The 257,443-nt window shown below is 40.8% G+C and overlaps 2 protein-coding genes across 11 annotated transcripts; both read right to left on the reverse strand.

Moving 5' to 3' along the window:
* Positions 1–18,459: 18,459 nt before the first annotated feature.
* Tnrc6a (trinucleotide repeat containing adaptor 6A) lies at positions 18,460–191,632 on the reverse strand. 7 transcript variants are annotated; one of them, XM_074060200.1, is made up of 26 exons: positions 191,391–191,632; positions 164,373–164,497; positions 106,349–106,396; positions 84,710–84,797; positions 77,156–77,177; positions 60,570–60,989; positions 48,502–51,084; positions 46,954–47,130; positions 45,955–46,130; positions 44,727–44,759; positions 43,107–43,187; positions 42,652–42,703; positions 34,889–35,031; positions 34,362–34,508; positions 34,062–34,199; positions 33,513–33,572; positions 32,932–33,009; positions 32,480–32,690; positions 30,363–30,494; positions 24,788–24,946; positions 24,037–24,177; positions 22,496–22,603; positions 21,208–21,429; positions 20,243–20,313; positions 19,575–19,714; positions 18,460–19,173 (listed from the first exon to the last, which is right to left on the reverse strand). In XM_074060200.1, the coding sequence occupies exons 2-26, from the start codon at positions 164,450–164,452 to the stop codon at positions 18,798–18,800; spliced, it is 5,886 nt and encodes a 1,961-aa protein (XP_073916301.1). In that variant the 5' UTR covers positions 164,453–164,497; positions 191,391–191,632; the 3' UTR covers positions 18,460–18,797. The 7 variants fall into 7 exon arrangements, with proteins under 7 accessions (XP_073916301.1, XP_073916299.1, XP_073916303.1 ...); XM_074060198.1 differs by having other exon boundaries at positions 33,513–33,641; positions 191,391–191,631; XM_074060202.1 differs by lacking the exon at positions 60,570–60,989 and having other exon boundaries at positions 33,513–33,641.
* A 28,663-nt stretch (positions 191,633–220,295) lies between these two features.
* On the reverse strand, positions 220,296–252,581 carry Rbbp6 (RB binding protein 6, ubiquitin ligase). 4 transcript variants are annotated; one of them, XM_020159735.2, is made up of 19 exons: positions 252,219–252,581; positions 246,791–246,890; positions 243,681–243,717; positions 239,100–239,144; positions 236,931–237,019; positions 236,719–236,815; positions 236,226–236,365; positions 234,354–234,467; positions 233,079–233,251; positions 231,621–231,724; positions 231,171–231,508; positions 229,832–229,928; positions 229,653–229,731; positions 229,438–229,492; positions 227,569–227,637; positions 225,779–226,141; positions 225,390–225,491; positions 222,682–224,439; positions 220,296–222,285 (listed from the first exon to the last, which is right to left on the reverse strand). In XM_020159735.2, exons 1-19 carry the CDS (start codon positions 252,382–252,384, stop codon positions 220,713–220,715), a joined length of 5,499 nt encoding a protein of 1,832 aa, XP_020015324.1. In that variant the 5' UTR covers positions 252,385–252,581; the 3' UTR covers positions 220,296–220,712. The 4 variants fall into 4 exon arrangements, with proteins under 4 accessions (XP_020015324.1, XP_020015327.1, XP_020015325.1 ...); XM_020159738.2 differs by lacking the exon at positions 234,354–234,467; XM_020159736.2 differs by lacking the exon at positions 225,390–225,491.
* Between the last annotated feature and the right edge of the window lie 4,862 nt (positions 252,582–257,443).

The raw sequence follows: 257,443 nt of genomic DNA on the forward strand, positions 1-257,443 counted from the left end.
GATATGGTGGGTTTCAGCCATGAGGTCATGGATATGCACATATTGGACAAAAGCTCAAAGAATCCAACACTAGGTGACTTCTTCCTCACCCCAGCTGTCCAGCACAGCATGGAGATGCTGGACTGGGGCCAGGTGAGCATTTCCTGGGGGAGAACTGCAGAGAAGAAGGGACAAGCCAGCTGCACAGCCGCAGAATGGCTACTTCCCTTGTACCCACTCCTTTTCTCAAATAGTGCCCTGAGTCTCCTTGAGACTATGTAGAATGACACAGAGACTCTGCCTTCACTCCATGTAGCTCCTTGACCTTGGACCTCCAGCCTCCAGAAACACAAGCATAGCAAACCTTTATGCTTTATCATTGACCTAGGGTCTGGGATTCAGTTACAGCCACAGAAAACAGACTGAGATACCAGTGAACTAAACTTCCACCAGCACACCTCTGGGCGTTGAGTGGTTTTACTGACAACACATTGGGTTGGTAAGTTCCAGCATGGACCAGCCCATGGCACATGTAGATACCTGGGTTCTGCAGGTTGGTTAAATCCTGGCTCTAGGAATGTTGTGATTTATCTTGGGGTTGGGGACTGACCAGCAAAATCTGTTTCTCTCTTTCTGGACATGAGGCTAATTCCAGCCCCACTGTGGCCAATTCCTGCCCAGGGATGAGAAGGAACCTGACCAATGTGACTACTGCCTCTTGCTGGAGAGTCAGTTGCTGCCCTGGTCTTCCTGTGAGTCAGGATGGGGTCCCACTGGGAAGACAATAGCAGCCCTGCCAGCAGCCTGGGATCCTGGTGGGGCAAAGAGGCTACTGATTCAGACCCCCCACCCCAGACTGTGAAGTGAGGCAGAATGAACTTTGTTTCTAAGTCATGTTCTCGCCGGCTCCCTGTGTGACTTGAGTTTTTGGCACTGTGACAAAATACCCTAAGGGAGGGAGGTAGGTTTTACTTGGTCCCAGAAGGTTCAGCTCATGGTTGGCTGGCTCCCTTGTTTCTGGGCTGGGGGGGGCAGAGCAGCATGGCAGAAGGATGTGGTAGAGCAGAGCTGCTCTTGGTGGCCAGGAAGCAGAAAGAGAAAGATACAGAAAAGTGCCAGGAACAAAGTATATCCTTCCAGGACACAACCCCAGTGTCCTGCTTCCTGCAGTGAGACCCCACCTGCCAGGAATGTCCATCAGTGGACCCATCCATGGATTAGGTCAGCTTTCTCTGGGGACCAACGGTTCAACACATGAGCTTTTTGGGGGACACCTCACACCCAAACCATAACAATTCCTTTGGTTTTTGGCCTGAAGCATTCACACCAAGCATTTGGAAGAGTGTCCACTGTCAGCACTGGGTGGATCTTGCAGCAGGGTCCTGCCATCCAGCTAGGGAAGACACAGCCACTCCAGCCTCAGCCCAGGAAATATGCACTCGACCTTCTGAATCTCCTGGAGATAGCAGAACCCTGGGTTATGCTTCTGGCCCAGTGACTTAGCTGGTGTGTGACCCGGGCAAGTAGGTTCACCTCCTCAAACTGCTTCAGCATCTGTGAAAAGAGGGAGAGGGGATCAATAGCACCTCTCCCTAGGGAGCAATGAGACTTGATTCTCCATTTTCAGTATTCCTAGGAGGCACCATCTCATAAATTTGCATCTGTTGAGGTTTTTCTTTTTCTTTTTTTGGTGGTATTGGGATTTGAACTCAAGGCCTTATGCTTGCTAGGCAGGTGCTGTACCACTTGAGCCACTCTACCAGCCCTTTCTTATGATTTTTTCTTGAGATAGGGTTTCTTGATCAATTTGCTTAAACCATGATCCTCCTGATCTCTGTCTCCTGAGTAGATGGGATTACATGTGGGAGCAACTGGAGCACTGCCTGGATTTTTTTTTTAAAGAATTTTTTTTTTTTTAGATTTAAGCAGGATCTCATTGGAACCCACTCATAGATATATTGCTTTGCAAAGCTTCTTTCAGCTGGGCACAGTGCCTCCCGTCTGTAATCCTAACTACTCAGGAGGCTGAGCTCTGGAGGACTGTGGGCATTACAAAAAAAAAAAGTTCATGAGACCCCATCCCAACCAATCAATAAAAACTGAGCGTGGTGCTGTGCACCTGTCATCCTAGGGAGGGTGGGAAGCTAAAAATAGGATCACTGTCCAGGCCAACCCAGGGGAAAAAGCTGGACCCCATCTCCAAAAAGAAAAAGGACACCTCAGCACGCCCCCTAGTGGCTGACTCTCCCACTTACAGCAAGTGCGTCCAGGGTGCAACACTGAATCAGCCCAGGGAGAGAAAATCCACAGCATGCCCTAAGGCCACTCTCCCAGAGTGGCTGCCGCGGTCATCCAAACAAAGGTTGTTTGCAAGGAAGGATGCTTTTATAATGCTATAATGCGAGACCAAAGGGAGTCTTTTTCAGGCTCATTTTGCAAGATGGCACTATGGGAGCATAAATGGTGCCCACAAAAGTGCACGTGTATAATCAAACATGAGTCCTGACATAGGCACACACTTAGGGCATTGTCACCACACAACAGCACTCATCATCCCTCCAAGTGTCTGTGAATTTTTATTTTTGGCGATAATTTGGTTTGAACTCAGGGCCTTGTGCTCACTAGGCAGGCTCTCAACCCTTTCGTAGTTTTCAAACAAGGTTTCATGTTTGTATCTGGGCAGCCCGGACCTTGATCCTCCTATTTACTCCTTCCCTGTAGCTGGGATGACAGGCATACACCACCATGCCCAGCTATTGGTTTAAGATGGGGTCTCATAAACTTTTAGGGGGAGGAAGGGCCTGAGGATGAGATATGTTTTTTCCAGGGCATGCCTCCAGTGATCTCCTTTCTCCAGCGAAGCCTCATCCTTTATTTTCCACCAACTCCCAAAATAGCACCACTGCTTAGGGACCAAGTCTGCAACACAAGTCTGTGAGGGACAATGACAGTTCATATTCAAACCATAGCAGATACCAGTGGGCACGCAGTGATGAACTGGTTCTAGACTTGACTGTGATGTTGGCTGGGTGACTCTGAATTGTGTCCTTTTATTGTTGTTTTGAGACTGGGTCTCACTATATAGGTTCAGGCTGGCCTTGAAATCTCCATCCTCCTGCCTCAATCTGCCAAGTGCAGATCTGTACCATTATGCCTGGCTGATTTCTATTTCTTCTTCTCCTCTTTCTCCTCCTCCTCTTTCTCTTCCTCCTCTTTTCCTTCTCCTCCTCCTCCTTCCTCTCCCTCCTTCTCCTTCTCCTCTTCTTCTACATCTTTTCTCCTCTTCCTCCCTCCTTTGTTCTTTCTTGTCCTTCATTTTTAAACAGTGCTGGCGATTGGACTTGGGGCCTCACACATGCTAGGCAAGTGCTCTCTAAGTCACATCCCCAGCCTGGATTGTCCCTTTAGATGAACGAATGTATGAGAGGTGACTCATATCTCTATAAGACTGTATGTATTTGTTTTAAGTAGCAAATACTCTTGGAGTGGGGGGTCAAATCCACAAAGACAAAACACAACCTACTTCTTCCTGAGGTGCCAGTACACCGAAAGCACCAACGTGCAATGGCTTTAGTCTTTCCACCTGCCAGTTCTAACCAGTCTCCATCCACCTGCTCAGCATCACTCCTGCTGCCTCCCACAAGCCCAGCTGCTTCCTTCCCCCTGCGAGGGCAGCTTCACTCTAGGATGTGAGAGTCTCTATTCCTTCCATTTCTCAAAAAAAAAAGAAAAAGAAAAAATCCAGAAGCAATACAAGGCCAGGTGTGACGGTGCACATCTATAATCACAGCACTCAAGATGTGTAGGCAGGAGAGCTCAAGTTCAAGGCCTGCCTGAGCTCAGAGAGAGACCTTCTCTCAAAACAAACGAAAAGAAGCAATGGAATGTGTGTGTGTTGGGGGGGGGTCTGTGTACAGAGATTTATCTCGAGAAATTGGCTGATGTGCTTATGGTAGTTGACAAGTCTAGAATCTGCACCTACTGGTGACATGGACACTCAGGAAGAGTCTATACTGCCATTCTGTCCAAAGACTACCTACTGCCAAATTCTATCTTGCTTGACAGAGGTATTTTGTTCTATTCAGGTGCTCAACTGATTGGATGAGGCCCACCAACCTTACAGAGGGCAATCTGCTTTATTCAAAATCCATTGATTTTAAAGGTTATCTCATCCAAGAACACCCACGCTGGCAGGAACATGGAGAGCATTGTATGAACACAGATCTGAGCATGGTGGCTCAGCCAGGCTGACACACAAAATCAGCCCTCAAAGATTCTATCTCGCTGATGGTGAAACTCCATTCTCAATCTGGACTGGAAGGTTCCCACCTCCTCCTCCTCCAAGCACAGCTCCTCCATTGAGCTCACGCCCCTCTTGCTGGTGTCCTTCTAGACCCCCGGGGCCCACACAGGCACCTCACCTGGTGCGGTTTCTGTCTCTGCCTCTTTCTGCACCTCCTCGTGCACACACACACACACACACACACACACACACACACACACACACCACACAGGCCAGCTGGCGCCCTCCAGGGTGGCCAAGAAATGGCTCAGACTCGGCTTTCTTCTGCAACTCTGCCTGTTAGTGCTTAAGAAGGAAGTGCGTGCCTTCTTCTTCTCTTACCACCTCTCTCTGGGCTTGCTCGCATCTTAGTCCTTTTTCTGCTGCTATAACAAAGCATACAAGGCTGGAGAACTCATATAGAATATAGAGGTTTATTTAGCTCACTGTTTGGAGGCTGAAGAGTTCAAGAATGGGGTGCCAGCATGGACATGGCATCCAGTGAGGGCCTTCCTGCTGTGTTATAACATGACAGAGGACACTCAGCCATGGGAGACACTCCTTTAAAAACCCATTAATCCATTAATTGAAGAGCGGATTGACTTTTCACCTCCAAATACCATTAGAACATGAATTCCTGGGGAGATATATACCCAAGTCACAGCACTCGAGGAGCCAGGGCACCAGAGGACAAACATCCATCTCCTTTCCTTGTCTTCGCAGCTTGCAGAGTGGTTCTTGGGAAGTCCCCACCTCAGCCTCTCTTCTGGGTAGAGAGCATCATGCTCAGGCATATGCAGGTCACTTTGGGAGTGAGCCCCTTCTAAGTCTCACCTTGTTCTGTCTCTCCCACAGGGATGAGGGGTGCATAGCCCCCTGGGAAGCCCTGAATGTGGGAGGAGTTGCTGAGCCCACTGTTGTCAGCCCGGCAGGGAGAGGCTCCTGGTGGCTGTGATGAGAAGGGTCCTCTTAGGTGAGGTCAAAGTCAGCAAGGAGATCAATGACCCTGCAAAGACTTGGAGGCTGGGAAGTGGCCCACTGGGACTGTCATGGTCCCTGCAGGGATGATGGAGATGGGGAGAGGTGGTGAAGAACCGCGGTAAGTGAGTGATGCTCAGGACAGGCTGCCCTTCCTCTGCAGGCCCAGCTCTCCTTCCCAGACAACTGACATGGTCTGCAAACATAGCCAATTGTCCTTAGAGGGTAGGAGGTGCCCTGGTTGAGAGCCACTAGGGACGGGGAAGGTTTACCTGAAGTGGCACCTGGGCCTGAGGAGGGATCAGCAGGTACAATCCAGCAGCTGGGGCAAGTGATTCAAAGAGCAGAGGTCCTGAGGCAGAAGTGAGGGTTGGCAGTTGTGGACATGCTGGCTGGCAGGCAGTGGTGAAGACTGGGTATGTCCCTAACTGCCGCAGATTGACCACTGGCGGGATTGCAAACATGACAGTCGTGTGACCGAGTTAAGGGCAGGGCCCTAGATTTAGGGTGTGATCTGGGGAGGACAGGTGTCACATCTCCACTGGAGTGGTGGCTGTGTGGGTGTATGCCTTTTCCCAAATACCTTGGACTGTACTCTTTAGATCTGGACATTTTATTGTATGAAAATTCAGCCTTGATTTGTAAAAAGGCAAAAAGCCAAGGATTGTGGTGGTTTCTGGATGGATTGTGGGGCAGAAAGGGAAGCTGGCAGAAGAGGGCAGAGGTCATGAGGTAGAGGTGTCAGGGATGGGGAGACCATCATGAATCTGCTTCAGAGATGGGCTGAGCACTGGACAAGGGATTGGACTTGAGGCTGGCCTGGTGAGAGGTTCAATCTAGGCTGGTCTAACTCTGAAGGCCACATTAATCAGTAACAACTCTGAAGGTCAAGGATGGGCAAGTGGAAAGAGCTTTCTCTCACCCCAGTGCCTGACCACTCAGATGTTCCCAACTTCAGCTTCTGTAGGCTGCCTCCACTGTCACTTACTTAAAAGCTTCTTTAAATTTGGCTCACTTAAAAAGTAAAAAATCAGCCAGGTGTGGTGTGCATGCCTGTGACCCTAGAACTTGGGAGGCAAAGACAGAAGGACCACAAGTTTGAAGCCAGCCAGCTTGGGCAATACAGTGAGACCTGTCTCTCCCCACCCCACCACTTTTGTTTTTGGTAATGCTGGGGATGTAACCCAGGGCCTGTGCATGCTAGGTAGGAGCTCTACTACCGAGCCACATCTCCAGGCCCTCAAATGTATTTATTTCAAAGGAAACCTTAATAAACCAATAGGGGGCGATAAAAATAAGCCCAAGAAAACCAATGTTACTAAGCTAAAAGTAAGACAGGCAAAACCTCAAAAGGTCTGAAAAGTTCCCAAAGAGAGAAACTGGGTTTCTGATACTTACGCTTGGAGGATCAGTGGTCAATGCTAGTACTCGCAGTACTAAAACAGAGATTCGAAAATGGAAATGAATAGCAGAGCACTCCATGAAGAAGCCCAGTCCACCCTTGGACAGCCAGGGGTCACTACTGAGCCTGGGAGACCGATGGTCTGGTCCCCATAAGCCCACCTAGCATTGATCCTAGGAGGGCCTTGGGGATCACTCATTGGCTTTTTTGTTTTACCCTCTTTGTGGGACTGGGGTTTGAACTTGGAGCTTTGTGCTTGTGAAGCAGGGGCTCTACTACTTGAGCCACATCTCCAGTCTGTTTCGCTCAGGATATTTTAGAGATGGGGTCTTGAGAATTATTTGCCTGGGGCTGGCCTCAAACTGCAATCCTCCTGATCTTAGACTCCCAAGTGGCTAGGACTAGTTACCAGCAACCAGCTCTTTTCCTCTCTTTCCCCATTTTGTAAATTTTTTGTTTGTTGGTAGCAATTTGCTCTGTTGTCAACATTCAAATAGGCAGGCATTCATAAAACAGGGGGAAAAAACCACTTCAAACTGCCAAATAATGTTTTTACCTGTTACTTTTCAGAAACTTGGAAATCAGGAACCTTGGCATTTGCTAATAGCATTAAAAACATCTACTGTTTCAGAAAATATTCTTTGGTGATTGAAACATTCCCAGCTGGTTTACACTGTTTGAAATTTTTAATGGATCACTGTAGATTCCCATGCAGCCCTAAGAAGTAAAACAGAGCTCTCATGTATTCTTGACTCAGTCTCCCTCAGTGGTAACATCTTGCAAAACTGCCAACATTTGTTAGGGTACAAATGTTAGGGTACAAGTGTTAGGGTACAAGTGTTAGGGTACCTTTGAGGCTTGCAGCCCACTCAGCCTAAAAATGGCTGTGACTAACATGACCCTTGGGTGACCCGAGCTGACACTGGAACAAAGAGCTGGGGCAGTTTCTGGGAACAGGGACTGTTTCTGGTTAATCGTGCTAAATGGTATGTGAGTCATTGTGTCGAGGCACCGGGTGTTTATCTTGCACAAGTTATCTTACCCTACCACCAGGATATGGGGGAGGAGGGGGGGGAACATGTCAAAAATATGTGACTGCAAGGGCCATGGAGAATTGCCGTGTGACTATGATTGATGCTTAAAAGGGTATAAAACCAGCTTGAACTTTACAGCGGGGTCCTTGTTGAAACCTGCTGCATCAGGCGACTACTCGGACCCCAGCTAGCTGGAAATAAACCTCGCTCTGTGGCTTACATTGTCGTGAGTGTCTTTTGCCCTCTTGGGGGGTGGTCGACCTTGGACCCCAACACCTGGAGGCCCCAGTGAGATCGACCCCTCCCTGAGAAGAACAAACGGCCGATACCGAGGTTTAGTTGGGAAAGACCGCGGAAGGAGGATTGGCCACCTCCGTTTGGAGGGACTTAGAGTACACGTCTGAATTTGGTTGAGAATTCTCGTTGAGTGGAAGGAAGGGGTTACAGCCCTGGAGGCTTCACTATTGGAAGTCGTGGGAGACATCCCCGACAGTCAGGAGCCGCGCCGGCATCCTCAGTGGATGCCGTTTGGGCAGTCTTTGGGTAAGGATCCAGAGTCTGGTGTGAATGGAATTGCGCCTGTGAGAGTAGTCTGGTTGACCGGCCGGTACTTGTGCATGTTAGAGAGTCCTGTGCGAATTTGTTTGTCTGCTGGAATTGTCTCTCTTGTTCTTTGTTGTCTCCTCTGTCCCTTTCTCCTGATCATCATGGGACAGGCTCAGGTAACTCCTAAGACCCTTTTTCTGAGTCATTTTTCAGAAATCCGCTCTAAGGGACACAATTATGGTGTGGAGATTAAGAAAGGTAAGTTTGACACCCTTTGCTCAGCGGAATGGCCAACCTTCAATGTAGGCTGGCCTCCTCAAGGTATCTTCTCCTTGGACATGATTAAGAAGGTCCGAGACATCATTAATAGACCCGGTCTTCACAGCCACCCTGATCAATATCCCTATATCCTTATGTGACAGACTTTAGTAGAGGACCCTCCTTCCTGGCTGTGGCCATTTATCCATGAGTCACCTACAGACCGGCCTACGATACTGGCCATGTCAGGGAACACCCCCACTCCTGTTAATTCCCCTAAGAAGCCTATTCTGCAGGAAGAACCAATTCTCCATCCGTCCTTGATAGACTTAGATTTTGAAGTAAACCCCCCGCCATATGCCGCTGCCGTGCCGCTCCAGCCAGAGGCAGCTGGCCCCCCTGAGCCTCCCCACTTGTCAGCCTCCCCATCTGCGCCCCCTGCCCTGGTCTCCAGACCGGCAAGGGGACTCAGGCCCCGTAGGCAGCAAGAGGAAACCCCAGAGGAGGAGCCCTCCTCCACTTCCACAGGGGCCCCCATCCTTCCGGTGTGAGCCCTGGGTGGTGCTGGTCCCGATGAGGACGCACTTATCAGTATTGGCCCTTTTCAAGTAGTGACCTGTATAACTGGAAAGCCCAGAATCCTCCTTTTTCTGAGGACCCTAGAGGCCTGGCTGATTTGTTCGAGTCCATTTTGCATACTCACAGTCCCACATGGGATGACTATAAGCAGCTCCTTAAGACTCTGCTCACCACTGAGAAACGGGAGCGGATTCTCACTGAAGCCAGAAAGAATGTCCCGGTGACAATAGACGACCAACCACCCTGCCGAACCTGATTGATGATCATTTTCCTTTAAACAGACCCAACTGGGACTATGGGGACGCAGAAAGTAGGGAGCGTCTCTGGGTCTACCGCAAGACTCTTATGGCAGGCCTCTGGGTGGCAGCTCACCACCCTACCAATTTGGCTAAGGTTAAGGCAGTAATGCAGGGGGAAAATGAAAGCCTGGCCACATTCCTTGAGTGTCTTTATGATGCATACAGACAGTATACCCCTCTAGACCCACTAGCAGAGGTGAATCAGTCAGTCGTGATAATGTCCTTCATAAATCAGGCTGTCCCAGATATCAGGAAGAAACTATATAAACAGGAAGGGCTTGGGGAAATGACTATCCGGGATCTGATGAAAATAGCTGAAAGGGTTTTTAACACCCAAGAAACCCCAGAAGGACGAGAGGATAGAATCAGGAAGGAGAATCAGGAACTACAAGAAAGGATTCGGAAGGAGGACAGGGAACACCAGAGTAAGGAAAACAAGAAACAGCAAAAGGAGATGGCTAAGATATTACTAGCAGGAGTCCAGGGTCTGGCTGGACCAAGTCTTGGACGGACCGGCCCAGCACGTCTCCGAAGAGATAGACCCAGGCTAGACCAGGGACAATGTGCCTATTGTAAGGAATATGGACACTGGAAGAAGGAATGTCCCAAACTCCAGGGTCGTCCGGGACCAAATAGGAGGCCCAATAATGACGCCCAGGTCCTGTTAGCCAAAATGGACAATGACTAGAGGGGACAGGACTCGGATCCCCTCCCCGAGTCTTGGGTAACCATATATGTGGAGGGGAAGCCCATGAGATGCATGGTGGACACAGGGGCCCAATATTCAGTCCTTAATAAACCTACTGAGCCACTGTCAAAAAAAATTAGTCTAGTACAGGGAGCAACTGGGTCCAAGGCATATCAATGGACTAGCAAGCATCAGGTGGATTTGGGCCGGCATCAGGTGACCCATTCCTTTCTGGTCATTCCTGAGTGCCCTGCCCCCCTTCTGGGATGTGATCTACTAACTAAAGTGAGGGCTCACATTCATTTTGAGCTGGACAGTATCAGGGTGACGGATGGACAAGGACAGCACCTTCAAGTCTTGACCACGTCTCTCGAGGATGAACATCGCTTATTCTCCTTGCGGGACCCTCCCCCAGAACCTATTGAGTGGCCCCCTGAAATGGCTTATTGGATTCAAACCTACCCCCAGGCCTGGGCAGAAATAGCAGGTGTGGGGCTGGTGAAACATTGAGCCCCGGTAATAGTAGAACTCAAGGCTTCGGCTCAGCCTATCCAAGTCCGTCAGTATCCCATGTCTTCTGAGGCACGGAGGGGGATTGCCCCTCACATAAACTGTCTCCTGGAGGCCGGAATATTACGGCCCTGCCATTCTGCTTGGAACAATCCACTCCTCCCCGTTAAGAAACCCGGAGGGAAAAGACTATAGGCCAGTCCAAGATTTAAGGGAAGTAAATAAGAGGGTCAAGGATATCCACCCCACAGTCCCCAACCCCTATACCTTGCTGAGCCATTTGCCCCCCTCCCATGTTTGGTATACCACTCTGGACTTGAAGGATGCTTTTTTTAGCATAGCCCTGGCACCCAACAGTCAACACATTTTTACCTTCGTGTGGCATGATGAAAATACAGGAACCCCTGGACAGCTAACATGGACTAGGCTTCCACAAGGTTTCAAAAACTCCCCTACTCTGTTCAATGAGGCTCTTAATCAGGATCTGGACTCATATCGCCAGAGCCACAGTTCCGTCACACTTTTGCAGTATGTAGATGACTTGCTTCTGGCAGCTGCATCTAAAGCTGAGTGCCGGCAAGCCACTGGAGACCTCCTCTAGGAGCTGGGGAAATTGGGCTATCAGGCCAGTGCAAAGAAGGCTCAAATTTGTAGACAAACAGTCACCTACCTGGGGTATGAACTAAAAGAGGGAACCAGATGGTTGACGAATGCTATGAAAGAAACTATTCTCAGACTCCCTGTCCCCACCTCGGCTCGAGAAGTCCGTGAGTTCTTGGGGATGGTGGGCTACTGCAGGGATGTGGATATGGGGGTATGCTGAACTGGCAAAACCCTTATATGAGGCAACTAAGGACAAGGCCCCTTGGGCATGGGGGCCAGATCAACAAAAGGCCTTTGAGGAGCTCAAGGCTGCCCTCCTGAGAGCCCCAGCCCTGGCGCTGCCAGACCCTCTGAAGCCCTTCACCCTCTTTGTGGACGAAAGGAAAGGGATAGCGAAGGGGGTACTAATGAGCACCTAGGGCCCTGGAAGCGTCCAGTTGCTTATCTATCCAAAAGGTTAGACCCAGTTGCAGCGGGCTGGCCCCCATGCCTGCAGATCATAGCGGCAGTTGCCTTAATGGTGAAGGATGGGGATAAGCTCACCTTTGGGCAACATCTGAAGGTGGTAACACCCCATGCAGTAGAGGGGGTCCTAAAGCACCCTCCAGGTAGATGGATGACCAACGCCCGACTGACTCATTACCAAGGGCTTTTGCTGGATGATCCCCACATCCTCTTCTCTGAACCAGTCTCTCTGAACCCAGCCACCTTGCTGCCAAATCCAGACCTGGAAGCCCCTCTACATGACTGTCAGGAGATCATAGCTGAAATCACCCAAGTGCGCCCTGATCTCCAGGATTCAGCCCTACCCAACAGTGAGCTGGTATGGTATACAGATGGGAGTAGCGTCATCTCGGATGGGGTGCGTAAGGTGGGCGCAGCGGTGGTGGACCAAAGTGGGAGCATAATTTGGAGTGCCCTGTTGCCCCCGAGAACCTCAGACCAGAAGGCCGAACTGATAGCGTTGGCAGAGGCACTCGAGTGGGCTGAGGGAAAACAAGTGACTGTTTATACCGACAGCCGTTATGCTTTCGGCACCGTCCATGTACATGGCGCCATCTACCGGGAAAGGGGTTTCATTACAGCGGAAGGAAAGGAGCTACGTAACCTCCCAGAGACTATTGACTGCGGTACAGAAGCCCCAAGCTGTTGTGGTAGTACATGTTCCTGGTCACCAATCTGCCCAGACTCCGGAAGCTACAGGGAACCGGCGAGTGGACAAAGCAGCCCGAAATGCTGCTTTGGCCACCACGACCCTAGCGCTGACCTTACCTATGCCCAAGCTTCCACGCTTGCCACCGCAACCCGAGTACACAAACAGTGGATTCAAGATCACCGATGCCCGGAGCCCAATCGGCAAGGCTGGTATCGTGGTATCGAAGGGCGGCTGATCCTTCCTGAAAAGTTAGGACTGGTTTTCCTCTCCAATTTACATCAAGCCAACCATTTAGGCAAGAAGAAACTACTTGACCTCCTCGAGTCGGCCCGCCTCCGGTTCCCGCATCAAACAGCCCAGATTCAAAAGATTGTGGACCAATGTGCCGGGTGCCAGGCTATGAAACCCAGCAAAAGGGGACTCCTACATACAGGTACACGGGTACAGGGAAGGGCGCCGGGATGGAGCTGGGAAGTGGATTTCACTGAGGTGAAGCCGGGAAGGTATGGGTATAGGTATTTGTTGGTTCTGATAGACACCTTCTCAGGCTGGGTGGAGGCTTTTCCTACAAAACGAGAGACTGCCCAGGTTGTAGCTAAGGTTTTGCTGGAGGAAATCATACCCAGATATCACATCCCCAAAACTCTAGGCTCTGATAACAGTCTGGCTTTCATCAGTAATGTCCTACAAGGACTGGCCCAGGCAGTGGGGACTAATTGGAAACTGCATTGTGAATATAACCCCCAGAGCTCAGGGCAGGTAGAAAGAATGAATCGGACCCTGAAGGAGACCTTATCTAAATTAGCCATCGAGACTGGTGGAGACTGGGTGGCCCTCCTACCCTATGCCATCTTCCGGGTTTGAAACTCACCATATGTACATGGATTGACACCTTTTGAGATTCTATATGGGGCTCCGCCCCCCATTGTTGTCTGAACTCTACCGGACCAAGACCCCAGTATGGCCCCAAATTACTTGGCCAGCTTAAAAGCCCTACAGGAGGTCCAATGAGAAATCTGGCCCTTAGTGTGCTCCTTGTATGAGACAAAGGATGCATCAAACCCGGAACATGGCATCATCACAGCAGATTGGGTATGGGTAAAGAGACACAAAGCCTGCACTCTGGAAGAAAGATGGAAAGGTCCTTACCTGGTCATTCTGGTTACCCCCACTGCTCTTAAGGTTGACGGTGTCGGGCCTTGGGTCCATCATTCTCACGTGCGTCAAGCCAGTCAGCAAGAACAGAAAGAGGCTAAAGAGTGGACCACATGACGGCACCCAGATAACCCATTGAAGCTAAAGCTTTTGCGGCCCCGGGGACATGCAGAGTCTTCAAGAGCAACCACAGATGGGTTGGCTGATCGCTCTGATCTTGCTCAGCGCCCAGAGCAAGAACCTCGTAGAAACCAACCCTCACCAGCCCTACAAGCAAATCTGGATACTCACCGACAGGGAGACCCATACCACCCTTAACGAGACTACTCACATTGCCCCTATAGGAACTTGGTGGCCGGAACTTCAATTCTGCTTTAGAGACATCAATCCTGCCTACAAGTCTACCGCCCCAGAGTCAGCCTGATGTTATGGTTTTTATGCTTGCCCCGGCCACAAGAAAAGCAAAGACTGTGGGGGGATACAATACTCCTTGCATGTGTCACATCCAACGATGGTGAATGGAAGTGGGGGGTATCAAAACCAGACCTGGTCAAATTTGCCTTTGTAAATGGGGTACCATGGGGGCGCAGAATTCCGTTACCCACCCATGGATGCCAGCCCACCGATACAGATAGAATCAAGGTCACTTTCACTGACAATGGCAAAAGGGACACCCCTGGGCGGGTACAAGGCAAAGTGTGGGGACTTGTGTTTTATAAATATGGTGGACATTCTGGCTCAACCGTAGCAATCAGATTAAAAGTTGAGCCCATGGGGCCACCTTCCAAAACGGTAGGCCCCAACAAAGTACTCAAGCCGCCCTATGTAGAGCTGCCTCTCTGACCTCGCACAACCCCAGTCCCTTCCTGGCCTCACACAAATGCTAGTATTGAAACTCCAGGACATCTAGGCACTGGCTCTCCCCTGGGAAGGCCCAGCCCCACGACCGGGACCACAGACCCCCTCTGGAATTTGGTAAATGCTGCATTCCTAACATTGAACCACACCAACCCTAATATGACTACCTCCTGCTGGCTGTGCTATGATGTGAGGCCCCCATTCTATGAGGCAATAGGGCTAAATGTCACCTACAATGTCTCGACTAGTGAAAACCCCACTCAATGTTCCTGGGGAAACCATAAGAGAGGTCTGACCATACACCAAGTGAGCAGCCAAGGAACCTGCTTAGGGAAGGTGCCGGTGGGAAAACAGGACTTATGTGCTACTATGAATACCAATCCCACCTGGGACAATGATACTAAATGGGTAATTCCAAAAGGCAATGGATGGTGGGTATGCTCACAGTCTGGGCTCACCTCTTGCCTATCAACTAATGTGTTTAACGGCTCTAAGGAATTCTGTGTCCTAGTGACTGTGCTGCCCCACATCATCTATCATTCTGAGGAGAGCCTATATTCATATTGGAATACAAGAACAGATGAGAGAAATAAGAGAGCCTATTTCTGCATTAACCATTGCTACCCTACTTAGCCTAGGAGTGGCTGGGGCAGGAACCAGCATAGCATCCCTGGCTACTCAACATAAAGGAATGTCCTCGCTGTGCGCAGCCATAGATGAGGATATAGAGAGGATAGAAGCCTCCATTAGTCACCTAGAAAAATCCCTTACCTCTCTGAGGTAGTGCTTCAGAACCGATGGGGCCTAGACTTATTGTTCCTCCAGCAGGGGGGACTATGTGCAGCCCTAGGGGAGGAATGTTGTTTTTATGCTGATGATTCAGGGGTAGTTAGGGATTCTATGGCTAAAGTGAGGGAAGGACTGGCAAAAAGGAAACGGGAAAGGGAAGCCCAAAAAATTGGTTCGAAGCTTGGTTCAATAGGTCCCACTGGTTCACTACCTTGGTATCTACCCTGGTGGGCCCTCTGGTCATACTACTGCTTATCTTAACCTTTGGTCCTTGTATTCTGAATAAGCTAGTGACCTTCGTGAGAGATCAAATTAACACAGTCCAACTAATGGTCCTGAGACAGCAATATGAACAGTTACCTAGCCCTGAGGATGTTTACGCTCGTCGCCTAGATGAGCATGATTCCTCATTATGAACAACTAAAGGGGGGAATGTTAGGGTACCTTTGAGGTTTGCAGCCCACTCAGCCTAAAAACGGCCGTGACTAACATGAGCCTTGGGTGACCCGAGCTGACACTTACTGGAACAAAGAGCTGGGGCAGTTTCTGGGAACAGGGACTGTTTCTGGTTAATCGTGCTAAATGGTATGTGAATCATTGTGTCGAGGCACCGGGTGTTTATCTTGCACAAGTTATCTTACCCCACCAGGATATGGGGGAGGAGGGGGGGAACATGTCAAAAATATGTGACCGCAAGGGCCATGGAGAATTGCTGTGTGACTATGATTGATGCTTAAAAGGGTATAAAACCAGCTTGAACTTTACAGCAGGGTCCTTGTTGAAACCTGCTGCGTCGGGCGACTACTCGGACCCCAGCTAGCTGGAAATAAACCTCGCTCTGTGGCTTACATTGTCGTGAGTGTCTTTTGCACTCTTGGGGGGTGGTCGACCTTGGACCCCAACACAACATCCCATCACCCAACTTGACTCAGATGTCCCTAGTTTTACTTGGACTTGAATGTACAGGTATGTGCTCGAATTTAGTTTGATGTGACTTCCTCATCGCTCATGTAGGTTTCTGTGTCCACTTCAACAATCAAGACACTGACAGTTCCATCACCAGAAGGATCCCTTGTGGGGCCAGTAAGTCTGGCTGCTTGGTGACTCTCTGAAGAAAAGCAATGTGACTGCCAGGGTAGCACATGGGCAACATGCAGTTGTGGGAGGCAATGGCCCAGTCAGAGGCATCGGCAGGTAGGACTCAGAAGCAGCAGTTGCTCAGGGAAAAGAGGTGCTATTATTTAAGAGCGAGGCAAAAATCAAAACCAGTTATTTTTCTTTTTTAAATCAAACACTTTATTTCCACATTACAAGCGCAAAAAACTCCCAAACACTTCAACAATACAATGAACGCAGTTATGAAGTTATATACTACTCAAAGCCCCAAAAGGTCAATCAGCTTAACGTTCCAAACATCTCCAGACGTGGTTTTTCAAAAGCTACCTTTGGTTTTTGGAAAAACCAGTATGGAAGTCGATATACAATGGATGCAGTGAACAGCTGCTTATATCAAGGTGTCCAATGACATTAGCTTATACCTGGCAAGCTGGAGCGTGATCTGAAGTCACACACTAAAATACATACACAGGTTCTGCCCCAGAGCTCCAGCAGGGAGGAGCGAGGGCCTGAGGGAAGAAAAGGCCAGTCCAGGCTGTGGCGTTTCCCACTGTGTGGCAGAGGTATGAGAGTTTAACACTAGTACACTGTCAAGTCATTAAGCTTCATGTTCCAAAGGGTCCTGCTGAGGCTGAGATGGGCACAAATGGTGGGAAGATGAAGTCACAGAAGAGGTTTTGAGCAACAAGATCCCAAGGATGCTCAACAGGGCGAGAGGAGCGAGCTACAGTTTCCCATTGTTCTCACATTATCTCAGGGTGAAATTGTGGATAAGTTCAGATAAAAGGTTCAAATATTTGCTTAGATTTTTAATCAGTTGCTTTATGAGAACCCTCATACGTAGCAACTTTAAAACTTTTGTTATAAAAAAGAGCCTACAAATAAATTCACAAAAAAGAGACAATTAATGTTGAGCAGCCAAAAAGTCATGGTTTATTATATCTGAAGAAATTTCATAATTCAAACACAACCAAACTGTACATTTTACAATCACATTCTATTTGTAAACAGTTAAAAGCCACTGACTTCTTTTGCATCTTAGGACACAAACAGTTAGAATCAAGGCAATGAAATGATGGCAAATTCTGTACTGTTAAAAGTTTTACCCTTGTTTAGTCTCTCTTCTTTGACTAAGCAAGCATATAATACCATTTGTGGGCAAAAAAAAAGGGGGGGGGATTTAAAAATGGTGTAACTCGTTAGTTTGCAACAACATTTAAAATTCTCTTTATACAACAAACAACTCTGTAAGCCCAAATAGCTTGGTTACAGTATGCATAGTTACTGATTTCGGCTTAAGGTACAACAGTTAAACGCTAACACAGTCACAGGAGAGCAGAAACATACAGAGCCTCTTGATGGGGTCACAAAAACCAATTACCTATTGATCATTAGCAAACCATCATCACTCACTAATAAAAAGACAGCGTCTGAAAGCAGAATGTCAAACTCCAGCTTTAAGCATTTTTTTGTTTTTTCTTTTTTTTGGCAGAGAAAATTCTTAAACAGAGCAATATGTAGTATCAGTGCTAAAGTTGGGGTTTTCTTTTTTCCTATAAGAAACTACAAGGAGATTTTTTTACTGGGGAACTGGTTTTCCTGAGAACCATGCTCTTTGATTTAGGACAGGAATAGAAAAACAAAAGAACATGGCCAAATGCTGCTCCTTTTTCCCAGAGATAGAAAGCATCTTTTAAATCATCCTCCATTTTTTTTTTGTCTTTTAAATTTTTTTTAAATGATGGAAGAGTAAACATTTTTTTTTCTCAAAAAACAAACAAAAAAATCTGTAAACAAGAAGGTTCGACGTGGGAACCCTCAAAACAAAATGGAAAGCCTATTCAAAGTGCAGGGCCCGTCCTGGGAGGCAGGTGGGCTGCAAGTCACAGCTGTGGCCACAGTTTTTCAAACTGCAGAGCGAAATTCTTTAGTTTTACAACATGAAAAAACTGGTGCAATACTTTCATTAGTAATCCTAAGTCAGTATCATAACTTGATCTTTTAAACTCCACGATACCACAATAAGGTAGGCAACATCAAGGCATAGTAGAGAGCGCACGCCTTTTAAGAACATCCTTGAGTAAACATTTACACTGGAACAGCTGCTCCCCCATATTGCCGACTAGACGGAGGGAGCATCATTCAGTGCAAAGGTAAAAGCTCAGACATTATCAGCCCGAAAATGGTTTTGCAAAAAAAAAAAAAAAAAAAAAAAAAAAGGGCGGGGGGGGGAAGAAAAAAAAGGGGAGGTGGGGTGGGGTGTGGGGCTAAAAAAGAAAGAATCTGAAGGCAAACATGATGAATGTACACAAGTGAGCTCATTCTAATACGGTTTAGCAGGTATGGCGCCATTTGGGAGTGTAAATAGATAGATACCTTTTCACATTATAATATCGGCCTGCATGATTCAAGTATTCAAACTGATATGTTTTGGGGAAAAGAAAGTGGAAAATGTGCAGAAAACAGCTGTCCCACAGGCGGCCCCTGGCTGCAGGCGTTGAGCCCAACTCAGTGCTCCTTTCTTTTGCATCTTGAGGTCACAGTTTGTGAGTCTACACCACGCCGTTACATGGACTCCCCACCCCCACCCAGGTGGTCAACAGAAAGAAAAGCATTAATGGGGGATGGGCTGCTAATTCCCCGGGGGTCGCTGCTGCTCGGAGGACCCCAGAGGCTTGTGGAATAATGTGGGGTCCCCCAGAGGGAAGTGCCGTGAAGGTCTCCACAGTTAGTTCCCGACAGCCCAGCACCATTCCAGTGATTGAGATCGGTCCGGCTGGAGAATGAGTGGGAACAGTCGAGGGAGCCCAGCCGGCTTTGGCTGGACCCAAGAGACTGCCAGCCGGGAGAAGGGGTCAGAGACTGACTTTGTGCAAAGAAACGACTGATTTCCTCTTCACTGGCAAACTCAGCAAGAATAGTAGTGTTCCCCAATACACACCTAGGGAAAAGCACAGCAGCACGAGGGCCCTGTTAGAAATGCAGGGGACAGCACACCACAGAACTGGGGTTCCAGTCCTGGGCGCACGTAGACAGGTGGGGCTTGGTTCTCCTGGGCCTGATGCCACACCCACGGAAGTCTCCTTCATGAGTGCTTTACAGGGTCAAGATCAGACTATCTTCTGTAGGCCAAGGCAAGGGATCCTCCAGGGCCTTTAAAAATTGTTTTGATAGAAGGTCTCCCTTCATTGCCCAGAGTGGCCTCAAATTCCTGGTTTAAGTGATCCTCCCACTTTGGCCTCTCAAGTAAGTGGCTCCAGTTGTCAGGAGGCATCTCAGTGGAACCGTGCCCTGCCCAGGCTGATTCTACCAATGTTCCCAACATGGTCAATGGCTACTTACATGTGCAGAGACTTTTGTGCCTTCACTACCTCTTCTTTTGAACTGTAACGGACCAGCGCATTTCCATGTGGGAGGTTCAGGTGGAATGTTATCAGTGGGCCATGCTGCATGCACAGGGTTCGCAGAGTAGAGCCATCAATCTAGAACAGAGTGAGGGCCACAGTTAAAGGGGCATTGTGATGGTGTCCCAGCTCTGGTCCTCTCTCACATGGCTATGGTGCCCCTCCCCACACCCACTGGGCCAAGAGCTGTACCATTGTGGCCTCTAGACTCCTGGGCACTCCCCAGACCCCCAGTTCCTCAGTTAGCCATTGGCCCTGCTGTGCTATCATGTCCTGTCCCTAAAGATAGGACCTACCAGTGAGGGGGAAGGGGCTAAGAAAGTGCTGGAACCTAATAGGGCAAGCTAGGGGTTCTTAAAGTGCAGTACACAAATCACTGCATCAGCCATGTGAACACTTCCAAAACTACAGAGCCCAGGCCCCAGTTGGACTACTGCATCATCTCTGGGGTGAGACCAAGCAAAACTTGTGCTTGTGGTTGGTTCCTTCCAGGGAATAGTGTGAGAAGCACTAGATCAGACCTGGGTAATGCATATAGTCCCTTCTCTGTCCTCTGCCAGCTCTGTCTCAACATATCCCAGACCATGCAGTGTCTAGCACTCTTACCTGAGGTGTAAGGTTTTTCAGAACAAGCCAATTTGTTATTCTCCCTGAGCTGCTCTCACCCCAGCTGGAACCTTAATAAAGGGAGAAGGGAAAAAATCAGCCTTTCAGGAGGTCTTCCCAACTTTTTCCCAGGCCCATGGAATGAGATCACTCCAGCCTTGACCAGGTGCTGGCTCCCAGTATAAGTGGTTCTACCTGAGCAGGCAGCTCAGTACATGGGAGGGCAAGTGTGTCACAGAAGCCTGTATTCCACAGGCTAAAACCACTTCCACCTGGGGAGAGACTTAGGTAAGAAGTACCATTTGCTGATTACATGATTACATGTCCTTTTCAGGCATCACCCAGACATCCAGCTATGCTTTACTTTTGTCTGAGTCACCACAGGTGTTCCCCATCTGGTCTTCTTGCTTGGGCCATGGCAGCCCTCTCCCTCCAATAAAGGGACTTTTAAGTAAGATCAGGACCTCCCCACACACATGCCTGCTGGCCCTCTAAGATTAATAGTACCCTCTTTCACTTTCAGATGTCTCTGCTTAAACAATCCCATGTACAGGCCAAGCAAACTCTGAGCTCCAGGCCTGAATGCGCTACCCCTACATTCCCCAGCTCTGCCAAGTAACAGCTTCTGGTTCATACAGCCAGGTCTTTTTCTGCAAGCCCACCATGAGCAGGATATGGCCAGGCATTTCTAAGATGTACTCTTGAGGAATTCTGGAAAGAAGTTCCATTAACTTACCATTGACTGCTGTGTTTGGGTAAATGTTCTTAAGGAAACTGGGCTAATTCTTCAGAGACATGGAAATTGCAGGACAGATCAATGCTCTAAGGACCATAGGTATGAGTTCTCAGTCTGCCTTACAGAGGGAAACAGCAGTGTATCGCTGAGGTCTTGGTTAAATTAGACTGCTGCTATCAGTTGGTATTCAGCAACTAAACCACCATCATTAAGAGAGAACTTCTCTTACCTGGGGTATATCTGGCGTCAGAACTTCCCCATCCTCCACCTACACGAAGGGGAGAATTATCCCATGTAGACAAGGGTGGCTTCTGACCAGTCAGTCCCGGAGGTGGGCGGGACGGAGCAGTGATGTTTTTAGGTGGCAAAGGGACCTTCCACAGCTCATGAGCCAGAGAGGTGTTTGTAACTGAACCAGGAGACCATGTCAATTTGGAATCACTATTTCTGGCTACTCAAAAGAGAAAGAAAGAAAAAAATGGAGATAGATGATGTTTAAGAGAAAATTTAAATAATGATAACATCTATTGGTTCATGAAAAGCAAACCAAACAAAAAGAAACTATCAAAAAACCCCAAATCAAACTAAACTGCTAAGAAGAAAAACAAGCCCAAAGGAGATCACTTCCTCCCTCAAATCAATGGTACCATTGATCTGTTACTAATAGTTTCAGCACCTATGAGATTCTTAGGTCAGTGTAAAAAACTGTACTCTAATCAGAATCAAACAAAAACCATAAACTTGAATTGTTTTTCTAAAACCAAATGTGAATTCTTAAGATCCCTAACCAAACCATTTGCCTCTGGTCCAGTGCAGAGCCAGGATTCAAACTTAAACTTTTTCTAGCTTTTATCCCCCCTAAAAAAATGGGACTTCAGTTACTGACACATGCCGCCTTTGAGCAGTGGGGATGCTGCAGCACATAGCAACCTGAGTCTAAAATAACACTCAAAAATACAAGGTGGACATGAGGAATGGGAAACTTTGTATCTTTACCAGTATTAACTGACTTACATAGTGCATGACTGTGAACTCACTGCTATGCAAAGTGTAGTTGCAAGAAAGGCTGGCCACACAGTTTATCACTGTTCTACAGTAGAATGAGAACAGAAGTACTAAGCCAGCACTTGTTGGCTGACAGCAACTTGACCCTATCTTCACTTAAGTATGTTATCATTTTTGTAACAACTCAAAATTCACATTTACTGTATTTTACAGAAGTTATCAGGGCAATGAAGGACTGGGAATTAAAAAATAAAAGATTCTTTATGCAGATGACTTAGGAACTGCTTTGGATAAAATGACATTTAGTTATGGAGCTGAAGTAGCTCTTAGATCAAGTGAGAGCTGTCTGGTGGGAGCAAACTGAGATGGCTGCTGAGTACAGCAAACTCAAACAGAACAAGTGTGGAAAACCATTTCCCCAGGACCACAGTCTCCTAAAGTACCCAGAAAGAAGAGGGCATTCAAAGTGGTGCCCTCCCTCCCTTAGGGCCCTGGTGGAAGGGAAGGCCCACCTGAAGTGCTTTGTGCTGTACTGCTGAGGGGAACGTTGTAGTTGGAGGCACGAATGGATGACCAGGCACTAGTTGAAGGCAGCGTGGTGTTCAAGGATGAGGATGACCCTATATCACAGAGAAGAATCCAGTGAGCTATCAGAGTGGGAGACATTGTGTGTGAGAATAAGCAAAGGCACCCAGAGATAAAATCGTAATTGTATGCAGCAAGAAAGAAAACAGGTGTGCTTGGGGGGAACAAACGATGCCCAAGACTGCTAGCTGTTTTTACCCTGTCAGTCATTTTCCCTCCTGCTCTGTTTACACCTAATTGTAAGAACACTCTCCAACAATGATGTATAGCAACCAGGCTGACACTGGCTCTCTTTCCTGGCACTGGGCTCTAAAGGAAGACTATTCTTGTTGATCCTAACTCCTCTTGGCAAGCCAGGTCACCAAGGTACCCCATCACTTGCACTACCAAAGAGCCAGTCTTCCAGCTGTCAGTCCAGCCACATATTCAGGCTCCAAGTTTTTCTTCCCATTTTTAAACCCCCTTCTCTAGTTTAGCTGGAGACCTGACCATCATCTCATCACCATGAGCTTCCCTGACTAGTCTTCCATTTGATCACTCTGCTTACCACTGCTGGACTACCTCACCTTACCTCATGATTCTTTACTCAGAACCTCCCATGATATATTTCCTTTAATATAAAACCTAACCTCCCCACTAACTTTCAAAACCTACAAACAGACAGAAAGAAGCCCTTGTTTGTTTGGGCCATGGTTTTTTCTGTTAACTACCACGTGAGGTTTTATGGTTTATTTTCTGCGGAAGGTGTTGTAGCTTTAACTACCTCTACAGAGCCATCTATTAAATTCAGACATTTCAGAAGGCTGAAGGTTCTTTTCTTACCTCTATGATGTGGTAACACTTATTATCTTAACAAATTTCATATTTCATGTAAAATGTTGACTGTTTTACATTTTCTTTATAAACTATTTAAAAGGATAGATGGGATGAATACTTTACAGAAAAAATTTCAATTATTTTTAACATTTAAAAAAATTCATTTCATTCACCTTTGTTCAGTGCAAAATCATGGACAGAATATGTGCATATGCCTTGAGGTGAAAAACAGCCCTGCAGTAGGTAATGGGGTGGTTTTTCTGGATAACCCATTAGAAAGTACATCTGGCCTGCAGGAATAAGTGGACATGGCTTCATTCTGAGACAAAGAAAGCCCAACTGCTGCTCCAGAGGAAGCCCTGTGGCACTACAAGAACAGAGTGTTCACACAGAACAGTTACTGCCATTGAGAGCAAATGCCTGTTGGTCCTTGGTGCTCCCTTCTTAAACCCAAATAGGAATAATTTTTCATAATCTCAAAAGTGGCTACAGGAACTTATGGGAAATCTGAGCATTCTGTTTTCATGTTCGTGACCCCTAGATGTCAGCTGCTGGAGGACTTCCGAGGCTCAAAGATTCACTCCTACCTTGAGCCATTCCTAAACCGTGCTGCTGAGCATCACTTGGATACTGACTTGTGCCTCCTACGTACCACTGTTCCTGTCCCTGAGGTGGTCAACTTCCCGCACAGTATTAATTGAAAGATTGTTTATGACACTGCCAGGAGTGACGTAAGGGTCAGTTTCGGGGTCAATGTTTGGATAACCTTTCCATGGTTCACCAGGGCGAAATTCTGGAAGTGGAAATTTAAAATTAGTTCAAGACTTAATCATCATTTTAAGACCTATTATTAAATACCCCAAACTTTTATCCCTAAATCCTACAAAATTCTCAAATACATTCTAATTTATACTAATACCCTAAAAGGCCAGGTGGGTAATACAATTAGTATAATTTAAGCTATTCTTCATAAATAATTTCCTCTGAGTTTACACATTTCTAAACATTTTACAATATTTTATGACAAATTGCAACCCCAGCAGGACAAAGCAGGCCTAGGCATGTTTCCATATATAATTGCTCAGCAAAGCTGGAGGCACTGTCAGGTATCCCTGGCATAGCTGGGGGAGTCAGGGGAAAGACGGTGACTTGGGGCTTCTGATGAGATTTTTCCTGCTGGATGGTTGACTCACTCTACTGGCACTGCTCAGAGCAGAGAGGCACTGGAAACACACAGGCACTCATATGCCTGACTTTACACTCAACTTTGCCTTCAACATTTCTGCCCTTCTGTTCAGCATGGATCAGTTCAATCACACTGAACTGAGCTAAACCATTAGAAATCCAGATATAACAACACTATAATGGAATTGGTCTTGTGAAAGAGGCTGTTAGTGTCTTACCTGGTGGCCAATTAACACTGCTAGAGCCGTTAGGCGATTTGGCACGTGGCCAGCCATCTCCTATTGAACCTGGAGGACTGGCTGGTGAAGTACTGCTGTTCATAAAGTCATAGGGAACAAATGGAGACTCTTCCAGCCTGAAACCACTTGAAATAGCACCTACAGAGAGAAAAATGATAATGAATGTGAGCAAAGCATACTATCAGCTGGGCATGGTGGCTCACATCTGTCACTCAAGCTTCTTGGGAGGCAAAAGTAGGAGGATCTTGGTATGAGGCAGCCCAGGGCAAAAGTACAAGACCCTATCTGAAAAACAAACTAAAGCAAAAAGACAAGTGGTACAGTGCTTCAAGACCCTGAGTTCAATCCCCAGTACTGCCAGAAGAGAGAGAGAGAGAAAGAGAGAGTGAGCGAGTGTGTGTGTAATATCTCCACTATTTCCATTTTCTCCTCTTCTCTAGCTTCCTCATCTAGCTATCTTGATCCATGTGAACTTTCTATTTGTTACTAAACTGAATCAAAGCTACTTGGGAGTAAAGTGGGATATAAATATAAATAAAGCATTACAATAAGCCTAACAAGACACATGTCAAGGGACCAATTCTTATGCTTGAGAAATTACATTTTTTCCCAGCAAGAATAATTTCTATTTACTAAAAATTTGTTTTATCAAAAAAGGAAAACAGACTTGACATAGAGGAAAGTAGGATCCACCTGTATTCTATTAATCACTGTAAGGGAGAACATGAGAAAATGAAATGTACAATGTACTTGGTAGGCTTAGTCTTGGCAAATGAGATGAATATACATGGAGCAATTTCTGTCTTGGAGGAGGGCATCTCATGAGGCACCAATGAAGGCCAATAGTAAAGATGATGACTAAGAGCTACTGATCACTTATGTGTCCAGCCCAGGTCTAGTGCTTAAGTGCTTGAGAGTTACCCTCAAAGTACCTAAAAGGTACTATTATGATTCATGTTTTGCAGAGAAGAGGCCTGAAGTTCAGACAGGTTATTTTTTGCCAATTAATACCAGAGCTAGTAGTTGCACAGCTAGGCCAGAAACCCAGGGTTTGTGATTATTTTGCCATCTTCCCCCTGTCTCCCTTAAGAAAAATTCCAATGTGGTATTTCCAAGTGGCAAGTCTCTTTAGAAACTAGGTCTGTTTGATTTCTATTAAATGACAATCTTGCCCTTGATAGTCACCAGTCTAGTGTGTGCAATCTAGAAAATATAATACTACTCTAAGTTTAGTCAGTTTCAACATAAAATTCAATGGGAAAGAAATGTCACAAATACTAATCATAGGAATATAGATTTGAGGCTGTGTGAGCCAGAACATAAGGTGTCTCTCCTGGCTCCTCCTACTGTCATCACAGAATCACTAAGCCCTGCCCATTCTGCTCCCTGCACAGCTCCTGAATAATGACTACACTGGGTCAGGCTTCTGTTGTCTCTTGTGTGGCTCAGTTTTTGATTAGACTAGACTAGAGGGTTTCCCAAGTGACCTCCACATATCAGCGAGAACAATCTTTCAAAAGTGCAAATGTGAGCCAGTCACCTCCTAGCCTGTAACTCAAAAGTTCCTCATTACACAAGAGGTTACTTTCAAGTCCTACAGTAGTTTATAAGACTCTCTAAGACAATGTACGGTAAACACTTGCTTTCCTTTCTTGGGGTTCTGGTCATGCAGTAAGTGCCCGGTCTCTGCAGAGTCTAGAGTTAGTGCTAAGACCATTCGGGTTTCCCTGCCTATAGAACCCAAATAAAAGCTCTGAATACCACGGCTCAGGTGAGTGCCTCTGTTCATGTTGTCACCCACTGCTGCTGAGAGAATGAATTGCTGTTATCTGTGCAACTCCTCTGGGAGAGGACAACATGAAGCTTGCTCCTGGCTTCTCTGGACTCTATACCATGTGCTTTTTTCCTTTGCTGATTTTAACCTGTACTCTTGCTGTTAAGAAACTGTAACTGAGAAGAAAAAATCTTTTCTGAATTCTAGCAAGTCAATGAACCCAAGGTTGGTCTTGAGGATTGCTGAGCCAGGTCTCTTGGATTTGCCCTTCTCTCTGCTCATTAACTAATGTACCAGCTGCCTAAGTCTCAAAAAAACGAGGAGAAAAGCAAAACCTCTCTAGTATTGTGACGCACATTGTCTGACACAATGTCTGTTAAGGACTGTCTTCCCTTTAGACTTGGGTAACAGCTACACATGCACAGCACACACACACATTCACACAAGAGCCAAAAGAGCAAAAAGGAGTTCTGAGACAAAATGACAGAATAAACAAGAGGATAATTATGACTATAGTGGAAAAAATGCTTTTTAAAAAGTAAGTTGAAAAGCTGAAATAGTGCTGGGGGCATGACTCAAATGGTAGAATGCCTGCCTGGGAAGCATGAGGTGCTGAATGCAAGCCCTAGTACTGGCCAAAAAAGAAAAAAAGGAGTTTGAATTTAAAAACAAAACAAAAAGCCACAAACATTGTAAGAGTCAAAATCTGGAGGGCTCTTATTGATAGGTATAACACTAACCTGGTCTTTTTCTAGACATAAAGATCAGACCATAACCAGATCAAGGTATATTTTTGAAGCCATTTTGACGAGGAGAAAAATACAATGAAGAAAGGATACAAACAACTAAACAGGAAACATTCTTGATTCTTAATGGGATAAGAGCCTGAAGATATCAAAACAGTATCTAAGAAAGGAAGACTATTGGCCTTGGGTTGGTTAAGATTAGTTTTGCAGGATGTTAAAATGAAAATGAGACCTTTTTTTTCTTATAAAAATAAGTAATTTGCATTCTAATTAGAAAAAAAAAAGGGCTGGGGTTGTAGCTCAGTAGCACATGCGTGAGACCCTGGGATCCCCAGTACCTCAAATTAAATGTTAAAAAGAAATTTTACAAAGCAAACAGGAAGAATGACAAAAGGAAATTTCAGGGCAGCATATGAAGTAGATAAGGCTGGGATGTGGCTTGGTGGTAGTGCTGGCTTTGATTCCCAGTGCTCACGTGCTGCAGATGGAAGGATATGATTTGGTAGGAACCTTTCCCTTTTTATTTTGAAGGGAGATAGTTACATATACAGGCACCGATTGTTACATGTACAGGAAAAATATTTTTAAGCTAAATCGTAAAAAACTTTAAAATATACTGATCGCAATCCACATTAATGTAGAAGAAAACAGTCTACTATAAAAGGTATATTTAATAAAGACAGAAAAACAGATATTAAGAGAAGATAAAATATAACACTGTAAGTCACCCAACAACTTTATAATCTATCATTTCCATTTTACAGATGGCAAACAATGAGGCTTAGACTTCAAACCCTGTCCTACCATGATGTGACACCAGTTTCCATAATGCATACCAGAACAGCCTATGTAGCCATAAGTGTATGAATGTGTTACATATACCACATCTATACCACAAGTAAAAGAAAGGGAGTGACACATCTGTAAAAAGAAACTCAGGCCCCGATTTACAAAGCACATCTGGGAAAATTCGCTTTGACAGGAAGACAGCAAACTGTATGGTAGAAACATTTTTGTGAGTCTCCACATCATATCCGTCTAGCCATTTTCTCCCCACTGCCCTTGAATGACAGTGGCTCCAGGACTCTGCTGTGCTTTTCTGTCTCTATTCCTCTCCCCTGCCTCATCTGTGTTCATGGCCTTACGCATGAATACGCAATCTTATTCTAGCCCAGATTTTTCTCCTGAGTTGATGGACCACTATTTCTCATTTTTTTAAGATCACTTACAGCCTACAAATCTTTCATGATTTGCTCCATTATCTATTACTTATCTTCACCTGCCTCACTAGGACACCCTCTTTCAACTTTGCACGTATTATTCTCACTTCATCTTTGGTTGGTAAACTAGAGACTTGTTCAGATTAGTCTCTTTATGACCCTTCCAGACCCCACCACACCACGCTCCTATGGCACTCTGTCTACATGGTTAGTACAATTACACATTCTACCTTTTCTAGTACCTGTTACATCGTATTAAGGTTGTTTACATGTTTATTTTGCTGACCATGATGTTCTCCAGGGCAAGTGTTTTCAGGTACAGTCATACATACACCCAGACACCCACTGTGTGTATGTATGCAGGCACATCTGTACCTATATATTCCAGGTGCTTAGTACAGTTCTTGGGAAGCACAAAATATTCCATTAATATTTGCTGGGTGAATGGATAAAATCAAATAGGAGGAAAGTGATAATTCTGAAAGAAATTCAATACTAAAAAAAAATATTAAATCTGTAACATACATAGCAAAAAAAAATTTTTTAATTTGCGTATTTTTGTTGTTGACTCATATAGCTGCATAATAGTCAATATGACCAATTCACATAATCTTTAAAAATGGATCCGTTAGAACTTTTTTAAAAACTAGGATATATTCATTACACAGGGGGATTCACAGTGACAATTCCGATTAGACTTGTACCGCACATTAGTTACACTGTCCCCATCTAGCAAGAAAATGTGTCAAGTTGGCTATGGTGGCACACACCTATAATCCCAGTGTTCAGGACGCTGAGTCAAGAGGACTGTGAGTTGAGGGTAGCCTGGGCTATACAGCAAGACCCTGTGCTCCCCCCTCAACCCACTAAGAGTGTCAATATAAATAAAATTACACTGTTAGGGTTGTTTTGGTTTTTTTAATGTTTGTTTTTGGTTTTGATTCTTGGCTTTCTTTTTTTGAGACGGTCTCACTACAGTCCAGGCAGGCTTTGAACTTGTGACACTCTTGAGCACTACGATAAATGCATGTGCCACTATACCTGTCCTAGTTTTCAGTACCCTGTTATGAACATATCGGGTTCAACACACTGAATGTTAAAAAGCAGAATATAAAAACAATAAAATCACTTAGGAAAAAACCTAAGGGCGAATTAAAAACAAAACATAACATACAACTGATGTCTCATTTATAAAACAGCACAACAGACATGAAAAAAAATTTTTTTTGATGATATTGGGATTTGAACTCAGGGTTTCACACTTGTTAGGTAGGTGCTCTACCACTTGAGCCACACCCCCTTTGCTTTTCATTTTAAAGTCTCTTGAGTCTTGAAAATTAATAAAGCACTTTTTTGGGGTGGCACTAGAATTTGAACGTGGCTCAGGTTTGCTTAGCAGGCACTCTACCACTTGAGCTATGCCCTTAGCTCTTTTATGCTTTAGTTATTTTTCAGGTAGGAATGAGGACCCTCCTACCTATGCTTCCTGTGTAGTTGGGGTTACAGATATGTACCATTATACTTAGCTTATTTGTTGAGATGGGGGTCTTGTTACCTTTTTGCCCACCCTGGCCTCAAAATTTCTGATCTCTGCCTACCAAAGAGCTGGGTTTATAACTGTAAGCCACTGCATCTGGCCAAATAAAGCACCTATTTTTAAGTTTTAAGGAAAAGAGGTTTATTTTGGCTCATATAAGGCATATTTTTAAATGAGGAAAAGATCTAAAGTAATTAGGCTTTAAAATATACATGTAAAATAAGGTAAAGGCAAATATTTTTTTTAAGGGGAAGTGTTATCAAGATGTAGTTGATACCATGTTTGCTGGAGTTCTGATCCAAAGATGTGTTCACAGAAATGCTGTCCACTGTAGTCCACTTCCTTAACCTTGACTGTGGCTCTTTAATACTGTTCATATCCATATTTACATTCAAGTTTGAGTTCAAGCCTTAAAAATTAAAAAGAAGAATCTTATAAAAAATACAGCACATTTTCCTCTGGTACCACACTTTTACTTTCTAGAAAAATCTAATGTTTTCAATCCTGTTTAATGCTCCTTTACAAACACCATCCTACAAATGTGGCAAACAAAAAAGGCAGGTAGGGGAGACACTCTGAGCTCCTGAGGAAGTTGGCAGGAACACGTAGGAAGAAAGCGCCTGGACCACACACAGGTGTCACTCTAGTGCTGCACAGTACAATGTTTGCAAATCACTACCATGCTATGTGTGGAAAGCTATTTCTCTCATAATTTTGACCACTTTTAAACTACTTGGCAAAGTAAGAGCAAGAAGCGTTAAGGGGACCAAATGATAAAGTTTGTAACTGCATCCCTAGTTCAATGTACCTATTTAACTATGCCCCAAGAATGTCATGCATGAAGAAAATGTGGTCACTCTCAGTTACTACTTTTTACTTGCCAATGGAACATTTTCAGCTGGCTGGCCAAAAGATGTTGTCACTTAAAAATAAAATGTCACGTTCTAACCATGACACCTCAGGGATAGATCCTACACACTAAGACACAACTTACTTGAACTGTGCTGATGAGGCACGGCTAACTCAAGATATTCTCTTGGACCAAGTACATAAGTAGAGCTGTCAAAAAACTCACCAGTAGAAGTCTAACTCAAAGACCACAGGCACCAGAATCACCTAAAATGCTTGTTCAAAATGAAACTTTCCAGTGGGAGCCAATTTTTTTAAAATACATTTCCAAATGGTGTTTATTCTAAAGTTTCAAATTAAGCGTTTTTAAATTCACCGGTGTGATGAGAATCCTTGTGATATTGGATGCACTGAACTTAAAACCTTTAGAATTCTCTAAAAATCACTCCCATTTTTGCAGAAAACAAGTTTGTGCTCTTAGACGTGTAGATTAAGTCAAGAGCTGACAAATATTTTCTATAAAGGTTAGGATAGCGTCTTAGGTTTTATGGGCACATGGTCCTCCCTCTGTCTCTATGCAACTCTACTAGACCCTGAAAACAGGCACAAACAATATATAAAGAATACAGCTATGTTCCAATAAAACTTCAAAAAATTAGGCAGTGAGCAAAATTTGACCAACAGGTTATTGTATGCCACATCAAGACAATTGTATTGGTTTGTGTATGAGCTAATCAGACTTTCTTAATCAATGAGATGTATCCCTCAGTGAAAAGCTAAACCAGGATAAGAAACCCCATATTTAGAACTCACCTCTCCACTGGTTCATTTTATATATCAGGAATGTAGTCAGTGGTTAAGAACTATTTCTCCTCACTTGTGCATCCTTTTCCCACTATACTGTGGTTTCTGGGTCCACCTGGTTACTATCAGAAAGCGTCCACAGTATCCTGCCACAGTGGAAACTGCCAGGCTAGCGGTGTGGCTCAAGCAGTATAGCAGGGAACTAGTAGAGCACCTGCCTACTGAGTGTGAAGCCTTGAGTTCAAACCCCAACACCTGCTACCACCAAAACAAAACAAGTCAACAATGGGAACTGAAAAGGGAACTGTTTCACAGAATGTAGAGCCATTCCTAATAATCCCAAGGATACATGACAGTTACTATTCCCAGTTGTTTCTACAAAGCAACACTGCTCAGGAATTCTCTAGTATACTATTTCTAATAATAATTATCAGCCTTCCTACCCCTGCATATCCTACAATTACGATATCTGGGTCTTTAAAAAGAAAAGATCCTTTTATTCTATCAGTCTTCAAATTAATGTAGTATTTCTGAAATAGTGTGATTTTTCTTGAATGCAGACAGCCGTTCCTTGAAACATGAAGATGGGCTTAACCAAGAAGAGGGTACGGTGATTGAGAGGGAACAGTTAAAAGACCAACACGGCTTTCATGAAGGAACAGAGCTGTCAAAGCAGAAAAATGGATGCATGCTTGTGGTAACCAAGTACCAACTGAATAACATGTCTAAGGAGAAACCCACCTATAGGAAAGTTGCTGAAAGCATTAATTGGTGACGGCCCTTTTTGCAGCTCCGTTGTAGTGTGGGGCATGACATTGTCAAGGAAAGACTTCATGGCTGGCTGATGGAGTGACTGCTGCTGAGATGGTGGGGTCTGCTGCTTCACCAACAGGTTTGGATCAAGTTGACGAGATTGTTGCATCATTTGCTGCTGCACACTAAGAGGTCGACCCTTCAAATATCAAAATAATTAGAGGAAAAAGAGTTCACAGATATTACATATTCCTCTTAGCAGGAAGGTGAACTTGCACTGTTAAAGATGACTCATAGGCAAACAGCAAATTTAAACAACACACTTCATTATATTTTAACAGAATTCTATTTCACAAAGACTTTTCAAAATCAGTGGAAATGATATAAATTGAGCTTATTAAAACAGAGGACAGCATAGCAACTAGAAGTGTCTAATCTACCTGCTGGTCTTGCTGCTGCCGGTTACCAGAAGGCACGCTTCTCTGACTCTGCGCCCTTTGCTGCTGCGCTAACAATCGCTGTGGGGAAATGGAAAAGTGTTGTCACTATCATGCTGTAACATTTTATGCTTCAGAATGACCATGGCTAATGGACTTAGAGAACTTCAGCAATATACCAAAGCTGACATGCCCATCTCATCTAGTATAACCTCTTCCTTGGAGTCTTTGGCTTTAGTTCAATCCAAAACTTTGCAATGCTGGCGAAGCAATCCAGGTCCTTGCACATAAGCAAGCACTTACAGCTGCACTATATCCTCAGCCCTCAATCTAAACTTTCAATCAACTGGAAAACTTTTCCTATCATCCTAGGCCCACAACTAACCTAATCTTAGCTCTTTAAGCATCCTTCACTTCTTTGAAACATTCCTCCTCCATCTGTGTTCAGTGTCTGCCTTCTCTGACAGACTGTAAGTTCCAGGTAGGCTATGACTTTGCCTACTTTATTTACCACAGTACTCTCTGCAGAGTCCCTGCTGTGTACTGAGCAGACACTCAATAAGTAAGGCCATTATCCTACTTACCTGTAACTGGGAGATCTGAGAAAGCTGGTTTAGTTGGGATAGCTGGTTCAGCATGGCTACCTGTTGAGGGCCAAAGAGCGGATTCAGGCCACCGTTGTTTGGTGCATACTTCAGCAATGAAACTGGAACCTTAGGATCACAATGTTAAATCAATAATGCTGACAAAATAACTTAGACAAGCTAAATACACTGTGTATTATGTACTGTATAATTATCAACCAAGCAATTAAAATAGTGGATAATTTATTGAGGAGCTGTGGTCTTTCCAAGTGCCTGTGTTTGTCTTACTAATGTATCATTCACATATACTTTTCTTGGGATAAGTAGAAACAACAGCTTAAGCCAGCCAATAGAAGAAAATGGTTCCTTGTTGACTCATTTTCTTCATCTTTCCTACATTCTTTTGTAATAATAGCTAATCAGAACTTGCTGCATCTCAAAGATGCCAATAAATATTATAATGCTTGAGTGGTCATCTCATTCAAGTATAAAATTATTTAAGATTCTTCTCTAGGTAAGCGGAGGAGGGGATAACAGAAGCTTATTTACCTGAGGGGAAAGTAATGGAGGAGGCACTTGAGCACGGAGATTAGGCTGAGATGAACTAAGAGGTTGTGCTGGAGGCTGCTGCATGCCCCGGGGTTGTGCTGCTGTGTTTCCAACACCAAACATACTGGGATTGCCATTCTAGAAAAATAAGCAAAAAAATAGCAAGGCAATTCTTTAGGGACACACATCTCATTACCATATTGGGCTACTGATTTAAAAACAGTTAACTACATGTAAGAGAGATCTTATTATTAATACAAATCATTTAACAGAGAGCCTAAAATACACATCTGGACTTACCTGTCTAACAGAATTCAAGTTTTGCATACCCAGCCCTGCTATGGAGCCAAGGGCCTGGTTAGGTAGTGCACTATTTGAAGGGGGAAGCTTCATGCTTTGACTGGACATAAACTGCATGTTTTGGGATTCATCTGCTACAATGCCATCCTGATTGGACAGACAGAAAGATGTGCAACACCAGCCAAGCAAACAAGTGGAAGGGAGAAATCATTGCAGGAACAGAAGAGAAGTCACATGACATTCCAGCATCAACAGGAAACAAGTAGAAAACAGAAGAGATCAGATTAGTGTTAATTCTAGAGTACATAAAAAGAGCCAAACATATTTTATGGGATTAAGAAGAAAATATAAATGCAACCCCTATGCTAAACTGAGACATAAATGGAACAATGATCCATTAATAGGATTTGGCACTGGGTTATCCATTTTACATTACAGAGAATGTTCTAAAATATTAATGTGAAAATTATGCTATTAAGGGTATTGGTTTATTGGTCATACAGATAAAAGGAAAAAAAAGGTCTTACCTTATCAAAATAAGGATTGCGCTCCATGGAAGACTCTTTGGAAATCTGAGGCCGAGAACCAGGGCCTTTCCCGACCGTTCGATTGTAATCACCAATATTTAGGCTATGTTTATCTATCTCCATTCGTTTGTCTTGTAACATTCCTAAAAAATGAGGGAGACTATGTTATCAGTAGGTAGACAACCTAACTGGTTTTATATAAATTAACATAGAAGGCAAAATACTCACTTTCCAAACTGAAATGACTTCTGCCTTTGACAAGGACAGGTGAAAAATACATTTCATACATCTTGCATTTCTCACACATGATCTTGGGTTTTAACAGATACTATTACCTTATGAACCAATTAACTTGAAGATAGACTGTAAACAGAAAGTGGCTAACAATCTCAATTTTTTTTTTCCCCCAGTACTGGGGTTTGAATTCAGAGCCTTCACCTTGTGCCACTCCACCAGCCCTATTTGTGTGGTGAGTTTTTTTGAGATAGGGTCTCACAAACTGTTTGTCTGGGGTGGCTTCAAACCTTAATCCTCTTGAAGTCTGCCTCCAGAGTAGCTAGGATTATAGGTAAAAGCCACTGGCACCTGTTTATGACCTCATTTTAATGAGTTCTTCAACATAACTGAAGACATCCTCTGTCATCTCTAATCTGCTTAATCTTATAAAAATAATTTCCACTAACAAGTAACAAAAAACACCTCCCTTGACAAGCCATTTAGTAAGTGCTTACTATGTGTCAAGCATAATTCTAATTAGGCATACTTTTTTAATGCTCCTAACTCTTCTATTATTTGCCCTATTTAGCAGATGGGGAAGCTGGAGACCAAACAAGGTAATGTCTTCCCTTTTCTAAGGCCTTCTCTGTCCATTGCTATCCGTATGCTGACTGCTCTGTAGTAAATATGACCACTTTCATAATACCTCTTGCAAAACCCTCTTTGCTGGGCACAACCAGCCTTCCAGAACTACCATCCTATTTCAAAAAAATCTTTGCCAAGTGGACAATGCTGGAAGGGCCAGGCTGGCATTTCTCCTTTCTCCATGACTGAGCCCACTGTCTTGAGCTTTTTCAACTGTAGGATATACCAAGGCTAATCCAGTATACTCACTAGTTCGGTCTCTAGACCATGCCTCGATAAATGTTTCCCTTAGAATTTACTACCAAGTTATCAATGCTTACCCCCATTCAAAAACAAATGTCTAGCTCTTACTTCACACTTTAGCTCAGTCCCACATCTCTGACTGCCTGCTAAGCACAAGTGTGCTTCAGTGTTCTACTACCACTTCTAACAAAGGTCTTCATGCTCCTGTACCAGTCTCTCCCCATCTCCTCAATCCTCAAATCTCATCCATTGTTTCTTTACAAGTGCTTTTCTTTTGTGATGTCTGCCAACACCAAAATTCTCACCCTTATTCCAGGTAAGAAGAAAGGGGAAAAAAATTAACATAAGGAAAAAAATTCTTTAAAAATAGGTACACTTAAAAAAGGCATTAGTTCTTGAAGTACTATCCCAGCTGTGGATCAGGATTGCTCAAAATCCACTTTTGGCACCTGTAAGAGCTCCCTTGAGTGTTAACAATCCTCGGCTTTCTCCCCATTGGCAGCACTACCATTCACTGCTATACCCACACTAGTCACCTTGAACTTTTTCCCTACCTCTCTATATCAACACTTGCAACCAGTTCCAACAACTTCTTTTCGAAGGTCTCTCCAAGTTGTCCCTTCTTGATGATACACTTTACCTTTGTCTGCACACATTATCTTTTAATAGTGTTCCATCTTCTCCAAAAGTCATTCCAACTCTTCTGTAGCCCTTCTAGAATTGGCTGGGTGCCAAATGCAGTGACTCCCCTTAGTTTACTGTCCTCTGAGATCCTTAGATATCAATGATGTACCCTTAGCCCACTGTCAAATTCACTCCCTGACAAACATGCTCCTCTTTTCAAAACTCCACGCTCACCTGACTTCTGAAGAATGATTCGAACATGTCCTGCTTATCTCAGGTTCACTCCTTAAATGTCAATATTCCCCAGAACTCTGTCTTTGGTCCACTACTCTACAGTTCTCTCTGATCACTCTATTCTTATGGCTAATTAATAACAAGTGCTTTCTCCAGTATCCTGAGCTCCACATTCAGATTTTCTCCTGGTTACTGAATATCACATGGTTTTCACAGCAACTTCAAACTTCTTATCTTCTGTCAAACCTGCTACTTCTACTATATTCTTATCTCAGCTATTAATTCATTGTCTCTCAGTTCCAGTTCACTTTTTGACTGTTCTATGAGCATTTTATTGGACTCTTTGAGTTTTTTCTCTTTGCCAGCAGAGGGTGAAGGAGAGGGAATGCAGGAGGAAAGGCTTGGCCCCAGGCCTACCTGGCAGACTTTAGAGCACCTCTGATTTCTCCAGTGCCTGTCTAGTCAGCAGGAGACAGTAGAAAGTGTCTCCAATACCTCCAAACACTTTTGTAGCTGTGTTTCTGGTGAGCTCTCTCTCCATCAACAGCACTTCCCAGAATCTTAAAGGGCATATTTCTAGCGAGTTCTACCAATATGATATCATGGCAACTTCTCTACCATTCAGCGAGGCAGATTTGTCCGCAGGAGCAGAACGTCTTCTGGATATAGGCTGTCTATAAAGCTTCCACCATCCATGGTCTCACACAATGCCGTACCCCACTGCATGGCCTCACAGCATTATGTCAGGTCAAGGATTGTTTTCATACCAAAAGAGGTGAAATAAGGGCTCCAGAACATGGAATTAACTGGTCTTATCATATATGCCATCACCTGAAAGTTACTAGCCAAAGTGATGGGTAGAAGGGCTTACTGAAGACAGCTAGTTGGGAGATGACATTCTCAACGCAGTAAACATTGCTCCCATTACCAGAATTCACAGGTCTGGGAAAGGAAAGGTGGAAAGTAAGCTGGCAAACCCCTTACGGAACTCTTGCTCCTGTTCCCACAACTCCAGTGGTTTAAAACAATGTAGCCCCTGAGAAAAACAGTGCTTCTGCCAAGACACACAACTGGCACCACACAATGGATAACAAAGCCTGCCCCCTGGACATTCTGCACTGTGTCATGTGAATAAGCAGGCAACACAGGGCTGGAGCAGATGGTTCTGACCACCAAGGGAGAATCTGGTGTTCTGACACAGAAGGAAGGCAATAATGATCGTTTACTGCCAGGGGATTATCTAGGTGCTTCTCAGTACTTCCCTGCTTAATAATAGAGGGTCATGGAAAACTACAGCAACCAAAAAAGGCAGAGCCACTGAGGCCTGGGACCTGGGGGATAAATGTCTGGGTTAACCCACTTGCTAAAGAACCCAGAGCACCCAAGGTTTGACTTGAGAGTAGAGTTGGTAAGGAATGGGAAGTGGAAGAAGGGAGCCATTGACATCCGAAATAAGGATGGTACAGAATTAGGGACCCCAGTCTGAAAATCTGGTCTGAAACTTTTGTGTACATGACACTCAAGAAGTTGTGGATTTTTGAGTATTTTGGATTCTAAATGCTCAATCAGTAATCCATGCAAATAATCTGGAATTCTCAAAAGCCTACTACTAGAAAAGCTTCCAGCCTAACTGTTTTAGATAAGGGACACTCATCCTGTAGTAGTTTTACATGCTCTCTATTGCTTGTTATATGTATGTGCTCATCTGCATGGGTCAGCCATTTCCTGCTTTTTCTTTCCCATTTTTACCTTATTCCAATTACTAAAAGCTAACTTTATAATTGAGTGTTTAGGTAAGAAATTGTGGGGTCGTCACATCGCGGGAACAGCATTTTGGTTCCCCGTTCCCGCTGCTCCCACAACATGGCCTTCAACTTTGGGGCTCTCTCGGGCACCTCCGGCACTGCTGCAGCCACCGCAGCACCCACGGGTGGGTTTGGAGGATTTGGGACAACATCTACAACTGCAGGTTCTGCATTCAGCTTTTCTGCCCCAACAAACACAGGCACTACTGGACTCTTCAGTGGTACTCAGAACAAAGGTTTTGGATTTGGTACTGGTTTTGGCACAGCAACAGGAACTAGTACTGGTTTAGGTAGTGGTTTGGGAACTGGCCTGGGATTTGGAGGATTTAATACACAGCAGCAGCAACAGCAACAAACAAACTACATTGGGCGGTCTCTTCAGTCAGCCTACACAAGCGCCTACCCAGCCCAACCAGCTGATAAATACTGCAAGTGCTCTTTCTGCTCCAACACTGTTGGGAGATGAGAGAGATGCTATTTTGGCAAAATGGAATCAATTGCAGGCTTTTTGGGGAACAGGAAAAGGATATTTCAACAATAATATTCCTCCAGTGGAATTTACACAAGAAAATCCCTTTTGTTGATTTAAGGTATTAATACTATTTTAGATCTTCATTTAAAGAGTATATATGTGAGAATGTGACTGTAGACTGAAAACAGTTGCTTGGTTCTTAATAGTTCTTGAACATGATATGATTACACTTATATTTTAAAAATATAGAAATTATAAAGTCCAAGTGATTTTTTATATATGTGTGGTTCCAAAGTGACCAGAATAAAACAAAATTGAGGTATAGCTAGAACGTGATTTATAACTAAGTTAAAAATGTCAAGAGAATGGTCTACTTGGCACCTGTAAATGGAAAATTCAAAACTAGATTTCAGTTGTGTTTGTCTCACATTGGCCAGGAAGTGCCCGTGCATAGGAGTTCTCCTTATCATGTTTGACTCTATTGCCACTATTGTAGCTGGATATCAGAGTCAAACCATATCGTGCATTTTTTGGTTGTTACTGTTCTGATTCCTTGGTTACGAAATACCATCTCATTTAAATTTGATAATCTGTTCATCTGCCAGTGGGAGTATTTAGGTCACTTGGCATTGTATTTTCTTTCTTGGGGGCATGGGAGGGTTTGTGTTAATTATGGAGCTTGTTGGGCAAATACTCTACTACTTGAGCCACTCCTTCCTCCCCCCACCCCCTTTTTTCCCCTTAAATAAAATAAAAGACAGGATCTTGCTATATAACTGAGGCTGTCCTTGAATTCATTACTACCCCATGGAACTCGCGGTCCTCCTGCCTTAGCCTCCGAAGTGGGAGTGGTGGGATTACAGGCATGTGCACCACCACACCTGGCTGGCAGTGTATTTTTCATAACAAATTAATGTATCGTAATCATGTTTATACTTTAGCCTCTTTTTTGGTGGTTGTTGTGCAAACACTATTACTGAGCTACAACATTAGTTCCTTAGGACCAGAAGTGTTTCAGATTTACTGATTTTTTTCAGATTTTGAAATATTTGCATATATGTAATGAGATACCTAAGAGATGGGACCTTAGTCTAAACAGGAAATTCATTTATGTATCATATATAGTTTACACACATAGCCTTGAAGGTAATTTTATACAATATTTTTAATGCACTTGTGTACTGTAGCCCATTCATTACATGAAGTCAGGTGTATAACTTGTAGCATCATGTTAACACTCAAAAGTTTTCAGGTTTTGGAGCATTTCAAAATTTAAATTAGGGATGTTCGTCCTATATATCGGTTTTAGTGCATTAGTTGAAATTTTAATAGTTTTGTTTAGTGATAAGATAAGCGATAATGGACAAGGTTGAATATAATAATTGAAATTTTTTCTCTTTTAAAGATGGTGTATAATCTATGCATGGTAAAAATACAAAATGTACACTTGAGTGAATTTAAATATTTTTAAAAAGTTGTAAGTGGTAATAAGGGCTAAATGGCTTCTATCTAAAAGAAACAGTTTTTAGCAACATATAGTTCATATTTAATGTTAAAAAAGAAATTTTGGCTGAACCTGTAGGGTAATTACTATGCCTCAATGATACAATGACTCTTGGACTGTATATCTCCTCGTCTTCCTCATTTACAAGAAAGCCATACCATATTAAGTGCAAGTGTAGAGTTGTTTTGCCATGGTACTGGAGTTTGAATATGCACAGAAGAGGGCATGTGGAAGGGTATACTAGTCAAAGGGCTGAGGTAAACTGTATTGATTACTGGCTTATTGCCTCTTAGTTCCAAATCCAACCTTTATGGCTACCCTGGGGGTGTGGGGAGGAAGGGGGTGCAGGAGAGACTGCAAGAGGAAAGGTCTGGCTCCCCAAAAGCCCAGGCAGCTTTCTGCAGCAGAAGCCACCAGCAGCCACCAGCACCCTCAAGCAATTTTGCAGCAGTGTTCCTCCAGTGAGTCACCTCTCCTCCTGTGAACAGCCTTCACTATGAAAGGGTGGACTTCATTCAATTCAAGTGGGGTGGTACCACCGTGACATCTCTGCCATGTCCAACAGCCTGAAGCTCAGCCTGGAGTGGTGTCTTGGAAGGGTGCTCTCCCTTGTGCACACTATCTCAATCCAGTGTGGTACTTCTTGAATCAGTTACTCATTTATTTTTTTAGAGTTCTTTCACTTTTCTGAGCCAATTCATTGCTACTCTAATTCCTCATGAATTAGTAAATCTTTAAGATTATATTAATCTTTCCTTATCTGATGTACCTTATAGTTTCTCTCTCCTGGCTGGACTCAGATAATACAATAGCACTACCATCTACTTAACTATCTAAGCCCGGAGGCTAACTCATCTTTCATCACACATTCTCCTTCACCCTCCATAACAAAGTGGTTAAAACTGATTATCAATGTCTGTTGATCCTAATCCCACATCTCCAATGAATGAAGAGTCTTTCCATTTACTTTTTTTCTTCCCCCAGTAATGGGGTTTAACTCAGGGCCTTGCATTTGCTAGGTAAGTGCTCTACCATTTGAGTCACGTTGCCAGCCCTTTTTGCTTTGGTTATTTTTGAGACAGGGTCTTGGTTTTTATGCCTGGGCCAGATGGACTGTGATCCTCCTATTTACACTTTTTGGCATATTTGCAGTGAGAGGCAAGCACCACCATACTCACCCATTGGTTGAGATGGGGTCCTCTGCGTGTTTTGCCTAGGCTGGCTTCAACAGCATTCTTCCTGATCTCTACCTCCCAAGTAGGAAGGAACTCAGGTATGAGCCACCACACTCGGCTCTCTACCTACTTTCTAGTCAGGCGCTTTGAAAATAATCACCGGTTACTGCAACAAGTCTCTAAGTGGTTTTGCCTTCTTTAAGTATCTTTTGATCTACCCTCTGCTGCCAGTGCTTCCTCTCCTAAGATATTTCAATTCAAACTCAACATTAATTTTTCTAAAACATGAATCTAAATCATGTAATTCCTCAGCTTAAAATTCTTTAATCCCATATTTTCAGAATAAAGTTCAGACTCCCAAATTCCTCATGATTTAGTACATTCCTACCTAATTTTCCAGCATCTGCCTATGTGAAGTTTCACCACCTCCCTGGGGTCCCCACCCTTCTTCAACCACCAATTTTGTACTTATCTCCGAACATGAAACTACTGAATATGGTTTAAGATGTTTTTGTTATATATGTAGGTCCTTATACACTTGGTTCTCTGATCAAGAAGACTAATCCCCCTCAGTTTCACTCCTGACAGGATGAATGAGATAATCATTGACTGAATGGTGGTATCACCACTATCTGACTTGTGCACAGTGGCCTGTGCCTTAAGGGGATAGCATCTCCCTCAGTCACAGCATTTTCAGGTACACTAGAGAGCACAGGAGTACGACAATTAGATGCCAGGTCTTCTGTCTTCTGCTCTGGGTCAGAGCCCTTTCAGTGAGATCATGTTTTGACTATGCCTGCTTATGTGTGACAAATACACTCAAGCAGACTTGATTTTTTTCTCACCTCCAGAAAGGTCCATCTTATTGCTCTGTACATTTTCTTCTGCTGAGTCTCTCTGAAATAGGCAAAAGCAATGTGTTAGTAGGTTAATTTAATCAATGATAACAAGAAATGAAGAACTCTACTGTATTTCATTATCTGAATTTCAAGTGGACCATAAAGCTTTATTTTTCACTACATTTAAATATAGTACAATTTTTCTTTTTGGCAGTACTTGGAATTGAACCCAGCACTTAACAACTTGAGCCAAATTTTTTTTTTTTTGATGAGACAATGTGCTTGAAGTTTCCAGCTAAAATTATAAAAATTAAGGCTTGAAGGCCAACTTTAACTTCAATGCTATCTTAAGAACTCAAATAATAATGAAGAATAATTTTGAAGAAAACAAAAAAATGAAAGTGGGATAAATTGTGGACTACCACTAAAAGGGGTTGGAACTGTAAAGAAAATATACTTACCGAAAAACTGATATTTGAAAACTGTTTAACAAATGGATTTATCCATGCTTCTTCTTGTTTGTTTCCACCTTTCATCATTCCCTTTGTAAAATAAGAGAGTAGAAAAGATGCCATGGCCATCTTTATTTATCTGGGTAAAGTGATGGATTAATAAAACTTTAAGACAATTCCCAACTCTTTATTTTTAGCCAATAATTTTTCCTCCAACCAACTCCAATCAGAGTTATTAACAATTAAAAAAAAATCAACTTATTTGATTTTCAACTTCCTTTGCTCCAGTCCTCTGGTATAGCTGTAATGTATAGAGAAATCTCTAAGGCAAGCAGTCAGAAGGAAAAGACAGAAGCAAACGGCCTCAACCCAAAAAAGAAAAAAAGGTCTCTGAGTCATGGAGCACTGCCAGGTAGTCCCATCTTACAAATAGGCTGTGTTGTACAAGGTTTGTATTAATTTGAATTTTTTGGAATTCTCATACCAAAGTAAAAAAATAGAATCAGGTTCTCAAGTTAGTCCTAAGATACCAATTAAACCCATAATTTAATTATGATATATTGCAAACTACTGAAAAACCACCATGTGTTTCCACATGAGGAAGTGTGTAAAAAATTCAATTTATGTTGTCAAGAACACAGCCTTCCCAGCAATAGCTGAAGCTGGGGTTTGTTCTGCTTAGCATGTTGGCTTTCTATGGATGGTTGGAATATGGGCAATACAGAAAGCACAATGAGACCTGAAGTGAGAGCAAAGGGTCTGCAATCAACAGCAGCCTACAGACAGCAGGCTGGAAGTCACAGAGGCCTAGGCCCCTTGTTTATGTCAGGACTGTCCTCAATGTTGCCTTAATTTCCCTTTTCCATTGCTACTATCTGTTCCTTCTGACTGTAAAACAAAACACAGCTTCATAATTCCCCTCTAAATGCAAATTTCTGAAGCAAGCACCTAACCCTCTCCAAGGTTTCTGAAGTCATCTCTGATTCCTTTTCCTCTTCACTAGTCTAACTAGTCGCTAAGTTCTTCTGTCCTTCTATTCTGAAATGTCTCTAAAATGATCCTTTCTATTATGCATCCATTCTTATTTCCCAATTCAAACCCTCCTTTCTAACTTGAATTAACGCAGAAACTTACTGAGATCCCTAACTCTGCTCCAATTTATACTTCATACCAACATTCAATAGGTCTTTAAAAAAATAATTTAAAAAATCCATTTATGTTGTTTTCTACTCAAGTTCATTGGCTCCATACTTTAAACAGAAAAAAGTTCAAATTCTTTGGTGAGATATTGAAAACACTTTAATAGTCTATCCTTAATCTAACTACAGAGCCAGATCTCACTTCTTTCTAGAAATTCTACATTTTCGTTATGTCAGGCTACTATTTTTCTTAACATATCCCACCCCAGGCATCTTCCAAATTCCAGCTGACACTCTTATGAAGCTTTCCTACTGCCCCAAATGAAACCGTGAGCTCCTTGAAGGTATAGCTCATATTCTAAGTCTATTTGAATCCCCAGCACCAAGCACAGTACCTGGCACACAGCAGAAGCTAAATAAATGTTTGCAGTTGCTTTCTAAAGATTTTTACTAGTAGAAACAAAGGAGAAAGAGTAAAAAGGCTACACACCCTTTCCCTTCTCCTTTTTTTGCCACTCAGACCCTGTAAGGAAAGACAAAGTCACAAAACAGCATGGTCCAGTGGGAAGAACACAGGGTTTGGAATTGGAAGACCTAAACTTAAATCCTTGCTCTGACAACTTACTAGTTATGCATCTTTGGGCAAATCACCACCTTTTCCAGTCTCAAATTCCTGATCAGTATTCTATCTTAGGTTATGAGTATCAAATGATTTATGTAAAACATGTAAAAGCAACTTCATAAGCTACATGGCAAGGCAATAGGCAAATACAGCCAAATGAAAAAAATTATAAAATGAAAATGGTAGGTCCTAGACTTAAGAATCCCAGGATTAAAAGGGAGGGACTGTGGCAGCCAGCCTGACCACCTACCCACTAGGTATGTAACTTCTAAGGTCCCCCAAAAGGTAATCATTCTCATATAGGATTAGAGGACATATTAGAATCACCTGGGAGATTGGGCATGTATTGTGATACACCACCATCCACCCTGCCTACCCACCCACCCAAAAAGTCTGACACCCCTCCCCAGTACCACTCCTAAGAACCAGTGCTCTATACCAGCTCTTCCCAAACCTGGCTGTGCATCAGACATATTGGGGGAGCTGACTGAGGACAAGAGACTTGGTCCAATTTCCAAACATTCAGTTGACCTTGGGTATAGGAGGCCATGCTTTTAACAACTGTATATGATTCTCATATAAAGCCAGGTTTGGGAACATAATCTGTCCACATAATACAATCATTCCTAGCCCATTCCTAGGGATTTTTGTCACAGGACCTTGAGATGAGGAAGGACAAAGATGATGGGTGAATAAGGAGAATGTGACTCTGAGTAAGAAGGAACTGGGGACTTTGAGTAAGGACGTAGAATAGGAGATGAACTGGCAGTGGAATGGAAAGAGTCAACATGGAGATTTGCCCTTCTCCTTCATCCTCACCACTGTAGGCACCACCCTGGGGTGGGAGATTGCCCCAGGCAGCAATGGTGGAGGGGAAGAGGAGAGAAATCCCAAGCTGTAGCAGTGGGGAGAAAGGAAGTTCCTGTGGTATTATGTTTTTCTAGGTGGCTGCCCATACAAAAAGGCTACACCTAAGTTGGGGGCTGCCTGGACTGCACTGATTGCCATAAAATGGGCAGGCAGAAGATTAATTTTCTGTGGGTAAACTACCTTTGGAACTTAAAAGTTTCAAGGGCTTTGCCCTTGAAATGTTTACCTTCGATGATATTTTCTTGGTATATGGTGGCCAATTTAAAGATGAGTTAAGCTCTTGAGATGAGTTACTATTCCACATTCCAATCTCTACATCCTCCTCCTCTTCCCAGCCAGTGGGGCGATTTCCAGGCAGTTGCAGATCATCACCACACCAGCCATCTTGCATAGATTTGGACCCTGATCATGGATTGATGACACAAAAAGAAACTGACTTTAATAATGCAATTCTTTCTAGAGGACAAGCATACATTAAAGAGCGGGGGACTGGGGGGGGGTTAATGGGATGACCTAAAACAAGACAAAACACACTTTCACTTCTTGTTCCAAATATGCACAACATAATGTATATTTTACATTGACTTTAAAGTTCCATTAAAATTTATTTTTATGTAAAAATTCAATAAATCTGATTTATACAAATCAAATCAAAGAGTTCCTAAACATGGACAATGGTGGCATTCTTATTAGTACCCACTTAAATCTGCATAGTGACACATAGGACAGAGAAGATGTATGCAATTTGAAAAAATCAATTTTGATATATCTTCAAGAAGAGTGGCCAAAAAATACTAGAAGTCCTAAGCAGAAAGCATTTTATCTCCACACATGAGTTGAGTTCTTACAGGGTATCCTGTACTCAACATCTGGGACAATGCCAATGTTAATCTAAATTTCAGTGCTTTCTGGAAAACAGAAGGACGTTTTATCCTATTCAGTCTCTCACACTGGGTGGCATGAAAGCTGCTAAAACCATTACTACATAATCCAGTTCGATAAAATATAATTTAGATTTGGAGAAAGATACGCAAATCAACAGTTACAGTTCTGAGAAAAGAAGGCAATTCAGAAAGATAAAAGCAAATGATGTTACAAAGTACTGAACACCATCTAGTATGTGGCACATTACCATAATTTAGAAACATCATCCAATTATTTAATTGCACTCAATGAGTCATCACCACTGCTACAAAATAGCTACCAGGGATCATGGATAACTTACCAGATTTGCTTAACGCCTGTGGACCAACAGAGCTGGAGCTCCACGTGGATGTGCTGGATGCCGCAGCAATGGGTTCCCCCCAGCTGGGACCACTGTCTATGGGTTTACCCCATGCTGAAGTACCATTATCCACAGTTGTGGCTGGAGTAGAAGGCTCCCCCCAGGGCTCACCCCAGCCTTTAGAAAGTATGGGAAAAGAAGTCATCAGCATAGAAGATAAGGAGGTACAGTGGACTAGGGACAATAAAGAATACTTAGGGAACCAAAGATGAAGAACTTCATGCTTACATACTGAATAATGATGCTGTGACAGGCAAAAGGTGGCTCTGTTTTATGGAAAGAAGACAAACTATTCCCCTTTAATATAACTTAACTGAAAGAGTGAATTTATTTTTTTAATCTCTTCTTTCAAAATTGCCCTCTGGGTCTAGAGCAGGTCTTTTCAATAACCTTATTTATGACAAGACATCTGCCTTTGAGGATGAGTTTAATTCCTAGAAGTTAAGTCATTTTGAACCAAACCTAGTGAACTGAAGTAGTGATAAAGCTGATAATAGCGTAAAGACCTAATACTATTAATTTTAATTTTTACAAAACCTTTCCACATTATAGCACTAGAAAAACAATTAAGCAATATGACTAACAGTGGTAAGTACCCTACTTTTGTACATACTGAATATGCTTGTTAAAAATCTAAAGTATTAGGTTGAAGTTGTCCAAAGCCAAGAAAGTTGATGTTATAAACTTATTTTGCCTATAATAATCAAAACAAAGGTGCTTCCCCCTTAACCTAAGTTAATACAATATACTAGACCTGGACTGAAAAAAAACCCAAACCAAACCAAACAAAAGCAAACAAAACCCCAAATGGGTGCTGAAAAGATAATTTATGAAAACACTGCCATCTCTATGTCCAATGAGACAATTATTCAACACAGTTCACTTACAAAGACAATGCATGCCAATAATAATTAATGAAAATGTTGCCAAGATACTTTGCAGAGAAAGGAATTATCTCATTACAAGAAAGGAAAAATCGGAATATATTAGAAAGATATTTTTAACTCTTTTAGATATATACACATATATACTGAATCTAAGTAGACTTGGATTCATGTCTACTTAAAAAAAAATCCCTTCTAAGGTCAAATGCAGTACTAATTGTTCAGAGAGCAATGTACTTAGATACTTGTTTTATTTCTGCAGTATTTTAATCAAATAACAAAACCCAAAAGTTAAGAACTGAGAGAAATGTTCAGCATTCCCAATCGACCCCCACTTATCCAATTCTGTTACATTCCTAATGGAGAATGGCGGACACAGAACTCACAGACAATACTGTCAAAGATGGAATGCTCTGTTAACTGGGTGAACCACACCCCAACAGATTTCCTCAAGATTTTCTAGATGAGCGCAAAAAGGCCTATGTGTGCATATCCAAGCACTTTGTTAAAGAAATCTTTTAACAGTAAGTTGACACAAAGCTTGCTTCCAGAATACTGTACAACACTTTATGAAACCATTGGACTCCATAAAATGAAAGCTTACCAGAGCCACTGCTTGCCTCTTTGTTTGAGATGGCACTTGCAGATGGTAGCAGCTGATGTACCTGTGCTTGCTGGTCTGAACGGCTGCTGCCATTTGGGACATTTTTGTTCCACATGTTCACATTTTTGTAGTTGTATTTGCTTGGATCTCCCCAAGCTGACGTTCCATCATCAATCTCCATTTTGCGTCGGATAGACTCTGGGGATGGTTCCTCCCAGCCTGTTGGTTCTTCTTCTTTTGTTGGGGCTGGTATAGGTCCCCCCAACCAGCCTGTACCAGGAGGTTTGCCTGTGGCTGGTGGGATTCCCCAAGATCCAACAACGTCTTGTTGCTTGTTCCAGTCTGGAGAACTGACTGGCTTTGATGAATCTCCCCAACCTAGAGACTGATTAGACTTTGGAGGGTCTCCCCATCCCTGGGAAGGATTAGGTTTAGAAGATTCATCCCATCCTGATGAATTATTTGGATTTATGTTATTTCCCCAAGTAAAAGAACTAGTTTTACTAAGTTCGTTCCAACCAGAAACAGACCTGTCACTGTCACTACCTCCTGAGCTGGACTTCTTATTGGCCTCACCCCAATGGTTACTCCTTGAAGTTTCTCCCCAGTTATCGCTGGCAGAAACAGACCAACCTTGGTTTGATTTTTGTCCATCACCCCACCCCTGTTTGTTCTTTTGCGAATCATTCCATGCGGACTTCTCTTCTTTGCAATTCCCCCACTGATTGCTCTTGATCATTCCTGTAGCAGCAGAATCATCTTCCCACCCCCCCTGGCAGTTTGAGCCTTTGGAATCTCCCCACCTCAGAGTAGGTTTGGGATCGCCCCACCCTGATACAGATGAGGTATCATTACTATCAGGGCTAGTCTTCTCTATACATGCCCCTGAGTTAAAAGTCTGTGTTGCAGAGCTTCCCCAGGCCTCTGTCCCATTGTCAGTCTTTCTTTCACCTCTAGGCGATGCTTCAGTATCCCAGGCAGTATTCTGCTTAATAGGAGTCTGCCCCCAACCGGAGTTGGACAGGACACGTGGATCTAAGTCAGTTCTGTTTACAATGCTTTGGAGTAATGTGTGCTGATCAATTTTTCTTCTATCTCTACTCTGACTTTCCCCGGTTCCTTTTTCATCAAGGCGTCCAGTGCTTTCTGTACTACCATCACTCTCCACTGTGCCTCCTGTTTTGGCCCACACACTGCTTTGCTCATTTGTCTGAGATGTGCTAGAACCCTGATCCTCTTCCTCAGTAGATTTCCATCCATTTGTAAACTTACCATTGCCATTTGTACTGTCATTGGAATGTGGATTGCTAGGCAGTTTGTTCCACTCGACGCTGGGTATGTTAGTGCCAGTGTTTTGTGCAGGGGTTCCCCATCCTCTTCGACTTCCACCAGAATTTGCACCATTTCCACTTCCCCATGATGTACTCTGGGAATTTGCTGCCCCAGACTCCCATACACCTCCTCCTTTATTTGTATTAATTTGAAAGTTAGTGCCCATAGGCCCATTTACACCAGGCTGCATTAGAGTTGCATTCACAGTGTCACCATTAGCTTGGCCATCAGGCCCTGAACATTTGTCACCAGAGTAATTAGAACCATAGGCACCCCATGTAGTACCATAAGAGCCTCCACTTTTTGACTCTCCGTTGCTAAGATGAGAAAGGGAAGTGCCATTCATAACTGATGGAGCCTGTATCTGAGGATGATTCATTGTGCTCACACGCCAGGCCCCTGTATTACTACTAGGCAGTTCGTTATTCTGTACTGAACCGGAGTTTGGTAAACTAGAGGTCATAAAGTTAGTAGTGTTATTTGGTCCAGTTATTTCAGTGGCAATATTTTGAGGTTGACCACTGAATGAAACCTTCTGTGTACCACTTACTTCAGATTCACAAGTTTCCTGAAGGCTTCCCCAGGTACCATGGGTAGAAGAACCACTCACATTAGAGTTAATACTCTGATTGTTAGGCATCTGGCCTATGGAACTGCACTGGATATTGATGCCAGAACTACCACTCCCTATAGGCCCTTTTAGGGCAAGTCCATTGTTCTCTAATACTGGCCAGGCACCATGGTTGCTAGCTGAATTCAAAGTGCTTGGATTTAACCCTCCATTTGATGAAGAACTTACAGTGCCCCAAGCATTCACTCTATTGTTGCTATTTTCTGACTTGCTTTCAGGAGCATCCACAGAGACCTGACATGTGCTTATGATGGTTCCATGGGGGAAGCCCCATGGTCCAGTACTAGTTCCATGGCCCACGTTATTGCTGCTGCTACCAACCACAAACTTGTTTTGGGAACCAAGTCCAGTGCTATTACGAAGACTATCTTTTTCACCACCTGTGCTCCCTGAAGCCATGATAGTGATGTTTCTCTCTGATTCAGAACTGGAGGCAGAATCAGCATCCACACATTCTGAAGCCAACTCTGGTTCACTGCCAGGGACTGAGGGCCATGCTTCTTTTTCCAATAAGTCGTTTACAACAGCATTCTTACAGTTTGTGCTACAGTCACTTGTAGAAGACACAGGTCCCAGCTGGGAATTTTCATAATGGGATTCTGAAGTATTATGGTTTAGATCTAGAATAAAGGAAAAGTACAACTATTTATAAAGTGTTAGTCACTTTCAAAATGACACTAAACAGGATCAGATAATGATGAGTATATTATAAGTGCATGTGGTTCCTCAATTTTAATAAGATACAACATTTGGCAGTATGGTTACAAGGGCACTGGATGTCCTCCAGCCACCAACTTTCCATACCCAGTTATTTCACATAGACAGACATTTGTTATTTTATTCATGGATACTATTCTAAGACACTACAGCTCTGGCTAGAACATAATAGCCCCTCAATAAATAGCTGCTGAGTGAATTGTTAACACACCACCATATAAAAGGATTTTGAAGTCAAAGAGGACCCAAGTGGTAGTGAAATCTAAGGGTAATGGAGCAACCCAGGATCAGAGGCTTGAATAGGGAGAGAAAGAACTGAAGTTAGATGGGTAAAGGTAAGAAAGAAGCACAAACTTGATGAAATGTGTTAGGAATATATTAGGACTTTTTCCATCCTGTTTCCTAAAGCAGCTCATCCAAACAACTCTTGAGTACTATAACAAGTTTATAAGAATTCCGAAGCCTTTTTCATTTTATTGCCATTGTGTCAGTATCCATACTTAATTGAAATATTGCATGGTATTTTAACGTTCATAAAGATTTCCTTGTTTACCTTCATAGACATGTTTAGTAAGGGACAGCAGAAAAATAGTATGCTGAAGATCACCAAATTATAATAAAAAACAGCTGATGGCATTAAAAAACATAAATAGCCAGCCATCTACAATATTATGTTATTATCTAGCTATTTTACCACAGGTAGGGCAGTTCTAGTATTTTTGATAGTTGCCCAGTCTATATTCTCTTTTGGTTTAAGGATCTATGAGATCTGGCTTATAAATTCCTCAGCTATATCAACCTGCATAAGTTGTTCATATTTAGACTATCCTGAGGGATTGCTGATATTATAATTATGTACTAGAGTAAGCATCAGAATCACATGTAATGTTTTTAAATACACATGCTCCCACCCCTAATGAATGATCTTTCAGAGGTTGGGAGGCCTAGGAAATAAGTATAAGTCATTATTAATAAGGGTGATTTACTAATATGAAAAATCAGATTCAGCTTATATCACTTTCTCTCAAAGCCCAATTGCTAGCTAGTCAAAGATGAAGAACTACAAAAAGTGGCAGGAAAAGGAAGAAGACAAGACCAAAAATGTATGTATGATTCACCAAATATATAGTTCAAAGTGACTCTGATTTCTACTTGTTTTAGAATCATTTTGTTAAGTTGTCAGTAAAGTCAACTTTCAGTAACCATAAAGAGAACTTCTCATGAAATAAAAGATAGCAAAAAGTCCCACTAGGTAGAAACAAATCAAAATACTAACATATGACTGACCAGCACCAAAACCCAATGTTCAGCATTCAGTGATCAGTATCTTGAGCTTTGTATACACTTTTAGAATTTACTACTTGTCAAAAACCCTAGAGCATAGGTGTTACCTTCAACTGTGCAGATGAGGAAATCAAAGTACACAACTAGTGGAAACCAAGTGAGAAAGATGGGATTTGTCAGAATCCTTCATAAGGCAAGGTGGCTGAGATTCCACCTAGACTCAAGGATGGACTCTATATAGTAGCTGCATAACCCCCTTCTGTGAAATGCTCCATGTAGGGCAGTTTAGTGTCAAAGCAAAGATTCCAGATATAGAGTGCTTAGATTTTAAAATTCAGTGTGTTTATTCCTAATTGTTATAAAGCTGAACTGCTGAAGCTTGTTCACTGAACCATGCTGACCTGCAATGATGCTTTACATCTCACTTTACGACAAATGTACACACAAAGGAAAACGGAAAAACTGCCAACACCTGAGTTCTGTTTCCCACTTTTCCACTCTCAACCATATTTTAAGAAGCTTTCTGAACCCATGGGGGAACAAAATCCAACATACAGAACTACTGATAACAGGAAAAAGAAATAATTTTTGAGAATGAAATTTCTCATCACAGTGGATCCTTAAGCATGTTTTCCAAGTATGTGACATGCTAGCTGGGTATCTTTTTGCATAATTATTACATGTTTTACATGGCCAGGACACAGATTGGTATCTTCACAAAGGTCAACCAGAAAGGCCTCACTTGCCTCCTATAAAGCATGAATAGCTGTGCTCTGGTAGTGCAGAGCTGGTTTAAAGTCCTGAGCAACTTCTCACACCAGATGCTGGCTGGGAGTTTGCAAATCAGAGGTGCAGTGAACTTCTGATGGTGCCACAGTACCAGGCCTGTAATGATGAGCTTTCTTACCCCTCCAGTAGAAGGTGGCTTTTGTAGCCACAGAATGCTTATATTTAAGAGACATTCTGTCATTTACTAGTTGTGTGAACACAAGCAGGATCTTAAATCATCCTGTGCCTTAATTTCCTCATCTGCAAAGTAGGAACAGTAACAGTTCTCATGATTGTTATAATGATTAAATGATTAAGAAATAAAAGTGTTTTGTATTGTATCTGTTCTATATTAGGTACTTAATAAATGAAGGCCAGTGTTATCACTGATTAATGCACACTAATGATTATCATCACTTTCAATTCCATCTCCTATGCACATATTTTTCACTTCACCATGGCTCACTCAGAAAGAGAAATCATGTAACAACTTGCTTTTTACAACCTCTGCTCTGACATCTCAAACAGAATGTTAACTACTAGGTTTACATCCCTCCAAACTCCCCTCCCAAAAAGGTGGTGTTAGCGGTGGGGGGAAATAAGACGACTTCTTTACTAGTTTACCTCAACTCAATAATTTTCCTAGAATATAAGATTTATCCTTTATTCCTACCTGTGTATAGCAAATTCAAACTATCACTAAGCCCCAAATTCATACACTGTCTCCCAAATCTAAAACAGTTCAGTCACCATCACTGTCCTCCTCTGGAAGACGACAAAAGTGTTTCTACTACCATTATTTGCATGTGTGTGTGACCACTTCCATAAAGCAAGAGTAAGAAGATGGAGCATCTAAAAACCACTCGGGCTGAAAATAAAAAAAGGAACCTGGAATTTAACAGTGAAATATCAGAAGCATTCCTATAAAAAGCAGATAAGTATCAGGGATACTTGTCATCAATACTATTCTTTAAAACTCTGTGCTGGAAGCAGTAACCCATAAAACATGACCCCAAAATGAGAGTAAAAATAATGGAGAGGAGAAAAAAAGATGAACATATTAAAAAAAAAAATCATTCTCCTGTATACCAGGAATAACTGACAGTAAAAAAAAAGATCTTAACCATTAAGAGCCACAAAATCAGCTGGAATAAAGGTAACAAAAACATTTATAGTTCCATATGACTAAATGATATTGCAGCCCATAGAAGACAACTTGATTCAGTATAGAACATTTATATATGAAGGTGTAACAATGCTCTAAATTAACTTCAATTATGAGAACTGGTCAACCAGAGTCTGTAATATAATTAAAAGTGATTTTTAAAATTTGTCTTAACAAATAAGAAAATAGCTCCTCCCCAAAAAATCTCAAAAAAGAGTTCTTGAGGGAGGGAATTTTCATTATCACACAATGGTTGGACAATACTGCATTGAGAGTATCTCTCTACTCAAATGAACTGAAAAGGTAGCCCAGGGAATAGGAGCAAGCATACATTATAGGTATGTCAAAGGTTAGCATTTTAAATCATGAAGATTTATCTATTTGTTGCATGCTATGTATTTTGTAAGAAAAATACATAAATTTCCATCAGTCTACATTCTTTCTGAATATGCTGTGGGGGAAGAACAACATTCATGAAACATATTTTTAGATGAGAAAATATATCAAAAATAACACCCAAATGCTTAAAGTATTTAAAGTAAAAGATTAGAACTATGAAATTATCAGTGAATAGTATTTTTATACATAAAAACAAATCCTAAAAGTAACATATCTGACCACTTACTTTTTAAAAAGGAAACATGAACATGACTCCTCAGGAAATCACAACTAAAATGTTTCCCCAGAGTCCCAGGCTACTTTAGAGTTGGAATAAGTGAAATAATGTATTTCCCCTTTCAGACAAGGAAACCAAAACCCACTGTTCTAAACAATACAGAGGATAAACATAGAGGAACACTGTTAAGTAGAAAATCATCACTAACTTTTCCCAAGAAAATTATGAGAAAATTAAGATAAGAAATCCCTGTGTGAAAAGGGAGCAGCAGAGTCTACTCCGTATGTGAAAGACGCATTTGTATACTCTGTGATGTGTCAGCAAAGCATCCTACTCACACACATAGCAATCATAGGGGAATGTGGGGAGTTCTAGCACCACACCTCTAAAAGAATACAAGAAGGCACTGCGGGGCATCTATTCAAAGAGGTTATGTGGGGGTAGAGCAAAGACGTGAAAATTCAAATGACTCTTAAAGAGAAGAATTTAGACTGACAGAAATTCAGGTATCTAATATAACGTGTAACAAACAAATAGCAAAATATCTGCTTTCAGCCCCAAAGACTTTCAATCTCACCAGAAGGGAAGCTTCAGAGGTAATGCTTAGTTTTACAGTGTTTCCCTGGAGTAAGAGATGTGCCACTGAGAATAACAGAGTCTTAGCTGTACAATTTCAAATAACTTTTCAGTAAAAAGTTCAAGATGTGTCTTTCAGTTATTTTAGCCTTTGGGCCAGGGCCAGCAAACTTGTTCTGTAAAGTACTAGTTAAGAAATATTTTTGTGGGCCAGGCGGCCTGTGTCGATCAATGGGTGTGGCAGTCTTCAAATACTGGACTGATGCAAGGTACAGGTCAAGCTATGTTCTAGAGTAAAGTAACAGCACAACCAGAAGTAATGTGTGGATCTTGACTGGTTTCAGGATAGAGAAATGGGTTGAGGGTGGTACAGAAAGCTGTAAAAGACATTCTTGGGGATTCCTCTCTAGACCAGATGGTGAACAACTTGATCATGGCAACTAGTAGCAGTAAGGGCAGAGAGGAAAACACACTCTGAAGTTCAGAATCAGCATGGCATGGAGAGCAGTGATTAGAGATACGAAGGAGGTAAGAGTCAAGCACAGTTTCAAGGATTCTAGGTGGGTTACTGAATGAACGGTGTGCCAACTTTTTAAGCAAGGGAATCCAAGATAATGAGGTATGGAGGCAAGATATGAGTTTTAAGATAATAAGTTTAAGTTTGGATGTGCTGAGACTGAGGGGCCTAGTATCTACTCAAGACACCCAGAGAACATGACACCTAAAACCTGGAGAGTTATGACACACAGCCATGGCAAGGACTAAAATGAAGAGCTGGGCAAAGAAAACTATGAAATCCAGAAGAGGAGCAAAGAGGTATAAGGAAAACAACAGAATATATGGTGGCATAGAAGCCAAGGAGTGAAGGAGCTTTAAGAAAGAGAAAAATATCTATTTTTTCTTTTAAACCACAACTGAAAAGAAAATTTTAAGTCTAGATGTGACATCCAGAACATCAGTGATTCTGATCAAGTGAACTGAACTACAGAGCACTAACGTGATGCATGACCAACTATTAATGCAAGAACTCTGGAAAAAAAAGAAAAAAGCGAGAACTTCTGTAAGAACCTCAAGTATGAGGAGGTTAAAGGAATCTTTTTTAAGAGGAATAGAGACTTGAGTATGCTCACAGACCAAGGAGAAGGTGCAAGCCAAGAGCCAAAAGCCAAAGTTACAAGACAGCAAAGATGTACACTATACCCAGAAGGCCAATGCAGGAGCCAGGCAGAAGGACAGTATTTTAATATTTAAACATCTCCACAAACATTAATGTTAGCACTTTTTTGTGTGTTTGTTTTGAGACAAGGTCTTGTTATGTAGTTCAGGCTGGTCTCCAACTTATGAAACCCCCTCAGCTTCCTGAGTGTTGGGATTACAGACATGAGCCACTATACCTGACTATGTTAGCACTTTTTCACTAAAAAAGATCCCAATGCTTGCCCATTCACCATGATACCATGTTCTTAAGGCTCCTCAAAATAATTTTTTTTTCAAACACAGAAAAGGCTGTAGAATTTTAAGAATGCTCATGTATCTCCACCTTAAGAAATACATTACTAGCACAGCACAAAAATATTTCCCATACCCCTTCTGATTTGTATCTCTTTCCCTAGTGGGTAACTCAGAGGTAATTACCCAAATAAATCTTTACATCTTAGTATGTTTGAACTCATCCCTGAAAAACACATGATGATGTTTTACATGCTTTATGTTTTATAGAAATGCATCACAGTGTGAACAAACAAGATTAATTCTTTGTACCAGCAAAAATATGAACATGAGCTCTTTGAATATACTGCTGGGACTGTTTATCTTCCTTTGCTTAGGGCTCGTAACAGTACCATGGTTGTGTAGGAGACATCCTTAGTGTTAGAGTAACTACCTGGAGAAGGATTAAAGGTGAAGCGCCATGATGTTTGCCACTTACTTTCAAAAGGTTCAACCATAATGAACATGTGTGTACACGTGTGTATACATATATATAAGAACGAGGCAGTGAGTGAAGTCAAGATGGGCCTATGAAAAACCACTGGATTTGGGTAGAATGGATACAAGTATTCACTGTCCTAAGTTTGTTAGACTTTTCTGTACAGGTCATGTCAGGTGGATGATAAAAAGTGAGACGGAACATTTTGACCCATAACCATACTGCTGCCAGCTCCACTAAACATCTTAGTCCCCTCTGAGGTTCTTTATGACATGGCCCATGGACCCCAATTCAGGGTTATCTGGGCAGCAGTAGGGCCTGTTAGGGCTCCAAGGAGTCAACTGCAAAAAAAGTGGTCTTAAACCTCAAAGCCGTTAATCAATGTTGAGGCACAGCCCCAAAGTGGCAGGCCAGGGCTCAGCCTGTATGAGGCCAGTTGGACCAGCCCAGAGTTCTAACAAAGATGAAAATATAAAAGTGCTTAGGTGAGGGCACAAAATCAGTACACTTACCACAGTTCCCACCACTGCTTTTCATCATCTACTCCACTTACCTGCTGCCCCTCATGTATAAAATGCCCATGCTCATTTAGAGGCCATCCTTACTCACTGACTGCACAAAGTAAATGAGAAATTTAACAACGAGAACGAGGGAGACACATCCTAAACATGTCTTTTCTATCATGACAACTGTATGTGAATTTCTATGAGTAACCTTCATGCCCAATTTATACCACAAACCACCTCTGTTCAAAAACCAACACAAGGAGACTTAAGCAAAATCAGTTAAAATTATGTTCTCACAAGTCTGAACTACCAGTGGTTGTTGTCAACATCCTGTTCTTTTGTCTCTGCTCTGTTTCTCATTCTGTATCTTCACTGACTACTAAACCTCTTTGTCATCTGAAAAGTGAAAGGGATACTGCCTGACCTGTGAAAAGAGACTGAATCAAAACAGCATATGCTAGTTATCATCTCACCATTGATTGTCATTAAGTCTTTAGGCACCAAGGCAGACCTGGCTCCTGTAAGAAGCCTTCCTAAGAAGCCTCTCTTCACTGACTCCCAATGGTCTATTGTGTAGCTAAAGCTTCTTTATCATTATTAAGAACACATACGAAGATATTTTAATGTAAATACAAGAAATATGCTTGTAAGTGAAGATGCAAATATTTTTTAAAACACGAAAGTACAAGTGTAGTTCTTCAGAATGCTCTGGATTCATTATTTGCATTTCTAGTTGCTCTGGAATTCCAGACAGATTGCTGCACCCACCTAACTTGCATCTTAGCCTCTGCATTAATGCAGTAGACCCTTGTGAAGTTCTTTTAGAAACAGGCAAAATATGTTTCCTCGTCAGCCTTTGTTTATCCCGCCTCAGTTTTTTTATGACATCTTCCTAGGCTTACCCCTAGGCTTTCTTCTCATCTGATTATGCACCTATAGAACTTTTGGCTTTTTTGACCCACACTCTTTTTTTCTTCTTTTTTAAGAGTACTGGGATTTGAAGTAAAGGCTTTGCTCTACTGGTTGAGCCATGCCTGTAGCCCTTTTGGTTCTGGTTATTTTGCTCAGGCTAGTCTAGGCGGTGATTCTGCCATAGGTGGGTGACAGTCACGTGCCACCATGCCCAGCCTTTTCTGTTGAGAGGGGGTCTCATGAACTTTTTTGCCTGGGCTGGCCTCGAACTGCAATCCTCCTGATCTCAGTCTCCTGTATAGCTGGTATGGTAGGTGCATACCACCTCACCCAGGGATTGATTGAGATGGGCTCTCACAAACCTTTTGGCCATGCTGGTCTCAAACTATGATCCTCCCAATCTCAGTCTCCCAAGAAGCTAGGATTCTAGGTATAAGCCCTGGTGCCCAGTCCCATATTTATTTTTGAGAAACAAGAGTCTTACACTCCTGTTGTTTCCATTTCAAAAAACAGCTTTGTTCTTTTATTTCCCAAACTGAAAGGCATACATAACAATTTTCTAAATATACTATCCTGCCTTGCTATTTGTTTTCTTAATTATCATACTCTTGCTTGGCTCACTGTAGGTACTCAAGCATTTACTGTACATTAAATAATCTCTCCCAAGGTTTAACTACAGATTTCTTGTATTGGTGACCAATACATTTGCTTCCAACCTGGATTTCCAAATGAAATTCAAATTTTTAATTGCCTACTTCTTGGCATTAGGTGTACTATCTAAACAAACTCTTGAAAAGTACAGGTCTTTCCATAAATGTTATAGGGAAAGGAATTTCTTTAGCATCTAAACATTAGGCACTTAACTTACTTGCCTTAATGTGTCATATAATTTAGTCCTCAAAGCAACTTTATAGGGTCAGGTACTACTGTCCACACTATGGATAAAAAGTCAGATTTAGTTTCTTGGCCAACCTCATACAGGTAAAACAAGCGGCAAGGAGAAAAGGAAGAAAGTATTAATTTGGGATGATAACTTAAATTTTTATCTTTTTGAATAATAATGTACTACTGTAAGTACCTATGTGAGAAAATTCTCATTTATGTCTTCTGCCTCCTTACCAGTATTTTGCCAAGCGTAGGATGGTGGTTACCAACATGGCTTTACATCAGAAAGATTTTGATGCTGATTAGCTGTGAAATTCCATAATGTAATGTACAAAGTAGTGCTTGGTATACATAAAAGAGCATACAGGTAGAAAGTGAATAATTTTTCCTGAGACAGTTAAGTACAGATAAGAACTACCTTTCGCAGGGTTGTTGAGGATTAAATGCAATAATGTGTGTAACTGTGTAGCACATAATGGGGGAGAAGGGGGTCAATTTTAGCTATAATCTCCTGATCAAAATGGGCAGATTCCAAACAGAGAGTAACTAATACTCATTTTAAAAGTAGGATGGGCAGGTAACTTACAGGAAACACCTTAAGATTCTCCACTCATAACTCCCTGTTTAGGATTCTTAAAGTCCAGATCCTGCTAAATACAAATACATCACCCAAAAGCTATGACTTTAGAAACTTGCTACACTGCCAGTGATGCTAAAATTTGAGTCTCATAAGAAATGCCTTCTCTCACCTGACTGGTTTTTGCTGTTCTGCACCTCTCCGTTATTTTGTGGCTGTTGATTTGTTACAGCACTGCTTTCTGCCTGGTTGTTTAACACTTTAACAGCAGATCCCAGGTTTGCTGCTATGACAGGAAAATGCTGACCCCTCTTTAGAAGCTGTTTATGTTCCTGGTGGCGAAATCGTGGAGGTACTTCACGAGGATACCGAGGCAAGGCCTGTGGTTGCGGTGGCTGCTGCTGCTGCGGCTGCTGCTGCTGCTGTGGCTGTTGCTGTGGTTGTGGCTGTGGCTGCTGCTGCGGCTGCTGCTGCTGCTGATTGTTGGCTGTAGCTCGCTTGGCATTATTATTAGTGCTGGTTGCTGTGGAAGTGCCGTTATTAGAGTTGGCAGGCTGAGGCTGGCTTACACTGGGCTTTATCTGTTCTGGCACTAATCCCAACAAAAGAAAAGGGGTGGAAAAGATTAGCCAGTAAAGTGTACCTCCACAGTAATCCATCTAAATTCAAAGGTGCTATGAAAAACAACCCTATAGGAACAGTGCTTTAAGGAAGGTCAGGGATGTCCTTGTTCCCAGACTCAAGTTTTCTTGGGGGACATCACTGCAATGAATTACTTCTACTGACTATCCTAAAGGGTATGCAGAGCTGGCTTTGAACTCAGGATCCCTCTGCCTCAGCCTCCCAAGTGCTGGAAGGGACCAAGCTTGCTTCCTATTTTAAATCTCTGGATGGCAAGAACAATGGCAGAAAACAACCTTACAAAAAGACAAAGTTAACAATTTCTTTGTGTCTTCAGGCACGTTGTATAAATCTAACTGAACCTACTGTCTCCTCTGTAAAGCATACCTGCACCTTGCAAAGCTATCCTAGTATTTAAGGTCTCAATGATTATGAAACATAGAACATTAAGGCTATGTACGTAGGGTCTATTCTTCAATGACTGGCACAAGACTACCTTGTTCTTTGTAGCAGTTTAATATTTCTGTGAACTTTTAATATATTTTCACAGATACCACTGTCAGATAAATCCAACTCCTCCATGTTACTGGTGAGAACACTCAGAGAAAACTCTGCTTAAGGGTTAATCTTCATGACCTGGCTAGTCTGTGTCTCTTCTATAAACAAGGGGCTATCTTAATCAAATGCCTAGAATATTGTAACCATTCAGTAAATAGAAGCTATTACTGTGGCCCAAATGAAAAAAATTTGCATCAAATGTCTATAATGCATATGATGCTATGATTAAAGTCTTGCTCATTTGCATTGTTACAATATTCACCCAACTTTCTTTTCACACTCTCAGCTACAGAGTCTTCCTTCACTCCATATCTAAACTCATTATCTTCCTTCTCTGAACATCTGCTGAACTTAGTTTATATCATTCGCACTAATACTTTTAATATATAACCATGGCCTCTTATTTTTTTTCAACGTGACTTCAGATTCTACTATAATAAGCAAACTGAAGTCCAGGAGGAATTATGGTAACCAATTACAAACATTCTATATATTACTTGGAATCCTTTTCATTCTTCTTCAAGCTCACCAACAAGCCTCTTAGTATTTTGAGCCAAGTGCAGTCTAGGCCTAACTATCTATGAAAATTTTGTCTCCCAATTTAATGTTCCCAACACTAGCAATGCTGTATAATCCTTTGTGTGTCTCATACAGTGATAAGAAAATATTAGTTCTTAAAACACATTTCACAGTAACAATAAAGCACTAAGATAGTCATAAATGCCTCCAAAACAAAAAGAAGATAAAAGAATATGGAACTATGAAATTATGAAGAACATAAAAACCGTAACTCAGCTTCTGCATGCTTAGTACTGCACTGAGCATGGTATTTAGCAACTAAATGTAATATTAAGGTGCTATGGTTAAGTTAGCTGCTGCTGCAATACAGATTTGTTTGACACTTATTACTGAAGAATTAAGCTCTCTTTAAAAAAAAAATGACATTTTATACCCAAAAAGGTACAATTTAGAAAGAAAAAAGAAAATGCTGTCTATATATGAAAAGAATTAAAAGATAACTTCCACGCACACACTATGATCTTACACAAATGTGTAAGAATCCTAACACCAAATGAAAAATGACCAAGTATTCAGAGCAGCATTTATGTGACCCAACAACTCCACCCCTACCTCAAATTCAAATAAATGCTATACTTCTCATCAATAAAGTACCAATGAAACAAAGCTAAGAAATGTACTGCCTTTTCTTAGTGAAAATCACTAAACCAGGAAAGACATTAAGACAACATAACCAGGATTAAAAAATTAAACAAAATAATAGTCTCAGGTATAAAAAAGGATGTGATACTAATGAGTAAAGGATGAAACTAGCAGTGGGTATAGATAACAGTAAAGAGATGCTGAGCAACAGACAGAAACATTGACTAATTCTGTCTGCTGTATATTATTATGTCAGGAATCACCCAAATCATGAGAAAGAGAAAAAAAATGAAATTTAGAAAACTTGATCCACTTAAGATGGAATAAAAATTCAAAATAGTAGCTGGCAGAGTACCTAAAGTGGTTAAGTGTCTGCCTAGAAAGATGAGACCCTGAGTTTAAACCCAGGACTGCCAAAAAAAATTCAAAATTGTGATTATCACAAAATACAAAATAATAAAGCCCCAAAATATATGTAATCACAAAAAATAAGTAGCTAAATTTACTTTTTAAGAGATAAAGTTTCATAAAGAAATTAAGAAAAACCTAAAGCAAATACTTTGTAAAAAGTACTCCTGAAGCAAAACAATGCAGGAAAGTAAAAAAAAAGTATCACCAAGAAATCCTAAGAAAATTTAAACAAAAACATTATTAATATTAGATGAAAGAAAATTCAAGGAAAAAAATCATTGGGAAGGAAAAAAGGTATCCACATTAATTAAAACTAAAAAGATATGAAGAGCTTTTATATACCAAACTTCTTCATATCAAAATATTCAAACCAGAGACAAAGAAAAACTTTAAAAGCAAACCATGTACCTTAACAGATAAGCATAACATCTTTTTGACAGTACCCATGAAACACTCATAAACTTAAACACATGTATCAATAAACTGCAAAAAAATGTAAGCAAACAAATGAAATTCTGGATTACAATACATAGTCACACCAGGCACCAATGGCTCACAGAGACCAGGAGAATTCTGTCTCAAGTCAGCCCAGGCAAATAGTTTGTGAGGCCTTACTTTGAAAAAAAATCACAAAAAAAAAAAAAAAAAAAAAAAGGCTGGTGGAGTAGCTCAAGTGGTAGAGCACCTGCCTAGCAACTATGAGGCTCTGAGTTCAAACCCCAGTACTGAAAAAAAAAAAAAAAAGTCACTATAAATGGTTTGGTTTTTTACCAAAAAACCAAAAACGCATAATTGTTTAAAAAAAAAGAGTAAACCACTAAATGCAATACATTTTGAAATATATCTGAACCAATGCTTAAAGAAAAATGTATACCCTAATTATTTCCAACAAACAAAATATAAAACATTCAAGCCAAGAAAGCTAAAAAAAAAGAAACTGAAGGAAGCAGACAAAATGAATCAGTAAAGATAAAAACAGCAATCAATGACTTTAAAAGTGAGCCCAAGCTGGTGAGCTTGCTAGTACATGAGACGAGTATTTCCAAAAAAGAAGGGGGCGGAGGCAGCATAAAATAAGGCATGGTTAAAGGATGAAAATGGAAAAGAAAACCAAATGATTTTCTAAAAAAAGATTTTTTTTTTTTTAAGTTTTAGCAAGATTTTAGCATAACAGGATAAAGTATAGACAACAGGAGGGGGAAAAAAAAAGAGAAACATTTCCTTTCTTCATGCAGGAAATGGGCACAAAGACTCCAAGATGTTATTTCTTTATACTCAACTCTATAGCTACTTTGAAAGCCTAGCAAAGTTAATGATTTAACAGTGACTACCAAAAAGGAGGGAATCTAAACAGGTTAACTGGCATAGAAGTAACAAATTAATGAAAGCACCCATTAGGACTAGATAGTTTTATTTATCAATACTACTGTACTTTTTTTCTTTTTCACTGGAGTACTTTTTAGTACTCCAGTACACTATCCTTACATGTTTAAACTGCTGCAGAACACAGTAAAAGGTGGAGTTCCAATATAACATTAACAGTAAGTCAAGTAAAATCTTTAGTGTCACAAACAATGGGAACAAAAAGATATACATAGAGAGATAGATATACAGATAGATATATAGATAGCCCTAAGAATAAAAAAGACATCATTTCAAGTACAAACATTCTGGCAAGTAAAGAAAACTGTATGTACAATCTATATAAATAAAATGGAAAGATGCAGATAAACTCTCTATAAAGGGTAAGAAGGTAAACAAACAGTTTAGGCTTTGTGGATCATGTGGTCAGTCAGAACTACTCAACTCTGCCATCACGATGCCACAGACATCAGGAAAACAGATGGCTATTATTGTGATCCAATAAAATGTCATATCCAAAAGCAGGCAGTGAACCTATTTCACCTATAGACTGCTCTATAAAATATACTTTACCAACACAGGCACATCAGAGAAGAATAGAAGATCCTGTAACACAACAGATAATATTGAAATGGTCCTCAAGATTGACCCCTCTAAAAAGCACAAGGCCCAAATGACTTTACAAAGAGATAGATAGGCAGAGGCGCATACACACGTGAGATATGAATATATGTATAAATATATTATTTACATGCATATCCTCAAAAATACAGTATTACAAAAACTGGTGCAGAACAAAGGCGTGCACGTTCAAAGGGGCTGGGTTCAAATGTCAATTCTGTGACTTGCTAGATATATGACCACAAGCAAGGTACTTATTAACCACTGTGCCTCCATCTCCTCCTCTGTAAAATAGGGATAAGTATCAATACCTACACATGTAGGGTTGTTATGAGGCCTGAACAAGAGGGGATATAAAGAACTAAGAATAGCACTAGCACAAATGCCAGTCACTACTGTTCTCATCTGAGGAAAGGAACAATAAAGGATGACCCCAGACTTCAGGCCTGCAATTTGGATATACAGTGGAACTGTTCACAAAGGTAAGAAATACAAGACAATAATCAAGTATGTGAGAGAGAATGAATTAGGTTGCTGTTAGTGAAGGATAGCAATCTCAATTTTGGTCTCAAGACTCCATTACACTCTTAAAAAGTTGGAAAATCCAAACAGGTATGTTTATGTGGGTTACATCTAGACATTTATTACATTATAGGTTTAAACGGAGAAATTAAAAAATATTTATTAATCCATTTAAAAAATAAACCCATTACATATTATTGTTTGTATATATTTTAAAATAACTACTTTCCCAAACAAAACTGGAAGTATGGCCTTTTATGCACATTTTGCAACTCTTTCCTAATGTCTGGCTTTCATCGAAGGCAGGTGGACTCACATATACTTCTGAATTTGGTTTGTCGTCAAATCCCACGTTAGGTGGCCTCTGGATAACTCCACTACATGCTTATGAGAGAAAAAGAGTGAGAAAGTCAACTAAAGTCTTCCTGGTATTACAAAAATAGTTTTGACCTTATGGATCTCCAGAAAGAATCACAGAGAGCCTCTAAGGCTCCCTCAGATAATTTTCAGAAACACTGCTGCAGAATATCCACGCGGTTCTGGAGTTCAAAAAAGCATGCACTGGGGTTACGGACGTGGCTCACATGGTAGAGCACCTGCCCGGCAAGCAAGCATGAGGCCCTGAGTTCAAACCCAGTACCACCGAAATAAATAAACAACTAAAAATACGGATTTAGGATTCAACATATACATAGAAAAAGAAGTCATGAGAGGTACAGAGTAACAAAAAAATAGCAACACCCAAAGAACAGGCTTAAGTAGCAGACAGAAGGAAAGTAAAGGCACAAATAAATCAAGCCAGCAAAGATGAAGAGAGGCAGCTGTTCAGTTTAGTGCAAGGCCTATCTATTTAGTCAGTCAGGAAGATCCTCCTCAACTTATCGTGACCCTTCTATCTAGCTAATTAACAGGCCTAATAGATTACCTCCATGATAGAATTCAAAAGAATCCTTATGTCTCCAATGCCACTGCATTGGACGGGTTTAAGCACTCAATTTACTCTGCAAAAACCTCCTAACAGGTCTCCCCGCCTCAAGTCTTGATCCCTGACCCCACTTTCACCCCTCCCTAAATTTATCATCTACCTGCCCCAAGTTATCTACAAAACCCCCTTCAAATTAATCTAAACTCCTTGCAGTTCCTCAAAGTCTTTCATGCTATTGCTTCTGCCCAAAATGCCTTGGTATCTTTCTGTCCATACTGACTAGGAAAGAACTAATCAAACCCCTCCAGAATCAGTTAATCTTAGAAGAATTTTATGAGCAACAAATTGCCCTCCTCCATTCAGATAATAGTCTTACCAACCCTTTCTACTGCAGTGGATATACTCCTAAAGCACTACTTTCTATTTCTGTCACCCTGTCACTGGCACTCCTACACCAAACACCACAAGTGCTCAATATTCAATAATTCAACAACCGTCAGCATACAGGGAAGAACAGCATAAACGATATTGAAGGTAGAATACTGAGGAATATCAGCTTTCCAAGAGGCAGTAAAGAGGGAGAAAGAATGATGAGGAGAAAGATGATGATGATGACAACTGGCTAATACGCTTCACAATAAAGCAGTTACTTTAAATAAATCTGTACTCTATATACAATCCAGAGAACAATACAAACTCACTTGATATGACAACATGGAGAGACCCTCTGATTGGCCCTAACATTATGCTGTCTATAACACCAGGAAAAATATTTTAAAGGAATGTCATTCAGCTAATAAAGAACATACACACCAATAAGAAAGTTCCATTTTCACATTTTTGTTGTCAGATGACCAAACTCATCTAGTTCAGTTTATAGGAGACAAAATACTCATGCAAAGAAGTTAAAGCAGTATTTTTCTAAACTCCTGACTCCTAAATCAGGACTTCCCTCTTTGTAAAATAATGAAAGGGTCAATGATGCAATCATCCACTTCTGCTAAGTTTTACTACTTTATCGGGTTTCTAATACTTCTTATTAAAAATGTACTCTGCAAACCAAAAATTGCTCTAAAAATGAAGTCTGTTAATTAAAAAAACCACACAGCAACTGTCTTAGATTCAGTGAAAATTCAATTGCTTGATCCGCATCCTTAAAGTATAATTGTTCAAAAGATTCTTCATTCTTTTTTTGGGGGAAAGGCAGTACTGGGGTTTGAACTCAGAGCCTCGTGCTTGCTAGGCAGATGCTCTACCACTTGAACCATGACTCCAGGTCTCATGATAATTGTAAAAATGTCAACTACAGATCAACATTCTTTAAAATTTTTATTACACATTTTTTCCATTTAAAAAAAGCTACAAAATAAAACCCTTGTAGATAGAAAAGTTAACATGCAGCAAACTGCCAATTTTACACTCACTGTTAATCAAGCAATGCTACATATTTTTCTTCTTAATTGTCAATGTTTCTAATATGTAATTATAGGCTCTTCAACCCTAAACTCACAGGATCAATTATTCTAGCTGCTTCCTTACATTAAGGGCAGCTCTCAGCACTGTTCACATTAAAGAATGTAGTGATCGGAGCAATATCAAACAAGTTTGGGTAAACTCAGTTCTTCCAGCTTTTCTGATAAACAGTGGCAGCACTGCCACAGGGGGGGGCAGGTTTTAAAAACTCATTGACCCAGATGACAAGTTGAGAGTAGATTAGAAAGTCCCACCAGGCCTAGCCAGAGCTTTCCCACAGCATCTGCCTCACTGCTACACATGCCCTGGCTACCAGCTCACCCTTGTGCACCAGGCCCAGGCACATAAAGGGGTCCCAAGGGGAAACAAGCCTTGAACAAGCGAAGAACCGTTTAATTCAACTAAAATGGAGTACTGAATTAAATAGCTGTTTGGAAACTAAAATTTAAAAACTAATACGAAATACAACAAACTATTTTTAATTCATTCACAAGCAAGCCTAAATATTTCTGCTGAAAAGTTCCCACGGTAAAATACCAAAAACACCAAGATATCACAATCAGTTAGATATCAAATTAAGAAATATTGAATCAAATTCACTTAGTTTTAATTTACCTCACAAATTGTAGAGATGAAAGAAATATACATTTTCCTGGTCCGAGGGAAACACCTAGTTCTCTACTCTACATCAAAACACCCAAAGAGACACAGAGCCATCTGGTCTTGATCTACTGCTCTAGGTCGATGTCAGAGGTGACATTTCCATACGCTTCTTCATTAAGGAAGTTCACGATGAAACTACCACATTACCAAATTCTGCCCCTCAGCAAAAGGAGCGAGCTCTACCTGCTCTAAAGGAAAAGATCTTCTATTACTTATTTATTCATTTATGTATTGCACTAGAGTTTGAATTCAGGGTCTTGCACTTGCTAGGCAAGTACTCTACCACTTGAGCCACACTCCCAGCCTTTTTTGCTCTAGTTACTTTTGAGATAGGGTCTTGCAAACTACATTCCTCCAGATCTCTGCCTTCCAAATAGTTAGATTACAAATGTGAGTCACCACACCCAACTGCTTTAGTTATTTTTCAGGTACAGCCTCATGGTTTCTTTTGCCTGGGGCACAGCCCTCCTACATATATATGCCTCCTGCATAGCTGGGATTACAGACATCTGTCACCACACCAGCCTAGGATCTTCTTTTAGTGATGGAGGACAGCCACAATGTTCACAATTACTGCATCTGTTTTTCTTTGGTGAATCTATCCATTGAAATAGGATTCAGAAAAGAAGGATGATCAAAGATTTATTCTTTATGCATAGGCACACCTTTCATAAGAAAAGACTGTTCTTCAGTCCCTCCCTCCCGTAACACAGAATTCTACAACACTGATCTCAGATTTGCTTCATCACACTGCGAATGAGCAGCAAGTCCTTCACCCTCAGACTTACTAGTCAGAACCTGGATTTCTAAAAACAAGTGTCACTGGGTTCTCATGTCTGAGGAATTTTGGAAAACTGTTCTACAAGACAGAACAGTTTCTAGATGTTCAACATCTAGAAAGCTCTGGCCCTTTGCCACTCTAAAATAATCAAATAAAAACCGAATGCCTAAAAATTCAGCTAGAAGTTAGCAGAACAATAGCAGAAGAAATTCAAACAATTTTTTTTTAAAGTACTGTCATTGAGACGGAAAGTTCCAAAGATTGTAATAAAGGAGCTGCCATTAAAATCATGGAAGGTGAGAATTATCTTAGAAATAGAGGATGGTATGTTGAATTTTCTAGATTGGGGGAAAAAAAATCCCAAATATATAAAAAACAAAGTTCAGAGAAATAGTATGATAAAATATTGAAGTTTTTAAAAGCTTTTAGAAAATACAGGCAATTTTTTTCTAAACTGGATGCTTTTCTTAGCATCAAAATGAGTCAAGAAATCAAAAAATTAATTTGGTATGTCTAACCAAATAAAACTAGGCTGTATATTGATCAAATATGTGTGTGTTCCAAATTAAAAGGATGCCTTCTCTCCCATCCCACATTCCCCACCTCCACTTTCCCTGACCTAAGGAAAGAGGTATATGCGTGTATTGCTTTAGCTTCAGGACATGAGACCTAACTTCGGGAAGCATGGAACATACTCACTGAAGGTCAGACATGGAATCCACGCTAGTAACACCAAAGTATTAATTTTACCTTCTTGCTCCTAAGCATGTAGTTGCATCTTCTGTGTATGCAGGCCCCATGGGGCTTAGCACTGGGGAAAATTTAGACACTCCGATCCTCAGGATGATTTCAGACACACAAGTCTATGATGCTGGAAATATATGCATCAATATATCTGATGAAAGGCTGTTTAATACACTCATTATACAGGGAGCTCATGTAAATTGCTAACAAAAGCTCTTAAGTTCAAGAGTTAAACGGGCAAACAAGAGGAATGGACAATTCATAAAAAGAAAAAAGTACAGGTGACTGGGTAGTGTTACATTTTACTAACAAACAAATGAGTATCAATCAAAGCAGTAAAATACCAGCCTACCTGACCTACCAAAGTGTAAAAGATGATAAATCTCACTCTCATGCTGTAAGATTCAACCTTACTGGACTGGATTCTACTTTAATGGAAGGAAATGCAAATCATTATCTGGGTGGGGAGGAACCATGAAGTGGGTGGAAAAACTGCCAGGGTATTGTACTGTTTCAAAAAGCTGAAAGGTTACCAGGATATTATAAAATTGAAGTGGTAGAAACTAATTAATATCTACTTAACTCTCAGCTAGATGCCAGGCAATATATATTATCTCTTTATTCTCATCATTCTGTAAGTTTGAAATAGTATTCTCATTTACAGATGAGAACTAAGGCTCAGAAGAAGGCTTCTAATATAAAATATCTACTACATAGTGGAGCTGAATTTTAAACCAAATCTGATCCCCAAATAAATGTTCCTTCTAGTATACATTAAGTTTCATCTTAACTATTAAGTGTAAAAACAAACTCTAAAAATAGGGGAATGATTAATTATGAATTAACCATTGTAAAAATCATTTCATAGCCATTAAAACTGATTTAAGACTAAAATATGAGCCAGGCACCAAGAGGCTCACGCCTATAATCCTAGCTACTCGGGAGGTAGAGATCAGGAGCACCAAGGTTTAAAAGCCAACCCCAGCAAATACTTTCTGAGAGCCTATCTTAAAAATACCCAAAACAAAAAAGGGGTGGTGGAGTGACTCAAGAGGTAAGAGCACCTGCCTAACAAGTGTGAGGCCTTGAGTTCAAACTCTAGTGCTACAAAATAAATAAATACATAAATAAATTTTTAAAAGACTAAAATAGGAATGAATGCTCAATGAGTTAACATTACTAGAAATAAGAAACAGAATATGACCAAGATCTATATGTTCACTTTCTACTGGGATAATGATAGTTGTAGAATGTAACTCAAACTGTTGCTCTCTGAAAACTGCAAATCAAAAATTTCTAACAATTTATACAAGAATAAGATACCTATTACACATTCAGCATTTGCTACCATCAGACTCTCTGAGTTATGACCTATATTTCACTTAATTTCCACAACCTTTAAATATGCTGGATTATCTCCTTTTAGAGGGACAAACTGAGTTTAAAGATTAAGGAACTTGTCCAAGACCACATAATTAAGAACTGTGACAGCTGGATACCAGTGTCTCACACCTGGAATCCTAGGTACCTGGGAGGCTGAGACTGGGAGGATTAATGTTTGAGGCCAGCCAGGCAAAGAGTCTGAAAGACCCCATCTCTAAAATAACCAGAGCAAAATGGACTGGAGCTAGGGCTCAAGCGGTAGAGCACCTGCTTTGCATGTGCAAAGCCCTGAGTTCCACCAAAAAAAAAAGAACTGTGACAATCCAAACTTGTAAGCATTACAGTGTCTGCTAAAATTCTAGTATTATATATATAGATTATCTGCTGCCTATGAGCACTGCTCACCTAAAGGCTTTCCTAAAGGCTACTACTCTGAGAAAAGTTCTCACCCTCATGCATGAGATTTACTACTTTCATTAGAATTAAAGAAATATAAAAGGGTAAATTAAACACCAATAAGCAAATTATAGTACATATTGTTTTTCTTAGCCCAGAGGACTTGCACCTGGTTACACCTAATAAAGCTACTCTTATTAATTCACCCTTAATTCTCCTCTAAAACTTAAACCAGAAGGCTTTTGATTTGTTTTCTTTGAAACGGAAAACCTAATTATTGCCAAAGTAGAATCTCAGGATCCAGAACAATTCTATGATATCCTACAACTCCCAACAACATTGGGCTCCTCTTCCATCCCTGAACCTAGTTTGAAACCATAGCTTACTCACTACTAACTAACCTCTGCTTTTCTTGTATCTACTTCCTATTGCCTTGGTCCTGCTCAGTTTCACAGATATTGGAAGTAGGTAATTTTCTACTCCTACCACCTTTAATTTAGTAGTACTGTAAGTCAACACAGCTACAACTGCCAGAAATAAAGAGGTTTTTTCCAGAGCAAAAAGGAGTCCTCAGTGTTTCCTATAACCTTACTGAATACATAAATCCAGACTTATCTGTCCAAATCTATATAAATTCCTTTCTAAATAAGAGGAAAGGAAAAACGGTCATTTTGATATATCTAGAAATAGTTTGACTATTTTAAATAAAGTGGAAAGCCATTTTTCCCCATCATCTTGATGTAATGCTACATATCTTATTTGTTAATATTTGAAGACATCTTCCATAGAGAGAAAAATACCTGCCACTAGTAAATTCTCATTTAGTAATAATCTCTGCTTTTTATTTCAGTAAAGTGGGCACACATTTGTCTTTACATGATCTCATGAACAAAGGACTGCCATGGCGTATCAGACACCATACCCTGGTTGAACATTACTTAATGCCAAAGACATGATTCTATTATGGAGAATGAGGAATTCTCCTAGCAGAACTTCCCAACCTGTGTGACAGAAATGAGCTATGGAGGTGCTGCAAGGGAGGAGTCGAAGGTGCTGGCACTCTCTTGGATTGTCATCTTCAGTAAGTGGCCTTGTCAGTCTACTTAGTAACCTCACAAGTATAATTTTCTAGTTATGCCATTATATTTCATACTTGAAGCAACAACTTTTTTCTCTAAAAATCTATGTAGAAATCTTTATCAAGCCACCAAGTTCCAAAAATTCATTATGGTGGGAGGATTTTTCATTGAGAAATTTAAGATCTCATATAGTCTTGGAAAATGAAAAAGAGAACTACTAAATCTACCCAGCAATCCCTGTCCTGGGTACAGACCCAGAGGAAATATAATCAATACCTTGTACAAGTATCTGTGCTTCCATGTTCACTGCAGCACTATTCACAATCATCAATATGGAAAACCTAAGTGTCTGCTGATAACAAACTGTAGCATAAGTAAATGCTACATTTACTTATTTTATATATGTAAATAATGAAATATACTTCATCACTGAAAGGGAGACCTTGCCAGGTGCCAGTGGCTCATGCCTATAATGGTAGCTACTTGGGAGGTTGAAATTGGGAGGATCATGGTTTGAAGCCAGCCTGGGCAAATAGTTTGTGAGACCCCATCTTGAAAAAACCCAACACAAAATAGGGCTAGAGGAGTGGCTAAGTGGTAGAGTGCCTGCCTACCAAGTATGAGGTCCTGAGTTCAAATCTCAGTCCCATAAAAAAAATTAAAATTAAAAAAAGGAGCTGTTGCCACTTGGCAATGACATGGATGAACCTAAAGAAGATTACGCTGTGAAATAAGCCATTGATACATGATCTCTCTTATATGTGGAATCTTTAAAAAAAAAAGGGGGGGGGGAGGGACAATACATAGAAACAGAGAATAGAACTCAGTGGTAGAATGCTTGCCACATGTGCAAAGCCCCGAGTTCAATCCCCAGCCCCATTAAAAAAAAGAAAAAAAAAAAAGCCCCCTTCCCAGAGAGTAGAGCAGTTACCAGGGTAGAGTGAGAGGGAATGGAGGGATGTAGGTTAAAGGGCATGACAGTGCAATCATGTAAGATGAGTAAATTTAGAGACCTAATAACACTAATTAGTAACACCGTATTATATACTGGAAATCTGCATAGAACAGAAGTTCTCTTACCACCAAAGTCAAGACAACTATGCATGATGATGGCTGCATTACTCTGCTGGACTGTATGCATATCAAAACAACTGTAGGGCAAACCTGCCCCTCAAGTCTCCAGTTAGTAGCCATGGGAAAAGCTAACACCACATAGACCATACACAGCACAAACATAAAACAATACATGTTTGTGAAGAAGAAAAAGCAGAACCAATTATGAAGGGAACTGCCAATACAGCAAGGATAGAGAGTAAAATCGCTGGCAAATCAACCCAGTACACTGTAGAGAGTACATTGTACATCTCAGAGGTTTTCATATTTTCTGTAAGGATGTAAAAGGGTGATTTACATTTGTAAAGGTATGAGCAATAGATACCCAAAGATCACATATGAGGAACAAATATCCATGGGTCAAATACCTAAATCTAGGATGCATGACAAAATCCTAAGAATTGTAAGGGGAAAGATGAACAGTGACTGGAGCAACCCACTAGAAGATGAACTCTGAGAGGTTAGAAAAGCTAATGGGCACAATAAAGACCATCTAAACCTGAGAAACGGGGGAGAAATGTGAAAGAGACACAAACGCTCTAGAGTGTGAAGAAAGGGTGGGAACAAGTGTGTAGAAGATGGGAGGGCAGACTGAGAACCTGAAGGGCAGGCGTTTGGTTTTAGAGAGCTATCCAGGCAAGTAGAGTGAGGAATGTGTGGGGGACGTGGAGGAACTGAAGGTAAGGTTTTGAGTCTTCTGACATGCTTACCAGCTCTGTCAGTTACACCTCACACACTCCCACTCATCTTTTAACCCCCACCCTCCCTATTCCTTCGCTTCCTCTCTCAGCTTATTTCTATGGGTACCTAGGAACTACTGGCAAAGATGTTTCCAAAATGCAGCTTATGACTGTCACAGTCATAAGCTGCCCCTTGGCTCCCTAAGCAGCCAGGAAGCCCTCTGGCCCCCCGCCCCGCCTCCAGGCCTATACTTTGCCACTTCTCCCCAGGGCCTCCAGGCCAGAGACAAAGCTACATGCTTATATTCTTTATTCTCGTTCATTCTCTCTACCAAGAATTCATTTCTTCTCTTGGCTTTATCTTTCAAATTTCTATCCACCATTCAATCAACACTTTCCATGTGCAACTGGCTAATAGCTTTATTTTATTTTTTGCTGGTTACTGGGGTTTTAAACTCTGGATGTTTTGCTTGCTAAGCAACACTCTACCACTTGAGCCACACCCCTAGCCCCTTTTTGTTTCAGTTATTTTTCAGTTAGATCATACACTTTTTTGCCCAGGGCTGGCCTTAAGACTATGATCCTATCAGCTTATGCCTCCCACATGGCTGGGATTATAGGTGTGAAACACCATACCAGCTTATTTGTTGAGATGGGGGGGGTCTCACTAATTTTTTACCCATGCTGATCTTGAACCACAATCCTCCAGATCTCCACCTCCCAAGTAGCTGGGATTACAGTTATGTACCACAATGCCCAGCCTGGTTAATAACTTTAGAAGAAGCAAGGTGTGGTGGCATATGCCTAAAATCCCAGGGCTTGGAAGGCTGAGGGAGGAAAAGTGCCAGTTCAAGGTCAGCCTGGAACATACAGTGTGACCCCTCCTCAAAATGAAATAATTAGAAAAATAAGCCACACGTCACTCCTTTGCTTAAGCTCTTCATGGCTCCTATCTGCCTGTAAGAGTCCAAGCTCCTTGGTGTGTATGTATATATATTATTATATATACACTGCATACACACAGTGTGTAAAACCCTCTTTGACCTGACTCCTTCTATCTTGTCAGCCTCAACTCTTCCATTTATCACTGGGTATTTAATGCTCTAGGAATATCACCACTGCATATTGCATCATACTATTCTTTTCTCTGTGACTTGAATTCTGCTGATCCCTTTGAAACTGCATTCTTTTTTCCCCAGTTACTGGCGTTTGAACTCAGGGGCTCACGCTTGCTAGGCAGGAGCTCTACCACTTGAGCCACTCCACCAGCCCAAAATTTCATTCTCTCTGACTGGCTGTTTCATTCTTTCAGACACCTAATCTCAAGGAAGTGTCCCTTAAACCCTTTTATTAGGTGAAATATCACATCTCTGTGCTCCAGAACAAATTATGACTCCTCAGCCAAATCACAATGTGTTGTGTTGTGCTGTGTTTAAATGTGTTCACTGTTGTCAATCTTTCTCCAGTAAAATGCAGGCTGCATCTGTCCTTACTCTCACTCAGCAGCACCCAACACATGCTGCCGTAACTACTGTTGACCTCAAATAAAGATAAGCAGCATTCTTGAATGCACATCCTCATGAAATGCAGAGATCAGACTTCATCGGAATTTGGAATACTGAAGCCTGGCAAGTTCAGCCTCTGAGAGCCTTCCATTTTCCATTACCAAGTGATCAACTGCTGGGAGGGTGAAGGATTCCTGATTCAGAATCCAAGAGAAATTAGGATTCTGTTTCTTTTTCATATTGAAGTCCTTTGCTTGGGGTGTACTGGGTGCTGTCTGACCTGGTTCAATGACTAGAGGGTTAGCAATCTATTATTCTAAGTGGTGATACAGAGATGGATGTCACTATCGTGCCTTCAAGAAGGGGCAGGAGACAACAGTCTAACAACAGAGAACATGGAATAAAGCAAGCAGAGCTCCAAAGGGTAGAGTAGGGCCATACAGGTAACTCCACACAAGATTTTTAGATGGAGTCTGGAGGAAAAGTATGTGTGCCCAAAAATGCAAACGAAGGAGCACATGAGGAAGCTGTGTTTATCCAAGGAGAGAGACAGTTGTAAGGTATATATTCTAGATGGGGTAACAGACAACACAATGGACCAAAAAACCCCAAAGGATGACTCCAAGGTGATCTCAGTGAAGAAGTTGGATCCCACCCCTGTTTCACACTCTTCTCTCCCATCCTGGAGGTGAACAAAAATGCATATAAATAACCTTGCTTTAATGAAAAAATAAATAAAAAATAGCTTTAAACAACGTACCTTTGATTTTTTGTTCAGTGGCCTAAAATAAAAACAAACAAACAAAAAAACAATGTAAATATGAAACTGAAAGAAATGGATTGTTATGATAAAATGTTCTTATTACTATTATATAATACATACTTTTAAATAAGGAATTTGTCATTTAAATGAACTGCATAGGAAAAGATATGCAAACAAAGCATGTTTTTCCCACAGATGTGTCCCATTGCTCCTGGTACTGCTCATTAATAAAAACTGTAATGTTTCTTTAGACATAAAGCATAGAAGACATTATACAGCAGTATACAATTTCTAAAATGGGAGCTTGCTCTTTTCTCATCATTTAGCTTAAAAATGATTTTTATAAATGTCACCTTTTCATGTAATGGATTTAATAAATTTTACATGTTTAAATGGCTTCAAACATTGTTACAAATGATAAAAACTGAGTTAAGTTTTCTAAGAAAAACTGTATGTAATTACTGTGGCCAAATTAATAACAAATTTAACTCCTACATGAGTTAAACATTACAGTTAAGCATAGTGCACATTTAAGTATTTGTGAGTGGGAAAAATTTTCAAGCTAACTTATCACTTCTGACCCATCAGACAATTCATTAAAATCACAGTGATCAGAAGCTGAAATGACATGAAATCTGCTTTCACTGGTTTCCTTGCCTGCTTCTACTTTCGCTGTTCTCTGACACCACAACTGAGGCCAGGGGCCTCCGAGAACCTCAAAAAGATCAGCAAAGGCCCCAAGCAAAAACAAGTCAACCCTTTCATCAAGACCAATTGTATGGGCAATATGAACAGAAAAGGTGGGAGAGCAGGCAGGCTGACCAGGAAAGACTGAATAACCAAGAATTATTTCTGACTGGAGATAAAGCTTTACTTAACTGCTACAGGGCATGGCAATTCATTTTGCTTAGTCATATGAAATTAACTTACCAAAAATTTCATTTTAATTTTATCATTACATGTATATATGGGAAAAACCATAGCAATTGCTCTAATTCTGAAACCATATCAAAAATTCATCTTTCCCCTGGAGGTTAAAAGAGGCACTAAAGTCTTTCCTCAGCCTTACAGCACCAGATACACATAAAATAAATGAGCCCATCTTGTACTCTACAGATCAAAATTAAAAAGAAAAAAATTGATGGAAGGACAATGCCAAAAGACCAGTTAAGCAGGCTGACAACACTTTATTTCTGGGAGAAATCATTTAAAAAATTTGCTAATAGAAAAAAAGCAAGTCTTCTTACAGGGAACTTTACTAAGCATACTTTCAAGTATTAGAAGTCATATCAAAAAAGATACATAACTTTCTGAAGTCAAGTAACCAATATAAAAAATTATCTTGCATGTTGAAAACCTTTTGAAAAATTCTCTCCAGGTCTCTTTCAAAGGAAACTAAATTATAGGACACAGAAACCATGACATTAAAACCCAGAGCATACAATGTTTCTCTTCCAGGACTTACAAGAAAAAGGCTATGTGTTAGCAACTCCCTCAGAAGAACTGTACTGAATCACAATGGCCAGCCTTGTTTATTCAGCATCCTGCCCTCTAGAGATGGGCAGCAGAGAGACACACCAAGATGCCTGCCCTAACACAGTGAAAGAACGGTAAGTAACAGAAGTCTGGTACTCCTTCCCGACTGGTTAGGAGCTTCACCTCTTTAAAACAGGTTTTTGTGGGCCTGTCTGCAGAACCAGTATGTTATTCTCATTATTACAATGAGAATTTCCAGTGGCTCAGTGATTTTAACAGTCCTTGTCTGCACTGTCAAAATACGGTCAGTCTAAATTGAGATGAGGAAAATACATTATCAGATTTCTAACACTAAATATTTTTAAAGCACATAAAATATCACAATAATCTTACACTGATTACAATATCTTGGTTCTGTAAAATATTAAAATTATATTTAACTGTTTCTTTTTTAAATGACCTTGTCATTTAAACACTCTGGGTCTCAGTTTCCTAAACATTCAAATGGAAATTTTCATCCTGCTTGCATTTCATAGCATTTGTGATAGTCAAATAATAAAACATGGAAGATATTTTTGTGGGGAAAAAAAACTACACACTATAGGTGAGGTATCATTGTAGATCCTGCTGCACAAGAGAATTAAAGGGTTCTGGAAATCCAGAAACAAAGTGATTTCCAGCTTTATTATTTTTTCTTAAAAAAATGTTTTGAGCTGTGATTCCATGAGCAGTTATCATGATTGTCTCAACTCATTAATGAAGACATCAGACAAGTGGCAGACATCATGCTGGGCACTCTGTTTCCAACAAGCTCTCCATTACTTATCCCATGTCCAAACTCTCTAGCATACTTCAGTGGTTAAGATCTGAAGATTACCACATGGCTTTAAAGCCTGGCTCTTCAATTTACACTGTGAGACCCAGGTCAAGTTAGTTAACTCTCTAAATTAGTTAACTTCTTTCCTCATCTCTAAAACACCTCACCACTGTCAAACTAAGAGAAAAGCCATACGACAGTGCTTATGCACAGAAAACATTCAAGTAGATATCTACTACTTCTGCTGCAAACACCAGCGCCACCTGCCCCAGCTTCAGCTTAGTCCTTCCTCTCAAATTTCCAAATGGGCTGACTCTACACTCATTCCCATTTCCCAACTCCTATTTTTCCCTTTTTCTAATCATCTATAATGTCTGATCAGTGGCAGGTATTACAACCCGACATTAGGAAAAGAATTAATCTAGTTCAACTCACTGATTTTAAATAAGGGATGTATTGCTCAGGAAGCTTTCCTATGATTTCACAAGTAGCACCCAGTCTAGAGCCCAAGTCTGCTAAAAGAGGTTTAAAAAATAAGGAAAAAGAAAATAAGGTGGAATAAGGGGCAGGACTGTAAGAGAACATGTCATCGCCCCAAATGAGCACCCAGCTCCAGCTTAGTCATGTTACCACCAAGGTTACTGAAAAAATGTACTAACAGACTGCTGAATATGATACCCAAAAAGGAGAAAGAAGTCGGAAGTTCTTACAACCTAAGTCTCATTTAAACTTGAGTTTAGAATGCTTACATCAATAAAGTCTGTAAAAATCCCTCCAACTCTTAACTTGTAACAAGAAAAAACCATGAATGTTGAAGCATTCTTGACACCAGAAGATCCAATTTGTACTGTTACTTCTTCTCCCAGCCCTCCACCATTATGTGCTTTCTAGGAACTACAATTACATTCCTTAAAGTAAAGGTTACACTAAATTATCCCTCTATAATTAACCTATTTCTCAACCTCCTTTGTCCTCATTACAGTTTCATTTAACATCCCTTTGAGAAATTTCTCCTAAAAACAACCTGGAGAGAAATCCATGGCAACCCGCAGCTACTGCTGCCGTCCCCGCCTTTAAACTATGGAACCTCTATTCCATAGTTTGATAGAGCAAACTAACAAACACTATCAAATTATTTTGTAGGCCTACAGATCAGAAGACTAAGAAAACAGCCCTGATTCTTAGATGTAAAACAGAAAAAAAGAGTGTTTTAGGGGAAAGTTTTTCTAACAGAAAAAATTAAAAACAAAGTCATCCATCCACTCATTGATCTCCATATTATCTAGTTATATATTAGAACAAAAAATACAACTTAAAAATCACCCAATTTTAATATAAAATTTCTTTAGAGAAAAACTAAGTAAAATTATATTTAAATAACAGACAAAATAAGAAAACTATCATAGTTAAAATATTATAGTGAGTCTTGATGACCAAAAAAGAAGTTGTATTGTCTGATTTTTTTTAAATTTAAAATAGAAAATGACCCACAGTATCAATGTATACATCTTTAAAAGATCCCAGACTATTAGGAACACTTTTCCTAAAGTCACGGCATAAGGACTTGTTTCATATCCCATTATAAAAATGACCATAATGGGCAAGAGGAATGGCTCAAGTGGTAGAGCACTTGCCCAGCAGGCCTGAGTTCAAACACCAGTACTGCATAGAAAAAAAGAAAAAAATGACCTTCAGGACTAGGGCTGTGGCTCAAGTGGTAGCACGCCTGGCTAGCCAAGTATGAGACCCTGAGTTCAAATCCCAGTGCCACCAAAAAAATAAAAACTTTGGGGAAAAAAAAAAAGTAAATCTTTTAGATGGTGAAAAGTAAAGCCAAAGTGCAAGATAATATTCTACATCAAAAGGAGAAAGGATGGTACAGGGTTCTGAAAAGGCAGCAGCCAAAGGAAGGAGAAGATTTAAATTCTACTCCTGGTTTTCTCACCATGATGAAACCAAGGTTAGCCACTGACCCCATTCTGATGCGTGCGTTCCTTATACGGAAAATGAACAGATTATAACAGATAATATCTGATGTCTTTTTTCAGAAATGGAAGTATATGGATTATATGAAACAGTTTTTACTATAGTGAGTTTATGTTCGCACATTTATGTAAATGGCCCTGCCCACCTGACTCATGTAGATGTCTATCACCTGTTTATACACCTGCTGGCTCCTACTACAGACAAAAGACAAGTTCAGGAAGCCTGTCTTAAAAAAATCCTGTGATTCATACTCTTTCATATGGGCTAGAAGTGTGCTAATTTAAGAGCTTCTTTCTTTTTAAGAAAAAGAATTATTTGGTACAAGTCTGTGGAAACACCAGCTGTGCTCACTTCATCAACAGGTTGTATTCAAATTCAGTGTAAGCTGGTTTTCTGAAATTTGGAGAACAGTCTTATTTACAAAGGCAGCCTAGGCTATTAAACTTAACATTTATTCTAAGTATTAAACTTTCCTTTATATAGTGCTCAGTGGGTAGATATTACTAAGTGTTGATGTGATACACAGAAATATTTTATTATAGCTGGAGATCTGGCAAAAAAAAAAAAAAAAGAAAAATCCTATCTCTCAGCCTCTGGGGGTGGCCCTGGTAGGACATGGTGGAGTGAGGCAGGGAGAGAGTGGGAAAGAGTATGAAAAGAAGCCATATAGGACAATAATCACCATTTATGTGCTAGATGCAAATTTATGCTAGGCACATATAAGGGACCACCTGTACTCACTTGGTGATTTAGAAACTTAATTACGAATGAATGTAGGTGAACTTTATCAATTAGAGCCACTACTTATGCATGTTATCATTTAAAATTATACTCACAAAAACACAATATTCAAGGAAATCATTCTAGTGACATCTCCCCCACACACACACTTTTTTTTAAGTATTTCTTCAGTGAACAGGGTAAATTCTAACCAAATACACTTAAATACTACGTTAGGCCTCTTCTGCAGCATTCACATACATTCTCACTTACCAGCTACATCAGTAACTACTTAGGACCAAGAGGACCTAATTTAACACTCAGATGCTAGCCAAACTTAATTCTGCATAAAACATATCCAGAATTCTCCTATGTTACCTTAGAAGCTCTTTTCATTGAGTAAATGGCACAACAGAGCAAGAATCTGGTATGCTTCCCCAATCTTAGACTTAAGACCCAACATTTTCATAAAACCTAAGTAAAGAATAACCAGTACAAAGACTGTCCCACATAAACAAGACCCTGACAGAGGCCCAAAACATCAGCCAGTATCAAAACTCAACACTAGAAACTTATCCCAAACCCTAGCTATAACATACACCTATGCATTCCTTCCAGTTGTCCCTGAAAGCACCTGTCACCTCATCTCATACTCAGTTCTCCCAAAGACTCCATGCTCAACTCCTTCTCAAGTACTCATTGGAGGCACCCTAAGCCCAGCACAGAGCTGAAATACACATCTCCCCTTTTCAGTACCTTCAAAAGTACTCAGTGACTCAGTCTGGAACCTAGGAGTCAATCTGAGTTGTTCTCCCATCATGTGGATTATTTTAATAGTTCCTTGGCTAGTATTTCAGTCTCTGGTAATGATTCCTTCCAATTAATTTCAGTTTTCTAAAGTAAATACTGTAAAATACAAACTTTTGTGTCACTCTACTAAACCATCTTCAAGGCTTTTCCCAAAGGCCAAAACTTCAATGAGAATCTAAGGCACTTCTGACCTTTCCTATCTCATCTCTGAGTATCTCTACCTGTGGCTCCTCCTACTCAAAACCCATAGTGTAATATGTGTGGGCCATATGCTGCTTAGTTGTTTCTGAGCTCACTCTGTTGAGGGTCCTTTTCTTCTACGCTGATTTCACCTGACTGATTTCATTTCAGAAAAAATTTCCTGTCCCTCTGACTTGTCTCAGGCCGTTAATATACACCTCTGTGCTTCCACAGTTTCCCATAAAATACATGGGAATACTACTACAGTTTTGTATCTTGTGTTTTTCCCTATTAAATATTGTGAAGGTTAAGAATGCTGCTATAGTCTATATCAGCTCTTAGTACAATGTATGCACTTAAAAATTTTAGTAATAATTTTTTCACTAAAACAAAGAAACAGAACAGTAATCTCACTGGACCTTTTAGAACATTTCAAGGTCCCTGAAATCTTGATACAGTAAGAGATGAGTGTTAAGCTTGGTTAATTATCATAGCCTTTAATTAATTTTAAAGAATTTTTTTTTGAGACAGGTCTCTATATGTAGTCCAGGCTAGTCTCAAACACACACTCCTGCCTCCACCTTGAGTGCTGGAATTACAGAAGTGCACTACCACAACCACTTAAGAATTTTAAAGACAGTCTTTTTATTTTGACTTAACTTATACTGCTTCGGTTACACTTTCTTATACTGTATTGGCTAGAGTTCTTTTGCAGTAAAAGAACTCTACTGTAATGGCTAGAATTTGCTTATTTTGTATCTCTTCTTTTGTGCTGTGGGGTTTTGTTTTGTTTTTTTAGTGGTACTGGGTTTCGAACTCAGGGCCTTACACTTTTTAGGCAGGCAATCTACCTCTTGAGACATACCTCTACCCTAAACATCTTGGGTTTTTCCCCCCTCTCCTCAATACTGGGGTTTGAACTCAGGTCCTCCACTTGCAAGGCAGGCGCTCTACTGCTTGAGTCATGTCCCAGCCCTAAAGAATCTTAATATAAACTGCAAATTAAAAAAAAAAAAAAAAATCAGCCCAAGTACCAAAAAAAGGGATCATTTTACTGATGCTTTATTTCCTATTATATCTACTACTATTTTCTGTATTACTTTATTTCTTACTATGTGTATGCATATATGTTATGTCATTTAATGAAATCCTCGTTTTATAAAACAGAAGGAAACTAAGGCCCAGAGAGGCTAAATAAAATTTAAGGCCACACCAGACTATATGCTATATGAGAAAATGAAGTTTCAAATACTCTGTATAGCTACAAATTCCATGCTCTTCCCACTTACAAAATTACGTATTCCAAACTACCAAAGAACAGGTATATCCAAGAAAGATAAAAACCTATGTAATGTACTTACCTTTGAAAAACTACTGGCAAGATTATGCATTAAATTACACATACTTGGCAAGCTTCTTTATATGCATATGCAAACACATTAAATATTGAATAAATTTTCATTGAATTAAAACATTGAATCAAGTGATTTAAAAAAGTCAAATAAGAGTAATTTTCTTTGTCTATGTTTAAACTGCTTAACATAAAGTTTATCATATACTACCTTCTTTTGAGCAGCTTCCTTCTTTTTCTTGTCGTCTTTTTTCTTTTTCTTTTCTTCCATCAACTGTTCTTCTTCTTGCACTAAATCCCTGAACCACACAGTTGAAATTAACTTTCCCAAAATGTATTAAGAAATAAAAATAATGTTGCATACAGGTTCATTTTCACTCATAAGAAGTAAAACCGGGCAAATTTTTCTTTTACCAACCACTGAAATAAAATACAGCTTGCAATCTAAGTCTCAACTACATAGCTACTGTGCAGTACAATTCACTTTCCTTTAATTAATACAGCTGTCTCTTCACAAGTACTAGAGCTTTTATCTTAATGTCATATCAGGGAAGACAACCTAAAATTAGCTAATTTTGCAGTGGGAAACATTCTAGAATGTAAACAACATTGAGTATGTTGGAATTACCTCACTACTGGTCCCAATTATCAATTAGTAGGTAATGGCAGTGCCTGGGACCTCCCACAATCTTCTGCTCAGGAACCAGCTATCTGGCTTTCCTTGCTCTAAACATCATTAACATCACCAACATATATGGATATATATTCATGTATGTCTGGTTTTTGGGTTTTTTTTCTGGTGGTACTGGAGTTTGAATTCAGGGCTTCTCACTTGGAAAGCAGGCGCTCTATTGCTTGAGCCACATCTCCGGATCATTTTGCTCTCATTATTTTGGAGATGTGGGGCAGGTCTCTCAAACTATTTGCCTGGGCTGGCCTCAAACCATGATCTCCTGATCTCAGCTTCCCAAGTAGCTAGGCTTACAGCCAATGGCACCCAGCACAACATACATGCATAATACATACACACACACACACATATATACATACACACACACACACACACACACAAATGGGGGGGGGGCTGAACAGTGCTGGGGATAAAACCCAAGATCTTTCACATGCTAGGCAAGTTATCTACCATTAACACAGATATATTTAGCATAGCAGTTATTCATAAATAGGTGACATGCATTTCAGCATTATAATAATTTCATATTCTTTAAACATTCCAAACAAGTCTAGCAATTCTTGGGACATAATGATCTACTCTTTATATAAGTTTGTTTAAATCTGAAATCTCAAGTGCTCAAAGTTGCCAACAGAACCTCTAGTTAAGGATTTCAAGATGCTTCTCCTTCTCCTTCTACCTCACTGAAATTCAGGGGAAAGTAACAATTCTTCTCAGAGCTGATAAGGAAAGGAGAACAAAGGAAGCCACACCCAAGAATAAACACAGAAGTCTCAAGTGGGTGTACCTGCCATCCCCTCTCATGGAGCTCTAAAGGATCCCAAATCAGAGAAGGCAGAGCAGACATAGGGATGGAGTGAAAGATTACCTGAGCAGTGAAAGGCCACAGCAACTCCACCCCTCCCACTGACTTCCCATCCCTGAGCCTACATGGCCAAAATCAAAGAAATACTCTAAAGAGATGAAACCTTCTGCAGGAGATGGATAAGGTCTCTGCAATGGATGTAGCTGCCCCAGAAGAAAGTTTTTGAAGAGGCTCCTAGCTCTCCCTTCCTCATACTCCACAGTAAAGCTGCCCATCACACCCTTCACCCCCTGGAGCTACTTGGCCCTGTAATTCAAGTAGGAGTCTACTAGGGAAAGAAGTCTATGTAAAGCTCCAGCTACCTGCCTCAATCACCACAGAGCCTAGAAACCAAACTTCATAAAACCAACCACCAAAACTTGCCAAGTATTTGGAGAAAGCCATCATGCACACTATAATGCCTAGCTCTGTTGTCAAGAAGCTTTCCAGAGGGGAAGTGACAAATATCAGACAGCTAAGAAGAGCTCAGGGATACCAACTACATATTTAGGAATCTGAACCATTTGTTACCATCAGAATGGCAGAAGATAAAAATCAGAAAAATGGCAAGTCCATAAGGAACTATTCTCTCAGTGTACTGTAATGACTTCTAGCAAAATTAAGTTGTTTTGTGATGGAAAAGCTGAGAGGAGATGCAAGTAGACAGTGAAAAATGAAGTGAGTAGCACTGCATATATACCTGATGATAATTTAGTAAAATTAAGTATGTGCTTCCTGAAATCAGCTAAAAGTTGGAATCAGGGCCAGACACTGGTAGCTCATACTTGTAATCCTAGCTACTTGGGAGGCAGGTATCAGGAGGATCATGGTTCAAACCCAGCCTAAACAAATATTTCACAATACCTCATCTCCAAAATAACCAGAGCAAAATGGATTGGAGGTATAGTTCAAGCAGTCGAGAACCGGCTTTGCAAGCTCGAAGCCTTCAGTTCAAATGCCAGTCCCACACCCCCTCACACACACAAAAAAATGGGAACAAAGCTGGTGGTGCAGGTCTGTAATTCCAGCATTTGAAGGCTGAGGCTCCTGGAACTACAAGGAAAGACACCATCTACGGGAAAAAAAAAAGTGTATGGGAGGGGAGGGGGATAGATGTTTCTAGTAAGCACTCAAACGGCTAGTTATGAACCCATCTCACCAATCTCAGTGGCAAGTGAAAGATCATCTACTATGTTCAGATATCATCTTCAGCATTTGTTCTTCGTGTCTTCCTGTGATGGACTGACTAACTGATTTTTGGTGGGACAGATCTGAACTCAGGACTCTGCATTTACTAAGCAAGCATTTCCTGTGAATTAAGACATGTTCTTCTCTGATCTTCTATGTCACCATAATCCTGCTCCATGGAATGTTACCAATTAAGGTGAATTTTTTTTCTCCTTTCTCAAACTTCATTTTAAAGCTTTTTGGTGAAATTAACAAGTGCCATCCTGGCTAGAAATATTCTGATACTTAAAAGATGTGCCAATGCCAGGCTTGGTGCCTCACACCTTTAATCCCAGCTACTCAGGAGGCAAAGATTAGGAGGATCACAGTTCCAGGCCAGCTGGGGCACAAAGTTCAGGAGACCCCATTTCAGCCAATGGCTGACACCTGTTATCCCAGCTATTCAGGGAAGCACAAATAGGATTGTAGTCCATACCAGCCCAGTCTTAAAGTGAGATCCTACCTCAAAAATAACCAACACAAAAAGGACTGGCAACTGACTCAAAGTGAAGCCCTGTGTTCAACCCTCTTCCCCCTCCCTCTCAAAAAAAGATGTTCCATGCTTCCTCTCAAAATATCATGGTATCAGCTGATAGTGTAAGCATAGGGGAAAAAAAAAGCTCTGTTCAACACCATCATTACAGCCAACTAACCATTGCTTTCCTCACATCTCCCGTTTCAGAAAGGCAAGAGGAAAAAATACATAAATACACCATTTTTGCCCTTAAAATTTAAATGCTAGCTGAGACTCCTTTAAGACATTTAATTACATACAATAACTGTATCTATCAAAAGGAGTAAAAGTTAATGGATGTGACATGTCTAAGTGTCCCACAGTGATGTTACATGCTCTGCAAAGACAACACTCTGGTCAATAATCATCCATCCCTTGAAGGGCACTGGCAAGACCTTCAAATTTATGAGGTCTGTGAATTTACCCTCCTACTCTATAAAAACTGGACCTCATTTTTTGGACTACCCTTTTATCAGAACTTGACATTTTCATTTACTTATACCCTATATCACATGTATAAAGTTTTTTCTTTTTTGGTAGGACTGGGTTTGAACTCAAGGCGGCACACTCACAAAGCACGCACTCTACCACTTAAGCCACACCTCCAGTACCTTTTGCTCCAGTTACTTTGGAGATGGCGTCTTGTGAAGTATTTGCCCATGTTGGCCTCCTGATCCTCCTGATCTCGGCCTCCCAAGTGGCTACGATTATAGGCATGAGCCAACAGCACCCAAGCCCATAAAGCTTTTGAGATGGCTTTTAGGAATCAATACCACTGAGGGAACTTTCTGGGAAGATAAAATGTTCTCTAACTTAATTAACTAGGGTATAGCTACATGGGTGGATAAATCTATCAAGTCAATCACTTGTACAATCAGAATGTGTGAGTTTTGCTTTATGTAAATTATATCTCAAAAGTGATTTTAATATCAAAAATGAGAGCATACAATATTTGAATTAAAGAAAATAAGCAAGATTAGGAATGGTATATTCCACATGATTATTCAGCCTTTGCATTTTCTAGTAACCAATACAAAAAAAATTACTTATACTACAAATGCTAGGAATTAGTTTCCTCAACAAGCAATGACAGATTTATATGTGTTAGCTGCAGCCTGTTCAAGTTATGCTTTAAAAAAACAAAAACAAAACAAAACAAAACTCCCTTCATTAAAGCAAAATCTACTTCTTTATAATCTCTACTCACTGGTCCTATAAAACTAGAACTGAAAGAAAACCTCTGTGTAATTAAAATGTTGTAATGACTACTATGAGGGGAAAAAAAGCAAAAGAGAGGACATAGACTGATATATAGTTATACTTTCCTGTCTATATATAGAATGACTCTTAAAAAACACCTAAGTGGTATTTACAAAGGGGTGGGCAGTAGAAAGGAAAAAGATGGGGACAAGAGGGGAAGAGAAATCTGTCACTGTACAAACCTTTCATATATTTTAATTTCTTAATCATGTGAATAACTTTTAAAAATTAAATACACTATTGTTAAATGAGTAAATGTTCAAATTTAAAACTGAAAGGCTACTCTCCCAATCCTAGTTATCATGACTACAAGTTACACGTTATTAAATGTCCTTATCTATTGAAATGGCTACATGAATTTTTACTTTCTTTGTTTGCTTGAGACAAAGTTTCACTATGTAGCCCAGGCAGGAATGGAAACTGGGATCCTCCTCTCCCAAGTGCTCAGATTACTGGCATGCTCTACCATCCCTGGAGTGTGATTTTTGACTTTTGATCTGTTGAGACAATGAATTGTATCAATGGATTTTCTGATGTTGGACAAAGTTTGCATTTGGAAGAACAAATCCAATTCAACATTTTTTTAGCAAATTGCTAGACTGTTTTCTAGTAGAGACAATTTAAAAGGTAAATTAAAACCAGTTTTTACTAATTTCACTGGTTAAAAATGTTCAAGAATAACAGTACTGACAAGAATGAAAGTTAAGAGAAAGTTCATATTATTAGTGGGCATAAAAACTACTGAAACCTTTTGGCCTGTGGTGTATATGCCTGCAATCCGGAAAGTGGTAGCAGGAAGATCTAGAGTTCAAGGCTAGGTTGGACGACAAGCAAGACCCTGTCTCAAAAAACATACAAACCTTTTTAGAAAGTATGATGGCAAGAGTTGTGGTTTTAACCAGTGAAGTTTTACATGTTCTATCCTGCTACCCATACTTGAGAATGTATTCTATAGTAATAAATTACTAATTTATTACTGAGGTCATATGTATGTGAATGTTCACTGCAAAGCTCACAAAGCTGAAAGCAGAAAAACTGAAAGTTCATCAATTAAAAAAATGGCTACTGCATAGCATAACACCGAAAAGGAGCTGATCTGTTTATTCATCTGAAGTGACTAATGTCCTTAACATCATTAAGGGAAAAAGGCAAGTTGCAGAAATGTTAACAGTGTTTGCTATAAACTATTGTTTTTTTTTAAAGTTATGTGTCTGTTTATGTTAGCATAATTTTATGCAAGTATAGACAAAGACATGGGAAATTATCTTCCTGAACTAGAAACAGAAACATCAGGGTAACCAAACTCACAATTGGAGAGTATTTAGAAAAACTGGTTTTTAAAAGGAGATTTCTAATTTGAGGTGTTATGGTAAGGACACAAAGTATTTTTTAAAAGATCAGATGTCTGGGATTTGCTTTCACTACTCCATGCCCCACTGCATCCCACAGAAAAAAAGAAAAATGAAACAAGATTGGCAAAATGTTGGTCACTGCTAAAACTGGATAATGGACAGAAGCAGATTCTTCATTCTGTGTTATTTTTCTGTATTCCTGAATTCTTCCCTAACTAAAGACCTAAAAAACCCAAGCCTCCACACCAGTGATTAAAGGCAGTAAGATGTCCCCAATAGGGACATGGAGAACTGAAGTAGAGATGTGTGTGAGAACCAAGTTCTGAGAGGCAGGAAGAAAATGTGGAAGTTACAGGGCTTGTTAATGGCAGCAGGACATACTTTGGAGCTAGAACGTCCCTCCTATACTCTTGTGCTTCCCAGAGCTCAATGTTCAGTTCTTCCTCCATTCCCAGCATGAATATCATTCAAAATAATCTTTGCTGGACACCACTGGTTCATTCTAGCTACTTGGGAGGCTGAGATTTGGAGAATCCCAGTTCAAGACCAACCAGGGCAAATAGTTTGCAAGACCCCATCTCCAAAATAACCAGAGCAAAAATGGACTAAGGCTGTGGCTCAAGCCCTGAGTTCAAACCTCAGTCCGGGGCTAGCAGAATGACTCAAGTGGTAGAGACCCTGCCTAGCAAGCGTGAGGCTGAGTTCAAACTCCAGTACCACCAAAAAAAACCAAAACACAAAAACCCCACTCTCACGAAAAAAAATTCCTTCCAAAGGCATTATTGTACACTGCTATTGGAACTATGGATTAAGCACAAAGCCCTCTGAATATCTATTTGTAGCCAATTTTTAAAAGTCACTACCTTATGAGTCAACATTCCTAACCTTTAGAAAAGGAATGACACAAAGGCACATACTGCAAAATCAACAGGAAAAGGTTAAAACATAATGCAGACATATTGGTAATTTAAAAGGGGTGGGGGTAGATTTTTTGGTGTGCAGAAAAAAAGTCAATGAAACTAACATAGCAGGTCTGAGAATGCAGTCCACTGCTCCAACATTGACTGTTGCCAGGAAGTTGGATTTCAGGTTTCACACCATTCCCTCACTGATAAGAGTAAATGCAAAGTGTCTACACTGTTTAAACAAATATGGTTTATGTTGAACACCTGCTTTCCTTTTGAGATTTTTTTTTGTACAGGAATTTTGGTACAGGACCATCCCCCAAGAGATCCTTAAAGGATTAATTGCTAATGAGCCCACACACACTTCAAATATTTTGTACACAGTTACAATTTGATGCTGGGGAAATGAAGCTTGTCCTCTGACTCCCCAGGACAGAAGTGTGGGAAACTTGCACCTAGTTTTCCCAGGACTTTGCCCTGTGGGCCTTTCTCCTTTTTTGATTTTTAGTGTCCTTGCACTGCACTCAGTCACAGCCATGAGCATGACTACATGCTGAGGCCCCTAAGTCTTCCAAGGGGACACAAAACTGAAGAGTCAGGATTGCTACAGAAACAGAAAGGGGAGGAGGGCAGGCTTTCCAGGAAAGGGAGCACAAAAAAGCATGGGCACCAGGGAGGTATGGAGAAACTGGTTTGCATTACAATTTCAGGGGCCAGTATTGACTGAAGGGAGGAAAAGTGTCGGGTAAAAATAGGGAATAAATTGGCTATAGAGTGAGAAGACTGTTGCAGTAACCCAACTGAATGTGTAATGCCAAGAACCATAATCAGGGGAGTAGAAAAGCAGAGAATAAATCCAAGATAATCATAACAAAGTAGTATAACTGGCAGTATTGAGTAACAAAAAGGAAAAAAAATGACAAAAGAGAGATGGGTTAATGACAACATTGGTGGCTTAGTTGGTCAGAAAGACAATGAGATGAGGAATTATGTGGTTCCACTTTGTTTTAAAAAGGAGAAAACAGCCAAGTGCTGGTGACTCACGCCTGTAATCCTAGTTACTTGGGAGGCTGAGATAGGTGGATTGAGACCAGCCTGGGCAAACAACTTGTGAGACCCCACCACCAAAATAATCAGAGCAAAATGGACTGGAAGTGTGGCTAAAGCAGTAGAGCACCAGCTTTGCAAGTTCAAAGCCCCGAGTTCAAACCCAGTCCCACCAAAAAAAAGTGAGAGAAAGAGAAGAGAAAAAAAAAACAAAACAGGAAGCAACTTTCCTGAGGACACAACTAGCCTATCAGTCAACAACCAACCATAAGCCAGAGCATCTTCATATAGAAGCCCACTGTATGCTACAAGCTAGTTGTAAAATGTAAGCTAGTTATGAAAACATGTCATCTCTTCTATCAAGAATACTTTGTTCTAGGTCAGGTGCCAGTGGTTCATGCCTGTAATCATACCTACTCAGGAGGCAGAGATCAGGAGGATCCTGGTTCAAAGACAGCCCTGGCAAATAGTTCATGGAAAAAGGTTGGCGGAATGGCTCATGTGGTAGAGCGCCTGCCTAGCAAGCATGAAGCCCTGAGTTCAACCCCAGTGCCACCACCAAAAAAAAAAAAAAAAAAAAAATTGTTCTACTTTTTCCCTTATAGATCCCATCTTATTCTATTTCCCTCCACCCTCCCTTATTCCCTTCCTCTGTATTTTTTTCTTCTCCTTTTCAAACACTTATGTAAATTAACCACAAAAGCCAGTCCAGCACCACACAACAGGCAGACACTGGCATCCTTCAAGACATAAAAGCACACTGAACCATAGTTGGCTTCTTTTTTAGTTTTACGTTAAAGGCAAAGAATATGAATATATATTCACATATACTTGTATTAGCACAAAGAAATTCTAGAAGTGTGTATGCAAACAAAAACATACAGTTGTCCTAAGAGTAGGAGGGGGAAAGATAAGAGACAGGTTTGATAGCGATGTACATTTGTGGAAAGCTTAACTTTAGAGGCACAAGTGGAAGTGGAGGTGAAGAGCTGGCACATCTTAATGATGGGAAACAGGGAGGGGCTGGGCATGGTGGCCCACACCTGTAATCCCAGCTATTTGGAAGGCAAGGACAGAAGAATCATAGTTTGAGGCCAGCCAACAAATTGAATGTGGTGGCATACATCTGCAATTCCAGTAATGCATGAGGCAGAGGTAGGAAGACTGCAGAGGACCACCTCAGACATAAAACACAACTAAAGCATGACTTAGGTGGTAGAATTCCATTTCCAGTTCCACCAAAAAAAAAAAAAAGGAAAGAAAGCTGAGTGTGGTAGTGCACTCCTGTAATCCCAGCACAAGAGATTAATTGGGAGAGTCATGGGTTAGAGGCCAGCCAGGTCTAGACAGTGAGATCCAGTCTCAAAATCCAAAAAAAGAAAAATAACTAAAGTAGAAAAGACTGATGGTGTGGCTCAAGCGATAGAGCATTTGCCTAGCAAGCTGGAGGCCCTGAGTTCAAACCCATGTACCATAACCTCCCCCCCACACACACACAAAAATGAAAAACAGGCAAATTGGTAGCAATGAGGATCCAGATGATACAGCCTGTATCTCATAGAAGGTTGAGCTTAACGGGGCCTCCACTAGCCCTATAATCTGAGCAATAAAATAAGAATCATAAAAGATTATAAACCAGCCAGGTGCCGGTGGCTCATGCCTGAAATCCTAGCTATTCAGGAGGCAGAGATCAGGAGGATTGTAGTTCGAAGCCAGAGGGCAAAGAGTCTGCAAGACCCTATCTTGAAAATACCCAATATAAAAAAGGGCTGGCAGAGCAGCTCAAGTGGTAGAGCACCTGCCTAGCAAGCATGAGGCCCTGAGTTCAAATCCCATTACCACCAAAAAAAAAAGTTAAATGAATAAATAAATAAGTGAATGGGGGATGAAGAGAGATCTTAAATATAAAATGTCAACTAATGTAGAAAAAAAGGTGAACTTAGAAAGTCAATGAGTTCATTGATTCAGGCAAGAATATAGATGAGAAGCAAGATATTTATATACTCTCAATGTATCTCCTATCAGTATTTTTACAAAGGGGAAAATGCTAACGTTACAATGAAGAAACTTGACAAATGCTACCTTAACCAAGCAGTTGAAGTCAATGTCATCAATGGGATAAACCATCACACATCTCCTGGTATGATATACTAAAGAAAAGCACAAAATCAGTTCTATGCTATTCCTGCCAAAAATGTAGAACCTGAGTCTAATCATGGGCAAACATCAACTGAGAGACAACCTACAAAATAACCTTTACACTTTATAAGCAGACCAAAGAATGACACACAATTCTAGAATTGTCAACAAAGATGAAAACCAAATGTAACCTGTGATCTTGGGATGAATCTCTGACAAGAAAACATTTTATGTTTTGTTTTGCTGTAAAGAACATTACTAAGACAACTGACAAAGATGAGTAAGTCCATAGATTAGCAACTAAGACTGTGCCTGTGCTATTGCCCCAGTTTTGAGAATGGTACTGTAATTACTCTGAAGCTAGCTTTAACTTTAGAATGTACATTCATAAGTTTGTAGGGGGCATCAAACCTGCAGGTTATTCTCAAATGGTAAAAACAGTATGTATATAATAAGTGATAAAGCAAATGTGATTAAATGTCAACGTATGAGGAATAAAGGCAAAGGATATTCAGGAATTCTTTGTTCTATTCTTCCTGCACTTCTCTATGTCTAAAATTACTTCACAATTAAAGCTCAGGTTGAGGGGAGTTAGTAAGATTAGAAACTGAAGAAATAAACAAGGACAGAAGCACTGTACACCTTTTACAGCATCTGAGAATCCAATATGAACCCATAACCTTAAACACAGAACTGTATTATTTCCACTTGACAGTTAAAAGAAACTCTACTCAACTTGTCAGAAGGTACAAGATTATGGTAAAGCCAACTCAAACCCCAGGGTACTAAGTCTACACACCTAAATCCCAGCTTAACTCAAATGACTAGTTCTTTCACATTTCTTCCCACCCACAGAAACCTCACCCCGACCTCTAATTAAATAATATTCATGTTCTAATTATTTTAGATGTCAATCTTACTCTCCCAAAGAGGACTAATTACTGGTCTGGGGACAAAAACCAGTTCTACTTGAATTGTATTCCCTGGCACTGGGTACTCTTAATTAAATGCCAATTCCTGCTTCCTTGCCTTACTACCACCACCCAAATGGTACTCTTTTCATTCTTACTCCTACCTACATTCTTCTTCTTCAAGGACCAGTTCAATTCCAGGCTATTCAAAGAAGCAGTTCTTAGGCAGCACAGCATGCAGTACAGACCTCTTGTCCAATGTCAAAGAGAAGTGGGCCTAAATCTGAACTCCACCACCTACTTGTATAACCTTCAGAAACTCATTTAATTGCTCTCAAGGTCCCATCCCCTCATTTATGCAAGTTCTCAAATTGTACCTCCTCAAAGGGTTGTTGTGAAGATTAAGTTAGCTAATGCAGATGAAATGCTTGACAGATGCACGTAAGTATACACTAATTGTTAGCTATGTGAGACCTGGTGCAAAACACAGCACTAGGTGAGGCCTAGGGAGAATATAAAGGCAGACAGTAGAAAAAGGAATCAAGCCAGGAGCCAGTGGCTCATTCCTAGAATCCTAGCTACTCAGACGAGGCTGAGATCAAGAGGAACATGGTTTGAGGCCAGCCTGGGTAAAAAACAAACAAACATACAAAAAACCCCAAAAACTAGTGAGACCCTGTCTCAAAAACACCTAACACAAAAAAGGACTGGCAGAGTGGCTCAAGTGGTAGGGTGCCTGTCCAGCAAGCATAAATCCAAGTTCAAACCCTAGTACTGCCAAAAAAAGAAAAGAAAATGGAATCGAATATATAAAAAGAATTATTACAGCATGATGTAGAATGAGGTAGATGCTAAACCAAGAGTTTACATCCTTAGATTTCAAACCAGACCAAATCAGGTAAGGTACCAAAAGCAGACAAAGATATCATAGGCAGAGAAAGCTATAGATTAAAGGCCCTTATAAATACAAACACAAAAATCCCCAACAAAAATCCAACAAATCAGATCTAGCCAGACACACATAAAAAGGACTACAAAAAGTAGGATTTACCTTAAGAATGCAAGGTTGGCTTAACATATGAAATCAATGTAGCACATGTTAACACAATAAAGAACAAAAAGTACACGTCGACCTCAGTAGCCACACAAATTGACACAGCTGATGAAATCCAGCTCACCAAAAAAAAAAAAATTAATTAATTAAAAATAAATTAGGAATGAAGAAAATGGCCTTAAACTGACAAAGACCATCTATAAAAAGCTCACAGCTCACATTACAATGGTAAAGACTAGAATGTTTTTTGTTTTAGGTTAGGATATCCAATCCTGCTACTTCCTATTCACTATGGTGCTGGAATTTCTAAGAGCTAGGAGGGAGAGGGAGGCAAAGAAGCCAAGAGGGGAGAAGGAAGGAAGGAGAAGCTCACTGAGCAGGCAGACACAAACTCACCAAGACCAGAAAGAACATGTAAGCCTATCTTTATTCACAGATAACATGCACTAGGAGTGCAGCTCAGAGGTAGAGCAAACTCTGGGTTCAACCACTAGTGCCAGTTAATTAATTATTTAAACAATTCCCCTTATTACAGCATCAAAAAAAAAAAGATACTTGGCAATAAATTTCACAAAAGCACAAATTATACACGAAAAACTGTATCACATCTTTGAAAAAATTAAAGACCTATATAAATGGAAAGAAATACTATGTTCATGAACTGAAAGTCTTATCATTAAAACAGCAATACTGGCTAGGCACCAGAGGCTCACGCCTATAATCCTAGCTACTCAGGAAGCAGAGATCAGGAGGATCACAGTTCCAAGACAGCCCTGGCAAACAGTTCCACAAGACCCTATCTGGAAAAAAACCATCACAAAAAAGGGTTAGTGGAGTGGCTGAAGTGGTAAGAGTGCCTGCCTAGCAAGTATGAAGCTGAGTTCAAACCCCAGTGCTGCCAAAAAAAAAACCCAAACAAACCGGCAGGACTGCCCAAATTGATCCAGATTCAGTTTCTATAAAAATCCCAGCTTCATGCCCGGCACTAGTGGTTCATGCCTGTAATCCCAGCTACTCAGGAGGCAGAGCTCAGGAGGATCATGATTCAAAGCCAGCCCCAACAAATAGTTCACGAGACCCTATCTCGAAAAACTGTTCACAAAAATTGGGCTGGTGGCATGACTCAAGGTAAAGTCCCTGAGTTCCAGCCTCAGTACCAGCTACCTTTTTCATTAAAATTGACAAGTTGATCCTAAAAGATCCATGTAGAAATGCAAGGAGAATTGCCAATACAATCTCAAAAAAGAGCAACAGGGGAGAACTCACATTTCCTAATTTCAAATCTACTACAGAGCTACAGTAATCAACACAGTGTGAACTGATATTGAACCCATATAATGATGGGTGTGTAGTACAAATGAAACCGAGAATCCTTAGATAATTTCTTACATTATGAGAAATTGACCTTCAAGAAGGGTGCCAAGATAAACAGTCCTTTCAACAAATGGTGCTGAAACAACTTGACAGTCACAAGAATGAAATTAAGAGTCATCACACCATATACAAAAATTAATTCAGAATTGATGAGGGAGGTGGGGGAAGCAGAAATAATAGAGGGGCTGAATAATCAAAGTATGAATGTGTGGAAATATTGCAATGAAACTAATAAAAAATTTTTAAAGACTAATATACCTAAAATGTAAAAGCCAAAGATATAAAAATGTTAGAAGAAAGCAAAATAATCTTTATAACTTTGGATTGAGTCCCAAGTGCACAAGCAAGAGAAGAAATAATAGGTAAATTGGACTTAAAAAGTAAAAATTCTTTTCCTTCAAGGGACACCATCAACTAGGTGAAGAGAACAATGGGCAAAAATTCTTGTAAATCACTTTTCTAATAAAGGACTTGTGTGTATAACCTCCTTAAGAATTCTTACAACTCTCTGGTGCTGGTGGTGCACAACTATAATCCTAGCTACTAAGGAGGCAGAGATCAGGAGGATGGTGGTTCCAGGCCAGCCTGGAAAGGGGGTGGGGGCGGGGAGAGGAGGAAAGAGGGGGAGAGGCAAGACCTTGTCTCAAAATATCCAACACTGGCAGAGTGGCTCAAGTGATAAACTGCCTGCCTAGCAAGCATGAGGTCCTGAATTCAAACCCCAATGCCACAAAAACAAAAACAAAAATGAACTCAACAATAAAAAAATACAACCCAATTTAAAAATGGACATCTCTCCAAATCAGATACACAAACAGCCAATAAGGACATGAAAAGATGCTCATGACCCTCAGTCATTAGGAAAACGCAAATCAAAACCACAATGAATGAGATATCATTTACATCCACTAGGATGGTTATAATACAAAGAAGGAGAGTAACAAGTGTAGACAAGGATGTAGAGAAGCTGCAACTCTCATACATTGTTGATACGGGGATAAAATGGTTTAGCTGCTTTGTAAACATTCTGGCGATTCCTCAAAAAGTTCAGTAGAGTTACTATATGACCCAATAATTCCACTCCTAGGTACATATGAAATAGAATTGAAAACATGACCACACAAATACTTGTGCACATTATGTTAATGGCAGCATTATTCAATAATCCGAAAGTGAAAACATCCCAAATGCTACCAACTAATGAATGGATTAAAAAAATGTGGAATACAGTGCTAAGGATGTAGCTCGGAGAATGTGTTTGCCATCTGTGAGGCAAGGTTTGCCATTTGTGGTGCTAGGTTCAATCCCTAGTACCACAAAATTTATATATAAACAAATAAGAAATTTAAAAAATGGTATAACTAAGTAATGAGATGTTTTCCATCCATTAAAATTATAAAGTACTAATACATGCTACAACATATATAAATTTTGAAAAGATTATGTTAAATAAGACAAGCCAAATACAAACAAATACAAAAAGAAATCATATATGAAATGTCCAAAATACACAAATCCATAGTCAGAAAGTAAAGTAGTGGTTGGCAGGAACTGAAGGGTGGGACAATTGAGGAGTGACTGCTATTATGTCTGGGGTGTGGAGTGTTGAGGATATAGGTATGGAAATGTTCTGGAATCCTAGTGGTGATGAACACACAACTCTGTGACTATACTAACAACCAGTAATCATACATTTTATACAGGTTAAAAGAGTATCAATAAAGCCATATTTAAAAAGCTGACAGTAAACTGGGTGTTGTGTCACACACCTGAAATCTCAGAGCTCAGGAGGATCTAGAGTTTAAGGCCAGCCAGGACTGCACAATGAGACTCTGCCTCAAAAACAAACACACAAAAAATCAGTTTGTATCCAAAAGCAAAAACAAAAGGAGAGGACTGGCAGAGCGCCTGCCCAGCAAGAGTGAGATCCCAAGTTCAAAATCCAGTATCATCAAAAAGAGAGAGAGAGAGAAGAAAAAAGAAGACAGAGAATGGTACCTTCAGAGGCGGATTCTGAAGGAGGATAGTGCAGGAGGTGGAAGGACAGCACTAAACAGATAAACTGAGGAAAAGAACAGGAGTTTGAGTTTTAATTCCAATAACCAGGGAATGAGCAATGTCTTCTTGGAATAGTGATTCACAGGCTCACAGCCATGACTTACCTGATGATTTACATGCAGCAGTGTAGAGAATGTACACTGTGTTCCTTTCCAGCTTTATACTTTTAACATTTTCATTTATATGCCTCACCTTGCTTAGGGATTCACAAATAGAATGTATTTCTCTGACAACCTTCATATTGTCAGTTAACAAGATGCAAAACAATGCTTATACACTTACCACAGGTGCATCTTTTAAGTACCATACAGCATCATTTCCTCCTGTTTGCTCATACATGTATTTTAGGACACTTCAAAACAGGAGAAAGAAGGGACAAAACACAGATGTCCTAACTATAAAAATATTCAATATCACTAAAGCAAACTGCTCAATAAATGCTTGCTGACTACAAACCACCAGGAAGAACAGCAAAACAAGTGAGCTGGCTTAGTCTTGTTTGTTATTATACAGAATCCAATCAATCACTGTTTGCAGAAAATATCTTGTAAGGTTCAAAGTATAAAATTCCTCAACCAGGTTCCAATCTGTTTTGAACACTCCATTTAAAATGGGAAGTCAGCTGAGTCATCGTCACATAATACACTACTATGGAAAACTCAAAACGCTTTCTGGGTTTTAAGAGTGGAAGTGCTAGGACTTCTCCTACATAGCCAACTCAAACACAAAATCATGTTTAAAATAAGATATTTTAAATGGAAAATTTAAACTATATTTATGTTCATTTTGTTTTTTTAACGTTCAGAGAAACTATGCCTTAGTTGAATATTACTTTCTTTGAATCTCAGTTCAGCTCTGACAAGTTCCCTATAATGCAGTATTTCTTAAATCTTTCAAAAGTAATGCCCCCTAGAAATTTGATAACTGTTAAGAACCATATCCAACTTGGTTTGGTTTTGTTCAAGCAACTTCTTATCACCCGTGGTCCCTCGGTAGACCCAGGACATGCACCCTTGCTCTGCTCACACAGCACCATACAACTTAAATGGAGCCTTGTTTTAAGAATGTGTATTATAAGCCCTACCCCAATGTTTCATTTTCTTGCCAGGGTTATCAATTCATCATTGATCAAAGTTGAAACCAAGCAACTTTCAGGTCCAACAATAAGGGAGCTATAAAACCCTCCACAGAAGCAGCAATCATTACCATCGATCAATTTAAATACGAAGACTTACAATTATTGTAACTTCAAATATTTAAAACTATATCTCAGTTTAAACTGACTGGCATTTCCTTAAGGTAAAAATGTTAGACAATCTTTCAGCTTATTTACTTACATATGCTCAAGGCAAGAGGTGATGTGATGCACTGGCATGTTATCACCCATGGGAAGCCCAAAAGGTTTAACTGGACTCTAACCACAAAGATGTCATCCAACAAATCCAAACTGAGCTCTGCAAAAGCAACTAGTCACAAAAATGGAATTGCCATGAAAGGGGCAGAAAAAGATAGGGAACCGCTACTGATGCAAGGAGTCCCCAGAGACAAGCAACCAAATGCAACCCTGCACTAAGGCATTGAGCGAAAGAAAAAAATACCAGAACAAGTGAGGAAATTTGAATATGGACCAACTAGTACTGTAAAGTTAAGCCTTCCATGAGGAATCATTTGGTTGTTGTTAAGTAGAATTCCCTCATTCTTGTGAGCTACATACTGCAATATTTTGGGATGAGGTGTCACAATAAAACAAACATGACAAAACATCAATCATCAGTAAACCTGGGTAGAGATACCACTGGTGTTCACTGCACTACTTTGGCTACTTTGCTTAAGGTTCAAATGATTTTTTTAAAAATTTAAAATGGGATGAGGGCTTTTTTTTTTTTAAAGTGAGATTTGTCATAATCAGACAGAACAGGATACATATAACACATATCATTTTATTCTTTCCAATCATAGGCAATACTTTAAAGGCTGTCATTAAGAAGAACTGTAAAGAACTTTTAAGTCTTTGAAATTTATACTTTCAGACATATTTCAGATGCCAAAACTCAAAAGACTGCATTCTTTTTTATGATGTTTATGTTCAATTTTTCCAGAGGATTGTTACAGTTAAGCTTTCAGTTTGGATTCATTCTATCAACTGATTTATCACACAGTTGTGAATCAAGCTAGAAAGAGTTCTATCTACCAATTTGAATTTGCTAGCCTGCAAACCATATCACACAGCAAAGCAATGGTAAAACTTAACAAAATTAGTTGATTTCCCTCTCACCAAATAAAGATGTATGAATTAATTATTACAAGAGCAGGACCCACCTTTGCTAGGGAGAACTAGGGCCCTGACTTACTCCTTGTTCTAGTTTCTTTTGGTGGAACATCTGTCCCAGGTATGTGTGTCTCATACCAAAGTGTCCCAACTTAGGCACACTACATGGTATATAGCACCTTTAACAATGTTTGTTGCACAAAGGCACTTAATAGCTGGTTAGGGGAGAGGGATAAATAACATGAAGCATATTAGGTTCAACTCTATAGACAATTAAACTTACGTTGTAAGAAGCTCATCACCGGAGTGGGTATGAAATACATTATCACTTTTTCACAAAGGAGAAACCAAAGTTATATTTTATCTATTGTGTAATTAAAATGAAACACTCCATAGTGAGAATGACACTAGAATTAGTCAAAAGGCCCACTGGCCACTAGTAGGACACTATAACTTAAGTAACTTAAGTCTCAGCTATAACTTTCTCATTTGAAAAAGAAAGAGTCTGAACACTGGTTGGTATCTAAGGTTATGATACAGCTCTAAATACTCAATGACTCTATGACTTTGGCTACAAAAACCACTTTTAGAACACATACCAGTTGAGTTGTACTAGAGGTTCTTTTCTTCTCAAAACTAGAAAATATGCCAGTGCCAGTGGCTCACGTCTATAATCCTAACTACTTGAGAGGCTGAGATTGGGAGGATCACAAATCGACACCAGCCCAAGCAAATAGTCTGGGAGAACCCCATCTCCAAAATAACCAGAACAAAATGGACTGGAGGTATGGCTCAAAGCCCATACTTTTTGCAAGCACAAAGCCCTGAGTTCAAACACCAGTCCCACCAAAAAAACCCCAAACAAACAAATAAAAAATGTTTCTGTCTCTTCCCAGACAAACTCCTATTTCTGTTCTGACCTTACTCTGTTCCAAGGCTGGGCAGACCTCCCATTCATTCAAGATGGAGACCCCTCAAGCATTTTGACTCCTTTCACAACTAACCAGTTGCCAAATTCCTGTATCTACTGGAATCCCACTTCCTCAGTATCTTGTACTGTCATGTCTTTTCTACTATTATTTTAATTAAAGTCTTCTCAACTCCTGCCTTAAACACTAGTTATCTACCGTAAATATACCTGGTCACTAATCCTAGATAGATTTTTCTATCACACTGTATGCTACCCAAAAGCATGCAAATGGTTCCCCACACCTAAAGATTTATGCACAAATTCCTCAACCTAACATTCAAGAACCTCCACATCTAGCCCCAACCATTTGCTGTAAAAGCCTTATATGGCAATCCGACAATCCTGTGTACTTCCTGGATTTTCTGCTTTCTGCTGTTGTTCTTACAATACACTCTTCTCTGCCCATTAATTCATTCTTTAAAGCTCCATTCCAATCACAATCACCCTCATCTAGATATTTTAGCTCCCGCTTCTGAATGTACATGATACTGACATAACAAGACAATTCTAATGGCCAACAGTGAATTTTAAAGGGTAGCTTACCTAAGGTAGCAAACTACATCTCTCTCTCATGCCAATTTTGTTTAACTTGCACTACATACCTGGTACACTCTTATAAGAAGGATTTATTGCTTAGCATAGAAAAGGAAGAATGGTAACACATGCAGACCACAGCCTCCAAACTGGAGGTCTACATAATGGGGTTGGGTTTCCATGGTACTAAAAGATGTTTAAGCAAATTCAACATTTAAATGTTAAGGACTTGTTAAAAATCCAAACAAAATCTTGAACACTAGCCCTCAATCAGGGCTGATTTGTCCCATTTTCTATCCCCAAGAACATCTACCAGTGTCTGCAGACATCCTGGATCATCATGAACACTACACTGAACATCCTACAATGCACAGGACAGTCCTTATGTCTAGTCCAAAATATCAACAATGTCCAGGCTCAAAAACACTAAACATACTGCATCCATCTGTGGGCTCAGCTTCCCAAAAGAAATTTTCAAAGTGAAGAACCATGCCTTTAATAAGAAGCATTTAAAAACAGTATGTAACCTAAAAGTTCCTGCAATTACCAGTAGTTTGGTCTCTACAAGTTATTTAAATCTTTTCAATCCTTAATTTCTTTATCTGTATAAGGATAACTGTAGTACCTACTTCACAGGACTTCTCAAAGACTAGATGAATCCATGTAAAATCTCTGGACTAGTGAGCCAAGCAGATAGCATTTAACAAACGTAGCCACTTACAATCTTCCCCTCCCTCATATCTAGTCCTGTGTTTGAAATATAGAAGATGCTCAATAAAATACAATGGCTTGAACTTCCTAGGAAGAACACTAATGGGTAAAGCCAGATATATATTCTTGTTGGGGGCTGGGGGGGTGGAGTATTTGCCCACTTTTACATTTTTACCTTTACAAAATGTTCCCCTCTCACTGGACACACTGCCTTAAAAGCTCCTTGTTATTTGTATTTCTTTTTCACACCTTCTGGCCATCTGAAGTTCCTCAAGCACAGGAATGGAATGCCACCTCCTTCTGACCCTACATCATTTACCTGTATTTCCACCATTTATGTATTTACTATACATTTCCTAGTACTTTGGGCACAGACAGCATTTGACTCCTCCTTACATAACCCAAGGGACCTAACAGACCTTAGCAACTCACTGGCCCAAGCCTCTCATTTTATAGATTAGACACAGAGAGGCTAAGTGACTTGCCAAGAGTCAAGGTCATATTTTAAGTGGCAGAGCTGGAGTTCAAACTCTGGTACATAGCCAACAGACTCAAAGTTCTGCCCAATCATAATAACATATGAAAATTATACCTACGGTAGAAACAATGTTTAAGTCCTAGGAACCACACCTATCCAGTCACCTGTCCAAACAAAAATGGAAGAAGAAACAGACCCAAACACCAAGCTCTTTTCTGCTGCTGAAAGTACACCTTAATAACTTAACCAGCTTTAACTCCGTATCTTAATATTTAAGTTTGACAAAAATTGTTGAAATATCCAGGTTATTCAGCCAGTGGTATCAAGCTTAATTTCCTTAAATGATCTTAAATCGTTTTGAGTAACAGAAAATCTTATTGTGTAAACCAATGTTGTTCATCCTTTGCCAACTGAACAGGTTATTTAACAATCACCTAAACAGATTAATATTTATAAACTCAAAGAGCTAGAAATTTGGACCAAGTGTATAGAGCATAAATATTAAAATAATTTCATTGACTCATAACCCTAATATAAACCTAAAACTTCCAAAAATCAAGAGTAAACGCCATTGAGCCAGAAAACTGGTGTAATCTCTTATACTCTGTCCAAGTGAAAGCTATTCAAATTTGGGTAATCTCAGTGTCTGAGTGTCCCAGTATGATGCAAAAGAAAAAGATGAATAAGAAAAGACTGCTGACAGAAAGTGAATTCAAAAAGAGTTAAGTACACTGCAATTCCCGGATGTGCAAACAATTACAGCTCAATAAAGCAAAATATTTCCATAAACTCATAGTTAAAAAATAAATAAATAAAGACCCCAAATCACCTCCCCCCTTTGCAGCAGGATTTGAGGCTTTAAGTTACCCTTGTAAAAGCTCGTAGGCCCAAAAGAAGCGATAACTACCTACTGGGAACAGATTTTTATTTACCAGCTGATAAAAAAGAGCACACACTGAACAAGAAACGTAGTTTCAAAGGAAAACAAAACGCAGTTTATGCTTGGTAAAGTTCAAGGGCAAAACTGTTTCCAATGCAACAGAATCCGCCTGACAAAAATGTGTAGGGAATTTTTTTTTTAAATGCAACACATAGTATCTTTTTATAAAGGCAACAATTTGAGCTACAAAGTAATAACGGGGAAGCCAAAACAGTTTGACAGCCCGCCATAAGGGCCGCCTCAATTATGAGTCACACAATGCCTGCAACCATTTACAATAGTAATTAATGCACAAGTCCCCTAATTAAATTCTAAAAGGGTGAGAATGCTTTAACTAAGTTTACAAGAATTGCTTTTTGCTTTTTTTTTTTTTTAATTCTTTTTAAGAAAGGAGCACACGCGTAATTACCCATCTCCCAGCAATCCCTCCATCCAATATGCCCTCAGGCCGTGTTCCTCCCGTTCCCGACAGAAAAATGACACCGGCGAACTTCTAGACCCAGAAAGGGCGAACCCAAGTGGAAATCCACGGTTATAAATGGGGCGGGAGCCTGGAAGCTCGCCCGTCTTACCTGCTAAGATTTCTTTCTACGTCTTTGGTAGCTTTAGCTTCCAATTCTCTGAAACAGAAAACAAAAAAGGGGGAGAAAAAAAAAAAAAGGAGATGCGCGTGAAAACGGAGCTGCTGCGGCAAGGCGGGCCGGACCGGGCCGGGCCGGGCCAGGCGGGGTGGGGGAGGGGGCCGGGGAGGGCGGCTCACAAAGCTGCGGGCTGCAGCCCCGACTGCGGTCCCGGCGCGGGCGACACGCAGCAGCCCCGCGCCCGGCCTCTCAACGCTGGCCTCCCGCCCGCCTAGCCTCCGCAGTGCCGCAGCCCGCGCCCTCCCGCCGAGGCCTAAGATCCGGGGGGGAGGCGTCCGGAGCCTCCGCCTGCCCGCCTGCCCGCCTGCCTGCCACCCTCCCCGCACTAGCGGGCCCTGCGGCAGCGCCCCAGGCTCCTCCCGCCCGAAGGGACGCCCCGCTCCGCTCACCTCATGTGTGTAAAGTGCACGAGCAAGTGGGGCGCGGTGAGTGAGGCTCGCAAGCCTCAAGCCCTCCGCAGCGCCGCGGGGAGAGGCCCGAGCCGCTGCACCAGCGCCATTTTCTACACCGACCCGCTGCTGCCGCCGCCGCCGCCGCCGCCGCTGCCGCCGCCGCCGCCGCCGCCGCCACCGCCACCGCAGGCCCCAGACCGGAAGTGAATGCCCCACTCGGCAACCCCTTCCGGGGGCGCCGCGGCCGCCGGCCCCAAGATGGAGGCCCTTAGCAACTAGGCCCGCCGACGAGGCAGGATCTTGGCAACCGGCCCGGCGCGCGCCTCGCGGCCACCGGTGGGACTTTCCTGGAGGTGGCAGTGACTCCGAGGCGCCCCGTGAGAGGCTGGGGGAACCCCAAGCCCAGCCTGGCTCACCACGGCCGGCCGTGGCCTGACTAGGCTCCCTCCCCTTCTCCTCCTCCTCCTCCTCCTCCTTTACTGCGACACAAGTTTCCTTCCCCGCCGCCCGGCCCCTCCCCCACCGAAACACGCCACCAAAAAAAAAAAAAATCTCCCAAACCGCAAATTCCAACCCTGCAGCAGCCTGAGGAGCCCGCGCGGCTTTTGAATTCAGCCACTCCTAGTTGTTTTTGACCTTGGGCCAACTATTTTTTAGCCTCTGCTTCTCTGCCGCCTCCTCCTCAGGTAAAAGAACGCATACCTGAGGCGGTTGCGAGGTTTTGCCTGCGATTTTTATTTTTACCCAGCGGGTTTTACGGACCCTCTGACTCAGCAATTCCACGTGCACGAATTTGTGTTCAGGAAATAAACTTGGGTATCTGAGTGTTTTCACCATCAAGATACGAAGTCACGGGCATGGAAGATGGTTGAAAAATCTGTAATCGGTCAACGTGTCCAACGTTACGAGGTGGCATTAAAAACTGAGCTGCTGGCAGATCGGAGGATACCGTGAAAATGAAGTAGAGGGAGAACACCGACCTGGGTAAAAAGCGGCTTGCGGAGTAGCTCGCACCGTTAGAAACACACTGAGATCCATATGCATGGACCAAGTATCCCTACCTGCACGGAGATACAAAAAAAATACATACGTGCAGGTGGGTAGAGGGGTGTGCTGCACGGAGATACAATTAAATACGTCTGCCGACGCATGGGTGCTCATCCCACACGATGCTTTCTGTAATCTAAAACTAATTCTTCCTCTGAGCTTAAAATCTATTCCCTTTTACTTTCTCAGAAACCTCACCCCGCGTCACCTCATTTCCCTTTTTTCTAACCTCAGTCCTTCAACTGGCTTTAAAACATGCTCAAGCCAGGCTTGACTGGCTCACTGTAATCCTTCCTCCTGGGAGGCAGAGATCTGGAGGGTTGTGATTCGAGGCCAGCTAGGGGAAATAGTTTTGTGAGACCCTATCCCCAAAATAACGAGAGCAAAACGGACAGGAAGTGTGGCTCAAGCGGTAAAGTACCTGCTTTGCAAGCACAAACACCCCCGTTCAAACCCCAGCCCCACCAAAAGCAAACAAAAAACATGTTCAAATCTCTCCCAGGGAACTCAGGCAAAATCTCTGGACTGTCTAGAGAATGCTTTGAGAGAGATGTACAGTAAATACGGTAATGAGCGAAAGAAACCATGCGCATCAGATGTTAACTGATAATGTATATTTTTCTCCTTTTAGTGTGTCTTTTTACCTACTGATGTCATAAACAACACTTTCCAAAAAAATCAGGTTTACAAAAATGTAAAAGGAAGGAAGCATTGAATAAATGCCAGTGACTCCCTTTCCGGCCCTCATCCCTGAGATCCACTAACCCATACACATTTTTTGTTTGTTGTTTGAGACTGGATATCACTATGTAGCCCAGGCTGGCCTTGAACTTGCAATCCTCCTGCCTCCACCATGCTGGGATTATACATGTGAACTACCAAACCTTGCCGCATATTTTTCTTTCATGATCCTTTCTACTTAAAATGTTAAAAATTATATTACAACATTTCTTTAGGAGTTAAAAAAATGAACATGTATGTATTGCACAATATGCTTTCGTGCCAGGTTTATGAATAATTTTCCACAATAGCAGAAGGCAATAATATAGCAATATTTATCAACATTTGCACAGCTGTTAAAATCAACTGATTTTCTTATTAAACATTCTTAGTCTTGAATAACTCGGGTTTTCAATTGAAGTGATATTGCCCACCAGTCCTAGGGATATTTAGCAATGTCTTGATTTTTGGTTGTCACACGGGGTAGAGGCTAGGGATTTTGCTAAAACTTGAAATGTGTAGGTAGTGTCTCACAACACACTCGGTATCTGAACCAAAATGCCACCAGCACGGAGGCTGAGGAACCCTGGAAGTAATTCCCAGCCCTAGAGAACTAATGTGATTTCCTGGAGCTCTGTCCAGAGTGTATTAGCTTGTCCCATGTCACCACTGCTGGATGCAGTATAGACAGAGCTAACTATATTCGGTCTTGCTAGGTGTTTTTTAATGATGCCTCATGTAAGCTTTGTACATGGAGTAGGTCAGAGAAGAATGATTTCATATGCCCAGCACAGATTCCCTACTGGGAACCCACTAAGGTATCTTTTCTTCTCATCCTTTCTCTTTACTACATAATCAGTCTACTGAACATCTCCCATTATCATATAAACCCTAGTAACTCTCACTGAAAAATCAGAAGCCACAAAGTTCCCAGATGCCACCTTGCTATCCATCTCCATTCCCAGAGCTTCTTAGGAAAGTGTTGTACACAAGCTGCTTCTAGTTGCTTACTGCTTTTCCCAGCCCACCGAACATCCCTAGTTCTCCCCCAAACTGCTCTTATATCAAGGTCACCAATGACCTTGAAGCTGTCAAACCCAATAGAAGAGTATTCTCACCTTGACTTACTTCTTAGCTGCATTTGCCATGACACCCATTCTCTCCTTTTTAAGAGAGTCCTTTCCTGGACATCTTGACAACATGCTCTTCTGGATTCCACTTTTTTTATTTCTATAGTCATCCCTATTTTTATACCTTTGCCAGCTTCTCCTGCTTTACACCAAATAAATATTAGCGATCCCCAAGGTTCTGTTCCAGAATCCCATCCCCCAACACATACCTTTCTCTTGAGGATGGGTAATATCCATTCCCTTGGATTTATGTACTAAGCACAGATGATTCTCGAATTCATAACTTGGGCCCATATCTCACCAAAGTACCCCAGACTGCCAAAATGACTGTTCACTCACCCAGTAAATAGTTATTGAACACCTGCTATAGGCCAGGAATTATGCCAGAGCCTGGTTTTCTGTCACAAGGAAATACTCAGTAGATTAAGTATAGCTAGGAAGATGTTAAAAAAAAAAAAAAGAAAGAAAGAAAAACTATATATAATTACAAATTATGTCAAGGGCACATAGAAGGAAAGAATTATTCTAAAAATTTATAAAACAAAGCAATGTAGCAGATTGTGTGATCAAGATTTCTTTGACAATGTAGAGCTCTAGCTAAGGACAGAGGATGGAGGGATGGTGGAGGAAGCTTTTCAGCCTGGAGGTCTGCATCTCCAGGTCACCATTTGAGACAAAAACAGGCTTTACCATTTTTCTAGCTCTGAACCCACTGGAACCATGTTTTTGCTCTATTTGCATGATCCATTAGAAACAAAACAAGAAACAAAGGCCTATATAGAAAAGCAGGCTGTACAAATTTAAATTTAAATAGGACTTTTTCTCCATTCATCTTTGTGTTTTGATTTCTCTGTTCCTTCAGTTCTTGAAAATGCCAGAAAATAAAACTTTTCCAGTCTCCCTCCCTTCTCTTACTGAGAAGGATAAGTGACTAGCTAATACTTCAGATATTATGTACTTCAAAAAAAAAAAGGATTGTTTTTCACGGAGCTGGGGATAGAATCCAGTGTTTCACACAAGTGCTCTACCACTGAGCTACACCCCAGCCTAGTATTTTTAAATTTAGAAAATTCCCACAGTAATGAATAAATGGAAATTGAAAACATGAACATAGATTAGATTTCCTGGCAAGATCATATTTATTTTACTTACTAAAATGTATTTGGTATCTATGTGCCAGTAAGGCACTGTCCTAAATGTTCTAGAAATATCAACTAATCATTAATTGCTGTACTCACTAAGTCCTAGGAGGTAAGAATATCACTCCTGTTTTTCAGAGGGGGTGGTAATTAAATTGCCCAAAGTCACATAAATAGGACTGGAGGTGCAGTTCCAGTGGTAGAGCACCTGCTTTGCAAGGACGTAAGCTCTGAGTTCAAACCCCAGTACCACCAACAAAATGCTAATGCTAAAGTCACATAAATAGTAAGTGGTTAAATTTTTTTTAAGTTTTTTTTTTTTTTTTTTTGGCTCTAAAGCGCATCTCACTAACCATTTAGTCTTTAGGTCTGTTTTTCTCAACCATCTTAGATGCTTAATTCCCTTTTAACAACAAATGTAACACCACCCCTTACTACCCAAAAATGATAATCATAATTTACCTAAGACATAATTTCAAAATATGAATGTAACAACATATCTCTGGTAAAAAAGGAGAAATAAAAGTAATTACAGTGAAATAAAATATCTTCAACTATGTAAACACTTGAGGATATTGTGTGTACCAGGCAAGTACTGGGCTTGTATGTGTCCCATCACTAATGCACACACAGACTGACACAGCTATGTCTAAGTGATTACTCAAACTGTAGTTATGTTGAGCTCATAATTTTTCTTCTTTTTTTAATTTTTTTTTTTCAATACTGCAGTTTGAACTCAAGGCCTACACCTTGTGCTGCTCTGCCAGCCCTTTTTTGTGATAGGTATATTTTTTTCAAGACAGGGTCTTAAGAACCTGGCTTCAAACTATGATCCTCCTGATCTCTGCCTCCTGAGTAGTTAGGATTACAGGTGTGAGCCACAGGTGCTCCTGGAGAGAAATATTTTTTTCTAGAGGAAATAGAAAAAACAATTCTCCTTCCATTTATGTGGCAATTGCATGTGGATATTAAAACTGAAAAATAGATCCTCGCATCATCTATGTGAATGCCCAGTGAGAGAAGTCCCCACTTAATGGAACTAACTTTACTCCTGTCCACTGAATTAATAGCACACATCTCCCCTTCCTGGGTCAACCGAAAATACTTTAGTCACTCCCCAGACCCCACACATGCACAGTCTGAGAACGAGGTGAAGTACAGACACCACTCAGGATCTGCTGGGAATTGGTACTAGGACCCCCCATGGATATCAAAGCCCACAGATCTCAAGTGTATAAAATGGCATTGTATTTGCATATAAACTGCACAATCCTCTCATAAGCTTTAAATCATCACTAGGTTACTTATGCCTAACCATGTAAATTATATGTAAATAGTTGCTAAATTGAATTACTTAGAGAATAATGACAAGGAAAAATGTCTGTACATGTAAGATGCAACTTTGCCCCAAATATTTTCTATCTGCACTTGGTTAAGCGCCAGGTGTGGAGGGTCAGCTGTGTTATTCTATTGACCATTCCTGTGGTACCAGGAAAGAGCTGAGTAGTGAGTCCTGAGAAAGTCTGCTACTTCAGTGAAGAAATCAAGACAAGAGGCAGAACTGGCTAAGTGCATTGTAATGGAGTCCAGTGACATCACGTAGCACTGCCAATCACTGAGCTGCCACAGCAGAGGCCTAAGAGTTCATCTGGACTCTTCCCTCCCCTTCTTCCATTGCATTGGCAAGGTATTTTGTCTGTGACCTGTTTGTTTTTTTCATTTTTGGTGGGACAAATTTGAACTCAGGGCTTCAGCATTTGCAAAGTAGGTGCTCTAATGCTTGAGCCACACCTCTAATCCATTTTTACTCTGGTTATTTTGAAGATGAGGTCTTTTGAATGATTTGCCCAGGTTGGCCTCAAACGGTGGTCCTCCTGATCTCAGCATCCCAAGTAGCTAGGATTATAGGTGTGAGACACCCATACCCAGCTCTGACCTGTTTTCTTAGTCTCCTCCTCCTCTTTTTATTTACTTTTTCACTGCTGCCCACCTACAGTACACCCTGAAAACTCCAGATTCCATTTTTCCCTTCTTTCTTCTTATGGTGATATAATTTATATACATTCAGATTCATACCTTTAAAGTGAAATTTTCATCTATTTCACAAATACACAAATTATACAAACATACAAATATACCCCCCCACCACAATCAGTAGAAAAGATGCTTCTATCACCCCAGAAAATTCCCTCATACTTCTTCTCAATCAGTCTTCTACAGTCTTCTACACCCCTGCCATCAGGAAACCACTTTTCTGATTGATATCACCATTAATTAGTACTGTGTATTCTGGAACCTCATACAGATTGAGTCACACAGTATATTACCTTTTGTACCTGGCTTGGCATTTGTATTGTTGTATGTGTCCAGTTCACTCTCAGTAATACTGAGAAAAATTCCATTGAATGGATGTACCAGGGTATGCTTACCCATCATCCTGTTGATTGGAATTTCTTTTTTTTTTTTTAGTGGCACTGGGGTTTGAACTCAGGGCCTCACACTTGCTAGGCAGGCGCTCTATCACTTGAGCCACTCCACTAGCCCTTTTTTGTGATGGGTTTTTTCAAGATAGGGTCTCGGGAACTATTTGCCTAGGCTAGCTTTGAACCAAGATCCTCCTGATCTCTACCTCCTGAGTAGCTAGGATTACAGGTGTGAGGCACTGGAGCATGGCTAAGAACATGTTTGTTACTCTCACCCAGAACTGGATTCTCCTAGACTTCTGTTTGGTTTCTTTGATAAAGTTTCATAAAGTTTTGCTTTATGTTACAAATGCCAACAGCATTCTTTCCAAAATGTTTGGGCCGGCTATTAGATCCCTGCCACCTTCATTGTTTTGTTGAGGATAAAGAGACCTCTTTACTCAGTCTCCCAGCTATTCACTACTAAGGCAATCAGTTGTTGTTTCACTTCTGTCTGATAATGAACCCCAGCTTTTCCTTAGAAAAGCTCACTCTAAATCATGGTAGAGAAATGCTGCAAAGAGCACTTTATATTTAATGGGATACTTATACCTACTGACCAAGTTGAGGACAATTTGAACATTAAAAGACATAATGATAACAAGGAATTATGACAATCAAATGGGAAATTATATGTTTGCACATAAATATTTATTCAGTAAATTCATTCATTCAAAGTTTTTGAGGTAAGATCTTGCAAACTATTTGCCCTCACTGGCTTCATACCTCAATGCTCCTGATCTCTGCCTCCTGAGTAGCTAGGATCACAGGCGTGAGCCACTGGTGCCTGGCTGAAAAGATCAATAACTTGAAGACAGAGCAATAGAAACTTTTTTTTTTTGGTGGTTCTGGGGTTTGAATTCAGGGACTCATGCTTGCTAGGTAAGAGCTCTACCACTTGAGCCACACCCCCAGCTCTTTTTGCTTTAGTTATTTTTCAGGTAGGGTGTCCCATTTTTGCCTAAGGCTGGCCTCAGACTGCAATCCTATTACCTATAGCCTCCTGGATAGCTGGGATCACAAGTGCACACCATCACATCCAGCTTATTGATTGAGATGAGCTCTTGCTAATTTTTTATCCAGTTTGGCCTCTAACCATGATCCTCTCAATTTCTCAAGTAACTGGGATTACAGACACAAGCTACCATGTCTGACCTCCAATAGAAACTAAAATCAATCAGACAGGGAAAAATTCTTCAAAAGTAATGGAGTAATGAAGAAAGTGACACAAAGGCATATTATAATCTGATCATTAAAAACTGTGATTAGGAAAAAAATCCTTGAAAGCAGGCATAGAAAAAGACTTGTTACAGACCAAGTAATACAAGCAAGGATGACAGCCAATTCTTCATAAGAAACAATATAAACCAGAGAATGGAGTGACATATTTTAACCATTAAAAGAAAAAAAAGTAGGCCAGGTGTAGTGGCTCACCTCTGTAATCCCAGTTACTTGGGAGGTGGAGATCAGGACTGTCATTCTAGGTCAGCCCAGACAAAAAGTTAGCAAAACCTTATATCAGTCAATCCACTGGGCATAGTGGCATGTGCCTGTGATCCCAGCTACATGGGAGGCCGTCGGCAGAAGGATACCAGTCTAAGGCCAGTTCTAGGCAAAAAATACAAGACCTTATTGAATCATAACTAAAGCACAAAAGGGCTGAGGGTGTGGCTCAAGTGAGAGGCCCTGGGTTCAAACCCCAGTACCATAAAAAAAAGTTTAAAAATGAAAGAAAAAATGTGGACAACCTAGATTTTTATTTATATGTTTATTTATTTACTTATTTATTTTTTGCAGTACTGGGGCTTGAACTCAGGGCCTACACCTTGAGACACTCCACCAGCCCTATTTTTGTAAAGGTTTTTTTCAAGATAGGGTCTCATGAACTATTTCCCCCGAGCTTGCTTCTAACTTTGATCCTCCTGAACTCTGCATCCTGAGTAGCTAGGATTACAGGAGTGAACCACTAGTGTCCAGCCTAGATTTTTATTACCTACAAAAGTACTCTAAAAAAAAAAAGTACTCTCAAAATTAAGGATGAAGTAAAGACAGTTTAGGCATAGAAAACCTGAAGGGATTGTTACCGGCAGATCTGTACTACAAAAAAATAGTAAAGTGCTTCAGTAAAAGTAGTAAACTGGAAGGAAAATGAAATAAGATGGAAGTTTAGATACAATGATGAGTACTCCAAATGGTGCCTGTGTAACATGTCAATGACGGACATCTTATTTCTGAAATGCCATTAAAAGAAAGATAGTGAACTTCAAAATGAAAATGACAAAAATGAACTCAAGGGCTCACAATATATATAGAAATAAAACTTCAGATAATAATAGCACAAAAACTGAAAGTGGAGAACTGGAGTTATTGTAACACAGTTCATTCAAGATGTATACTCTTAGCTGGGCACAAGTGGCTCCTGCCTGTATGCAATCCTAGCTACTTGGGAGGCTGAGATTGGGAGTACTATGGTTCTAGGCTAGCCCAGGTAAATAGTTGGTGAGACCCTATCTCCAAATGAAGCAGAGCAAAATGGACTAGAGGCGAGGCTCAAGCAGTGGAGCACCTGCTTTGCAAGTACGAAGCCCTGAGTTCAAACCCCAGTCCCACCAAATAAATAAATAAATAATAAATATACTATTGCTTAAAAGTGGATTGTGATAGACAAAAATGTACAGATGAACCAACCATTAAAATAACACAGTAATTATAGTTCTAAACTAATAAAGGTACGAAATTGTATTAAGGGTCAAACTTCTTTCTTTCATATATGGATAACTAGTTTTCTGCATTTATTGAAAGACTGTCCTTTCCCCATTGAATGGCTTTAGCACTCTTTGAAGGGGTAAAATGGAAAGGTTCTTAATTAAAAGTATGCAGAAGGAAAGAAGGAAGAAAGAATGAAGGGAGAAAGAAAAAGAAAAGAAAAGAAAATGGAAACAGAATAATAGAACAGTAGAAAGTAAACAAATGAATATTCATCATGGATGAATTTCAAAATAGTTATGCTGATAGAATTCAAGCCAAACAAAGGGAGTGGGAGAGGAGAAAGTGTGGAGAACAAACTGTATGATTTATATGAAATTTTAGAAGATGCTAATTATTCTGTAGCAATAGAAAGAAGGCCAGTGGTTTCCCAAAGTGGAAAAAGTGCAGGAGAAGATGGGAGGGAAAGATTACAAAAAGGAAGAAGAACGCTTTTGTAGATGATGAAGATGTGTGTAATTTGATGTGATGATGGCTTCACAGCTGTATACGTATGTCAAAACTTATCAAGTTATGCAACTTAAATCTGTGAATCAATAAAGCTGTTTCAAAAAGGGTTTGATGAAAATAGGATATTTACATGATTTCAAAACACCTCCCATAAAATGCTTAGAAATTAAAAGGGAAAAAAAGAGACCCCATCTTAATGGAGTGGGTGAAGTTAACACCATTAGGAATAAGTCAAATCCATCTAGCACTGCCTGGTAGGATGCAATGAAGAACATGAAACGTGGCTCCCATGCTGTGCCTGTCAGCGATCTGCAAGTCGACTCTGACAATGAGAACACTTCAAAGTAGCAAGGTTGTAATTTGTAAGTGTCAAGGTTATGACCGTCAAGGAAAACTAAGGAACTGTTGCTGGTTGAAGAAGACCAAAGAGATGTGACAACTAAAGGCAATGCCCAATTCAAAAAACTGGATCCTTTGCTAAAAGGACATTACACACAACTATGGGGCTGAAAGTTGTGAGGATTAGATGACTTCAACATTAATTTCTTTTTTTTTTTTTTGATGGTGGTACTGGAGTTTGAACTCAGGGCCTTGCACGCTTGCTTCCACTTAAGCCATGACCTCAGCCCTTTTTGCTTTAGTTACTTTTTATATTGGGTCTTGTGCTTTTTGCCTGGTCTGGCCTCTGTCTGATTCTCCTACCTATGCTTCCTGCATAGCTGGGATGACAGGCATATACAATCACACCTGGCTTGTTCATTGAAATGGGGTCTTGCTAAAATTTTCAGGTCTCATGAACTGTGATACTCCTGATCTCTGCCCCCTGAGTAGCTAGAATTACAGGCATGAGCAACCTGTGCCTGGTTCTCATTTATTTTCACTTAAATTGTTTACTATAGTTAGACATTTAGTGTCCCCCAAAGGGCCATGAGTTAAAAGATTGTTCCCAAGGTTAGCAATACTGGGAAGTGCTGGAAACATTAAGGGGTGGGGCTTCATGGGAGGTCTTTTGGTCTTTGGGCTGTGCCTGGGAAGGGGATGGTGGGACTCCAGCCCCAACATGTTTGTATTTTGCTCTGTCCTACTGCATGTTCTTTGCCATGAGGCCCTGCCTCACCACAGCACCAAAGCAATGGGCCCAGATCACCATGGCCTGTAACCTCCAAAACTGAGCCAAAATCAACTTCTTTATAAGTTAATTGTGGCAGTTGTTTGTTACAGTAACTGAAAGCCAATTCATACCACCAGCTTGGAATTTACTTAGTGTTAAGAAGCAGATAGGCGTCCGTCTTTAGCCTAAGCTTTTCCAGATGGCTAGCCAACACCAATCAGTGCACTGTGTAATTTTCATTTTTCTTGTCTAGTTTGGTAGATGACTTTATCATCTCCTAATTTCTCAAATGCACTTGAGTGTCCTTCTAGATTCTTAATCTGTCTCATTAATCTGCCCTTCTGTTCATGTACCAAACGTTTTTCATAAATGCAGCTTTGTAACATATTCCAGTACTTACTAGGACTAATCCTTCTTTATTGCTTTCTTTTTTCAGAATTTTCCTGGCTAGCTTCATTTGTTTATTTTTCCACTTAAACTTTAGACTCAGCAAATCAACTCCCAAAAAGCATCATAATGTAGTTTTTACTTATATAAAATTAAAGACGAGGGCTAATTTAGGGATGGTCCTTCCACCATGAAGTCTAGTTGATGAGCAGGACATATACTTTCATTTATTTCTTTTGTTTCATTTTTTCCCTTATTTTTGTGGTTGCTGATGTTACAACAGTGGGTGCTGGTACTATTTTAAGGACAATATTTCTTCTATTTTGTTTTCTGGCTTTTCTCCTGAAGAATGGATGTGTGGATTGGGCTTTTAGTTTTGTAACCAACTACCTTCCTGATTTAACTCACTGTTTGTAAGAAATTTTCCAAAGTTAGTGTTGAATTGTAATGCATATTGCTTCTACTTCATAATTCTTTAAAAACTTATTTTTTTATTTTGATATACTTAGAACAATATTAAATAATAGTGGCAATTTTATTTCTCTTATCTTCTTCCTGACTTTAATGGAAAGTGCCTCTAGGTTTCAATATTAAACATGATGCTTTATTTATGTTTTGTTTTTGTGTTTACAGTATTGGGGATTGGCCCAAAGGCTTTGAGCAAGCGCTCTACCATTAAGCTGCACCCTTACCCTTGATGCTATATTTAAAGTTAAGCATGTTTTTATCATGCCCATGATTGACACTACATTTTATTAAAACCCCTTTTAGGAACCAGGCATAGTGGTGCATACCTATAATCCTAGTACTCAGGAGGCTGAGATAGGAGGATCACAAGTTTGAGGCCAGCCTGGGCTCCAGAGGGAGACTCTGTCCCCCCAAAACAAAATGACAAAAAAATCCTTTTTGTCTCTAAGAAAGGTCAAGTAGCAATTCTTCTTTCACTAGTATTAAAAGTTCCTCTAGAGGTGATAGTGAAATATACCAAATGGGTGATGTCAGCTCAAAAGACCACATGGCACAGAGTATCAGTGTTCTGCCTAGGCATTAGAGACGTGGCATATCAGTATGTGAAAAAGGGAAAATAGGCTATGGTGAATATATTGATAAAGCTAATGTGAGATGACAAGGAACAATAATCAGAGCTGATAGCATTACAGTTATAAGTGACCAGACAAAAGAAAAAGCACAGAATGGACAATTCTTTGGCTGTTGTTTAGCACACTCTCATTTCTAAATCATGTACAGTCTTTATAGTTTCTAAGGACAATGGCTAAAATGCTCTTTTATATATAAAAAAAGTTCCTTTAATATCATTGGAGAGTCTTTATAACACAGATTTTGAGAGGTCAGACTGGCTGGTTCAAATTCTAGCTATGTCATTTATTATGTGTGTGACCTTGTCAAGTTTCTTGGCTTCCCTGGTCCTTGGTTGCCTCTTTGATAAAACAGAGTTGACAGTAGCTTCTAACCTAAAGAATTGTTGCTAGATTTAAATGGATAAGTAGACCAAAGGCCCTTTGAACAGTGCCTGGTTCATAGGAAATTCTATATAAGTATTCCCTGCTAGTATTGCATTTCTGGAACAATCCCTCTTGTATTAACCTTTTTGTTCTTTTTGTTTTCAATAAATGTATTTATTTATTTAGGGAAGTGTAACATGCATCCAGAAAAGTGCATAGCCGAATGGTGAACTATAGAAGGAAATATACAATGCACCCCATCCCAGAAACTCCCCACAGATGCTTCCCTGAATTTACCCCACTCCTCTCCCCTCTACATACTCACACTCTCCTTTTTCTTTTTTTTTCCTATCAGCAATCCAGGTCACACACTCTCCTTAACAAGTTATGGTATATCATGGTTTTAAGATATGCTGGTTTGTGTATCAACATTATTCTGACTTTGTGGAAAAGGTGAAAGACTTAGCAGATAGATAGATAGATAGATAGATAGATAGATAGATAGATAGATAGATAGATAGATAGTAGATAGATAAATGGATAGATAGAGATATTTTAGGTCGAATCATACTAAGTTGCCAATATTCAACTATTTTGGAACCAAAAAAATGGAAATTTCTTTAGAGAGGTTCTAAATAAATGGAAGGACGTCCATGTTCATAGAGGAGAAGACTTTACATTGTTGAGGAGACAGTGCTCCCCAAACTGATTGAGAGATTCAACTTAATCTGTATTGGTGTCCCAGCTGGATTATTTGTAGAAATTGACAAGCTAATCTTTAATTGGTATGGGAATGCAATGGGTTCAGAAATGCTAAAACTATCTTGGAAAAGAACAAAGTTGGGGGGCTGGGGGCATGACCAAAGTGATAGAGCACCTGCTTAGCAAGGCCCTGAGTTCAAACACCGGTACCACAAAAAAAAAAAAAAAAAGAACAAAGTTGGAGGTAGGAATGCACGCTCAGCGGCTCAGTGGTACAGAACTTGCTTAGCATGTGCCAGGCTCTATGTTCTCACCTCACCAAAAAAAATAAAAATGAAAAGTAGCAAAGTTGGAGGACTCATACTCTTTAATTTGAAAAGTTACTACAAGGCACAGTAATTAAGCAGGTTGATACTAGCATAAGGAAGACCTATAGATGAAAGGAACAGAATTGAGAATCCAGAAGTAGATCCTCACATTTATGACCAATTGATTTGCAATAAGAATGCCAAAACAACTCAGTGTGGGAAGGAGTGTTTTGTTTTGTTTTTTTTTTTAGCAAATGATGCTGGGGCACAGAATACCCCAAATGCAAAAGAATGAAGTATGGCCTCCACCACATACGTCAGGGGTTTCATTGTTGTTGCTACAACAGAGTATGCAGAAATGTTAACTCCAGATGAATCAAAGACCTAGTATAAAAGTCTCAGGAGAGAACATAGAAGTGAATGTTTATGTTCTTGGATTTGGCAATGGGTTCTTAGATATGACCCCCAAAGCCCAAACAAAAACACCAACAAAAAAGATAAATTGAATATCATCAAAATTAGACAATCTGGTGCATCAAAAGACCTACCAATAAAGTGAAAAGATAGCGTGTTTCATGGGAGAAAATATTTGCAAATGATATATTTTGGCAAAGGGCTTGTATCTAGAAAATAAATGCAAACAACTTGTACGACACAATAATAAAGAGATATAGAATCCAAATTTTAAAATGTGCATAGGATCTGTAGATCCATTTCTCCAAAAAAGTTATTAAAAAGATGCTCAATATCTCAAGCAGTGACTCGAGGAGTATGAGTCATCATGGAAATGATGAAAACCACAATGGGATTTCACTTCCCATCCGCTAGCATGGCTGCAGTGATAAGGTAATGAGGACAGGAGGTAGACAATTGATGAGAATATAAAATGGTGCAGTCGCTTTGGAAAACAGTCCTCCTGAAGTCAAAAAATAGAATTACCACATGAGCTACCAACTCTCCTTCTAGGAGAGATGAAAACATATGGTCACACTCAAACCTGAACACAACTTTGTATAGTACTTTTCTTCATAATAGTCAAAAAGCAGAAATAATTCAAATGTCCACCAACTGACAAATGCATAAACAAAATGTAACATTGAGATATTATTTGGTGTAAAAAGGAATGAAGCCAGACTCCGGTGGCCCACGTCTGCTACTATATGCTAGCTACATAGGAGGCTGTGATTGAGAAGGTCAAAGCTTGAGGCCAGCCTGGGCAAATAGTTCAAGAGACCCATCTCCAAAATAACCAGAGCAAAATGGACTGGTGGTGTGGCTCGACTGGTACAGCACCTGCTTTGCAAGCGTGAAGCTCTGAGCTCAAATCCCAGTTACACACAGGCACACACACACACACACACACACACACACACAAAGTAATGAAGTACTGAGTCATGATTTAATATGGATGAGCCTTGAAAACATTGGGCTAAATCTAGTAAGCCAGACTCAAAAGATCACATACTATTATTTGATTCCCTTTATGTGAAATGTCAAAAATAGGCAAATCCCCGGAGATAGGAAGTAAATTAGTGTTGACCAGAGGTAGGGTAGGAGACTGGAAGATCAGAGGGTGATACTGAAAGAGTATGAGGTTTCTTTCTAGGGTGATGAAAATGTTCTAAAATTGTGGTGATAGTTGCACAACTGTGTGAACATACCATAAACCGTTGGATTATACACTTTAACTGTGAATTTTAGTTTGCTATTACCAAAATGACAATTTTGTGTAGTTCAATCTAATATAGCTTAAGCAGCACTGGCATACTATGGTATAGTTTGATAGCATTTACATAGGAAACTGGGAAGAGAAAAGAAAGCAGAAAGATTATTTGTTTGAAGCCCACTGTGGCAGTGCGTACCTATAATCCCAGCACTTGGCAGGAGAATCATGAATTTGAGGCTAGCCTGGCTACACAAGACCCTGGCTTGAGAAACCACAACAACACATGACTTGCATGGGAATATAGGAAAGGAGGCAAACGGTGGAGGTTGTGGTGGGCATTTTTTACTAAGGACTGAAAAGATTTGAGCTCCTTTGTAGGAGGAGAAAGTAGTAGCAGAGTTGGAGATGTTTGAAGAGACAGGAACAAAGTTGATGTGTGGATTTCACTGTGTAGGTGGAAGGTCTCCCTTCCATCCAACCAGAAGGAAGGAGGAGAGGATGGGTTCAGATACTAGTTACCTTATGGTGAAGAGTTGTTTTTTCCTTCCTGGCATCGATTTTCTCAGGAAAGAAGGCAAAATCATTTGTGCAAATGAGGGAAGAAACAGAGTTTGAGAACAGAGGAAGTAGGCGGCAAGAGAGGGGAGTCCGAGGGAGCTTAGGAGCACTGAAGGCCCAGCTGACAGTGGGGAACGAATTCTGGAGTGGAGTGGACAAGGACTTCTGAAGTCCCTTTCCCTACCCCACCCCCATCCCCCACTGTCCCCAGCAGCCTCACTGTGAGCCATCTCCTCTTAAGTCATGTGCTTGAGGCCAGACACCCCCAATTCTTTCAATGTTAGTCATGCATTTTGACTCTGAGCCCTCCTCTCCCTGGACAGCCTCTGAGACTGCCTTTGGCAGTTCCTCCCAGAACTGAATGGTCTGCCCTGGTGAGGGCTGACCCAGTCCACCTCCCTGGTTCTGCACCATCTGCTTTTGTTAATTCAGCCTGGCATGACCAGAGCACATTGGGTAGCTTCATTGCATGGATTTGGTGACAAATCTGTCTGCTCATGTCTCAGCTCCCTTGTGAGCCACAGGAGAGTCTGGAGATGGGAGGAGAACAGGGGTTTGTCAACGAAGCTAGAAAGGTGTATAGCATATTGGGCAAGGAAGAATGTGTGGAGGTACGGGGTCAGGAATCAGGCATAGAAACACATAGCTAGGACAGTCTCCAAGCAGCATCTCACAGCTAACGCCAGCCAGGCAGGCTTAGCACCCAGACATCTTGGATCTAGTTACTGGTCACAGTCAACACAGCTCCTCCAACCTGATGATCCAGAGCCCACTGGGATCCAACAGAACAGTGAGAGAAATGGAGAACATGAGGAAGCCCTCTGGAGCAGCTCTTCAATCCAACTGATGCCAGTCACTGCATCACTTCTGGTCCGATTCTGACACCAAGCAGCATGGGGTCCCTGGTTCTGAAGGGACAGGACAATGGATAATAGGAGGAACACAGTCTTTGGTGTCAGATCTAGTCTTAGGTCTTGTTTGCTGCTTAGCCTCTCAGAGTCTCAGTTCCCACATCTGTAAGATGGGAATTAATACATGCTACCTGTCAGGGCTGGCTGTTGAAATGGAATCAATGCTCCTCCAACACGGCACTTTCTTGCCATCTGTGGGATTTTGCATTTGATGCACATTGGTCACACAAGCTGACTATCTCCTGGTCATTCTTCTGCATTTTCTGGCTCTTTTCCACCTTCTGGGAGCCTTCTTGGATGTGCATCCCTCTTCTGGGCTTCCACTGTGCTGTCCACTTTACTTGTGTCTTTAGGATGCGTCCACTACATCAGGATTTTTACCTGTTCATCTCTCCACTACTTCGTGTGGAGGCAGAAGCAGGATCTTGTCCGCCATTGTACACCCAGTGCATGGTGCATTCATACCAGGTAGTGAAGAGAGGTTGAGGTAATTAAGCCTAAGATTAAATGAAATGATGAATGTCTACTCCCTGCTTCCCAAGCGTCACTATCTCGGAGGTAAAAACTGAAACATGAAAGAATGCTCATCTACTCTATATTCTCTCTGCAAGCTCCTGGGCTCCCTGAAATTTTCCCCAGAAGAAAGGGGCCTGGCTCAAGTGGTAGAGTGCTTGGCTAGTAACTGTGAGGCCCTGGGTTCAATCCCCAGTACCTCAAAAATAACAAAATTCTCCCCAGTGCATGGGAAGCCCAGCACTGGTGGCTCACACCTGTAATCCTAGCTACTCAGGAGGCAGACATCAGGAGGATCGCAGTTTGAAACCAGCCTCGGCAAATAGTTCAGGATACTCTGTCTTGAAGAAATCCTTTACAAAAAAGGACTGGCAGAGTGGTTCAAGGTGTAGGCCCTAAGTTCAAACCCAGTACTGAAAAAAAAAAAAGACGGTGGGGAAAGTTCAGAGAAGGCAACGCCAACTGCCTGGTTTCCAATGTTGGGCCTGCAACTTCTCAACCCTCCGATGTGTCTTTGTATGCTCTGCTTACTCATCTATGGAATGACTCACTGAGTCTCCATGGAGAGTAAATAAGCTACTTGCCGAGTGCTCATAACACTGTGAGGACCACAGGGAACGCCATATAAGAACTTAATAAATATCTCACCTATGCTCACGCACTGTTCCTCTTCACTGCTGGCCACGCTTCTTGTCTTTTACCCACCTTGTCTGTGACCTACAACTACTGGTGATGTCCACAGTTGTCCCTTAACCCAGTCTTGTGGGGTCCAGGCATTCTCTGTAAATGGGCTACATTTCATTTAGTCACTGTCTTACAATGACCCAAAGCATGGCACCTCACACTTCAGTGTACCTGCAAATCTCACAGAGGATCTGGGGGATTCTGATTTAGGGTCTGGAGCAGGCCTGAGACCAGCTCCCAGGGAACGCTGATGTTGGAGGCCCATAGATCATGCTCTACTTAACCAGCACCTAAACAATAAGGATTTGTTATTCTCATATATCTGTGTACTGAGGCATAGGGAGAATTACGTATGTAAACATAGAATCCAAAGACTAGAAAGAAAGCAATCTAAGGGTACCCAGATATAGGTAGTTTCTCCCACTGTCTCAGGGCCTATGTCTCTATGATTCTTTTAGATACAAAATGGCTGTGTCAAGTCCATGACTAAGGCAGAGGGAAAGAAGAGGAATGGGTAAATGTGAGAAAAGCTATCCTAGGCTGGGTGTGGTGGTACATACCTGTAATCCCAGCACTTGGGAGGTAGAGATGAGAGGATCATGAGTTTGAGGCCAGCCTGAGCTACATAGTGAGATCATGTCTTTAAAAAAAAATGAAAGAAAGAAGAAATAAAAAAGAAAAAAGCTACCTTACGCACTTCTACCAAAGTTCTGGCTATACATCTCTTTGGCAAGAATGCCTCAAGGAAGGACACGAAGGTGTTTAATTTAGGCAGTCCTGCCCAAAACAAACGAGGAGTGAGAGGAATGGATGCCTGAGAAGTACCTGTTAACATTGGCCACAGCCTGTGCCTGTGCCCAGAGCCCTTCACATACCACTTCTTGTCACTCTCAAGAGGATGGGGTTAGTTTAGTTTAGTAGTATCTCCCTGCCCCCAGGGCTCAGGTTTGTGATGATGGTGAATGGTCTGAGGACTGGTCTCAGAATCAGCCTCACTTCTGCCCCACCATCTTTGAGCTGACAATGAGCTGATTCATGAGTGCCTTTAACATGAATTCTTTCCCGGGAAGCTTCTCAAACTCACACAGCAGAGCAGGGAGTTCTTCCCTGGCTCCTTTTGGGGGGAACTGATTAACTCCAGGCTCAAGGAGATGGAGCCTATGACTGAGTCAGAGCCAGTCAGTGCACTCTTTTTCCCTAGGCAATTAATGATTCAGGGATGGTGTGCTGGCCAGCAACCACAAGGGCCAAAAAGACTCAGTCTAATGCTTTTAGAGAAGCCAAGTTGCCTTTCCATGCTGAATGTCCACAAGAACACACATACCCTTGATACCACAAGGAGGTGAACTGGAAACACAGACGACCGTAAGAAAATGGAATGGAGAGAAATAAAGAGGAAGAGGTCACAACAAACCAGTGCTTGAACCACTTAGCTTTGTAATACAGTGAATTTTGTTATGTGCAGTAGGCCAGTTCACACTGGGTTTCTGTGACTTTCAGCTTCAAAGAACTATAACTGGTACAGGCAGCATCAGACTTGAGATGTTGGATGGGCCTCAGGGTCAGGCAACCTTGGTGTTGAACTCTCTCCTGCCACTTCCTGCTTGACCTTCTTCACTTCCAATAGCCTCTGATACCTCAGCTACTAAAGTAGGGAAACAGAACTGCCACCATGATGGGATTAAATGAGATGGAGTTTGTCAAGCACTTAGTACAGGGCCCACACACTCACCCTCAGGGGCAAAAAGAACTTCACATTACTCTGTGTGTGTGTGTGTGTGTGTGTCTGTGTGTGTCTGTGTGTCTGTGTGTCTGTGTGTGTGTTAATAGCATTAAAGCTTAGGCAATGACCCTGGGAGGGCTCTCAGGTCCTGTTCTTAATGGTACTGGGATTTGAACTCAGAGCTCTACACTTGTGAGGCGGGTGCTCTACCACTTGAGTGACACCTTCACTCATTTTTGCTCTGCTTATTTTGGAGATAGGGTTTTGCTTTTTAGGCCAACCTGGCTCTTCTTCCATCTATTTAAACTTCCTGCTGTAGCTGAGGTGACAGGTACATACCACCATACCCAGGTATTGGCTGAGATGGAACCTCCTAAACACCCTGCCTGGGCTAGCCTCAAACCGCCAACATCCTGATCTCCACCTCCCAAGAGATTAGGATTGCAGGTGTGAGCCACTGGCACTTGGCCATTGTTGGGTTTTTGGAGATAGGTGTCATGGCTTCTATTATGCACACCAGCTTGGCTAAGCTGGGAGAGCTTAGGTCACAGGCCAAATGTCCCCTGTGAGGTCATTTCCCTGTGACACACTGCCACCATCCCATCCCAGGGTAGTGTAAGAGGTGGGGCACGGGCCCCTTGTTCTTGAGGGCTCTGCTGTTCTTGGCCCATTTCTAGTGCTGGGTCCTTCTGCTCGCCATTGACAAACTCTTGCCTTTCTCTCCTGCTCTCTGAGGTGACCCAACTTATGTCCTGTAATAAATAGTATTTTGAAAAACAAAACCAGAAATGGAGGTTGTTTGGTGGTTTGCTTCTGCTTTCTGTTGTGCTAATCAAGCCCTGACTGGTGAGAAACACAAAGGCTGATTTTCTTCTTGTAGTAAAGGAGGGAAAAATCTACCAGGAAAAGAATAAGAATTAGTATCTCACTATATGAAGTTGCCATAGTACAAGTATTTTATTATTTTTCCCAGAGTATTTATTATTATTATTAAATTATTCTTTTAAATATACTGCACACTGCACTTGGGAAACATTACCAGCTTATCATACAGTCTACACATCTGTGCCTCAAATCAGAGACATCTAAGATTTGTGATAAATGGTTGAGTACAATGTCTGCCAGTGACTGCAATCATGATAAATATTAGTTTTCTTCTCTGGTTTTCACTAAGAATAGCACCTGTTGAGGCATTAGATATTTAGGGTTGACTTCCTTGTGAACAAATACTATAAATTTCAAAGTGTGAGGCCTTGAGTTGGATCCCTAGAACTGCCAAAAAGAAGTCTAAATTTCAGAATTACATACATAGTATGACAACATTTCTGAAAAAAAAAAAAAGCACCTAAACTGGAATATTATATAGGGTTCTAGGAAAAAGGAAACTTTTAGAGAAGCATCTGAGGGATACATTCCAAATTCACTGAACAGGGACCAAAAGAGAAGCCAAGGATTGTGGTGGCACATTAAAGAAAACTTTAGCCCTAACTATCATGTTTTTTTTTTTTAAAGGAGAATATAATCACATATTATGTGGGAAGTTATTATTTACTTAGTTCTTTATTGTAGTGCTGGGGTGTAACCCAGGGCCTCACGCATGTACTAGGCAAGTCTCTACTTCTGAGCTACATTCCCAGCCCTGTTGGCTGGTTGACCTTTGGGTCTCTGACATGGGTTTCCATAACTACATGATTTCTTTTGCATGGGTATGAGTCAGGGAGTCCTTTTTCTGAAGCCCAGTTGCTAATGGCTTAAAGTGCCCCAAATCTTTGTCTTTCTGGGTTTACTCTATGTCCCCAACAAACTGCAGGCAGCCCCAGGAGATTGGAACTTTGGAATAAAAAAAAATGGGAGCTACAGCCAGGCACCAGTGGCTCATGCCTGTAATCCTAGCTACTCAGGAAGCAGAGATCAGGAGGATCGAGGTTTAAAGCAAGCCCCAGCAAATAGTTCATGAGACCCAGTCTCAAAAAAACCCCATCACAAGAAAGGGCTGGTGGAGTGGCTCAAGGTGTAGGCCCTGAGTTCAAACCCCAGTACCACACACACACACACACACACAAACAGGAGCTACATGGACAATGGAGTAAGAGGTAATCAGGATTATTGATGGAAAGGCCAGCCAGGACTTACGGGGAGGCTTACCATCCTCACTCTCCAAAGACCTTTAGATTTCTCTCATGGAACACATTTAAAAGACCTCACTTACCCACTGGGCACTGGTGGCTCATGCTTGTAATCCTAGCTACTTAGAAGACTGAGATCGAGAGGATGGCTGTTCAAGGCCAGCACAGGCAAATAGTTTGTCAAACCCCATCTCCAAAATAACAACAGCAAACAGTACTTCTCTCTCTCTCTCGATGGAACTATGGTTTGAACTCAGGGCTTTGCACTTACAAAGCAGGTGCTCTACCACTTGAGCCACACTCCAGTACATTTTTTTCTGGTTAGTTTGGAGATGGGGTCTTGGGAACTATTTGCCCAGAATGACCTTGAACTGAGATCCTCCTGATCTCAGCCTCTCAAGTAGCTAGGATTATAGGCATGCATCACCAGCATGTAGCCTGTGTTATCTTGAGTGACTAACTTTACATACTGACTTTTGCTTCCCTTATCTATAAAATGGATATTAAATAAAATAATACTTGTGAACAGACAGGAACAGTGCTTTTGGTTTTCACATGGTAGGTAACCAATGAATGTGAGGATTATTTTTATCATAATAATAAGGTTTTTTGTTTTTTAAATCTGGGCATGGTGAGGCATGTCTATAATACCAGCAATTGGGAGGCAGAAGCAGAGAATAGTGAGTTTGAGGCTTGCCTGGGGCTATGTAGTGAGACCCTATCTCAAAAAAAAGTAATTATTTTCGTGTCCCTGAATTCAGAAAGGAAACTTCCTTGAAGCTTTTGGTTGAGAAAATAAAATCCCCTTTTGAAGACTATGGATTGGGAAATCTGGCTAAATTATTTCCCTCCCTTTACACTACCCATTCATTTTCCCTTTACAATTTTCCTCATGGCATGCATCACCATCTAGCCAGCTCCATGTGTGTACTTGTTCATTTTGTTCACTCTCTGTCCCTCTACTAAAATGTAAGCCCTTTGAGAGCCAAAATTCTATCTATCTTGTTCACTGCTGTATCTGCAGCAGCTAGCACAGGGCTGGTACAAAGACCTCAATAAAAAAATGTATAGAGCCAGGTGCTAGTGGCTCACTCCAGTAATCCTAGCTACTCAGGAGATAGAGATCAGAAGGATCTCAGGTTGAAGCCAGCCTGGGCAAATAATTCTCAAAAAAACCCTATCTCAAAAAAGGGGTGGGGGGAGGTCTGGTGGAGTGGCTCAAGGTATAGGCCTTAAGTTTAAACCTTAATACTGCAAAAAAAAAAAAAAGTATGGAATGCAGGAGGCAGAAATAGGAGGATCACAGTGTGAGACTCTATCTCAAAAAACAAGTTGGGCATGGAGATGGGTACCTATAATCCCAGACACTCAGAAGTCAGAGATACAAAGGCTGGCCCTGGAAAAAAACAAGAGTCCCTACCTGAAACATAAAGTAAAGCAATAATGGCTAAGTGTAGTAACTCAAGTGGTAGAAAATCTGCCTAGCAAGGCCCTGAGTTCAAATCCCAGTACCACCCCCCCCAAAAAAATGAAATGAATGATAGTCCTACTTCTCCAGGACTCTCATGTGAGCCCACAAAATTTAGGGAAGAATCCTTACCAGTGTGCATTTTTTATCTTCCTGCCCTAGGTATCCTTTTCAATCATTCATCCTTGGTCTGTGTCCATACCACACATTCTGTCTACCTACCTCACTGTCTCCAGAGGGCTCTTTTTGAAGCATCATACCCTGTCCTGTCACTCTTTGGAAGAACATGTCACCTATTAATGATAATCTAAGACTTGCTTGGACCCCAACCCTCTGCCCAGATCTGTTTCCCATATTATTTGTATAAACAGGTATTTCTTATTTATAACAGGTATAAACCTGTTAGGACGATCCTGGCCACTTTTTAAAATGAGAAAACATAGCTCCAACTGGCTTAAACAATGTAGAAATTCACTGAAGCCCATGAAGACTCCAGATTCAGAGTGGAATTTGAGTCTGATTTGCCCCAGTGGTTCCCAATCCATCCACTGTGACTCAGGCCTCTCTAGGTTTTGTTCCAGGCACATAGAAAGTGGCAGTGGCAGGTGCAGGCCTTACTTCTTCATGCAAGGATACTAAGAAGAGGAGGGACTGATGCATTGTCTTACTCCCCACCATCCAGCTGGGGATGGAACCGGGGCCTTGGGCAAGTGCCCCACCACTGAATTCTACCCCAGCCCCTGAGGCTTTCCCATAAAGCCTTCCCCACAGACTTCACTGGAGAAGACAGACTCAAGTTCACAATGCTATGTGACTCCCCCAGAGGCACCATCATCACTGTCCCCATTTGAAGAAGACAAGACGGAGGCTCAGGGTGGCATCTTCCTAAGGCCACAGTGTAGGATCAGCATTGGAAAGCAGAGCTCTGCAGGGGCCTCCATGGAGGCCTTGATCACGCTGTGTGGTGCTTGGTTATTAACACACGTGTCTGCATCTATCAGGTACATAGGGAGGAAAGGTGAGCTCTATTCCTCTCTATTGCCTCAGCTCCAGACTGTTTGGGCATTTAATCTATTATGCAAATGTTTGTGAGTGAACTAAATGACTAATAAGTGGATGGATGAATGAATGAATGATGAATGAATAATTACTAGTGAAGTTTACAGACACTGGGTACAGCCTGTGATTAGGAGAATCTGGAAATAATTCTTAGCAAACAGGCAATGTGTGTGTGCCTCTGTCCTCAGCCCCAGCAAGAAACAAAACCCTTGAAAAGGAAGAAAGAAAGAAAATGGGGCGTGACAAGGATTCCAGACTGGATTCCATGACGTCACCTAAGTTGGATGTCTGCACTTGTAAGCAGAGGCTCTTGTGACATGGCCCCTGGCCAGGCTGGCCACTTGGCCTGTGTGGGGGAGGCAGTTCAAGGGAGCTTGCCCAGTGCTGGCCTCCACCCCAGCCTCGGCCCAGGCGCCTCTGTATTCAGCAGGTATCTCATCCAAAGGAAAACCAGGACAGGAAATCATGTTGCCATGGAGACCAGAGAGGCCCTTGCAGACACAGGGGAAAATAAACACGCTCTACTTGGACTTAACCCCCACGAAGCCATAGGAGAGGTCCCAGTTTTCACTAGAAAGGTCCAATGGCCTCTCCTCTCCCAGGACCCCCAGCCTCAAGGGAAGAGTGGCAACTCCAGCCCACACAGCATCCCAGAGGCTATGTGAGCCCAGGGCCAGAGGAGAAGCCATTTGAACTTCAGGCTCAGACTTCTTCAGGCTCCTTCACAGCTGGGGGCTGAATGCCCACTGGCATTTATATTGTGCTTGCTGTTTGCCTGGCATGCTTCTAAACACTTTAGCTCTATTACCTGGTTCAATTCTCACAACCATCCAATGAAGATCTCATTATTCCTGAGGAGGAAATGCAGACAGAAGATGCAGCATTTCATCCAAGGTCACCAGATAGTTTTGCTGTGAGTGGCACCAGAATTTAAAGTGCTTGGGCAGGACTCAGGCCACAGAACATGGCATAGTCTGACCTTGGGCAAGTTAATTGCTCTCTCTGAGCCTCAGTGTCCCCTCTGGTATCTAACCCACGATCCTGAAAGATTGTTATGGGGTTAAATTGGATGCACATTTATTGAGCACTTACAGTATGCCAGGTACTACGTTGAGCTCTGGCAGCGCAAAGCAAAGAGACAAAGGCAATCCTAGGATCGTGCAGCTTGCAGACAGGCAGGTGCATTCAGGTTTGAGGGAAGGGCGTCTCTGTAGCTCTGAGGTGGGAAGGAGTTGGCTTCTAGGGAGAAGGGAAAGGAAGCCAGAGGGTTGACATTCTAGAAGCATGAGGGAGGAAGCTGGATCTGACAGTGAACAGAGGAGGTTTACTTGTAACTGGAAGAGGTGGTGTTTGTTCTCAGACCGGCTCAGAATGAGCAGAGGAGAAAATCAAGTTTCATGTGTGCTGCTAGAGAGTGCATCCTGCTTGCAGGGGTCTAGACACTACAGACTGAGGGCTGAATGTGGCCCACCATCTGTTTTTGTTTGGCCTGTGAACTAAGAATTATTTTACATTTTTAAATCATTGAAAATGAAGCAAAGGAGGGATACTATTTTATGACATGGGAAAATGATGTGAAATTCGAATTTTGGTGTTCATAAATAAAATACTGACACATTGCCATTCCTGTTCATTTACAGTTTGGCTATGGCTGCTTTTTTTTTTTTTTGAGGGTGGGTGTTGATATGTATCCCAGGCTGGACTTGAACTCGAAATCCTCCTGCCTCTGAGTCCTGAGTGCTGGCTGGGGGATTACAGGTGTGTGCTACCACACACAGCAGTGTATGCCTGCTTTTGTACTTCAATTGCAGAGTTGAGAAGCTGCAGCAGGAATGCATGGTAAACAAAGCTGAGAATATTTACTTTCTGGCCCTGCATAAGAGGCTGCTGAGGCCTGGACAAGACATGTGGGCTTTGGGGTGCACACTCTGATTAATGAGAGATTATACATGAAGACCTTTGAAGGGGAAGAGTGGCCAGGGAGGGGCGGCCTGTGTGAGTTAGTGATGGTTCTTTGTCTCCCTGAGCTGTGGGTTCCCACTGGACTGTCAGCAACTACTGTGAAGGGTTATTGTGAAGGTTGAGTTCCATGATGCATTTATTGAACACTTATTGTATACTTAGGAAACCGAGTACTCTGTGGTAAGGGGCTCCCTTGGTCTCTGGCTTCCCATTGTTTTTATTTTGAATTTTTTTGGTGGTACTGGGGGTTGAATGCAGGGTCTCGAACTTGCTAGGCATGTGCTCTACCATTTGAACTACGTCCCCAGTCTCTCTTACTTTGGTTATTTTTGAGATAGGGTCTCGCTTTATGCCCAGGCTGGCCTGGATCTCGATCCTTGTATTTGTGCTGGGATGATAGGTATGATCCATGACATTCAGCCTTTGGTTGAGATGGGGTCTTATGAACTTTTTGCCTGGGCTGGCCTTTAACTGTAGTCCTCTCAATCTCAGCCTCCTGATTAGTGGGATTACATCAAGCCTGGCCTTCCCATTGGTTTTGACTAACAGAGTCCCAGAAAGGGATGGGAGCGAGGAAAGTGGGGTTGGGATATTTGCTTTCCAGCTTCTTATCTGGTGATCCTGGGCACCAGCTGCCTTAAGACCTCTGCTCCTCCCTAGGGGCTGGGCCTCTTAAGTGGCCCTCTCTACCCTAGGCATCTCAGCCTCCAGGTTACAGAGGCCACTGTTCCTCATTTCCCCTCAGCTGATGCTATAACAGAGCCCACTGTAGCTAGTCCCTGTGGACCCTTGCGGTTTCCTGTCAACCTGCCCTCCCTTTGTAAAGAGTCCCTCTATTAAATTCTTCTTCAATGGCCTAATTAGAGCATGCTTTCTCTTTCCTGCTGGGACCCTGACGATGCACTCTTCATTTAAATTAATTTCCCAAGCAGAGCAGGCTTGGGCAGAAGGGACTCTGTGCCTCCTGCCCAGTTTCACGAAACTGCTGCTCTCCAGCGTCCTCCGCAATAGCTGTATCTGATCCCATCATATGTGCGCCAGAGGAGAACGCATCCCAACACCACACGGTTCCCATGGCATAGGCACAGGTCGTCGGTGCTGTCCTACACGGAGTGGGTAGGACACAATGTCGTACAGCTTCATGCAGAGGAACTTGGCAACAATTTCAAACATTTAAAATATGCATCCTCTCTGACCCAGTAATTAAATCATGAGGAATTCATCGCAAGGAGGTAATCTTATTAGTGTGAAAATGCTGTGGGAATAAAACATTGCCTAACAGTAGTTGACTAGTTAAATTAATTCACTCAACAACTTTTTTTTTTTTTTTTTTTGGCGATTGAGAATCAAACCCAAGGCCTCATATATACCAGGCAAGTACTCTATCACTGAACTACACCCCAGTCCTCAACAGATTTTTTTTTTTGGGGGGGGATAGGACTAGGGTTTGAACTCAGGGCTTTGCACTTGCAAAGCAGGTGCTCTACTGCTTGAGCCACACCTCCAGTCCATTTTGCTCTGATTATTTTGGAATTGGGATCTCTTTGGACTCTTTCTCTGGCCTGGTCTTGAACCTTGATCCTCCCAATGTCAGCCTCTCAAGAACTAGGATTACAGATGTGAGCCACTATGCTGCATTTAGTGAGCCTGAAAAAAAAAGTAAGAACAAGTCTAACAGAGTTCTTTTCTCATGGCCTTACATTTTAACAGTTGAACTAATTATAACACATACATATAAGGAAATGACAGGTAAATGTGCAAAAAAAATAAATTTAGAAGTTTCATATGTAGGACAATAGAAAGACGGTCACATATCTGATTATTAGAGAAAAATCAAGTTCTAAACAGTAAGTAAAATAGAATCCTATTTTTACCTATTAGATATAGAAAAATATGAAAGAATATAAATCAACCCTCCTTTTTTTTGTCAGTACTAGGGTTTGAACTCAGGGCCTCACCCTTGCTAGACAGGTGCTCTACCATTTGAATCATGCCTCCAACCCTTTTTGCTTAGTTGTTTTTTGAATAGGTCTCAACAGAGTCTCAGCTTAGATCATGATCCTCCTATTTACGCTTTCCCCACACCTTGGATGGCAGGCATGTGTCACCCCACCCAGGTTTATTTGTTGAGATGGGATTATGTTAACTTTTTGCCTGGGCCAAGATTTTCCTTATCTCCTCCTTGGAAGGTAGCTGGAATTACAGGTATGAGCCACAGATCCTGGTCTTAAAACTTTTAATAATGATTCATTGAGGAGTGGAGCTATCCCAAACTTGTGCTTTACATTTCATATGGTTCTGTATAGTTTCCATTTATAGGAATAAGTTTAATTAATAAAAAAGGAGATTTCCTATATTGCTACAAATAAAACTCAGAGTCTATTTTGTAGCTATGCCAATAACTACAAAAATTTTTTTATTTTGTTGTTCTATTGTCCAAAAGGGGAAAACATGTCACCAAAATGTAATAAAGCTAAAAAAAAATCATGTTTTCTGGAATGTCTGGACATTGTGCAATTCTACAGAGTCCTGAAAAAAGTTTAAAATATTTTTTTGGCGGTACTGGAGTCTGAAGTTGGTCTTGTGCTTGCCAGGCAGGCATTCTATCATTTGAGCCATGCCCCCAGCCAAAATTTAAAATATTTTTAAAAGAATATTACCATTTTGATGGCCAAAAAACACATGAAAAAATGCTCACCATCTCTAGTAATAAAGGAAATGCAAATTAAAACCACACTAACATTCCACCTCACGCCTGTTAGAATAGCCATCATTAGCAACACCACTAACAACAGGTGTTGGCGAGAATGCGGGGAAAAAGGAACTCTCTTACACTGTTGGTGGGAATGTAAACTAGTACAACCACTCTGGAAAAAAATTTGGAGGCTACTTAAAGAGCTAAATATTGATCTACCATTTGATCCAGCAATACCATTCTTGGGGATATACCCAAAAGACTGTGACACAGGTTACTCCAGAGGCACCTGCACACCCATGTTCATTGCAGCACTATTCACAATAGCCAAGTTATGGAAACAGCCAAGATGCCCCACTACTGATGAATGGATCAAGAAAATGTATCTATACACAATGGAATTTTATGCAGCCATGAAGAAGAACGAAATGTTATCATTCGCAGGTAAATGGATGGAATTGGAGAACATCATTCTGAGTGAAGTTAACCTGGCCCAAAAGACAAAAAATCGTATATTCTCCCTCATATGGGGACATTAGATCAAGGGCAAACACAACAAGGTGATTGGACCTTGATCACAAGATAAAAGCAAGAGCACAAAAGGGAGATATGAGGATAGGTAAGACACCTAAAAAATTAGATAGCATTTGTTGCCCTCAATGCAGAAAAACTAAAGCAGATACCTTAAAAGCAACTGAGGCCAATAGGAGAAGGGGACTAGGAACTAGAGAAAAGGTTAGATCAAAAAGAATTAACCTAGAAGGTAACACACACGCACAGGAAATCAATGTGAGTCAACTCCCTGTATAGCTATCCTTATCTCAACTAGCAAAAACCCTTGTTCCTTCCTATTATTGCTTATACTCTCTCTCTCTTCAACAAAATTAGAGATAAGGGCAAAATAGTTTCTGCCGGGTATCGAGGGGGGGGGAGAGGGAGGGGGTAGGGGCAGGGGGAAGAAATGACCCAAGCATTGTATGCACATATGAATAATAATAATAAAAAAAAAGAAACATTTTCATTGCTGAAAGTTAAAAAAAAAGAATATTACCATTTTGAATAATAAAAACTCCATGTCTGTTTCAATTCTAGTAATGTTTATCTTTTTAATTATAAAAATAATACATAAATACATCCTGTGAAAATTTCAAAACTTATAGACAGAATTTTTGTTGTTATTTGAGGTTTGTTTTGGTGATACTGGGGTTTGAACTTAAGAATTCATGCTTTCTAGACCAGTGCTCTCCTGCTTGAGCAACACCTCCAGCACTTTTTGCTCTGGTTATTTTTGAGATAGAGTCTTGTTTTTTGCCCAGGCCTGTTGGAGCTTGGTCCTCCTATGCTTCCCGTCATAGCAAGAATGACAGGCATGTGCCACTAAGTCTGGCTTTTTTTTCTAATGAGACAAGGACTCACAAACCTTTTGCCTGGGCTTGGCCTGGAACTGGGATCCTTCCTATCTCAGCCTCCCAGGCACACAGCACTGCACCCAGCTATTGGTTGAGATGTGGTCTCTTGAACTTTTTGTCTGGGCTGCTCTTGAACCTCCCATGTAGCTAGGATTACAGGTGTGAGCCACTAGCACTTGGCTAGACAAAGTTTAAGTCTTTTTAAGCACCCAGATGACACCACAGCTATTAGGTTATATGTTAACCTCCAGACTTGTTTCCATGCATGTGCATATATTATGTGTAGCTATAATTGTTGGTTTTTGTTTAAGTATACACAAACAGTTTGCTATAATAAGCATTGTTCGGCATTTTGCTTTGTAAATTCCAAAGCCTTAGGGACTGGGGTGGAGCTAAGTGGTAGAGTATGTGCTTAACACGTGTGAAGCCCTGGGTTCAATGCCCAGAGCACATATACAGACACACAAACAAAACCCAAGGTCTTAAATGTGAAGTGTCTCATTCCTCACATGATAGATCAACCAGTATCTCTTACCTGTTTTCACAGTATGGATGCACCATAGTTTACCATGGACAAGGTTTAGCTCTTGTAATAATAAACTTAGCCTGCTAATTATCTATTCACACAGCAAATTAAGGCTTAGGTCATGTATTAATTATCTATGTCACATAGCAAAGGATTGTAGAATTTAGCAGCTTAAAACCATAGACATTTCTTATTTCAGGTTCTGGCAAGGCTATAGTTTAAGGTGTTGGCCAGGACTCTGGTCTCATCTAGTAGCTCACATCAGAAAGAATCCAATTCTAAACTCCCTCCCATGGTCATGGGCAGACCTCCTTGCTGGCTATTGGCCAGAGGATCTTCCCAGGGTTTGACTAAACAAAAGAGTTCACTTCCCTCACAGGGAGCAGGCAAAGGATGTCACCACCATGGAAGCCAGGGTCCTTTTTGTCATCTAGTATGGAAGTGACATCTCATTTTTGCCTCCTTTGTTCATGAGAAGTGTTTCCCTCTACCCAGCCCACCTTGAAGGGGTGAATATCAGAGAAGAATCACTGGTGCCATCTTGAAGAATACCCACAAATGACAGATAATCACACAACTATAAGAAAACTGAACATGAAGAGAGATAATAGAGGAGGCACTGGTAGGTCAAGGCAGAAGCTGATAGAAGAGTTATTCATTAATTCAACAAATAGGTATCAAGCACCTACTTTGTGCCCTGGCACAATTTCTAGGTACTGGTAATAAAATGGTAAATAGGACAAAAGAGAATCTCAACCTGTCATGGAGTTTACAGTACAGCAGGGAGAAAACAAGGCCTCCAGAGAGCTAATGAGTACAAGAAACCAGACAGTGGTCATGCAATTCATGAGGTGTGTTACAGGCGGACTCTTTATAGCCTGTGACTGAGTGGATGTGTCAAGTGGAGGGAGGAGTTCAAGGTCAACTCCCATGTTCAAGGTTGGGCAGCTGATGGATTCTGGTGCCTTACCCTTAGAGAAAGGGAAGTAGAAGGGGGATAGGTTTAGGGAAGGATAATAAGTCTAGTGTTAGATGTGTTGAGTTTAAGGAATTAAGGTGATATTCCAGAGGTTATTGGGTAGCAACCAAGCAACTCAGGAGTGATGTCTGCACTGGAGACAGACAATAAGAAATCAGTGACATGGTGGTGACATTTAAAGACATCCTAGTGAGTGCAGAGAGAAAAGAAGGTTCATAGAACCCAGAGGAACAGGAACTTGTAAGGAATGGGAAAAAGGAAGAGAAGGTAAAAGGAAAGAGAGAAAAAGAATGAAGACAAAGAAGCAGTCCAAGAGACAGGATGAGGAGTTCATGGATTCTTCAGAAGAGGCCTGAAATAAAAAAATAAAAAGAGTGATTAGCTACAGTCAAGAAATCAGGAAGGCTCCATTGGTGCCAAAATGAGGCCACTGGTCACTTTGATGAGAAGAGTTTCCAAGAGAGGGAGTGGCAAAGGAAGGAAATTGAAGAGGGGTGAGAGAAGAGGGAGTGGAGACAGAAAGTAAGTCACTCGTGACAATCTATCTCCTAATAAACACATACGTGAGATCTGAGTGAACTCTCTCTCCTTGACATTATTTTAGTGTCTGGGAAGCTTCCAGCTCTTCCTTTTATCTTTAGACCTAATGAATAGTTCTAGTAGGCAAGTCCATTAGGATTGTCTGGGATAAGTGGAAAGAAAAACTAAGGGCGGCTCATCTTCTTGGACACTGTGATTGTGTAACTACACAACCACAACTCTGCACCCGCCAGTGGAGAGCAAAGCAGGAGGTGGAGGGATTTCCCAGGGGACCTGATATCCTGTATCTAAATTGAATCATCATTTAGCTAAAATGTATCTAGATCCTTGGCACCCTGAAAGCTCAGGAAATTCAGGCATTAGGAGCGTTAGTTGGAGAATTTGGGTGGCTTGACTGAGATGGTTATGGTAGCAACCATATTCTTTCTTACGTGTGTGTGGTTAGTTTTTTGTTTGTTTGCTTGTTTTGCAATACTGGGGCTTGAACTCAGGGCCTTGTGCTTGATAGGCAGGCACTCTACCAATTAAGCCATATCCCCAGCCTTTTCACTTTTAGTTTTTTTTCAGATAGGGTCTCACACTTTTGCCAAAGCCAGCCTCAGACAGAGATCCTCCTACCTCCACCTCCTGAGTAGCTGGGATTTCAGGCATGAACCACTATTCCCTCTTGAGATCCTTTAAAGAACTTGTTTCACACAATTGTGCAGATTTAGACAAAGGTGTGTGTATAAGGGGGAGAGGATGCTTTAAGAGAATAAGTAATGCTTAAAATGATGAATTTATAGAGCTTCAGCTTCTGTTGCAATACATTGAAGATCCACCTGCTTTTATATGTAATTCTGTTACATTGGAGAGAAAAAGATGTGCCATTTCTATTCAAAATCCAGGCTGTCAGTCTGTTCCACGTTATGTAGGGTCCCTGGCAAAGTAATTCGCCATTTGTGGGCCTCTTGAGGCATTTAATATTATTTTATTATTTGGTGCTAGGATCAAACCCAGGGCCTGGTGCATGCTGAGCTGGGGCTCTGCCACTGAACTGCACCCCCAGCCCCACTACTTTCAACTTGAATCACAGGTTGGCCAGTGAAAGCAGCCATTGATAAGCACTACTACTAGACCTACATTGGCCATATTGGGAAGTCAGCATTTGGAAAAGAGGAGTCCAGGGATATAAAATTTTTGAACTAATTTGCCATTGGCATTTTCATTTTTTTTGACAGCACTAGGGTTTGAACTCAGGACCTCATAATTTCTAGGCAGGTGCTCTACCACTTGAGCCACTCCACCAGCCCTTTTTGTGTTAGGTGTTTTCGAGATTGGGTCTCCAGAACTATTTGCCCTGGCTGGCTTTGAACCTCGATTCTCCTGATCGTTGCCTCCTGAGTAGCTAGGACTTATAGGTATAAGCCACTGGTGCCTGGCTTCTGCTAAGGCTTTTTTTTTTTTGGCATTAGGGTTTGAACTCGGGGTCTACACCTTGAGCCACCCTACCAGCCCTTTTTTGTGATGGGTTTTTTTTTGAGATAGGATCTCAGGGACTATTTGCCTGGACTGGCTTTGAACTATGATCCTCTTGATCTCTGCCTCCTGAGTAGCTAGGATTACAGGTGTGAGCCACCAGTGCCTGGCAGTATTTTCATTTTTATTTGTCTTCCAAATAGTCATATTCAAATGGCTAGGGTTGTTCTTATTTTAGTTTTTTTAAACAACCCCACTCCACCTTTCTTAACATTACTAATGCACATCCAGAGATTGACTTGCATTGAGGATCTGAACATAGGTAGGTCTGCAAAATGTTGTTGCTATTAAAAGTAATGTATAAGCTTCAGGCTTTACTCCTGCAGGGGTAGGGGAGTCATGGCGGGCTCAACACCCTTGTTCCAATCAGACTATTCACTCAGGGGACTGGTGATGCCTCTGGTTTGACGCAATTGGTCCCTGGACCAGACTTTTGTCATGTATAACCCCTAGGGGCTTTGTGTGACCCCCCCCACCCCTATGAGGGGATTCCAGGAAATGAACTCTGGCTGTGTTGCATCATTCATTTCAGCTTGACAACTACACTGAACTCAGAAGGTCATTTTCTTTTATTATGCTTCCATTTGATCTATTTCCTCTGCATTTCCCAAGTTGTGTATTAATTTAACCCTCTCCTGTGTCATTTTTGCTGTTCCTGTTTCCAATGAGACTTTTATTAAGTTAATGTGTTTTCCTTTGTATCCACTTCTTTTGTTTTTCCCTCTTGGCCTTTTTCTCTTGGAGCATAGACTGTGTTTCAAACAAGCTGCCTGCCTGCTTTATTTCAGAAGAAACTTTTTCTTCTGCGCTCTTGCATCTTTGTAATTCATCCCCTGCTGTAACATATTTTTATGGGGCCCAGGGTTTTATTTTTTATTAATTTACAATCTATTAGTTTAACTTGTTTATGTGTTGCTGGAATAGCTTTAACACTGAGTAGGTGCTTCAACCAATATTCAGAGCAAGAGGGCTGAAAGGCAATAGATACCTGTCACTGCCCTGTTTCTATAGAATATTCTAGACTAGGCTTTACCTCACTTCATTCAGATACCCCTGAAAGATCGAGGTACACATTAGCAGGCAACTCTAACATGCAACCAGGGTTAGAACCAGGGCATAGCTCCTGGTTTTTATTAAGGAAGCTAAAAAACCACCCAACAAAACTGGAAATATAGTACTGAATTCTGAGCAAAACAAAGAAGACATATTTAGCAAGTTCAAGACCATTGTGATGTTCTTTCCCTCCCTTTCCTTCCTCGCTCTCTCCTTCCCTCCCTTCCTCCCTCCCTTTCTTCCCTCCTTCCTTCCTTCCCTCCTCCCTCTCTCTCTTTCTTTCTCTCCTTCTTTCCTTCATTTTTTTCCAGTATTGGGGTTTGAACTCAGAAGTGCTCTACCATTTGGGCAATACCCCCAGACCTTTTGGCATTCTTTATTTTTCAGACAGGGTCTCATGCTTATTGTCCAGGGTCAGCCTCTATGGAGATCCCCATACCTCTGCCTTCCTGGTTGCTGGGAATACAGATATTCACCACTATACCCAGCTTATTCTTTGAGATAAGGTCTCCTAACTTTTTGCTTAGTGTGGTCCCTCCCAAGCTGACATCCCCCATGTTGCACCATGCCCAGTCCTAATTTTCTTTTCTTAAATGAGGAAATGATGAATCTCAGCCAGAGCCTTTATGAGTTAAGTCTAGTATTAAAGGTAGATTGTGAGGGCTGGCGGGGGGCAGGGCTCAAGTGATAAAGCACCTGCCTAGTAAGCTCAAAGCCCTGAGTTCAAACACTAGTTCCATCAAAAAAAAAAAAAAAAAAAAGCTGGAGGTGTGGCTCAAAAGTGGTAGGTCAGCTGCCTAGCAAGCAAGTGTGAGGCCCTGATTTGGAGTTCCAGTACTGCCAAAAAAGTTATTTTTTCATTTTTAAAAGTAGATTTTAGACATAGCACATTTAGGAAATTGTCTTGCTAATTATGTTTCTACTATTATTAATAATGCTGGCATTCTTTCTTTTTTTTTGACAGTACTGGGATCTCACACTTGCTAGGAGGCACTCTACTACTGGAGCCACAACCCCGTTCTTGCTGATATTCTTTAATGCTACAGAAATAACCATCATGGAATACAGTTCCCAGCTTCCTCTGCTAGGATGCCCTCAGACAGGAGTGTCCCTGTGTGAGAGTGATGACCTTGCCTGTGCTTATTTCAGCTCCATCCCCTTAGCTAATATCTGACAAAACATTTCAGAATGAGTTGTTGGAAGGTTGTCTCACCGATTGAACTGGTGGGGTTCTTGCCCTCTGCCAGGCCTGCTTATCTGCACATGGGCCATGCCCCTGCGAAGGGACCCACTGGCATCTCTAGGGGAGTAAAGTCCTGTTTCTCTGGGAAGGCCATGAAACCCTGTTCCAAAGCATGGTTTTAAGCCAGATGGTCCAGGTCTGTGTTCCTTTCTGAAAGTGACTAACTGTGTGACTCTGAGTCTTGGGCCAGTGACTTAACCTTCCTTTCCTACTTCCCTCCTGGCTCTCCTCATCTAAGTTCTCATACATGTACAAGAGTGGCCCACAGGACCACCACTGATGACCTGTGGTGAACCATCTACGTCTACAACTGTTAATATTCCGCTGTATGTGTGTGTCTGTGTGTTGCTCTTTAACATGTAGAATTATGTATAGCGGTAAGTTGCAGGCCTGTGACTCTCATCTCTCCTTAAGGGTTTGTACTGTGTCACCTAAAAAGAAAAATATTCTCCTACATAAACACAACACCAGAATCAAAATTAAAGAATACTAAAATTAAATAATTTATAATGTTGTCACGTATGTCACCGAATGTCCCTCAAATATCTGCTATGGTTTTTTAAGAGTTTTCTGGTCAGGCTTCAAACTAGGATCACAAGTTGCATATGCCTTTTATCTCTCTTCACTTTTTTTTTCTTTTTCCCCTAGCCAACTTCTTTACTGGTTGTAAATAACATTGATATTTTTGAAAATCCAGGCTACTTGTTGAATATACCATATTTGGGATTTGTGTGGCTGTTTCTTTGGTGAACTGCCATGGTGAAGATAGTTTCCACTTGGCACCTGCATGCTACTTAGTCAATTCAAGGATTCCATGTCATAATGCCTTAACGCCTGCACATGCTTACTACAGCACCTGGCCCACAGGATGCTCAAGAAATGGTGCTGTTGTCACCATGGCTATGACCACTGTCTTCCTTGCCATCATCACCACCATCTTTACTCCTCCAGTCCCAAAGTCACCTTGATGCACATACTTTTATGACTTTTCCCTCAACCTCTGGGATGTCTTCTGCCTGCCTTGCTCTGTTCTCTCTCTCTCTCTCTCTCTCTCTCTCTCTCTCTCTCTCTCTTTCTTTTTCTCTTCTGGAGATCTTAACTGATGAATCCTCAACCCAAGGAATCTCTTAGCCTCTCCAAGAACTGGAGTTCAGCCGTCCCCCCCAAGATTCCCTCCCACCTTTTTTTTCCGGAACCATAAGTTTCTAACCCCAATGGCTCAGACAGCGGTGAGGCGTTAAGTGGTGTGATGTCCACCCAGGGAGGAAGGGGCTGCTTCGTCATCACTGGTGCTGGCAGTGACCTTGGTAAGCAGCTGCTGCAGTGTTGTTGGAGGGATGCTGGGGAAAGGAGATTGGCTGGTGAGGAAAGCGAGGGGTGTGTTGCCAGGAGACTGGGCTCCCAGCCAGATGCTAATTTTGATGGCCTGGGGGTGCTGGTACCCCTGTCAGCGTAATCAGGAAGTGTGGGGGCTGGTGGAAGTGGGGGGAGGGAGGTGAGAAACAGGATAGGTGAGAGGGACTGACAGGTTGGAGAAACCCACTCGTTCCCCTAGGGTCCACCCTCCCTTCAGACCCAAGCTGTCTGGGAGAAATTGTGGCTGTCACCATAGCAACATGAGCAGCCGATGCATGATGCACAGTGTCTTTATTAGAGAACCTCGGTCAAGTTTGTGCCAGTATTTTTCCATCCGAATCTCATTTCTTCAGTGCAAGGAGAGAGACCAGAGGCTGGGGATGGCATGGGCGGGGCTGGGGGTGCCTGGAGATGGAGCAGAGGTGGGAGAGGTCTCAGATGGTATACTGACCTTCTGGGGAATGCCAATGAGAGAGGCAGAGTTTTCCATGGCTGAGGTACCATTTAAATATTCACCCTGCTCCAGATTTCCCTCCAATTATATGTGAATTGCTGAAGCAACAATTCTTGTTGCCTTTGGAAAGATAAAAAGCATTGCACTCTGGAGACCCCAGGCAGGGTGGGTGCCTAGGTGGTCAGGAGAGATGATTGGCCTGAGTGTGGGAGCTCTGCTAACTCCCATGTGTGTGGCTTTGTCCTTTTTGTTTCCTCATTAAGCCTCAATGTCTTCATCTGTAAAATGGAGCAACAAGCACAGCTGCTTCCATGGGTCATAATGAGAACTAAAAGAATGCATTTAGAGTAAAGCTCAATACTGGGCAGGTGCTCAATAAATGGTTGCTACTATTACTGCTATGACTGTACTAGTCCTACAACAAACCCTTATACCAGGGCTGCTACTCCACTCTTACCACAGCTACTATCTTACCCCACCTCCTCCTCATCCTTCTGCTGCAGCTCTAGGAAGAGCAGGTCCAGGATGATGAATCACTGGCAACTCCATCCTCTCCCACGGATGGTACCACAGTGAATTTGCCAACACTTTTGTGAGGAGCTGGTGTCCAAGACTGTGGAGTTGTGGTTACTGCACACATGGATTGTGAATCTGGTGTTAGACAGAGGAATGACTCATTAAACTGCTGGGGAATTCTGTCAGAACTGCAAGGAGGTTTTTTTTTTTTTTTTTAGAACTTGTATAGCTGATCTATTTCAAGCTTTTTCCAAACTTCTCACTCAAGTACCCCCTCTTTATTTTTGTCCTGTGTACCACCTACGTGGTTATTTACTTAAGGGTTTTTCCCTGTTAATTGACTCCCTTTTTCTTCATCAAATAAGTGGGTTTTGGAAGGAAACAGTACGATACTATGAAAAACATGAACGTAGTATCACTTGCTTCAAAAGAAACTGTAAAAATATAAACGATCGAAATAATTCAGTGTCATCAAATTCTAGCAAACACTTTCTTCTAATAGAAACTTCTGAGATGTTGCTAAAAAGCGTGCTTAGCAAGTCACAGTGATGTGCTAAAGACACAATGACACCAAAGTGAAACTTCCCCTGGAGGGGAATGACTTTCTCTCTTGAGATTCAGTGATACTTGTGGCCTCACCTGGAGTCACTGTTGACCTTAAGGAAGAGTGAATAATGACTTCTCAGGGGGCCTGAAGGACCCCTGGCACAGACTGCGTCTCAGCACAACTGATTGCATCAAGGAGACAGGTGAGCAAGCGAGCGGTCCAAGTAGAAGGACTGAGCATGCGTGATGCTGCCTTCAGGACTCTTCAACTAGTCCAGAGTCCCTGAAGTTGGGGAGGAAGAGGTGGACCAAGGTCCAGCACCCCAAGGCTTATCTTCATGAAGGAACTCCAATTTCATTCACTAAATGCACCACTGAGACATGCAAATGAGGGGAATGACAGGATGGTGAGAACAGTCACCATTCCGGAAGCATGAGTTTCCAATGAAGCGGTCAGTGGATCTTTACAACTCAGCTAGGAAATGCTATCCCTGCTTTACAGGTGAAAGAATGGAGCTCAGTGGCTTGCCTAAATGTGGCACAATGACTGATTCTCCATCCCTCCATGTCTGTCACCTTGTGGTCGCTCTACAAAGATACTTTGCAACCCCTCCCATGGAAAAGGAATCCATTTTCCCACCTCCTGGTCTTGTGATCTACTTTGTTCATAGAACAGGGGAGGGAGGGATGGTGAGCCAGTCCCAAGACTACACTTCAAGAGACCTTGCATGCCTCCACTCATTCTGTCATTGTCGTGTGTCCAGGGGCAGGCCAGCCTTCTGCAGGGGGAGCAGCAGGTAGAGAGGAGCCCAGGGGTTCCAGCAGAGGCCCAAGCCTGGACTGAGCCCAGGCAACATCAGCCCAGCCACCTTTCCATTCCATAGCTGACCACAGATCCATGAACAAGCCCAGCCTAGTCCAGCCCAGAAAAACCACCTTCCCAACCATAGACTCATGAGCTATAAATAGTGGTGTGATTTTAAGCGATTAAACTTTTGGAGTGGCTTTGGTTAGCAAAAGTGAACTGAAAAACCAACATAAGCCAGAGAATAAATGTTAGGATTTGTTCTGGATGTGCCCCTCCTCCCTCCCCCAGTTAGTCTCTTTTTCATCACTTCTCAGGAACACTCTCAAGAGTTCCAGTTGACTCAGGATGTATTATGTGTTCAACACTACCACTCAGAACTTTCCATGGAAAGTGAGCCACAGTTAGCTGCCTCACACCACCACCTAGCAAAGATTTGATGGATATACTAGCAAAGCACAGACAGAGGAGGGACAGAGAAATATTTGTCCCTGTGAACAAATTTCCCACAAGTGGTACCTTCAATAAAATTTTAAAGGCAGGAGTTTTCAGTTAGAGGTGATTTTTGACCACTATTTTTGACCACACACAACACACACAACACAACACACACAACACACCACAACACAACACATACACCACAACTCAATACAACACACAACACACACAATACACACACAACACACACCACACCACACACATACAACACAACACAGCACACACACACAAATCCTGTAATGGATAGAATAGCCTCCATAACAAAGAATCTTCCAGATCTGAGTAGAGCTGAGGTTGAGAAACTTTCCTCTGAGGTAATTCAATGACTTTTTTTTTCTTTTTTTTTTTTTTTTGCGATACTGGGGCTTGAACTCAGGACCTATACCTTGAGTCACTCTTCCAGCCCTTTTTGTTATGGGTTTTTTCGAGATAGGGTCTCTCGGAACCATTTTCCCCGGACTTGCTTCGAGCAGGTATCCTCCTGATCTCTGCCTCCTGAGTAGCTAGGATGATAGGCGTGAGCCACCGGCACGGCAGGCAGGCACTCTTACCAACTGAGGCACTCCACTTTTTTTGGGATGGGTTTTTTTCAAGACAGGGTCTCAGAAACTATTTGCCTGGGGCTGGCTTCAAACTGTGATCCTCCTGATCTCTGCATCTTGTGTAACTAGGATTACAGGTGTGAGTCACTGGTGCCCAACTCAATGACTTTTGTTGACTATGGTGAAGACATCTTTGAGTCATGGCCCCCAACTCTGGCCACTAGATTCACTAGGGATTTTTTTTAAACATTCAATGCTCATTTCTGATTCCCTGATTCATTCGCAGTAGAGAGATTAAAAAATCCTCCAGTGACTGTAATACACAGATAGGGTTGAAAACTGTTATATTAGAAAAGAATTAAAACAGTGAATCATTCAGTGAAGGGAGTGAAACGATGTTTTAAAAAAATACGTTGGAAGCCAGGCATGGTGGTACATCTCTGTAATCCCACCTACTCCTGAGGTGAGGTAGGAGGATCACAGTTTGAGCCAGCTGGTAGAAAGCATGAAACCCTATCTAAAAACAATCTAAAGTAAAAGGGGATGGAGGCACAACTTAAGTGACAAATGTGAGGCCCTGAGTTCAAACCCCAGTACAAAAAAAAAGTTGGCCTCTTGTCCCCATCAGAACAGCCCCTCCAACTCAAGCCTTTCCCTGATATTAGAATCTGGCTGCAGCCCTCTCTGTGCAGGATTCCATCTGGTGTGTGCCTACTTCCTTTGGCTTCTGTTTCTCTCACCCTCCTCAAACACTTTTTCTCTGATGCAAAACTCTTCCTGTTCACAGATTTCCCTAAGAGTTTCCATGCAGAAAGTTCCCAGGATTTCTCAGTCTTTTTCTGGAGATTTGAGGATTGTTGGCAGGACACCCTGTACACAAGAGGCTCCTGATATCTCCTTATTTTCATTTATACTTCAGTAAAGAGTTAATTCAGCAGACCTGAAATGGCCAAACCCTGTACATTTCAAAGGAAGGACTTGCCCTTGACCTGTTCCTGGGAGACAAACTCTGAGCCCTTGGAACATCAGTTTGATAAAAGCACCTCATCTGCCTGGGCCTTGTATATGCTAACTATGTGATTTGTGTGTGTGTGTGTTGGGGGGGTTGGTCCATGCAGTATCAGACCTCTGGAAGGGTTACAGACTGGGTAACTGATCCCCAATAAAAACCATGGCTGCTGAGTCTCAGGAGAGGTTCCCTGGTGGAATCGAGCTCTGTGTGTTTTCCTACACCGTTGCTGGTAGAATTAGATGACTCCTGGAGCTATGCCTGGACTCTTTACTGGGCATATTGTCCCTTTCAGTGTAATAAACTGTAACTATGATTATAGCAACTTTTTTGAGATCTGTGAGTCCTCCCATCAAATCATCAAACTGGAAGGTGTCTGGGGCACTCTGGTACATCCCGCCCCCTCTCCCCCCACCCTTTTACCTTCTCTTCATTAAACTGTTCTTGTCACTTGCCAGGGAGTTCTGACCACACTCAGTTCATTTGTAAACCTCCTATGCTCCTATGCTCTTATAAGTAGCTCATCAAGAAATTTCTTGAAATGGGTGGGATGGTTCACAGCTATAACCCAGCTACTCAGAAATGGAGATCGAGAGGGCTGCAGTTTGAGGCTAGCCCAGAAAAAAGTTAGCAATACTCCATCTCAACCAACAAACTGAGAATGGTGGTGTGCACCTAGTAGTCCAGCTAGAGGGAGGATTGCAGTCTGAGACTGGCCCCAGGCAAAAACAAGAGATCATACCTAAAAAAATAAGGGCTGGAGAGCAAACAAGGGCTGGAGATGTGGCTCAAGAGACAGAGCACTTGGCTAGGAAGTGTGAGGCCCAGAGTTCAAACTCCAGTACTGCCAAGAAATGGAAGGAAGGAAGAGACAGAGAGAAAGAAAGAGAGAAAGAGAGAAAAAGAAATTTCTTTGGAATGAATGCATTGCTCTCCATGGAAGTGATGCTGCTGAAAAAAGGTTTTCTCCAGCGTATTGTTTACAACCCCTCCCCAACTTAACATCTTATTAATATATATGAATTCTAAAAAATAATGGATTTCATTGTGAGATTTTCACACATGCATATGAAGTACTTTGATATTCTGTACTTTTAGAAACACCCTGCATAAGCATGTGTGTGTGCATGTGTCCACGTGTGCACAAGCACACACAATCACGCTCAGAGCTGACATACCGCACCAGAACTCACATGAGGCATCCCTGTAATACCAGAAGCACTGCCACGTATTAGAAGTCCACTGAAAGTAAAGCAAAACTAGGACTAGCAGCGTACCTATGCTTGGCCTCGTACAAATAATATGATGGTCCCTTGGCCAGTCCCTCCCACTGCTAATCACCACAGGAGATGCTGTTGTGTGGATGGACTGTCATTTTCTAGGCCAGTCCTCTATTTTTGGCTACTTAAATTGCTTTCAGCCTTTTTGCTCTTGTAAATAAAGCACCAATAATGATTCTTGCATAGGAATTGTTAGGTTCATCTATAATTCTGACCTTAAGATAAAGTCCTACACATGGAGTTTCTGAATTAAAGAGTACAGATGTTTTGGGTACAGTAAATAAAAAACTCCACCAGTTCTGCATAAACATGATCATTTCCCTGCCTCCTTATCACACAGGGCATGAATTAATTGTTCCATTGATTAGTCAGTTGCTCCATCAATATAAGCACAGTTAGATAAATTATGATATACTTATACTGCAGAATATTATGCTATAGAGAATAAGGGAAGCCTCTGGAATAGAAGATTGAAAGAAGCAAAAAGCAAAAAAATAGAGCATTCCTACCCCAATACGATAAAATAAACAAAAATTGACAAAATATAAATAAAAAAATAAACACCAGGGAGAAAGGAATGTCTATGGCCCCATGTATGGCTTTGAAGTGTCAGTGGGAAGAATATAAATACAGAAGTGAGGAGGCTAAAATTAGGGAAAGTTCAGAACTCATAGAAACTTAATATTGTATCTCAGATTGACCATGCTTGACTCAGGGACTGCCCTCACCTGGCCAGGAACCACCCATGCCCCTCCCCACTCACTGATTACTAGATGGAAATCACCTGATTCCTCCTTCCCATAGGCTAGTGTAAGTTTTAAAAGTGCCTAACAAGAGAAGCGCGTGCTCTGTCTCCAGGTTCCACATGGGCCCCACCATGCTCCCTCTTTTATTTACCTTCCCTAACTTTTATCAAACTCCATTTACACCCACGTGTCCTGCCATGGACTCTTCTCAGTGGGACACAAAGAATTTGGAAGACTTCTGATACAGACTGCACACCATCAGCCACCAACAGAAACCCTAAGTATAAGGGGGGATGAGGAATGGTTCCAAGGTGAGGGCCACAATTCTGAAAATCTCAGTGGTACCACTCAATTTGCAGAGAAGCCGAGGACTGGAGTGGCTCAAGTGGTAGAGCATCTGCCTAGCAAGCATGAAGCCCTGAGATCAAATCCCAGTATCACCAAGAAAAAAAAGTTGCAGAGAAGCCAGCTGAGGAGATGGGCTGACTGCCCGGGAGATAGATTTGCCCTGACCTGGAGCAGCCCTTCACTAACACCATGCTCTGCGAGAGAGTTGAAAGACAGTAAGAGCCTGGCATGATTTTTTTTTTTTTTTGCAGGCAAGCTGGCTCTTATCGCTCTTGCTCTTACCATCTCCTGCCACAACAGGGATGGGACAGAAGAGGAGATGAGAAGAATATAAATCAGGTGGGCCAGGCATGGTGGCTCATGACTGTAATCTCAGCTACTCAGGAATGCGGGCAGTGTAGGTAGGAGGATCAAAGTCCAAGCCTGGCTCCCGGCCAAAAATGTGAGCCCTTCCTTATCTGAAAAATACCTAAAAGCAAAAGGACTGGAGGCATGGCTCTGGTCCTCCTTGTGCCTGCCCAGCAAGTGCAAGACCTTGAGTTCAAACTCCAGTACCGCCAAAAACAAAAAAGAAAAAGAGCGAGCCAGTGAGAGAGAGAAGAAATTAGGTTACATCTACTGAGGGGCAGGTGGAGGCACCTGGTGTGTGTACCCTTCCTCTCCTCATCTGGCTAAGAGGAGAGTGGGAGGGATCCCTGAGGAAGGAGCAATCTGGTAACAGACATTTCACACAACTGCAGAACAGAAACTGTGGCCCAGAGCCACTGCCACTCATGGCTTAGTTTTTTCTTTTGCTGCCTGCCCCACCCTGTCCCCAGGGTAAAACCTGACCAAAATAGAAACCCAGCAAGTACACCCCCACTTTCTTCTACCTTGGTGAGTTAATAGATGTTTTCTAAAGTTGACAAATTTGGAAATAGAGGCTTAAAATATTGTCTAAAAGTATAAAGGTAAAAAATTACCAGAAATATGTAAACACAAAGTAAGGTGAAGTGATTCTATCAAATTATAGAAAATGCAGGTAATATGAAAAACAGAAAACACAAATGACCGAATTATGACAGATTGTTATTTCCATCAATGTTGCGTAGAATTTAAAAAAAAAAAATTAAAAAAGAGAGACTTTCAGATTGGGCCAAAACATCGAAGACTGAATTTTGGTCAAAAACACAAGAATATGCTAACAATATTTTTTGGGAAGATAGAAATTAAAAGTATAAACAAATACATACCTGATAAGTTTAACACAAAGAACTCTAGGCTCGTGATGTTAAGATCACATGAAGTTGAATCCAAGGTTAAACAAGGCAACCAAGACAAATGGGGGCATTTTGTAATGACAAAAGGGACATATGCTTGGGACCAAGGCTAAAATGTCAGTGACATGTGAGGACATAGGAGACAGCATCAAGGGCTGTGCATGGTGGCTCACGCCTATAATCCTAGCTACTTGGGTGGTACAGTACTATGGTATGAGGCCAGCCTGGGCAAAAACTTAGTGAGACTCTATCTCAGTAAGCATGCTAAGTGTGGTGGTGCATGCCTGTGATCCCAGCTATTCAGGATGACAGTCTGTAGCTGGCTCAGGCAAAAGCGGGAGACCCTATCTGAAAAACAAACTAAAGTGAAAGAGCTGGGGGCATGGCACAAGCGGCAGAGCACCTGCCTAGGACGTGTGAGGTCCTGAGTTTCATTCCAAAATGATTAGAATCTCAACTTAACAGACACCAAGGACTGACATACAGCCTATAGCTCACCTTGCCCAGCTGCAAATTAAACCTAAAGGTTTAGAGGATCTGAGGTACATTTAGTAAGGCTGGTTTTATACTTTTGTTTGAAATGCTATGGACTGATAATAGGGGATCCTGCAGAATTGTTACAGCAAAGGCTGATGTATAATATCAGGCTACAAAGAAAATCTTAGCAATATTCAAAAAGTAGAAACAGTACAGATCACTTTTAAAGTATAATTTAGGGAGGGTAGAATATTAGCAACAAATTAGGAGGGAAGAAAGGAGATGGATAAAAAAATTACCCCCAAATTTTCAAAACTTCGAATAATGAAATGAAGTTAAACACATCAAAACCTTGGTCACATGGCAGAGATTCAGTTGTTAAGAAGAAAATTCATAGCCCTAAACAAATGCACAAGAAAGGAGAAGAAATGAAATAATTTAGCATTTAATCAATGAGTTAGGCAACAAATTATCCCAAGAAATAAGAAAGAAAAGGCAATATATTAGTAAATTAGGAAATAAAACTTCAAAGCAGAATTATGTAAGCGTTGACTCTAGGATGAGGGGGACTAGTGTAAAATATAAACTCCTGAGTTATCGGAAAGAAGGGAGAAAGCTCAAAAACAAATAGCAAGGGAGAAATAACACGGAGGAATGAAAACACTTGTATCTTGAAAAAATTGGGGCAATTAAATTTGAAGACTGAATGAAATAGATGACTTTTCTAGAAAAATGCAAATAGCTACCAAAAATTAACAATTTTAGATTGTGTGTGTGTGTGTGTGTGTGTGATGCTGGGGAATGGAACCAGGGCACCCAGCGTTAGCCAAGTGCACTACTACTAAGCTTCATCCTTGGCCCTAGAAGTCTTAAATCAGCAGGAACAAAATTGAGAGTGTTGCCTTGCTCTCTACCTAAAACCCACCACCAGCCCCACAAGGTTCCTTTGAGAAATCCTTCCAAATAGCCAAGACAAAAACCATTCTACTTCTATACCGATTACATCAGAGCACAGAAAAGTAAAAAAACTTCATATTTTTAAAGAAAACCACACCAAAGTCTGAAAATCACGTCATTAAAGAACAATTACAGGACTGGCTCCATGGCTCAACTGGTAGAGCATCTACCTAGCATGCATGAGGCTTTGGATTCAAACCAAGAACTTCTATATACCAAACTCACTTATTCATAGCATATGTTAAATAAAATATTACCAAAGAAAACCTAATTTATCAGGAACATCAGGAATGCGTAGCACTGGAAATCTAATAAGCATCATTCATCAGTAGCTTGTTTCTTTAAAAATTAATGTTATTAGCAAAGAACTGGCAAAATATTCTTATACTGCTCCTCTGTATTTCCTTTTATTTCCAAATTTTATTCAGGATTATTATTATTATTATATTCTAGTTTCCTTGATAAGTCTCTCTAAAGTTTGATTTTATTGATCTTATCAAAAACTCAGCTCATGGTTTCAGTTAACATTGCTCTTTTGTGTAATTCAGTACCGTGTTTTCATCGTCATTGATTGTTTCCCTGCTAATTTAGTTCTTTTTCATATCTCTTCTGTGAGAAATTTCATTTCTTTTCATTCTTCTTTCTTTTTGGTGGTACTGGGTTTTGAACTCAGGGCCTCACATTTGCTAGAAAGGCACTCTACCACTTGAGCCACTCTGCCAACCCTTTTGTATATTGGGTTTTTTTGAGATAGGGTCTCGCCAACTATTTGCCCAGGCTAGCTTCAAACTGTGATCCTCCTGATCTCTGCCTCCTGAGTAGCTAGGATTACAGGCGGAAGCCACTGGTGCCTAACTGGGCTTTGCTTTTAAATTCAAAGCTATAAATTCAACAGCACTTCAGAAAGAGCTCAAAGTTAAAAAGCTATGGACTCCAACTCTTTTTTAGAATACAAAATATGGCTTTTACCTAAATAGATTTCTTTCTAAAGACATTTCTGAAACATTCTAAAAACACATTACATTCCACTTATCAGAAAATTAAGTTACATGTGTACTTTTATGAGTTCCTGTTATCAGGAATTTAAGCGTTTGTCTAAGTTTGTTAACTGATAAAGGCAAGGAACACTTTTAAATTCAGAGGGTGGTTTCAATAGCACCAAGCTTAAAGCTATAAATATCTGATACAAGGAATTGATTTGCTTAAATTTGTTGTAGAGAATTTTACTTGCTTCTTCAATATCTTAAGCTACCTTTGCCGTGAAAGTGAGTCTTTTTGTTGATCTAATTATAATTAACTCAGCCACTATATAGACCATAAACTCTTGGACTCAAGAGTGGCTCTGAGAGACTTTCCATAGAACAGAAATAAGTGGTAGAGTGCTGGAGGAGTGGCTCCAGTGGTAGAGCACCTGCCTTATAAGCATGAGGCCCTGAGTTCAAACCCCAGTACTGCTAAAAAAGAGAGAAGTGGGAGAAATATTTAAGAAATGAAGTAGAACTCACTTTCTTGGACAATGTCATTTTTTCTCTCTCTCTGTCAAGACAGCTTTTTAACTCATAGACATTAATACATGTTATTATCTTTTGGGGGATTTTACTATTTGTTATGAAATAATACTCTGTCCAAAATAAAATACTCTTTCTTCCAAAAATTTAATATGCTGTGACTCCAGAATGTTGTATTTCCGATATATTTATATCATCCCTCCTCTTCTAAAACGTGTGGTTTGCTCTGCGTTGAGTTGGTCTCTTGAAAACACACTCCAGCTCAATATAAACTACCTGCTCTGACAGGCTCTGCTTAGCGTGGGGTTAGTTAAGTCTTTCCATTGCTTTCTGTTAGGCCTCATCCTCTCCTCAGTGTTTGCCTTTTCTGACGCTGAAGTTCCCTTGTCTACATTTTCCTCCTGTCATTTTTAACATGAATCGTGCTGTCCTTCTTGGTGGTACTGTTTATAGGTTTGTTCTCCTGTTTATTGATTTGTTTGTGTTGGTTTTATTCGCAGATACTTCTTGTGCCTAGACCCTGCAGTTCCCATCATCCCATCTCAGGGAAAGGTGGAATGGGATTTTCCCCTCAGGAAATGGTTCTAAGCAAATGCTCTCAGGAAGCTCCAATTTCAGGGTAATTTTACACAAAGTTCTAGAAGCTTCTCTTGCCTCTCTTCTGATTTAATTGTCTTTTTAAAAATTTGTTTATTCATTTTTGTGGTAATGGGGCTTGAACTCAAGGCCTTCACCTTGAGCCACTCCACTAGTCCTATTTTTTGTGAAGGTTTTTTTTCAAGATAGGGTCTCACAAACTATTTGTCCTGATGTCTGCCTCCTGAGTAGCTAGGCTCTTTCTTTTTTATTTTTAAATTGTCTTTCTCAACTAATTTATTTAGTCCATGCCAGGCAGGCAAGGGTAATTTTGAGTTGGACCAGGATTAAACCTAGCAAGCCATGCCCTGTTAGGTATTTTCTCCTACTGTCCTCTCTCTTTTCTGAGAGACACCAGGATGCTCGTGTCCTGTTACCCCATGGCCACTTGCTCAGCAAATACACTTACGAAACAAAGAAAGTCAGGAAAAGCAGAGCAGGTCTAAAGTGAGGGCTGTAAGAAGAATTGCTGTGTTGGAAGGTGAGCTCCAAGACCATGCTAGGGTCTGGGATGCGTTCCTGGACGTTTGCCGAACCCTGTGAGAAATGCCTCACAGGCACCTCCCCATTTCCAGTTTACAGAAAGGCTACCGTCTAATTTGTGTATCTTCTTTTCGAAGAATTGCTTTTGACATTCGCATTGCATTTTATGCTATGTGATAACTTAATTTAGCCGCTGTATACTGTGGATTGCAGCTAATGCTGTTTCACTGGTTCCTTTGTTCATCTTTCCACGTCTGTCAAGACTTCTCTGCCTAAGTTCTTTTTCCCTAAATTAATTTTAATTAAATAAGTAGTCTATAAACGTTTGCTTCTTATTAAATCCAAGTCTGTCTAAGTTCTTTCTCTCCCTCTACAGAAGCACAGAAGCACCTACTCTCTGATGGCTGTTTATCTGTAACCAATTTCTAAAATATATTGAAAACAAAAAACAGTCGTGTGCAGTCGCTCATGCCTAGGATACCATCTACTTGGGAGGCAGAGAGAGGAGGCTCATGGTTTGAGGCCAGCCCAGGCAAACAGCAAAGCCCCATCTCCAAGAACAAGTACAGCTCATTAGGGGTAGAAGTAGAATGATCCTGGTCCTCCAGGCCACGCAGAAAGCCTGAGACTCTGTCTGATAAATAACTAAAACAAAAAAATGGCTGGGAGCGTGACTCAAGTGGTAGAGCCCCTAGCAAGTCCAAGGCCCTGAGTTCAAACCCCAGTACCACAAAAAAAGGGGAAAAACCATTATCATGTTCTATGATTTGCTTCCTCTGCACCTAGCAATATGTCTTAAGGATCAAGCTATGCATGTGCTTTAGGCTGGGACATAGAGTTCCTTTGGATAGATATGCCACAATTTTTTTTTCTTGGTGGTACTGGGGTTTGAACTCAAGGCTATGTGCTTGCTAGGCAGGTGCTGCACCACTTGAGTCACATCTCCAGCCCTCTTCTTTTTTTTCAGCTGTTTTTTTGGATAGGGTCTCATATTTTTGCTTGGGGCAGGCCTTGGACTGCAATCCTCCTACCTATGCTTCCTGCATAGCTGGGACCACAGATTAAGTGCCACCATGCTCACCCTGTTTGTTGAGATGGGGATCTCACTAACTTTTTGCCCAGACTGGCCTTGAGCTGCAATCCTCCCATTCTCTGCCTCCCAATCTCTGGGGACCGGGAGGAATAAATTCAGAGGTTTCTGTATAACGTGATTACTAAGGTTAATAAGAATATATTATATATTTGAAAATTGCTGGGAGATTTTAAATGTTATCAACACACACCCAATTCATCGCTTCATTCCACCATATAGTAAATATTGAAAATATTTATGCTGACTTCAGAAGCAGACTGTAGGAAATGTTATAGATACGTTGTTAAGGTGAGGCAGTGCACATGTTAAATAGCTTAATTTAGCCATTCCAAAATGTATGCATAGGCAGCACTGGGGTTTGAACTCAGGATCTCACGCTTGCTAGGCAGGCTCTCTACCACTTGCGCCACTCTGCCAGTCCATATCAAAATATTACATTGCACACTGAAAATACATACAATTTTTACTTGTCAGTTTTATAAAAGGAAAAGAAATCCTAAGAGACTGGGAGAAGAATATGCCCCAAATGTGGTGATGGGAACCAATGGCAATTTGCTGTGGCAGAGCAAAAGGAAAATGTCATATTTGCTCTGAAAAAAATTAAAAGAGATAAACTGTGAAATATTGAGACATTTTCAGCAAATACACAGAGGACGTAGGAGCTTTCACATTCAGAAAAGAGTCAAAAAAACAGGAAAGATATTCAGTATCAACTTTTGGAAAATACAAATCAAATCCATAAAACATCACTTCACACACATTAGGGTGGTTATTACTGATAATAAAAGAAAACAATGCACATAAAACAAGAGTTAGTGAGGAGCTAGATATGTGAGAAACCTTGTACCTTGTGCACTGCTCATGGAACTGTGAAGTGGAATGGCAACTCCTCAAAAATGTAAACCTAGAAATACCAGAGGATCTAGCAATTCTGCTTCTTGGTGTGTATTGAAAAGAACAGAAAGCAAGACCCACACAGAGATTTGCACAGTCAAGTTCACAGTAGCAATATTCACAATAGCCCAAAAGTCTGTGGACAGACAAGTGGGTAAACAAAACGGAGTGTGTCCTTATGTGTGTGTTTGTGTCGTTTTTTTGCGGAGGAGGGTGAGGTTTGAACTCAGGGCCTCCATCTTGCTAGGCAAGCGCTCTACCACTTGAGTCACTCCACCAGCCCTAGTGTGTCCTTACCATGGAAGATTAGGCAGTCTTAATAAGAAGGCATTCTCACATGTAGCACACATCTTATAACATGGATGAACCCTGAGAACACTATGCTATCTGTAGTGAGAAGGCCACAAAAGGGTAAATATTGTTAAATTCCACACATACGATGCACCTAGACTTAGTAAAGTTCATTGGCATAGAAAAGAGAATAGTAATTGTCAGGGACTGAAGGGAAGAGGAAATGGGTTCAGAGTTTCAGTTGGGAAAGGTTTTTTAAATGTTTGCAGATGGAGGGCCATTGTAGGTGAACCTCAGAACTGTGCACTGAAAATGATAAATTTAATGTTATGTGTATTTTATCACAACAAAGAATCAATTAATTTTCTAACATCAGAGTAAAATGTTGAACAAAAGCAATTGAATTTTTCATTTTTTTTTTGAGACAAGGTCTTGCTACATAATCCAGATCGACGTGGAACTCACTCTGTAGCCTAGATTCGCCTCAAACTCTCTATCCTCCTGCCTCAGCCTTCTGAGTACTGCGATTACAAGTTTGTGGCACCATGCCCAGCTTTTAAATCAATTTTAACCAAGACTAGAGATTGCAATTCCTATAATATGACTTGGATTTGTGTGTGTGTGTGTGTGTGTGTGTGTATCTGTGTGTGTGTCTGTGTCTGTGTGTCTGTGTCTGCACACAAATATTTAATGCAAAGATGACAACAGAAATTATTTCAATGGTGAAAGTTTTGTTAGGAAATTAGGAGGAAGGTGAGCAATCTTCAGGGAAGCCAGCAAAGCCTATCAAAGATAAATTAATTCATTTGGGGAAAAAGTAAACTTTAGTTGAATCATGCCACAAGGTATGGCCCACGAATAGTTGGGTATATTTATTTTATTTTTAAAGTTCTTCCAGATTTATGAAGAAACAGTGTTAGTTCCCAACTGTGGTGTAGATGTTTTCTGAATGTTTTATATCTGACAGAAGAATTTTTAGTTCTATATGAAGAATTAGTTTCTGTCATGCCAGATGGTTCCAAGCTAGGGATTTCTTGGAATTTCAAAACAAGAGACTGCTGTTTCCTTTATTGCTTCATCCCACTGTGTGATAGATGTTGAAAATATTTATGCTGCTTTCAGAAGCAGACTGTAGGAAGTGTGGTGGATACCGTTGTTAAGACGGCTCAGTGTATGCGTACAAATGCCATGAGTCACCATCGGCGTATGGAAACTTGGAAAAGAAGAAAAGGCAATGAGAACGAGGATTTTGGGTCTTTGCCAATGTTCATTGGTTGAATTGTGCAAGGGTTTTACAAAGATTTATTGGACTGTTAATTCCAATTTAAGATTCTCGAATCAAAAGAAATGCTTGCTAAATACTTAAGCACCAAAAGCAAAAAAAGACAGTGTGCCGTCTATTTCTCACCAATGTCACAGTGTACATGGATAAAATAAATGGGAAGTTCTAAGGAAAGAAAAACTTATTTTTGCCCTATCTAGAAAGGTATTAGAATTTACCTGGACATCGAATGTCTTCATAATACAAATCAGTAACAATGATTTTACACACATTGCCACAATATGTAAAATATTTTTAACTTCAATCACCAGCACCATGTAAGTTATCTTCAGAATTCTTCAAGAAAAATCTGAAGAATTTCTGGCTGATACTGATAAACTTAGAGTTACTTTTCAATTTATGTAATACTCCTTTATGTTCCACCTTAATATTGAGTTGATGCAAGAGATGATAAACTGACATAATTTGGGAAAAAAGTATTTTTAGAACCAATGCACTTTTAGGCTGGTGTGGTAGCTCAAATTTATGATCCAAATTACTCAGGAGGATCGTGGTTGGAGACCAGCCTGGGCAAAAAGTTTGCAAGATCCTATTTTAGCCGATGACTGGGCATGGTACCACCTGCCTGTCAGGGCTTGTGGAGTGGCTCAAATGATAGAGGGCCTGCCTAGCAAAGCCTAGCAAGCATAAGGTCCTGAGTTCAAGCCCCAGGCCTGCCAAAAAAACAAAAACAATCTGTTAGCCACCTGTCTGTCATCCCAGTGGAGGAAGGGAGCATAAATAGGAGGATTGAGGTCTAGGCCAGCCCAGGCATAAAGCGAGACCCTACTTCCAAAATAATCAGAGCAAAAAGGGCTCGGTACATGGCTCAAGCAGTAGAGCACCTGCCTAGCAAGTACGAAGCCCCTGAGTACCACCAAAACAAAAACAAACACCTGACATACTTTTGCTTCAGAGCCAAATAACTGTTACAATAAAGATGAGCTAATTTTGCTTCTGTGAAAATAAATATTTATTAAAGGAAAATTTTTTTGGTGTTTAACTGGAAAATGTTTATATATATTTTTGTCATGGTCCTCCTGCCTCATTCTCCCAAGTGCTGAGATTACAGGCGAGCGACCATACCCACCTAGAAAATGTTTAAACATGTGTAGAACAAGTTGGGTATGTGATTGTTTTTCAACTGTAAATGTAAATACATACCAAGTGTCTCCAATGTAAATCTGCTCATATTTGAGTTACACTCTAAGTATAAAAACATCCTATATTTCACCTTAGAACAACAGAAAGTAACCAATCTCCTTAATAACTTCTTATATCGACTATATGTTGACATGATGATTTTTTGAAATATTGAGTTAAATAAAACAATATTAAAATTTATCTGTTTCTACCCTTTTTTTTTTTTTAGTAGAGCTATTAGAACTTTTAAAAATTACATATGTGTGTCTGCGGATGTAGCTCAGTGATAGATCGCTTACCTATCAGGCTGGTGGCTCCAGCACTGCAAAATAATAAATGCATAAAATAAAATTAATAAAATTTGATATGTGGCTGGGGACACGGCTCTTCTATTCAACAGTGGGAAACTAGAATCATCTTCTTTTTTATTAGCATTGACCTTCCCTCTAGGACCATTATCCCTTGAGATTAGATCTAGCAAGAATGGTATGAAAGGCACCTGCCTCCCCTCTTAGCTCCCTTTGTGGAAATGGAATGATCTGCCCAGATCCAAGGAGTGAGCTGTGACCTGGAGTGATCACATAGTGACCCCTGGGACTTAGACTCTGGGCAAAGATAGAATAATTATTTGGAATTCAAACATAACACAGCGTCAGACTTTTGATTTTCTCCAGGCTGTACCGTTGCTACTAATGGGATGGGGGGAGAAAGTAGGAAAATGTCCATTCTAAAGGTGGCTAGAGAAGATGTGGGCACCAGGGAAGATGGGGGTAAGCCTCAAGTCCGATGGGTCAGGTAAGCCTCTGTCCAGAAGAATTAGTGACAAAGGCTGCAAGCCAGGAAGGAGGAGGCAGGAAAGAGTGTGGGATGGAGAATGAGCTAGCTGGAGTAAGACTGGAACTGAAAAGTAGTGGGTAGAAGTTTTAGCAGAAGAAAAACACACAGAGCAAAAGATTAGGACTAGGTTATGTCTCTGTGCCAGCCCAGTTGGCAGTCCTAACTAAGAAAACCACCCTTTAAATTTTGGAGTTTTTATTTAATGGAAAAGTACTCTCCAGAGCCTTCAATGTCATGGCCACCATGAGGGTATTGGAGAGGATTCCTGCAGACAAAAGGACAGAGCAACTGGTGTGACCTATCCCTCCGCACTTTTGTGTCAGGGAGGCAGGGAGATGTTTCCTCATCCTTCTTCATCTTACAGCCCAGGTTACATGGCTGCCATGAATGGGATAGATTCTGTTCTTTTTTTTTTTTTTTTTAACTCAGAGCCTCATGCTTGTTAGGCAGGCAGTCTGGATTCTGTTCTTAATCCAGAAGGATTGAAGGGTTCAGGAGCTCAGTCTCTCCGACTGTATTTTCAGGTTTGACTAAGGATCCAGGCTTACATCTGGGCTCCTGCTACCAACTTCTTCCCATCTGCTCTAGTTCTGGGGTCCTTTTTCTTCTTCCTTTCTGGGCCTGAGTCCCTGTCCCAAGTGTGATATGTGGGATAAACTTACTTCTCCCAGCTCAGTGACCACAGCCCTGCTTACTTCCTTCTGTCTGATGATGCTTGCTCCATCTGACAACCTGATAGGCATTGGTGCTCTTAGCTTTCCTACACTTGTTGCCCACACTACCATGTTGGGTATCCATATTAAACTGGCTTGGCCTCTTAGAGTCTGGCTACCTGGTTCAAATGTCTTTTTGCACATTTGTGTCTGTCTATAGTTCAGAACTTCCTTTCTTGGTCCTGCTTAGAGTGATTGAGGCCCTGAGATCCAGCCCATGTGTGGTTCTCATGATGACTGTTTTGTTACACTTTATGCCCAGGTGCCTGCTCTGTCAGGATACCCAAGGTCACAGACATAAATCAATTCAGCTAGATCATTCTGTTATCTCAGCTCTCTCTGCCTCCAGAAATCTTTCTCTAAGCAACCTAGTCAAGCTTGGCCTAGAAATACACTTATTTCCAACTTTTACTTAGACTAATGCTAGTTCAATTTAGTAATCTTCTTCTTCTTCTTTTTGGTGGTACTGGGGTTTGAAACTCAAGGCCTCATGCTTGCTAGGCAGCCACTCTACTACTTGAGCCACACCACCAGTCCAATTTAATAATTCTTTTTCCTAGCTTTCCTTCCCATTGATTTTCCTGAGACTAGCTTCTCTGGCTACCTTCCCTGATTGAATTCCAGAAAGACAAGAATACAAGATGTATTCCAAAACACCCAGAACTGTGCTGGCACCTAGAAGGATCTCAATAATAATCATTGAATAAGTGAAAAGAATCCATAATTTGGGCTCTTCAGAGAGATCAGAACATATTACCCATGGCTAGTGCCGAGTTTCATGTTTACATGTGACACACAGGATGTATCTGACTTACAGCAGCCTGGATGGCTTTTGTTTTTACCAAGAATGGACTTAAGACACTCTTTTCATATGAACAACAAATGGACATAGTGAAAGAAAGGCCTCTTTTTCTTCCCATTTTGGTGGGTTTCATTTCTGGTCTATGTTAGCAGCCATTAATACAGGTGACATCATACTGTCAGCCTTTCCTCTTGGATCTCTACAAATGCTTTTTTTCCCTTTTCCGTACTGGGGTTTGAATTCAGGGCCTACACCTTGAGCCATTCTACCAGCCCTTTTTGTGACAGTTTTTTTTGAGATAGGGTCTCATGCAACTATTTTCCTGGGCTGGCTTCGAGCTCAATCCTCCTAATCTCTGCCTCCTAAGTAGCTAGGATTACAAGTGTGAGCCATCGGCACCTGATTACAAATGACTTCTAATGGGATTTCCTGATTCCCTTTTCCTCTGACCCCGCCCCATGCCAGTGGCCACTGATTTTCCCAACAGGATGGCTTGGAGGTGACTCTCCACCATGTTGTTTAGAGACAGACATGATAGATAAAGACACCTCCAGAAGGTAACAGCTGCCATGGTGACATGGGAGTTCCTCTTACTCTTGCCCAGCTCAGGTTTCAACCCCATTGCACTTGTCAGAATTTTGAGTGGATGCTGCTTCTGGATTCCTCAGCGCAACCACTGGCAGTTCTGGGCTGACTCAATGGACCTGCAGCCCCCAGTGTGAGAAATATACCTGTTCCATTCCTCGGGCAGCGGGGTATCTTGGGAGCCAGGACACCTGGCTTCTAGGCCTGGCTCTGCCACTAGTTGCATGGCCTTAGGCAAATCACATCACTCTCTGGGCCTCAGTTTCCACACCTGAGAAATGAAGGGGTTGCAATAGATTAGTGATTTGCCACTTTTTACTCCCACTCCCCCAAAAAAACACAACCAGGGATGTCTATTTCCCTAGAATGCATATGCAACTCTGAGTGCAGACTCCAATACATCCCTTTGCTTCCCCTCAAGAAAGTCTATCAGAATGAAAACGGGAATACAAAAAGTGAGGGTTTTCATTAATGTTTTTAAAAATAAGCCATCTTTGGGCTGGGGGCAGAGCTCAGTGGTAAAGCGCTCTCCTAGCATGGTGAAGGCCCTGGGTTTGGTCCCCAGTACTGAAAAATAAAACTCTGTTTTGGCTGCAATAGGGTTATATTTACTGAGGATTTAATTACACATTTGCAAAATGAGAGAGAGAGAGAGAGAGAGAGAGAGAGAGAGAGAACACTAGCATGCCATAGGCCAGCTCAAGATTGGTTCTGGCATGGTCCCCCTCCCCCCATATTAGCTTGCCACACTCCCACACTGCCAGGTGTTCATTAAAGGTAGAGTGACACTAATATCTAAAGAGATTTATACAAAGCCCCCCCCCCCCCATGCAAGCCAATGTCACCAGCTCATGTCCAACTGAAGAAACAAAAACCCATAACTGTGATGGGGACTTTCATGGGTAATTTTGGCTCTGAGCAGACCTCATCTCCACACCCCTCTCTCGTTCTCGTGTAAATGCGACTCCTCAGAGTTCTGCTGGTCTAACTGACAGGTTTCAGAGGTGCCTTCACAACTGCTTGTTTTCTGAATGGAGGTTGACAGCTGTGGAATCAGATGGCTGTGAAGGTCTTGCATTGCACAGACTGCTGGGAAATCACCTGGCTAAGCTATTGTCGCCTGCCTGGCATCACCGGCCTGAGGAGCCTTTTCCACTAATGAATGCTACTCTGCTGTATCCGCATTGTTTTGTCAACATTTACATCTTTGTTTTGGCTGTTAGCCCCTTGAAGAAAGGAATATCATTGCCATCCCCCTTGAGAAAAGATCTCACCTGGCCACGCTAACTCTTCCCCTTGCACTTGGATTCAACAACTCCCACCAACCAACCATCATTCTGCCTGGCTCCTATGCCCGCAGCTTCTCTCTTCTTTACAGGCTGTGGCTGCAGGGGGCAGAGATCATGCCCAGTGCATTCTCTGCTCTATTACAACTGTCAAACACAGTGCCCACAGCCGGGTGTCGTGGTGCATGTCTGTAATCCCAGCATTTGGGAGACTGAGGCAGGAGAATCACAAGTTCGAGGCCAGCCTGGACTACATAGTGAGACCTGTCTCAAAAAACAAAACTAAACTAACAAAGCAAGCAAACAGCCAAAAAAAAAAGCAGTGACTGGTATTGGAGTTGTGGTTTTACTGGTAGAGAACCTGCCTAGCAAGTACAAGGCCCTGAGTTCAAACCCCAGAACCACCAAAAAAAAAAAAGAAGAAGAAATCAGTTGATGAATAAATGAAAGACTAAAAGACTAAATGGAGAAACCAACGAATGAAACTAGCCTTGTCTACTGATTGCTTCTTTGACGGGTAACCACATTCTGCTTTTTCCTGTCTTATATGACAAATGCTCACACCAAGGTTAAAAAAGAAAGTTGCCAACCCCACCGACATTCTCTCCTAACGCTCCCTGAGAGACACAGCTGTCAGTATTCGTTAATTTCTTTGCAGTGCTGGGGATGCAACCCAGGGTCTCATGGGTGCTAGGCAAGCACTGGACCCCTGAGCACACCCCACTTCTCCTCAGGCCTCTGCAGTTTGGCATCTGTTACCTCCACACTGGCAAAATGGCTTCCAGTCACACCATCAAGATCCTCCCAGCTGCCAAATTCAGCAGACGAAGTTTCTGTCCTCATTTCACTGGCTCTCCTGATTCCGCATCCTAAAACCACTTGGATATCTGCTTTGTGATTTTATCATTCTTACATAAGCAAGGGGGAGACAAACGTTTCTTTAGACAGGAGAATAACAGCAAAAAATAGCTATTCCTTCAGTTTTTCCCAACAGGATCTGTTCTAGGGAACTAAACACACAGTGCCATTTACACTTTACAGAGACTTGTCTGTTTAATTATCCACTTAATCATTCAGACACACACACAAGCACAGGTACACACATGCACACATGCACACTGGGGTGGAAGACATCAAGATAAATAAAACCAGGTGGCCAGTTTCAGGAAGTGACCCTTCCATTGACCAATAAGACAAGTAATTTTCAATCAACAGAAAAACTCTTTAGTCTCCTACAGAAAATGCGCACATAAATGTGCAGTATGGTGAATGTGCACTCTGGTAGCAGTGCCTGGATGAAGATTCAGAACAGGAGTGGCATTCCAGAATCCCTGCTGGGTTTCTTTCTATACCCTAGCTTGCCTCTATAGTAAGTCTGTCCTGACTCTTACACCCGAGATAAGTACTAGCTGGTTTTGTATTTTGCAAAATTGAAAGCATATAGGAGTTATTCTGCCTCGCTTATTTGTGAGCTCACTGAGTGTGGTGTGTAAGGGCAGATAGATCATTCATCTTCCCCGCTGTTGACTTTCCTCTTAGCAGCACACCCCGGGAGCCTCCTTCTCTCTCTCAGTCATCTTTCTCTCCCTCATTCTTGCTCTTCTTCCACAGCTCTTATGACCAACTTCCACACGATACATTGTATTGGTTTATTAATTGTCCCTTCCCCAGAGCGTAAGTTCCACACATCTGAGAAGTGCTCAGTAAGTACACTTGGAACAAGTGAATCTTGGCTCCTTCCTCATGGCAGCCAGCGTGCCTGTGACTTGGGGGAATGAATGCCATGTTACTCAGACAGAATAGACAGGTCAAGCACTAGTGCACAGGGTCACTTATGGGAGGGACCCTCCTGGTGTGGAGCCAGGAGTGGCTGTCTTATTGTGGCATCTATACCACAGCCATGAATATCGGTGTGAAAAATTCCACGTAAAATGCTTGCAAATAAAAATTGAAAGGTTAAAGTTTGGCACTGGTGACTCACACCTGTAATCCTAGCTATTTGGGAAACTGAGATTGGGAGGATCGATTTGACGCCAGCCCAGGCAATCAGTTCCAGAGACCTTATGCCCAGATAACCAGAGCAAAATGGACCGGAGGTGTGACTCAAGTGGTACAGCATCTTCTCTGCAAGCTTGAAGTCCTGAGTTCAAACTCTACTCCCACCAAAAAAAAAAAAGTTTATGAAAATTGAAAGAGAAAAAGGGTCAGGAATATATATATATTTTCCCATATATATATATATATGGGATATTCCTATATATATGAAATATCCAAAATTTATTGTGGGAGGTTGGATGTGGACTATCTTGCTTTTGCATCTTTTGAATTTTTAAATAATAAGCATTCATTGCTCAAATCCTTAAAAATTATGCCACAATTAAGTAAAATGAATCCCTAGTACTGTAGAGTTGGACATTTACAGATTCTTTTTTTTTTGGCAGTACTGGGGTTTGAACTCAGGATCTCATGTCCGCTAGATAGGTGCTCTACCACTTAAGCCATACCCCCAGACCAGCTTTTACAAACTGATATTAAAAATACCACAAAGCCCTGAAACATCTTATTAAAATCACATATTGAGCATGTGTATACATGACTTACAGTAGGCACTCACAAACTTTTGAATGAATAAATGAAAATATGTCAAGATGTAACATCATACCAGTGGATCAGATAAGAAAAAATGACATCACTTTACTAATAAATGCTGAAAAGGCAATAAAAAGGAATCCAGCATCCATTCTTGATGAAACCCTTGGCCAGCAGGAGAGAGGGAGTTTTCTATTGATTGCCTCTGCAGCCACTGCTAGCTAGCTTCTACTGGCACTGTGCCATCAAAAGTGCCTTCCCCAAGGCGATCCGTGCCCTACATAGCACCAAATTCAATGCTCTTGGATGGCTACCCATAAATATGTAGTGAATTAAGAACTAAAAGAGTCTCAGAGCAATAGTCAGCTCCTCCCTAACCATGAGATGCCAGTGTTGTGTCGTTAAAATCAGAAATAAAACCAGGATGGGGGCTGCCCCTGCCATTTGATGGTGTTTCTGGAAGCTCAAATGAAAACAAAACAAAATACAAACCATAGAGACAAAAGACAAAGATATAGGCACTGGCAATATGAAGAGAAGAAAATTATCTTTCCTTGCATAACACCTGGGAGAGTCATGCAAAAGCCATCAGAAATCAGAGAGTTGTGGAAGATTACAAAATAAATACACAGAGAGTGGTCGCTTTTCCTAAACACTAGAACGCCTGTAGGCGGGGGGGGGTACTGAGACAGTTGCAAAGGTGAAATACTACGAAAGCATAGATGGGGCTGGCGGTGTAGCTCAGGCACATGCTTTCCTGGCATGTGCAAGACCCTGGGTTCCATCCCCAGAAAAAAAAAAAAAAAAGACATAGAATCCCATGAATAAAAAGTAAAACAATGTAGATAAAAGGTTCAGAATTCCAGCATTACAAACTGAGAGAGAGAAAGCTGAATAGAGAATCAGGTGTTTTCTTTTCCCACACGGCTAAAAATCAAGTGTAAAGGACTCCTAGGCTGTGAAATTGACACAAAATTCCAGTGAAAGACACAGGCATTGTATCTTCAGCAGACAAACCACGTGCCACTTCAGGATGAGGCAGGCCGACACTGTTAAGATAGGGCTGATCATGTCCTGCCCAGAAGACAGATTCTAGTTCCCTTGAAGAAGTCTGTCATTTCCAACTCAAGATCCTGAATTTGTAACCTCAGCCACCTTGAGATAACCATCGTGTTTTCTTAGTAGGAAAATGACAGATACGTGAAAGTGTAAAAACAAGAGTAGATACTACAGGCAAGTATTAATCCAGGGGTTAATAGTTCCATGTTAGGCTCAGCAATCTTCTTCTACAGTCCCCATGGTAATCAGTGGGGCTTGCATTTTATTTAAGGGGCTGTGAAACACTTTGGAGAATCCTGTCTGTTCAATGGGCATTTATTTTGAAATCTTCGATTGGATTAACACACCATTTTTAGGCACTGAGCACACATTGATTTAAAAAAAAGATTAAGTCTGTGCCTCAATGGAACTGTAATTCTATTGGGCAGGGAAGGGGAGCATAGAAAACAAGCAAGGAAGCTGGGCGTGGTGGCTGGTGGCTCACATGCTTGTAATCCCAGCAACTGGGAGGATGGTGAGTTCCAGAACAGCCTGGACTACACAGTGAGACCCTGCCTCGAAAAACAAACAAAAAACCCCAAGTAAACAAATTCACAACTGATTTTTTTTTTTTTTTGGTAGTGCTGGAGATCAAACGCAAGTTCTTGTGTGCTCAAAAGTATGTTTTTACTAATCTCCTAGGTGCTTCTCAATCCCATCAAATTGACAATCAAGGTTCACCATTGGACGGGTGAGAGGGTAGGGAGAGGAAAAGGTCCACTGAGAAATCCCAAACCTGGTTTGGACGTGGAAAATAGCAGTCAACAGGCAGCTGGGTAGGGGCTACAAGGATGCTAGCAGCTCACATACAGACAGAAAACTTTGACACAGGAAGGGATGTACGAGGAGCAGAGCTGAGCTCTGAGGACTGATCCCTAGGACATTCTAACATTTACAGTAGGTGGGAGGAGGGGTGGAAACAAAAGGACTGAGAAGAAGGAGGCAAAGCAAGAGTGAAGGGTCTGAGAAGAAAGCAATGAATTGTATCCAACATTGCTGAGGCTAAGAAAGACGACGGCTAAGACTTGGACACTGGCGAGGCAAACAGAAGGCCCACAGTGGCCTTTGCTAGGATTTCACAGAGTTATAAAAATCTGATTGAGACAAGCCAGTTGTGGGGTCCAGGACAAACACACAATTGGATTCTTACATACCATATGTCTAAATATTAAATGTATCAAACAAACTGCCAAACAAAATAGTTGTTATCGTCCTATGTTAACAAATGAATATTCACCACATATATTTATGGAAGGTTCAAATTTGTAATTCTTCTGGTCCATGAGCTCCTCACCAGAATGGACTGGTATAGGGAGAGCTGATCCCCTGACCTGCTCATTTTCTTTCCTCCTTTTGTGTAGGCAACATCTACACAGCCTTACCCAACGACCAGTTCAGCAAACAGCCATCTCTTAGGCATACAGATACCTTGGATCTGGGGAACAGCCCCTCACAGGCCCTGGGAGGTGGCTTGGGCCATATAGACATGGGATCGCAGAGTCCTAGGTCTGGGGAGGGACAAACTCTAGTGGACACATTCACTTGGCTCTGTGAATCCCTTGCTGCTGCTGAGAAGCAGAGCTGCAGGGTGGCCAGCAGGGCCTCTCTAGAGCCAGGGACCCAGGAAAGATAATGGAAGACTGGGTGGTAAGTGGGTGGAAAAAGCTCCTGGAAGGAATTTGTCCTATGATGGGACAAGGAGAGGGGAAAGGAGAGCCAAAGGAAGCTTCCCTGTGTGTTTTCAGAGGCGGCACTAATGAAAGCTGAGGGACCACCCAGCAGAGGGAAAATTAGTGATGAGAGTGGGGGAGAGAACTGAGAGCAAGGCACCTGGGCAGGTGAGAGGGCTAGGATCCCATTAAGGCCTGAGTGGAAGCATGGACCACATTGGTCCCTAGACAATCCTCCCACTCGGAGAGGAGAAAAAGCAGATCAAGTGCTCTAGCAGTGAAAGAAAAAAAAATACATCATTCTTTTTCTAATTGCCTTAATAGTCACAGTTTTAAGTCATAAAAGTTATCTGGGACACTGAAAATGGTTAAGAGTTACCCTCTTATTTTATGTTATATGTGTTTTACCACAGTTAAAATACTTATTTTTGTCAATTAATTAACTAATTAATTGGTAGTACTGGAATTTGAACTCAGGCCCTCTCACTTGCTAGGCAGGTGCATTGTCACTTCAGCTACACCTCCAGCCCTTCTTTGCTTTAGTTATTTTTCAGATAGGGTCTCTCTTGTTTTTGTTTGGCTTCGGAGCCAGACCCTCCTTCCTAGCTTTCCATGTAGCTGGGATCACAGGCATGCACCACCTCACCTGGCCTAAAACATTTTTTTTAAAAATCTACTAAAGGACCATATGTCTAAATATTAAATGTTATCTACAAACTGCTAAACAAATAGTTGTTGTCTCCCTACGTTGACAAATGAATATTCACCATATACATATATATATACATATGAATATTCATATATATATACAAATGAATATTCACCATATACATATATATATACATATATGTATATATATATACATATATGTATATATATATACATATATGTATATATACATATATGTATATATACATATATGTATATATATGGAAGGCAAGATATATATTACTAATATATATCTAGGAAAATAAATACATTAGGGGAACAATATTAGATGGCAGAAGCAGGGACTCACTGGAGATTTGTGTACATAAATTGAAAGCCAGAGCGGTGAGCACACTGTGCACATTTTCCCTACTGCCTCCCTTAGTTGGCTAGATACAGAGGGGTGAACTAGGCTGACATTGGGCTAAAAGAGTTTGATTGATACAAGATTCGTGGCCCAGTGGGGCAGCACATGCCTGTAATCCCAGCAATAGAGAGGCTAAGGCAATAGGATTACAAGTTTGAGGCCAGATTCGGCTGCTAGCAAGACTGTCGAAAGAAAAACAGAAAGGATTCGTGACTTTAATTTAAAACACTTAAGAGAATTTGATTTATTTGGATTGAAACTGAATGTTTTAAAACTTCTGCATTAGTAAATAATTGTAGACTTCTTAGGATTGTAAATTGTGTTTGAGCAATTAGCAATTCTGTTTGTTGAATTTATGTCAGCCTTGTCAGATGTTTGAAGTACTTATGAGACTCAAATTTGTAACTGTATTAAAAATGCCAACACTAGGGAATATTTATTAATCAAGTTTGTAAATGATGTTAAATATTTAGGAGTATTTACTATGTCAGATTTACAAGCTAATTCAGCATTGATGCACGAAGAAATAGACATTAGTCATTAAACTTCAGATGTACCCGATTTATAAAGGCAATCATATGATCTGTGAGTTATGTGAAAAGCCTAGGAATGACTAGGGTTTTCGATTTACAATTGTAATAAATTGAACCTTAGTTAAAATACAAGTAACTGTAAGTATGTTTGCCTCCCCACTAAGGCACAATGTCTAATGTGAAAAATAAGTTGTCTCCAAGGTGCCATCTTGTCAGCCTTATCATTTTGTGACTTGCTATGGGGTTGTATTTTAACCAACCCATCATGAGATGGACTGAACATTGTAGTTTAACAACACAGCATGCTGTAGTATGTTGGTAATTTCCCCTTGTGATTGTGTGGCCAATGGGGAGCTAAGGCTTGTTGCTGTCACCAGCATCAGGAGAGAATGGCACATGGCATGTGGCCAGACTAGGTAAAGATCAAAATCCCAAATCCCAAGTCTTGTATCTACTGAATACACACAGTTTTTGCACCACCATAAGGTGGAACCTCATAAGTTGAACCATGAGTTGGGGACTGATGGGGATGACATATTTATACTGTAGACAGTAAGCAAGATGATTACTGTCAATGGAGAGACTCAGTGGGAATCTGGATAGAAGTCACTTACACAGGGCAAGTCGGCAGTAGAACATCCCACAAGAATCCAATTTACTAGACTATCCCCAAGCTACAAAGATCTACCTTGCTGACTGCTTCTCTGCCTTTCTTCTCTTTTATTTCGTAACTTCTGAAAACTTAAGCTTTCTGAACTTCGGTTCACAATTTTATTTTCTGAGCATCTGTGTCTACCCCCTACAATTCCCCAAAGTTCCAACAAAATGAAAAATATACTTATACCCATACTAAATTTACAAGTTCATAATTATTAAAAAACAAACAAACAAACAAGAAAGAGAACAGTCAGCAGGTCAAGACAGAATAAGCCAGGGCTCCCTCCAATCAATGGCAAAATCAGTAGGGAAATTTTATGCTAAACAGTCCTGAAGGAAGGCCATTCTTCCCCAGGGTGCCTCTGGGAAATCCAAGATGAGGGATAAACTAATTTGAAGAGTGAGACTTCGCTCTCAGGGCCATCTTTAAGCTGATCAAATACAGGGCTGTATTTGATCTGACAGTACCGGGAGGGTACAGAGCCCAGCAAAAGCTCCAGAACTCTTTTATGAACACGGGAACAAACAATTTGCTTGGGGATGACTCTGAATTTGAAGTTTGGTTTGAACGCAGGGCCTCACAATTGCTAGGCAAGCACTCTTACTGCTTGATCTACTCTGCCAGCCCTTTTTTTTTTGTGATGGGTTTTTTCCAACATAGGATCTGGAGAACTATTTGCCTGGCCTGGCTTCGAACCATGATCCTCCTGATTTCTGCCTCCTGAGTAGCTAGGATTACAGGCATGAGCACCTAGTGCTTGGCCAGAGTCCTTCTTAATATGGCCTCTGAAACACTGAGGGCCGAGGTTGGGGCAAATGTCTTCCCAGGTTACAGCCTCACATGTAGTCCCTGAGGTAAAAATAGCCACAGGGCTGCCCCAGGTGGTCAGTGTCCCCAAGTAATATTGACTACTATGAAGAATGAATGACGTCTCATCCCTAGAATTTAGACTACTTGACCTGGAAACATGTTTGCCTCTACCCTTGTATTCCCAGGAATTGGCTCCTGAAGTAAGGATAAAAATTCTAGGCAGTTTTAAAGAAAAAGAAAAAAGGAATCCTCGCTTGGATTGATGCTCTGACTTCCAACACGGTAAGTTCTGAGAGAAAGGAAGTTATGGATACAAGAACACAGTGTCTTAACATAAAACGTATGCTCTATGTAAATGTGCATATGTATGTTGTGAAAAAAAATTGAAATCTGGAATAAGAATTTCATCAGATTCTGACCCTGGATTTAGGGCAAGAAAAGGCTTGCAAGTGTGCTATGGCTTGAGTGATTCCAGAAGAGACAAGGGTCTCCATCTAGGTCATGACAGGAAGCTATCTGCTAGGAAATTAAGCATAAATTGGGGTTACCCATGTGGGCACCTTCTGGGATGCTGGCCGTGTTTTATTTCTCAACATAAAAATGTTAAGTTTTGTTTGCTTCATATCCTTTCATTTCCTGTGTGTTAGATTTCTAGACATATGGTATTTTATAGGAAAACATTTAAAAACCAAACAAAAGACAAGAGTGAACGCTACATTTGTGATTTTTCAATCCTGGCTGCTCCTTAGAACAACCTGGGAAGGGTTCAAAAGATCTTAGTGGCCTTGACTGTGGCTGAGAAGGCTGGGGAAGGACCTTTAGGGTAGAGGACAAGCTAAGCCAGTGGCTATGGCTACTAGTTTATCCCAGATTCCCAGGAATGTGTCTGAAGCTCAGATCTCTCTCCACATCTGTCTTCTGGCCATCCACTGGACATCTGGTGTCCGTTGGCATTCATCATGTCTAACGCACAGTCTTCGACAGACAACACATCCGCCACTCCTCTTGACTTCTGTCTAAGGCCGAACTTGGAGCCACATTTGGAATTGCCTTCCCTCTCACCCTCCTGCTTTAATTTTTACTTTTATGCCCAGATGACATTTCAGGTCCACTCTTGATTCTTCATTAGCACTTAGTGAAATTGTGAGCCAGACATTTGGGTAATTTGTCTGACTAGCTATCATTCTCACAGGGCTGGATCTTTGAGATGAGGACCCAGGGAAGTCTTTTCAATTTTGTGTACCCAAGTCTAGTAGTAGACACTCAAATATTTGTGGGAAGGTTAAAATAAATGTATTTGGCCAGCATTGAGTTTTATGCCCCACCTTTGAAACACAGCATGGCTTATTATCTGAGAAATTTTCTATAAATGCAAATTTGACCGTGTTTTTCCCTCTGCTTAAAATCTTTACATTTTTCTGCCTGGCGCTGGTGGCTCACACCTGTAATCCTAGCTACTCAGGAGGCAGAGATAAGGAGGATCAGCCCTGGGCAAATAGTTCAGGAGACACTATCTCAAAAAAAAAAAAAAAAAACACCAAACCCCAGCAACAACAACAAAAAAAAACACAAAATAGGGCTGGTGGAGTGGCTTAAGTGGTAAGAGCACCTGGCTAGCAAGATTGAGGCCCTGAGTTCAAACCCCCAATAATGCCCAAAAAAAAGGAAAGAAATTGATGATATAGCAAGGGATACACTATATAGTGTACATATATTTGGCATCTAAATTTTGGGTAATAAGCAGGAAGAGTTTGACAATGTAGGATACTGGTTCTAAAAGAAGTACTTGAGAATACTCAGATCTTGAATTTGGGTAGAGAGAATTGAAATACCAAGTGTAGGAGAGTGATACACACCTAATCAGCAAGAAAGACACTGTTTCCAATCAACTAGGTCTATCTTTGTCTTTATATTTCTGTCTATCTGGATTAATGACAAAGCCCCTTTTTTTGTCCTACTAAATTTGAAAACAGCTGTGGACTCTCAGCTATAGCAGTAAGTATGTGGTGCCTGGACAGACGGCTGTGCGTGTTGGATAGAACACGTACTCAGGCTTCTCATGGGAAACCGCTTTCACTAGCAACTACGTCACGATCATGCCACATGCAAAGGCAAAAGGAAAGATGCTTTAGCTTGGCAGGTACAGGCTTGCAAATAATTTCTAGCCTTTTAAAAAATATTATTTGGGTTCAGCCCTGGAAAGAATTTCTTCATGTTTCCTGGGACTGTGTGTGGTTTTAAAATATGCCCCCAAACATATCAGATAATGATACATATTTACAGAAGGATGAAGAAAACCCAGTGTTGGGTAAGAGTGGGTAAGCTGAAGCAGTCCACGTTCATTGCCTGCGGTTGAAGCCTCCTGCATCCAGTAGAGTCCCTGGTACTCGATCTCCCATTGTGCCAGGTCTGAAATAAGAAGTTTGAGCTTTCAAGCTACTGATCCTAGCGTGTTGACACAGCACTTGAAATCAGAGACATTTCTTCCCATCTCTGATAATGACAAGGACCAGGTCTGCGATTTGTAGTCTTCTCTGGCATTGATAATGTTTGGGAAAAATCCTAATGCCACCTTTATTTCGATTTTTCATGTGAATACCTTCCCCTGGGGTACTCGCTTGCTTTGGTGAAGGTTTGAAGTTTGAGTACAACCCCCATTTCTTCACAAAGCACATGGAAAGGACAGCTCTGTGACCGAGGCTGAATTGTGCTAACAATTTGCATCATTTCTTCAATGCATCGGTGAGGCAATGTACAGCAGTTATCCTTAGCAAATAAAGCAGGAGACACCCTAGAATCAAGGTGCAAGAGTTAAGAGAGGTAGAGGGCAAAATGGCCTGGATTTTCTCCTCCCTCCCTTCTTGCAGCCAAGCCCTTTGTTTAGCAGCTCTCTCTCTCTCTCTCTCTCTCTCTCTCTCTCTCTCTCTCTCCTCCCTTCCCCCACATCTCTCTCTCTCTACCTCCCTTCTACTCTTTCTCCATCTCTCTCCCTTCTCTTTTTCTCTTCCCTCCCTCCCTCTTTCCCTTTTCTCCCTCCCTCTCTCCAAGTTTCTCTGTCTCTCCCTCCCTCCTTTCTCCTTTCCCTCCTCCCCCTCTCTCCCTTCTCCCTCTCTCTCTGCTGGCCCTGTGACCTGCTGTGGCCCACAGAGATGTTAGTAGCTGTGACAGGAGCAGAGATTTGAAAAGTGAGTGCTCACTTCTGCTCCTTTGCCTCTAGGCTAGCCTGCAGGATGCTACCTGCGGAGTGCACTTGAGCTACCCTTGAGCTACCCACCTCGTTCCAGCTGCATTATCTCAGACTAGCCATCAGCTGGCTGATGCCCAGACGTGTAAAAGAACCCCAGGTTGGAGGTGTCGCTCAGTGGTAGAGTGCCTATCTAGCATGTGCAAGATAGGGGGTTTCATCCCCAGCACCAGAACAGAAAACGAAACTGTGAAGCTGGGTGCTGGTGGCTCACACCTGTAATCCTAGCTACTCAGGAGACAGAGATCAGGAGGATCATGATTCAAAGCTAGCCCGGGAAAATAGTGTATGAGACCCTATCTTGAAAAAAAAACCCATCTCAAAGAAGGGCTGGTGGGGTGGCTCAAGGTGTAGGCCCTGAGTTCAAGCCCCAGTACCACAAAAAAAAAAAAAAAAGAAAGAAAGAAAGAAACTGTGAAAGGACAGCTATACATGTGACCCACAGCAGGGTCAGTTTCATGACCTTTGCAGTTGCATAGGGTCTATGCTAAGGGTTTGACTTAGTGCTCTGTGGTTGTCATCTTGCATCGTGTGTGTGTGTGTGTGTGTGTGTGTGTGTGTGTGTGTATGGTAGTGGGGGTTGAACTCAGGGTGCCTACCACTTGAGCTACACCCCTGGCTTTTTTGCTTTGGTTTCTTTTTGAGATAGGGCCTTGCTTTATTCCCAGGTAAGCCTGAAATACAATCCTCCTATTTGCTCTTCCCTGTACACCTAGAATGATAGGCACCTGCCACCATGCCCAACCCCTGGTTGAGATGGGGGGGTCTCGTGAACTTTTTGCCTAGACTGGCCTGAAACAGAAATCCTCCCAATCTCCACCTCCCAGGTATCTATGATTACAGATGTGAGCCACCTTCCCTGGCCTTGAAATTTTTTTTTTTTTCTCCACCACTTGAGCACTTCCGCCAGCCCTTTTTTGTGTTAGATATTTTCTAGATAGGGTCTTGAAAACTATTTGCCTGGAGTTGGCTTTGAACTGTAATCCTCCTGATCTCTGCCTCCTGAGTAGCTAGGATTACAGGCGTGAGCCACTGGCACCTGGTTTGGCCTTGAAATTCTTCATAACTTTTGAATAAGAGGACCTCATTTCCACTTTGCACTAGGCCCCATAACATCTGAGCACTGACAGCTTAGTTACCTTAGCTGAGACCAGAAGAACCACCTGGACAGTCAACAGACTCATGAGATAGGTAAGTATATTTCTGTTACCTAAGTGACTGGGTTATGTGGTTCCTTTGCAGCATTGTAGCAATAGACACTGATACACTGGGCCTTTCTTTGCTGGATTTACAGGAGGTCTTCCATCAGCATCACATCTAATATGCTTTTAATCAGTATCATGTCTCTTGAAACAATATTAGAGTAAATGAAAAATAGCTTGTGGACTGTGCGTGGTGGCTCGTGTTGTAACCCCAGCTACTCAGGAGGCAGAGAGTGTGAGGATCATGATTCCAGTCCAGCCTGAACAAAAACTTAGCAAGACCCCCATCTCAATAAATAAGCCAGGCATGATGGTATACATTCTATAATCCCAGCTATGTAGGAGGCCATAGGTAGGAGGATCATGATCCAAGGCTGGCCCTGGGCAAAAATTTGAGACCCTATCCAAAAAATAGAGCAAAAAAGGCTGGGGGAGGGGAGCATGGCTTAAGTGTAGAGTACATGCCTAGCAAACACAAGGTCCTGAGTTCAAACTCCACTACCACCACTGCCACCAAAAAAAGAAAGCATCTGAATTTTGGTTCCCAGTGATAAGCACACCTCAGAATTACCAAGCGTGTGGTTCTCATTTATACACAGTTATAAAGAGCTGGGTCAGACTTTTTCCACCTGTGGTTTCACTCAGTTATACAACACAATATCGTGAGGCTAGCAGCGGCCCCATAGCTGTGTGTACCTGTGCCCTGTGGCAAGGAACCTGGCCCTTCCTCGTGGTAGGGTCAACTTTGCTCTCTGTCCAACATGTCGTGTGTTCTAAATCCAGGGATGGTTTTACAGGCATGTTGAGAAGATCTCACTTTGCTGCTGTTTTGACCTCTTTGCATTTAAACACAGGGTTTTCTTTTTCTTTTCTTTTCTTTTTCTTTTTGTGATACTGGGGTTTGAACTCAGGACCCTGTGCTTGCTAGGCAGGCGCTCTACCACTTCAGCCACTCCCCAGCCCTGACCTCTTTACATTTAGAAAGAAAAATCAATCAAAGTTACACTAGAAAATAGTTTTTAAAACTATATTTTGAATTTTCAATGTTTACTAAACTGCAAACTCAACATTTTTTTTTTTTCCTCTTGGTGCTGGGGCTGGAACTGAGAGGCTTGCACACGGCTAGGCAAGTGCTCTACTGCTGGGCTATATTGCAGCTTATTTTGTGCTTTGTTCAAGAAAAACACAGGTTGATATCCAGGTAATCGTCTTTGGTGTCTCTAACAGTGGCATGAAGCTTCTGACAAATTCTCGAGTGGAGTTTGCATTGGAGGCAGAGGGCCTGAGTCTCCCGTCTTCAGCTGTTCAGCCCCGTTTCCGTTCACACTTTCCCTTTCAGCTGCTTGGGTGACATCATCACGTAGCACTTGCAGAAGCTCTGGTCCCAACAGATCCTGGAATCCTGTTCACTCCTTATGCTCTGCCTTGCACGGGTTGGACTGCTATTTTTATCACTGTTTTTACACTTCAGTGAAGCACATTTTAGTCATTCGCCTGTTTTTGTTAATCAGAGCCATAACACAACACAATAGTAACCACAGAACAAACTTCACACACATAAACAGCCATGCTCAAACGATGGAGCTAAGATTAAACTCCATCCTGGTAACTTTAAGTACTCTGGCCAACTTCACTCGGTTGTACTCTGGAGCCATGAAGAACTAACAGTATTTGGTAACTTTTCTGCCATTTCAAATTCAGGAAAACCTTTATGTTGTAGAAGGTGTTAACCTACATGAAGACTGTTTTATCACTCTGTAGCCCAGGCTGGCCTCATCAGCCTCCTAAATGCTGGGATTACAGGTGTGTACCACACGCCTGACCTCTTTGATGTGGTATATAAGCCATTCCATCATCCAGTCCCTCTACTAGAATAGTAATAACAACCACCACATTTTCTATTTACTGCATCCTGACCCTCTGATCAGACAGCAGTCTAAGAACTTCAAAAAGTCTTAGAAGGTAGTGCTAGGTACTGTTATAATACATGGGGAAAGTGAAGCTTGCAGACTTACTTGCTCATGGTCCTGGAGCTACTAACAGGACAGGATCTGATCCCAGACTTGATTTTTTTTTTCCTTTTTTGGCAGTACCGGTGTTGAACTTACGGGCTCAAACTCTTTAGGCAGACACTCTACCACTTAAGCCACTCCACCAGCTCTTTTTTGTGACTGGTTTTTTCAAGATAGGGTCTCACGAACTATTTGCCCAGAGGGCTTCGAACCATGATCCTTCTGATCTCTGCCTCCTGAGTAGCTAGGATTACAGACATGAGCCCCTGGTGCCCAGATCCAGTCCAATTTTCTAATTCTCAATACCCATGTTAGCCTCCTGCCCATCTTCTTTGACCTTTCCTTCCTACAAGCACTTTCCTGCCCTTCCTTCCTTCCTTCTCTTCTTTCTTTCATCGCTTTTTATTTTCTTGGGTTTTTGTCATTGTTTTGAGACAGTCTCACTAGATAGCCCAGGCTGGCCTCAAACTTGTAATCCTCTTGCCTCTGCCTCCAGAGTGCTGGGATTACAGATGTGCACCACCATGCCCAGCTCTGCACTCTCTCTTACACACATCCCCTGAAGGCTCCAGCCACGCCACATGACCTGCTGTCCACAGTGAACTGATCTTCTGTCTCTGTCTGTGCCCATCTTGTCCCCTCTGATCCTTTCATCATTTCTCCCTTTACCACCCTGTGAACTTCAACTCACCCTTCATCATCCAATTCGAGAGTCTTCTCTGTAAAGTCTTTCAGTCCACCCACATTCTGGGAGTTTTACCTTGTCTGCAGTATCAGCCTAATTTCATTTCTTGCCATTCTCCAGACAAAAACATGTCTCCAATGACAGCCAAGTTAGTAAGAATTACAATATGACAGAACATAATTTATTACGCTGTCTCTGATTGTTCCCTGGCTTATCATTAGTCTACTCTCCTTATTGACTTGTGCCTCAATGAATGGGCAATTCCTTCCATCTAATGTTCTCGGACAGCGGGAGAAGAGAATTAATACTTGTTGCATTTATAATGGAAGCTGGTTAACTCCATGAGACAAAGAGAATGTACTCTCTGTTTACCTTCTCCAACCTCCTCTGTGAGAGTGAGACCTGTAGTAACCGGTAAGCCCCTAGATCCACTAAAGAAAACACAACCCTGTCAGAGTTACAAGACTGTTTCTCCAGGTCTGATGGTAATTTTATTTTATTTTATTCTCTTTTGGCAGTACTGGGGCTTGAACTGTGGGCCTCGTGCTTGCTAGGGAGGCGATCTACTATTTGAGCCACTCTGCCAGTCCTGTTTTGTGATGGTTTTTTTTTTGTTTGTTTGTTTTTTTTGAGATAGGATCTCAAGAACTATTTTCCTGGGCTAGCTTCGAATTTCGATCCTCCTGATCTCTGCCTCCTGGGTAGCTAGGATTACAGGCGAGCTCTGATGGTAACTTAAAAAATCTATAGGGTTGGGGTTGGACTCAATGGTAGAGGACTTGTTTAACATGCAGGAGGCTCTGGGTTCTATCCCCAGCATTGCAAAACAAAAACAAAACAAAACTTTGATCAAAACATATTTTATGCATGTATGGAAATATCACAAATGAAACTCCTTTGTATAATTAAGATACATTAATTAAAAAATCTCTGAAATACATTTTTTAAAAAACCTAAAAATGGATCCATTCTATGGTCTCTGAAAGAAAATAGAAAACAGTGGTTTAGCACAATGGTTTCTAAATTCATTGGAAGACTCACTTCAGCAGTCTGCCTCCACAGTTGTACTTTTTTTGCAGTACTGGGGCTTGAATTCAAGGCCTACACCTTGAGCCACTCCACCAGCCCTTTTTTTGTGATGGTTTTTTTTTTTTTTTTTGAGATAAGGTCTTGTGAACTATTTGCTTGGGCTGGCTTTGAACAGGATCCTCCTGATCTCTGCCTCCTAAGTAGCTGGGATTACAGGTGTGAGCCACTGCCGCCTGCCACACAAATGTACTTTTTTATGGTTTGAATATGTGTACCATGGTGGTGACATTCGGGACATTACAAAACACTCATGCAATGAAAACAAATAAGAATGGTGTGGACAGAAGTTCCATTACTCCCCTTCCTTAGCCCAATGGATCAGCTTGGATCTGCCGCAATCTGGTCACACTTCTCCTGTCCATGTGTCACACCACACCCTGGGTGGGTCATTTAACCACGAGGAGCCTCAGTTGCCTAACCAGTAAAATGGGAATTCTGATAAAACTTATCCTGAGGAAGCAGTGGGGATTGAAGTCATTCGACATTTAGTCAACACATACACATGCAGGACCTGGTAGGGTGAAGGCACTGTTGAGGAACTGGGCCACATGCAATGTGCCCAGTGACAGTGTCCTGCAGTCATTCCTAGCAGAGCAGCTAGATCAGAGCCATAAAAAGCCCAGACACTACCAGAGGCCTTTGACATCTCCAGAACTCACCATGCGGAGTATGTGGACAATAATGGCTTCATGTTCTCAGCACGCAGAGCTGGAGGACAGGAGAGGTGGCCTAGCATGGTGAGAGGCAAGCAGACACTAGAGCCCAGCATTGGGATCCCAAATCTTAGCTCTACCCCTTAGTGGGTTACTTAGTCTCCTTTGCCTTAGTTTCTTCATCTGTGCAATGGGCTTAAGATGAATGTCTGCTTCACAAGGGTATTGGGAAGACTACAGGAGCTCCTAGTGGTGCGTGTCTGGCAAAGTTACTGGGTAACTTCGTTATATAAACATAGCTACCCCTTGGTATCAGCAGGGCATTGGCTTCAGCCCCCATCCCAGGATAACAAAATCCATGGATACTTGAGTCCATTATATAAATGGCAAAGTATTTGCATATAAACAGGGAATATCCTCCCCTATCTTGTATGTATTTATTTATTTCTGCTTGTTCATTTTTGAGACAGGGCTGAAGGCCCAGGCTGGCCTTGAACTCACAATCCTGCTGCCTCAGCTTCCAATTGCTAGGACTAAAGACATGCACCATCATGCCCAGCTATACAAAATTTTAAACTGAAACAACCAGAGTGTTTGTCTTGCAACTGTATTTTCCCACTCTGGTGATTTGTGCATTTCTGTGTTTGCATACTGCACTTGGATACATTTTTTTCTAAGAGCTGAAACACAGTTTTAAATTCTTTCAGATTCATTTCCCCTTGAGAAGCAACAGCGGAGCTGAACAAGCTGTCTCACACACACGCACACACGCACACCTCTTTGAAGACATCGGAGAGGTACTGAAGCAGGAAGGAAGAGTGAGGTCAAGATCAGGAATAGGAAGGAAGCCACAGAGGCCACCAAGGCATTTGGCAGAGCCCAACCTTCCAGATGAAGGCAGAGATCAGGAGGATCACGACTTGAAGCAAGCCTGGTCAAATAGTTTGAAAGATCCTAGCTTGAAAAAACCCAACACACACACACACACACACACAAAACAGGGCTGGAATGGCTCAAGTAGTAGAGCACCCTGAGTTCAAACCCCAGTGACTGCCAGAAAAAGAAACATATGGATTTGTATATTACTAATTTTCTTTAAAAATATTTTGATGAATGTATTTCAGTAAAATTTGTTTCTTTTAATTTTTGGGGGGGAGAGGGGAACTGGGGTTTGAATTCAAGGCTTCATATTTACAAAGTAGGCACTCTACTGCTTGAGCCACACCTTCAGGCAAATAGTCTAGGATCTGTGATCCTCCCAATCTCAGCCTCCTAAGTAGTTAGGATTACAGGCGTGAGTCACTGCACCAGCTAAAATTTGTTTCTTTTATAATCCCATGTACTATATGCATTCATATACTTTAAGAAGGGATACATATATTCAATGACTTGATTTTTTATTTTTTTGAGACAAGATCTCTCTCTGCAGCCTGGGCTGACTTCAAACTTGTGATCCTTCTGCCTTGATCTCCAAAGTTCTGGACAACACAATGCCCAGCCTCACAGATTTAATGAGACTGTCAGAATGTTTAAGAACCCCTGTATTGTGAGGCTCAAAGGACTAATGGATAAATATTCAATTATAGGGAAAGATTTTAACACGTTTCTTTCTATGCTGAGAAAACAAACAGATGAAGAGAAAAGAAAAAGTCAGGAAAAGAATAAAGTCAAGAACAAAGACCTGCACAACATGATTCAAAAATTTGTCTGGACAGATATAAAACCTTGTGCCCCAAAATTGCAGAATATACATGGTTTTCAAGTGCATGTGACCAGTTTGCATAAACTGACCATATGTGGATCAAGAAGAAAATCCCCAAAACATCTAAGAAGGGAACACATGGTATATAGTCAAATAGGCTATAAATTAATAAGAAAAAGGCTACTATCTCCATGTTTTAGAAGTGAAGCAATACATTTTAAGCATTTTTTCTAACAGAAATTATGACATATTCTGAACTAAATGGTAATAAAAAAAATATTACATGCCCAAGTATGGTATCCAGCTGAAGCCACAATTAGAGGAATTTATAATTTTTACACACATACCATTAGAAAAGAAGAAAGGCTGAAAGAGTCAATGCTCTAAGCACCCATAGAAATTTAAGAAGGAAAACAGTAAATTAAACTCAAAGAAACTAGAAGAAAGTAAGTAAAAATGTCAAGAAACTGGTAAAATAGAAAACAAGCATGGAAGTCAAGAGTTGGTTCTTCAAAGAAGCTTAGGAAAAAATGAATCAAAACTGATCTAGAAAAATGCCAGGGTAGATCAAAGGACCATTACTACAAAGCCAACAGATATGAAAAAACACTAAGATACTGTGAGTGACTTTAAGAAAATAACAGAATTTCGATGCAATGGGCAAATGCCTAGAACAAACAACTTATCAAAAGTTACACATACAAAACCAGGTGGAAATCTTGAGTCTTACAGCTGTTATGTTAAGGAGAACAAATCCATGTTAACAATTTTTCCTAGAAGAGAACACTAAACCCAGATGGCTTCACAAGGAATTCTAGTTAGTGGAGGAGGAAGTGAAATCAATCTTATACAAAGTCTTTCAAGGAAACTATAAAACAGCAAACACTTCTTAACACATTTGATGAACACGGCACAAGCTAATCACCAAAATCCCAGAAGGTCATCATGAGAAAGGAAAGTTACAGGAGTATTTCCTCTCGTGAATGCAGAGGTAAAAATCAAAAATACATACAAGGCAGCTTAAATCTAGAGGTATAACATAAAAATATAAGTTCACTTACATCTAATTATATAAAAAGATATTACATCATCATGACAAAATTGCATTTCAGGAATGCAAGACTGGTTTAACATTAGAAAGTTAACAGTACACTACCCTAAACAAATAGAGTAGAAAAATCATTTTAGTATCTCAAAGACACAAAGAGTATTTGGTAAAATTTAAAAACTACTCATGATCAAAGCAGAACAAATATGTGAGCAAAGGAGAAATAGGGAGGAATTTCCTTTTCTTTCTTTTTTTTGGGGGGGACTTGGATTTGAACTCAGGGCTTTTTGCTTGCAAAGCAGGTGCTCTACCACTTGAGCCACACCTCCAGTCCATATTGCTCTGGTTATTTTGGAGATGGGGGGGGTCTCAAGAACTATTTGCCCAGGCTGGCTTTGAACCTTGGCCCTCCCAATCTCAGCCTCCCAAGCTAGGATTACAGGAGTGAGTCACTGATACCCTGTTTGGAGGAATTTTCTTAACCTGACGAAAAAACAAACAAACAAACAAAAAAAACCCTGAAACTCTTAAAAAAAAAAAAAAAGACCCTTGGCAAATGTGCTACTTAATTGTGCAATGCCGAAATCCTTCCTTCTAAGACCAGAATGAGACAAGGATGGCTGTGTTCTTCATTTCTGTCACACGGTATCAGAAGTTTCAGCTGGTACACTGAGACAAGAGAAAGAGAAATGAAAAGACAAAGGACTGGAAAGAAACAAAAGCAACAAACAGAAAACTGCGGGACTTTTTCTTACACACCCCTGTGATCCAGCACTGCCCCTGTATGTGCGTAGCCTCGGAAGTCCTTGCACAAGTGCACAATAAGACACACTGAATGTTCATAATAGCGTTATTCCTAATACCTGGGAACTGGGGGAAAAATTTCAAATGCCATTCTAGGGCAAAGTGATACATTGTAGCCTATGTGCCCAGTGGATTACTATATACTAGTGAAAATGGATGAACTGCACAGCTGCTTACATAGACATGGAGGGATCTCAAAAATAAAAGTGAGAAATACAAGTCATGATTAGTAGGATTATACTTACATGTGACTCAAAAGGTTGCAAAGTGGTTGGCTCAAGTGGTAGAGCCATGAGGTCCTGAGGTCAAACCCCATATTTCCAAAAACAAAAAAAGAAAGATTTAAATAAGATATTGATTAGGAATATGTAGGATGTAATAAAACTATTTTAAAAAGGTAGAAAAATGATTACAAAAGTCAAGATAATCTGTGGGGGAGCGTGAGAGATGCTAGAGGGGAACCTTCTAAAGTACGCGGTGCTTGTAACACCAGCAGTTTCATTCTTCAGGCTGTATACACTTCACGCATGCATTCTGTATGCTATCTTTCATTTAAAAAGCTTTTTTTTTTTTAAAGCAATGTGCTTTACATCTTATTACCAGTTAATAGAAAATACCAAGGACAGGAATGTATCAAATGACACCATCATTACGTAACTGACACAATCCAGACTGGGAAAATCTATAGGACAAATGATTTTGCTTCCTTTAACACAAAATTCCAAGAAAAAGTCATGAACATGGGGCTGAAGTTTGGGCTCAAGTGGTAGAACACCTGCCTACCAAGGGCAAAAAGAAAAAAAAAATAAAATCCAAAGGAGGTCCTTGTCTTTCACAGGTAGTTAATAAAATTTATATATGAAATATACCATATCTCAGATTTCACTCAAAATAGTCCTGCATGGGAGGGATGGGAGAGAAAACAAGACCGGCTTTGAAGATAATAATGGTGTGCTAGACTTCACTAAATTTTATTTTATATATTTGAAATTTTGCATAATAAAAAAGAAAACCAGAAGCAGGAGCAGGGTGGGGAGGAACTTTGGCTAAATCAAGATTTGTTTTTGAAAGGGGAAAAAATACAGATGTGGGCATGACATTTTGGGGTTTGTTATCGTCTCATCTTGCCCAGAATAGTATCACTGCTTTCAACAAGCCAACCCAGATTGGAGTCTCCGGTGCGCATATGAATCACAGAATCACCAGAGGATCCTGTTAAAATGTGAATTTGGATCCAGAAGGTCTGGGGTGGTCTGCATCGCTGGTAAGTTCCTAAGGAAAGCTGACTCTGCTAATATTGCTCCTCAGTGGTGTGACTCTAGGCTACCTCCAAGAATGCAGGGTTTTGGCTGGGTGTGGTGGTGCACACCTGCAATCCCAGCATTTGGGAGGCTAAGGCAGGAGGATCACAAGTTGGAGACCCTATTCCCCGCCTCCAGAAAAATGCAGCTCTTTCTCCTCACCACCCTGGCTTCTGTTCCATTGAGACCCTCATTTACTCATCCTTCATCCTTCTTCCCAGATGCATTCCCACTCAGGACCAGCTTCGAATCTGCCCTCACCTTTCTAATGGTACCTGTGCAGATCCCATTTATCCCACTTCAACATGACTGCCCTCTGCACTTAAAGGTTACAGGAGAAAAGTGTACAGTTTTAAATACATGCTCGCTGGTGTTTAGCCCAGGCTGGCCTTGAACTCGAGACCCTCCTGCCTCAGCCTCCTGAGTGCTGGGATTACAACAGTACACGACCATGCCGGCTTCATGCTCTCTGTTCTTGGAATAGGCAGGCACTCTGTCACTTGAGCTATGGCCCCAGCCCTCTCTGTTCTTAATAAGCACTCTGCTTCGCCCAGCAGCTTCGTAGCATGCTCATTTCCCTCTCTGCAGCAGAACCACTTTCCCCAACGTCTCAGCAATGCATGACCCAGTCGCCACTTCCTCCTTCAGTGGCTTCGTGGAGCCACACCCTGACTTTCTGCTTCCTCTTTCACTCTCCTTCACAGTGCCTCCTTTATCTGATTTCCAAAAGCTGAAGCAGCCTGGGGCTCTAGTCTAGTCCCCTGCTTTTTTTTTCTGCCTTTATACTCTCACTAAGTGACCTCCACTAACCTTCCAAATTTACGTATTATGTCTAAGCCTTTCTGAGGGCATCCCACAGTCTATCATGTGCCTTGTTAGGGAAGTCAAATATAATGGGGTCGGGGTGGAAGCCTGGTTTCCTCCCACCCTCTTGTCTCCTACTTTGCCACCTTAGTAAACAGTACCGCCCAAGTAGAGATCTGCAATCTATCCTTTTCCTTTGACTCCTACATCTAACTCATCAGTAAAACCTTTTGTTTCTACTTCTTTAATATTTTCCTAATCTGTTCACTTCCTTTCTACCACCATGGCAATTACACCGAACTAAATTGCCTCCCTTCTATTTCCCCCCCACCAAAAACCAAAAACCTCATATACTTCTTGCCCCAGGGCCTTTGCACATTTGGTTGCCATGGCTAGAACACTTAAGCACACTCAATTCCATATGGTCTAAATTTCATTACAGGGTAACAATCTCGAAAGTCTTCCTGGGCTCCAAGATATTTTCAAATAATTCTTTGAGAAGAGGAGACTTTACTACTTCATGTCTACCTTATTCTAAGTGTCCTGATCCATGTCCTAACTGGATGCTCAGACCTCTGATTGTTCTAAGCAGAAAACAAAGTTTGACTGGCTGGGATGTGGCTCAAGTGGTACAGCGCCTGCCAGGCAAGCCCTGATTATAGGTCCTGAGTTCAAACTCCATTACCAGGAAGAGAAAGAAAGAAAGAAGAAAAAAAAAAAGGCTGACATAACCAGGGATAGGCTCATCTCTAATTCCAAAGCTGACTCCAAATTTCCTCTTAATTTTCAGTTCCTCTCAACATTAGAAGGACACAGTATCCAGAAAGAAAATTGACACACATTTTGTAGCTTCTCCCTTTAAGAGGGGTATTTCTCTGCCCTTAAACCTGGGCTTGACTATGGAACTTGTCCTGGCCAGTGGGGCACTGGTGACACAATGAAAGTAGACACCTGAGAAGGGCTTGTGCCCTGGGGTTTGCCCTGTCTTGCTGCTTTTGGAACCCAACTGTCCTAAGACTGGACTGGCAGCCAGATAATAGAGATACACAGCCTGGTCAATTTCAAGTGCATGTGCCAATCAACAGACCCTGAGTAAGACCATCCAAGAACATCCCAGCCAGCCTGCTGACACACTGGCTCAGAGTGAACTGAGGCAGGAATTGTATTTCAGCAGATATACTATGGGAATTGACCCCAGCCACACCTGCCCACTATTAGAGGGTGCTACAAATGACTGTTGTTTTAAGCCACTGATTCCAAGGTTGTCTGCAGTGCAACACAAGTTGGTGCACTTCTGGAGGAAGACTCGTTCATAGTGCAAATCCAAGCGCTTTCATGATTACCCGTCATTCCTGGAGTGAAGCCTAAGTCACAGAGCAAGGCCTGCAGAGCACCTGCAACCCAGTATGGTCACTCACACCCTGATCATACCAGCCTTTTCTGCTCCTCAGGTACCCTAGCCCATCCCCACCTGCGGCCTTTGCCCAGGCCATTCCCGTTGGCTCTTGGCCCTAGTGGCTCTTCCTCCTGTCTCAAATCCGAAGTACATTACATCATCAGAAGCCTCCCGTGACCCACCCTTCCCCCCAGCTGAAGATTATCTGCTGTTCAACCAATACCTTAGTGTTTTTCTTCTTAGCAAATACCCTAATTTGAAACAATCTATTGTCTTGTGTGGTGATTCATTTAATAAATGCCACAAGAACAGGATGCATTTTTTTTCACAAATGTACCCCAAAGCTGCACAGTACCTGTCACATGGTAACTTGGATTGCTGTTTTTTGAGGCAGGTTACCATGGTGGTTAACTCTGTAGGCTCTGGAGAAAACCTGCCGGGGCCCGAATCCCAGCTCTATATCTTACTGGTTAAGTGACCTTAAAAGCAAGTGACCTAACTCACCACTCTGTGCCTCAGTTCCCCATCTCTGAAGTGGGCTAAAAACAGCATCCTCTCCCTGCGTTGCTGGACAACGGACTGTGATCTGTAATTGTTAACTGTTCCATGTGGAACAGCTGTCTGCTCCCCTGGATGACAGTAGCCCAGAGGCTGCCAGCGCTGCCCGCATCTGCTTCCTCTGTGCCTACAGACGATGCCATGATGGAATTTACCACTAGCTTTCCTGGATTCTCAGCCAGCCCTCTGCCTCTCTCTGCAAACAAAGGTGTGGCCTCAGATTCTGAGCCAGCTCTGAGCTGCCTTGTAGCACCTGGAGGACACTCCTGCTCAGACTCATGTCTCTTACAGAGTCAGACTTTGGTGGTCAGGGAGCACTGTCCCCCTGATGGCTGTCACTGTGCCTGCTATCACTTGATGCTCTCCTAACTGAACTGGCACCTGGAGCCAACAGACAACCTTCAAGAAGTAGTTCTGATGGCCACAAGAAACAGATCCATGTCCCTTAACACGCACGCACTCCCCACACCCTGCACGGGACTGGCCATCTACATAGTCTGAGTGAAGAGAAAAAAATGGAGAAATACATTTTCAGTCACCAAGTCCTTAGATGCTGGCCTTTGCATTTCTGGACAGAAAGAACATAAGACCTAGGTATGCAAAAAAAAAAAATTTTTTTTTTTAAAGAAAGAAAGGCAAGAGGAACTCTTTTAAAAAAATTAGTGTGAAACAGAAAAAGTGGGAGTGAATGAAAAGAGAAAAGAAGAGGGGAGAGCAGAGAGGGAGAAGGAGAGAGGTGGAAAGGCGCAGAAGAGGCAGCCAGCCAAGGGCCAGGCTGGGGACAGAGGACAGAGAGGCGACGTTCCTGCACCTGCACCAGCAGAACAGCTCCAGGGCCGGCAGTCCCTCCAGTCCCTCCAACGTGTCCCCAGGGGTGCTCTGCGTGTGCTAATGAGGCACTTGAGGACATCCTCGCCCATAATTGCTCAAAGTGCTCAGCAACTTACCAGGCTGGCTGTCAGTGGGTTGCAAAATGATGGGACCCGATTCCTGGGGGCCCCCAGCAGAGGGGCCTAGTCTCCAGGTCCCCTGGCGCTCACAGGTTAGGGGCTGCAAAACGGTGGATTTTCCATTCAGTCAGGCACCACCCCATAGGTAGGGAGAGCCAGACCAAAAGGCAAAGGAGAGGAGGGGAACCTGCTTGTGTTTTTGTATTTAAATTGTTTTTGAGCCCACGTAGCCCTGGGAGTCACATGCTGTCTCCAACATCACCGGGGCCATCACATGACACAGGTCCCCATCATGTGATAGACAAATCTGCCCAACTTCAGCCCCCACCCCCACCCCCCAGTGACAGAGGGAGGGATGCAGATGGAGAACCCCTAGTCCACGCACGCGAGGATCTTGATGAACAGTCAATATTCCTGTCTCTTTCCTCCCAAGCTGCTGTGACTTGGAGCCATGCCAGCCTCATTTGAATTCCAGCCTTTGTGAATAACTCAAGGGTCACCACCGTTGCCCCAGTAATTGAGGGGCGTTTGAGCGTTTGAGATCACACCATACTGCCTCGTTCTGGAAAGCCCAGCCTGGCGCCTCCCTTCCCCACAGCTCCCAGCCTCTTCACAGAGCAGCAGTGGGTGTGCAGAGGTGAGGAGCTGGAAGCTGCGGATTCCAGTCAAATCTTCATGTCTCCTCCCCACCCCTCAGCTGCAGGAGGAGTCAGGTGGAGCCCGGCTGGCTTTTTGATTAGGTCGGTTCCTTTTGACTTGGTGCTGGGATCTCTGCTGTCTGCAGAGATGCTTTCATTCTCTCTCTCTCTCTCTCTCTCTCTCTCTCTCTCTTTCCTTTAATCAGGGTCCAATCAAATAGGTTTGGTTTTAAAAATCTGCCAGACTTGTATCCTCCTATTGTAGTAAGCTCCTTTGCTCTCTCAATTTTGTATTAAATAGGCAGTTTGGGGTTGGCAGAGTGGCTCAAGTAGTAGACTGCCTGCCTAGCAAGGGTGAGGCCCTGGGTTCAAATCCCAGTACTGCAAAAAACTCCCCAAAAAACAAAAAACACCTAAACAAGCAGTTTAGCAGAGCACCTATTAAGCTTCAGGTTTTGTTCTAAAAAGGTGAAAGGGTGGGAAGAGATGTTTCCGAAATGCACAAAGCAAGTTGTCTGTCCTCCAGGTGCCTCTTTTGTCTGTCAGAGGCAACAGAAGCACAAACAGACGTGGGGGGCAGATGCAAATTTCAGAGTCACACAAAGTCAGAGACGCAAAAATGTGAATTCTCAATTTGTTCATCCCTGTATTTAGGAAACTTAATCTAGTCACTTTCACATAAACTTGGTTATCTGGGTGATTTTTTTCTGCTTCAGATTTACACATTAGGGATTTGTCTTAAGTCACCCTCCTTTCGAAGGTTGATACTACACTATGATGCTCAACCAAAGACCAAATAAGCAAGCAAAAGCTGACAGCTTTCCTTAGGAGGCTCTGCAGTTTGGGGCTGGGTTGAGCCAGGGGACTGTTTAGTACCAGATGGCAGCAGCATAAAGTGCCCTGAGGAAGGGGCCTGTTTACAACAGGTGTTCTGTTCTGTAGGATGAGAGCAGTTCACCCCCGAGATTGTTTCCTCAGGGACAGAAATGAGGACTTGGTATAGACAAGATGGGGTTTATGGCTTTTCCCCCTAGTGTAACTACAAAGTGTGCATTTCTGTCTCCTCCCCCAGAAAGTTCACTCCTCCAGGGCAGGGGTCTTGGTGTCTACAATGCATCCTGCTTGTCAACAGAACCCCAGGCTCAGTGATTACCCTGCTGTCTCCTCAGTCCAGTGTTGCTTTACTGACAGGCACATGGGTTTAGGGCAAGGAAGAACCATCGTGTGGCATTTCTGGAAATATTTTCCTACTTGATGAGAGAGGCCTGTGAGGAAGAAGTTCTGTATTACTTGCCACTTTTTGCTTCTTTGGTGTGGTTATGGGGACAGCCATTAGGTGACAATGAGGTGAAAAACATCATTGACATACAAGGGAGAGCAAAGTAGAATGAAGGGACAGAAAAAAAATAACACAATTCCTCAATGGACCTGAGTTGTCAAACTGACCCTGGGACGACTTACTTTACAGAATCAAGCACCTTTAGAGAGTAAGCCACTTGAGGTAATGTGGTTTAAATAAAGTGGTTAGAACAGTGTCCACAGAACCTGGCCATTGCCTCTTGGTTGTCACAGCCTAGCAAGAAGAGCTTCAGTGAAGTATGACACAGATGCAAGTCTGATGATGCCAGATTAAGAAGTAAACAGATCAGGCATGGCAGTGCATGCCTGTAATCCCAGCACTCAGGAGGTTGAGGCAGGAGGATTGCGAGTTCTAGGATAGCCTGTGCTATACAGCAAGACTCTGTTTGAAAGAGAGGAGAAAAAAAAGAAAAACAGGAATGGAAAAACAAATTACAAAAGCTGCTTCATTTGTGGATTTATTACAAACAGTTTTGAACAAGCACAAAGTAAATTAATTTAAAAAATCAAAAGAAATTTCAAAACCAAAATTTGTTAATCCCCACATGTGTGCATCACACAGCTCAATGGATGAGAAGAACCTCTCAGTGAGTTTAGATCATCAGTTGTGCTGAAATCGTTGTGTGATCTGCTGAGCGCTTTCCTGCCATTTGTGTTGTGAAACTGTGCCTCCCAAACAGCAAAAGGTACCCCAAAAGCAAGATGGAAGTCGCGCTAATCCTCTTCAGCCAATTGAGGCATGTAATGTGCTTAATTGAAGTGATAAGGTAAAAATTGAGATTTGTTGAAAGGTGGCGTCTTCAGGGAAGTTGGGCCAAATGGGAAAAATGAGCCAAGCATCCACAGTGTGAGCGACAGCACGGAACTCAACACATTCTGGCTTTTCTTCAGTGGTGGCTTCCTTGGCACCAGCTACCTGTGGTATATACTCTACCACAGAGAAATTCTGGATAAATATAACAGACATTCTTCCTTTCTTCTTCTTTTTTTTTCCTGGTGGTACTGGGGTTTGAACTCAGGGCCTTGTGCTCACTAGGTAAGCGCTCTACCACTTGAGCCATGTCTCCAATCCCCAGATATTCTGCTTATAGAAGAATTTCATGCACAATTGAGCTCTTAAAAACAGAAAACCAGTGATCTTAGCCCATGAATTAACACTTTGGCCACGATGGGGATTTAGTCTTAGTGGAACATGGCAGTCTTGGGGACTTGGGCTCTAATTCCAAGCAGATATAAGAGTCAGTCTTGTCCCTGGGGAGCTGAAACTTTCACATCAGCCTGACATTTAAGGTTCTTTATCCACCCTGAAAGTCGTGGCAGTTTTATTTATCAGTTTGACTAGCCACAGAGTGTCCATATTAAACATTATTTTAAGATGTGTCTGCAAGGGTGTTTCTGGATGAAATTAACTTTTTTCCCTTTCTCCCTTTCTTTTGAGACAGGGTGTCACTATGAGTGCAGGGATGTGTGCCACTGTGCCCAGCTGAGACTAGCATTTTAACTGGTTGACTCAGTAAGTTATGTGGTCTTCCCCGGCTGCATGGACTTCAGCCAATCCTTTGTGCACCTGAATAGAACAAAGATGGTGGAAGGAGGATCTTCTGCTTTCGTTTCCTGCTTATCTGAACTGGGCCATCTCATCTCCCACCTTCAAAACAGTATTTACATCACTGGCTCTCCTCGTTCTCAGGCCTTCAGACTCAGAATGAATCATATCACTGACTTACCTGGGTCTCCGGTTTACAGACAGCAGACTTTGGGATTTTTCAGCTCCCAAATGAATGAATCTATATCCTCACAACAAACTTCTGTGTCAGTCTCTCCCTCTCCCTCTCTCCTAATTCTCTCCTGATTCTACTTCTCTGAAGAACCCTGACTAATCTGTAATAGAACAGGAAGAAGTCCACCTCTAAGTACAGAGAAACATTAAAATTTGTATAACTTTACCTGAATTCTGGGTCAAGGAAAAAAAATGCTGGGTGCTGGTGGCTCATACCTATGATCCTAGCTACTCAGGAGGTAGAGATCAGGATGATTATGGTTCGAAGCCAGGCAAATTGTTCTTGAGACTTTATCTCAAAAACACCTATCACAAAAAAAACGGGCTGGTGGAGTGACTCAAGGTGTAGGCCCTGAGGTCAAGCCCCAGTACCACAAAAATAAAGAAAAAGACTTCCATTATAATCAATAATGAAAACCTATTCTCAAATGTCTTTGGTATTTGACTATACACCACTTTTACAATCCAGGAATACCAAACAAGGAGTAACACAGAAAGAGTCACTGCAAAGAAGCAAAGATAAAGTGATCTGGAGGTAAATTCACTAAACCCAGGTCTTACAGAGTTCTCATCAATTAAATGTCCATTGTAATAAGTTTATAATCCAAAATTACAAAACATGTTGTAAATTAGAAAACACAGATGAGTGAGACTAGACTCCTATAAATTTCATCATAAAACAATGGAAATAGATGATTTAAAAACTTTATGCCTAAATTTTTTTAATGAGGCAGTGTTGGTTTTTTTAAATTTTAAATAAAATAGATAATAGGATCTGGATATACCCTTCTGCCTGAAACAGAATATATATAAAACAACACCTTTGAAGATATTGGACATGGGATTACAGAAGATCTGTGAGAAAAGAGAGACAAATGGGGCGAGTGCTACAACGGCCCTGAATCAGTGTAGACAAAAATTCCAGGCTGCAGTACAAAGAGGCAGAACTCAGACTCAAGCTGGCATCCCCTTGAGTGAGAAGACAGAGCCAGGGCTGAGGATGCCAAGGAATGTAGAGTTTGTAGGGCACAGTGCTGTACAGAGCTGCACAGACTGAAGTCCAAAGACCTGCAGAGGGGCCCTCAGGTCTTCAGCTGGGCACAGATTATCACATACATGTGTGAACTGCCCAAGACAGTGGAAAGCCTCACCCAAAGCAACTAGAGGAAAACACAGGACCAGAGGTATTCTTGCCCTCTACCTCTGATGGAAAACTTAATTATTCACAGATGATCAGGGAGAATACTCAGAAATGCTTTGCCTCAGTGGTAGAACCAAATTAGTCCTAGATTAAACACAACTCTGGTCCAGCCAAACAAACTTTCAAAACAAGACTCAGAAGGACTGTAGTGTTTCCAAGTCACTTAATATTGTATTGCATATTAAAGCTCACCAGCACTTAAAGAAACATAAAAATACCTAGGATGCATCAAAATAAAATTCACAATATCTACTAACCAATCTCAAGCATTACCATGCATGCAAACTAACGGAAAAACATAATAATAATATTAATGGGTAAAATCAATCAAAATTGACCAGTGAATGACATGACAGAATTCATAGATAAGAAAATTAAAGCAGTTATGATAAGTATATTCCATATGCACAAGATGCTAAAGAGAAGATGAAAAGTTAAGTAGAAACAGGGAAGATATAACAAAAAACAAAATCTAACATCTAAATATGAAAACTAATATGACTGAGATGAAAACTGCACTGCATAGGGTTAAAAGCAGATTAGACTCACAAAAGAGAGTATCAGTGAACTTGAAGATCCAACAATGGAAATAACCCTGCATAAAACCCATGAGGAGCGGAGACTGAAAAGAAATGAACAGACATTAGCTAGCTATGGGACACTTCAAGTAGTCCAATGAGACCCTGAAAGAAGGAGAAGATAGAGAAAAGATTTTAATAAATTATGTGTGAAAATTTCCCAAATAGATGAAAACTATAGACACCCAGATTCAAAAAACTAAGCAAACATCAAGTATAAGAAACAAAGGAAATCAGGTACCAGTGACTCACACCTGTAATCCTAGCTACTTGGGAGGCTGAGATTGGGAGGATCATGGTTTGAGGCAAGTTAGGGCAAATAGTTCAGGAGACCCCCATCTCCAAAATAACCAGAGCAAAGTGGACTGGAGGTGTGGTTCAAGGGGTAGAGCACCTGCTTTGCAAATGCAAAGCCCTGAGTTCAAAGTCCACCAAAAAAAAGAAAGAAAAGAAGAAAGCAAAACAAACAAAAAAAAACTATACCAAAACCAAATTAATTAAAACTAATGTCAAAAAGAAGATCTTAAAAGCAGCCCCAGGTCACTTCACCATACTAGGCTGGCCATAATAAAAAAGATAGATAATACCAAGTGTTGGTGAGGATGTGGAGAAATTGGAACCCTCAAACACTGCTGGTAAGAACGTAAGATGACTTTAGAAAACAGTCTGGCTGGTCCTCAGAGTAAAACATGCAGCTGCAATTGACCCAGCAATTTTGATCTTAAGTGTTTACCTAAAAGAAATGAAAACATATGCTCATATAAAAACTTGTACGTGAGTGTTCATAGCAGCATTATCCCCAATAGCCAAAAGGTGTAATGATGTGAATGTTCCTCAACTAGTGAGCAACTAAAACGTGGTGTATAATACCATGGAATGTTATTCAACCATAAGAAGAAATTAAACACTGATGCTTACTACAACAAGGACGATCCCTGAAAACATTATGCTAAGTGAAAGAAGCCAGTTGCCAAAACAGAATGTGTTATATAAGTACCTGTATATAAAATTGTCAGGGAAGACAAATCTATATATAGAGAGAGTATATCAGTGGTTGCCTAGAGCTTGGGAGGAGGAGGAGATGAGGGGAAAAGTTTAACACAAGGATAGAGATTTCTTTTGGGGTGATGTACAGAAATCAATGAAACAAATCTGAAAAACAATACAGAAATATCAATGAAAGCACAACTTGACATTTTTCAGGTCAATAAAATTCATAAACCTCTAGTCATATGCTGTGACAAATACCTGAGAAAAACAAGTGATTTGGGCTCACAGTGTCAGAGGGTTCAGCACACTTGGCTTCCTGTGCTTGGGCAGGAAGGAGTGGAGGAGCAGAGCAGTTCACATCATGGCAGACAGGAAGTAGGAAGAGTGAAGACAGGAAGAGGCCAGGGCAGACAGAGCTCCCAGGGACACACCCGTAGCACCTACTTCCTCCAACTAGGCCCCAACTCCTACCTTGCAGCTCTTCCCAACAATGTTATCTTAATATGAATTCATCAAGGGATTAATCCATTCGTTAGGTCAGACCTCTCATTATCTAATCATCTCAGAAGTGCCATCACAGACATCTGTCTCTCAATCCAATCAAGTCAACAAGTAAAATTAACCATCATAATACTGATGTGGGTGGGGGGGAAGGCACACCAAGGACCAATATTAAGAATGAGACTGATGACAAAGGACAATCAGAGAATGCGGTATTATGATCAATTTTATGCCAATATATTTAACAACATAGATGAAATAGACAAATCCCTGGAAAGATACTCAAGAATAAATAGAGAATCTGGATAGTTTATATTTATAAAATAAATTTAAATTGTAGCTAAAATCTTTTCAACTAAGAAAATTGCAGAGTCAAATGATTTCACAGAGCAAGACTATCAAGTTCTTAGGGAAGAAATTATTTTTATTCTATATAAGCTCTTCCAGAAAATGAAAGAGAAAAGACAATTTTCCAATGTATTCTATGAGCCTGTATGACTTTGATATGAGATTCAGACAAAGGCTGTACAAGGGAAGTTACTACAGATTAACATCCCTATTGAACTTAGTTGAAAAAATTCTTCTTCTGTTTTTTTTTGTCAGTACTGGGGTTTGAACTCAGGGCCTCACCAGATCCTTCTGATCTCTGCCTCCCAAGAACCTAGGATTATAGGTGTGAGCCACCGGCACCTGGCTTTTGAGGTAGTCACACAGTGTTTCTTTTCTGGTTTGTTATGTGAATTGCATTGAGTGAGTGTTAAATCGACCCTATCTGTTGCCGCAAATACCACGTGCCCATTACATGTTAGCCTTTTCATGTGTTAAATCTAATTTGCTAAAATGTTGTTAAGAGGCTTGGGAAGACACGGACAAGGTGAGCTTCACGGTACTGTGGTACTCCCACAGACAAGCCTGGGCCAGAGCAGCATAGCCCCCTGGACAGACTGACCTCCACCCGGGGAAAAAAGAGAAACTGACTAATAAGCAATAAGAACAATAAATATATGCAGGAAAGAGGGTGGGGCGCCCTGAGCACCGAAGATTGGGGGAAGGGATCCTTCCCAGAACTGTAAGTAAATACACAAGCCAGGCGGGCCGGAGAGGCTCTGGTGGGAGCGGGGGGTGCGCGCTCAGCAACCAGGAGTGGGAAAGCTTGTGAGAGTGGCGGAGGGAGGAAAACTCCACAGGAGAGGAGGGAAGACCCACTTCCCACGTGAGCTGTAAACAAACATGGCGGCTGGCAGGAGCAGCAGCACCGCCCAGTAATCAGGAGCAGGAAAGCTTGTGAAAGTGGCGGTGGGAGGAAAACTCCACAGGAGAGGGGGGGATGACCCACTTCCCACATGAACTGTAAATAAACACGCAGGCCCGAGAACACGGGTGCAGTGTCACCTTTCCCAGTGTGCTTGGAAAGGGAAAAGCGTGTAGCAGAGGCTCACGCACAGGAGAACTCTGAGTAAACAAAGCCTGCAGGGCCAGGTGAGTGCTAAGTTCACTCCTGAGATCTGCATAAATAACGCCTCCAGCAACAGCAGGCTGATGGCAGCAGGCAGGCAAGCAAGCCACAGCTGCAGATACCATTCTCAGAACAGTCTCCAGACTCTTTTCTTTTCTTTTTCTCCCTACCTTTGATGAGAGAACAACCGAATTACACCTGCATGCTGAAAAACTTACTGAAACTGTATTGCATTTGAAATTGGAACACTTGGTGGGGTTTTGTGTGTGTGTGTGTAGTTTTGTTCTACTTTATGCGTCCCCTTTGAAGAGACAAGTACAGAACAACATCTGAGACACCATCTCCAGGACTGGAGACTGAGATGGACACCCAAATTATTAAGACTGAAACTTCATTGCATTTGAACTTGGAGGTTTTTTGGTTTTTTGGGTTTTTTTATAAATTTTCTATTTTTCATTTTATTTTAATTTATTTTTATATATAGATATTTCTTTCATTTACTTATTTTTTATTTTTATATTTATCTTTTTTTATTTTTGATTTTCAATCCTCTCTCTGTCTCTCTAATGTCTGTTCAGCTTACTGTTGATTAATACACTAATGCTCCCTGTTTATACCTTTGAAACTCTCTTGTCTGATTCCTTGTTCTGTTTTCTCCTTCTTGTCTGTTTATTAGTTTTTCCCTTTTCTTTAACTTCTTGCTTTCCATCTCCGCTCACCCTTCCATTCTAAATATTACCATTGTTATTATTACAAGCTAGAAAATACTTAATTGCACACAGTACAGGGACAAAAACAACACCAAAGACAATGACAGGAAGACAAAAAAAACCAGGGAAACCAGTTTCCCCACAGCAAAAAATTAGTACAGGAACCAGAGGGGAATGAAGAAAACAGATACTCAGATCCAGACTCCAACAAAATGAAGATAAACAATGCCAAAGGACCCAGTGAAGCCCACAAGAATAATTTAAAAGAAGACATACTACAGTACTCAATGAGAATTTTATAGAGATGATACTGGATAGGGTCAACCAAAATGTACAGGAGACACTCAAGAAATTCCAAGACAACAAAAATAGAGAATTTGAAAAAGAAAAAGAAGAAATAAAGGAAACCATAGAAGCACTGTATAAACACCAAAGTGAAACAGAGAACACGATGAATAAACAGATAAATGAACTCAGGACAAAAATAGACAACATTAAAGAGGAAACCACCCAGGATATGGAAAACCTCAGAAAAAAGAACAAAACAGAACTGCAAAACAAAATGGAAGGCCAATCCAGCAGAATAGAACAAACAGAAGACAGAATCTCAGAACTTGAAGATGAAATGGTAATTAAAGGAAAAACTGAAGAACTATTAATTAAACAACTCAAGACCTGTGAAAAGAAAATGCAAGAACTCACCGACTCCATCAAAAGACCAAACTTGAGAATCATGGGCATCGAAGAAGGAGAAGAGGTGCAAGCAAAGGGAATGCGTAATATATTCAACAAAATAATAATAGAAAATTTCCCAAATCTAGAGAAAGATATTCCCATACAGATGCAAGAGGCCTCCAGGACACCAAACAGACCAGATCAAAATAGAACTACTCTACGACATATCACCATTAAAACAACAAGGTCACAAACTAAGGAAAGAATATTGAAGGCTGTAAGAGAGAAAAAACAAATAACATACAAAGGTAAACCCATCAAAATCACAGCAGACTTCTCAACAGAAACATTAAAAGCAAGAAGAGTGTGGGGTGAGATCTTCCGGGCACTGAATGAAAATAACTTCAACCCCAGGATACTCTACCCAGCAAAGCTATCATTCAAAATAGATGGAGCAATAAAAGTCTTCCATGATAAGCAGAAACTAAAACAATATGTGACCACAAAGCCACCACTACAAAGGATTCTTCAAGGGATTCTGCACACAGAAAGTGAAATCCAACATAACCATGAAAGGTCAGGCAGCACCAAACCACAGGAAAAGAAAAAGCAAGACAGTAGAGAGTAACATCAAGTTAGGTACACACAATCTAACCTTCAAACAACTAAGACAACTAAATGACAGGAATCACCACATACCTATCAGTACTAACATTTAATGTTAACGGACTTAATTCACCCATCAAAAGGCACCGCTTGACGAAATGGATTAAAAAGGAAGATCCAACAATTTGTTGCTTACAGGAGATCCACCTCACCGATAGAAATAAGCATAGGCTTAGGATGAAAGGCTGGAAGAAGATTTACCAAGCCAATGGCCCCTGAAAACAGGCAGGAGTAGCAATACTTATCTCTGACAAAGTAGACTTCAAACCTACATTGATCAAACAAGATAAAGAAGGACATTCCATACTAATAAAAGGGGAAATAGACCAAAAGGAAATAATAATCATCAACCTGTATGCACCCAATGTCAATGCACCCAATTTCATCAAACATACCCTGAAAGACCTAAAAGCACATATAAACGCCAACACAGTGGTTGTGGGAGACTTAACATCCCATTATCATCAATAGATAGGTCATCCAAACAAAAAATCAATAAAGAAATCCAAGATCTAAAATATGCAATAGATCAAATGGACCTAGTTGATGTCTACAGAACATTTCATCCAACTTCTACACAATATACATTCTTCTCAGCAGCCCATGGAACCTTCTCCAAAATAGATCATATCCTAGGGCACAAAGCAAGCCTCAGCAAATATAAGAAAATAGAAATAATACCATGCATACTATCTGACCACAATGCAGTAAAAGTAGAACTCAACAACAAAAGTAAAGACAAAAAACATGCAAACAGCTGGAAACTAAATAACTCATTACTTAATGAAGAATGGATCATCGATGAAATAAAAGAGGAAATTAAAAAGTTCCTGGAAGTCAATGAAAATGAAAACACAACCTACCAGAACCTATGGGACACAGCTAAGGCAGTCCTGAGAGGAAAGTTTATAGCCATGAGTGCATATATTAAAAAGACTGAAAGATCCCAAATCAATGACCTAATGATACATCTCAAACTCCTAGAAAAACAAGAACAAGCAAACCCCAAAACAAATAGAAGGAGAGAAATAATAAAAATAAGAGCTGAAATCAACGAAATAGAAACCAAAAAAACCATACAAAGAATTAATGAAACAAAAAGTTGGTTCTTTGAAAAAATAAACAAGATCGATAGACCCCTGGCAAACCTGACTAAAATGAGGAAAGAAAAAACCCAAATTAATAGAATCAGGAATGAAAAAGGGGAGATAACAACAAACTCCATGGAAGTCCAGGAAATCATCAGAGACTACTTCGAGAACCTATATTCAAATAAATTTGAAAATCTTAAAGAAATGGACAGATTTCTAGATACATATGATCATCCAAAATTGAACCAAGAGGAAATTAATCACCTGAATAGACCTATAACACAAAATGAAATTGAAGCAGCAATCAAGAGTCTCCCAAAAAAGAAAAGTCCAGGACCTGATGGATTCTCTGCTGAATTCTATCAGACCTTTAAAGAAGAACTGATACCAACCCTCCTTAAACTGTTCCACGAAATAGAAAGGGAAGGAAAACTGCCAAACACATTTTATGAAGCCAGTATTACACTTATCCCAAAACCAGGCAAAGACACCTCCAAAAAGGAGAACTATAGGCCAATCTCCTTAATGAACATTGACACAAAAATCTGCAACAAAATAATGGCAAACCGAATTCAGCAACACACCAAAAAGATTATTCACCACGACCAAGTAGGCTTCATCCCAGGAATGCGGGAGTTGTTCAACATATGAAAATTAATAAATGTAATAAACCACATTAACAGAAGCAAAGACAAAAACCACTTGATCATCTCAATAGATGCAGAAAAAGCCTTTGATAAGATCCAACACCATTTCATGATAAAAGCTCTAAGAAAACTAGGAATAGAAGGAAAGTACCTCAACATTATAAAAGCTATATTTGACAAACCTACAGCCAGCGTTATACTTAACAGAGAAACTGAAACCATTCCCTCTAAAATCAGGAATGAGACAAGGATGACCACCATCTCCACTGCTATTCAACATAGTACTGGAAATCCTAGCCAGAGCAATTAGGCAAGAAGAAGGAATAAAAGGAATACAAATAGGTAAAGAAACTGTCAAAATATCCCTATTTGCAGACGACATGATCCTATACCTTAAAGACCCAAAAAACTCTACTCAGAAGCTTCTAGACATCATCAATAGCTAGAGCAAGGTAGCAGGATATAAAATCAACATAGAAAAATCATTACCATTTCTATACACTAACAATGAGCAAACTGAAAAAGAATGTATGAAAACAATTCCATTTGTTAGGTGTAAACCTAACAAAAGATGTGAAAGACCTCTACAAGGAAAACTATAAACTTCTGAAGAAAGAGATTGAGGAAGACTATAGAAAGTGCAGAGCTCTCCCATGCTCATGGATTGGTAGAATCGACATAGTAAAAATGTCAATACTCCCAAAAGTAATCTACATGTTTAATGCAATTCCCATCACAATTCTAATGACATTCATTAAAGAGATCGAAAAATCTACCGTGAAATTTATATGGAAACACAAGAGGCCACAAATAGCCAAGGCAATACTCAGTCAAAAGAACAATGCTGGAGGTATCACAATACCTGACTTCAAACTATATTACAAAGCAGTAACAATAAAAACAGCATGGTACTGGCACAAAAACAGACATGAAGACCTGTGGAACAGAATAGAGGACCCAGATATGAAGCCAAACAACTATAACCAACTTGTCTTTGACAAAGGAGCTAAAAATATACGATGGAGAAATAGCAGCCTCTTCAACAAAAACTGCTGGGAAAAATGGTTAGCAGTCTGCAAAAAACTGAAACTAGATCCATGTATATCACCCTATACCAATATTAACTCAAAATGGATCAAGGATCTTAATATCAGACCACCAACTCTAATGTTGATAAAGGAAAGAGTAGGAAATACTCTGGAGTTAGTAGGTATAGGTAAGAACTTTCTCAACGAAACCCCAGTAGCACAGCAACTAAGAGATAGCATAGATAAATGGGACCTCACAAAACTAAAAAGCTTCTGTTCATCAAAAGAAATGGTCTCTAAACTGAAGAGAACACCCACAGAGTGGGAGAAAATATTTGCCAGCTACACATCAAAGGACTGATAACCAGAATATATAGGGAACTTAAAAAACTAAATTCTCCCAAAACTAATGAACCAATAAAGAAATGGGCAAGTGAACTAAACAGAACATTCTCAAAAGAAGAAATTCAAATGGCCAAAAAACACATGAAAAAATGCTCACCATCTCTAGCAATAAAGGAAATGCAAATTAAAACCACACTAAGATTCCACCTCACCCCTGTTAGAATAGCCATCATTAGCAACACCACCAACAACAGGTGTTGGTGAGGATGTGGGGAAAAAGGAACCCTCTTACACTGCTGGTGGGAATGTAAACTAGTACAACCACTCTGGAAAAAATTTTGGAGGCTACTTAAAAAGCTAAACATTGATCTACCATTTGATCCAGCAATACCACTCTTGGGGATATACCCAAAAGACTGTGACACAGGTTACTCCAGAGGCACCTGCACACCCATGTTTATTGCAGCACTATTCACAATAGCCAAGTTATGGAAACAGCCAAGATGCCCCACCACTGACGAATGGATTAAGAAAATGTGGTATCTATACACAATGGAATTCTATGCAGCCATGAAGAAGAACGAAATGTTATCATTCGCTGGTAAATGGATGGAATTGGAGAACATCATTCTGAGTGAGGTTAGCCTGGCCCAAAAGACAAAAAATCGTATGTTCTCCCTCATATGTGGACATTAGATCAAGGGCAAACACAACAATGGGATTGGACTTTGAGCACATGATAAAAGCGAGAGCACACAAGGGAGGGGTGAGGATAGGTAAGACACCTAAAAAATTAGCTAGCATTTGTTGCCCTTAATGCAGAGAAACTAAAGCAGATACCTTAAAAGCAACTGAGGCCAATAGGAAAAGGGGTCCAGGAACTAGAGAAAAGGTTAGATCAAAAAGAATTAACCTAGAAGGTAACACCCACGCACAGGAAATCAATGTGAGTCAATGCCCTGTATAGCTATCCTTATCTCAACCAGCAAAAACCCTTGTTCCTTCCTATTATTGCTTATACTTTCTCTACAACAAAATTAGAAATAAGGGCAAAATAGTTTCTGCTGGGTATTGAGGGGGCGGGGGGAGAGGGAGGGGGCAGAGTGGGTGGTAAGGGAGAGGGTGGGGGCAGGGGGGAGAAATGACCCCAGCCTTGTATGCACATATGAATAATAAAATAATAAAATTAAAAAAATAAATAAAATGTTGTTAAGAATTTTTTTCAAAAATTGGGTGCCAATGGTTCACGCTTATATTCCTAGCTGCTCAGCAGGCAGAGATTAGGAGAATGGTGGTTTGAGGCCAGCCCAGGCAAATAGTGTCCAAGACCCTATCTCAAAAGTACCCAACACAAAAACGGGCTGGTGGGGTGGCTCAAGTGGTAGAGCACCTGCCTACAAGCATGAGGGTTGGAAGGCTCAGTGTTGTTACCGATGCCAGTTCTCCCCTAAATTGATCATTCTTCTCAACAGATCCCAATTAAAATTTCAGCTGTTTTTTCTTTTTACTTGGAAACCTAAGTACACATAATGTTTATAGCAGGATTATTCACAATAGCTAAAATATGGAAATAACCCAAATGTTCATCAACAGATGAATGGATACATAAAATATGGTGTATATATACAATGAAATATTATTTAGCCTTAAAAAATAAAGGAAATCAGGCACATGGATAAATCTTGAAGATGTTATTACAAAGTGTAATAATTCAGTGTAAAGGGATGATTCCACTTACATGAGGTACCTATAGTAGACAGATTCATAGATACAGAAAGGTGGTTGCCAGGGGCTGGAAAGAGGGGAGTTGGAGAGCTATTATTAAATGGGTATCGAGTTCCACTTTGGGACAACGAAAATTTTCTTGAGATGGATGGTGTTGATGTTTGTGCATCAGTGTGAATGCACTGATTACCACTGAATGGTTCATCTAGGAATTATCAAAATGCTAAATTTATGTTGATATATATATTACTGCAATCAGAATTTTGAGAAGTTGACTGTAAAATTTATGGAAATGTAAAGAATGTAGAAAATTGGGGAAGAGAAGTGAAGTGGGGTAATCAAGACAGTAAGGTGCTGATGTAAAGACAGATGCAAAAATAATGGGTCAGAATACACAGCACACAACAACATTAAACGGCAATTTGGAGAAGAAAGTACTGTCCAATCATCTCACAACTAGCACTAACACAAGTGATATATATCTGCCAAAAAGAATGTTGATCCACACATTGCATTATATACAAAACTTAACTAAAAATGGATCACAGAGACATTTCCTAGCTCATTTTATGAAACCAGTATTATTCTGATCCAAAACAAGAAAAGACATTATAAGAGAACTGTAATCACTATCCTTTATAGATGAAAAAATCCAAAATAAAATATAAGCAAACCAAATCCAGCAACATATAAAAGAATCACATGCCATGACCAAGTGGGATTTATTCCAGGAATGTAGAGTTGGCTTAACATATGAAAATAAATTAATATACAATATTACCAAAATAAAGGACAAAACCCACACGATCATCTCAATAGACATGGAAAAAGCGTTTGACCAAATCTAACATGCTTTCATGACAAAAAAAAAAAAAGTCAACAAATAAGGAATAGAAAGTACCTTCCTTAGCTTGGTAAAAGCAATTTATGAAAAACTCAGCTCTGCTTAGTCACCTAAAATGCTTTTCACCTAAAATCAGAAACAAAGCAAGAACTTCTGCTCTTATCACTTCTATTCAACATGGCATTGGCAGTCCTGGTCAATAAAATATTAAGCAAGAAAAAATGCACCTATCTTAGAAATGTAGAAGTATAACTAACCATCACTATTATTTATAGATGATATTATCTTATCTATAGAAATCCCAGAGATCTTCCCAAACCCATCAGACATAAGGAATTTCAACAAAGTTGTAGAATACAAGACCAACATATAAAGATTTCTTGTATTTCTAGACCTCAGTAATGAATAATCAAAAATAAAATTAAGAAAGCCATTCAATTTATAATAGCATCAAAAAGTAAGGTACTTGGGGGGCTGGTGGAGTGGCTCGAGTGGTAGAGCACCTGCCTAACAAGTGTGAGGCCAGTGCCACCAAAAAAAAAAAAAAAAAAACTTGACTTAACCAAGGATGTATACAACTTGTACACCAAAAACTACAAAAGTTGCTGAGAGAAATTAAAGACGATCCAAATAGAAAGACATCCTGTGTTCATAGACTGGAAAACACAGTATTAAAACGGCAATGCTGTTCAAAGCAATGCACAGATTCAATGTAACTGCTACCAAATTCCCAGTTGCCAGTTTTTGGTCTTCTTTAGAAAGGGATAAGCTGATCCCAAAATTCTTATGGAGAGGTAGGGGACCCAGGATAGCCAAAACAATCTTTAAAATGAGCAGAGTTGGAGGACTCACACAATTCAAAAACTTACTAAAGGCCGGACACCCAGGGGCTCACTCCTGTAGTCCTAGCTACTCAGAAGGCAGAGATCAGGAGGATTGCAGTTCAAAGCCAGTTCCAGGCAAATAGTTTTTGAGACCCTAAAATACCCAAAACAAAAGAGGGCTGGTGGAGTGGCTCAAGTGCTAAAGTGGCTGCCTTGCAAGTGTGACGCCCTAAGTTCAAACCACAGTACCACCCAAAAAATAAATAAATAAAAACTTATGAAAAAGATAGTGTGCTACTAGATAAAAATATAAACGTATACTTGTATGATACATGTAAACATATACACATAGACTGTCTATGTATCCATGTATCTATCTATCCATGTACCTACTTATCTATGTATGTATCTATCTACCTACCTACCTAAATCAACAGAATAAACTTGAGAATTTAGACATAAATCCTTACTCTGTGGTTAGTTGTTTTTAGAGAAGGTGCCAAGATTCAAGGGAGGTAAATATTACTTTTTAAACCAAAGATCCTGGGACATGTAAGCATCCTCATGCAAAAAAAGTGAAGTTGGATCCCTACTTCATATGATACGCAAAAGTTAACCCAAAATGCACTACAGAACTGAATGTCAGAGCGCAGCTATGAAAGTCTTGGCAGAAAATGTGGAAAGAGATCTTCACCTTGGATTAGGCAATAATGGTATTTTCTACACAATGCTAATAGCACAAGTGACAAAAGAAAAAAATAAGCTGGACATCCTAATAATGAAAACCTTTTGTGCTTCAAAAGATAACACACAAGAAGTAAAAAGACAATGCATAGAAAGGGTGGAAATATTTGCAAATCACATATTTGATAAGGGATTTTTTTTATCATACTATGTATAGAACACTTACAACTCGACATTAAAAGACAAATTAGCCCAATTAAAAAATAGGCAAAAATTGGGCATGGAGTTTAGGAGTTTGAGGTCTGCTTGGGCAACATAGCATGATTCCATCTCAGAATAAATAAAGGGTGGGGTGGAGCATTTGAATAGGCATTTCTCAAAAAATATGCAGATGATTAATAACACATGAGAAGATGCTTGCACTCAGCATTTGTTAGGGAAATGCAGAACAAAACCACAAAGAGATATCAAGTTGACACCTACTAGGAGGGCTGTGATGAGAAAGATGGACATCATAAGGGCTGGAGAGAGTGAGAAATCTGAGCTCTCACACACTGCTGGCGAGAGTATAGAATGATACAGTTGCTTTGTAGAAGAGTTGGCATCAGCCCCAGTAATTCTACTTATAGGATTGAGAACGGACGATAACTGTCCATACAAAAACTCAATTGTAAAATGTTCATAGCCACATTGCTCATAATAGCCAAAAAGTTACCACACACAACACACATGGACCTTGAAAACCTATGCCAAGTGAAAGAAGCTGAGTTACAAATGGATCAGGGCTGGGTGCAGCTCAGTGACGTGGAGCGTGTTCAGCATGGGCAAGGCCTTTGGTTCAAGTCATAGAACCAAAAAGAAAAAAAAAAGAGAGATCTAAGTGTAGAATTTAAAGTTATATGGTTTTTAGCAGTATGGAGTACAGTTATACAATTTTAAAAGAAAACGATCAATCTTGGTGAACTTGGGCTAAGTTTTCTGAAAAAATGACAGCAAAATCACCTTCTTTAACAACTGAACACGGGATGGGACATGGCTCAGTGATGGAACCCCTGCTGAGCAAGCAGAAGTCCCTGAGTTCAAATCCCACTACCACAAAAAAAATATTGAACATAAATTGGACTTTATCAAAATAACTAACTTCTGGTCATCAAAGCCAATGTTGTGTGAGAAAGAAAACAAACCACAGACTAGGAATAAATATTTGCATATCTCAGATTTGATAAAGGACTTATATTCTGACTATATAAAGAACTCTCAAAATATATTAAGAATGCAACTTAAAAATTGGCAGAAGAGCAGGACAGATATGGGCAAATAGCACATGAAAAAGTACTTAACAAGAATGCAAATTAAAAGCACAATAAGATACCACTTTTTATTTAAAAAGCTGAAATTAAAAAGACTGATGGAAATATAAAATAGCCACTTTAGAAAAGTTTGGTTGCTATGATTCAATAATTCTATTCCTAGGAATTTACCCATGAGGTATGAAAGCCTATTTTCCTAAGAAGAACCATACATAAATATTTATAGCAGCTTCCTTTGTACTATCTCAAACTAGAAACAACTCTAATGCCTGTCGACAGGTGGATGGAAAAAAAAAAAGAAAAATTTCTTCTTGGCAAAACAACAGGAATGTTACATTTCTACAAAATGGAATATCATGCTACTATAAAATAGGAAACTCCTATGTATGGATAAAGAACAATGCCCATGTATACTAGGTGAAAAAGTCAAAGTGTAAAATAGTGTGCTTAACACTATTTTATTTACATAAAAAGCAAGGATGAGAGAGACAGACAGAGAGAGAGAGAGAGAGAGAGAGAGACAGAGAGAGTACATGTATAAAGAAACTTTAGCACAGCAAAAGAAACAGTCACTAGACTTAAGAGACTGCTCACAGAATTGAAGAAAATCTTTGCCGGCTACTCATCTGATAAGGGACTAATATCCAAAATCTACAGGGAGCTCAAAAAATTCAGCCCCCAAAGAATCAACACCCTGATGAAGGAAAAGGAACAAATTGTCTATAAAGACATGAGGAAGTGTTCAATTTCCTTGGCTGTAAAAGAAATGCAAATCAAAAACTACACTAAGATTTCATCTCTCCCCAGTTAGAACAGCTATCATCAAGAACACAAACAACAAATGCTGGTGATGGTGTGGCAAAACAGGAACCCTTATACACTATTGGTGGGAATGTAAATTAGTACACCATTATGGAAAGCAGTATGGTGATTCCTTAAAAAACTAAAAGTAGAAGTGCCATATGATTCAGTGATAACCACTCCTGGGCGTCTACCCAAAGGAATGTAAATCAGAATACAACAGAGACACCTGCACAACGATGTTTATCGCAGCTCTATTCACAATAGCCAAGCTATGGAAACAACCCAGATGCCCCACAACTGATGAATGGATTAAGAAAATGTCATAAGGAAGAATGTATCACTCATAAGGAAGAATGAAACTGTGTGGTTTGAAGGTAAATGGATGCAATTGGAGGACATCATGTTAAGTGAAGTAAACCAGGTTAAGAAAAACAAAGGCTGCATGTTTTCTCTCATACCTGGAAGATAGATACAAGCATGATCTTATACAAACGTATATGTAGAACAGGTTTGTAATAGTAGAACTACTCTATGAAACTTGGGGAAGGAGTGAAAGGAAAAGAGAATGACAGAGAATCAACAACATCAAAATACCTAACATCTGTGCAGGTAGAGGATATAAGGATATATATGAAAGCTGTTGAGTAATGGGGGGTGGAAGGAAAGGAGTAAGGGAGAGTAATGGAAGGGGTTGAACTGACCAAAGCTGGGATACATGAAGAATCCCCTTTGAACGTTGACTTTGGGATTAAAAACTAAAGACTGGACTATAAAATAGGTACAATGTGGGGACACTTGTGTGTGGGGGTGAATGGAGGAGTTGAAGGTGAGGGAATACGGTTATGGGCTTCATATACACACATTAAATAGAATGACGAAACCTTTTGCAATTGCTTTATGTGGGGGCAGGGAAGAGATTGTTGGGGGAGACAATGGGGCGATCTAACCAGTGTACAATGAAAAGCATTCAGAATAATCACAATAAATCCCCCTATACAATGAATATATGCTAATAAAAATGAAAAAAAATTCAGAAAAGAACTTTAGAGCTGGATGCTGGTGCCTCAGAAGTTGAGGAGACTTCACAACAAAAAAACACAGATGAAAAAATAAAAGGGACAAGAATATTAGAGGATCACCCCAGAAAATTTAACACTGAAATTATGAATCCCAGAAAAAGAATGCAGAAAAAAGATGAAATGGAGGATACCATCCCCCAATTAAAGAGTGCTTTTAGAGCTGAAAGATATGATTTTCCAGATAGAAAGAGCTTATATGGCACTTAGTAAAATAAATTTTAAAACTTTACATTAAGGCACATCATTAAATTTTTTAAATGTATTTAGGATAAAAGAAGTTCCCAAAAAATTCCCAGGAGAAGAAAAAAATCACATATAAATTTATGAAGTGTCAGAAAGGTTTTAGACTCCTTATCAATACCAGAAGTTGTATTAAGATACAGAAATGTCTCCAAATATGAGGAGAAAAAATTCCAACCTAGAATTCTAGGCCAAGGCCAACCATAAATCAGGCTGTGGTAGAGTAAGAACATTTGTGACAAGATAGGCTTTTTTTTTTTTTTAGGCTTGTTAAATAATTTATTTTAAAATATCTCAAAATACATTCTAGAATATTCAGCATCAAAAATCCGCCAGCAGCACACACACTGGGCTTCTGGTTGAGCTAATGAGAATCTACATGCCTAGGAACATGACTGGCTGTGTAGAATGAGCTCTTAGAAACATGCAAAGCAATGCACAAAACACCAGTTAGGAAACTTCACAAAGCCAGTCATGATATTTATTTAACTTGTGGTCTTCAGGGTGCCCCTGCTTCCACTGCAGTGACAGAAAATTCGTTAAGAGTCGCTGCTGTATTTACCAAACCCATAAAGTTCAATTGGGTATTTCCATTGCTTTGTCAGATACGCGTCTGAGAACTTGATAATGGTTTTTGCCCAGAGATCATAGCGAGCAAGAGGCTGCTTTAAGATCTTTTGACACATCTCTCCAGTCTGCAGTTCTTGCTACCTCTGCTGAAGGGCACTTCTCTGGAAACTCCCAAAGCACAGGGATTGGCATTTTGTCTGAAGTCTGACTGAGAAATATAGTCATGATGTGGAGTTTCCAAGGATCGTGAAAAAATGTTTCTTGGACGAGATTAAAAGGTGACAGAACAGGTGTCTATATCTTGAAGGCTTTGCATCGTGGCGGGGCTAAGAGCTTCTTTGTTATACTTGCTGGAACAATAATAAAATAAGAAACACTTATTTTCAGTGTTTCTGTTTGTGTTTGCGGGATGATGTCTTCTGATAAATTATATCCCAAACCTTCCTGCTGTTTTCAGATAATCTTTTTCACAACTCATTCCCATCTGCACGGGACAGGCCGGTGGTCCTCTATAACTGCAGTACTTTCGCACTGAGGAACACCAGTGGGCTCTTGTAGGAAGGGTTCACACTTGCTGCATTTTTTTTTAAATCACTGTTTTTTTTCTTCTCCCACTCTTCCCAGCCCCACCACATCTTCCTTGTGGAGGTCACAAAGTCAGTCAGGAACTTGGCTCTCACTGGAGGTGACCAATGGGGTAACTCCACCATTCCAAAGCTCAGATTGTGCATCACAGCTGTGTGGGTCCAGTAAGCCAAGAGGTGCAACGCCTTGGGTATGGAGTGAAGTAAGATGTGAAAACTAACTCAGAGCCACCTCCATTACAGCTGACATGTAAGATAGGCTTTATAGAATTTTATTCACCATGAACTCTTCCTCAGGAATTAATAGAGTGTGAATCCTCCCTCTAAATAAGGAAACAAGTCTAGAAAGAGAAAGATGCAGGCAGAAGGTACAAAGATCCAATGCAGGAGAGTGGGAGGTCTGGGGTGGGGGTAGGGATTTCCTAGGAGTTTGCAGGATTGTAGCTTTGCAGCAGATCTAGAGTGACCAGTTTTTACTGGATAGCAAGAAAAATGGTTCTAGAGAACTATCTCAAGAAAAAAGGGAAAACTGATTTACTTTTCTGTGATCTCTAGAAAATTAAACATTTTAAAAAAATTTCATGACAGGAATGCTACTTGCCAAATTACTCAAATGTACAGGTATTCTGAAATACCTCTCTACAAGTGAAATAATGTACAAACTCATTTTCATTTAACCCAGATGGCAATACTTTTACTTGGAGGATGAGAGCGTGTGGGGAGTGGATTATGAGAAGCCTATGAGAACTTGACATAAGCACAGTTGTGCTCAATGATCTGCAGGCTGAGTTTGGCATGGCCCCAGCTGCAGAAAGGGGTGAAGGCAAAATGCAGCACAGCTGCTTTCCCTAAGTTGTTTACATTCAGAGAATGCAGGTTTCTCTTGTTAGAATGTCAACCCCCTCCCTGAGAACTGTTGCTCCACCTCCTTGTTTACCACTGTATATAAAAGACTTGCTGAAGGAGGACACAGGGGATTGCTGGATTGAAGGATTGATGGGATTTGGATGGACTGATTGGCTGGCTGCAGGCTGCTTGTGAGAATGCTGCTGCTGCTGGCTATTTGTGTGTCTGCGAGTCTAAGGACCGAGACTTTAAAATGGAACATGGGACAGTGCAAGTCTGAGAGCCAAGACTTTAAGAGAGATTAAAGGGAATATGAGATGGTACAAGTCTAAGGAAAGACTTTAAAGAATGAATAAGAATGGAGAAAAGAAGCAAAGTAAAAGATGAGAAAAGAAGTAATGAGGCTGTTGTGCATCTCTGAGTGCTCAGCACACCTGACCCCAATTTTATGCATGTTTGTCTTCTATCCTTTGTCCTTTCTGCATCTCCAGTCACCCCCAGTTTGGTCAGTAGAACAAGAGCTTGTGAGAAAGCTCTAGAAGAGCAGGGAGATGTGCATGTGTGCCTAGGTGTTGAAGGATGGAGAATCAGGTTGACTTGAGGATTACAGTGAACCCTGAGCAGCTAAGACAATGGAACATTGTTTTATTTGTATTCTTTTATGTTTAACTTTACAAATTAAACAATTTGTATTTCTGTATAATGATTGAGACAGTAAGTTTTAAAAACTGTAGCAGAAAAAAAAAGTTGCAATTTAAAGAAATAACATCAGCTTCTTCTGCCCTCTAATGGTAAAATTCATCTTGGAGGATTGTTTCTTGGGTTAAAAAAAATCCTAATGACTGATTCCAGTTTAAAAAATGCAGAGTAGGACAAAAAAGAAGGGATGGTGATGTGCCCAGGAAAATGAAAATGAAGGGACATGAAGTGCTCTGATAGTCCATCTAGAATTCTAAGATGTGATTTTTTTTCAAAGATACTTATTGAAAAATCAACCCTTTTCATATTGCTTATGCTGAAACTATTATAGTTTTATATTTAGCCCAATTTTGGGCCTTATATTCAATTCCACTGACTTTTCCACCTAAGTACCATAAGGTTTTGAAAATTGTCTATCCTGCCCCCCAACATCAGCCAGGAGGTTGAGAGCTGTGTGGCCCAGCCTCCTTCCCAGCAAGGAGAAGGCATAACAAACATGCCAGGATTGGATTTTCCTCCATACTACTGTGACCAAGTACTGTGGCCAATGCTTGCTGTCTCCTTCCATATTAAGTGACCCCAAAGAGAGCTTTCCTCATCAGCAGCATGATGGTCCCTGTCCCTCCAGACTGTGCTTACAAGAAGCCCAAGAGCTTTGATTCCAGCCTCCCAGGGGACAGTCTGCTTACTAAGCAGGAGTCCTCAGTACACGGGTGTCTGCTGTCTTTTTGCCTTTTTTTCTTTTTAAGGATGTGGTACTCAGCAGAAATTTCACATTTCTGGCAATTTATTCTTCCATGCTTTCCCTGGTTTCTAACATTGATAGTTTTTTCTTATTTTTTAATAGTTTTAGTTTAGGATTCAAGTGGCTTCTTGATTCTCGTGCCCATTCTAGTTCTTAAAAATTAAAAATGTCAAGGATGTGCAGCAAGTGAAACCTTTGCTCACTGTTGGTGGGAAGTAAGTTAGTACAGCTGTTACGGAAAATTACTAAAGCAGCTGGGTATGCTGGTGTACATCTGTAGTCCCAGCCACTGAGAAGGTTGAGGTGGGAAGATCACTTGAGCCCAGGAGTTTGAGGCCAGCCTGGGCAACATGGTGAGATCAGATCTCAAAAATAATCCATCAACCATATGATCCAGCAAAGTCAAAGGAAATGAAATGGGTAAGATATATGCGTTCCCTGTTCATTGCAGCAGTATTCACAACAGCCAAAGAGTGAAAATAACCTGTCATCAACTGATCAGCGGATGAAGTATGCTACACACAAAACAGAATACTATTCAACAAGAGAAAGGATGAAATCCTATCATTTGTGACATGGACTACACTAGAAATCACTAAGTAAAATAAGTTGGCACAGAAAGCCTAGTGTGTCCTATGTGAAATATAGGACAAGGTGACCTTGTAGGAGTTGAGAAGAGTATTTGCCAGAGGCAATGGATGCTTAACCTGATTTAAATATTATGCAATATATATGTACATACATATGCGTGTATCAAGACATTAATGGTACCCCATTGATGAGTACAATTTGTCTTTATGTATAAATTAAATATGGGGAAAAATTTTAGTGTCTAGGAGTACACAATTTATAATTATATATACATGCACATACATTGACACGAGGCTTTTGTTGTTAAAATTCACTGCGGAAGCTCAAGTAAATGAGCAAGAGTATAACCAGGACTCAGAAAGAGCACATTCCAGAATTGTTTTTATTCTACATAGTTTTGCATTGTTCCTTAAAGGAGCTAAAGACAGGAGAAGGTGGGCAATACTTACATGGGATCACTATCACTTGTACAAATTGAGATACATGAGTCACTTTGTAGCTCCCTACTATCACTGGCTGAAATATTCCAGGGGGGATTTAGCAACCTTCATTTGGCATGCTGACACTAGCAAAGGAATTTCTATTTGGTTGTGCTGGGACAGGAACTCAGGGCCTCATGCTTGCTAGGCAGGTGCTCTACCACTTGAACCCTGCCTCTGGCCCTTTTTGCTTTAGTTTTTAGGCAGGGTCTCGAGGTTTTTTTTGAGCCTTGAACCATGGGCCTCCAGTGTAGATAGGATCACAGGTGCGTATCACACCCAATTATTGGTTGAAATGGGGTCTAAAAAGCTTTTTGCCTGGGCTGGCCTCTGAGACCCTCTGCCTCCCAGTAGCTGGAATTAAAGGCATGAACCATGGCACTCAGCCTTACAAAGTTGTTTTTAAGCACCTGATTTTAACACTGTGGAATATCCTTGTCATACTGAAGCACCTCATTACTGGAAGGATACTAATTTTCAAGCCTATAGTAGGTAGAAAATTACCATATTAATTAACCATAGCACTGGTTGCCTGTGAAGTTTGCTTACTGGCCTCTTTACGTGTTTGTTGGCTATTGTGTATGTGAGAATTCATGTACTATTTCATACATTACCATGTGTAAGGCGTGCTTTGGCTTCTAAAATATAAATCACATCCATTTGTTTGGAGCTTGTGCTCAGCAGTCTAGGGAGGGAGACAACCCAACATAGCCCATAGAAAACAACTTAGAATGGGTTAATACCAAATATTTGCTGATGCTGTTGCAGTTTGGGTGCATATGGGGGTAGTCAGGCAGGAAGTGTGAGGGACTAATTCAAAACAGCAACTTACTCCTCAAAAGAACAGGAAATGATGAGGCAGGGGAAGGAGGAAGGAAACTCTAGCTAGATCAAGCAGTAAGTGCAAAAGATACAGAAACAGACCACTAAGTCTTACATATTGTCCATTCCCACATGGTAGGGCTGAGATGGACTAGTTAGGCACTGGCTTGAAAATCCAAGGTTGGAGGGACCCTTCATAGGCAGTGGGTTTTCCTGCTTAAAACAACAGGATGAAGTATCAGGAGCCACAGGAATTTTTATGGATTACATAAAGTACAAGTGCCTGGCACAGTGCCTGGTAAACAATGCCTTAAATTCTTTCAAGGCTTTAATTTCACTGAGCAGTGTTCAGCACACTATTTCAGGCTGGGGATGTTAGCTGTTTAGGTACAAATTGGGTAAGAGTAGGCTTTGGGGATGTTGGCATGTGATTGAAATGAAAGGGAACAGGCAACGCAGAGAAAAAGACAGTGACTAAGGAAAAGTTGAAACCCCAGGCCTAATAACACCAACAGAGGATGTTGCTAGAAGACCAAGTTGTTGATGAAGTATTACAGATTAGATCTAAGTGAGGAACAGTCACAGGTGATGAGTAACTCCAGGAAACTGGAGTGGGAGTGAGACTGCAACTAAGGTGAAGATCAGCTGAGCTTAAAATTAAGGTCTGGGTATTGTAACTGACCTCAGATGAAATTTATGATTAAAAAGTCAGTTTTGAGTACCAGTTCTCAGTGAATGTGGGTAAGAGGATCCAGAGTTTTGGTCCAGATCAGCAAGAATATAGACAAACCTGGGCACTGATGGCTCTCGTTGGTAATACTAGCTACTTGGGAGACCAAGATCAGGACTGCAGTTTCAGGATAGATTGGCAAAAGAGTTTGTGAGACCCCATTGCAATGGAAAAAGCTGGGAATGGTAGCATGAACCTGTCATCCCAGGTATGGCAGTAAGCCTAAAGTAGGAGGACTGAAGGCCATATTGGCCTGGGCAAAAAGCACTCTCTCCAAATAACCAGAGCAAAAAGGGCTGGAGGTGTGTCTCAAGTGGTAGATAGAGCAAGTGTGAAGCCCTCAGTTCAAACTCCAGTACCGTACCCCAGTACCATAGTCTTAACTGAATTATCTGAAAGTAGAAGTGGCAGTACTGTGCAGGTGACCAGAGTAGAACTGAGATCTCATCCCTTGACAAGGGGACAAAAAAGTGTGCCTGAAGCATCAAAACAGCAGTGGGTTCAGAGCAAAGTTTGACTCAAAGCCAACACTTCCCAGATGACTGTTTTCAGGGCTTGTGTGTCACTTATGTAATTTTTCTTTTTTTGGCGGTACCAAAGTTTGAACTCAGCTTTGTGCTTGCTAGGCAGGTGCTCTGCCCCTCCCTGCCCCACCGCCACTTGGCTTTTTTTTTTTGAGACAGGTTCAGGCATTTTTGTCTAGGCCAGCCTGGACTTCAATCCTCCTACTTATGCTTCTAGAGTAGCTTGGATGACAGGAACACACCACCACACCCAGCTTTTTTGAGATAGGGGTCTTGCTAACTTCTTGCCAGGACTGGCCTTAAATGGAGATCCTCTCAATCTCTGCTTAAGTAGCTGGGATTAGGTGTGAGTCACCACACCCAGGTTTCACTTTAATATTTTAAAATGTAAAATGCTGCACTAAAACCTACACATTCCAAACTATTTTTGTTTATTGCCTCAAATCAAGTACTGATAATGGCACGCTCTGGAAATAATTTATCAAGGCAAGGCAGGTTAACAGAAGCACCTTGGTACTCATATAAATCCTTTGTTCTCATCTTTTACTACACCGAAGTCCATGCCACTGATACAGTGCTGTAGCATCACAACAGGCCAGAACTAGATTTCTTTTCCCTTTTCCAAATATGGATTAAAAAAAATAACTGTTTACGCCACATTTCAGTTACCATTCATAGCCTGAATTTCCAAATTCTGTCAGTAGTTTTTCAATTCACACAGCATTCTTCCTGAACCACAGCAATGAAGGAAACCCAGTCTCACCTAGTACTTACTGCCTGTTTTTGTGAATGGGGCAGATTAGGCTATGGTTTAGGTACACTCTGCTTCATCAGTGAGGAACTTACTATTCATTCATCCAAGTTCCAACAAAAATATGTGGCCATAAACCAATCACATTTGCTTCAAGACTGAAGCCCATTTTAAAGTCCAAGTTTCTAGTTATTTTGTTCAAGACCCCTTTGACTTATTCCATATCTCCAATTAATCTTGACCCACCACCAGCCCACCTATGAAGTGTACCTTCAGTATTTATAATTCTCTATATTCAGCTCAGCTTAAAGGCTCAAAGGGCATTTTAAACAGGGTAATTGAAGACAAATGATACTATTTTCTTGAAATGATGCAAATCTTCAACATTTGAAAAGTTTACTGAAAACTTTTATTGTAATCAAAAAGTGACATAACGGGTTGTAATGAATTCAGCAAATCATTCTGCTGATATTTTAGAACTGATACCAGCTTTTGCCAGGCAATTAAAAAAATTCAAATGTGAAAATTTCACAGTACAGTAAACTCCACCCCAACTAATTAATGGTGGTTAAAAATAATAGGCCCTAGCAAAACCTCTCATGTTACATGGTCACAACTCACAATTCTGTACAAAAGTTCGTGTTATAAAGCTCTGATGTAAAAATCAAATAATCAAGCAGCAATATTTTAAGTGCAGCAAGGGTCTTCCATGTCATTATTTACAAGGCTTGAATCTCTTTACATTATAACAAAATTTAATACAGATGACTTAGTAATTAAGTCAATTAAAAAAATCTGTCCTTTTACACAGTGACAGATTTCACTTTTTGGTCATCTTTCTCCTTCTCCTTCTCCTTTTCTTTATCTTTGCTTTTCTTTGACTTCTTTTTCTTATGTTTGTGTTTTTGGCTTTTTTCCAATTCTACCTCAGGGCCTGCATGCTTCTTATGCTTCTTATGCTTTTTATGTTTCTTGTGCTTCTTCTTTTCCTTCTTTTTCTTCTTCTTCTTGCTGTCCTGACTTTCCACTGAGCTGGCACTGCTACTGTGACTTCGGGTCTGACTTCCAGAAGGGCTATGACTTCTACTTGGACTAACACTAGGGCTGCTTTGACTCTGGCTCCTGCTTATACCCACCTGGCTGACCACTGCTATGTCCAGGCTCTCTTTTGCTTTCTCTATCGTTTTCTCTTTCGGGTCCTTAGAAATGTTTGTGGAAGTTTCCTCTTCTTTCACAGATATGTTACTTTCACTGTCACTCTCATTATAGTCCGGTTCAAAAGCAGCCTCGTCAGTTTCTCTAGTTAAGTCAGAGGAAAGTCTAGAGGAATGGCTTACCTGGGGTTTAGGCTTGACAGTATTCTTGTCAATCTGTACAGTCACTTGCTCCTTTTCAATCTGTGGGTCTGGTGGGTTGGGTATGTAAGGTAATTTACTGCCACTTGACTCTTTATTGTTCCGTGCCTCAGGTACGGACTTCTCTCGATCCTTACAAGGATTTTTATCTACAGGTTTTGTCTCTTCGCATGAGCATTTAGTATCATGAGGGACTTTATAATCATGAGGTTTTTTGTCTCTTGAGGGACTAGAATTACTTTTTTTGGAATCTCCTGTTCCTTTTTTAGGCAACTCCCTGTCTTCCCTTGGCTTATTTTTCTGTCCAGATGCAGAATCTTTATTCCGAGAAGGAGAGTCTTTTCTTCTTGTTACCTCATTTCTTTCATCTCTCCGTTTGGAACTAGAATATTCTCTGTTGTCATAGTCAGTTTTTTTGTCTCTATTGGGAGTAAAGTCTTTATTTGAGGAACCACGAACAGAATCATGCTTATCTGAAGTTCTTGTCTCTTTTGAAGATTGAGACAGACCTTTAAAATTGCCTTGCTCGTTCAGTCGGTCCAAATTATTATCTTTCTCTGGTTGAGTGCTGCTCTTCCTCTTTTCAGGGTTTTCCTTTTCTAACACTGAGTGATCTCTATCTTTGGTTTTCCCTTTTTCACTAGATGCAGAGTTTTTTGAACTTTTGACCTCATGCTGCATAATTTCAAGACTTGCCTCCTTGGTGAGCTTCTGAATTTTCTCTGATGGCTCACTTTCTTTGTCAGCATACTTGACTATAGTTGATGGCTTAGTACTAATTTTTATAATACTAGAAGGTTTTCCTACATTTGATATAGGTTGTGTGGACTTAACATCTTCTTCTTCAGATTCAAAGTCATCTTGATCCCACTTGGACTGAGGAACCTGGATCATAATAATAACATCTTCAGCAGGAGCTGTATTGTCATTATTATATTCTTCCATAGTTTTAATGACAGTTCGCTTTGTATCTGTTTTTTCTTCAGATTTCCGAACAGGACTGCCTCCAGTTGAGCTTGTGCTAAAAAGAATGAAAATATTCAATTCATGAAGAATGTGTTACTAATTATAAAACACTGATCAATATAAAAATGCCAATTAAGTATGATAAATGTGGTCTTAAAAATCCAAATCATTCTGCTCTAATCAAGATATACGTGACAATAAGGGTGTAACTGTACTAAAAACAAACATAGTTCACTCCCAAATCTGCTTTCAACCTTGACTTTAACAATGCTTTTCTTTGAAGACAACTAAAGAGTAAACCAGATTAATCCCTACAATCAGCACATTAGAAACACAGAAAGTACAAGTAGGGATAAAATTAAAGGAAATCACGTCCCGAAACAGTTATCTACATTCCTAGTACCACCGGATTACCTGGAGTAATATACACCCTCCACCCACCCTTTGATACCTGGTATAATCCACGAGAGTCGAGCTGGACCCTTCAGTTCCAGTTACTTTTCTCTTGGCCTTTCCTTTGACTTTTTCCTGTTTAATTTTGCTAGATGTTGACTCCAATTTTTCAGAGGGTTCTTTTGTACTACATATGTTTTCTGTACTTCCAATCTTCTTCCCAGTTTCTCTGTTGAGCTTGATTTTTTTGGCTGGGGCTGTTGATGATGCAATTTTTTCCTTTTCTGGAGTCCTATCCATCTTTTCAACATCAGGTTCCATTTTGCGCTTCGGTGATGGCTTCACTATTTCAGTTCCTTCTAGTTTAGAAATTTTCATTGAAGAAGATTCAAAATCTTTATCCACACCTTTTTCTTCAGTTTTTCTTTTTCTTTTTTCTCCCTTGCTATCAAGTGGTTTATTTTTCTCAGGCTTCTTGACTTTTTCTTCCTTATTGGCTGGCTTTTCTGATTTGATGTCTTTGGAATAATCCTTCTTCACCTTTTCGTCCTTGACTGGCTTTGTCTCCTGGTGTTCTTTTGCTGACTTGGAATGCGTTTTCCTGGGGGTGCCAATGACCTTTTCGTCCTTTTGAGAGGACGACGATGGTTTAGCAGTGTCAGTCTTTGGAGCCTCCTCTTTGGCTTTTTTAAGTGGAGGTTCTGACCGAGGAGATTTCTCACGCTCTCCATCTAGCTTTTCCTGGGGAGCTTTAGCAGGTTTTATGATATTTTCTTTTTTGGATGCAGCAGACCCTTCACTCTTCCGCTTGGTCTTGTCACCTTTTGCTTTTGGTTTATCTTTTTCTCTCTTGTCTTTTTCAGACACCGATTTAAAAGTGATGGATTCTGCATCCATTGGTTCATCCCTAACAGGTGTAGCATCATCTCTACTTGGGAGAACAAATAATGCCTCTGTCTTATTTTCCTCAACACCTGTAGGTTCTCTTGATTTCCTAGAAGACTCTAGTAACTCTGGGTTCAGAAAGCCTTCGCTTTCTTCCCCCTTTCTCCTTTTTCTATGCTTCTTATGCTTATTCCCTTTGCCATCTCCTCCTGGAGCATTTTCACTCTCCTTCTCCTTTGACTTTGTATTATCTTTCTGATTGTGACTCTCTCTAAGGGAGAGCTTTTCTGGATAGCTGCCACCTATATTTCGACTTCTATGACTTTGTCCACCAACATAGTCTTCTCTGCGCCCTCTTGTGAAGGGTGAGTTCCTGATATTAAGAGGTAAAAGTCTCTCTGGAGAAAAGTTCTCTCTGTTTGCTGAGGGTCTAGGCTGTGTTCCAGCAGCATACCCTTTATAATACTTCTCATACCACTCTCTGTATTTTCTCTCCCATTCTCGGTAACGTTCTTTTTCAAATGGGTCTCTAAAGTCAACACTCCTCCCATAATATGCTTTCATGTCATAAGGTGGTGGAACTTCTCTGTATCTATTAAAATATTCACGTTCTGTTTCTCCTTGAGGTACATTACGTTTATTGGGAGACTGTGCCCTAAATGCTTGAGGAGATCTTGATCGTGAATGATAGCGTCTATATGGGGGTGACCTTGACCTAGACCGATGATATCCATGAGATCTAGACCGTGAACGGTAATTGCGACTCTTGCCTCTGCCTCTTCTGGGATATGGAGGTGATCGAGAATAGGAACGAGAATGTGAGCGGCTGAACGATCGAGAGTAAGAGCGTGAACGTGTAGAACCAGATCTTGACTTAGAGTAAGTATATGAACTTCTTGAATATGATGAGCCACTATAGGGAGATTTAGATCTAAAAACAAAAACAAAACAATAATTGATAGTTGAGAAATATATACAAAATAAAACACTTAGATTCTAGCTTTCTTTTCTCACGGTTTCATCTCTTTTATATCAAGGCTCATCTTGGATGAATAAAGAGGCACAATGACCTCCACTGGAATGGAATAAAGTACACAAATCAGAGCGAAGTCTTAACAATTAGAGTGGAGTGCATTCATGTACCGTGAGTCATATGAACTTATTAACACTAAACAAAAAGCCAATTAAATTAAATTTAAATTTCACTTCCTATTTGATTATTTAAGTAGGAGTCCATTTTGTTTCCTGTACTGGTCAGTAGTCTAGCTTTAAAAGGAACCACACTTTAAGTGTAATGCTAAAAAATAAATAAATAAAAAAAAGCAAGTCCTTTCTTTTTTTTGGCAGCACTAGGGTTTGAACTTAGGGCCTTGTACATGCTAGGCAGGTGCTCTACCACTTGAGCCACACCACCAGCCCAAAAAACAAAGCGTTTTAAGAAAACTTCCAGGGTATCTTTATAACTCAGTTTTTCTATCAATAAAGCAATTTGTATTCTATTACCACTTTTGACTACTTTATAATTATACAGGTTAATGTTCCAGCAAGAAGCTGTAGCCTTATGGTAAAAGGGTCCTCAGATATTTGGCTATTCCCCTAATTCTTTTCTTTTATAAACATCTCCCAATTATTTCTACTATAAATAACTTCAAGGGACAAGGGCAATTTAATCCCCATAACTGCTAGTTCTACACAATAGAATTTACACTGAGACATTATTTGGATAAACAGATACTGGGAAATAAGTACATCTCCATTTCTAGAAACCTAGACCGAATCAGAAAGTTTTCATAAGTGCAATGTTATTTATATCCATAGCTAATCCCTGGATATTCAAAGTCCCATTTGTAATTCTGTTGTGAAGGCTTGCAAAACACTAACCTGGAAAATGAGCGCCTACGCTCCTTTTGAATCTTTTTGTATTCCATCAATTCCTTAGCAAAATCATTTGTAAACTCATCTAGCTTGGACTTTTTCTTTTCCCTAGTAAAATAAAGTTAAAGAGTGAAAGTTAACAAAAACCATTTTAAGAAAACTAACAAGACAAATGTAATTAGATCATGAATGAAATGAATGAAATTGCCATTAGTTTTTCACTTTAAAACTATAAATAACTAGGAATCCCTGAGGTTGCTATATGGCTTTGGTTTAAATTTAGGTGAGTTTTCTTGTACTAACTGGAAACACTGGAAAATGTTTCCAAAGATACCTATTTAATGTTATATCAGAAAATGAAAAAGTGCTTAATAATTTCAAATGAAAACACTTACTCTTCTTTTAGTCGTCGTTGCTCTCTATAGAACTCTTCCCTGGACAAAGGTGGTGCTTGTGTTGTTGGGATGGTATTTGAGTGAGCTGTCTGCACTCCTGACGATACCCAGGGTGTTGATAAATTGGCAGGAGCTGGAGGAAACCCTGGAGGAGGGACGCTATACCCAGCAGGAGGTGGCTGGCCAGGAGGAAACTGAGGAGAAAATTGTGGGGGAGGAACACCTGGAGGGAGAGGAAGTGTGTGGGGAGGAGGTGGATACAAAGGAGGCGGTGGAACAGGTACAAAGACTGGAGTTGCTGGTAGTGATGGGCCTTGAGTCCTCTGTGATCTTTCGCTGTGGTGTCGCCCGCGATTTATACTTCTGGAGAAATAAATTCCAAGATATTATTCTCTTAAATTAAATTCATCAGAGACAAGTAGGCTTGTCTTTTCTGGCCAAAATTATTGTCAAACACAAAAACAACGGAATATAATCAACTATTTAACTAGTATAGAAACGTGTGACTTTAATCATTTGTGAATGTGAACTCTATAAAGCTGGGCAAAAACCTACAGTCACAGCAACTCAGAAGAGAAGGTGGTAGGATCACTTGAGTTTGAGTCCCTCCCAGGCAACATACCAATGTCCCAACTCAACTCAAAAGCAACAAAGTAACTTATGAACAAAATCCTAATTTTAGGGTCACTTTAGAAACTGACATTATAAATTCACAGGACTTTTTCTGTATGGAGATACTACATTTAAAACTTCTCTTTTGTGAACTTCAGATTGATCAGCACTCCACTCATTATCATCATTACTACCTAGCATGTCTTTTGAAGAAAGTGACAGGTTCATTTGGCTGTGACATAGTTCTCCCCTGTGTCTTCCAAGACCAAAAGCTTCCATGAAGAAAACCACTTTCTGTAACTTCCTTTTTGAGGGAGGAAGTGAGTGAACACCATACAAAGTAGAATAAATACTAGTTTTAATAATTGTAATCAACAACTAGAAATCTCAATGTTTTTTCTCAAAGGGTTAAGTAAAACTAACAGTGCTAAAGATTCTGAATTGTGCCTCAAAGAAACGTCAGTGGGCTTCTCTTAAACTAAGGGTCCTTTCTGTTATGGGCTACTGGTACACAACAGCAGCAGAAAGGGTTTAGATTGAAGCTTTTTCACAAAACCATGAATTAGTAACTATTACCTTCTTTTAATACATAATCTGGTAATGAAGTAGTAAACTCACAGTCTTAGTAATTCTCAATGGAGCACTAAAAGATACCGTTAACTTTCTTTTTTTTTTTTTTCCCCCTTTAACATTCTTATTTATACAATTTTGGTGGTCCCTCTGTCCTAGTGGCAACTATGACCTAGACAGTAAGACCTATAGCTTACTTCTTGATTAACAATGTTTTTACCTGCTCAGGACAGAACCCCTAACAATGTCCTTATCTCTTCTTTTGGAAGAGAGAAAGTGGGAAAAGACTGGGACAGTTGAGTCTGAAGGAGAATTAAATGCAATTATTCTTCACATGTGGGAGCTGAGGTAGCTCCTTTCATTGCCAATATTCTGCTCTGTGCTGATAGGGAGGAAGTAATCACTGGAAGGCGCATAGAAGACGTAGCCTTAAAGGCCATGTTTAAAATGTTAATGTAATTTATGCTTTCCTAAGTTTCTTAAGGACAACTATTGAAGACCTGAGTGAGAGTAGTATGATTCCTTGTACCATTGCTCTTTTTAAATTTCTCTGTACAGTTTCAGTGTGTCATAAGATTACTGCTTCCAAGATTGCTAGCAAGGCCTACCTGTAGCAGCTTCTCTCCCCTCTTCTAATTTGTTGTGGTGGAGAAACCAGATATCCGAGCTTGTTGGAACTGAGCAAGGGAAAAACATAAAATAGCTTGAGTATTTCTCCAACTTCAAGGTATTTAAAGTGTTCTGAAATATATTTTCTACTCCCTGAATATTTAAACTTGAAGATAGAGATCTGAGTAAATACATTTACTTAAAAATTTTTTTCCTCATTAAGTTCTAACAATTAAAACAATATATATTGTCTGCACTACTATCATTTTATATGTGTAAGAAGGCATAACTACTTCAATTCTATAAATAAGGAAAGGGAATCTGAGGAAAACCACATGCCCAATCATGCAGCTAGTGAATGGAGGAACTAGGATTCAAACCCAGCTCTGCCATCTCCAAATCCCACACTTTTTCCACTAATGTCTTCTGTTACTCTCTTGTTTAGCATATTTTCTCTGTAAGATATTTCATCTTTCAAACCAAAAGCTCAAAGTATCTGAATATAAGTCTCACAGAAATAGCTGTATAAATTAGGAACATATGAAATAAATTAACTGATTTTTTTATGGCATAAAACATCCCACAAAGATCAAAGTTCTTGGTATTTCATGGGAGAAAAATCACATCCTATAGATTTTATTTATTTGTTTCCTTTAGTTCTAGGGTTTGAATTTAGGGCCACAGGCCTACTAGGCAAGCACTAGTTGAGCCACACACCCCCAGAACATCGTGTAGATTTTAATATGCAGTAAGACTTTATTAATTCAGATATTATTCAAAATGAGGAAATTTGTGTGTGGTAGACTTTAATTTTAATATGTATTTACTAAAATCAAATCCTGATCATCCAAACTAAGGATAGGAAAAAAGCAAGTTAAATGAAACTTATTTTAAGTATGTAATCACTTATCTACTCACTAACTGAGGTTCTGTTAAGATCCCCATTTGTTAAGACATGAAAGCAGAAAAGAATTTACTATTTTGTATTTTGGCAAAGAGTTACAAGTTGACCCTTAATGTGAATTTGGACATGTGCATGGCTCCACTTATATGAGATTTTTTTTTTTTGAGATTTGCAGTAATTTAAAAAAACTCGTCAACAATACAGCATAGCTTAAAAAATATCAAAATATTAAGAAAAGGAACATCACAAATGATAAGTCTATTTTATCATTTACTACCACATAGACAAATCAATTAACCAAAACTTATGCAAACACACCATATACACTGTTACTTATGCAGTATTAAATCATAATGGTATGAAATTAACAGTAGTACATACTGTGCCCCTGTAATTTTGATGGCACCTTCTGCTGCCGCTGCAGTGAGCTCAAGTGTTGCAAGTATCCACTTAAAACACCATTGGTGTGGTGGTAATTACCTCTATGTGAGCAATTTGTCTCCAGTAAACTGTGTGTCACTTATTTTTCACTATATATAATACATACAACAAAATGTGTGTCAAAGCCAGGTGCAGGTGGCTCAGCCTTCAAGTAGCTAGGGTTATAGCTATGAAACACTGGCATGTGTTCAGAAAATAATTTCTATCTGTGTGAAGGTTGTTCAAGGGTCAATTATACTCATTCTTTTAGAAAATGACTTCTCATATAAACTTGAATTTGTAACTTTACCTAAAAACTGTATTATCACATAAAAGTATATATATATTTTTTAACAACAAAACCATTCAACACCCTGAGTAATTTCTAATTTTTTTTTTTTTTTTGTGGGACTGTGGTCTGAACTCAGGGCCTCACACTTGCTAGGCAGGTGCTCTACCACTTGAGCCACCCCTTCAGTCCTTCTAATTTCTATTATCTAGTTCAAAAGCAATTATCTGAGATTTATTCAAAATATACACTTACTGTTCCCAACCTGGCCGACCACCACCCGGACGAGCAGCATTTATTCTTACTGGACCTTACAAATAAAATATAAACAAAACCAATATAAATATTTGTATTAATTATATTATAATCAATTACATTAATATTAACATATTACTTAATTCTGTTATTAGTAGTAAAACTAAAATTGTATTTTAAAGGAAAAATGTCTGAATCCAAATAAATTTACTCACCAGTTGTGGGGATCAACTGTCCATGTAGTAATGACTGTCCCAGCAAAGATGGGGTTCCAAGTACAGGCACCTGGTAACCCTTTAGGAATAACAACATATAAACAGGGTTTAAAAAAAAAAAGTTAAAAATAAACCACAAACCTACTGAAAAGCTACATTTTGAAGCCCTTAGTGTTTACCTTCTCTTCCATGAGAGCAGTAATTGCAATTGAAGAGGTTCCCTTTGAATGTTCTGATGCAAGGGCTGCAGCTGGCAATAATTTATTATCAGAATCCCTAGAAAACATAATTTGTAGTACATTAAAATGTCATAAAATATTGAAGAGTAAAAATAACAGTGGACAGTAACTTTATACATCATCTATATTAAAATGAGTTAAAGACGATGAAGTAAAAAAAGAAGGAACTGTCGTAAGTACCATACATAATACATATGAGACTACCAAAACCATAACACTTCAGAAAAAAAGAAAGTATGAGCTATATATGAGGACAAGAAAGAACACAAGACAAAGTTTTAGAACTGAACGTGGTGGTGCATGTCTATAATCCCAGCATTCAGGAGGCTGAGGCAGGAGCACTGGAGTTCAAGGCCAGCCTGGGCTACATAGCAAGACTTGCCTCCTTCCATTGCACCCCCAACCTCCTCCAAATAAAAAAAATTTAGTTCTCACTCTACCACTCACCTTATCCCCAATATCAACCAAATAAAAGGTAAAACTATACCAGTGGGATTTCTTAAACATATTTATAGGTATCCCATTCTAAAAATTTTGCTTCAGAATCTCTGAAAAGGGACCCTGACATCTACTTTTTAAAAGCTGGTTAATTTTTTAAAAGAACAAATGAGCCTTTAGATTCCATGGTAAAGGTTCTTTTCATATCTGAGGTAACAGGATTTTAGTCAACTTTCACTATTCTCCTAGATAATTATGCTCCAAAACAATTATTATTTCTGACTTCTTTACTTCCATCAACGCTTTAACTCCTCCTCTCTACCTATTCAAATCTACTTTCCTAATACCACTATGAAGTAAATTCTCCTGCCTCTGACTTGCAAGATTTTTTAACATTTTATTTATTTTAACACACATTTATTTATTTATAACACTTAATACGTAACTTTATTTGCTAGCAACTTTGAGTTTTTAATCCTGGGATGTGTAATCATTATCTTCCAAATGACCCACATTCACTTGCCTCTTCCTACAAAAAGACCAAGTTTGTTCTCTCTCTCTGCCTCACCCATCTCCCTTTATTTTTAAAGACAAGATCTCACTATACGTAGCCCAGGCTAGACTCAAACCCTCCGATTCTCTTGCCTCTTTCTGACTTCCAAGTGTTGGGATTACCAGGTATATGCCATTACACCTGGTTAAGACTCAGTAACTTCTTACAAGTCATCCTAACTTACTGAGTACAGTGGCCCACTTAAAAAAAAAAAAATTAAGCAATATACAAGAAAAATCTATACCACTGACTCCACTGTTTTCTAGCAATGAGAGATAACAGACTTACCGGAAAGGTCCATCTGCTTTTTCTGAATGGACTGATATGGATACTGTTGCAGTTATATCAGGCACAGGAGCTGGAGCAGAAGATGGATTTCCAGGCACAGAAGGCGTCAAGGAGGACTGATTAGAAGTTAATGAAGACAGAGAGGAAGATGGGTGAGCTGACGAAGATGTCACTGGAATCATCAGAGGATCCTGTTGTCTTGATATTGGAGATCTCATCAGAGGTTGCAGGTTCCGCTGAATGAGAGGTCTCGGAGGTGGAATTGGGGGTGGTGGTGGAGGTAACTGTTTTCGTAGTCTTTTTGTGTAACCAGTTTCATTTTTGAAGTTATTAACAGCCTACAGATTCCAAACACACAAATGCAGAATATGTAACATAGTACTCACTCAAATTACAGTTGTCAGTGAAAATGTTAAACTTTTTTTCATAAAAGGAATACTAAGATGCTACCTGTCGTAAAAATTTATTGGCAATTAAAGCATCAGGAGAGACATCATTCTGATGACATGTTGGACATGTATGTTCATCTGATTCCAAGAGTGCTGTTCTTATACCTATGTAGGATAAGATTTTCATATTAATAGAAGCATAGGAGGACCTCTTTGTAGATGAATCTAAATGATGGCCTATACCTATCTGTTATATTATTGCTTTCCAAGCACAGAATGAATCACTTCTTAAGATTAAGGAATCTGAGTAAGTATAACCTCTGGCCTCCAAGCATGCCTCTGCTCAACTTTTTTCTATGATCCAAGCTATTACATTAAAAAGTCACAGATACATCTAAATAAATGTTGAAACAGAAAGAAAAGGCACTCTTTTCCAAATAGTCTTAGTTTAGCTAAACAATTAGAATATTGTACCCCAAATAGAACCAAGTCTAGAAAGAGTAACAAGAACTTTACATGGCTTAAGGGTTTTTTAAAAAGCATCAAAAGAATACCACATTTTGAACAAGACAGGTGTGGTGGTATCCTGTAATCCCAGCTACATGGGAGGCATAGGCAGCAGGATCATGGTCCCAGGCCGGCCTGAAAACTAACCTAAAGCAGAAAAGGCTAGAAGTATGGCTCAAGTGACAGAGCATCTGCCTAGCAAGCACAATGCCCTGTGTTTAAACCTCAGTACTACCAAAACACAAGCACTGTTCAGAAAAGGAAACGAGATACCTATAGCACACCAAGTAGGAGTAACACTAAACTGCAGATTCACTGATTATGCTTCCATGATTGGTTTGTTAAATCCAACATATACTCTGAACCACATCTTAACAGACCTCTTCTTGACCTGGTTCTTCAATGAAGAGGCATGAAAATAAAGATTTAGCTCCCCAAGCTATCTTTAGAAGTTAACAAAACAAAATACCACAGCAGGATTAAGCAGTGAAATTTTTAGATAGGAGCATTTTTTTCTAGGTCAGAGAAATAAACTTAAGGTACATGGCAGGAAAAAATGATATAAATAATTTTAAAAAGTCACAACCACATGACATTGCTGGGTACTTATTATTCACAATCTAGAAAAGGGTTTTAGGTACCACTTAAAAGTATTTCCTTAATTACCTAAGAGCCAAAAGGTTTTTTAAAAACTCTATATACCATGTAAAACACTTAGGAAGCAAAAATTCTCTATTTAAAAATATCTCAAGGGCTAGGGATGTAGCTCAGTGGTTTAGTGTTTGCCAAGCATGCATGAGGCCCTGGGTTCCATCCCCAGCACCACAAAAATAAATAAAAACAAACTCCCTGGTATAGTTACTCTGATTGAACAAAAAAAGACTTCTCACTATTAAATAACCAATAGACACTTAAGCAATTTGTATTTTTATAAACAATGTTGTTTGAGAGCTTTCCCAAGCAAATATTAATGTTCTAAAATAAATGTCTTCAAGGGCTCAATATCTCTTACATTCGTCACAGTAACTGTTTCCACAGCAGGGAATGACAACAGCATCTGTCATAATGTCTTTACAGATGAGACACAACAATTCATCAGGGATAGGATCGTCTTCTTCTGATGAAGAAGATGGTTCCTCCGGCAAAAAGGGTGGTTTCTCTTTCTTCCCAATTGCATATGCTTCTCTGTAAAAGAAGGTTTGCAAGTATTTTAAGATATTAAGAAGGCAAAGTAGTCATAGTTTACAATTTACTTTAACATAGTAAGATCATGTGATCTACTATAACATAATAGGATCATGCAATTCAGCGTAGTGCCAATTAGTTTAGATAAGCGTATCTTCCTCCTAAACAAATATGCACATCCTCCTCCTAAACAAAAAGACACAGAACAGCAGTCCAAACAAGTACAACAAAAAGAAATACTATAAGACTACTAAAAGGATCTTAGAATCCCTAATTCAGGTCACAGAGGAAAAGCAACATGTTTAGTACCATAATGTTCTATTTAGGTGGCAGACAGAATTTGAACTTAGAGAATACGCTAATAACATTTTAAAAAAACAAGTAACAAAAAAAAATGCCCCTCCATATTCCATTTCCAAAACAAAAGTGACAGGCTGAATGTTCCAAGATGGAAAATTAAAATTAGTACTAACATTATACAACTAAGGGGAAATAGTTCAAGGGAAATATCACCACACAACTAAGTGTCAGAATGAGATTCCAAAACCAATGATCTACATATAATTGTTACTTTGATTAATCTATTTATAGTCAATTAAGGAATATGATTTAAATGATCAGAAGGTGTTACGAACGTATGAAGTAACACCTTGTTAGACCTTCTGGGTCCATTTTTTGTACAAATGCATTTTAGAAACATTGGGTATTCAGCGAATTAAAAAATTTAAGGGGAAAAAAAAAAAGTCAGGCACCAGTGGCTCACACTTGTAACCCTAGCAACACAGGAGGCAGAGATCAGGAAGATCTTGGTTTGAAGCCAGCCTGGGCAAATAGTATGTGAGACCCTATCTCGAAAAAACCCGTCACAAAAAAAGGGCTGGTAGAGCAGCTCAAGGTGTAGGCCCTGAGTTCAAACCCTAGTGCGCCCAAAAAAAAAAAAAAAAAAAAGCTATTTTACCACTGCTTCCTTCTACACCCCATCTCTGCACTCAAATATGCAATCCAAGGAAATTCCTAGAGAAATCCTTTCTATTTCACTAGGAACAGTGTGTTCATCTTGATGCTGAAAATCAAAGAATCTCGGCTACACACAGTAGGGTACCTTAGGTGTGTTATTTGTGTTGCAGTTGCTCCATAGACATCACCACGATTCCAGAAATAAGTATCAATTTGCTTATGCCCCATTGTTCCCAATTTGTGAAAGAGGAGTCTCCCACTGCCCAAGAGAGAAAAGAAAAGAAAAGAAAAAAAAAAAAAAAGAACAGAGGATAGAAAAACAAACAGAAGAAGAATCTGAGTTGTTTTTCAGTGGTGTTAGTGGAGAGGGTGAAAGTTTCATTTACATATCTGGGCTCCCATCTCTCCCCAGTATCTGTTGTGTGTCTGACACAATGGGCTTTTGCATTTCAGCACTCAAAAGCAATGAAGTTAATTAGTTAGGGCTCACAGAGGAAGTTAACTCTTCCAACACAAACTTCTATTCTTTAAGAATTTCTACATAATATAGATGAAGCAGTCTGCTCTTAGAATGACTGTGAAGTTATCAATTTCAACCTAACATTGTTTGGAAGTATCTATAAAATGTCTCTATCAGAAACAGTGTAACAACTGACTGCTCTAAGATGAACCACAAAAACACAGGATGGTAACTGATAAAAAAAAACCAAAAAAACATAGATGGGGTGAAGCTGAAGTGAACAAGGTTGGGAGCTTAGGAAAAGTCCTTATTTATGAACTCAAACACAGTATTTATACTAAAGTACATATTAAAAAACCACTGTATCCTCTCAATATCATTCCATAGCATAAATATTATCATCGCCAGTTGCTCACTACACTACACTATACTACACCATATTTGTGCTTGAAGCTGAAAGAAACACTGCTCTTTATTAATTTTTCTCGTTATTGAGAAATGGACACATATTTCTTAGGGAATGCCTCTTAACTTCATGGTTTCCTAGATAAGAACATCTTGTTCTTATCACTTCCAAATAAAAAACTGAGGGTTCAGGACAGAGAACCTAGAACCAGTCTGAAGGAATATTTAGTAACATATATGATGTGAGTTCGCCAGTGTTGAAAGCAGTCGAAAAGGCTAATTAGATATATTAATTAGTAAGCAGATAAAACGGGAAGTTATCTAGTTGAACCATGCCACTAGATTTTCATGTCTGTTCCTTTGTTAAAAATCAGGGAACATCCGACAACACATGAAAAACAAGCGCTAAGGTGTTTTCTAGAGCTATAGTTGATCTGAACTAATGGTTACAAAATAAATTCTACTTTAGAATCTTAAAACTACATGGTATAGTCATTCCTCAGTATTTATGTTTGGCACTTAAATTAGCTTTTTTCTTGGGCAGCGGGGTGTGTTACAATAGTGTGAACCCAGAGCCTCACACTTGCTAGGAAAGCACTCTTAACACTTGAACTGCACTCCCAGTCCTTTTGTTTTTATTTTAGTCTTTGAGACAGGGGTCTCACTGCTACCTTTGCCCTATTTGGTCTTGAAGGAGATTCTGTCTCTACCTCCTAAGTAGCTGGGGTTAGAAGCATGTGCTACCACACTTGGCTTGCAGAACATTTATTCTTCAGCTCATTTCTCAGAATGACTATATCTGTCTTATCCTCTTAGGAAATGGAAACAGCATATGTAAGATCATGTGGGAGCATATATGAGAACGAGAAAGAAAGCAGGGAATGACAGAAAAAAAGGAAAACTTAGAAGACTACAAGGGAAGTGGCGCTCACTGATGACAAAAGTCCCCAAGTCCATTTCAGATTTACTTTAAATGGAGCAGACTGCAGCTTTGCAATCTAAACACAGAAATACAACATGTGCAGATTAACAGTTCTGGTATAACAAAGTTCCCGAGAAATCCAGGGAGCCAAGTTACAAGCCCAAGATTAAAACACTACGCCCTAGTACTGACTGTGGTCTCCACAGATCACACCTGATTTGCATACTTACGCATCTATAGTTGGTATTGCATATTTTCCAGTGTTGGTAAGCATTGCACCTTTCATGTTAGGATCTTTCACTTCCATCATAAAACTTCTGGGAATTCCAGTGCTCTTTTTAATCCTAGGACCAGATTCAAAGTTCTTATCCTATTTGCAGGGAAAGGAGGAAAGGAAGAGAAAAAGCAGTCATTTCTATGTAATGTTAGCTAACTCAGTGCAGGTCTCATTACTTATTCATAGTACTTTATAGATGATCTCATTTAATTTTCACATTTGCCACAATGGTAAGTACTAGTAGCATCTCCATTTCAGAAAAAGTGTGTTTAAGTGAGCTCTAGTAAATGGCGAACCAGATTTTAAATCTATCAAATCTGGCTCCAGAGGTAGTGAGTGTTCACTTGCCATTTTAATGTAGAAGGTAATTTTTACCAAGAAAATAGATGGCTAAGAAATAATTCTAAGAAAAGAAAGATGTACTGTAAATTCTACTTTAGACTTACCCCATTTGTTGGGCAATTCTTAATATAATGGCCAGGTTTACCACAACGGAAACAAGTGTAAGATGGAGGTGGTGGACCTAGAGGTTTCTTCATGTAACTGAAAGGGGGAAAAAAAATTACATGTACACAGGTCTTTTAAAAAATAATGATTATGACTGGGGGGAAAACCCACCCCAAAATCTCCTATCAGTATAAAATATTTATGAACTTACTTGATTGGGTCGTATTCATGGCCAGATTGCGACATCATTGCTTTAATTTTATCTTCTTCAGAAGCATTGGCTTCAGCCAGATTGGCAGTCTGTTTAACAGGTAATTATTTGACACACACATTAGAAACACATTTAAGACCACACAGCCAAAGACAACACCACTCATCCTGTAAAGAGCAGTCTCTAAACTAACCCTGCATAAAACAGCTATTTACATGTATAACCTGGAACAGGCACTGGGAATTCCTTAGGTCATTATATGATGTCTGGGTGTTTGGGAGGCTGAAGAAAAGTCTTTCTGAGGGCACTCAAACCTTAGACCCGGTTTGTACCTTACATTAAGATTCGTACACTATTGCTCTGAGAGCTAAAAGCTAAGCTTAAGTGAGAAGGGAAACACTTGATATTCTTAAACCTTAAAAATACTTCAAGTGTCACAACATTTGGGCTGCAATTCATACTTACAACTCGGGAGGCAGGGGCAGGGACAGATAAATGAGCGTATTACACAATAATTACAAGTCAGAGGCACTTTAGGTAGTGGAATCAGTTTCAAATTAAGCACACAGGATATGCATTAAGCATTCACAGTTTTAAACTCAACGCTCCACATAAATTTTAGGAACTTCATCTATAAGGTATTAAACACAATAGTATAGGTATAAGCAGGGTCTAAGGGAGTGATTTCTAATAACCTGAGCCCTCAAGCATCTAGCACTCACATCAGCCACTCACTGGGTGTCATCTTTACATTCATCCACAAAACAAGCAACCAGTTTTAACATTTTATTGTAATTTTATATACAAAGAATGCTTAACATTAACAGAGCTTAGAACAACAGCAACATTTACAGAAAACTGGATTACAGATGTTAACAACTAATTTGTTTGAACCCAAACATTACTTTACAAATAGATTTTAAAAAATAATGAATCTCCCAAACCTCCCAAACTCCTCCCCACAAAGGAACAATGGTAGGAGTAGACCAAAACTCAATTACGGTCCTTACAGTACATAAGAATAAAAACAGTATACTATAAGCTGCTAGAAGTGTTAACTCTATGCTAAACCACTCTGCATTAGAAAGTTATAAAATAGGATCCTTTTTAATACACTGTGTTTTACAGTGATCAATTTTAATGTTTAGTTTTCCTAGGACAAGAGCTTAAAAAGCAATTTTTTTGTTACTAGGACAGCTTTGGGATACATCCTAAGAGAAAAGGATACAACCTGTAACAAAGTCAAGGACAAGGGAGGGACAGCACTAATGGAAAACCCATCTTTTCATGTATCTTGGTTGCTGAATTTGATTTCACATTTCTGACAGCAGGGAAAAAAGAATTTTTGGAAAACTGGACTTTTTTTTTTTTTTTTGGCCCTCAAAAGTCTACCTGTTCTTTTTGTTCTTTTAAAAGCACAATTTGCAAGCAAAATGTACTAAAAATGTGATTAAACGTTTTAAAAAGTAATCCATCACTAGTGCTTTCCCAAACAAAAAGTACACAATGTTGAGCAGAAAATGCAAGCAAATCTTAATCGTAAAACATGGCATATACAATTTCAGGAGGTCACAATATGCCCCCTGTCAAACACACACATTGGATATTTCTGCAAACAGCTTTATACACTTACACAATTCATGTAGTCTGTGTTCAAACAAATTAGGTTGTTTAAAACTTTTTCTAATGCAGACAGACTACAAGTCTACAGCATAAAGAAACAACTGTATCACATTTAAGATATTGACCTTCATAGGATCAATTCAAATATTCAAGAAATGACCAGGCAATCGTCCATGTAAAGGAAATCTTCTGTTTTGGCTGCTTAAAGAAGTCCACATAATATACAGCCAAAACCAGGGAATTCCTCCAGAACTTTCTTAGTTTCCAATGTATAATTAAAATGTATGAGGGGGGAAATGATTTACACATAGCTTCATGTGTTTCTTCTGTCTTGAAGATGAACAACACTCCAACATTATGCTGAGGGTTGACCAAGTGCTCCCCTATCTTCTCAAATCAGCAACTACTCTTTACAGGATAATCATATGTACAATGCTTTTGCAAAATACATCCCCCCAACCCATCTTAAAAAGTTGTTCCACATAAAAGAATATGATGTTAGAAAAACACTTATATTTTCAAGAATATATATATATATATATATACCTTTGTAAGCTGGGCCAGAGTAATAGATGCAGAAGAGTCATCAATCTGTTCACAAAAAATTAAACACACATTCAAGTTCCACACTGAAAACATCTGAAAGTGATCATTTAGCCCCTTAATGTCACTTAATGCTCAATTATTGGGCATTTGCTTTGTTTTAAGCCTAAAAGTGTAGCTCAATCTACTTCACCTGGCCCTATATATTTCATACCCAGTTATAAAGGTTATCAGTTAAGGGGGATTTAATTACAATAAAAAACAGGGTAAAGTAAGTGTGTCACAGAGGAAATCTGTCAAGAGTGGTGACTGAGTACTAAGTAAGAGTTCCATGCCTCTCAATGGTCTCTACATTTGATAATGCCCAAGACAATGTACACTGGAAGGGAGGATAAAAAAGTTCTCATTTCCCACAGTGCCCTTATACAACACTGTAAAGACAAGCAGCTCTTTAATGGCTCAGATAACTGCTTTAATAAATAATGGTACCCACATAACTGCTACCTTTTTTTTCTTTTTTGAGCATGTGCTGCTCAGTCTGAATAAATTTGTTTATTCTCTTATACAAAATACCAGTAGCTTCTTGCCAAGAAAACCAGAGTTTTTATCAAGGCAAAAATGTTAAGCCAAAAAAAACCAAAAAATGTGGAGGAAGGGTGTGTGTGGAGGAAACAAAACCCTGGGGAAAGGATAAATAAAACTGTCACATATGGATTCTAGTATTTGGAAGAGCGTTAACTTAACCAAAAACAGCAAGGATGTATGGAAGATGAAAGAGCTTTAAAAAAATGTATTTGAAAATGTAACAATTTTTTTTCTTCATTTGACTCTAAAGTGATGTTAAAAAGCGTGGGGGAATATCTGTATCATATAATCACACACATCTTAAGCAATTAATCCTAAAGACACGGTTTCATTACAGCTTCCCATTTAATAAGTGGGTTGCTTATTTCACGTTACAGGTTTCTTGAGCATTACTGGTCAGAATTCTTACTTAAAATGGAGAAAAATATAACAAGATGCCTGGATTAAAAAAAAGTTTTCACTGAGTATTAAAATGGACTGGTGGAGTGGCTCAAGTGGTAGAGCGCCTGCTTAGCAAGCCTGAGGCCCTGAGTTCAAACCCCAGTGCTGCCAAAAAAAAAAAAAAAAAAATTTTAAAAAGCAGCAAGACCTAAAACACCAAATAGAAATGTAACGCTTTCAATGATATTCTTAGCCAATGTCCACCACAGAAGGGATTCAATAAACATAAAACTAACAATGGCTAAACTTAAGATACATCTTAGCTGGATGTGGTGGTACACTTTTATTAATTCGAGCAGTCAGAGGGTGAGGCAGGGGATCAAGAGTTTAATCCTTCTGAGCTACACAGTGAGTTTGAGGCCAGCCTGACTCACACTGTGAGAGTCTTAAAAAGTTCCCCAACTTCATCCACCCTCCCATCACAAAAATTCAGGGATTAAAGTTAATTTGACATAGTATTACTGAGATGTTTGTTTAAACAAAAGGTTCTTTACTCCACACTGAAGAACTGTAAAAAGTTTGTAATGCACTAATCCTGCAAAATTCACCAATGGACTCTCACTCTGGAAATAGGTTTTCTTTTAAGAATAAATCTCAAGGGGTAAGTAGAAAAAAAGAAAAGAATAAATACCCTACTTTTATCCAGAATAAATTCGAACCTACTCAGTTTATTTTTAAAAAAGCATTACATTTTATATCAATCAGGAACTACCTAATTTAAGCAACAAAGACTAACTTAAATTGCTGTCAACACAACCATCAATCTATAGTTTCTAATTAACTGTTTCATTTTCGTTTAAAAATAGTCCATTACTTTCCAAGTAAGAATACTGATGATTTCCTTAGAATGAATGCAACCCATTGCATTAATCTTTATATTCTTAACACTTCGATTTAACTGTCTTTTTGTTTTTATAGTGGACTTTCTTGATCTTTCTAACTTTGTCACTCATTTGAGTTGAAATGTACTTTCAGATATGTAACTGGATTTCAATTACATTTTTGCCCCAAATAATCACTAAGCATGTAAATACCTTATAATCTGCTAAGAGGTCAAATTTAGCATAAATTTAGAAAGGTATCCAATCTTGTTTCCTCTCTCTCTCTCTCCATATATATATATATATATATATATATATATATATATATATATATATCTCAAGGTGTTAATAAGTGAAAAATGTTCACAAAGAATGGTTTAAAAACAATTAGGAATTTATATGTACTAAATCATCAATAAAAAGTTATTTGTCAGTAAAATACTATTTAAAAAATCTATACACATTTAAAAAAAAGTCTTCACAGAAAGTGACTGTAGACGTCATGAAGTTTAACCCACCTCTCTACATCTAATTAGAGCTCTCGTTTCTGGGAGCAATGACCTGAAATCCTTTATGCCAATCACACCTGAGTGATATTAAAGGACCAAATAAAATCTAATTCTCATGTCTAGTTAGCAAGAACATCCATTTTTGGTGTACCAACACAGAAGAATGTCTAAATCAAACAAGGCTGGGAAATATGCAAACAGCCATCCTAGATTAGACTCAAATTACCAAAAATGTCCATATATTTACTTTTACTATCCAGAATTTAAAATTTGGTCCAGCACCCCTACTTACTTTTGTTTTGTGAATGTGTACAACCACACCAGTCTCCTAAGATGAACACTATGATTCATGAACATATTCTCTCTCTCTCATCCTGAATGTCAACAAATGTACCCCAAGCAAATAAAGGATGGGGATTAACAAGCTATCTAATGTCTTCATTTCAGTTAATTCTACCTAAAAATAAAAGCTACTTTTTAAAAATATAAAAAAAAAAAAAAAAAAGAGGAAAAGAAAAGAAAAACCTAAATAAGCTTAAAATAAAATGCTTCTTATAAATGTAATACAGACATGCCAGGGAACACACAAGGCTAAAAGAATGTTAACTTTATTTATGAACATGTGATTTGTGTTTATACACATGCTAATAAACAAAAAGGAAATAATTGTTTTCAAGAAATAAAACTTCAACTGAATTAGTTTAAATACTGTATAAAAATGTACTTTATACAAAATGTGTTACATTTACTACTACAGTTACCAGGATAGTCATCTAATTTGGGCTAGCATTTGGATACATAAAAAATCAGTTTTAAACCAATCACCAGCAAAACAGAAACTTGGACAGTTTTTACAGCATTATGCTTAAAACCACCCCCCAAAAACCCAAAAAAACCCATATACCCAAAAAGAGGGAGAAAAAAAATCCCAAAACACTAAAACTTCTGATCTTTCAATCACTGTATTTAGTTCCATGAGAACTAAAGATCATATACTTTAGAGAACAAGTCCAAAGTTCAGATATTCTATGTTATTATGTTTAAGATCCAATTACCCAGGGTTAGTGAAATGCCTCATACACAAAGATCAGTAATATTTAAAAAATATAAAATGAAATAGCAAGCAAAACCCTTGAATTCTAAATGAAGATTTCAGATACCTTGTATTGTGTACAATATCAAGCCTAAGCAGTAAAATGTTTAGAGAACCATCAATTTTACAGAACCCAATTAAGAAAGGTCTGTGTTCTGCAATGTTTCACCCCACAAGTTAGGAATGCTGCTATATTTGAGCTCAAAGTCAAAATAGGGTCACATTTATGGTTAATCTGTAATTATAAAAAGTAAAATGTTACCCTGGTAAAGGGAGTTACCTTTGATAACTACAGCTTTCAATAGTCTATAATTAATGCAGCATTTTAGTATCTTATGAAAAAGGGGGGAAATTTTCAATTTGAACAGATTGGACAGAAGTGTAAGACCTTGTATTAAGTTTTGAAACCAGTATACCCAACTGAATAAAATCATCAAAATCACTGAGACATTTATGCATTCAGGAAGGGGGACAACTTCAGGTTTTTCACTTTATAGCATAGTTGTAAACAAAGGATAAGAGCTCAAAATAGCCAAATAAAGATTAATAAAGCTGCATCAACGTTCTCTGGAAAGCTCTTTTCCATGATGTTTTTGAACTTGAAGAAAGCATCAAACTTTAATGTAAGCTTTTGCATGTTGCTAGTGCATTTTTGAAAGCCATGAGGCAGGGAAAAAAACTAACAAAAACTAAGTGATACAACGTGAAAATGGCAAAATATACACTCCAAACATTTTTTATTGCAAGAAACAAAAAGCACACAACAGCCTGTACATACATACAAAATACTAACTATAGACAGACAGATGTAGAACATGTTACCATGTTCATTAGTGTAAAACCTAGGCAATCTAAAAAGGATCATACATAACTGTACAACACAGTGTCATACAGGGAGAATGCTATCATATTTAATATGAAACAGTGTAATGGGCACAAATTACCCATTTCTACAGAATAACTGCAAATTATGCCACATATATCCATATTCAACTGAGCTGTCATCAAAGTACATTTTATTTACAATATGAACTATGGTTGGGTATTAAGTTCTAAAATGGTTTACTTCACTGCAACATTATAAAGGTAAAAAAGCAATGTGTAGAAAAAAGTGTGAGATTGTGTTTTTACATACTGCTTTTGTAGTTCCCATCACTGGTTCAGTTCGACTTCTAAAAAATAAAACAAAAACTAACATTAGCTGTTTATGAGTTTTTGTACTAGTAAATCTTGATACATATTTCTAGTCACACATTCTGAGGAATACAATTTTCCTTTGGTGCAAAGCTTTAAATACAGTTTTTTCTGAAATAATAAATAAACTACTTTGACTAATCTTTACTACCTTCGAACAGTTTAAGATATATTTGTGGTTTTAAAAAAAAAAAGAGTCGTGGGGAGTTCCAAAGTAGGCATACCTTGCTACTTACAATAAATGCTTTTTGAAAGGTAGTATAGGGACCTTGAAATGTTTAGTAACTTTGTGGTTTATTCCTAGTAGAACAACAAAAAGTATTCTCCAGTTTTTTAATAAACTCATTTCCACACATGAGATTTTCTTAAAGCAAAACTAACCACTGTTAACATCTGTAATTAGGATCCCTGAGAAATTGCTGTGCTCCAAAAACTAATTTTCAAATCCAGAAGGATAGGCTGATGGGTTTTTAAAAAAATGTTTCAACACAATGACCAAGGATTGAACAAGAATTCAAATTCCCAGTGAGATGCAACGTAGTCTGAGAGAATTTTAGTTAAAAAGAGTTAAATGTTTATATAGATTTGGACAATTTGATGTTTAAAAGAATAACCCCCAAATATAATTTTTTTCCCTCATTTATTGGTGGTTTTGGGGTTTGAACTCAGGGCCTCACATTTGCTAGGCAGTTGCGCTACCACTTGAGCCACTCTGCCAATCCTAATAAATTTCTTTACACAGGAAAGAGGACTAGGGTTGAGCTGTTAAATATATAATCTTCACATGATTAAAGTTTATGGTATCTTACTATGGAAAAATATTAGATAGCACATAAAAGGAATTTTTTTTGTGGAAGTACTGAGATTAAAAAAGTAACTTGAGGTTTTCATTTTCTAGTATTTGCTCAACAAACTCCAAGATGTTTTATAAGGCAAGTTTATAACAAGCAAAATTTCTATATTAGGAATTAGCATGCAATTTTGTAGAAGAGGCAATTTATTTTGCCAAATACTTCAACTAATCCTCTCTCAAGTTTCTGAGTATCAGGCCAGGTGCTGGTGGCTCGCACCTGTAATCCCAGCTACTCAGGAGGCAGAGATCAGGACAACTGTGGTTCAAAGCCAGCCCAGGCAACTAGTTTGAGAGATCCTATCTGGAAAAACTCATCACAAAAAGGGCTGGTGGAGTGGTTCAAGCAGCAAGGGTGTCTGCCTAGCACATGTGAGGCCCTAAGTACAAACCCCTGTGCCACAAAACCCCAAAAAGTTTCTGAGTATCAAAAAATCCATGAAAACGTTGTATCTGACATATATATACACATACACAAACATACATATATGTATTACACACACACACTTTTTTAAAGACAGGGCCTTGCAAAGTGAGCCCAGGCTGGCCTAGAAATCACAATCCTCCTGCTTCTGCCTCCTGAATGCTGGAATTATAGACATGTACCACCTCACCTGGGTAATGTTTGTTTTTTTTTAAGGTGTCATTTCATTCATTCATTCATTCATTTATTTAGGGTACTACTGGGATCTGAACTCAGGGCCTCACACTTGCTAAGCAAGTACTCTATCACTTGAGCATTCTACCAAACCCAATGTTCAAAAGTTTTAAAAAAGCACATCGATAAAGTGTAATTTCATACTAGAATGTGGAAATTAATTCAACTATCTTTTATAATTCTTAAAATTATTTAAAGCTAAAAGCAAATACCACTAAGTTCACTTATAATTACAAGAAAAAACATCCAGCTTTAAAAATATGTTGCTATTCAGAAGACATGTGAATCATAACGGGACCTCCAAATGTTAGCATATGAAATGTAACTTTACAAGAAACTAATGAGAAAAGTCTTAGAATACTTGCCAATGAGGTAAAGCTCCAAGAAATGACTATTTTACCTCAATTCTAAGAACATATTCCATTTTTTTAAGACCGGTAAATTCCAGAATTTGTCACTGATCCATAGCAGAATTTGCCAAAATTTTACATGAAGCCACCTAAACTCTTAGTGGAAATCAATACCCTTTAAATAGCCAAGTTGCTGCCCTATTCACGTATTATAGCTTTGCTACCACTATTAAAATTCCAAGATGGAGAAGAAGTTATGGATATAAAGTCTTAATTATTTGTCTCTTTAGTGACTATAGCTCTAGATGATTCCTGAGAGATTGCTGTATTCTTATTCCAATATGGGCACAGAGCTTGTGCCAAGCACTATTTATTTCTGAAAACCTCTATGAGCTAGAGGTAAATTATGGGGGACAGAATCCAGGACCCTTACATACCTACTACATACTGAAATGTGTGGATGTTTAAATGTTTCATAAAATAGCATGTATCTTTATGTAACTTACATAATCTTCCCATGTATTTTAAATCATTTCTCAATTACTTATACCCAGTACAATATAAATGCTATGTAAATAGTTATACTGTACTGCTTAGGGGATAATAACAAGGAAAAAGGTCTACACAGGTCAGGACAGATACAATCATTATAGGCTACTATACAGGACACATGAGCAACAACATAGCATTTTCCCCCCAAATCTTTTCAATCTGTTACTGCTGACACAGAAACCAATAGGGTGTGCCTACTACATTCGGATCCCTGCCTTAGAGAAATCTCAGACACAGAGACTTTAGGTAACTTATCCAAAGTCACACAACTGCTAAAAAACCAATAAATGTACCCAAAACTAAGCCTGACTCCAGATATAGTCTATGGCCTCACAACCAAAGCCCCTTATTGTAAGAAGTGTATGCTTGGATTACTGAATCCTCTTGATGCTGTCAAACTATGTCAAATATGTTCCTGTACAACACACACGTTTTTGTGAAGAAAACAGGCCACATATGGCGCATAATTTTTTCCTAATAGCAGCTCTTCTAACTATAGGTCAAGTCAATTTGGCCAGAAGAAGAAATCAGAAAAAACAAACCCCCATTCTCATAGTCTTGAGAACTGAGAATATAGATCTTAAAAATAAAAACTTTTAAGAGGTCTGTTTTAAAAAAATATGAGGTTTTATAATACTTACATAACATATGTCTTGCTTGTAGATTTAACACCTCCAATAGGAATTCTTCTAACAATTACAGATGAATTCTTAGGAATTAGAGCATTATCATCAGTATATTCTGTAAATAAAGCGATAGAGAGTCAAATTTCTATTTAGGGATTTGAGTATATACCCCAAAATGGGAAAACTTCTTCGACCAATGGAAATTTTATGAGAAATGAACTTAAGACATAAAAGAGCACTAGTAACTATATATTCCTTCAACCTAGATTACTAATACTGTTAGAACAAATATCCAAAGCCTTAGAGGGCTTCTCTTCAAAGGACACCAAATGGTGTCAACCAGGTTGTTGGTTCTAGCACCCCTACTTTGTTTAATTTCAAATCTCACTAAGACTAAGCCATTCCCTAGTTTATTTAGCCAGAAATATTCAACACATAGGCTATGGGAAAAGCTATTATTTTTTACAATGAAAATAGCCTGTCTCCCCTATCCATATTATTTCTGTCCTCACAAAGCTTATTACTGGAGAAGACAGACTAAACATTAAATCATGACAATATGAATAAACAGAAAAGTTTTCTAATAAAGACTGAACAACAGATGTAACTTTGGATAACATGTTGATTCAAAGACAGCTCCTCTAAAGAACCTACATTTGTGGCTTAAAAGAGTAAGAAGCCAGCCAAAAAAACCTGGACGAAGTGTATTTTAGGCAAAGGAAAATGACAAAGACTGCAGAGATGAAGAAAGAAAAGAATGACAAAATATAGACAGAAAGGTACAGCTCACACACATTAATTTATACTTTGTTTCTAAGTACAACAGGAAATCACTGGTGTATTTTACATGAAGTGATGATGATTTATGTTATAAAGAACTATTCCTCTGGCATCTCTGTGGACAAGAGTAGAAATGGTGACTGATAGGGAAGCTGCTACGTAGTCCAGGCAGAAATGATGGCCTGTGTTAGAATGTGGCAGATAAGAAAAACGGACAGTCAGAATGGTCTAGGAGTAAAAGTGACAAGCCTTGCTCATGGATTGAATACTGAGAAGATAAAGAATCAGGCATCCCGGGAAAAAGGAACCCTCTTACACTGTTGGTGGGAATGTAGACTAGTACAACCACTCTGGAAAAAAATTTGGAGGCTACTTAAAAAGCTGGACATCGATCTACCATTTGATCCAGCAATACCACTCTTGGGGATATACCCAAAAGACTGTTACTCCAGAGGCACCTGCACATCCATGTTTATTGCGGTACTATTCACAATAGCCAAGTTATGGAAACAGCCAAGATGCCCCACCACTGACGAATGGATTAAGAAAATGTGGTATCTATACACAATGGGATTTTATGCAGCCATGAAGAAGAACGAAATGTTATCATTCGCTGGTAAATGGATGGAATTGGAGAACATCATTCTGAGTGAGGTTAGCCTGGCCCAAAAGACCAAAAATCGTATGTTCTCCCTCATATGTGGACATTAGATCAAGGGCAAACACAACAAGGGGATTGGACTATGAGCACATGATAAAAGCGAGAGCACACAAGGGAGGGGTGAGGATAGGTAAGACACCTAAAAAACTAGCTAGCATTTGTTGCCCTTAATGCAGAGAAACTAAAGCAGATACCTTAAAGCAACTGAGGCCAATAGGAAAAGGGGAACAGGTACTAGAGAAAAGGTTAGATCAAAAAGAATTAACCTAGAAGGTAACACCCACGCACAGGAAATCAATGTGAGTCAATGCCCTGTATAGCTATCCTTATCTCAACCAGCAAAAACCCTTGTTCCTTCCCATTATTGCTTATACTCTCTCTACAACAAAATTAGAAATAAGGGCAAAATAGTTTCTGCTGGGTATTGAGGGGAGGGGAGAGGGAGGGGGCGAAGTGGGTAGTGAGGGAAGGGGTGGGGGCAGGGGGGAGAAATGAACCAAGCCTTGTATGCACATATGAATAATAAAAGAAAAAAAAAAGAAAAGAAAGCTCTTCCAGACACACACACAAAAAAAGAATCAGGCATCCATTCCTGGGTTACAACTTTAGTAAAAGCTTTTGGAGACATGATGTACTTTTTGAGAAGACCAAGAGGATGAATGGAAGCGATTTTTCTAATTGTTGGACTATACGTAATTTACTTCTGTAAGAGCAGCAACGAGGGAAAAAAAAAAAAAGAAATAAAGAAACAGGGCCTTAACTGAGGCAAAAGGAGCTGGTAAGGAAGTAATTTGAAAATTACCAAAAAGAAAAAAATATGTCACTACTTAAAGAGATGCAAAATATACCCATTCTCCTTTAACCCACAGCCAGACACTAGGGTAGAGCTCATTTTCAATGTTACTATTTGCTTCACTGAAGTTGCTTTGCTCTTCAATTATGTCAAGTTTATGACTTATTTAGGCATTTACACTGAGTATCAGCTTGAGTATTTTTAGTCACAATGCTATTAGTGTTCCCTGTTACAAACTAAGTTGCTCATGCAAGGGTTCTTTTCCTTATGTTCCAAGTAGATGGCTACATCTCACAGGTACCCAATTAGTGATGCAATTTCCTAGACTTAGGCGTGCCAGTATAAGACTATCATCATTATCTTGGATAGTTCACAACAGTCCCAAATACCAAGCAAGCTGAGTCAGAAAAATAGGAAGGGGGGGGGGGGATTTTTGATATTTTAAAAGTTAATTTTAGAACCAAAGTTTAGTGTCAAACATCTGATAATTTTTTGTTTTGTTTTGTCCCTTCCCCCTGTAGTTTTTATTTGAGACTGGGTAGAGATGTGAACTATAAATCCTCCTGCCTCAGTCTCCCCAGTGCAGGGATCATAGGCATGTACCACCATGCCCAGTTTATAAAAAACAACTCAAGTGCATTCATTCACAACAGTTTTCCATGACAACTTGTTATTTCATCAGCACAGTCCTGTGTCAAACAGCACGAAAAGTCCAGTGTCCCGACACCCCTCAAACACATGTTCTGACCTGTTTTCTAACCCCAAAAGTGTCTTACACTTAACATAAATCCTTAACAAGTAGCCTGTTTAACTCCAAAGTTTTGAAGTTAAAACTTACTTCCAAAGTAAGTTTTGATCCAAAAACATAAAAAGCACAGATGGAATAAAAATAAGATGAATTTGAGAAAAGGAGAGTCAGAAAGATAATCAGGCTCTTTTAAAAATACTTTGTACTCAGCTTCAAATTTCTCACACTAAGTTCAGAATGGAGATTTTGGGGGGGGGGTCAGTATAAAAAAAGCATAAAAACAGAAGAAAATATTTGCATATATAATAAAGATCATGTGGGATCATTGTGAAATAGTCTAGAAACAAGCCGGATTCTCAAGTCTAAAACACAGAATTTTGACCCAAGCATCTTAGTTTCATCCAGATTTAAGGGTGCTAAACACAGATTTCCAAAACTGCCAAAAATATTTTGTAGAAACATGGTAAATTAGGTAACTTAAACATTTGTTTAACTCAAATTAAAACGATCCAGTTCAACATTCTCATCTTGGCAATTTCCTCTAAAACTATAAGCATTTATTTTACAACCTTTAATTCAAAAAGATAAATGTTAAAACCAAGTGGCATTTTTATTCTACTGCCTTGTAACACTGAATACTGTTTCCCACAAAACCCATCAAGTAGCTACCCTCTATACTTCTTACCAGTATTTTCTCCCTAATCTGAAGACAGCATAAAATGCACGCTGTCTCCCACAGCTCTTTTCTTGACCAACCTAACATTAAACTTGCTCAGTAAAAGGCCTGGTTTTCTGGGTTTGGATTATGTATATTATATATGTATATATTTCCTGGACTAGAAAAAAATAACAAAGTCACAAAACTCTAATTTGTGAGTAAGATTCCTCCCATCATAATTTACTCCAGTCTAAAAGTTGTTATTTTACTGCTAGGTGGATAAGATGGATAAAGACTAAGGATGAAACCTGCATAGTATATGATAATTAAAATTGCCTATTCTCAAATTTCATTTAGATGATTTTTCCTCTCATTCATAAATACTCATTGATACAAGAAGATGGCCTGTTATTAACTCCAACTACAATTTTAAGGGATTTTAGTGACTTATAAAGCCATTTCTGAACTGTTTGTGACTATCAACAATTTTTCCTCTCCCTAAATAGAGGAACATTGTAGATAATTACAACTACCAATGTATGACACTTAGTTTTAAAAAAGGAAGGAAGCAGATACCACATATTGTTACATAAATTCTTCCTTAGTGAATATTTTGGAGTAGTCATGACATGCCAATACTGCTGTTCCTCAGCCTGATTCAATTCCACTTATATCCGCATTGTAAATGAGAAAACTGGTCTTCTACATGGCCAGCTTCATTCTACCTACCTAACTACAGGCTAAAAGAAAAAGGACCTTATTTCAACTAAAAAACAAAAACAAAACAAAACAAAAACCCATGCCACCCCTTATGTCAAATTTAGTGATCAAAAAATCACCTTAACCTAATTAGAACTTCACTCTTTCTTTACATCCCATCAAATGACTGAACTATTAAAAACCACATATCAGCATTACTATTCTGATTAAAAGAAACCAAAACAAGTTCAGAGTTAGAAAAAGTGTCCTGGTAAATTCCCAATATTATAAAATACTTTCAAAATGGACAAAGAATTCGAAGATTCTAACCCGTGCCTTACTTACATGGTTAGCAGCCAACTATTTTTTCAGTATCCTAGTGTCAAGAATGTCACAGAAAGCCTATCAAGTGCTACCTCAAACAGAACTATCAGTATTTCTGAGCTTTTCCTGAATTGCTGAATTCGAAGACTAACGTGCTAACTAAGAGTTCAACTGCTGAATTTCTGTATTAAACTAATTCTGGACTTTACAAGCCAGAGTGGTCACTGCAGAAACATTTCAAGTTCCAAAACAACTCTGACATTAAGTCCTCAAAAACATTAAAGTGAGGATCCTTCCTCCACAACACAGGCAACTCCAAACTAATAAAACACACGGGAAGAACACTAAGGATTCGCCATTATCTTGGCAACGCTGTTAAGTTAGAAACTGTTAGAAGTTGTATCTACTGCTGCTTTAACAAAACAGGAAACCCTGCTTAAACTCTCCGCCCCTCCTGATGAATATCAAGTCAGAAAACGCCACAAGGCAATCACCCAAAGGACTGGGATTAACAGTCCTCTTCTCTTCCTTCCTCCCCGCCCCCCCCAGTTAAAAAACCATCGAGAAGCAGCATCAAGACTGCCACGTTTTCGGATCAGCCTGCTCCGTAAGACCCACGCGCGCAGCAATCAAACAAGCTAGTTCAACTCCAAGGCCGGCCACTGCAATCCCGGGCTATCGATGAGCTGTGTCCCAAGTACTGGAACGATCACCAACGGCGGTTAGCCCTGGGCCACACACCTCCACCCTGGCCCCGCCGGGAAACCATGTGGCCCTTACCTTCTTTCGTCTGTGCGTTGGTGATCTGCAGGTCGCAGTCGGCAGCTTTCAGCTTCTCTCTCCCCATAATCTGCTTCTTTAAGTCGCAGAGGGAGATGTGGAGCCCATCAAAGGTGACGGTATCATAGTTGAGTTTAGAGGAAAATTTATAATGCACACAGGACATTGTGCCAAAGGACTCCTAAGGTTCAGCGAGGAGACGTGGACACTCTCAATATATGTATATTTATGAACTCAAGAGCAAAATATGTACACACACAAAACACTCAAGAGACACCGAAGGACCCTAAGGCCTCAGATAAATACCCCCCAACCACAAGCAGGGGTTCGTAAGAACAGTAATCCAGAACCCCCCGAAACTCAGAAGCGCTTCATGGGGGAAGGGGCAGGCGGAGGGGGTTGGGGACGAGGACAGGAAAGGGGGAAATCGAGGATCCGCCAACGGGCACGGTGTCACCCGGCTGGGTCCCCCTCGCTCATGCTAAGGGCCGCAGGAGACGGGGGCAGGCGGTTCAGTCAGTAGCGGCCACAGTCCACACGTTAAGAGTCCGGATGACCCCGCGGGGTCAGGGGTCCATGGCGCGGCCGCACCTCCCGGCGGTCTCTCTCCGTGGATGGGGTGACCCAGGCCCCGGGGCCGGCCGCAGGGAGCGGCCTAGGCCCGAGTCCGCGAGCGGCCTCCTCCCGGCTTCCGGACAGACGACCGGCGTCGGCAGCCCCAGGCCCAGGTCCCCGCCACACACACCCTGTCGCCTGCTCCCCGGGGCCACGAATGGCCGCGGCCTAGGCCGAGCCGCGCGGCGGGCGGAGGAGAGGCCTCGTTTCCTTCCTTCCTTCCTTCCTTCCCGGGCCGCCTCCCCCCCGCCGCCGCCGCCTCGGACACAAAGCCGGTGCTGGGCCGCAGCTAGGCCTCGACGCCCTTTTCCTCACCAACCCGGGCCCAGCCCGGGGCCGGGTGGCGTCGGCGGACCCCAGGGACACCGCCGAGGCTCCCTGACGCTTCCTCTCGCCGGATCCTCCGCGCTCCTCTTGCCTTTCGTTCCCGTCGCCTTTCGGCCCACAGCCGCGACAAGAAAGCCCGGAACTGGCCGGGCACCGGCGAGGGCTTCACTGGCTGCCTTTTTGTTTTGCCCCCACCCCCCGCCGCTCTCGGGCCCACACCGAGTGTCGGCGACACCTCCAAGCCAGGCAGTATGGCGGACGCGGCCTGGCTACGGGTGAGCGCCCCACTCCGGGGTCTCTTAAGCAGGAACTGCACGGGCAGCGCGCGCGAGGCGGGGCTGGCGTGCGCGGATAGGCGGGCCGAGGGGCGGGGCTGCTTGCGTCACAAAGCGCACCGGCCCGCCCACGTGACCCCGCGCTTTGTGACTCGAAGCGCGGAACCTGAACTAGCGGGGAGAACGGGATAAACCATCTGCCTGGAAAGGGAGGGGGAGGCGGAGGATCAGGGAGGAGCGGCTCATTGGGCGGTCCCGGGAGGGGTGTCACGTCGCAGTTTTCTCTGCAAAGTGGCGTGCGGAGGGGTGACGGGTTTACTCCCCCTTCTCTAGAGTGCCTAACGACTTCTCCAAATCCTCAGATTAAGTGAACATTGTGGTTGCTATGCCGTAAACTATGGTTGCTATGCAAGCACTCCCTAACGTCCCCTTTCGGCAGACTGGCTACCCTAAACTCTCCATAAGCGAAAATTCAGGAGCGCCCGCCGCCGAGAACTGCTAACCGCCACCGTCACCACCGTCACCACCAGCACCTCCGTCACCACCGGCACCGCCCGCACCACCAGCACCGTCCACATCTGTCAAGTTCTTACTCTGTGCTGGGAAGCACCGGGCTAACTGCGTAATAAGTTGCAGGCCCTGGAGCCAAGTTGTCGGGTTGGAACCCTAGCCCTGGGGCTCTTAGATTTAACTCCTTGGTGCGGGAGTTTATTTGGCTGTAAAATAGTGTTAAAAATAGTACTTGATTCACTGGGTTGTGATGGATTGAGTAATGGAAAACATTTCCGTAGTTTAGGACCATGCCTGGCACCTGGTCGTTCAATGTGCCTCAACAGAGGTATCTGGATAAATGTCAATTTAACAATAAAAACTCTGAATGGTCAATATTAACCATTATCACCAATTTATAGGTAAAGGAACTGACGCTAGCAATCACGCACTTTCTGAATCCGCAGAAGGGAACATCTCCATTGCGGGGACCCGATCCTTTCTATCTATCTAACTATATATTTGGCTGTGCTGGGGTTTGAACTCAGGGCTTTCCATTCTCGAGGCAGGTGCCCTACCACTTGAGCCACACCTCCAGCCCACAATCCCATTTTTAATTACGAAAGCCAGGAAATTTGCCAAAAGACCCCTCGAAGGGTTAAAATACTTTTTGTCTTGCACCGTGGAAGGTTACCGCATCTATAAAATTCATGCATATAATAAATTCCTTAAAAATCATAATTATTGCTGTCATTTGCGATGCTTGTTCCTCATTCTTTCTGAATTTTACAGGCTAGACTCAGAGAAGTTGAGGAGCCCAGAGCAAGATCATACAGCCAAGAGGTAGCAGTTTTTCAAGAACTTCACACACCAAATTCTGACTAAACCAATCATCATGTCAGGGAAGCCTTCCTAAAACCATCGTATTTAAATATGATGGTAATCATTTCAATCCCTTTATTCTTTTTCCTTAGCTCTCATCAACAGCTATTTTCATCCCCTCTTTCCCCCTCACCCCACCCCCACCCTGCCCCCAGTTGAGAACGGGGATTTTATTTTTGCTCTATCCCCAGATCTTGGAACAATGCCAAACATATTAGGCACTTAGTAAATAGGTGTTATTCAACCAGATACCTTTTTTTCCCCCATTTATAGAAATATCGTGGCAATAAGATTTTGACAATTTAAGGACAGTCCCAGAGATTCCAATACACACTAATTGAATCTTTTAATCAGTACTTTTCATGTGTAATAAGTTTCTTCCACTTTTATCTTTGGTGACACACCAAAATTTTCTTGCTGTTCTGTCCACTTCAAGGTAGCTGCTTTTCTTAAAAAATCTCTGTGAATGGGGAGCCTGTCTGCTCCCAGCCCTTGTGCTTCAGGGAGTGCCCCTTTCTCCCTTTCTGATTCTCCCTGCTGTGCTAGATAAACCTTTGCTAGTCTTTAAAAAAAAAAAAATCTGTGAATAAAAGGGGGATAGAGTTGGGCTTGGTGAGTCAGAGGCAGGTGAATCACCAGTTTCAGGCCAACCTGGAGAACTTAAGACAGAGTGAGACAATGTCTCACAAAAAAAAAAAAAAAAGGAAAGAAAGAAAAAGAAAAGAAATAGGGAGAATTACATCTCATGAAAGAAAACTTGGAAAAGAAAATGATACATCTTGATATTCTCACTGCTAAAATGGAGAATCTAAATCTTTTCACAGCATAGGCTAGCTAATCGCTTTACATGGGAAACCCTAATCCAGTCAGAAGATGGCTATGAGCGTCACGCCCCCAGGGTGGGGTAAAGTGGGTCAGAATCCAATCAGAGCAGGAATGTGTGTTCTTGGGAAGAATGCGGTCAATATTACAAGGTGGCCCACGGGTTCTATTCAGCCAAAAGCCTTTACCAAGCTTGGTTCACCCCGGATACTTTTTTTTTTTTTTCTGAGGCAGGGTCTCACTTATGGGACCTCAAACTCGAAATGTAGCCCAGACTGGCCTCCGACTGGAGATCCTTCAGAATGCTGGGATTACAGTCAGGTACCACCACCAGCTACCCTGGGTACTCTTATGCAGACTCTGTCACGCCAATCAGGTTGAAATGCACTCACGAGCACAATGAATACGGGATTTAAGTTGATTAGAGTGACTTTTTTTTTCTTGTAGATGCGGGAGATGGAACCCAGAGACTTAAAGCATTTTTATGCCAGGCAAGCACTTTACCAACTGAGCTATATCCACAGCTCCTACTGGGTTAATTGATTCAGTACTACATCTGGTCCATTTCTTTAAATTCCTTTACTAACTTCAATTTTGTAGGTTTTTAAAATTTTTTGTAGAACTGGGGTTTGAACTCAGGGCTTCATTCTTGCAAAGCAGGCACTCTACTGCTTGAGCCACACATCTAGTCTATTTAACTCTGGTTGTTTTGGAGCTGGGGGTGGGGAGTGTCTCAGGAACCATTTACCCAGGCTGGCCTTGAACCAGCATCCTCCAAATCTCAGCCTCTCAAGTAGCTAGGATTATAGGTGTGAGCCACCAGCACCCGGCTTGTAGTTTTCTTTCAATAGTACAGAACTGTTCTTCCTGCCACTTCTTCCCATCCCCACCAAAAATGTGAAAAGCTCTCAAAATAGCATTTTTAAAAACTGTACCTACAATGAATAAAAAGCATCCTTGCCTGAGATCCTAACAATGGAGCATTTTGGAGCTCCCAGCTCCTGGGATTTCAAACTCCTGTCATTTTCAAGCCTCCTGACCCTCACACCAGTGACCACAGATCAGTAGCTATTCCTAACTAACTTCCTGGTGCCAAAATTTCAGTTTGAGAGAACAGAACTCTGCCTGTTCACTGTGCTGGGACACCACTCCAGCTCAGGATGTTAGAGTGACGTCTACTCCACCAAGGCTGTGATATAATCTTAATTTAATCAACAGTTTAATTCTACTCCTGGTCTCTTTGCTCAAACTCACAAAAGCTCCACATGTCCCTCACATCACCAGCATATCTTTCTCTATGGTTGCCTCTCTACTTTATATATTTACTATTTTGGCCTACAAAATGTTTTGCATTTTTATGAAATAAACCCCATCTATTAGCCAGGTACCTATAATCCTAACTACTTGGGAGGCTGACAGAGGGAGGATTGCAGTTCGAGGCCAGCTCAGCAAATAGTTCACAAGACCTCATCTCCAAAATAACCAGAATAAAATGGACTGGAGGTGTGGCTCAAGTGGTGGAGAGTCTGCTTTGCAAACATGAAGCCCTGAGTTCAAACCCCAGTTCCACCCTCAACCCCCACACAAAAAAGTACTTAAAATATAAAATTAATTGAAAAAAACATATTTTTCCTTCAAGGTTTTTGCCTTGCATGCTTGGTAAAGTTATTCCTAGCCACTCAAAACACTTATCTTAGATATTTAATTGCTTATATTTCCTTCTAGTTTATGTATGGCGTTATAATTTTATTTATTTATTTATTTATTTATTTTATTTAGCAGTACTGGGGTTTGAACTCTGGGCTTTGCGCTTAC

This window comes from Castor canadensis, chromosome 17 (genome assembly GCF_047511655.1).
Source record: "Castor canadensis chromosome 17, mCasCan1.hap1v2, whole genome shotgun sequence".
In the NCBI taxonomy this organism is placed as follows: domain Eukaryota; kingdom Metazoa; phylum Chordata; class Mammalia; order Rodentia; family Castoridae; genus Castor; species Castor canadensis.

Bases quoted from the DNA above. Each gene is read 5' to 3' on its own strand.
- Tnrc6a (XM_074060198.1), bottom strand. From the start codon at position 164,452: ATGCAACTAGTGGCAGAGCCAGGCCTAGAAGCCAGGTGTCCTGGCTCC. The intron at 32,691-32,931 runs GTAGATTAGACA...TGATATTTGAAG, and splicing joins GGCAGCAGCAAGACCAGCAG to GGTCGACCTCTTAGTGTGCA. The intron at 24,178-24,787 runs GTAAGACACTAA...TTCCACTTCCAG, and splicing joins CAGTGTTAATTGGCCACCAG to AATTTCGCCCTGGTGAACCA.
- Rbbp6 (XM_020159735.2), bottom strand. From the start codon at position 252,384: ATGTCCTGTGTGCATTATAAATTTTCCTCTAAACTCAACTATGATACC. The intron at 229,732-229,831 runs GTAAACACTAAG...TTATTCCTAAAG, and splicing joins CTGCTCTCATGGAAGAGAAG to GGTTACCAGGTGCCTGTACT. The intron at 224,440-225,389 runs GTTAGTGTTTTG...TTTTGTTTTTAG, and splicing joins CGTAGGCGCTCATTTTCCAG to ATCTAAATCTCCCTATAGTG.